Raw genomic sequence first — 288,358 nt, forward strand, 5'->3', positions numbered from 1 at the left:
CTCTCCATGATCCATCAACAGGTTATGGGCCCAGTGCACGTTTAGTGAGGTTTAAAACGTTGTGAACAGTATAAATAAACTTTGAAGAAAGTGCTACGTGGCAACGGTCGAAACGAACATGGCGGTGGAAATGTTCGGAAGAGGCATCACCAGGTTCAATGGAACAGACTTCCAAACCTGGAAATTCGAAATTAAGCAAGCTCTTGTTGCGCACGGTTTGCATGATATAGTGGACGGAACCAGAGCAAGACCCGCCGGCGATGACGCAAATGTTGCGGTCAAGGCCTGGGTGAAGGACAACGCAAAAGCGATGAGCCTGATCGCATCTTCGGTCGAGAGAGAGCAGCTGCAAGGCCTGACAAACTGTACGTCTGCTGAAAGTATGTGGAGTACATTAACGAGTATTTATGAGAGGAAGTCATCGTCGAGCAAATTGCTGCTACTTCAGAGATACCACGAGTATCAAATGAAGTCGGAAGACACTGTGATACAGCACGTCACTAACGTCCAAAAATTGGCCAGTCAGTTGAAGGATGCTGGTCATGAAGTGGCCGAGATGGACATAATGGCAAAAATACTGGGTTCACTGCCGGCAAAGTATAGCATGCTAAGCACAGCGTGGGACAGTGTTCCAGTGGCGGATCAAACTGTTGGAGTGCTACTTGAAAGATTAATTAAAGAGGAAAGTCGGTTGACTGCAGATGATAGTGCCGCAAATGCCCTCGCCGCTGTAAAAATCTGTGATAAAAAGAAAGGTGCTCGAAGCGACAAGGACACACACTTTAAGAAAAGGAGTGATCGACAAGGAAAAATGGCCGTGGAATGTTACTACTGCAAGAAGAAAGGACATTTTGCGCGAGATTGCTACAAACAGAAGTAAGTAAATCTCTAGATACAATAAAAGTAATATTAGACAGTTTAAGTAAAGTGTTTGAAATAACTATTGGCGACGGTAGTTCATTCGTTGGCATGGAAATTGTACGTGATCGAGCCAAGAAAACTATGTTTGTTCATCAAACCACATATCTCACTCGTATTATTAAGAAATTTAATATGGCCGATGCGAATGCTGTAAGTGTACCTGCGGATCCACATGTAATTCTAACCGTCGCTGATCTAGAGTGTCACGAACTGAGTAATGTACCTTACAGAGAGGCGGTGGGCTCTCTCATGTTCCTTGCGTTAGTTACTCGACCGGATATTGCATATGCGGTAAATGTTGTTAGCCGATTTGTTAACAGACCTAATAACAGTCATTGGTTAGCTATTAAGAGAATCTTTAAATATTTACTTAGTACTATAAGTTGCGGCCTGTTTTATGAAAGTCAGGATAATGGAGAAGTACTAATCGGTTACTCCGACGCCGATTTTGCCGGCGATGTTGATACGCGTAGATCAACTACAGGGTACATTTTTAATATTGGTACTAAGCCTGTGACATGGTCGTGACATTGGTTTGACCTTGAAGAGTTATTTGAAGGTCACATGAAGGTCACCTTCAATTTCTTAAATGGAACCTACTATTTGTCATTGCTTATTCTTGTAGCTTATCTCGAGAGCTTTCCAAAACACTATAATTAAGTACCTTTCCGTTAAGTACTTTTTGAGTTATGAGGCTTGAAATAATTTCTTAATTTTACATAAACCGTAAAATATCTTGTAAAATATTCATTTTTCGATTATCTTACCTTAATACTTTTATGTACAAAATAATGAGAGGAATCAATTGGTGTAAAGAAAACACATAGTTGTTTTTAAGAAAAAATATGGAATTGTTAAAATTGCAAATTACATATTTTTTCTTCAAAACAACTATGTGTTTTCTTTACACCAGTTGATTCCTCTCATTATTTTGTACGTAAAAGTATTAAGGTAAGATAATCGAAAAATGAATATTTTACAAGATATTTTACGGTTTATGTAAAATTAAGAAATTATTTCAAGCCTCATAACTCAGAAAGTACTTAACGAAAAGGTACTTAATTATAGTGTTTTGGAAAGCTCTCGAGATAAGCTACAAGAATATGCAATGACAAATAGTAGGTTCCATTTAAGAAATTGAAGGTGACCTTCATGTGACCTTCAAATAACTCTTCAAGGTCAAACCAATGATACCATCTTATGGCCCCCTCGAAACCAAACAACTTTTGTCTGAAACATTTTTCTCTCCCGGGCTTGGTTTTCGAGTTATTCTCCATTAAAGGTTAAAATGGTCCACCCTGTATATATTGTATCTTATTTCTATAAAAAAAACAATCGCCAGCGTTGCAAGGTCTGGATCAAGAATGCATACGGAAATTATGTCTAATCAACAAACAGCTGTATTATCCATATTTATGAAGCGATTTTCAAAAATCTATTAAGATTGATAAGCTAATAATATTCATATAAATGTATTTTCGTCTCTTTAATTTCGTCGAACTAGAAACGAAAGTAAAGCATATACAAATACAAATATATATATATATATATATATATATATATATACAAGAAATTAAAAAAACACGAAGATCCGCAAAAAACTTGCTTTAAAATATAGAATTAAATTGTATAAACCATTCATTATATGCAAGCTCTTTATCAAATATTTGCAACGTGGGTATCGAACTTATTATTCTTAATATCAAATAGTATTTATCAGGGATGGGAAAGTTACTTTTTAAAAGTAACTCGTTACCGTTACTCGTTACCGAGTAAAAAAAGTAAGTCGTTACCGTTATTAGTTACTTATTTTTAAAAGTAACTAGTTACCGTTACCGTTACTTTTCCTTTTTAATGTTAAAACAAGATAGAATTAAATAAAAAATTTACTTTGGTAATATTAAAATATTAATAAAAGCAACAAATTTTTTATTTTAAATTTACAAAACCGTAAAAAATTTAAAGAGCTATAGATTTTAAAGCACTTAACATGTAACTTCACATGTAAATAAAAAATTTTAATTTCCATTAAATTGATAAATACAGCTAAATTTACATTCTTTTTATGCGCTTTCGTCTGATATTACGTCAAACTTAAAAGCTGGCCAATCACATCCATTCCTCAGAAGAATGGAATAACTGTGATTGACCAATGATGTCATTAATCGCTCTCAGAGGTGTCTGTGAAACCGGCACGACAATCTACGAATTTCAAAAAAATACTAAGAGTTCTAATAGCACTTTTCATAGTTCTACAGTTCCTGAAAATTAATAAATAATTAAATAATTATTTATAAAATGATAAACGGTCGGAACTCTGCGCAAAAATGTTTCTAAAGAATAGAACTGTCCAGAACTGCCGTTAAAACTAGGGAAAATCATCAGCACGACACATTTTCACTAAGTGTCGTGCTGGCAAGAACATTAAAAATTCATAAAAAATTATTAATTTTTGGAATATCGATCTGAAATTGCATATATAGGCTGAACTATAACAGAACTATCGGAAACTCTTACTAAAAATAATAATATTCAACGCGTTTTGGTATTTTAGAGGGAAGAGTGTCGTGCTAGATTCGCGAAGTTAGCACATTTGTTCGATTTCGATTTTTTAATATAAGGAATGCGGAACTCTTTTTAATTTTTATCAGGAACTGTAGAACTATGAAAAGTGCTATCAGAACTCTTAGTATGTAACGGGCGGTTTTTCGTGTACCGCGGAAACGCAATTATATGGATAGCCGTCGGATCCAGGTGGCGGAATCAATAATTCGGTAACGCGGAAATGTGTGTGCAATAAGTCTTTATTGTTTCCTGTGTAAATGTACAAATGTGTTGTGTATGCGCGTGTATATGTGCGTGTATAAATGTATATGTACAGATGCGTTGTGTGTGTGTGAATGTGTATGCGCGTGTATAAATGTATATGTACAGAGGTGTCGAGTGTGTGTGTGTATAAATGTACCAATTATTTCCGGGCGCGATGCACTCGCCCGTTTCCCGGTATCGGCGCGTTATCGCTTTCTTGCGACTCGTCGGGCGTGTTTTTGTCGCGGTTTTTATGCACGGTTCGTAGCGCTCAGCTGTTCGGCTTTAATTCGGTCGGCTTTAATCTTATTTGATATTCGGCTCGTCTCTTAATAATTCCCAGATGGATTGCGGGTTTTTGGAAGGCGTCGCGACGCTAGCGAGCGTCGGAGGCGGCTCTCGTTCCACCTCGTGAAGGCGCGATGCCTGATAAGGATCTTGGTTCGGAGGCGATTTCACAGGCGCCGATATCGATCGGCGGAGGCAGCGTTCTCACTACCTTCTGGCCTTGTTATTCTCGCAAGGATTTCTCTGAGCTGCTTTGCTTGCCTTCTGACTAGCTTGACGCTTGAGAGGATCGCAAGGATCTGTCTTGTTATGCCGTCGAGAGCCCGTTTTATACTCGGCTAATTACCCGCGCCAGCGTATTCGGTAATTACTCCCACCGAGCGGCGGTAAAAATCGGAGCGGTTCGGGTCCGCCCGTGGGAGTTCGGGATGCCGAACGCGGGTTCTCAGCCGCCGGTAACGGCTCCCGACGGTAGTCTCTCAATAGTTGAGAGTCCCTGCCCGGTTGTTCTCTAAACGTTAAAAAATGGGCGCACTGCGCCTCTGCCATTGCCCGACCGATGTTCGTCGGGCGGCAGCTTCCGGCCGGTGTTCGCCGGGAAACGATGCATTCGGGGGTGCATCGTTACAAGTATTTTTTTGAAATTCGTAAATTGTCGTGCCAGCTTCACAGACACCTCTCAGAGCTATAAATTTCATCCGGCGATAACACACGCCGATATTCATATAGAATTCTATTCTTATATTTAAAATAATTTTAAGTATCTTAGATTACTTCTTAAGGTTCCGTTTAGTTAGTAAAATAAGTTATATAATAAGTTATATAATAAATAGTTATATAACATTTTCCAACTTACTTAAGACGATCTTAAATATAAGATTGAATTATGAATACTGGCCGTCGTTACCGGCAGGAACACCCATGCCGGACAGGTCGAAGGAGAAGAGTCAGACTAAGAGAGATACCAATATTATTTATATATTAATATATATTAATTATTTATTATATGTATTAATATATTAATTAATACATATTAATTAATATGTAATATTATTTATTATATTGTTATATAAATATTTTTGAATAAAATGAATTATTAATATTTTTGAGTAAAATGAAGCAAAAGAGACAATAATCGAAAGAATAAAGAAAAATAGGGTAAATCTTTACTTTAACTTACCCACCTCCAATGACTTTGACTTTGACATATGTTGTCAAGGTCACTACCCTGAGTGACCTCCAAAAAGTTTTAGCCGTCGGTCATTGTTTATTACAAAGTTATAAACAAATAAAGTTTGACGAATTATATGGATACAATGGATACATTACTTAGCATAGAAAATTACAAACCCATGAGAGGTCCATCAGAAATGTATGTGTACACATACACACACATACACACACACACGCGGGGGGGGGTGCAAGGGGGCCTTCGGCCCCTCTCCCGCACCACCCCGCCGGTAGGCTAGGTGGACGTTGCTTTGATACAATGGACAGATGTTGTAAGTTGTAAAGCGAGGTCCACCTTGCCTACCGGCGGGGTGGTGCGGGAGGGGGGGCCGAAGGCCCCCTTGCACCCACCGCGCGCGCGCGCGCGCGTGTGTGTGTGCGTCTTGTGTGTGTACACATACGTTCCTGATGGACCTCTCATGAGTTTGTAATTTTTTCATAAGCAACATGTTCACTATTTGACAACTTTGAATATACTGAATGTTTGATATACTGCGAAACACTGTGTAATAACACGTTTATATATTTCTGATATAGCTTACTTATTTCACTTGTGATAGAGATACTGTTGTTTTGATTTTTTTTTTATTTTGCCTAAATAATTTATTAAAAATATTTGTTATTAAAAATAAAAAATAATTAAATAAACGTATATTTCTTATAAATACATTTTATTAAGTACGTAATATGTTCGAAAATTACGTGAAATTCATGAAATTTTATTTGTTTATAACTTTTTAATAAACAATGACAGACGGCTAAAACTTTTTGGAGGTCACTCAGGGTAGTGACCTTGACAACATATGTCAAAGTCAAAGTCATTAGAGGTGGGTAAGTTAAAGTAAAGATTTACCCATAACAATCCGAAGATTCTAAGAAAAAGATGCATTGGACAGAGACGCATAATGATTAGACATATAAAAAGACAGCTTGCAAAGAGTTATAAAATTCACTAATAATATAATAATAATATATTTTGTAATTATGTTATACTTTATTATTAAGTACATTGTATTATATAGAGCATTTTAAATATAAAAAATATTGCAGCAATGAAGATAATAAAATATTATGTGATTATAATATTATACAGGGTGTCCAATTTTAATGTCCCACCCCAAATAACTTTCTTATTTTTAATTTTAGAAAAAGATGTTTCAGACAAAAGTTGTATGGTTTCAAGGGGGACATAAGGTGGTGTCATTAGTTTGACGTGGAATATTTGCTTCAAGGTCACGTAAAGGTCACCTTCAATTTCTTAAATGAAACCCCTTACTTTCTATTGCATATTCTTGTAGCTTATTTCGAGAGCTTTCCAAAACACTATAATTAAGTACCTTTTCGTTGAGTACTTTTTGAGTTATGAGGCTTGAAATAATTTCTTAATTTACATAAACCGTAAGTAGTTGGCACTAGGAGAATTCTAACGCAGGGATCTCAGGGGGGTGAGGGGCGAGGGGATCTCAGCGGCGCGGGGGAATGACGTCACGCAGGATGGAGGGGGGATGACGTCACGCGGGACGGAGGGAATTTCGATGGCGCGGGGGCTGCGGGGCGGGGGACGCACGTATAAACAAAAATGGCGGTATTCCTATGAAGAAGATTTTGGGTCTCTCTCTATTCCTCTCTCTCTCTCGCTCTCTCTCTTTATCCCTTTATATTTCTATCCCTCTCTCTCTCTCCCTCTCCATCCCTCTATCCCTCTATCTATCTCTTTAACCCTTTTATCTCTCTTTCTCTCTGTATTATCGCAAGTATACAATATTAGTCATAAACTTATATTTTGAGATATTTCGGGGTCCGACGTTTTCGAGCAATCTGTGAATCATAGCGAGATAACAACACATTTTTGAGATATACAATATTACCAGTTAACAAACAATATAAATAGAAGTATTCTTTGAAGGATTGGGTGGATGGAAATGCGTGCGAAGAAATTACGTCATGATTTTGTTACAATTAAAAATATATATATAATTTATTTAAATGTGTGTTTAATAAAAAGTATACAATATAAAAAAATAATAATAATAATATATAAAATAGACCGTCGGGCTATGTTGGGGAAGCCGTTTCTGAAAACAGAAGAAAACATACGCATTTCATTAGTTTAAATTATTTTAATAATTTATTTTAAAATACTTTTGATATATAATAAATTAAGATACTTACAATGTTATCCATCATCTATTTTAATTTGTGCAAATAGGGCACATGTTGCAGGCCAATATTTGATTCAAAGATCTTCTGCACTCTTTGCATGACATATTTTCCAAATGAACATAAGCTATGGTTCTATGTTCTCGAACAGCACTAGTTTCTTCATACTGATCCGGTGCTTCTAGAAAGCATTCGATACAAAATTTTAATCCATTTTCCATGTAGTAATATGAAATGCAACATATCTTTGTTGCTTGATTGTATGTCATTATTTCAGATATGCTTAAATCTCGCTGTTTCTTTTGTAACCGTTCATCAAGAATATCGACACTATTGTCACTATCATAATCACTGTCCTTCGCCAAGGGTTCTATATCAGATCCATCATCTTCCATCTCTCTCCTCTCTCTCTCCTCTCTCTCTATCTCCATCCGCTCCGCCACAACTGGATCCATCCAATAATCGTAATCATCATCCGTATCGTCGTCGATGATAATTACGTTTTCTTCAGCCATTGCACAAGACTAACGAAACACAGAAGAGCAACGAAAGAAATGATACTCTAGTGCAGCAGACCACCGAAACACAGAAGAGCAACGAAAGAAATGATACTCTAGTGCAGCAGAGTCCTCTTCATTATATTTTTTTAACATACACAATATAAATAGAAGTATTCTTTGAAGGATTGGGCGGATGGAAATACGTAGATAACAACACATTTTTGAGATATTTCGGGGTCCGACGTTTTCGAGCAATCTGTGAATCATAGCGAGATAACAACACATTTTCAACCCTAGGTTCAGTTACAAAATTTTTTTTCTTTTGTGCCTTCAACAATCTCTGAAAGTTTGTTGGTTGAATATAAGAAGGATCGAAGCGCATCAGATCATAGTACGTGATTTGAAAGCGCATCGACACGACGGTATAGCAAAAGTATAGTCAAAAATTATAGTGTTCTGTCAGAAAGTAATGTTCTGTCAGTGTTGTGTGATAATATAAAAATGGAAGACCACGCGTTGTCATCTGACAGTGATTGCATTAGTGACTGCAGTGAGAACTCCACGGAATTCAGAGAGAAAATAGTGTCTGTTGCGGAAATTAATGCTTTAAACGCACGTAGTACAAAATTTTGTATCATATACTTTTATTATTCCACGGGTGGTGCTTTAGCTGTATGTCCTTCGTGTATGATTGCATTGCAAGGCGTGGATAGCCAAATGATGTACGCTGTTCGAAAGCATAAAATTGAGACACTTGATGCGATGGATGGCCGATTCTGTTCAAGTTGTAGCGAGCCGTTGTATATAAGATTTCCGTGCAATATGTGCCCAATTTGCACTCTGTGAAGAAATGGAAAACGTCGAGCAGACTGAATGCGACCTGGTGGAGCGGTCCCGCCAAATTGCCACCTTGGGCGAATATTTTGCATGGCTACAACGATGCAACGAGTACATCGAGTCGCTGGAAGAGCAAAGTCGGATCAAACGACCGCGATTATCGATCGGGAATCGACAATCGCTGATTGCTCGAATCGCGCGACTCGAAGGTGCAAAGACTCGATTGCAGAGACAGTTTATGCCCAGTGGTGGTAATTACAGTGGCGACAATAACGCGGGTGCCGGATGTAGCGCGCATCAAAATGAACTTGTGTGGCGCGAGATTGATACCGCGTTCGATAACCGTATTCTAACCGGTGCTGTGATTAACGCAAACCATATCGAACCTCGTCAATTTCTCGAGGACGCCAAAGACATCGTGCTCGAGCAAGTGCAAGACGTTATAAGAAGATACAACAGTGTAAAATTGAACACTATATTCAACGGTGAATTTGTGTCGGGTGATAAGCGTGCGAATAAAAGTATCAATACGAGAAACTGTGAACTCTTTCGCACGTCTGATTTACACGAGTGGTACGAGCGCAGCGTTATCGAGCCCACTCTAGCATTGCTAGAAGAATTTCAGGAACGCGATAGTGGCTGGGCATTGTCGCGAATACAGAATTTAACTGTAAATATAAATAAGTATAATCCTATGCGCGCGGGATGTTATATTAAATTGCCGCGAGAAATTATGATGAAGAGAGCTGTAATTAATGTACAATCTAGAGACAATGCGTGTTTCGCGTGGGCAGTGGTGGCCGCTCTATACCCCGCTGAAAGAGACACAAATCGGGAATCTTCATATCCCCACTATACGACGGTGTTAAATGTACAAAATATTGAGTTTCCGATGACGTTGAACCAACTAAAAAAGTTTGAACATATAAACAATATCTCCATCAACGTGTACAGCATCGAGAAAGAAAACAGCATTGTCCCGATACGTCTTTCGGAGCAGAAACGGGATAAACACGTCAACCTGTTGTATGTGGAAGACGGTAACAGCGTCGGACATTTCGCATGGATCAAGAACTTATCCCGGCTCGTGAGCTCGCAACTGAGCAAACACAACGGCCGAAGATATATCTGTGATCGGTATGTATAATTTGAATAATTTATGTAATTATAAAATATAATGCATTGCATAAATCTTTAATTTAAATATTCTTTTACAGATGCTTGCACTATTTCGGATCGGAGGACAAGTTGCAGTCACATACGGTAGACTGCGGAAAAATAAACGACTGCGCTATCCGATTGCCGAGCGATAAGGACAAGTGGCTCGAGTTCAACAACTACACGAGGAAAGAGCGGCTTCCATTTGTGATCTATGCCGATTTGGAATGTGCGTTGACAAAGACTGACGAAGAAAAAAATTATCAGCATCATAAGGTATTTAGTATAGCGTATTATATGCATTGTTCGTTCGACGACTCGTTATCCGCGTACCATTCTCGCCGCAGTATTGATTGTATCGCGTGGTTCGCCGAAGAACTTAAAAATTTAGCGTTACGTGTAAAGACTATTTTAATGACTACAAATGTCTCCATGGTAAATTTAACATCGGACGAGTGGGAAAAATTTCACAGCGCAACGCATTGCCATATTTGCGAAAAACCGTTTACGCAAGAAGACGTACACGCGTACGCGATCATTGTCATTTGACCGGACGATATAGGGGTCCCGCGCACTCAAATTGCAATCTAAATTACAAAGAATCATTATATATTCCGATAGTCTTCCACAATTTATCAGGTTACGACGCGCATTTCATTATCGAGGATATAGCCACAGCGTTCGAAGGGGAAATCGAATTACTTCCAATAACCAAGGAAAAATATATATCGTTTACAAAAACTGTTAAAGTTGCACAAGACAATTGGAAAAATTATATAAAATTAAGTTTTATCGATTCGTACAAATTTCTTACGGCAAGTCTCGACAAATTGGCATCTTATCTAGACAAAGACAAATTCAAAATTTTAAAATCAGAATTTCAAAATTTATCTGCAGAAAATTTCAGTTTATTAACACGGAAAGGCGTCTTTCCGTACGAATACGTCGACTCTGTAGATAGGTTGCAAGATACGTGTTTACCACCGCGCGAATCGTTTTACAGTTCTTTGACCGGTGAAACTATATCCGAGAGCGATTACGCGCACGCCGAGAACATCTGGACGCGATTCTCCATTCGAACGCTAGACGAGTATAGCGATTTGTACCTGAAAATCGACGTCTTGTTATTAGCCGATATTTTTGAAAACTTTCGCGATAGTTGCATCAAAAGTTACGGACTCGACCCCGCGTATTATTATACTCTTCCCGGATACACGTGGGATGCCATGTTAAAGCATACAAAGATTACATTCGAATTGCTTACCGACATCGACATGGTCATGTTTATCGAACGCGGTATACGCGGTGGTCTGAGTCAGTGTTCCAACAGATACGCGCGCGCTAATAACAAGTACATGCAACAATCGTACGATCCATCGAAACCATCGTCGTACTTGATGTATTTCGATGTAAATAATTTGTACGGATGGGCAATGTGTCAACCGTTGCCCTATGCCGATTTTCGATGGGTCGACGACGTGTCGAATTTTGACGTAGCATCGATCGCGTTAGATTCGCCTACGGGTTATATCCTCGAAGTCGATCTCGAGTATCCGCAACATCTTCACGATACGCACATTGACCTACCGTTTTGCCCGACACGCGACAAGCCGCCCGGCAAGCGGCAAGACAAACTCCTCGCAACGCTATACGATAAGAAGCGTTACGTGATACACTACCGTAACCTACAGCAATGTACGCGACACGACCTTCGCGTTACAAAAATACATCGCATATTACAATTTACACAATCTCCGTGGCTTCGCAGTTATATCGAATTAAATACACAGTTTAGAACACTCGCGAAAAATGATTTTGAAAAAAATTTATATAAACTGATGAATAACGCGGTATTTGGTAAGACGATGGAAAATGTGCGTAATCGTGTCGATGTAAAATTATTAACAAAGTGGGACGGACGATACGGAGCAGAAGCAATGATAGCGAAACCAAATTTTCATAGTAGAAGCGTCTTTTCGGAAAATTTGGTTGCCATAGAATTACGCAAACTTGAAGTGAAATTTTATAAACCAATCTATGTCGGCATGTGCATACTCGACATTTCTAAAACGTGCTTGTACGAATTTCATCATGAGTACATGTCACCGCTATATCGTGATAAATGCCGGGTAATGTACACCGACACAGACAGTCTTATATACCACATTGAGTGCGAAGATGTCTATGAAAATATGAAACATGATATCGCTAGTTTCGATACGAGCGATTATCCAATTGATAACGCGTACGGTATACCGCTCGTGAATAAAAAAGTACCGGGTTTAATGAAAGATGAAAATAACGGCGCGATAATGACCGAATTCGTCGGGCTTAGAGCAAAAATGTATGCGATGAGAGTGGACGGGAAAAAGGATACGAAGAAGGTTAAAGGTGTCAAAAGTAACGTTGTTGCGAGAACGATAACATTCGACGATTACACGCGGTGTCTGAATGACGAAATAGAAATGACACGACAGCAATCTTGCATAAGATCGAAATTGCACAAAGTGTATACCGTCCGCGAGACGAAAATTGCTCTGAGTCCGTACGATGACAAGCGGTATATCGTACCTGATTCGACCGACACATTACCATGGGGACATTATAGGATACCCTTATAATATAATATATATAATGTAATGTAATATAGTATGTGATATAATGTCAGATATTATTTTTGTATATGTATCTCATATGTATATGTATTTCATATATTGTATTATATACGATTATTGGAAAGGATGTATTAATAAAGATTTTTGTATTTTTATATATTTCATGTATATTTTTTATATGTTGTACATATTTTTTCTTAAATTTAAAAATAAATACAATTTGTATGAATTAAATCACATTGTCCTTATGTATCCAAGAATTGTGCGAATTGTCAAATCCCAACCATTTCACGTAAACCTCGTTACCCCTCCTACGCAGTATTTTCTCCACGAGATACACGTCCGGATAATTCGCGCGATGCAACTCGTACTCGTAGAACGCTCCAGCAATAGATTTTTTGCGATAATCCTCCAGTAGATAGCTTACGGGATTAGTATGTTGTACTTTTGCAATTTTAAACACTTCGGTTGTCCAATTTGGCGTGTAACCTTTCTCGAAAACTGTCTTGTACTTGCTAACGCGTACCGAGTCACCTACTTTGAATTTCGCCGGACCCGCGATATTTACATGGTTGTACACAGTAGCCAAGAGTCTTTCAGCGATCGCGGGAGTAACGTCGACGGGTCGCATACCGATTGTTCGATGCTTGCGCGCGTTGTAATCCGATACGAGTCGCGGCAACGCGCTGATCCACTTGTAAGATCCGTTCAGCGTAAACATCTTCCACATGTCGTTTTTCAGCGTGCGATTGAATCGCTCAACGATCGATGCCTTCAATACCGAATATGTAGAATAGTGATTGATGTCATGTTTCCGCATGAGCCGTTGCACGTCAGCGTTATAAAATTCCTTCCCCATATCAGTCTGTAAGTTTTTCGGACATCTTTTGCTATCTCGAATTATCTCGGCGATAGCGTCAGCTGTCTCGCTTCCACCTTTACTCTTGAGTGGTATGGCCCACGCGTGCTTGCTCAACGCATCTATGACTGTGAGTATGTAGTGGTAACCTCTGTTGAAACGAGAGTACGGACGCATCTCGACAATGTCAGCTTGCCACAGGTCATCGTATCCCCGCACTATGACGTGTCTTCGGGGAAAATTTTTTCTCGCCGGCGCGTGCAATTCGTTCACCAACTGCCGTTTCTCTAAACTATGTTGTTTCTTCACTTCCTCGGTTATTCCCGATCGCCGATCCATCGTTGTTTCGATTCGTCGATCAAACGATGTGTGCCTCGAGTATCACCGTGCGTTTTATCATTCGTTGCTAGACGTTCCTGGCCCGTTCGATAGCCGTTCAAAGCTGTTCGATAGCCGTTCATAGCCGTTCGATAGCCATTCATAGCTGTTCGATAGCCGTTCCCAACCCGTTCGATAAACCTTTGTAGATGCTCATAGCTGTTCGATAACCGTTCTAGCTGTTCGATAGCCGTTCCCAACCCGTTCGATAAACCTTTGTAGATGTTTAATAATTGTACAATAGCCGTTCCTAAACCGTTCACTACAGCCGCTCATTACAGGTTGATAGCCGTTTCTGAATTAGTGTTAATCGCACGCCGAAGCTCGTTTATCGCAGTCTGCAAAGCTCGCACATCCTTCTCGAACGCAGTCAGCTTCTCGTCTGATTCTTTCTGCTGATTCTTCAACGTTTTAACGCATTGTTCCACGTACAGTTTGTTGACTGCATCGGTATCAGCCTCAGGTTGCGCTACACGGCGAATCTTGCGCGACCTCGCGTCATAGTACGTAGCGACGCGACACAGAGCGTTTTGACGCAAGTAACTTGTCACCGATTTACCCCAATGATCGCTAGTTCTAATTGCTTCATTTCTCTGTTCGAATAATCCAAATTTGTTGATGGGCATTTTTTTCTCGATGCGAGTGACGTCGATCGACTGATTAGTTTCGTCGAGACACCGTTTAATTTATAATAAGGCCGACTTCGCGAAGTTCCTCTATAATCGACAGGATCTCGTTGTCGTGAGCGTTGTGGCCAGCTCGGCGCGAAGCGTCGAGCAATCGTAGACGATCCACTAGCTCGTTGGGATCGTCCCAGTGCACGTAATCGATCTTATTGTCGGTTAGCGTCATCGCGCGAGGCATGAATACTCCCGTACCGCATTTTTTCTTTTTCAATTCGATCGACATCAACGGTGCAATTATGTGTTTATACTTGTATCCCCTGTTGCTCTTTAATTGACCTTGCGCATCATATTGACGTTTATGCGCACTCGTCGCCATTAATATGCTCTTATATTTTTGCATATCGTCCTCAGTGTATATGTCATCATCGGGAATTCTCTTGAAGATCAACTCGTATAATCCAGGTGTACCAATGTACCTCACTTTGTCTATGATTATAGAGTCATCTGCGCCGATGTCGAATCGTTTGTTACCGAGCCACATTTCATTCTCGTCGAAATAGACACCGTACACGTGATCGATCTGTTTTTTTTATCGCCACTAAGGAGAGCGCCCATGTACTTTTGTGCCAGTGGCCCGAAGTGCTCTCGTAACATTTTTTGACCTTCCAACGTTTGTAACATGTTTCGAACAGATGGTGATTCGAGCGGGTTGCCCGTGGTTTCGAAAACATTTTCGATTGCGAGTGATTCGGGTATCGTGGGTTGTACGATTCTCGTTGTCGCGGACGGTGTGGAGGTTATCAGCGGTTCATCCGATGTATGCGGTGTCGATAAACGATTCGCCTTCAATCGTTGTCTCTTTTTCGGTGTCGTATCCTCCTCCTCCTCCTCCTCTTCCTCTTCCTCCTTGTACCGCTTGATGGGTAACGTTTTAATTATAGCGTCAGCGTTACTCTCCGGCTCGTTTTTCACCGCGATTAAGCTAGAGTTGTCGACGATTTTTTGTAGTGGCTCGATAATAGGCCTAAAATGGGTCTTGACCGCGATATCGTCGTCGATCTTACCGGTCTTCAAAGCGCGATGTTTCTTGCGGATCGATTCGCTCGTTTTCTCAATCTCCCTCGCAATCTTTTCACGCTCGCGAATATTATTGTTTTCAGCCATGTCGACAGAGTGTGTCGGCAGCGACTAATCGTTTTGCGGTATCGCGAACACGTTAAATCCTTTTCTGTATCGCCCGTTCGTAAATGAGCTGTCCTTATCTATCACTAGGAATCCATACTTTTGTTGCCAACAAGTACGACATAATTCACTGAAATCCCCGTACGACATGTCGGTATTCACGTGATCGTTGTACACGTGTTTCAAGTTGGTACCGTCCTGTTTAAACAAGATCAGCAGGTTCGCGTTGTCGCGTATAAGATGTTTTGGTATTCTCGCGTACGTCTGACAGAGATAGAAGCAGTCGACGTTCGAGTGACGACCCATTGAGAAGTACTCTCTTATCGTATTTTGCTTGTCGCACGCCACGTCATCGAAGACGAAAATCGAGTTTGGACGTGCCTCGCTCGGTGGAATGACGTTACTGTTATTGGAGAACGTAAAATAACCGATTTCGTCAATCGGCGTCAATAAATTCTCCAGATATCGATATTTCGGCTGTTGCAGCGACTTCGAGTACACGTACACGTTCTCGAAACGTACACCATGCGGACTTTCCAGTAGACTTATCAGAACGTTGGTTTTACCACAATTCGAGGGGCCGCAAACGATCGCGCGTATAGTAGTCGGTAGCATCGTACCATGCCTGCGCATCTCCGCGTTGTCCTCCATTGATCGTAATCTGTCGTCGCAATTTGTCACGCATATCGTCAAAGGTTGTCGTACGAATCTCATTTTTTCAACACTGCTGATTGGATCGAACGCCTGCCTATTTATAGGTGCGCGAAATCACGAGTCGCTCAGTAGAGAAAAAATGTTCATCCTGCTAACAAATCCTTCCGATATTCGCGATTTGAGCGTCGAACAGCTACAATTTGTGTCGAAAGCAGTTCTATTGAGAACGTGCGGTGATTACGTCCACTACGTGTGGGACAAACTTCCGGAACACATAAAAGCGGATCCGGAGGTTCAGACGTATCGTCGCTGTTACGAACACTACAATCAGCCGTGTCAGGAAACGCACATCGACGGTCCGGCGCCGTTGATAAAGAATTGCGGCGAATGTCAACGAAAATAGGTAGAGGCCTATTAAATCACGCGATAAACGCACTTCCGATCGAATTCCATATTCCCGGCTATCAGTTTTGCGGACCAGGCACGCGGTTGCAAAAGCGATTAGTCAGAGGCGATCGAGGTGTCAACCCATTGGACGCGGCGTGTCGCGAACACGATATAGCATACTCTCGGAGCAACGATCTCACCGAGAGACACGCGGCGGATAGGATACTCGCTGAGAAAGCGCGGAATCGCATCGTTGCGAAAGATTCGACTCTCGGTGAGAGAGCCGCCGCCACAACTGTCTGGGCAGCGATGAAAGCCAAGACGAAGCTCGGTATGGGTCTGAAGACGAAGACGAAGAAAAGAACGGTGAAGAAACGGATACTTCCGGTAGCGAAATGCGGCGGTGTATTGCCGATTCTACCAATGTTGGGTGCGCTCGGATCCCTGATCGGTGGAGCGGCTGGTGTAGCGAAAGTGGTGAACGACGGAAAAGCCGCGCAACGTCAGTTGCAAGAGATGCTACGTCACAATCGCGCCATGGAAGGTCACGGATTATATCTCGCTCCTTACAAATACGGACGAGGAGCCTCAACAAGGAGAAAAAAAAAAACGTCAAAGAGACGCTAAAAATGCCGCAGGGCGCAACTACCAACGTACAATTGCTACAATTGGCAAAACGTATGCGCATTCCATATTTTAGAGGTGTTTTCATGCGCGACTCTTTACCGATCGGTGGTATATATCGAAACGAGAGCGGCATCGTAAATTTGGATAGCGTCGAAGGACCAGGTACTCATTGGGTAGCGTATGCAAAGAGGGGGAATCGCGCTATATATTTCGACAGTTTCGGCAATCTTCGACCGCCGAATGAATTGGTGCGATATCTCGGACGAAACGTAACGAAGATACAGTACAATTACACACCTGTTCAAACTTACGATCAGAGCATCTGCGGACAATTGTGCTTGCAGTTTCTTCGAACGGTCGATGCATGTGAATTTAAAGACAGATATTGCGCTATTTAACTCAGTATTCGTTAAACAGTTTCGTCGACATGTCTATGACATTCACGTTGACTGGGAAGAGTAGCGTTCTCACGGCAAACTTCTTTCCCACCGTAGATTTGAGCGACGGCGAATACGAGTTCGGTCTAACGGATTTTGAGACTTATCACACGATACCGAATGTGAATTCCTCGAATAATAAATTTTACTTTGGCAAAGACGACGAAGAAATTACGATTCCCGAGGGATCGTATGAGTTGCAAAATATACATGAATTTTTGAAACATGCAATTTCACGGAAACATCGCGATGAGAAACACATTGACGGCGATGACTATGAAGATGATGATGAATATCCGATAGTGCTCCGCGCTAATTACAATACAATGAGGAGCGAGATCAAATGTGCCTACAGAATAAACTTTACCAAACCCGTCAACATTGGATCGCTGCTAGGATTCTCGAATGGTATTCTCGAGCCGCGAAAATGGTACGAATCAAACCTGCCGATTAACATTCTCAACGTGAATATTATCCGTATAGAGTGTAACGTGACCGCGGGTGCGTACAACAACGGCATACTCGTTCATACGATACATGAATTTTCACCGAGGGTACCACCGGGATATAAGATATCGGAAACGCCTGCACAGATCATTTACCTGCCGATCATCGCGCGGAGCATTACGGATTTAACGTTACGCGTTGTCGACCAGAACGGACGATTGCTCGATTTTCGAGGAGAAGAGATCACCGTAAGATTGCATGTACGTATGCGACGTATGAGATGCTCGTATTGAACGGATCGAAAGACGTGAGAGATAACGCAATCTTTACGAGACCAGCAACACCACCACCAACAACAACAACAACAACAACGTCGACGTTTGCTAATATCAAATCATCCAAGAAAAAGAAACTCAGCGCATCGAACGTTGCGTTTTTACAATCTTTGGGATTTGCGGTGCGAAACAGCTGAACGATGACCGACATTCTCAACATCGGTGATGAACCGATCTTTGACAACCGTATCGTCAAGATCGAGACTCACACGTATAACCCGTTCGCCAATACAACGTTCGGACACAGTGACGAGATAAGAATACCCATACAACAACAGGATCTGTATACGCTGCCGTACGAGAGTTTCCTATACATCGAGGGACAACTAACGAAAAACAGAACAACAGTTGAAGGAGAAAGTGATGTGATACTGGGACATAATTGCGTCGCATTCATGTTCGATGAGATTCGATACGAACTCGATGGCGTTGAGATTGATCGCAATAGAAACGTAGGAATAACTACTACGCTCAAAAACTATGTAACGGTATCATCCGATAGAATTGTGATTATGAAAAACGCCGGCTGGGAGCCGCCGACCTATTCGCATGGTCATTTCAATTTTTGCGTACCGCTCCACATGTTATTGGGATTTTGCGAGGATTATAAACGAGTGGTGATTAACGCTCGTCACGAATTGATCTTAATACGATCGCGCAACGATAATAATTGTCTGGTTGGAAGTTCAACGCTGGAGCCTGTGATGACCATATTCAAGATACAATGGCGAATGCCTCACGTGCTGTTGAGCGAGATCGAAAAACTGTCGATGCTGCGTGCTCTGGAAAGCGGACGATATCTCAGCATGGGTTTTCGCTCGTGGGATCTGTACGAGTATCCGCTATTGCAGCTTACAACGAAGCATTCGTGGGCCATTAAGACCTCGACTCAGCTGGAGAAACCACGCTACGTTGTCTTCGCCCTGCAAACAGGCCGGAAGAATGCCTTGTCTAAGAATGTATCTCAATTCGACGACTGCAAATTGATCAATGTGAAACTTTATCTGAACTCGGAATGTTATCCGTATGACGATATGAACCTGGATTTCGATAAAAACAGATGGTCCATTCTGTACGACACGTACGCGCGCTTCTGCAAGAACTATTACGGATACGAGTATCTCGAGCCGAGTCTCTCCGTCTATACGTTTCAAGAACTCGGTCCGTTCGTGATTATCGATTGTTCTCGACAAAACGAATCGGTCAAGAGCGCAACGGTGGATGTGAGATTGGAATTCGAATGTAAAGAGAACGTACCGGCGAATACTACTGCGTACTGTCTCATCATACACGATCGTGTGATCCAGTACAATCCGTTGACCAACGTTGTACGCAAAATCACCTAAGCGATAACATCGACACAAGAGAGGGGAGGAGGAGGAGGAGGAGGATATAAATCAAAGTGCTGCGAGATGATTTTAGAGTTTGCCATTCCTCTCGACTGACGTATCGAAGAGAGAAAGAGAGAGATCTCGTCATGTCTATACCAACGTTTGTGGATCTGCAAGGATTTATTGTCGGGAGAAATTTTGTCGTGAAAGAAGCGGCAGTCCTGAGGAAGGGATATGTTCTCTCGCATTATTTTTTCGCAAGTCCTGTACCGTGGAGCGTGCTAACAAAATCTGAGCGATGTCAAGTCTCATGGGTGATTAGAAATCATCACGGATTACAATGGGAAGACGGAAACGTTCCGTATGGCTTGGCTCAGCGTGTAATTACAACAGCTATCGTTGGTATGATACACGAAGAAGAAGAAGAAGAATCGTCTGTCGTGTACGTTAAAGGACTTGAAAAGCGAAAATGGTTGACCGATATACTAGGCGATGTGGGAAACGGCTATATTATTGAAACTTTAGATGCTGACTATGAAGATATTGATTCTCTAAATAAATTAGATATTACCAATAGTATGCGATGTGGAAAACATGTTAAGAATTGTGCATTACAAAATGTATTTAAAATATTTAACTGGTGGTCGCAACGCCTGAAAGAATTGCAAGAAAATAAAATATGTAAACATTAATATGTTTTATCTCTTATTTCCCCTCCCTAAACCTTTCCATGCGTTTCTAAGAATTTTTTGTCTGAGCGTTATCTCCCCTTCTCCTAAAACTCAAAACGTTAGAAGTATTAATCCCTCCACCACATTATACTTTTGGAAGATGAGCGTCATCCATACTCGGTTATTTCTTATACGATCAGTGTCGCGTTAACACCGCTCTCGTGGTTCACTTTTCATAACTCCCAGAGAAATGTACTACGTCGAAAGAAGCAGCAGCGGCAGCGGCGTCGGAAGACGCGTGAATAATTACGTATCGAGTCGTGATAAAACTCGATCGTTTGAGAACAAATGTGACGAGTAAGTTTTTCGTTTAACTTCTTTCTATTTTTATATTTTTACAAATTGTATTACTATTATTTAATTTTAATTTTTCTGTAGCATTTCGTTGGAACGTCGTGCGGTTCGTATACTAGGTAGACGATACGCATTGACAGCTACGGGATTCAAATTCCTCGACATTGGTATCAACGTGGGTCCACCGAGTTACGTGGAGATTGCCATAGGAGATCATCGAGGAAAGGAACTGATATTATCTCTCGAAACGTGGAAGGGACTCTACGAGCAACGTCGTAATATTCAAAATTTCCTTCGGAACGACTCTAAAGATGACTTCAATTTCATAAGCGTTGGACCGCTAACAGTGAGAGTTCGTACGATTAACGACGTCAAACTCATAAGTCTCGAATCTTCAAACGTATGCTTGATGATGGTCGAATCGACGTTACATCGCATGTTCGATCTCGATCACTGCATAGATGTAACTTTTGATCGATTGGATAAAATTATCCAAACAGTTGATGTCAAGTTTACGCAATTCTCCAATATCGCGTCCACTGTAATAAATCCGAAAGAAATATCAAATGTAATACGCGCGAGTGCTGCTTTCAACAAGCATCAACTCGTCGATTGCGAACTGGCAGCTTTAGTTTTTAGTCCATAGTACGTAAGAAAAATATATAAAATATAAATAAAGAGTTTTAAGTCAAATTCATGACGTAATTTCTTCGCACGCATTTCCATCCACCCAATCCTTCAAAGAATATTTCTATTTATATTGTTTGTTAACTGGTAATATTGTATACTTGCGATAATACAGAGATGACAGAGAGAGATAAAAGGGATAAAGAGAGAAAGAGAGAGGGATATTCAGAGATTGTTGGAGGCACAAAATAAAAATTCTTTTGTAACTGAACCTAGGGTTGAAAATGTGTTGTTATCTCGCTATGATTCATAGATTGCTCGAAAACGTCGGACCCCGAAATATTTCAAAAAATGTGTTGTTATCTACGTACTTCCATCCGCCCAATTCTCCAAAGAATACTTCTATTTATATTGTGTATGTTAAAAAAAAAATATAATGAAGAGGACTCTGCTGCACTAGAGTATCATTTCTTTCGTTGCTCTTCTGTGTTTCGGTAGTCTGCTGCACTAGAGTATCATTTCTTTCGTTGCTCTTCTGTGTTTCGGTGGTTTTGTGCAATGGCTGAAGAAAACATAATTATCATCGACGACGATACTGATGATGATGATTACGATTGGATGGATCCAGTTGTGGCGGAGAGGATGGAGATAGAGAGAGAGGAGAGAGAGAGGAGAGAGATGGAAGATGATAATCTCTATGAATCAGACGAGGAAATAGAAATAGAACCCATAGCAGACAGTGATTATGAGAGTGATAGTAGTGATGAACTAATACACACTAAACATCGAAATTTAGACTTGACTGAAATAATGGCATTGGATCACACGAAGATATGTTGTATATCTTACTACTATGTAAAAGATGAGTCCAAATATTGTACCGAGTGCTTCTACAGATTATCATTCCTGTTCTTAGAAGCTGGTATTGTTCGGGAACATAGATGCACATATTATGAACATTTGGAAAATATGTCATGCAAAGAGTGCAGAAGATCTTTGAATCAAATATTGGCCTGCAACATGTGCCCTATTTGCACAAATTAAAATAGATGATGGATAACATTGTAAGTATCTTAATTTATTATATATCAAAAGTATTTTAAAATAAATTATTAAAATAATTTAAACTAATGAAATGCGTATGTTTTCTTCTGTTTTCAGAAACGGCTTCCCCAACATAGCCCGACGGTCTATTTTATATATTATTATTATTATTTTTTTATATTGTATACTTTTTATTAAACACACATTTAAATAAATTATATATATATTTTTAATTGTAACAAAATCATGACGTAATTTTTCTTCGCACACATTTCCATCCACCCAATCCTTCAAAGAAAACTTCTATTTATATTGTTTGTTAACTGGTAATATTGTATAATATCTCAAAAATGTGTTGTTATCTCGCTATGATTCACAGATTGCTCGAAAACGTCGGACCACGAAATATCTCAAAATATAAGTTTATGACTAATATTGTATACTTGCGATAATACAGAGAGAAAGAGAGATAAAAGGGATAAAGAGATAGATAGAGGGATAGAGGGATGGAGAGGGAGAGAGAGAGAGGGATAGAAATATAAAGGGATAAAGAGAGAGAGCGAGAGAGAGGGAGGAATAGAGAGAGACCCAAAATCTTCTTCATAGGAATACCGCCATTTTTGTTTATACGTGCGTCCCCCGCCCCGCAGCCCCCGCGCCATAGAAATTCCCTCCGTCCCACGTGACGTCATCCCCCCTCCATCCTGCGTGACGTCATTCCCCCGCGCCGCTGAGATCCCCTCGCCCCTCACCCCCCTGAGATCCCTGCGTTAGAATTCTCCTAGTGCTAACTACTACCGTAAAATATCTTGTAAAATATTCATTTTTCGATTATCTTACCTTAATACTTTTATGTACAAAATAATGAGAGTAATCAATTGGTGTAAAGAAAACACATAGTTGTTTTTAAGAAAAAATATGGAATTGTTAATTGCAAATTACATATTTTTTCTTCAAAACAACTATGTGTTTTCTTTGCACCAATTGATTCCCCTCATTATTTTGTACGTAAAAGTATTAAGATAAGATAATCGAGAAATGAATATTTTACAAGATATTTTACGGTTTATGTAAAATTAAGAAATTATTTCAAGCCTCATAACTCAAAAAGTACTTAACGAAAAGGTACTTAATTATAGTGTTTTGGAAAGCTCTCGAGATAAGCTACAAGAATATGCAATGAAAAATAGTAGGTTACGTTTAAGAAATTGAAGGTGACCTTCATGTGACCTTCAAATAACTCTTCAAGGTCAAACCAATGATACCATCTTATGGTCCCCTCGAAACCAAACAACTTTTGTCCATAACATTTTTTCATGATTTCCATATTTTTCGAGATATTTGCCTGGGGCGATTAAACGAAACACCCTGTATACGCACGCACGCACGCACGCACGCATTGTAAGGTGTACAGTGCGCGTCAATGATCCTGTCCTAGATGGGGCAAGGGGGCGTAGAAGTGGCCTATCAGCCGGCAACGTGACACTGGCTGATTGGCCAGTTTTGAGCTCTCCTTGCCCCGCGTAGGACAGGATCATTGACGCGCACTGTACATATTCCTAAGTAAATACACTCTTTGAATTTTGTAGCGCTTTTTCAGTTCCTGAAATATGTAATTTTGAAATATCATAATTTGGATACTTGTATCATTTTTTATATCCTACTTTTATTTATATTTTTTTTGTTTATATTTGCTCGTTATTTTATCATTATCAATACGTTTCTTGAATATTATTCAGTTTCGCCAAGAATTTCTTTTTGTTTACATTTGCTTGTTATCATGTCACTGTGAGCTTTAAAATTATTTCTAGATTACTGTTTAGTTTTGTTAAGAATTTCGAAATAGGTGTAGAACTGCAGTTGCAGTTGCGAACTTCTACATAGTTATTACTTCTACATAGTTATTACTACAGATAAAAATAAACATCAAGAGACACGGTAGTGTCTTTGCTAAGTCCCAGCGTAAGCAAAAAAATGCACTCCGTGTATTATTACGCGAGTCGGATTGAGATTATAACTCGATATTTTTATTTCTCATATAACCGCTCAACGGATCGAGTTCTTAGTAGAATTAATCGATAGCTTGGGTTTAAATTAAATAATAAAAGTGTTTTTATTTTTGCGCTACGTGCTCTGTAAACGGAGATATCATGATGCAAAGTCTGAAATGTGAAAATTTCGATTAAGAAACGTCGTCATAGTCATCGTCAACTCCTCTTAAGAGGATGCCGGAGTCGCAGCCGAACTCCGACGGGTAGGCGCCCTCATTTTAACATAACTAAAAGTGTCGGTACATTACCAACACTTATAGTTATGTTACCGACAGTATTTTCTAGAATAAAAAGACATGCATATTTTAGAAAGAGCAATGTGAAAGCTTTTCTTTACATTGTGTTTATTGGAACAAAAAATATGTTGCATTTTCACTGCTCTATCGTCTCGCACAAGCAACGATTTTAGAGCATAGATCTATCTTTATTGCGTACATATTTAAACATAATTCTAATATCATTGCTCTCATTTAGCTATGTTTCTTTATATATATAATAAAAATATATTGTGAAAATATTTATAAATATTATATACTTATAAATTTTACGAATACGATATTACATCAAACAATTTGCATAAAACATTTTATATTGTTAGCTTTTGATTATATCGATTTAACAAATGTCATGCATAAATTGTAATTTGTAGAAAGTTATATGCAAATATCCTTCTTATTGTATACAGGGCGATCCTGAAAAACGTTATGTCTTTAAAATGACGTATTCCTGACACCATTCTAAGACAATTTTTCCTTTACCAAAATTTGATTTGAAGCGTAGTTTTTGAATTATGAGCAAAAATAGTTAGTAAATCACGCGTCGGGTACAGAAGGCAGGCAGGAGCGGCGCGGCGTGCCGCGAGCGCGGGCGCAGCTGACCGCCCGACGGGTGATTATCACCGCATGAGTCGCTAACTATTTTATCTTATAACATAAAATTATGCTTTAAATAAAATTTTGGTAAAGAAGAAAATGTCTTAGAATTACGTCAGAAATACGTGTTCCTTAAAAAAACGTTATTTTAATAATGAAAAGTTGTTCCGGATCGCCGGCCGTCCGACGTTGCAATCAGCTGATTGCTACACGCGATGTGTGTATGGCGGAGTGTGTGCGTAAGAGAGAGAGAGAAAGAGAGAGAGAGAGGGAGGGTAGGAGGGACAGACATTCATACACACGCACGCACTTTTTTCTCGCTCTCTTTCTCTCTTTTACGCAACACTCATACACTCTCTCATTCAGTCTCTCACTCACACTCTCTCGGTCACTCACTCACTCACTCACTCACCTGCTTACTCACTTGCTCACTCACCTTGTAGCAGCGTAGCGAATCTTCATGCTATGTATTGTTGTTATCTGCTGCACGGTTATGATTGCTAGAGACACATCGAAATTTTTTCGATTATTAATCTCACATTCGATTGACACAATACAGATTACACGATAACGAGTTTACTGTTTATTCACTCACTATTGATTTATCGATACCAAAAATTACTTTCAAAGAAACGCGAATGCAAACAACACATGACTCGACGCGAAGCGACGGACCGCGGAGACTGCGCGACCACAAGAGTTATGTTGCCAGAAACGCGACACGCGACATCTAACAAACGACTTGCGCGTGGCGCGTGATTGACGCGAGATAAGACGAACGATCGGCTAAAACCTTCGCATTGCGAATGCGGTAGAAAACATGAAACGTATAATGACATACTTAAAAAATTAATTATTTATTATAAATAATAACTATTTCTAATTATAATAAATAATTATTATTTACTCAATCACGCGCCACGCGCAAGTCGTTTGTTAGATGTCGCGTGTCGCGTTTCTGGCAACATAACTCTTGTGGTCGCGCAGTCTCCGCGGTCCGTCGCTTCGCGTCGAGTCATGTGTTGTTTGCATTCGCGTTTCTTTGAAAGTAATTTTTGGTATCGATAAATCAATAGTGAGTGAATAAACAGTAAACTCGTTATCGTGTAATCTGTATTGTGTCAATCGAATGTGAGATTAATAATCGAAAAAATTTCGATGTGTCTCTAGCAATCATAACCGTGCAGCAGATAACAACAATACATAGCATGAAGATTCGCTACGCTGCTACAAGGTGAGTGAGCAAGTGAGTAAGCAGGTGAGTGAGTGAGTGAGTGAGTGACCGAGAGAGTGTGAGTGAGAGACTGAATGAGAGAGTGTATGAGTGTTGCGTAAAAGAGAGAAAGAGAGCGAGAAAAAAGTGCGTGCGTGTGTATGAATGTCTGTCCCTCCTACCCTCCCTCTCTCTCTCTCTTTCTCTCTCTCTCTTACGCACACACTCCGCCATACACACATCGCGTGTAGCAATCAGCTGATTGCAACGTCGGACGGCCGGCGATCCGGAACAACTTTTCATTATTAAAATAACGTTTTTTTAAGGAACACGTATTTCTGACGTAATTCTAAGACATTTTCTTCTTTACCAAAATTTTATTTAAAGCATAATTTTATGTTATAAGATAAAATAGTTAGCGACTCATGCGGTGATAATCACCCGTCGGGCGGTCAGCTGCGCCCGCGCTCGCGGCACGCCGCGCCGCTCCTGCCTGCCTTCTGTACCCGACGCGTGATTTACTAACTATTTTTGCTCATAATTCAAAAACTACGCTTCAAATCAAATTTTGGTAAAGGAAAAATTGTCTTAGAATGGTGTCAGGAATACGTCATTTTAAAGACATAACGTTTTTCAGGATCGCCCTGTATACAGAGTGTCGCAGAGTACTATACATATATAAGCGCTTGTGAGGAGCGCAGTAAATTGAAGAAAAAAGTCCCATAGCATTTTACGATTTTCGCAATAATAGAAATTATAAAATAAATAAATTATATAATAATATTAAATAAAATCGAACGAATGTGTATCTACGTGTGTGTGAGAGAGAGAGAAACGCTCGACCGTTCGAGCTATTGCATGGTCCAGCGTGTTAGGCTTTTCGTGCGTCGGCACGTGACAAGGGGAAGAACAGCGGGACATGCCGTTGTCATTCGTTACGTCATCGCCACGCCGCGCTGTCCCTCCTCTTGCCGCGCGCCGACAAAATGCCTAACACACTGGATAATGCGACAGCTCGAACGGCCGAGCGCTTCTCTCTCTCTCTCTCTCTCTCTCACACACACACACACACACACACACACACACACGTAGATACACATTCGTTCGATTTTATTTAATATTATTATATAATTTATTTATTTTATAATTTCTATTATTGCGAAAATCGTAAAATGCCATGGGACTTGTTTCTTCAATTTACTGCGCTCCTCACAAGCGCTTATATATGTATAGTACTCTGCGACATTCTGTATATACAATAAAAAAGATATTTGCATATAACTTTCTGCAAATTACAATTTATGCACGACGTTTGTTAAATCGATATAATCAAAAGCTAACAATATAAAATGTTTTATGCAAATTGATGTAATGTCGTAAAATTGATAAATAATATAAATATTTTCATAATACATTCTTTGTTTCAAAAGCATCGAAATGATAGATTTATATCGATAATATAATAGGTTTCATCGTCCATTTCCAAACGCAACCATAATATATATTTTTTTCGTCTCTCCGATATATGCAAATGAGATATTTGTACTGAGGCGTCTTTTTCTAACGATATTCATTAGAATATTGTGATCAGATATGATAAATGTAAGATATATGAATAATTTATCACTTTGGAAAAGGCAATTTACTTTCTGCTATAATTTTAAAAAAAATGTTGCTTTGTACATTTCACATTATTGAAATATTTTTCTTTACAAGGATTTCCTTCTAAGACTATAGTTTATAGTAGTGTAGGGAAAGCCGCAGCATAAATTTCATAGCATATGCTATCAAGTTGAAACATTTCAAATATTATATTATTTGTAGGCAACGGCAATAAAAGTAATTTTTTTTAGGCACACAGCCGGGTAAGCTATCGTACATTCGAAGCTTGGTGTTATCAAAAAAATCGCCAGCGATCAGTATAATTTGCTCAATAATTTGTTAGCTTTTGTCGCTATATGACATGCTACAATTATATAAGAATTATCGCAATATAATATAGCACACTTTCAAAATAAGAATTCTCTTATAACGTGTAAAAATCGGTTCAATGATTCATTTTATCTGGATTTTTATTCTTATCAAATATGCCTTTTAGTTGAGGCAGTGTCTTTATGATCTCTGAATTAAATTTCGTTTAAATTTCGCTTCCAGAATGCACAGGCAAATCGTATCTGATGTAAAACATTTTTGAAAGTAACCAGCACACAAATTAAGATTGCTTTTCGAATTTTTTTTGAATAACCAACATACAAATTAGATCGCCTCTGGATTTTTTTTTCAATAATCAGCTCACGAATAGATCGCCTCTGAAATAAATATTTTAAATAACCAAAGCGCACATGCAAACCGCATCTGATATGAAATATTTCTAAAAACAACCAGCCTACGAATAAATTGCCTCTGGATTTTTTTGAATAACCGGCACACGAATTAAATCGCCTCTGGATTTTTTTTCAACAACCAGCACACGAATTAAATCGCCTCTGGGTTCTTTTAAACCAGCATACGAATTAGATCGCCTCTGGATTTTTTTTAAATAATCAGCTCACGAATAGATCGCCTCTGAAATAAATATTTTAATAACCAGAGCGCACATGCAAACCGCATCTGGTATGAAATATTTCTAAAAACAACCAGCACACGAATTAAATCGCCTCTGGATTTTTTTTCAATAACCAGCACACGAATTAAATCGCCTCTGGGTTCTTTTAAACCAGCATACGAATTAGATCGCCTCTGGATTTTTTTTTAATAATCAGCACACGAATTAGATCGCCTCTGGATTTTTTTTAATAATCAGCTCACGAATAGATCGCCTCTGAAATAAATATTTTAATAACCAGAGCGCACATGCAAACCGCATCTGGTATGAAATATTTCTAAAAACAACCAGCACACGAATTAGATCGCCTCTGGATTTTTTTTTAATAATCAGCTCACGAATAAATCGCCTCTGAAATAAATATTTTAATAACCAGAGCGCACATGCAAACCGCATCTGGTATGAAATATTTCTAAAAACAACCAGCACACGAATTAAATCGCCTCTGGATTTTTTTTTAATAATCAGCTCACGAATAGATCGCCTCTGAAATAAATATTTTAATAACCAGAGCACACATGCAAACCGCATCTGGTAAAATATATAATCTGTACGTGTGTGTGTGTCTATATATATATATATATATATATATATATATATATATATATATATATATATATGTGTGTGTGTGTGTGTGTGTGTGTGTGAGCGTGTGTGTGTGAGCGTGTGTGTGTGCGCGCGCGCGCGTGCGTGCGTGCGTATGAGCGTGTGTGTGTGTGTGGGTGGGTGGATGTGAGTGTGGATGTGTGTATGTATGGACGTATGTATGTATAAAAGTGACGCGAGAGTTACATGAGGAAGCGAGGTAATAAGAACGAGCGAAATAACAATAAAAGCGAACGAGATAGAAATAGCAACAAGGATTCGAGCTCGAGAATCGGATCTTTCTTTCACACTATTATTTTCCTCTCGCTCGCATCTATTACTGTCTCGCTCGCTCTCGATTCTTGGGTCCGCTTATCTTTTCGAACTGTCTATCACGATTGTCAAGTGTGACGGAGAAAACAAGACCATGAGTAGAGAGCGAGCGAGATGACCTATCATCAAAGAGTTCCGAAGTCTCTTACAATCGGTTTCTTCGCTTCCTCTATCCATTCCGAATTCATGAAAATGTAAACATCTTATAAAATAAAAATTGAAACTTTTATTTTTAATTTCATCGGTTTGAAAATAATTTTAATGAATTAATGAGATTTTTGCGATTTTTGCGAAATGATATTAAACACGATGTAAATCGGGTAATTTTTAATTAGTCTGATAATACAAGTTTTATAATTATATATTTAACTAAATTTATGCGATTTATATCGTGTTTGATATTATTTTAATCGCAACATTCTCATTATTCTTTTAAAATTACTTTCAAATGAATAAAAAATGCATTTTATTTTCTGACATGTATTCGTGAATGTTATAAATAAAGTCTCATGTAAGAGACTTCGCAATGTTCAACATCGGAAACTTTTTCGTTATTTATAATAATTTACGACTTTAAATTGCCATAAAGTAAAAACTAAAACTTTTATATTTTATTTGATCTTTTTTAATAAAAAGGGATTAATGAAATTTTTCCGTTTAAAATGACATCGAATACAATATAATTCGGATAACTTATACTTATTGTTATATAAGTAAAAGAATGTATCTAATTGAAAATTATTCGAATAAAATGTTGGGTTGTTTAATGTGATTTTAGTCGTAAAAACCATATTAATTCTAAAATATGTTCAGTAAGATAAATTAAGTAATGTAAAAATTTTAGTTTCTAATACATTTTCAATGTTATCAATTGTGATGTTCACATGACATCTTCTGGTACATTTAAATATGTGAAATAAATAAATAAATAATTTTAATATGTATAATAAATTAAGATAATTTGTTTCACTGCACAATATATAGATCATTTAATATTAATTATATCGACCATATTTAGACCAGGAGACGTCATGTGAACACCACAATTAATAACATTGAAAATGTATTTGAAACTAAAATTTTTACATTACTTAATTTATCTTACTGAATATAATTTTAGAATTAATATGATTTTTACGACTAAAATCACATTACACAACCCAACATTTTATTCGAATAATTTTCAATTAGATACATTCTTTTACTTATATAACAATAAGTAAAAGTTATCCGAAATATATTATGTTCGATGTCATTTTAAACGCAAAAATTTCATTAATCCCTTTTTATCAAAAAAGATCAAATAAAGTATAAAAGTTTTAGTTTTTATTTTATAGCAATTTAAAGTCGTAAATTATTATATTATAAATTATTATAAATTATCATAAATAACGAAAAAGTTTCCGATGTCGAACATTGCGAAGTCTCTTACATGAGACTTTATTTATAATATTCACGAATATATGTCAGAAAATGAAATGCATTTTTTATTCATTTGAAAGTAATTTTAATAGAATAATGAGAATGTTACGATTAAAATAATATCAAACACAATATAAGTGGCATAAATTTAGTTAAATTTATAATTATAAAACTTGTATTATCAGACTAATTAAAAATTACCCGATTTACGTCGTGTTTGATATCATTTTAATCGCAAAAATCTCATTAATTCATTGAAATTATTTTCAAACCGATGAAATTAAAAATAAAAGTTTCAATTTTTATTTTATAAGATGTTTACATTTTCGTGAATTGCAAATGGATAGAGGAAGCGAAGAAACCGATTGTAAGAGACTTCGGAACTCTTTGATGATAGGTCATCTCGCTCGCTCTCTACTTATAGTCTTGCTTTCTCCGTTACACTTGACAATCGTGATAGACAGCTCGAAAAGATAAGCGGACCCAAGAATTGAGAGCGAGCGAGACAGTAATAGATGCAAGCGAGATAATAATAGGAGCGAGCGAAACAGTAATAGATGCGAGCGAGACAATAATAGGAGCGAGCGAAACAGTAATAGATGTGAGCGAGAGGAAAATAATAGTGTGAAAGAAAGATCAGATTCTCGAGTTCGAGTCCTCGTTGCTCGTGTTATTTCTCGTTCGCTCTTATTGTTATTTTGATCGTTCTTATTATCTTCTCGCTTCTTCACGTAATTCTCGCATCACTTTTGTACATACATACGTCTATACATACACACACTCACACACCCACACACACACACACACACACACACACACACTCACACACACACACACACACACACACACACACACACACACACACACACACACACACACACACACATATATATATATATATATATATATATATATACACGGTGAGTCATTTTAATCTATAATCCCAATTATCTCGTTGGCAAAGCATGACAGAGAAAAAATTTTCCCACAAAAGTTGTTTGTTTCTTTGGGGGCCATAAGATGGCACCATTGGTTTGACCTTGAAGAGTCATTTGAAAGTCACGTGAAGGTCACCTTCAATTTCTTAAATGGAACCTACATTTTCTCATTACATATTCTTGTAGCTTATCTCGAGAGCTTTCCAAAACACTATAATTAAGTATTTTTCCCTCAAGTACTTATTGAGTTATGAGGCTTGAAATAATTTCTTAATTTCACATAAACCGTAAAATATCTTGTAAAATATTCATTTTTCGATTATCTTACCTTAATACTTTTATGTACAAAATAATGAGAGGAATCAATTGGTGTAAAGAAAACACATAGTTGTTTTGAAGAAAAAATATGTAATTTGCAATTGACAATTCCATATTTTTTCTTAAAAACAACTATGTGTTTTCTTTACACCAATTAATTCCTCTCATTATTTTGTACATAAAAGTATTAAGGTAAGATAATCGAAAAATGAATATTTTACAAGATATTTTACGGTTTATGTAAAATTAAGAAATTATTTCAAGCCTCATAACTCAATAAGTACTTGAGAGAAAAATACTTAATTATAGTGTTTTGGAAAGCTCTCGAGATAAGCTACAAGAATATGTAATGAGAAAATGTAGGTTCCATTTAAGAAATTGAAGGTGACCTTCACGTGACCTTCAAATGACTCTTCAAGGTCAAACCAATGGTGCCATCTTATGGCCCCCAAAGAAACAAACAACTTTTGTGGGAAAATTTTTTCTCTGTCATGCTTTGCCAACGAGATAATTGGGATTATAGATTAAAATGACTCACCGTGTATATTGTGTATATGTATAACTTACACAGAATATTTTCTACGTAACTCGTTGTAATGCTGTTTTCCCGCAGCTTGTTACGCGTACGATTGTTACGCCGCTGCGTGACAGCGAGTATCTATGACGCGGAATTCGAGAAAGAAAACAAGAATGTAATGCTTTAATGTGCGCGTACATGTATACTGAAGTATACTATTACACGCAAGATGAAAGAGAATGATGGTACGAGATTGACTCTCCTTGTCACACAAACCGACTATAGCGCCGTCTGTCGCGATAGCGAGCAACTAATCTACTGCTCTGTTTTACTCTTGTATCGCAGTCTCACACTCAATAATATGCATGAAAATTTTGCGTACCGAAATTATTTTTACTACGATTCTAAACTCATTTCTAAAAGTTTATTTATATTCCTTCATGCAATCTCTAACAGGAAGCTATGTTATTTTGTACATATAAACTGCAACATTTTTATATTAAGCAAGTTTTGTTACGGGTTGACGTCAGAAGCTGATAAAAAAACTGTAATTTTTCAATTTTTTTTGTTTTTGACAAAACTAGTAGGTTCCTGCTTTGTTTTTATATATACTTTAATCGTGGAGAAGGAATTATAATTCTGTGTAATCAATAAAAAAATTTCGGTATGGAAAAAAATAATCGTTTTGTCGGTAATCCGGCATCCTCTTAACGTAACAAAGAATATACAGAAATACGTTTCCAACGTCTGCCACAAGAATGCGCTAGCAGTGATTCACGCTACGCAGCGTTAGTAGCGCTCTGTGGCGTTAACGATGCTTATAAATATGTTCTAAAAGGTTAAGTGTGTCACTTCAGGTAATTATATAAAATAATAATATACATATAACATTTATATATTTAGATTAGATTGTATCTATATTATTATTTCAGATTATATATATATATATATATATATATATATATATATATATATATATCAAGAGACACGGTAGTGTCTACTTCACTACAGCTATAACATGGACGTGGACACAGCGAGTGACAATACATCTATCGACGACAAGATAGATGACTTTTGCGAAAATCCGACGCGGGATGCATTAACGGAAGGTCTTATGAGTCTCTTGAAACCTACGGTGGATCAACTGGACGAGAGAATTCGCGCCACAAGGTGACGTCAAGTTTTCTGTTCAGCGCGCATGCAATAATAGTAACATTTATTTTTCGCGTTTCTTCTTGCAAATTTACGTATATTTATTATTCTTATATTTCTTTCACAGTACGTACTATTTATTGCAAAATATATGTTTATTCATCGAACTGTAACGATAAAAAATTGCGATTTACTTACACAAGCAACATATAAATCTTATTGTTACCTATTTTACAAGAATTCTTGAGCATTTTGAAAATCATTTTCAATTTTCATATATAATTATTGGAATGTTATAAAAAATTGTGCTTCTATCATGTACTACAAGTTGCGTACAAAAGTTGCGAAGAGTATTATTTTTTATGCATAACTATTCTCTTTGTTATAGGATATGTTAAATAGAGCTGAAGCAGCGAATTGTTATTACTTAACATTGATTACTTTGCAAGTTTTATAAAAGAAATTTCTTACAATTTTCACCATAAATTATGGAAACTCCAGTAGTTAATTTATCAGATGAAGAACTCAAGACAGTTTATGATCCTTCTGAGGATTCGTATCTTTTAATAGATGCTTTGGAAGAAGATTTAGACATTCTGCATGCGATGAAACCTGTGATTTGTTTAGAAATAGGTAGTGGTTCTGGTATAGTCATCACAGCTCTAGCAATGGCATTGAAAAAATATAATGCTCATTTTATTGCAATTGATATAATCATTATAACATAGAATATTGAAATTCAAAATTTCAAAATTAAAAATAACTTATGCTTTGCGAAAGAAAATTAAAAATGAAAAAAATGAAAAGTAGTTTATGCAACAGCATAGAAAGAAAAAATACTCTATGCTATGATGATATACATACACACACGCACACGCATGCACACACATACAAACATCTTTTTATATCATCATAACATAGAATATTTAAATTTTCAAAATTAAAAATAGCTTATGCTTTGCAAAAGGAAATGAAAAATAAAAAGTAGTTTATGCAAAGCATAGAAAGAAAAAACAAAAAGACACATTTATAAAAAATATTCTATGTATGATGATACGCACACATACACACACACACGCACACGCATACACATTTAAATATTAATAAAAATTAAAAATATTATTTCTATAACGGGCTGAGGTTCTTGGATTGGAACTTCGGCCTCGGCCTAGTCCTCTCGACCGTCCCGCTCTAGCCCATCGTGCACGCGGTTGTTCTACAATAAAAGAAATATTTTAATGTTATTTTATTTGAATATAATATTTAAAGAAGAACTGCACGGATTAACTATATTGAAAGTTAATAAATCTAATTTTAATATATGTACATTCAGATTCATGAATTTAACATTACGCAAAATACTTTTAGCCTTTTAAAATATAAAAATAATTATTTGTGAATTAAAAATTTTTTTTGTAAAATATAATTTATACGACACAAAAATTCATGAAAATACAAATTTTAATTCTATAGAAGGCTAAAAATACTTTGGGCAATGTTAAATTCATAAATCTGAAAATGTAATAGATTTATTAACTTTTAACATAGCTGATTCATTTAGCTGATTCCTTTATAATTAACGTGCCAATTATATAATTCAAAATTATTTACCTCTTACTTGCCCCGCTGTCGTTATCGGTGACGACGGCGGCGGTGGCAGCGGTGACGACGCTGACGGCGATGGCAGCGGTGACGACGTTGACGGCGGCAGTGGCGGTGGTAGTGATGCCATCGTTGGTGGAGGCGATTCTTTTTGTGTTTCCATTAATTTTTGTGTTTCCATTAATTTTTGTATTTTTTTTTTAAGTATTATATTTTCTTTTAAAGCCGCTTCAGCCTCAACACGTAAAAAGGACGACAATTCAATTTCTGGCTCCATTTCTTCCATATTGTAGGTTCTGAAAGAATGGAAACATATAAAATACATATTATAAAATATGTTTAGAAATGATAGTAGAAATGATAGATAATAAATGATTAATCTTCATTTTAATCTTTTATTGTAATGCATATATGTATTGTGTGTGCAACACAAATATGAATTACAATAAAAAATAAGTAATTACAATAAGTGAATTACAATAAAAATAGTAAAATAAATTTTTATTCCCTTGTTATCTATCATTTCTTACGCATATGTATTAATAATATAATGTGTTACACTTACTTTTTAGGATTTTCTTCATTTTCCTTTTCGTTGGATCTGAAAATAGAAATGTATAAAATATATTGTACAATATAAAATATTTTTATATTATGTATTACAATAAAAGATTAAAATAAAAATTAATTCTTTGTCATCTATTTTTATTATATATTTCTATATTTTTATTATATATATGTATTACAATATGTATTACAATAAAGTGTTAAAATAAAAGTTAACCAAGTATTGTGTGTGCAATACATATGCATTATAATAAAAGAATAAGATAATAAAATATTAAAATAGATTATAAAACATTTTTATAATGAAATAATAGATTGTTATCTATCATTTCTATAAAAAATTTTATAATATTTTATTATATATTTTATATATTTTATTATTTTAATCCTTATTGTAATGCATATGAGTTGCACACACAATACTTGGTTAACCTTTATTTTAATCTTTTATTGTAATACATATATATGTGTTATACGCAGAAGTACATATAGTTACGTATCGCAACAACTAATGGTTAGTTTTAATTTTAATGGTCTATTTTAATTTTTTATTATAATGCATTTGTATTGCGCATGCAACATATAGTAATATATATGTATTATAACAATCATTAGTTATTGCGATGAGTAATTATATGTATTTGTATGTATAATACATATATGAATTATAATAAGACATTTAAATAAAAGTTAAACAGTATCATGCGTGAAACATATATAATAGAAGATTATAATAAAAGATTGAAATAAAATATATAAAATAATAAATTATATTATAAAATATCTTTATAGATATTATTAATAATCATTGCTTACCTTTTGTGAGTTTCATTATCATTAATTGTTGCTGGTTCTTTTTCGTTTCTGCAACTGTAAATGTATAATATAAGTTATAAAATATTTGTATAAAAATGATAGAAAACCCTTTCGATCAGTCCCATATAAAAGAATGCTGTAATGTATCAACAATAATTTCGTGAAGATTGCTTCATATTCTGCATTATTTGATGAACTGTGAAAAAATATTCCTATTTAGGTAAGTTGCCAACACTACCGTGTCTCTTGATAATTTGTCTTTATTTTCCTTACTATTAAAAATAGAATTAAATAACTCACTTTTTCTCCGTTCCATTTATATATTCAATGATGAATTAGATAAGCAAAGCAACGATTATTCATTAATGGATTTATAAGTATTAATTATGAATAATAAATGTAGATTTCTAATGACATATTGATTTGTAATTATCCGTTATTTTTGCAATAAGAATAGCAAAGAAGTTTGAAGGATTTGAATATCTATATAGTAAGCAAAGAGGACCGTCGAATTTTAATGAAATATGACGGGGGTGGTGGCGGGTTCTTTGCTCATTTATTTAAAGATGTTTAACATATAGTACAAAAAAGAGTGATATCCCTAAAAAAATTACCCTTTTAAAAAAAAGGTAAAAAAAGGTGCTAAGTCCGCGTAAAAAACAGTATATGTATTTGCAAAATAGTGTATTATTAACTGTAAAAAACCTGTCTCCAAAATAGTGTTATTTTAAAACTGTAAAAAAATACTGTAAAAAACCTATCTTCAAAATAGGATTATTTTAATCTACAAAATAGTTATTTTAATCTGCACAAAATAGTGTTATTTTAAACCGTAAAAAATTGTTCTACAAATTATTTTAATTTTGTGTAAAATTGTATATCCTACAAAAATAATGATATCAAAAAAATTGCGCTAAGTGAAAATAAAAACTTATAAAAATATTTTAACCAAAAAAAGTTATACAAAATAGTTGTTTTAATTTTCTACATTATATCCTAGAAAAATGATGATATCCAAAAATTACGCTAATTGAAAATAAAAACTTAAAATATTTTAACTAAAAAAAATTGTACAAAATAATTGTTTTAATTTCCTACAAATAATATTAAAAAGTTGCGCCAACTGAATAAAAATTTTCACTATAAAATATACATTTCTTTTTTATTTCCAATATTAAAAGAAAAATATTAAATGAATTGTAATATATCTATTATAAAAAATCGTTGAAAATATGAACAATCATATATATTGCAATAATCATATGCATATATCCTGAAAAGTTTAATTAAAAAAAAAAAAAGGAAATGATAATACAAAATACAAAATTAAAAATTAATAAAAGAATTAAAAATTAGAAATTAATAAAAAAAAATAAAAATTTATTTAAAAATTAAAAATTAATACATATAAAAAAATTTTAGTTAAAAAACTTAGCGCTGCTAATTTCATTAGCACATTATTCAACGTAGCAGCGCTAAGTTTTTTAACTAAAATTTTTTTATATGTATTAATTTTTAATTTTTAAATAAATTTTTATTTTTTTTTATTAATTTCTAATTTTGAATTCTTTTATTAATTTTTAATTTTGTATTTTGTATTATCATTTCCTTTTTTTTTTTTTAATTAAACTTTTCAGGATATATGCATATGATTATTGCAATATATATGATTGTTCATATTTTCAACGATTTTTTATAATAGATATATTACAATTCATTTAATATTTTTCTTTTAATATTGGAAATAAAAAAGAAATGTATATTTTATAGTGAAAATTTTTATTCAGTTGGCGCAACTTTTTAATATTATTTGTAGGAAATTAAAACAATTATTTTGTACAATTTTTTTTAGTTAAAATATTTTAAGTTTTTATTTTCAATTAGCGTAATTTTTGGATATCATCATTTTTCTAGGATATAATGTAGAAAATTAAAACAACTATTTTGTATAACTTTTTTTGGTTAAAATATTTTTATAAGTTTTTATTTTCACTTAGCGCAATTTTTTTGATATCATTATTTTTGTAGGATATACAATTTTACACAAAATTAAAATAATTTGTAGAACAATTTTTTACGGTTTAAAATAACACTATTTTGTGCAGATTAAAATAACTATTTTGTAGATTAAAATAATCCTATTTTGAAGATAGGTTTTTTACAGTATTTTTTTACAGTTTTAAAATAACACTATTTTGGAGACAGGTTTTTTACAATAGTTTTTTACAGTTAATAATACACTATTTTGCAAATATATTATTTACTTCAATATCGTTTATAAATAGGCAGTGTTTTCCGATATCTGGTTTAAATTATCTAGATTTTCATCTAGATACGATTATTATTTATTTTATCTTGTATTTATATAATTAAAGTATGTGATATCTTTATCTGTATCTTAGATACGAAAAGTAAATATCTTTTATAAAACATCTAAAATAAAATATAATTAGTGTGCACTAAATACAATTTCTATCAATATCGTATATTCAATCATATTTACAGACCGGATAATAACATTTGCGTAATCAGTACATAGCACAAGTTAAAGGGGAAGAATATTAATGTCACGCTGAAATGGACCGAAAAATGATCTGAAACGTTTGTGTTTAATGCATATATTGTAACGAAAGCAAGTATTAGTATATTTTAAAATATACTAATAAGTAAAAGAAAAAAAGAAGTATTTTTTTTCTTTCTTGCATTCCAATTACCGCGCCTTGGCTCTTGACAATTTTTAATTCTTTAATTATTACTATTTGAGCCAAAATTTTTATTTTAATTTTAAAATATTTTATACTTTAATATGACATAATTTTATACAAACTATGACATATGTCGTAAAATATTCTTCCCCTTTATTTTAAATATTATCTTAAAAATATCTAGATAAGACACTTAAATAATTCATCTTTTATCAAGATATATCAAAATCGGAATTATCTTTACCCAGTGAACAAAGTAATATAGCAGCAATGTAGTGGCAATGTAACCGAATATAACAGTTATATTATCAGAATGTTACATGTACATTACATGTAAGTTACTTTTTCCGACTCAGCAATATAACATGTTATATAACGTGTTATCTAACCGTTACATAACAGTAAATGTAACTGTAATATAACAAATATTATAGCTGTTATATAAATGCAATATAATAGTAGATATAACTGTAATGTTACAGTTATATTGAGGTGATAAGCGTGTTACAAAAGTTGAATAAAAATATATTGATTCAAAATTCTTATTTATTCATAAAATGTATGTATTACACCAAACAAAATAATTATAATGTGTATCAAATCAATAAGATTAAAATGTAACAAACTTAAAACGAGATTAGTAATATATTTTTTATATTAGGAACATATATCTTTTACATTTCCTGCAAACTTTGTCTATCGACTAGATACGATATTAATAGTGACTAATAGGTACTAATCGACTAGATACCGAGTGATGATGGCTGTGATAAAATAATACGTGGGTTCTTGCAATGTCGCTATCACATGTCGCTATCACAGTTACATATAATACATATCCCACCTCTTTATTGCGCATTACATTACATGTGTATATTATTATTTGTACGTGGTGTTACGCATCACTCGTTAAGGATGGCAATTCCGGTGCAGACTTTTTTATTCCGGTGTATAGTGAATTTCTTCAATAGTCTAGATACTATATAATAATGTTTATAAAGAAAAAATAAGAAAAAGACTTTTTGACAAAGGACACAAAGGCATTTTTTTTCACGGTTGTATATGACAATAGCAAAAGTATCTTTATCTTTTATTTAAAGAAGATAAACTCTGTAACCTTGTTAAGAGTTTGCCTCTTTCTCCCTTGCCTCCGTTGTCTTTCTTCTCTCTGCTTTTTTCTTCTCTTTTTCTGTTGTTCGAGTTCGTCGTTGTTTAGCAAACCGGAACCATTCTGCGACGATCTCTTCAAATTCAATTTCCTTCGTTGTCGGATATGTATGTAAAATAGCATCTGTGAACAAATTAATATAATTAATGATGTAAATTGTAAATACAATGTGAAACATCTAAAGACTAGATAATAAATCAGAGTAAATTTAGATTTATTAGGGTTGACGGGGCTAACTTCTAACAGTGGGGTTATTATGATAAACAATTGAACGAGGTGAAGTAACCAATTATTTTGCATTTTGTTTCGTTCTATTTTTATTTAGATACTAAAACGATTATAGTATAAATTATTTGGGTTTTTATATAAAAACCGACCATGTTTGCAGGTTTAAATACCACACAGCTCTTATATTTGCCCTACTCTAAGTGAAAAATGTTAAAAATTAGATTTAAAATATAACTTTTTTATATTTATAAAATTTCTGTAACAAAAACTTAAAGATATTCGACAACAATTCGACATTTTTGGCAAAAATTAAAATTCTTCACAATATTATCATGGAATGAGAAATGCCTATAAAATCTAATCCTTTCAAATAGCATTGCAAGAAACCATAAAGACAATTATATAAAAAAAAGTTATTTTTTCGAATCGATATCGACAACGCTGATTGGGAACACTTATTCCTAACTATAATAATTATTATATACATTATTGAACTGTCTGTTTGCAGCAAGAGCATTATTCAGTCAATGTTTCTGCCAAAAATCGGACTATAGAAAAGGAGAAACCGTATTCTCAAACAACGTTAAAATGGTATTTTCTGGTGTTAAAATCTCGGATATTATATTATTTACCTTGCATTATTTTTATAATACATAGACCTTCAATGCGAAAGTTTCCCTTCCGTCCTTTCCATGAACATAACTCTGCGCAGGAATTTGTGAAGATCTTTGTGCAAATTCTTTGGATGTCCTCACGCGCTGTGTGACCTCCAATTTTCCGTACAAATGTATTCTGCAATAGAAATATTATTATTATATTTGCAACAAATTGAACAAAATTTGATCTATCTTCGTGAGATATTGAAAGAATTAACTTACGAATTGTTCTTTCACTTCCGAATTTTCATGGATTTTTTTCTCGAAGGCTTCAATCTCCGCGATCGATTTTAATGGCAGAAGATGCGCTACGAGGCTGACATTTCCTGAAAACATAGGTCTTCCGCGTTCGACTTTCTGATGAAGCTCTCGTAGTTCTACTTGAATCGATGCGAGCATCCGAATAATTATTCTTGAATATTCTACATCAGAATAAATAATAGACAATATCGAAAGTATTGAGATGTTCCTTGTAAATGTCTAATGTCCAATAAGTCCAGTCAGTTTCACCTTCCTGATTACGGTCCATCACTTCCATGCCATCAAAGGCTTTTCTGGCAAGCGTTGAAACTTCAGAAAAATTTTCTTTCTTGCGAGTTGCTGGACTCGCAACCATCGCAACCGGACTCGGAATCGTCATGTATGGGTCATCCACGTTTTCTGCTTCCTCGTCTGTGTCGCGTTGATCTTCATCTACCCTGGCGAAAATAAGAAAATTTATAAAGCGTTAACAACCGTTGAGTGAGGGTTTTCTGAGAGTTTATATGCTTTTCAAACTTTGTAAGAGCACTTACATAACGCTGTTGGGTTTTCAATGCTTATCAAACGCTGCAGTGTTGCAATTTTTGTTCTACAAACTCTTTATATAATGTTACATGAAAGTTTTGCAATGCTGAGATAACATTTTTCAGAGTACGTTCAGTAAACGTTGATACATCTTCGTGTACAGAGTTTACTCAGACTTTTCAAACGTTTACGTTTACGCTATAACGTACAAACGTCTTTTAAACGCTGCAGTGTTGCAATTTTTGTTCTACAAACTCTTTACTAATCGTTTTTAAACTCTCGACGAACTTCCACAAACGTTCATGTAAACGCCAAACAAACGTCTCATTTTTGCCAGGGTATAGCACAACAGAAGATATCATTAGGGTCTGACCAGAACGGCTGATTTATAATTTTAAGACAATGTTTTATGTTTTAAGTCTTTGTCTTTAGTAACGTACAATACTGTCTTTTGTCTCAAGTCTTAATCATATGTACGAAGTGTTAACGTTTGTAAGGAATAAACATGTATATAAACATATAAAAGTAATAATTTTACTGTATGCATACAGTATTCCTTACATTCCAGATTTTTCTTGTGCGTTACTATAAAGACAAAGACTCAAAACATAAAACATTGTCTTAAAATTATAAATCAACCATTCTGCTCAGACGGTCTGAGTCAGACCCTTACTTATGATGTCGTGCGACTTTGTGAGCTGTTTTGATCCTCTTGCCTCTACGACGTCGTGCGAGTTTTGAAACTTTTCAGATTCTGATATCTCGCCAGAGCTGTTTGGAATCGGTGGAAGATCTGATAATATATTTCGACCTAAAAATCCAGATTTGATTTTCGATGATGTTTCGTTGTCAGTTGTATATACAATATGCGTTGATGTATAGTAAAAAAGTCTGTTTACAGACATGATGTAAAACTATCATTGAGATTTCTGCACAAGGATTTACAAACAGCTTCATCTTAATAGCTCAAGATGGAATGCACAAGAGATAAGATGTGAGGATTTGCAATTCATAGGGATTTCAAGTTCAATTTAATAACTGTATAAGTATAAAGTGCAAATTACGAAATGGATTTAAACAGGAGAAAATACACTACAGATTCCCCTAATGGTATTCAAAAAATAGATGACGAGACATCACAATCTTTAAAAAATTTGTTAAATCAGATTATAAAATGGCTAAAACTTACGCAGCTCTCGTGGCTTTTTTATCCGCTTCAATGTTTTAGATTGAGTTTCATTTTCATCATCGGATGAGGAGCTCGATATTCGTCTATTGGGTATCACTTTTCTATGCCCTTTCCCGAGTTGGTCATCGTCAGTAGTTATATAATTTGCATCTTCCGCGACCTTTCGAGCCTTTTCAAAAGACGCTGAAAAAAAGTATTTATTATAAATAGAAACTAGAAATATCGCAGATATTTCTTTATTCTATAATAAAGAAGTATGCCTACTGCAAAATTTTTCGATGGTAACAGGCAAGTTATCCCATAACTTTTTATCTGGTTCAGATTTTTTTGCTATTAGCGTACTGACATTTTTACAATTTGTCGGCCACCAACATGACGGTTCATCATCATTTGTTTCAAGCCAATTGGATGGTACTTCGGAAACTTCGTTGTTGTTGAATGTTACGACTGCATACGCCATGTCTATCACCAATCGTAAGTGAAAATGAAGTAATTTCAAAAAGGAACAAGAGGAAATGAGATTGCAGGAAAGAATTTGAAAAATACGAGGAACGATCTTTTATATTGGATTGAATTCTAGATAATTAATGATTATATTGCAAATAAAGGAATCACTACACTTGAAGTGGTTTCCTCAGGATTTTGCAATTTCAAACACTTTCTCTGTATTTGCGATGCTAACAACGTAATCCGTTCTGATATAAATCTTTTGTTAACCAGAGAGATGCCAAATTTCTGAGAATCGCACGGTACTGAAAAAAATGACCTCGTGTTGCTATACTTATTTCCTCTTATGTAAAGAACATTACTGTCGCTAAAAATTTTTGTTACAATAAAAATCGAATCATCGTTCAATCGGCAACAATTCTCATAATCCTCTGTTGAGATGAAAAATCCATCGAACTCGAGAAATTTGATCTTTATTGCAGACTTCGAATAGTGTACAACTGGATACGATTTGCGGTATTGAGTTTGAATAGGTAGAGCATTTTCTTCTGTTATACGATTAACGATTTGATGTAATGGTTTTTGCGAATTCTTAACCTGTTTCTTTAGTGCCTGCAAACAGTTTTCGAATTTAAACGCACTGAATTGATCTAAGCAGCCAAATCGGGTTACATCAGAAGCGAGGTGCACGAGATTATGTATATTATGCGTAATGTTTTCCGAGCCATACAATTCTCCATAATGCAAAACGAACCAGCGCAATAAAGATTGAGCATAATCATTCACAACTAAACACAGTTTACGATCAGCTAAAATACGGATTGCTACGCTTAATGAAAGAAAATGATTATACAAATCTTTCCGCAAAACTAATTTCAAAACCACGGGGCCAGTGTAAAGAAGAAACTGACGAAACTCAGTAGCCTTCCATCTATCAACATCGTTAAGACTTCTCGGTTTTCTGCTAAATTCTTTATCGAAGAAAAAATATGTAATTTGCAATTAACAATTCCATATTTTTTCTTAAAAACAACTATGTGTTTTCTTTACACCAATTGATTCCTCTCATTATTTTGTACATAAAAGTATTAAGGTAAGATAATCGAAAAATGAATATTTTACAAGATATTTTACGGTTTATGTAAAATTAAGAAATTATTTCAAGCATCATAACTCAAAAAGTACTTAACGGAAAAGTACTTAATTATAGTGTTTTGGAAAGCTCTCGAAATAAGCTACAAGAATGTACAAAAATATATAGGGTATTCCATTTAAAAAAATTGAAGTGACCTTCACGTGACCTTCAAATGACTCTTCAAGGTCAAACCAATGATACCATCTTATGGCCCCCTCGAAACCATACAACTTTTGTCTAAAACATTTTTCTCTATCTTGCTTATTTTTCGAGTTATTTGGCTGCCTAAGTTAAAATGGGTCACCCTGTATACATACCTTTCTTTAAGACGCTGTCGTACACGTTTTGCCGAGAGAACAAAGAATTAATTATTCTCTCACGTTGTTACACATATCACACGTCTGCCGTTCTCAGCCCTCTATACTGCGTTCAAAGAACGAATGTCCCTCGGTCTGCGCATAGGCGGCAAAGTGGGGAGAGCGTGGCGCGTATTATTCAGTGCCGCATACGTAAATACACGCTCGGGCACGCTTGAATCTCAGCTTAAAAAAGTGAAATAATTGAAATAATTAAATATAATTGAAATATAATTGAAATGATTAAAATAATTAAACTAATTTCTTTAAAATATATTAATAATAATTATTTTATAACTAGGTCCGATGCTTCGGGGGCCTGGTGCCATTTGTTGCTATAGCACTGACAAGCTTTAAACAATACACGAACAGTACAGGAGAAGACTATGGGCGGAGACCTACGCGAAACGAAAGAGTTTTCGTCCGATCGGTGAACATTCTCTTCTTGGACACAGTCGCAGTATAGGCACTTCACAATTAACTCACAACACGGCACTCGTGACATTATACCATACGCGCAATGATTAATACGCGTTATCCACCGATACGGATGAATACGGATTATAAATTGATCTTATATGCATTAATTATAAATTATATCTTATAAATTATTAATAATTATTAATTAATAATTATGTATCCTAATATAAAATTAATTTTTGCCCGAACTGAAAAGCCTACATTAACTTTACAAACCTTTCGGACAAAGACTATTTAAAAATAATTATATGAATTTTTGACAAAAAGCAGACCATTAATTAGCCCTTACGAAATAGAACGACGCAAGGGTTTAAGGGCCTGGGCATATAAAAAAACGTAAATAGTAAACAAATTAACAGTCTTGTTACATTACTGTTAGGTTATTTTGTTACACTCCATTAATATTATCAGAATATCACAAAGTTATATTAACATTGATACAAGCATATTATGTAACAATTACACAATTTTTGTTACATAACTGTAATGCCAAAACGATATATAACAGTTATATTACCTGCATGTAGCAAATTTTACATTACATGTAACTTTCATGTTATATTGCCGTTATAAAACGTGTTCACTGGGTATCTTATCTGCGATACATCCGCATATCTTTTATCTACTTTATATCTAGATTATTAAGTTATCTAAACGCAATACTGGTACGTGATAATACGTACATTTCAATAAACACGCTTTTTCATAATAATCAAGAAAGTCATGATTTTTAAGATATATTACAAAAAAATTAAAAAGTCATTATTCCCTTTCCTAAAAGTATTATTTTTACAATATTTCAAAATCGCATATCTGAAGAATCAAAAGAGAGCGCTATAAAATTCCAGGCGTTTACTTAGGAACATATATCCTCTACAATATACGTCAAAATGAAAATAATCCATGCTATGTAAATTAATGTGAATTTTTATCAAAAATATATACATAGACATATTTTATATATAATTATATATATTTGATTGATTTTTCCCTGAGGATTTATTTTCTTGATTTCAAAGTATAATAGATAGATATCATGTGTGATACTTAAAAAAAATCGAAATACGTTTTTCTAAAATGAGAAAAATTATAAATCCTGTACTATACATATATAAAGTATCTTGAATATGTAATGAAGGTAAAGATTATACCTTGGCAAAAATGAGACTTTTGTTTGGCGTTTACATGAACGTTTGTGGAAGTTCATCGAGAGTTTAAAAACGATTAGTAAAGAGTTTGTAGAACAAAAATTGCAACACTGCAGCGTTTAAAAGACGTTTGTACGTTATAGCGTAAACGTAAACGTTTGAAAAGTCTGAGTAAACTCTGTACACGAAGATGTATCAACGTTTACTGAACGTACTCTGAAAAATGTTACCTCAGCATTGCAAAACTTTTATGTAACATTATATAAAGAGTTTGTAGAACAAAAATTGCAACACTGCAGCGTTTGATAAGCATTCAAAACCCAACAGCGTTATGTAAGTGCTCTTACAAAGTTTGAAAAGCATATAAACTCTCAGAAAACCCTCACTCAACGGTTGTTAACGCTTTATAAAGTTTCTTATTTTCGCCAGGGTATGTGTATAAGAAATTTATCTATATTTATTTGCACGACATACTTCAGTGAAGAATATAAATGCAATGGTAGCAGTTGGTAGCGATTTACAAACAAAGGGAATACCGTGATAATAGCGATAATTTCAAGACATTTACATATTTTTATGTTTGCATAGATACAGAATATTAGAGACAAAGAGGGAGGGGGGGGGAGAGAGAGAGAGTGTCACATCTCCTGTTAACAAAATATACAAACAAAATTAAACAGCTGATAACTTCTTATCAATTAGTATAATCCCAAGTAGCAAATGCACATCATTTGATGTTAAAATAACGTGTGCTCGCTATCTGGGATATAATACAGAGACACTCGTGTTATATTCGTTTCTTTTTTTTTTAATATAGAGGATCAGCAAGAGAGAAACAAGATTAAAACAATGCATTTGAAAGTATATACCATTTAGTTATCCCATTTACATTATACATCGTATATCTTCATTTGTATATTTCCAGGAAAATGCTTCCAAGATCTCGGGTTACGAACCTATTTAAAAGGTAAACAATTGCAATTGTACACGTATTTAATTAATGTAAAGTCCATTCAAATACTCGAAGGAGTACTCTCATAATCTTCCTATAAATATAGGCTCCTTAGCAAAGTAAACTTTGTTAACGCAAAACTTCAATATAACAGATTGAGCGTGTACGAAACGCTATGTTAGTAGATGGTGTTCTACCTTGCTTAAGCTACAAATGGATAACGGAAAGCACATATATATATATATATATATATATATATATATATGGGGCATTCTTTGTCAAATCGGACACTCCCCCTGTCCAAAAATGAGGGCAACCGAAAAATTTCTTTTAGGGCTCATTTTATAGCTATATGCATGTACTTTCGTTTTAACTCTGGCCTTTTTGAAAAACCAAAATGGCGGACCCAATATGGCGGCCAAAACTTGGGGAAACTGAACTTTAAAAAGCAATATCGTTCATTAGAGCGTACTAAAGCGGTTGCTTTAAAACGAAAGTACATGCATATAGCTATAAAATGAGCCCTAAAAGAAATTTTTCGGTTGCCCCCATTTTTGGACAGGGGGGGTGTCCGATTTGACAAAGAATGCCCCATATATATACACACACACACACACATACATATATATATATTATATATATAAAATGTATATATATCATAATATATATTACATATATATAATAATTATATCATAATATATATTTTACATATATAATATATATATACACAATATGCATATTTACGAATAATCTAAAATAAAATATGCGCTCTTATAAAATTATTGCAGCTTCAACATAGCCCCAAACTTGAACCGAGAAAAACAAGCCTTTAGCGTCCTTAGCGCAATTAACATTTTTCGGTTTTCTTCTTTAAAAGCTTATTCAGCGTATTTTGATTAAAATTATAATATTATGCTCACAAAAAAGATATATTACATGTCTCCATTCTCTAATTACGATAACGTATGTTTCTCTTTATCTTTCTTTTCACGTATTAATTTTTCTGCTTTATCCGCTATTTATTTGTGTGTCTTAGGACTATAAAAGATTAGAATTTACGTTAAAGACATACAGTCTACTGTTATTCAGATATATCCGTATTCAAATGATCGTTTCGTTGATGTCTAAAAATATCCTTAACTTTCCTTGGAGTTATTTTTCTTTTCTTTATATATATAACCGCTATAATATCAATTAACCATTCTAGAGCGCGAGTCCTTATTAGAAACATTCATTAATTACATATAGTAATTCATTTAATCTATATTTTATACAAAATATCTCTGCATCGTTGCAATTGTTTGACAAAAACATACAAGTAACTTAATATTACGCACGTTCGATAGATTTAATTTTTCGTGTTTTGTATGTGCTCTCTCTCGATAACATATTCCTGTCCATTTGTGGCAGTAACAAAAGTTCTTCAGAATAACGTATAGCACCGATTGTCACGTGTAAAACTGGATCGATGATACAATACAAAAGAGTTTCCATTATCCGCAGGGAAAACACAAACGAGCAGATTTATATTGGTAAGCTACAATCGAGATTTGACTATATATATATATATATATATATATATATATATATATATATATATATATATATATATATATCTTCCAATTATATCCAATTATATTGTATCTCCTACTTTTATCAAAAAGTATTAAATTTATTTTCGAAATATGTTAAACACATTTTTCTCAGTGCAAGAGTTTTATATGTACATTAAAATATATACCTACATCTTAGAAACGAGCTTTCTCTCATTGTGCAATGGAAAATGTGAAAAGAAAGTACAGATGCTCTATTACTGATAAATACATTATAAAGAATTTGAATGTGTTGATAATATATAAATCATTTTTTGTCGAATGTATATATATAAATTGTTTAAACAAATATAATAACAAACATAAAGTATCCGAATACGAGTCCTGTCCGGCCAGCTATCCGTATCATTCCCATACAGCGTCTGCGTCAAATTCATCGCCAGATAGTGTGAAAATCATCACGTACGCGTAAGATCCGTGTGATTTTTTACGTGATGCAATGGTTTGTGAGCATTTAGATGCGATATGTCATACCGTTCTTTTTAGAAAACGCGTGCGCGCTATAAATATAGAAAAACTTACCAACTCCAAAAAAAAAGGAAAAAGAAAATCACCTTATCACTATTCAATTAACGGTACTTGTGTTGTCTTCGCAGAGGATTTTCGCGCATACTTGTGCGCGAAAAAGTAGGATGACGGTGAATAAGGAACGCGATACAGAAGGACGTCCATACAGAACATTAAAAATACTTTTTTATATGTAATCTTACAGATTAAATCTAGATTAAATCTATAACTATAGACACACACACCTTTTTGTCTTTATCGAGCACTCATCTTTCGTTTTTCTTATACATCACGTTGTTCATACTCGATAATACATTGGATTTCGTTATCGTTGTTAGGCGTGTGTAAATTAAATAATGAGTAACATCGCTCGCGTGGGAGTCACGGCTGTACGAGGCCGGGGAGAGAATGGGCTCACGAGAAATTATCACCGGCTGTTTCCATCTTCATCTTCTTCTGTGGAGAAGTCACCTGCGAGCGTAGATCCGTACCAGGTCTTTTCGCTTGGGGATTACTTTTCACAGCGGTAGTTGGATCTGCTGATAATAATAGATCATTTGTTCAAATGCATTCTTTTTGAAAGAATTTACATATACACATGACTCGGACTAACCTTGCAACCACCTGACTTGAGTGGCTGGTCCATATCCCTTGTCGTTTCGTGCTGCTATTCTAAAGATTATGGCCGGTTTCGTAGTGGTGTCCACGTGAGCGGCATTAAGGGCACTATTGTTCACCGAACAAGCATTATTCGAACCGCAATAAACTCTAATAAAGGCTAACTGATTTGGATTCGACACAACTGTTTTTGGTTCCCCGTCATTGTTCAACGCGGTACTCCGCACTGCCAGATAGACGGAATATTCGAGGATGGGACCAACGTTGCTCGGTGGCGGTTCCCAAGAGATTTGTGCGCCGTCTGCGGACTTGGATATTTTTATAGCGCTCGGTGCACCCGGGAAGCCCGGAAGACACGTTTTGAATGCTGCTACCTGTAATGAAATAAAAAAATCGTAAGTCTTATTTGTCACAAAAATTTTTCCTACTAAATAAATATTATACGCGTACAAAATTGGACTTGTTACCTCGCTCCAGGCACTTTGTCCGCAAGTATTCACAGCGGCGACTCTGAATTTATAGGCAGTTCCGGGCTCTAATGCTACTTTAGCCCTTCCTTTAAAGATATCCATCGTCAAGGATTGTGTAATATCTAGCGGCTCATCGCCAGGAAGATAATAATGTTGGACTGTAAAGCTGGTTCCTTTTATTACTCCCACGTCGTACCATTCTGCCTCTTTCTTCTCCTCCTCGCTCTACAAAAATATCAATTAATATAGTATATTTGTTGCCAAAACAGTACATTATAATAAAATCTACCTGTTCGTTTTTAACTTTTATCGGTGACTCAGCCGATCCCAAAGCAGCGGTAGCCAATGTCGTCAAAGCCGTTGAATCATCTCCAGTTTCCGATCTAGCATCATTGAGCTTCTCCTGCTTCAAATTTTCTTTCTTCGAAGATGTTAGTTCGTCTTTCACTTCCATTTTCACAGGAGTGTGTACTTTTGCGTCTTCCATTTCCTTCTCGAGAGGCAAGGCGACACCGTTGATCGATGATATTGGTACATCGGGCGACTTGTCGTGTTCTGTAGGTTCGTCGGTTGGTTCCAGTTTCATTTGCACACTCGGCGTAACGACCGGAGTCGTCACCGGTGTTACATTAACTGCATCTGTCGCAGTCAACGTGCCATCGTCAGTGGCCATTGGTTCACTGGTGCCTTCCGATTTTGCGAGAGAATTTTCAGCCGGAAGATTGATTTCTGATTCTGCGTTTTCGTCTTTCACTTTCTCAGCTTCCTGAGTTTCATCTTTGGAAAGATGTGCTGTATCCGTATCTTCAACAAATAGATTCTCAGTCGCCAATGACTTTTCGTCTTCAGCAGAATACGGTTCGAGCTTTATATCTTTTGCTTGGTTGCTCTCATCCTGTTGGGTTTCATCGGTTTTTGTAGCTGTCGGATTTACGACGTCTGTCAAAGTTGTCTGTTCCGATGGCGCTTCCACAGGTGATTCTACCAAAGGTAAATCAGGTTTCATCGGTTTCGTTTCATCAATTAATGGTTTAATATCCACCTCTTTTTCATTCGGTTGCTCCGCATCATCGGCGCTTGTTTCGATAGGTATTTCGTCATCGGCTGATGGATTATCAGAGGCTTCCTCGGAAATTTCGCCGGTAACAGCAGGGGTAATCGACTCAGTCGTTACCGCTTCAGGCGTGGCGGCTTCCTCCTTTATTGTAGATTCTTCCGTTTGAACATTTTCAGCCTGAACATTAACATCCTGTTCTGTGACTGCTGCTGGCTCGTCAACATTAGCCGATTCGGTAGCGCTTTCTGAAGGAGTAGGCTCTTCGTCTAAATCCATCTTCTCCTCGTCTTCCGATAAAAGAGCATCAATCGGCCCATCAACTTGAGGAAGTATAAAATTTCCATCGCCGTCGACTTGCATCGGTTCACCCGCGCTCATCTGTGAAACTAGAGCAGCCGCTGTAGTCGTTTCATTACCATTACAACTGTCCTCCATTTTGTCGTCACCAACAGCACCATCATCTGCAGCTACCATAAACGACAGGCCACCAGATGGTTCCTGAACCGGATCTATCAGACCTGCCTCTGCTGCTAATGCGGCTAACGCAGCATCAGTAGTAGCTGGGCCATCAGATGTTGATGCTAAAATATTATTTTATGTAATTCAACAATTTGCAATTTTTGTCATATCATGTTGATGTTCAAATACATAATTCCATTTACCTAAGGAAGCTGAAGGTTGTTTCTGTGAAGAAACAAAAAGCATTTTACCAGCATCTATCGAATCTGATGCACTCGAAGTAGTTACTATAGAACTGCTTGTTGGCATAAGCGTCACTGTCTTTGCACCTATGCCTCCCGACATTTGCAAAGTTACCGGTTTCCCAGACATCGTCACTGCTTCCTACAATTTGTGTAAATAAATTAGACACATAAAAAATGTTATATATATATATATATATATATATATATATATATATATAATTCTTTTTCTTACTTACGGGAGTTTTTTGCATTTGTGGCATGGCAACGATTTGACTTTTGCCAGGATTGAAGATGGCTTGCGAACTGCCTTTCGTAGCGATAGTCACTGTCTTTGGTACACCACCCTGTCCTGGGACTGTGATAGTGATAGGCTTGCCGGCAGTTCCACCGCCCATCGCACCGGAAGAAACAACAATCATCTTGACGCCTTGTTGATTCGTGACATGATTAGTAGCCGATAATGGTAAGACGTTGACAGGAGTAGTAATATTACCCCCTTGTCCCGTACTAGCCTGCGAGGTCGTCACAGCTTGCACAGCTCTAAGACCTGAGCCTGTAGTAACGACAATGATCTGATTGGGTCTGCCAACCAATCCGCCATTACCACCTGGTTTAGTAATCATTATAGTCTGCTTGCCCGTGATATTCTGTCCCTTGCTCATTGCTACTATATTTGACGTTTTCATGGTCGTGAGTATCTTTGATCCTGCCACCGTATTTGGACTCACTAGTCGCAATATTGTCGCTCCCTGATTGAGAGGCTTCGCGCCGGCTGCTTGGACAGTTTTGCCGGGAATGAGGCTCACCTTGGGCACTGTGGTCACCATGCCCTGTCCGGTCTTGAGAAGATGCACAATCTGCTGACCAGATATGTTCTGACCGGGTTTTTGCAGTATGATCTGTTTGCTTTGCTGCGGCGAAGTGGCGCGCAATACTGTGGCACCGGGCGCAGCGAAGCGAATCTGCTGACCCGGCTGAACATTCTTCATTCTAATGGTATTGGTTGCGGTCGCGGCTCCAGCCTGCGGCAGAATGGGGACATTGTTCATGGTAATTTTTGGAGTGGCAGCTGCCGCAGCAGCCAGAGCGGCGATGCCAGACATTGCGGCGGCGGGTGTTTGGCCTGACGCCACAGTTGTAGTTGCGGTTGCGGTGGTTTGCTGTTGTTGCTCGGTGGTAGCCACTGCTACTGCCGTCGGTATCGCTGTTGCGACTGTGGAAGTAACTAGGGGAGAACGGATGCGTATGACATTGCCGGTCACGACTCTCGGAGTCATAGGACTCGTCGGTTTTTGCACCACTTGCGGTGACACCTTTACGGGACTTTGCGCAGTCGACTGAACTCGCAACGGACTCGTCACCGTCGTTGTGACAGTTGATCTGGCGGCAGCGGCAGGAGACGGGATAGTCGGAGGAAGAGCAGCGACCGTGGTCACGGGCGGAGATGTGACGGGTACGGTCGCGGGGGTTGCCGCCATCACGGGAGTCGTTACCGCTGCCGCGGGGGTAGTGCTGACGATGGGTGTAGTAGGCGCCGGTGTGCTCACCGGCGGGAAAGCGCCGGTCGCCGCCGGCGGCATGTCGTACTTCTGTATCTGAAGGATATAATATTGCGCGGACGGGCTCGCGGTCCAGCTGACTTCCAACGTTTGCGTGGAAGCCCTGACCAGCTGGACTCTGGAAGGCGGCGCCGGTTTACTGACTTCGAGATACCATAAATCCTTGCAGCAAACCTGAAGAATCACAGAAGTGTCGTAATATAAAGGCACTCTATCCGATTAAAGATCGTATAACCAAGACTAACCCTGACCTGGTTGTTCCAAGCTTTACGATAGCCGTCTCTACCAGACCAAACATAGAGTCTGCTGTGCACACCAACTGCACAATGACCGGCGCGAGCACGTGGAACATTTTCCTCCAGAGAATCGACGGTTAATTGCTCCCAAGTTAGAGTTTCTGAAATAATATTTCATTTAAACGGTGAAACACAATGCAAATAGGATCGAAAACAAATCTTTCTGATAAATAATCTTCTTCTCGAATAATTAAATTTTATCAAACTGATTATCACCAAGCTGATAAATTTATATCAAGATACTTCAGTACTATGTACATTTGAGCAAATTCAGATTTGAATATTTTTCTACTTAATATGCCAACAATATTTCCATTCTTCTGGACTATGTCAACGGGATTTATTAGATCGTAAACGAATTACGTTACTGCATATTTAAATTTCAGCAATATTATGATTACTTGGAATTTTATGTAGTATCTCATGGATGCATTAGAACCTCTCAAAAATATACTTCTAAAGAGTATATTGCATTCCTTCCACGCGCGTTAAGTCACTCCCGAATGACATGTGTGAGGATAACGATCCTGCCACGCAACAATATATAAAGCTGCGGACGCAATACCTTTTTCATAGGATGGCATAGAAAGGACATATTCATGCAAATCTCGCGAATAATCGTCATGTGAAACGATATCTCTTCTACAGCTTTAAACTTAACAGGAGTGAAAGTAATTCATTAAAGTACACTAGAACTCCATATGATCTACTTAATCTTGAGAGGTTCCTGCATATTTAAGATTTATAACGAAAGAAATGATGAAATGTAGCTTACCTAGATTCAAGCATGCTAGTGTACTTGTGCATTTCCACTCTTTCTCATGCGTCGCGACTTTAACATCATCGACGACCAATGGCACCCATCCCCCGAATACGTACATGCGATGACCGATCAAAGTGGCAGTATGTAGTGATCGTGGCAGAGGAGTAGGTCCATGAACCATTGGTTTGTTCCAAGTCATCGAATCGACATCGAGGAACCACAAATCGCCCAAACGACAACCGCTCATACCACCGTAAATCACCAGACAGGATTTACCCGTCGTACGATCGGTGTATGCGACTCCAGTGTGAGATTCTCTGGGGGGTGGCGCATGTCCATGCGTCTGCGGCACATCCCAGGCTGTTTGGCCGTTGGGAAGAAGCTCGAGAGTATACAGATCGTTCAGATATCTCGGTATATTGTTCTTCGGGTCATCGCTGTCGTTCGCGAGACCTCCAAAGAGGAAGACCCTGTTGCCGATAAGAGTGAAACTGTGTCCCAATCGCGGACACGGAGGTGGCTCGTGTTTAGGCGGCTTCGGCTTCAGGCGTTTCCATTCCCATCGGCTCGCTTGGAGTTCGTACAGCTCGTTGGAGTACTTGCCATATTCCACCATTCCGCCAAAGACCAGGATACGTGTGCCGTCGACGACAAATCCGTATGCCGCGCAACCTGGCGGGATATCTCCCTTTGTGGATGGCACGAACCATTGGTTTGTGGCTGCAAAAGTATATAAATGTTTATATTGTTATATATAATATATATTTTGAAGTAACCTTTTATTTTCTAATTTTAATATTAACAAGGCATTAATAAAAATAAGCCACTCTGAATATTTTTTGTAAACTTGTAAAAATAAATACTTCATAAAAATAATTTAATCATATAAATGAATTTTGTTTTTATTACATATTAGAAAATGTTCAATAACAGAATTTAATTTTATTATTTCAAGTGACTTTAATTATTTAAATAACAAATTTTTGTATTAATAATTATTTAAATAAATAAGTTTTAATTATTTTAAATAATAAATTTAAAATTTTTTAAAATCTTAATTTCAACTTCAAAACATAACTAAAGAATAAGAATAAAGATATATATATATATATATATATATATATATATATATATATATATATATATATATATAGCTCGTATATTTTATATTTAATTTTATAGTTAATTTTTTTTGTAATTTATTCATGTGTAGTGTCTATTCAAATCTTTTACTTTGTTAAAAAATCTCCTGATTGCCCAGATATTTTTGCTTAAAATTCCAAGTAAAAAGAATATTTAAAGATAACATTTTCATTTTTTTATCATTACAAATTAAAAAAAGGAAAAGATATATATATATACTACATATTCAATATCCTGTTAAGACATATGAATATATATATATATATATATATATATATATATATATATATATAAAATAAATATATTATATATTTATTATAAATAATATTAATAATAATTTTATATGTATATATATATATATATATATATGTACATATATATATATATATACATATAAAATTATTATTAATATTATTTATAATAAATATATAATATATTTATTATATATATATATATATATATAAAATAAATATATTATATATTTATTATAAATAATATTAATAATAATTTTATATGTATATATATATATATATATTTATTTACTTTAAATACAGAGATATATAATATATTAGAGAAATACAGAGATAGATATATATATATTTATAACATTTTAAATACACATCATTCACTTGATTTACCGATTGCTTACGATACAAGAAAAAAATTATCAAAAATAAAAATAAAAAATAAAATTTCCGGGTTCTCAATAAAATTCCATGAGAATTCCCTGATTTTTCAATTACAACAAAAACCCTAAGCATTCCAAGTTTTTCTAATAGAGTAAAAATCTTGTTAGGACACATTCGGATCTTGACAGAAAAGCGGAAAACAGAAAAGCAAGAGCTAATCACAGAAGAGCAGAATGTACTGTTTACTTACACTACGAATTGTGATTGACTTCTGATTTTCTGATTCTCTGTGAATGCGCCCTTAGATCTTTGAAAAAAGAAGTGCAACAAAAATATTTCTATTAAATAAAAAAATTAAAAGAAATCATAAAGTAGGCAGACAATCTAGGACATTGTTCCAAATCTGTACTACTGAAAAATCTATGCAATTCTCTGTTACAGCTTTACAAATCTTGTAAAGTAAAAAAAAAAAAAAAAAAATTTATTTCAACAAATTACTTTTTAATCGATTTGTTTCTTTCAAACGAAACAAAATATGAGAGCATTAAAAAGAAAAAGGAAAAAGCAAAGAGGAAAGACGTCGCCGAGAACTAGAAAATACAAGAATCCATATGCGTTCCGGCTGTTACCATGGCGAGCTCGAGCGCGAGGACAAACATTTCGAAATTCCGGCTGGAAATGCGCGCAACTGCGCGCGCATGCGCGACAAGTCGGCGGCGATGTCGCACGCGCGGGAGAAAGAGAACGCGGCAGCCAAGCGAGAGGGAAACGACGCGCGATAGGTGGGATAGAAAGAGAGAGGGGGGGGGAGAGAGACAAGGCGAAGAAACGCGAACGTGGAATGACGGGAAACGCGCGATTGCGTCGCGCTCCCGGACGAGCGAGGGGGCGTTGAAGGCAACAATGGCCGCTCCCGCGTATAAACATGTAGAAATGACAGATCGCGGCCGATTACGCGTCGCATCGCCGGCTTCCCCGGGCCGATCGTCGCGGATCCGCACGGACACGTCCTGGCGATCGGGGCCCGCGGGGTCCGCGGGCCCCGATCGCCCCCGCGTCCCGTTCGGGACGCGGAATCGGCGGGTATGTCACGACGATCCGGCCGGTGACCGTCTTGTCAACGTATGCCGCCATATTGGTTCGCGGGAATCGGCGAAGGAACGGCGCGCCACGGGAAAAAGGGACGCGAGAAGCTACAAGAGAGAGGGGAAGGGTAGAAGACGAAGGGGGATACAAGAACTCACCCGTGTTGTATACGTGTAGCTCGTCGACAATGCCCTCGTTACCGCCGCCGAAGACCACCATGAGGTCCTTAATGGCGACCGCCCGGTGACCATGCCTCGGTCTTGGCTGAGGCCCGGTAGGATTCGCGATCCGCTTCCACTTTAGCATGGGTGCCGCCATGATGACCGTCGATCACATCATTTTTTCATGCCGCGCGAACGTACTACTACTACTATCGCTATTACTGCTATTTGGGAGCCACCACCACCAGCACTACCACCGTCGTTGAGTTACTCCGAAAGTGGCGCGATACACGGTGGATTATGTACACCGGGCGTCCTCCTTTATCACAGAACGCGCGCACCGAGTTTAGAGCCTCTGCGCGCGACGCCGCGCGTGTATGCGTGTGTGTGTCTCTGTATTTACGTGCGCGGTGTGTTTACGGGCACCGGTCGCGCGGATTCTAGAGCGGCAGCTTCACGTCGTTGTTGTCGTCGTCGTCGTCGTCGCGACGCGATCCTCTCACATCGTTCCCTCTCTCTCGCTCACTCGAGGATTCGAGATTAATCGGCGGTGATTCTGGGTATACGCGAAAGCGCCGCTCCTCCCCCTCTGCTGCCCGATGGCGAAGCCTGCGTCAAAAAACGAACGGCGGGCTAATGGAGGTTTATGTCGTTACGGCAAGATCGAGCGGGACGCGACGAATGATAACCGTCGTACTTGTCGGAGAAACAGCCGGATTGCTCGGTAAATTGACGGGAAGGCGCACGAGCGGCCTTCAAGAACCTCGTCCACCATTGCACACAACTCTCGCGTCGGCAACAAGCGGTAACAGGACAGGCGCGTTGCCAACCGACGCCGGATTCCAGGGGATTAGGGAGTGTTCGATAGCGGCGATATTTTCGACCTCTCGAGAATCGATCGTTCTTTTCCGGTTTCTCCTTCGAAATTTATTATTTCGGTAATTTTGTTCTTTTTTTCATAATTTTATTAATGTAAATACAATATAAAGAATTTGATGAATTGTTTATGTATGTAGGTTACGTTCCAAAACGTAAGTAACCGAGGAAATTTTACTCGGATGGCCGTTCCGAAACTCTTTTAAGCCTTTCCGATTGGTTCAAATCGGCTATCGAGTAAAATTTCCCTCGGTTACTTACGTTTTGGAACGTAACCGTAGATAATATTTTTCTCCCTCTCTCTCTTTCTCTTTCTCTCTCTGTCAATATAATTTATTTTATAGATTGCTGCCACTAGAGGCGCTGGGGATCATTTGTTTGAAAAAAAGAAAGCAATGGAAACATTTGCCTTTCCTCGGATATATATAAGGCTGCGTTCGGAAGCTTTACATATTAAAAGCGTCGTTCTATCTTTGTTATTAATTGAAAGAACAAAGATAGAATACGCTCAGCCAAAATTAAAAGCATACACCAATCAGGATCACGAATTTTGCAACAATGCAAAGCAGCTTTTTCTGTTGAACGCAGCCAATAGCCGCATTCAGCGGACTCAACCGCTAAGTAGTAATCGAACATGATTGGGTTTGGAATTATCCCGTTTGACTACGTTGCGATTGACCACAGCCAATTATATCGATCTGTGCCTAGGGTAACCAGCAACGATTAACCAATCAGAGAGTCCTATTTTGAATTGGCCAATTGGCGACGTGGTCAATCAGGTACCTTCCATTGGGTTTCTATCTTCAGATCCGACCAATCAGCGTCGAATTACATCGGAAAATCTAGTAATGTTGCCCAACTGTTGAGTCCGCTGAATGCGGCCAATAGCTGCGTTCAGCAGAAAAAACTGCTTTGCAACTGTTGTAAAATTCGTGAGCCTGATTGGTGTATGCTCTTAATTTTGACTGAATCTAAGAGCATACACTATCAGATTCACGAATTTTACAACAGTTGCAAAGCAGCTTTTCCTGCTGAATGCAGCCATCGCTTATTAGCTAGTTGAAAATGCCCTTTGATTGGTCAATTGTACTGGTTATTCTGGCAATCGGAAAGATGTAGAGGATGCTTTGAAGCGTTTGATTGACCAATAAGGTTAAAGAAATCTTTATTCCTTTTATCCTGATTGTTCGAACGCTTCCCCAGCGTCTTCCCGACCGAAATCTCTAGCCACCATTCTAGATCTATGTATCTAATCGCGCTGTGGTTAAATTAACTTCTTCCTTTTTCTCCGAATATCCCTTTCTTTAACATTAAAAATAAATGTAAATATGTATAAAGATTATATCAAACTATATATTAAAAATTGAAATTGAAGATTCAAGATTAAAAATTGAAACTAATTAGAAAAAATTTTAATTTTTTTTGTTCAGATTGTTTGAATTCCAATTTTTAATCTTCAATGCGTAATCTGGTACGAGCTTATTTCAATAGAATACTATAGTAAAATTACTCACATAAACACAAGAAATTTTAAAATATTTAAATAACCTAATGGCGTTTTTGAATGGTCAAGTTTACGGGGTAGCTTACTAGACGTCATTGACCAATTACAGCTATTCTTTTGAAGAATGTATGGTTACATTCTCCAGAAGAATGGCTGTAATTGGTCAATGAAGTCTAGTAAACTATTCCGGAGCGATTAAATTCAACCATTCGAAAATGTGTGTGATTAGCTGCATTTAGCGGACTCAATCGCTGAATAACAATCGAACGTGATTGATTTCTACTTTCAGATCCAACTACTCAGCGTCGAATTACATTGGAAAATCTTGTAATGTCGTCTAACTGTCGAGTCTGCTGAATGCGGCTAATAGCTGCGTTCAGCAGGAAAAGCTGTTTTGCAACTGTGTAAAGTGGCGTCTATAATGAGATTTTATGGATGCCGTCACATGCGGCGTAACTTGCGTAAGCGTAACGCGCCGACCAATCACATCGTTTTATTTAAGTATCAGCTTCCGCCTAGTTATATACGCTCTTTACGCTATTATCGTTACGCCGAATCCAATTTTTGGCGGAAGAAACGCTGATGTATGTGTATTAGTAAGCGTATCGTGCAGTGTTATTCAAGTTATAGGATAGTGTAGATTGAAGAGGCATCAAAAAGTTTTAATAAAATATGAATAACGATCAAATCTTCTTCCACTTTTGCCATCGTTTTCAAATAATTATTAATATTAAGTTAGGATCCATTATTGACACTCTGAATTAGTTGAAGAAAAATTGATTATGTAAAAACAAAAAGATGCTCTCTCTGAACATTGACATAATTAAAGTTAAAATTATAAATTATCAAAAGTTCCTAGAGAATAAGCTCCTTCTGGAAGGAAACCTTAAGGTCTTATTATGAAATAAGGAGGCCTTGATAAAATAAGGAATCCTCCAATAAGGATTCCTCAATCCTTAAGATAAAGATCATCTATGAATACGGGTGATAGTCACACTGAATTATTTTGTCATGTTGGCAACCCTTTAATCAACGATTAAAGCCTACGGCACACGGTACAATTTTTCGTACTGGATTTGATAAGATTTAGTAAAATATTAGAAATGCTGCATTCTGATTGGTCCATTTTTAGTATTTTATTAAATCTTATCAAATCCAGTACGAAAAATCGTACCGTGTGCCGTCGGCTTAAGTTTGGTCGAAGCGGCCCTTAAGGGCTCTTGCACACAGCACGCGGCAACACTTGCCGCGCGGCGGAAGCCGACGCGATAGCCAATACAAAAGTTGGATTGAGTTCAACTTTGACGCACGATGGATGTTATGTATCTGCTGATTGGCTATCGACTTCCGCCGCGCAGCAAGCGTTGCCGCGTCCTGTGTGCAGGACCCCTAAGCCCCTTGCACAATGCTAGGCAACAGGCAATAAGAACAGAAATAGTATTTATTCTCTGCTCCTATTGGCGAATATTTTCTGTTCCGCGTATTTATTGGTGAATAGTTTCTATTCCTTATTTATATTGGGTGCATCCAGAAGCACAACCGCTCACTGAGCGGCTAAGTAGCAATTGAATGGCCGCATTCAGCAGACTCAACAGTTGGGCAACATTACTAGATTTTCCGATGTAATTCGACGCTGATTGGTCGGACCTGAAAGTAGAAACCAATCATGTTCGATTGCTACTTAGCGGTTGAGTCCGCTGAATGCGGCCAATGTGATTGGTTTCTATGTTTGAATTGACCAATCACATTCGATTGCTACTTAGCCGCTCAGTGAGCGGTTGTGCTTCTGGATGCACCTATTGCCTGTTGCCTAGTATTGTGCAAGGGGCTTTAGTCTTCTAATAATTGGCTATAAGCCACTTTTAGAGGCACTTTTATCGATGAAAGAAGATTCAGAATATGGACCATTGTGTCTAAATGGCCGCATTCAGCGGACTCAACTGCTACGTAGCAATCGAACACGATTGGTTTCTACTTTCAGATCCGACCAATCACCGTCGAATTACATTGGAAAATCTAGTAATGTTACCCAACTGTTGAGTCCGCTGAATGCGGCCAATAATAAACCAATCGCGAGCCTAAAAAATAGACGCCATATTATTGTATCATTTACATCATAGGGCCTGAGCAGAATGGCTGCCTCATAATTTTAAGACTATGTTTTATGCCTTAGGTCTTTGTCTTAGGTAACGCACAATACTGTGTGTTATGTCTCGAGTCTTATGTATACGTGAACGTTTGTAAGAAATAAACGTTCGCGTATACATAAGACTCGAGACATAACACACAGTATTGTGCGTTACCTAAGACAAAGACTTAAGGCATAAAACATAGTCTTAAAATTATAAGGCAGCCATTCTGCTCAGGCCCATAAATGTGATTAGTTGATTACTCTCACGTTCGAAAAATAAATAAAATAAAATATATTTTTTGAAAAATCGATTGTTTTTTTACAGTTCCTCTTTTAAAATTTGGTAATTCTTTTCATGATCTATCAGTGTAAATATAAAGAATTTGATGAATTAGATACATATAGAAAATATATTCTTTCTCTTCTTGTAGTAATTAAACAAAATAAATTGTTTTACATTGTTGCTAGAAATGCTGATGGTCATTTGTCTAAAATAAGGGAGCAATCAAAATATTTTTCTTTTTTCTAATATCTTTTTTTTTCAATTAATATTAGAAATAAATGCAGATATATTTCAATAGAACATTATAATGAGATCACAAGATATTTAAAGATATTTAAATGAATACGATGGTGTCCAGCATTGAACTTCGTATATACTAGAATAAGTTATTTCCTTAAAAAGGCATGATGAGGAGCGGTACATATTTGAGAAAAGAACACCAATAGCGATTATGTACATGTTATTTTCATTTAGTATCATGATACAATAACTAATTAGTACTAATTAGTAAGTGACTATTAGTCATTATAAGAATATAATTATAGAGCTATTATATTGAATATAAGAGCTATTATTGAATATTTATAAACTTTTTCTTGAATCTATCTCGAAAAATTTTTTAAATAATTTTTTTTGAGAAGGCTTTATTAGAGCGAGATTTCTGCATTAGCTAATTAGAAAATTATAAAAATAGATATCCACATATAATATTCTTAAAGTTATACCGCTTCTACTCCTTCAAAATTCACTCCAGATCGCGAGTCTAAAAAATAAAAATGCCATAAAAGCGTTGTTTATGTAATAGATGTGATTGATTGTTTTCTTTGCATGTGCTTAAGAAATAATACATTATTCTCTTGCAAAATATATTATTTATATAAATGTGTTTTTGTATATTTTATTCTATATAACATACAAATATAATATATATGACATTTAATATATGATATTTATTATGTTTTGTATGTTTATCTTGAAAAAATCATATCATATGATAGAAATCGGTAATATATTTTATTTATAAACATAATACTTTTTTCCTTTCTTTACATATATTTTAATCTTTTTTATAAATCATGTCAGAGCATAAAATATATTTTTGATAATTGATAGATTAAATTTTATATATTCCATTTCTTGGCAATATTTCACAGTTATTTATTCAAATCAATATTAAATTGAAATAGAAACAAAATGAGTATAAAAAGTTGTCTTCTATCAATTCAATATGTTTGAAATGAGCTCAAAATTTATTTCTATTTAATTCATGGAATGACAAAGTGCAACTATCTTTAAAACCGAAAATAGATAGTTTCTTCCTTTATACCTTTTTATCTTTAATATATTAATTTAGAATTATTTTAAATTGTTGAAATTCCATGCTTTTAAAATCAGATGCAGCTTTAGCTTATTTGAAACATGATATATATTACAATTAGTCAAATAAAAATTGACAGCTTACAATCGCAAACATATATATAATACTTCAAATATATATATAAATATTGAATGTAAATAAAAAAATTATTACTTACAAGACTAATAGCGTGATAACAATATAAATAAAATGTTAATGTTCTTTGCCTATCAAAGCAACTTCACATATCTTGCATACTGTATCTTTAAATTGTGGATTATAGCTAGCACCGCACAATGGACATTTTACTTCCGGTTTTCCTTTGTAAATAGGTGTGAATGTGCTTGCACACAACGAAAATGGATTGTGTTCATCATATGCTAATTTATGCTCATCGACAGGATTCTTGTCACAAGACTGAAAAATAAATTAATTTTTTATTTATAGTTAATATTATATATTCATATAAATATCAATTTATAGTAAAAATAAAAATACCTGTAATAAAATTCGAATTTTTTGCGCAAGTTCAGGATTTGGTCCGAGCTCGAGTAATCTTCTCGCGAACGAAGCAGCGGTTTTGTAATTCTTCAATTTATAGAATAGATTCACAGCTACTTGAAGTGTGAGAATCTGATGTACAGGTTGCAGATTACAGTGTGTAAAATACGCCGCCATCTCGCAAATTCTCTTATGATCAGCTAATGTGGCTCTTGGTAGACTTTTACGTTCAGTTTCCATTTTCAAACCTAAGATATACTCGCGACAAATCTGAATCAATTGTTGAGCTTCCGCACTGTCCTGTTTAGTATCAACGACGAGCAATGGTACGCTTAGTAAGATTCCCTGTAGCTTCTCTATTGCTTTAGCAAATTTGCCATTGGTCGTCAATTGATAGCACATCTGAAGACGCTGAACTAATTCGGTAAGATGTAATCCTACTGCAGGTACACCAGTTTTTGATGTAGCATCCTTCCAATTGGTATCTTTCCAGTTTCTTTGTGGATATCCGTATAATGACGGTACACTAGGCAGACAAGCGTAGGATGTTCTAGAGCGGGCGTACATATTCAAAAACAAAGACTGATAAGGTCCGAATTCCACTACCCCGACTTGGTTGTTCAGTAATCTGAAAGCGGACTCAAATGATCCGGCCAATATGTGATCGATCGGTAACTTGGAGTTATTAATCCAATGCTGTGTCGGTGGAATTCCTTTAGTGGGTGGCGAATAATAACCGTCTTCGTTGGCAGTCGTTGCAGCCTCAAGTTCTGGTGGAAGATCGACGTCTTCAACATCCCATCCAGGATTCTCTTCGCCTTCCGGTGCGATTTCCGCGTCCACGAGTTCTTCATCATCTATACCGAGTTCCTCGTCGTTGCCCCAGCCTTCGGATGTCGCTGCACCGTCGTCCTCCAAAGCGAGAGCAGCGGCTACCTGAGTTCTGCTGCGAGACATCATCGCGCCCTCGAAGAAACCTTTAGAAACTGTCAACAGTGGCCAATTGTTTTCAGCTTGTTGAATAGGTACGGGTGGGCGAAGATATATAGCACCCTTCTCCAGTGCAGAAAGTTCCTCGCTCATCGACTCATACTGAGCGTCGTCCTCTTCGTTTGATATACCATGAATTTTTTCGGTGACATACGCTAATGATGCTTGTCCAGAGTTCTACAAAGAATTCAAATAGAAATTTATATAATTCATCTATTCATCTATTTAAAAAATACTTTTTTTCAAATAAATAAAATTAATAGTTATAATAGAAATATATTTACTCGCAAAATTTTGGCCCGCTCGTAAATGTCGCCAAGTAGCAAACTTCCTTGATATTGTCCGGATACGTCTTTTCGAATTTCCGCAATTTTTATCATCTTACGCAGTTTCTCTAGGTTGCCGGTTATGAGATAAAGGAAGGCTAACTTTTCAAAGTTCTTGGTCCTTTGATAGCACATTTCCACGACTTGATGATTGCCTTGCAGCAAAGCGGTTTGTGCCAAGCTTTCCCAGCACGATTTTTGATCGAGAGATCTCGCCGCTTCCAACGCAACTTCGATGTTACCACATTCAAGTGCGAGACCGAATCTCGTTTTCTCATCTTTTACAAAATGAAGCGCTACTTCTGGATATCCCTTCTGTTGCAGATATGCTATAATCGACTGTCCAACGAGATTCGCAGTGCGAACCATGTGTAAAACTTCTTCGTATTTTCTGTTAATCAGTGCCAATTTGAATTTATATTCCGTCGGATCTATTCGAAGGATTCTCGGTCTGCATTCTCGATCCAAACAGTAAACTTGATTCCCCTTCACTCTCGTGACATAGATCGGCAAGTCTAGCGTGCGGATGATACCATGATCGCCATTGCTGATCGCGTATTTAATATGGTTGCTAGTCGTGTAAATAAATACACCGGAATCATCCCAGGCGCCAGACTTTACTCTCGTGTTCTCGTGCACGGAACAGAGAGATTCTAATCGACGATTGCAAATGTTGACAGTGTGTTTGGCCAGCAAGGCGACGTGAGACATGTCGCTGGACCACACGACGTATCTACATTTTGCGATTTTCACTTCTGCCAAAGTTCTCTTCTGCTGTACGTCGAACAGCGTTACCTGTTCTGGATCGCGCAGAAGTAGCATGCCAGTGCCAGCATAAAATATTTCATCGCAGTTTGGAATTTGCACTTTCTTTGTGACCTCGTTCTTCAGATTCTTGATAACTAACTAGAAAAAATAAATATTTATCATTTAAAAACATATATTTTACAAACATATAGTAAGTGGAATTGTCATGTATAGGAAAAAAAAATTAATTAGAGAAGTGAAAAATAGTGCGAGAATAATCAGAATATATAATAAAAGCGCAATATTTTAATTAATTATCTTCTTAATTTAAATAAAATAATTAAATAACTTACTTTTGAAATAAAAATGTTAAGTAAAATATTTTAATTTACCGAATACGCTCTATCCAATACAGCGAATCGATTCCTGGCAACCCAGATGGCGGTAACACCGGACGCTCGTTTGGTATCAGCATCTGTGCTCGAATCCCCTTCGCGCGGTATCATGTACAAATCATAAGTGCTATTCTCGATATTTGAGGGTGATCTCGTGCACACTAGAACGCTGTTTTCCGCCTGATTGTACGACATACTGTAAGGCGGCGTTTTTCCTCCGCCGCGAATCTGCATCACCGATGTATCCTTGGACGTAGTGAAATCAAGCTTTCGAAGGAAACGGTCTTTCACGTAATATAGAAGATTTCCATAAACCGCGTACGCGGGACGTTCCCTCTCGAGTTTGAAGATGATCATTCCGGAATCGTGGCCCGCGGCGAAAAGATTCAGAGTCGGATGAGCAGCGAGAACCCAGAATCTCTCATGTTCCCGTCTAAATGTGTGTAGACACGTGCGTTTTGTCATATCCCAGACTCTGATGCTTTTATCCTCCGAATTAGAGAGAATGAGATCCTGTCTAGGGTGGAACAACACGCAGGATACGTTATTATAATGGCCGCGACACGTGTCCACTTCCCAAGCCTTAGCGTCGTTCATCCGCCACATCTTAATTTGTCGATCATCGGCTCCGGAGACGATCAAAGGTAACGTACCATGGAAGCACGCCCAATTTACGCCTCTATCGTGACCTTCTAGAACGTACTTCACCACTGCATCGGCCTGGCCGAATAAATCGGTTGCTCCGGGATTTTTCAGGTGATCCTCGAGACCTCCTGGACCTGGCGCTACATTCTTTTTGCGTAATCCTGCAATTACATTCAGTTATTAAAGCATTTTTCTTCGCGATTCTGAAAGTAATTATCACATACTATTTTGATTTTCTAATTATGTGTATATATGTGACATGATAATAACGAATATGTAAAATATATAATATATGTATAAATATAAGTTTTATATATGTAGGAATACGCGGGATATTATAGAAAAGTATCTTGGTTTATTAGAGCTTCTATTACAGAGGTATGATTCCTCGCAGATCTCGACCACGACTGCCTCTTTTCGGTTCGCAATTTCTATCCCGTCTTTTGGGTCTCATACGTGGCCCAATCAGTTCACGACACACTCGGCTATATCCAAAAGAACGATCAACCGTCGCGAACATTCGAGATCAAAACACGGAAACGAGGCATTACAATAATAAGGTCAGAGCGCAAACACAATTCGAAAATAACGATTTAACGCTATCGTGGCAAGTCCTTCCCTACAATCGGCCGTCCTGAGCTAATGTCTGTCCTCAGACATCTGCGATGTCCTCGTCTGTCATGGATTCATCGGCGTCATCTATCCAACGTTTAATATACTCGGCTGCAGTGGATGTCTCATAAGGCCCTTCATGTTCGCCGATCTTTTCAACAATATAGCGATCATTTCTTAATACTCTTTTGATTCGATACGGATCAAGATACTTAGGCGCGAATTTTAATCCAGGTCCAGCTTGTGTCCTTTTGATGGCAACGAGATCGCCAACAGTATAAGATGAGGCTGGTTTCCTTCGTCTATTAAATCCTCGGCGATTTTCTTACTGAATTTGGCGGATATTCTCCTTAGCTCGGTTTCGTAATTCATCCCGATCTTCTTGGAAAATACTGATTAATTCCCTCTCTATCAACTCACGAATAGAGGCATCGTTTTTCATTTTAATGTCTGCCCCAAAAAGTAAATTAAAGGGCGTCGTCCTGATACTTCTGTGTGGCGTAGCATTCAAATATTTCTGCGCTGTATCCAAGTACCTATGCCATTCTTCTGGTCGAGGAATAGATAATTTTGTCAATAACGAGATCACCATTCGATTAACTCTTTCAACTTGTCCGTTGCCTTTAGGAATACCCGTGGTAGTAAGAATATGCTGGATTCCCTCTATCTTACAATATTCCTGAAATTCGCTGGATGTGAATGCTGAACCGCGGTCTGATATTATTCTCCTGGGATTTCCAAAAATGCACGATTGTTTTCTTAAACACGTCAGTACCTCCGCAGCGTTAGTAGTTCTAACTGCGTAAAACCAAACAAATTTCGTAAATGCATCTACAATGGCTAATATATATCGATATCTCTTATGCGTTGAAGGAAGCGGTCCTAAGTGATCCAGATGGAACGTATCCAAGGGAGTCTCGCCCTTTCCAATGGGATGCAACAGCCCCTCCTTTTTACCATGCTTCCTTTCGGCCAGGATACATGGCACACAGTTACGAACCACTTTCTCGACTTTCGCTTTTAAATCTTGTAACCAATAGTCTCGTCTAATTATTTGCTCCGTCTTAGTCGTCGACAAATGTCCCTCGTCGTGTATCCGCTTGATGATCTGCGAATGCATCGATCGCGGCACCACCATTTGTTCTTCGCCGTCAATTAATTTAAATAAAAGCCCTGCTCTTGTCACAAATCCATCGGCCTTTCCAGCCTCGGCCAACCTAATTATTTCTCGCAGAAAGGCGTCCTCCTGTTGAGCTCTTCGAATTCGCGACGTCATACTATCTTCGCACTTATTCAACATACATACGGGTAACGGATTACTACTCAATGCGTTCACATGCGTCATTGCCCTCCCTGAACAATGTTCAATCGCATAATCAAATTCTTCCAATTGCAAGACCCATCTTGCTACTCGCACGCATAAATCTTTTTTATTCATGGTTAAGCTAAACGCTCTACAATCTGTCACAATTTTAAAAGATATTCCTATCAGATAAACGCGAAATTTCTTTAAGGATTTAATAATTGCAAGCACCTCGAGTTCATAACTACTATATTTCTCCTCCGCTGGAGTCGTATGACCGTTCGCGTAATAAACAGGATGCAATGAATTGTCAGTGTCACGCTGTAATAAAATTGCGCCATAACCGTGCTTCGAAGCATCGGTATGAAATTCGGTACTCGCACCTATTTTATGCAATTTTAGAACGGCTCTGCTCGCCAAGGCCGCCTTCAATTCGCCGAACGCATTCCTTTCCGCTTCTTCAAATTGAAATACAACATTTTTTTTCAATAAGTTCGTTAGAGGCCGCGCGATCGAAGAATAATTACGAATAAACTTCCGGAAATAGCCTGACAAGCCTAAGAAACTTTGAATCTGCTTAACGTTCTTTGGTTCCGGAAATCTCATAACCGCCTCCGTCTTGGCTTCCGACGGTCGCATACTACCCGACTCTACCATATGTCCCAGAAATTCCACCTTGGTCTTTAAAAATTGACATTTATTCCAATTGATTACCAACCCAAACTGACTTGCCGTACTAAAAACCCGATTGAATTTTCGTATAGCGTCCTCATAGTCTTCCGACGGTACGATCAAATCGTCCATATACATTAATACTGTCCCATCATTAATAAGGTCTCTAAAAACAGCGCTAACAAATCTTTGAAAGACCGCCGGCGAATTACACAAGCCAAACGGCATTCTCAAAAACGTACTGTCCATCAGGGACAATGAATGCTGTAAATCTCCGACTGCCCTCGTCCACTCCGACGTGGAAAAATCCGTTTTCAAGATCTAAAGTAGTAAATATTTTCGCATTCTGCAGACGACTTAACTGATCCTCAATTAAAGGTAACGGGTAACGATCCTTTACAATTTTCTGATTTAAACGTCGGTAGTCCACGCACAGTCGATACGCGCCATTCTTTTTTCGAACTAAAACCACGGGACTCGCGTATTCTGACAGCGACGGTCGTATTATACCCTCGCGCATCCATTCGTCTATCTGCCGTTTCACCACCTGTTTTTCTTGCTCGGAAAGTCTTCGCGCTCTTTGATATACGGGTTCGTCATCTTTAAGAATTAGCTTCATTTTAATATTTACATCGCGTACTTTATTCGGCTTATAATCCCGAATCATACGCTCTAACGCATCTCGGTGGCCATCGTTAAGGTGTATCATATCCAATTCGTCCGCCTCACATACATAATTAATTTGAAATATTTCTGGCAATTTGGGATCTCTTGGTTTCGAAATCGATAATTCTCCATTTCTCATTACAACTTTCACCGATCTTAGAAAATCAGCACCGATAATTAAATCGTGACGCATAAGCACATTGGAAACTACTCGAATTTTAATATGATAAACGTTGTCATCAATACAAATATTCGCGTCAAACTCACCCAAGGTTTCGTTGTCAACTGAACCTATGCCACGAAAATAAATTTTATTTCGCCTCAAAGTCGGAGCATCCAACGCATTATAACAATCCGCACGCATCAGACACAAATCGCTACCAGTATCGATCATCGCTGTCACACTACGATTATTAATGTTTACTTTTTTATAATATTTCTCATCGCAGTGTTCGCTTACCGCATAACTATCCTTTACGGCATTTCCCCTTTTAACAATAATTAGAAAAAACAATAGGCAATAGAGAGCATGGGAATTGAATTTGACTTAAAGTAAAGTAAATAATCAGAAATATAATTCATTAAAGTGATACAAAAAACTAAATAAATAAATAGGCGAACGTTTCTGGCTCTCGCTTTGAGCCTTCTTCAGCGCATTAATAAACGATACAAATCCAAAAATTACGCAATGTCGTGAAATCGGACAGAATTTGTTAAACTCCATGTTAGACTACCAGCCGTCAGTGGATCACGCATATCAAAACAGACCTGAGACGCATCGTTGGTGGGCTCACGTTATCCATATAAGGCTCCATGGTGGTTGAGCCAAAGAGTCTTCTATATAATATCTATTATCAAAATTCTGATCTGATAATGGTACCAATCATATCCTGAAAATGGTACAATATAAGTGTATGAAAGAAATTATTTAATTGCACTCAACTAAATCGCTCTAACGTTGATTTCTTTAACAAACTCACAGAGAGAGAATATTCAATAAAAACATTATAACGGATAAAGCAACAGTATCGTTCCCAAGTCGAACAGACAATGTGTGGAAACTCACAAAACATACTGTTTATATACAATTACATGACTTTTAAATTTTCGGAAGTTTATTTATTATGTCTTGATATAAGGCCGTTAGGTTATCTGTGTCTATCTGTAAATTCAAACCATTTTTTTGTCTTTTAATATGAAGCATTTCTGAAATCAGTCTTTTATTGTAGTATGGGATCTCCTCTAAAATTTTTACATCGTTCCAGCAAAATTCATGGTCAAAAAGAAGTCTGTGATTAGTGATCACAGAGTAATTAGTAACATTCCTGTTAATTTGTGATCTATGTTCAGAGACTCTGGTCTTCAGCATCCTAGAAGTCTGACCCACATAAGATGCATCACATTCAGAGCAATTGATCTTATAAACAACATTATTTTTACATTCGTTAGGGGTATTATCTTTGTGTGCCCTGATGAATTTTTTTAATTTGTTTAAACTAAAGTAAGATAATTTAATATTCATATTTTTTATGATGTTTCTAAATTGCTCTGTGACATTAGGCAAATACGGAATCGTGAAAAAAGAGGAAGCGTTCTCCAATGTCTTGTCATTAGTGTCGCCGTATTTATTAATCAAATATTTCAGACGTTGATTGAAGACGTCAAAAATCAATTTCAAAGGATAACCATTGTCCAGAAGAATTCTTATAACGAAATCCAAATTTTTGTTGTGGAATCTCGGATGTGATAAGGAGAATGCTCTGTCCACTAGGCCAATTATTGTGCCTTTCTTCTGGCAGAGTGGATGTTGTGAATTAAAATTTAGATATCTTCTTGAGAAAATAGACTTATGGAACCAGTCAAAAATTAAAAAATTGTTGTCCACTATAAGAGTCACGTCTAAGAAATTAATTTTCCGGTCAATTTCTACTTCAGAAGTGAATTGCAATCTGTCATGAAAAGAATTAAATGTTACAAGAGTCAATTCAATAGAATCAGAAGGAACTGTCAATAAAATATCATCTACATATCTAATATAAAAAAGAGGTGTAAATCTTAGAGTGTTCAGAGCTCTCTCCTCGAGATCTTGTAATACAATATCCGCTATTATGGGCGATAGAGGAAAACCCATGGGGGTTCCAAATGTTTGTTTGTATATTATGTTCTTAAACGTGAAGTATGTGGAGTGCAAAACCAATTTTACTGCATTTAAAAACTCAAATTCTGGCAGGTCACAATTGTTACGAAGGAAACACCATCTATTCGAGACACGTTCCAATGCGAGATCTATAGGAACATTAGTAAACAATGAAATCACGTCTAGTGAAACCAATTTCGTGTCGTTATCAATCTGAATATTCAATAACTTATTTACCAGATCGAGGCTGTTACTAATATGGCTAGAAGCTGTCGGGAAATTGTTATACATAATTCTATGCAAGAAGGTTTAGTTGAGTGCAATTAAATAATTTCTTTCATACACTTATATTGTACCATTTTCAGGATATGATTGGTACCATTATCAGATCAGAATTTTGATAATAGATATTATATAGAAGACTCTTTGGCTCAATCACCATGGAGCCTTATATGGATAACGTGAGCCCACCAACGATGCGTCTCAGGTCTGTTTTGATATGCGTGATCCACTGACGGCTGGTAGTCTAACATGGAGTTTAACAAATTCTGTCCGATTTCACGACATTGCGTAATTTTTGGATTTGTATCGTTTATTAATGCGCTGAAGAAGGCTCAAAACGAGAGCCAGAAACGTTCGCCTATTTATTTATTTAGTTTTTTGTATCACTTTAATGAATTATATTTCTGATTATTTACTTTACTTTAAGTCAAATTCAATTCCCATGCTCTCTATTGCCTATTGTTTTTTCTAATTATTGTTAATTTTAAAGAGAGCTTTTCTCAACATTTATTTCTCCTTTTGTCGCATCTCGCCGCGATATGACCGCGTCCACCGCAACACTTTACGCTCTCCTTAGTCGGACAGTCTGCACTCAGATGATCCTGCCCTCCACAATTATAGCATCGCCGCCGACTCCGCTCTCCTCCGTCGCTCCTCTGATATCTCGCCTCACCTCCATCACCTTTCCGATGCCTGACCTCTCCGAAAGACTTGATGACGGCGTCGCTATCTTGTTGCCTCTTCGACTGCGGGATTATTTTTTCGAATGCCTTTAACAGGGATGCTGTTGTGGTAAAGCCCTGAATTCGAGCCTGATCCTGCAAATTAGGATCCATTATACCATCAATGATATAATCGACAATATCCTCCTCTTCGATCGGCACTCGGTTAGCCAAAATGATTTTGTCGTGCATATATGCACTAAACGCCTCGCCCCTCTTCCAAATTCGTCTTTCAAACTCCCTTTTACGCGCAAGTTTATTCGGACGATGATTAAACATAGCTCCCATCGTTCGTAGAAGATCATCAATTGACATTTCAATGTGTTCGGGCTTGGAGCGAAACCATTCGGCCGCTTTATCCTTAAGTCTCGCGCCTATCAATATCCTCGTCACATCGTCTTGTAATTTATATGTCGTTGCGAGGAGCCGCACTTGCCTCTCCCATACTTCCCAGGAATCGCTCACACCGTTGAAATATCCCAGTAATTCGGCAATAGCCGTTATACTTGCTCGTGCCGTCGTTTCCGTTCGACCCGTCGCCGCTCCGTCGGTGTCCGCCCTCCGCTCGGCCGCTCCAAATCCTTCTCTTTCTCTCTCTCGCAGGAATTGCAACTCCCGTCGGGCCATCGCGAGCTCCCGCTCCAGGAGATCCTTTTCTCGCTTCACGATCTCCATCTCTCGTCGTGACACCTCTGCCTCATGTCCATTCACCACGGGCACAACCAAATCTCGCTCCTCACTACGCGGCGGATCATTTTGTTCGCGATTGGACTCGCGAAGCCACTCGCCCGCAGGATCTGCCTCCATCAGTCGACCTATCAAATCGTTCTCTGTTCCGGCTGTATTTAACCCGAAACTCTTAAGCTTCTCCTTCAGCTCCTGCACCGTGCACTCAGACGGGTTTTTTCTAGGACTCATCTTGCTCTTCCGTCGATTCACAGAGAACACGAGCTCACGTCTAACTTTTTTACACTCAGCGTAGCCGCGCTCAGCGTCACCGCGCACTCCACCAACGTCCGCTTCAACAATCCCGGCTGAGCCCCCAAAATCTCTGTAGGAATACGCGGGATATTATAGAAAAGTATCTTGGTTTATTAGAGCTTCTATTACAGAGGTATGATTCCTCGCAGATCTCGACCACGACTGCCTCTTTTCGGTTCGCAATTCCTACCCCGTCTTTTGGGTCTCATACGTGGCCCAATCAGTTAACGACACGCTCGGCTATATCCAAAAGAACGATCAACCGTCGCGAACATTCGAGATCAAAACACGGAAACGAGGCATTACAATAAGGTCAGAGCGCAAACACAATTCGAAAATAACGATTTAACGCTATCGTGGTAAGTCCTTCCCTACATATACAGGGTGAGCCATTTTAATTAACGCACGCAATTATTTCGGAAACAAAGCATTTTAGAGAAAAATGTTTCAGACAAAAGTTTTATGGTTTCGAGGGGGCCATAAGATGGTATCATTGGTTTGACCTTGAAGAGTTATTTGAAGGTCACATGAAGGTCACCTTCAATTTCTTAAATGGAACCTACTATTTGTCATTGCATATTCTTGTAGCTTATCTCGAGAGCTTTCCAAAACACTATAATTAAGTACCTTTTCGTTAAGTACTTTTTGAGTTATGAGGCTTGAAATAATTTCTTAATTTTACATAAACCGTAAAATATCTTGTAAAATATTCATTTTTCGATTATCTTACCTTAATACTTTTACGTACAAAATAATGAGAGGAATCAACTGGTGTAAAGAAAACACATAGTTGTTTTGAAGAAAAAATATATAATTTGCAATTAACAATTCCATATTTTTTCTTAAAAACAACTATGTGTTTTCTTTACACCAATTGATTCCTCTCATTATTTTGTACATAAAAGTATTAAGATAAGATAATCGAAAAATGAATATTTTACAAGATATTTTACGGTTTATGTAAAATTAAGAAATTATTTCAAGCCTCATAACTCAAAAAGTACTTAACGAAAAGGTACTTAATTATAGTGTTTTGGAAAGCTCTCGAGATAAGCTACAAGAAATATGCAAAAGCATATAGGGTGTCCCATTTAAAAAGTTAGAGGTGACTTTCACGTGACCTTGACAACACTCTTCAAGGTCATACTGATATCGCCATGTAATGCGTTACTTGAAACCTTACAACTTTTGTCTGAAATATTTTTGTCTGCCGCGCTCAGTTTTTGAGATATTCGGCTGATACGGGTGGTCTGCGACACCCTGTATATATGTGTGTGTATATATAGTGTATTTGTGTAAAAAATAATACAGGGTGTTCTAAAAAGGTATGTCAAAAATTTAAGGAGATATTCCTCACACCTGAAGGATGAAAAAATGTTATATGGACATAGGTGCGGAAATGCTTATTTCAAAAGTTATGTTGAAAATACTGTTAGCTGTATTACTTACACAAGGAAAAATTTAGGATTAATTATTGTAGACGACAATCGTTTAATTAGGCTTATTTACATTTGATTTTAATGTGACCTTGAGTATGTTACAATAAATGTTGAAAATGTTCACCATTTTCCTGAATACAAGCAGTGACACGTCGACGCATCGATTCACGGACACGTTCAAAAATGCCTGGTGTACAGCGGATTGTCTTGCAACCTGCAGTGATACGAAGATCTTGAATATCACGCACTGGTGTAGCATGTACGATTGTCTTTAAATGTCCCCACAAATAAAAGTCTATCGGATTGAGATCCGGGGAACGTGGAGGCCACAAAGTAAGTCCACCTCTTCCTATCCACCGATCACCGTAAGTTTGATTCAGAAAATCACGACTAATACGGCTGAAATGAGGAAGAGCTCCATCATGCATAAAGTACATGTTTTGTCTAATCATCAACGGAACATTTTTTATTGTAACATACTCAAGGTCACATTAAAACCAAATGTAAATAAGCCTAATTAAACGATTATCATCTACAATAATCCTAAATTTTTCCTTGTGTAAGTAATACAGCTAACAGTATTTTCAACATAATTCCTGAAATAAGCATTTCCGCACCTATGTCCATATAACATTTTTTCATCCTTCAGGTGTGAGGAATATCTCCTTAAATTTTTGACATACCTTTTTAGAACACACTGTATAATTATATATAATATTACAGAAATATAATATTATATGTACATATAAAGAAATAATTTGTTTTGCACGAACCAGAGATATCCCAAACTCGGACCGTTTGATCCAACGAAGCTGACACAATAATGTCTTCCGTAGGATGAAATTGCGCGCACATTACGTAGTGATTATGTCCAGTTAATACACAAATGCAAGTGCGACTTTGCCAGTTCCAGATTCGGATAGTCTGATCGTCCGAAGCGCTGAGAATCCAGGGATACTCTTGATGGAACACAGTAGTTCTGATGTAGTCCAGATGACCTAGCAAGGTGAAGATACATCTTCGTTGCTTGTAATTCCAAACCTTAATCTTGTAATCATCGCCGCCAGAAACGAACAGCGGTTGCTGATTGTGGAAACATATTCCTCGTACGGGTCCATCATGCTCGTCAAATTTGTCGAGCAGGGTGCACATACGGTAGTCCCATAATTGAATGACGCCATTGTGTAAACTGGAATTCATTTATAAAAAATTATAGCGTAATATTTTTTATGAATTAATTTAAACAATGTATAAAAAATTGCAATATTTTACGCAAAATACGATATAAATTAATAATTATGTTTAATTAATTAATATATAAACTCAATATTTAATAACTATATTGAATAATATTAAATAATTTTTTATAAACTCAATATTTAATAAATAAGTAAATATTTAATAAATTAAATAAATAAATAAATGTTTTATAAATGTTTTATAATTAAAAAAATTTATTTTATAAATTATCTAATCTATTTTATAAATTAATACATATTTTATAAATCTAAAGAATGTGTACATAAGATAAATTTATTGAATAGATATTTATTTATTTTATATATTATTTTCTTGATATTTTTTTAAATTAATATATTTCAAAATATTAAAATTGCAAAATTTCTTTTGTTCTTTTAGTGTGTTGCTTAATTCCTATAATCTTTTGTGCATGCAAATATCCTTTAATATCCTTTATTTCATGAATGATACGACTTATGAAATTGCTTGTATTGGATTGTGCGTTATAAGTATTATTCCTTTCAATTGCTATAAACTATATCAGGAATTTTACGAAAGGTCTGGATTGCGAAAATCGGCGGTTCGTGTAATTTTTTTCGTCTGGGCGGTTACAAAATGAAGGATAAATATAGAGGTCATTTGGAAACTGGATTTCGGGCCTACGCCTCTATACAGAGTGTCCTGATATTGCAATGAAACGAAAATAAACGAATTTAAAGATAAAGATTATCACATATAAAATGAGATTAATAAATTCCATCATTTCCAAATGAGTAAAATCCATTTTTAAAATAAATAATTTATATATATAATTATAACTTTTTAAAATGAAATTTAATGAATCTGGTGAATCTCGCACTTTTAACCACCTTGTGTGTTTTGTTTCTATTATCTTCGAAAAAAGGCGTGGTACATCCATTACTTAATCGAAATACCGAAAGTGTTTCGTATAATTGCTTTTGGTTCGACCTCCTACGGTAATCATTTTAAAATATGCATGAATATTAAATAACTGCCGCTCATACATATCTAACAAAGAGTTCAAACATGATTGCCAAATTCGTCATTAGTTCGATGTTAAACCAGTTTACAGAGTGATTTATTCCTATAAATTATAATAACCAATATTTCAAAAACATAAATTATATGTAAATAGTAATAATTTATATGTAAACATAATTTATATGTAAAACATAACTTATATGAAATTATATTATTACAATTAATATTGTGATAGATTTAACAAGTATATATTAAAATAAATTACACTTTCTACAATTAAATATATCGCTATCTTTTATCGTTTATAAAATACGTCAAAATATTGTTATTTATTTTTGTTTGTAGAAATATATTTTGAATAAATATATAATATATAATATGTATGTATAATTTATAATAAATAATATATATGTATGATATATAATATATAATATATATTTTAATAAATATCTTAATATATATTAATAATGGAAGATTAATTTATTCTTCTAAACTAGACGATTTTCGCTGATGCATCAAGATACGCGATAAAACTATCCGAAATTCGATCTATATGCGCTACATAATTTTGACGAATCTAACGAGATATATCCCCTCAGGACATTTCTGCGGAATCAGGTCGTCAGAAGCGGAGGTGTACGCGAGAGAGTGGGGCGTGAAATGTACGCCGTGTATATAGAGATCACATCATAACAGCATCTTGGTAGTTTGCCTCTCAATTGCATTAGACTTACAGGCCTTTGTCGATCTTCGACAATGGCATTGCTACGGTTCTTTTGCGCTATCATTGTAAGTATGTATTCGCATTAAAAAAAATAAATAAAAATAAAAAATTTCTATTTCAAAAAATATTTAATTTTTATTCTAATAAATTCGAAACTCATCAATTTTTCGCACATTATTTATTAAATAATGTGCGCGATCATTAATTATTAAATTGCAATAACTTGTATATTTATGTCAAATAAAATTACGTGTCTTTTTTATTGTTTAATTTTTCATAGATATAACATCAATGAATGCATTTGAATTAATTTTTTTATTGAAATATATTCATTGATATCAATGGAAATTTCTATCTAAAATATTCAATCTTTATTTTAATAAATCCGAAGTATCAATTCCCCTATTATTTATTACATAATTCATCAATCATTAATTAAAAAATTGCAGTAAATAATCTGTGTGTATTTATGTCAAGTGAAGTAACACATGTCTCTCATTCCATTTTTTTAACTTTTTGTAGGTATAATATTAATGAGAAGGCATTGCATTTGCATTTTAATACAAAATTTCTGTTTTAAAATATTCAATTTTTATTTTATCATTATTTTAATAAATCTGAGTCATCAATTTCTCTATTATTTATCACATAATTCATTAGCTATGCATTGCAAAAGTGCAATGAATAATCTGCGTATTTATGTCAAATAAAATCACATACGTCTTTTTTTTTATTTTATCTTTCTTTTTTAGCTTTTTATAGGTATAACATCAGTGAGAACGTATTCTGTTTCATACGATGGCATTCACCTGGCATTTTCTAACACTCCAAGATTGATATATACAGAATCTGAGTCTAATCCCGCTTTCAGTGGATATTCCTATACAACTCAGGATTTGAATGGTGGCGAAAGTAATGTTGTTTTTACAACTGGTGCTGATTCCCTGAGCAGGTTGCAGCATGAAATGGATTCAATGAGACTGTCGGAAAATAATATATCGGAAAAAACCCAAAAGAATTTAATGTCTTCAGAACAACAATCTAAATCCGAAGAAACGAGTATGAATGAACAAGAAGATTTCAATTCAAATGTTAAAAATCTCAGGGAAGAAAAGGATTTATCAAAGAACTTTGAGGCAGAAGATAATTTTGTTGAACATCAAACACCTTCTCAGCAAATCTCCTTCGTACGTTTACCTTATCCTGCATTTAGAACAAATTTACTGAACTTTCCAAGATATCACATTTCATCAAATATAATACAGAGTTATTATCCTCATGATCCTCTCTATTCCCAGTTAAGACTACCTTTGCATAATTTTAATCTTTACAATCCCTCTACGCCATTATTTTATCGAGCAGCGATAACGATTCCTAGTAATAATACCAAACATATGTCAACAGCTGTTCAAAATACAAAAGTATCTCTAGAATCAAGTGATATTAAAAGTTTGCAAACTAATACTACTGCCTCTGAATCCAGCTCTATAGAGTCCAGTATAATAAGTTCAAGGTCTGATCTGGAATCGACAACAAATGCAGTTGATAAAATGTTAAATAAATCTGCAACCTCTGTAGATAAATTGGAATTCATGACTACATCAAAGAAAATAGAAGAGGAAATTACAAGTAATAATCCTATAGAACCTGCAGTAACATTTGACAGTTCTGTTGAACAAACTACAGAGGACAAAACAAGTACTACTGGCTTTGAAAATACAGAAATAAGTCCTTCGATGCAGAAATCAACTATTACAACATCTACAAATACATGAAAATATCAACAATTAAAATATTTTATATTTTTCCTTTTGACAATCACATTAATAATGATAGTATTTCAAAAATGTAACAAAAAATGTAACAAAGTTTACTGCAATTTTATACCTGTTACTTGAATTATATTAAAATAAAAATCGTTTGACATTTACATAAATTATGATTTATTTTAACATAATGAAAATATTTTCTAATTAAAAAAATATAATCTTTTTTATAAAATTATCTATGTTGAAATTAAAGTACTGTGCAGTAAATAAAAGGTTATGTCAATGTCAACATGTATTTAAAAATCATATGTCACATTCAAAAATATTCATCCACTAATGTTCTAACGTAGTGAACAATTTAAATTTTTGCAAAAATTTGTGCAAAATATTTTAACGTTGAAATGTTACGTTGGAATGATCAATAAGATGGATTAAAAAACGGATTCTGCAACCTTACCTCGCAAGCACCCAAGGACGTTTCGGATGAAAGGACAATCCTTTCACTCGCGCAGACTTTGTTTCGAATTTCGTTAACATTTTGACTTAATTTTATCTGAGACGTCGTTTAATCAGTTCAACATCACCCTCTCGAAATCTCTCAAACTTTTGACACACGATGGGAGACACGTCACGTATATCTCACCACGAACTACAATTGACGCGGATGCGCATGACTTCTTTCCAGTGAGATTCTAGTTACCAAATTAATTTTCTGAAAAGTTACCGGAGCAGCTGATTGGCTGTCCAACGCGGTTTTTTTTTTTTTTATAAACTACTGGCCAAGAAATTCGAGACACATCCGATGAATTGTATGCGACACATTTTGATTGGTCAGCTGTTTCGCGCATGCGCACTCACGAAAAACACGTTCCGTCGTCTGGTCCGTCTAACCTTGGATATCAGTCATTTGTCAATCGTTTCAAATGAGATTATTTTTCGAAATTATGATCTAATCTGTGATAGAACAAGTTCGTGCGCTCGAAGACGTTTATTACTATTTTTTTGAGAGTGACATTTCCCCTCTCGTGTGCTTCCTATATTTTTTATAAAACTGCAGTTGTGTCGACAGCCGGCGCGGTATAATGCAAGTGCCGACCAGTGCCATTGTTTTTCTCAACTTGTTTATAATCGCATCGATTTGCATGAACAACGTCCAATGTGAGAAAGAAAGGTCGAATGACAAGGAGGAACGTAAATCTCAAACATTCCCTCCCTGCGCAGCATGCAAAATACTTACCACTAGTTTCAAAAAGGTAAACATATTTTTACTCTTATAACTTTACACAAAAATAATTTTAATATTAAAATAATCTTTATATTAAATATATATTAATTTTTAATACATATTTGAAATAAATATATATTAAATTATACAGGGTGACCCATTTTAACTTAGGCAGCCAAATAACTCGAAAAATAAGCAAGATAGAGAAAAATGTTTTAGACAAAAGTTGTATGGTTTCGAGGGGGCCATAAGATGGTATCATTGGTTTGACCTTGAAGAGTCATTTGAAGGTCACGTGAAGGTCACTTCAATTTTTTTAAATGGAACATCCTATATATTTTTGTACATTCTTGTAGCTCATCTCGAGAGCTTTCCAAAACACTATAATTAAGTACATTTTCGTTAAGTACTTTTTGAGTTATGAGGCTTGAAGTAATTTCTTAATTTTACATAAACCGTAAAATATCTTGTAAAATATTCATTTTTCGATTACCTTACCTTAATAGTTTTATGTACAAAATAATGAGAGGAATCAATTGGTGTAAAGAAAACACATAGTTGTTTCGAAGAAAAAATATGTAATTTGCAATTAACAATTCCATATTTTTTCTTAAAAACAACTATGTGTTTTCTTTACACCAATTGATTTCTCTCATTATTTTGTACATAAAAGTATTAAGGTAAGATAATCGAAAAATGAATATTTTACAAGATATTTTACGGTTTATGTAAAATTAAGAAATTATTTCAAGCATCATAACTCAAAAAGTACTTAACGGAAAGGTACTTAATTATAGTGTTTTGGAAAGCTCTCGAAATAAGCTACAAGAATGTACAAAAATATATAGGATATTCCATTTAAAAAAATTGAAGTGACCTTCAGGTGACCTTCAAATGACTCTTCAAGGTCAAACCAATGATACCATCTTATGGCCCCCTCGAAACCATACAACTTTTGTCTAAAACATTTTTCTCTATCTTGCTTATTTTTCGAGTTATTTGGCTGCCTAAGTTAAAATGGGTCACCCTGTATATTAAGATAATTTAGTAATAAATTAGATATTAAAATTATATATTTAAATATATTAATTATATTTTTAAAAATTGCCATGTATTTACATGTTACACAATTTTTTAGTCAATGTAAAACTTTACAAATTATAAATTTCTTGTAGGGTCTAGAGAGAACGAGCCGTGGGAAGTTTGAGGGTGGAGACAGCGCCTGGGAAGAGGACAAGCTAGGTTCATATTCAAAAAGTGAAATTCGATTAGTCGAGATACAGGAGAACTTGTGTAAAGAAGTCAAACATGGCGAGACACAGTGTGAATCTTTAGCAGAGGAATTGGAAGGTCAGATAGAGGAGTGGTGGTTTAAACATCAAGATACTCATCCCGATATACACAATTATATCTGCATTGAAACGACAAAGCGTTGTTGTCCAGAGAATCACTATGGTCCAAATTGTACTCCGTGTCCAGGATATCCAGATAAAGTCTGTAGTAATAATGGCAAGTGCAAAGGAGCTGGTACGAGAAAAGGAAATGGTGGTTGCTTTTGCGACAAGGGGTACACTGGAGATACTTGTTCAGAGTGTGCTCCAGGATACTATGAATCTTATAAAGATGAAGAGATTTTGTTATGTTCCGCATGCCATGCGGCATGCGATGGATCTTGCAAAGGCGCCGGACCAAAAGATTGCGAGAAGTGTGCTAATGGATGGCACATGATCGAAGACAAAGGCTGCTTCGATATTAACGAATGCTTAAAAAGTAATGAGATCTGTCCTGGTAATCAATTTTGCATTAATAAAGAAGGAAGCTATGCTTGTTTAGGTATATACATATGCTATAAATTAATAATTTTTTCTTTTTTTTAAATATATTAAAATTAAAAATTTTAAATCTTTCCAGCTTGCGACAAAGCTTGCAATGGTTGCACTGGTGATGGCCCGGATATGTGTATCAAATGTGCTGAGGGACACCATAAAAAGGATAATTTGTGTATAAGTAAGTATTAAAAATAAAACAATGCATGATATATTTTGAACAACGCGTATTTATAATTTATGTTTTTAGATTCAGATCTTCTTGGCCGCAAGAAACAAGAAAATCTAGCGCGATATCTGACGTATTTTGGGCTCTGTGTGGCGATATGTATTATCTTGCAGCGCAATATTTATGCAGCAAGCATGATTGGCTTGCTAGTTGCAATATACATATTTGTCTCAGAATACATGATTGCGAATAGCAATGTTCAAGATACAACAGCAAATATGGACATTCTAGGACCAGCTTGAATAGGAACACAATTTAAATAACTTTATGAAATTTCATTATATAATATTGTGTTACACACATACACACGTCAATGTAAGAAATCATCCATATAAATAGATCATAATATTAATATATAAATTTTAAAGAAATTATATATATATATATATAAAGTTATATATATATATATATATATATATATATATATATATATATAAAGTTAAAATATAATTTACTTTATTTGTTAATAGTATTTTTTATTGATATGTCTTTAAAAATATCTCGAGATATGTTCCTAATACTGTATGTTTATGTATGTTTTTAATATCTATATATTCACTTTATATAACTATTATTCAGATTAGATAATTATTATCCACATTTTTATCCAGAGATATTGGAATACTTCAATAATATAAGCAGTTTTTATATTTTATAGCAAGTTTTTTATTTATACCATTTCTCTTGTCTATTAAAATTATTACAATAGTTTTCTTGTTCTAAGTATCTTTATTATATATTGCATATATACATTATATTGTAAATATATTGTATCTCAATGTAAGATGTGTGACAAAAAAAAGAAGATATAAGTACATTATACATTTAAAATAAGTATATTATATATATAATTTTATATTTATAGAAAAATTTAAACGATTTTTACTAATATATTCAAATATAAATACTATAATATAATTATATCAATTTTAATAAAAAAATATAAAAATATTAGATTATGCCAATAATAGACTTAAAATTTTATTACACTTGTGCATATTAATACTTTTTAGATTTAGAAAAATTAACTGTACAGAGTGAAACATTTAATTTACACATCTTGAATAATTTATAAATTTTGCAGTCTATGAAAAATTGTACAAATTTAATTAAATATCTATTGTTTGCTAATTACTTTCCAATATTTTAATTAATTCTTAATTTTAAATTGAAAATAGAATTATGAAATATTTACAGATTTATTTATCCTCTTGTACAAATAAATTTTTTTGTAAGTATATATTTGCAAAATTTAAAATATTTTATAAAACCATTCAGCAACTTCTAATTTGATATTTTCTAAATTTTTATACATATTAATACAAATTATGTATACAGACATTCACATTATAAATTATCCTGATTAACTTCATTGATTTTATAAGCAAAGATATTCTTTTCTATAATAATTTGGAAAAGTTAAGGAACAAGCGTATTTTATATATAGTGTTCTAAAGTCATCCAAAGCATTTTTAGATCATTCAAGATTATTCTTTTAATAAACAATTCTTCGATCAATTTGGAAATGGTTTTTTCTTAACAAAAATGTTAAGATTGATCATCAGTTTTTTCAAGTTTTCAATTTTTGCCATTATATACATATATGTATGTATTAATCTTTTTATTATTTAATAAATACATTTTTATATTATACACTATAAGATTAAGTGATTTACGATTACACACACGCGCGCGCGCGCACAGTGTCCCAAAAGTTCCGGAACGGTCAAATATTTCGAAAATAAAGCATTTTAGAGAAAAATATAATAATAAAAATAAAAATAATAAAAACAAACACATAATTATTTCGAAGAAAAAAATATGTAATTTGCAATTAATAATTACATATTTTTTCTTAAAAACAACTGTGTATTTTCTTTACATCAATTGATTACTCTCATTATTTTGTACATAAAAGTATTAAGGTAAGATAATAAAAAAATGAATATTTTATAAGATATTTTACGATTTATGTAAAATTAAGAAATGATTTCAAGCCTCATAACTCGGAAAGTACTTAATGAAAACTAACTTAATTATAGTGTTTTGGAAAGCTCTTGAGATAAGCTACAAGAATATGCAAAAGCATATAGGGTGTCCCATTTAAAAAGTTGGATGACCTTCACGTGACCTTCAAGTGACTCTTCAAGTTCAAACTAATGGCACCATCTTATGTCCCTTTCGAAGCCATACAACTTTTGTCTGAAACATTTTTTCGTATCTTTTAAACTTTACGAGATATTTCGATGGCAAAGTTAAAGTCGAACACCCTGTATAAGTATCCATCTATATAAGTATCCATCGAATGTTGTATGGATATCCAGTGGATATTGACTTGCATATCTTATGGATATTTATGAAACCTCGTTTAGCATTTGGATATCTATAGCATCTCTAATAACTGATTCTCATACCCACACAGCACAAAACTCAACAGAAATGTTGCAGAAACGTTTCAAAGTTTCAAAACAGTTTCTAAGTTATACTGAAACGTCACTAAAACATCTAAGAAACATAACATAGAAACGTAACATTTGAAACGTTTACACGATGTTTATGAAAGGTTTTTACATACAAATCAATTAAAATAAAAATAAACAATGAAAATCCTGGTGTACTCTCCTTTCAAGACGAGAGAAAATTTTCATTGTAAAAGGATTTTGCGTTATTAACAGTTCCGAATGAACAACGAGTACCACGCGCATTTTATTAGAAATTATATGTTCCATGTGCAACAATAATTATTTAATATTTTTATATATCACCTTATATTTTTTGTAATTTTATATTTTATATATTATTAGACTTAATGATCTTATATAATAAAATCATCTCTTTCGAAAATATCTTATCTTTGTCTTTCGCAATTATAAATTTGTATATTTACGTTATAAATACTGATAAAATAAGGAAAGGAATGAAAAATATATAATAAATAAAAAAATAAAAAAATATTTAATAAATATATATTGATTTGTTTCTCCATCATATAAAAATAATCTTGTTACACAATGCCACCTCCCCCTCGGAAAAAACTCTATACAAAAGAATACGAAAAAACTACTAGTATAATCCCAAACAGCACAGGACATCCTATGGACATTCATTTTATGTCCATTTTATGTTCGCACGTCCATGGATATGAAATGAACATCCATCGTACATCCGATTTGAGACATCTGCTAACGGCCAATATTTGGATGTCCACAAGATATCCGATCTTGGACGTCAAAGTTTCGCGCGAGCACGCAAGGATCTGTTAATTCGTTCGTTTACCGCTACGCGACGTGCGATGCGCTATCTTTCTCGTATTTAAGTTTTAGTTATGGGAATTATATACAGTTTGCAAAAGGTAACAAATAAGATTAAAAACTGTTCAATTTAATTTCTGATCTAAATGCACGAATTTCAGATATTAAATTGATTTTATAAGTTGGACAAGTAAATGTCCGGCGAATAAACGAAAATAATCCGTTCATTACCTATTTAAAATGTAAAGTGCAATATGCAAGTATGTTATAAATAAAATTTTTATATGAAATTTTTATATAAAATTTTATATATATATATGTAATCAAAGTGTTTCGCAAAACATTACAGAGACGTTTGCAAAATCTTTAGGAAATGTTTAAGCAACCTTTCATAAACGTATTTGTGACAAAATAGCGGACATTTTCACCCCACACAACATTATGTCGTCTTAAAGAAGTCTTAAAGACGTCATGAAATTTCTAAAGACGTCTTAAGAAGTTATCAGAATTACATCTTTATGACGTCTTTAAGACGTCTTATGTCCCGATTTAAGATATCTGTCGGGCATTGTTTTAAGACGTCTCACTCAAGACGTCCCAATCAAGACATAATTAAATGTCTCACTCAGGATGTTATAAAGACGTCTCAGACATTTCAATTAAGACGACTTTTAGACGTGCGTAATTCGGTCGGTAAAATAGCTGCATTGATTTATTGATTTATTCTATAATAAATAATAAAACTCATCTTAAGTTCATTTCTTTATTATATTTTGAATATTTATACATATTTTTATGAACACTATATGCTCCTAATAAATAATTTACGATTACTTTTTAAATTATATCTTATATGATATAGAGAGGAGAATATTACAAGAGAATTATGTATTAAATAAAATACGAATTTAAATGAAGTAATAAAGAATAGAATATGAATGTAAATATATCATAATAAAGAAATACATAAAAATATACTTTAATTTCTAATAGAAATAAACTACTTTAATATTTTTCAAAATGTTTGTGATAAATAAAAAATGATTTTTACTCTATTCATTTATGTGTATAGCATATATATGCTGTGTATATACATACATACTATAATACAAGATTGAAATCTTATGATCTGTACAATCTAAATCATATTATTTTAGTCATTTTTATCAAGGACCTATAGCTTACTATTCTGCTGAATTTACTTCCAAAATTGAATAATTGCTAGCTTAAATCTAATTAAGTTAAACTCTAGTCTAGCTAAAATGATTTAGCTTAAAAGAAAATGGATAGAATTTTTTCTTACAGGATTTCTCTGAGAGCAAAAATTGCAGATCCATAATTTTGCACGATAGTCTACTTGATATAATGGATTTAAAATAGCTCTGCATGTTAAGCCGACGGCACACGGTACGATTTTTCGTACTGGATTTGATAAGATTTAGTAAAATACTAAAAATGCACCAATCAGAATGCAGCATTTCTAATATTTTACTAAATCTTATCAAATCCAGTACGAAAAATTGTACCGTGTGCCGTAGGCTTAAATCTTGTACATAAAACTGGATCATATTGAATTGGCGGAAGATCTACTCGTTCCTTAATTGGTTGATACAAAGTTTTCAATGGTACAACTAGTCTAGTAGCATCAATACGCGATGATGACCAAGCATTCCATTGCGCACATCGTCACAATCTTCATTTTGTTGAATAAAATCTTCATATGTCATAGTGCTGTAAAAAAATATACAAAAGATAATTGAAATAGATAAGTGAAATATGATTTAAGATATACATTTACATATATTAAAAAACATATATTAATTTCAATGTTTTCTCATTTTCAACACTAAAAATGTTATGCAGCAACATTATACAGCCCTATTGTTTTTTAAATAATATCGTATGGAATTTTCAATAATTTACCAACCTTTTTCTCCTTGTTCCTTAAATAGTTGAGGCGATCTCCCGCATGTCGTAACCATTCTTGGATGGTCTTTTTAATATCGTGCATATTACTTTTTTCGTCGTCCGAAACGTATGCTGAAAAACGATTTGTTACATAATTATTAAAATATTTTGTGCTTTAATTCCAATAGTTAGAATAGGGTAGTCATGAAGTAAAGTATAGCTATAAACGTTTGCAACTTTTGGAAAGAATATAAAAATTTTGATCCGTAAAAAATTGGAAAGAGTATAAAGTGTAGAAGAATATTTGAACGAAATTTGAAGTAAGATCTTATTAATAATTCTGAAGAAAAATTTAAAGTTAAAAGTGCACGTTACATCTAAGCATATGTTAGATACTATCTCGAATACTGATGTTCGAATACATTAAAGGTGCAACTATTTTTAAACAATATTACATAAAAAGGAGAAATAAAAATATATCTTAAAGAAATAATAATTACCCATAATAACTGTGACAAAACTTGTGTCCTTAATTGCCGTTGATCCTTTTTGGCCTGTCCATGATAATTTGCGGCACAATTCATCCGATAATGTGTATTTTATAATATTCCTTGTCTTGTGAACGAAAGTGTTTCCTCCAATTTTTGCAATTTTCCTTTTCTATAACAGAATGTTACAAAAATGTTTAATAATATTTTCAATTTAAGCCGCTTGAAGAAAAAGGAAACATGAATTTAATATATTTTAAGAGCTTCTTTCAAAATTACTAAGCGACAAAAGGCAGCAAAAATTGTAATAAAATTTAAAAGAATGTTATATATTACGCTTTAAGTAAATTTAAGTAAATATTTTATACTATATATCTAAATTTGCGCACTAATAACCGCGTGTCTTTTGATTTTTATTTGCCTTTTTACCCCTTAGTAATTTATTATTATGTTGAGCCTATTATTTTCATTATTTTATTTTTCAAAATTGTTTTTATTATATGGATAAATAAATAAATAAATAAATAAATAAATAAATATATATATATATATATATATATATATATATATATATATATATATATATATATATACGGGGTGTGTCAGACCACCCGTATCAGCCGAATATCTCGAAAACCGAGAACGGCAGACAAAAATGTTTCCTATAAAAGTTATAGGGTTTCAAATAATGCACAGTAATATTAGCACGACCTTGAATAGCGTTGTCAAAATCATGTGAAGGTCACCTTCAATTTCTTAAATGGAACCATTTATTTTTCATTGCGTTATTATTCTTGTAGCTTATCTCGAGAGCTTTCCAAAACACTATAATTAAGTTAGTTTTCATTAAGTACTTGCAGAGTTATGAGGCTTGAAATTGTTTCTTAATTTTATATAAACCGTAAAATATCTTATTTTGTACATAAAAGTATTAAGGTGAGATAATTGTAAAATATTCATTTTTCGATTACTTCACCTTAATACTTTTATGTACAAAATAATGAGAGGAATCAATTGGTGTAAAGAAAACATAGTTATTTTTAAGAAAAAATTGTAATTGTTAATTGCAAATTACATTTTTTTTTTCGAAACAACTATGTGTTTTTTTTACACCAATTATCTTATCTTAATACTTTTATGTACAAAATAATGAGAGGAATTAATTAGTGTGACACCCAGTATATTCAATATCTAGATTTTGTCTTCTACTTTTATCTCTACAAAAGAATTTTTGTTGTTGATTGAATTATGGAAATATACATTTATTTCACATTTAAAAATGGAGAGAAGAAGAAAAAAGAAATGGACGCAAAAACAGAAAAGTACTCACTAATTGTTTCCGAATCTCTCTGTCCTTTTGGAGATCCGTGTCAAATTTGAAAAATTCGTCAACTGTTGATAGCGGAAATTCCGGCAATAATTGGACTTCGTCATTATTATATATTGTATTAGCTGGTCCTGCATTATTTATTAAATTTATTATTATCTCCAACTGTCTCGTATTCTTTTGTATGAGATTTTTAATAATTTTTTGTTCGGTACGACACGCATCTGTATAAGATAAAAAAGAAAAATATTTATTTCTCTTTATAAGTATCATTAAAATTATCTGTTTAGTTATTTTACACAAGTACATACATACGAAATTAAGTACATATAACATATTGCTATTATAAGTACAATATAACGATATAATTAAGAAGGAAGAATAAAGAATAAAGTTTAATACATACCACAGCATTTTTCCAAATGATTGCCGTTGGCATTGAAAGTTGTCATGTCATCACCGTCAAGCACATTATCAGGGCTAATCATATTGTCACCAATATCATCATCATCATCATTATTATCATCAGGCACATTGTCATTATTAAGCCCATTACCATCATCACGCACATTAGCATTATCGCAAGACACGTAATCACCTACTAAACTTTCGTTCAACCATTCCTCATCAGTAATGTCAACATCTGTAAATATAAAGTCTGTGAGTTCATTTTGTTAGTTATACTGTTCATCACAGTGTTATTAAATTTCATTCATTGTAAACTATTTTATATAATTTTCATTTAACGCAATTTTTTATATTATTTTTTCTAGAATATATTTTACACAAAATTAAAATAATTTGAAAATTTTTTAAGTATATGTAACAGTTTTTGATGTGGACTTAGCACCCTTTTTTAAAAAGATAATTTTTTAATAAACATAATCTAATTTAAATATTGCTATAAGAGTTTGCTTATAAACAAGTGGCTATATACTTCATGAATAGTTTAATTAGATAAGAAATAAATAAATACAATTTATTAACAACAAATCATTAATTGAACTTCACAAAGTATTTAATCACTTCTTTATATAAGCTTCTTTTTTTCCTGAAAAGTAAAAAAACATACCATTATTTTGCTTACCTTTATTAAATTGGCTGCTATTTCTGGGTACTTGCACACAAGAAGTAAGACGCACACTTTTCTTCCTCATATATTCTGCAAAATATAAAATATAATTTATATAGGATTTCATTTTAGCTTTAAGTAATACTTCGCAGCAAGTGTCATCACATAAAGTTCATTGTTATCGTTGCAGTAAGTTTGGAAATGTGTGTGTGTGTGTGTGTGTGATATATATATATATATATATATATATATATATATATATACACACACATTTCCCAACTTATACACACACACACACACACACACACACACACACATAGATAATCCATATACAGGGTGAGCCATTTTAATTAACGCACGCAATTATTTCGGAAACAAAGCATTTTAGAGAAAAATGTTTCAGACAAAAGTTGTTTGGTTTCGAGGGGGCCATAAGATGGTATCATCGGTTTGACCTTGAAGAGTTATTTGAAGGTCACATGAAGGTCACCTTCAATTTCTTAAATGGAACCTACTATTTGTCATTGCATATTCTCGTAGCTTATCTCGATAGCTTTCCAAAACACTATAATTAAGTACCTTTTCGTTAAGTACTTTTTGAGTTATGAGGCTTGAAATAATTTCTTAATTTTACATAAACCGTAAAATATCTTGTAAAATATTCATTTTTCGATTATCTTACCTTAATACTTTTACGTACAAAATAATGAGAGGAATCAACTGGTGTAAAAAAAGACACATAGTTGTTTTGAAGAAAAAATATGTAATTTGCAATTAACAATTCCATATTTTTTCTTAAAAACAACTATGTGTTTTCTTTACACCAATTGATTCCTCTCATTATTTTGTACATAAAAGTATTAAGGTAAGATAATCGAAAAATGAATATTTTACAAGATATTTTACGGTTTATGTAAAATTAAGAAATTATTTCAAGCCTCATAACTCAAAAAGTACTTAACAAAAAAGTACATAATTATAGTGTTTTGGAAAGCTCTCGAGATAAGCTACAAGAATATGCAATGACAAATAGTAGGTTCCATTTAAGAAATTGAAGGTGACCTTCATGTGACCTTCAAATAACTCTTCAGGGTCAAACCAATGATACCATCTTATGGCCCCCTCGAAACCATAAAACTTTTGTCTGAAACATTTTTCTCTAAAATGCTTTGTTTCCGAAATAATTGCGTGCGTTAATTAAAATGGCTCACCCTGTATATCCTATAATTATGCGTACCATTCAAGTTACTAAGACTGGTAACATTTCCGGATACTTGTGCGCCACTGCAAGAAGGCGTTTGCACGAGGTTCGTTTCTTCTGTAGATCCTACAAAATATTATTAATGTTATTAAACTTTGACTGCGGTCGGGGAAACGTTAGATATGCTTCGGAACATTATTCTATTTTTGTTCTACATTCCACGAAAATAAAGATATATGAATGATTTTTCGAAGCATTCATAACATCTTCCTGACCATAGCCATAGAATACAGTTAACTTAACTTTACTACTTTCGGGAAAAAAAAATTCGTCATATATGGATTTTGTCAATATCTGATCATGTCTTGCCAAATATAGTCGTATATATGATATATATTATCAAATACAGTCATATATGATAACCATATATCATATATGACTCTATTTGGCAAGACATGATCAGATATTGACAAAATCCATTTAGGACAAATTTTTTTCCCGTGAAGAAAAACTGAAACCATAAATACCATTAAATCCTTTGTTTCGAAGATTGCTGACATTATTAGATGGTACGTAATTACAAGGAGGCGTTAACGCATTCTTCTTTTTCTTGCTTAGATATTCTATCAAAGTTAAATACTATTACTTAATTTACTGTTCTTATTAACGATAAAATAATTACAATTAAATAAGTAGAATTATTATTAGAATTATTATCACTATCCAAGAAAAAAATGGGTATAATATAGTCAGATGTAAATATACATAATTATTAGATATGAAGATTTGATAACATATATAATTTTATATAATCATATCCGAAGAATGGCGTGACATGATCACATCTTTATATAATAATATTTGATCATCTATTTTCATATATAAATAGATCTAGTCGAATATGATAATAAAGATATGATCATATCACATCATTTTTCGAATATTATTATGTATGATTATATAAAATTATATATATGTCAAATCTTTTCATATCTAATTATGTATATTTACATCTGACCATATTATACGCATTTTTTTCTTGGGTAACGATTAAATGAATAGAATTAATTACCGGTTTTGCTGTAATTTTCAAGTTCATCATGAAACGGTGGTCTTTTAATTGTTCTTTTTTGTGGTTCCTGTATAATTGAATATCCTTGACTTAGTGCTTGCATTGGTCCTTCATCGGATGTGGATACAGTTTCTGCTCGTTTCTCGGCTTGTATGGCTGTTTCATAAGAATCTATGCAAAATAATTTTGATGTAATTACAAAATTCTTCCAAAATAAAATTACATAGTTTCAGTTTCATTACCATATGGCCCTACAATGCGTCTATACTGTTGAACATCCCAGTCGTCACAGGGAAAAATATTTTTCTGAACAGCTCTTCTGACGTTTATTTCTTTTGGTGGCCATTTGAAGGTTCTTGCCTTAACATTTACCCAAACGTCAGGTACTATGGAGCACCAATCGTCAAAAAATATTACATAATACATCTGAAATTGTTAAATTCTAGTACTGATTAAATGTTGAATATCATTTTCCTCAGTAATGCTAAAAAATATATTACACATATACAAATAAGAGCTCCTGCCCACAGAACGCGGAAGCGCTTGCCGCGCGGGAAAAAGTTACGCGGTAGCTAATAAACGCTAGGACAACAATACGTTGATTGATTACTGCGTCACTTTTTGCCGCGTGGCAAGCGTTTCCGCGTCCTGTGGGCAGAAGCTCTAAGTGTATCAAAAAGTGATGGCAATAAAATTGGCGTTATTTTTGGCATATAAGAGAAAATATCCAAAAAAAATATTTTTCACGTTACAGTCGTTAGAAAAAGGAAGATTAAAATCGAAGATTTTTGATAACTTTTAACATTTATCTGCATAAAAATAAATGTAGTACTATATGCATATAAATAAAGGTAACACTACTCACTGTTTTTACAAATGTAAAAGAGGCATTATATAATACATGTGATTGAAAAATATTTTTACAGCTTTAGCATCAATTTGCGTTGCTGATACTACTTCCACACTTGTTTGCCGCGTTGCTGTATGAATATTCATGTCTTGGGAATTACAAGAATACATTGCAATGGACTGAAGATCACAAAATTTTTTTCCAACAACAATAGGTATGTTATCTTTGTAGCCGATATATTCGATGCAAAACACTGATCCATCCTTTAAATAACAGCAATTATCTGCAGAATTCGTCGTCAGCAAATATTTTGCAAATTTCATACTTTTGTGTGAATTTACACATCCTAAGGGCATATTTCTTCCATCTGGATGTAGAAGTAGCGGTATATTTATTACGTTGCTATTATTAAAATTACTTTCACATTTAGTTATTGCGCGTTCATTAATTCTGTTGTTCAATTGTGACAATGGTTTTTCTGATTTGCGTAACATTTTCTTGAGTTCTTTCATAAAATTCTCGAAAGGAAAAGCGCAGAATGTATTTAAAGATCCATATCTCTTTACATCTTCACACAAATGTATTAAATTATGTATATTATAAACAATAGTGTCTTTTCCGTATAATACTTTAAATGTTCTGACAAAATATTTCAACAAATCAATAGCATATTCATTGTTACGTAAACAATCTTCAGGATGGCATAATATACGTATAGCAATATGTAGAGCACAGAAATGTTTGTAATAATCAGCGTCCAAATATTTCTGTAAAACAATAGGTCCCAAATAAAGAAGGAATAATCGAAATTCTGTTGCCTTCCACCTATCTAATTCGTTAAGTCCTCGTGGGCGACGAGCAAATTCAATTGGTATGAATTTACGCAAATTTAAAATGTCTTTGGATAATGCTTCTATCTGTGCCGCACGTAATCGCGATTTATGGGGCCCCTTCATCAATAGAAGCAGCATCTTCTTCATTACTCCTAAGCAAATTACATGCATATAATCCAAGGGGAAACTGTTAATTATGTCTATAGGCAAGTATTCGAATGGTGATACTGTAACGTGATGTTCTTCATTTTCTCTATTGCGGAAATTATTGTTTGTACGTAATCGTGCATTTTCTTGCAGAAAAACCATCTTATGGTTATAATATTCTCCTTCACAAAAACATTTAGTGCAACCAAAATAACCATTATGTCCTTTAACACCCGTTACAAAGGATTTGGCAGGAGCATCGCAAATAATAGCTCTGATTATTACTTGATACTTTTTTTCTTTGAATGAAAATCCTTCATTGTGCAGATGTAGATATTCTTCACAAAATTCTTCTAACAACTCGTGCGCATTCGTAGGCTTCTTATAACCGTGATATGCTCCAATTAAAAAGGGTTCTGTAGATTGATTGTTATTATATATTTGCCCAAGTATGGGCCATAATTGACTTGCTGAGCTTTTAGCAAGAGGTAAGCCATCAATGTTAACGTTAATTTTTATCAAATCATTGGTACTTTCATAATGTTCTAAGCGCTCCCGTAATGCTCTTTCCAGACCATAGTGGAAATAATGACCACTCGCGCATTCACGAATAATCGTTTCTGTGGGTGTGTGTAAAAAGGTTCTCGCATCGCTAGGCAAATTTTGGAGACCTTCTTCTCGAAGAATCCGCAATAAACTTGTTACAGATGTGTGTGGAACATTATATTCTATAGCCCAAGTACGTAAGCGTTGTTGTAAAGTGTTTTTTTCTTTATCTGTTGCAATACATGTTGAAAAAAAATCATGCATATTTTCAATGTTCTCGGAATCATGTAATTGCTCGTGTACTACATCTACTGATTGCAAAGGAGATTTATTTGTATCAAAATTCTCATTTTCGAAGCATTCTATATGAACAGAATTGTGTTTAGCAATAACATTGTCTTGCCAATTTTTCGTTATCGAAATGGCAGTAACATTTCTCTTTCGTTCTTGTGATAACAATCGTCTGTTTTGTTGTCTTCGAGATAAATCTCTGAATTTCTTATACTTCGGCATTACCTTCAATTTCTTAAATGGAACCAAAAAGGGGGTGCAATTTAAAAAAATTGAAGTGACCTTCACGTGACCTTCAAATGACTGTCCAAGGTCAAACCAATGGTAACATCTTATGGCCCCCTCGAAACTATATAACTTTTGTCTGAAACGAATTTTTGTCTGAAACGAATTTTTCTGTAAAACGTCCCACACAGCAAAATATATCATAGAGAGATCTAAGAGATATCTAAATATCAGAATATCTGATTTAAATAATGCTACTCAGATATGACTGGGATATCTATAAGATATCTTCCAGATTGCAAAAATGTATGATTTTTTCAACTGAGATATGATATCTGATCTTGCAACAAATCAGATAGAAAAGATTATATTTTCGTAAAAATATTATTAGAATATTTTGATAATTAGTTCGAATACCTTATTTTTATTAAAACCTATAAATCTTATTCTCAGTATTAAATCACATATGAGACGCGGTAAAACAACTACTAATGTGATGTTTGGAAATGCTGCTAGTGTGTTAGTAGGTGATTTTATATTTAAACGTAATACTTTGTTAGACGAATATTGGTGTGATATTTTAGATGAACAAGGAAGTTAATGCAATACGATAATCATTTGTTAGTGATTTTTTTATTTGGATTATTCAAAAAAATTACTTAATATTTTTGCTTTATTAGGATATTCAGGATACATACGATTAATCACACAAGACGAATACCCTGTTTTGCATGTTAACTGAGTGGTTTAGATCCGAGTACTAATTGTTTTTATTTAGAATATAACTACTCTGGGGTCTACCGGAGTAGTAGCAGCATAATCAAAATATATTGGTAACTTCATCTAACTAGTATTCCAATTTTTATCGCTGTAATTACATAAAATTTTTTGATTCATATAGTCGTTATTAGAATTTTAAAAGAACTAAGTTTTTAGTTGTTTATCATAATTTATTAATCACAATTAATACGAGTATGGAACGATACTGCATATCAATTTAGATAAAATAATGGAACGTACAATATACTAAAGTCTCATATTGTAATTAATGGAATTACTCAAAATTAATTGTGATTAATAAATTATGATAAACAACTAAAAACTTAGTTCTTTTAAAATTCTAATAACGACTATATGAATCAAAAAATTTTATGTAATTACAGCGATAAAAATTGGAATACTAGTTAGATGAAGTTACCAATATATTTTGATTATGCTGCTACTACTCCGGTAGACCCCAGAGTAGTTATATTCTAAATAAAAACAATTAGTACTCGGATCTAAACCACTCAGTTAACATGCAAAACAGGGTATTCGTCTTGTGTGATTAATCGTATGTATCCTGAATATCCTAATAAAGCAAAAATATTAAGTAATTTTTTTGAATAATCCAAATAAAAAAATCACTAACAAATGATTATCGTATTGCATTAACTTCCTTGTTCATCTAAAATATCACACCAATATTCGTCTAACAAAGTATTACGTTTAAATATAAAATCACCTACTAACACACTAGCAGCATTTCCAAACATCACATTAGTAGTTGTTTTACCGCGTCTCATATGTGATTTAATACTGAGAATAAGATTTATAGGTTTTAATAAAAATAAGGTGTCATCATTATAACGTAAGTTTTTAATATGTTTTTCAGCTTCATTTTTCGCTTCTTAGCTGTAAACAACTCGTGAATATGCAAATCCTCCCAAAGGAAAATTAGAACTAATCAACTGCATTAAAGATAACAATGAATTTTCACTCTGGACCAATTTTGTTTAAGTCATCCGTAAACAGTCGTAGTTTATCCAATTAATAACATGAAAACTCTTAAAAAATTAATGTGTTGTAACCAGTATATGATTACATATGTAAATATTTAGTTACAAGGAGAATTATTTCAAAAAAGAGAATTTAATTACGCAATGCGTAAAATAATGAAATTAGCTAATTCGTATCAATTCATAATAAGCGCCTCGTGATAACGCTATGACATGAGATATTAATTTAGTGGAATTACAATAATTTAGGAGGCATAAACTGAAATAATTGATTAAATAAGTATTGTTAATCAAAATTTCTATTTTTTAGATGCCAACATCCCTTTTTATCTATTAATAAAAGAAACCAGTATTCCTGTAGTAATAGCAGAAGACCCACAAACACTAATATTAATGAAACAAATGATTCATGAATTATTATTTCTAATTTACTCCATTAATATAATACAAAAATTTTGCATTATTTTATTAGCAAAGAAACGGCAATAAGAATTAGGCTATTAACTATCAATTGTTATTATTATTTAAATTTTAAATTTAATTTATTATGATCATGATTTTAATTTAATTACAAATTCATCTTAATGACGTAATCCTAAATTTTTTTACCGGGAATTTAGTAAATGATGATTTTCTACCTTAGTAGACGAAATAGATAAAATTTCTAGGAAATCAGAAAATCCTTCTAGTTTTAAATAAAATATTTAGGAAAGATATTTACTGTATAAATTAATAATAATCTTTATTTTATTTATATTAATAATTATTATTATATACAATATTTGATAATCTAAAGACAAATTTTATTTTGGACGAAGTGTAGGAAACAAAATTACATCACGAATAGTATGTTTGATATTAATAATAATTTTTAAATAATACAAATACCGCTACGAATATAACTAGAAAATAACTCCTCCAATTAAAATAAGATATTAATCCTAGAGGAGCTCCAGTTACAATTAATCCATCAAAATTTTGATATTGGAATAAATATTAAGTAAAGTTGGATGATTGCGAATTTTTTTATACATAAGAGGTTCTTAATATTTTTATATTCCTACAAAATAAAAATTATCAGCTTTAAAATTTAAATATTGCTCGATTTGACCAACAAAAACATTCCATTTTTGAAAAACTAATCGAAAAACAACTTTCTTTTTTTTGGCGCCCAGAAGAAATTATATTCTTATCTTGGGCACAATGTACTACACGTATGGGCAAAAAAATAATACAATGAATTAATTAACCAAATATTACAATCATCGTTCCTTGAATCTTTATTTAAAATAAATTCATCATCTTAGATATGTACACATTGAGCATAAACCAAAGTTAGTATTACGTCAATTAAAATTGCTTATGTTATTGATGTTGCCAGCATCAATAACTATCCTGAGAAAACAAAAAATATGCATAATTTGAGAAATATTAGCACGAGATCTTCGTTTATCTATAATTGCCCAACACTAAAAAATTAAGTTGTGATAGCACTCATTTTTTTATAAAAAATGAGTGCTATCACAACTTAATTTTTTAAAATAAAAATATATTCGTTTTTATGTAAGTTTCGCTTGCTCTTTTGCATTTGCTGAACGAAAACTCATGGAAGGTAATGCAAAAATCATACGATTTATAGCCCGTGATGAGGCCTTACATTTAAACTCTACTCAACATGTTGAAGATATTGTTGATATAAATCTTTGGGCTTGGAGTAATAATATTTCTGGAATTTTTGATTGCGGTATTGGTAAAAAAATTTTTTTATAAAAAAGTTAATATTTTAAATAATAAAATATTAAATGCGGCACGAGCTAATTTAAGTCCTGTACTAATTACTGGATTGCATGTAGTTATTTCTGGGCATAAAGAAGCAGTAATTACAAATTCATCTTAATGACGTAATCCTAAATTTTTTATTAAATTAGTATAACGTAAAACATGATTTTCCTTTTATTAATAAATTAGTCAAAACATCTGGAAAATCTAAATGTTTTTGGAAAGAAAAAGAAATTATAATTTATCTCTTAAGTTATATTTATCTATTAACACTAGTATTTTATCTGAATTTTATCAAATCGAGCGTTAGCATACTTTGTGTAATTTTGCAAAAAAATTATTACTGCTCGTTGTTGGAAACAATTAGGGGGTATTATATTTTTAGTAAAATTTTTAAATATAAATATTTTAAAAATTAACGTCGTTGATAATGTTTAATTTTTTTATTCATTAATAGCATTTTAACTGTTTTTCGACATAATTTTGAAATTTCACGTTCTCTAAATATTTTAAAAAAAAATACCGATTATGAAATAATAGGACCAACTTTAACCGGTATTTAATTTAGTTTTTTTTACATAACACCATACATCTTAAATAATAATAAACCGTGATTTTTAGTCCAATTTAATTGTTGATGTTTATTTTTAATTAGCATAACCTGTATTTGAAATACGAATGCATATATCAGACATAAAGCTTCGTATGCCCTTCTAATTGCAAATCAAGAATTATTTGATTATTTGCCATCAATCAATCCTCGCTATTGGAATATTACGTATTCTGATATATAAATCCTTTTATTATAAATCCCTAATCACTTAAAAAAGTAAACATAACAATAATTGAATGCAGTTGTAATCGGAGCGTCATATCTATATATTATTAGGAAATAAACAATGATTTCTCAAGAAACATCAATCATGATCATTTCTTATATAATAATATTTACAGGCATAATGATTATTATACCGTTAGGTTTATTTCCTTGCTTTTTTTCTGGATTTTTAACTTATGAAATTATAGATATTTTGATAATTAAGATATCAGATATTCTGAAGATATTCAAGATATATCAGATATCAAGATATCTCAAATACAACAAAAATTTATTGACGAAATGATATCTGATTTACGTCTGAGATATAGATTGCTGTGTGGGGTATTATTTGAGAAATATTTGAGGTTATTTAAAATGGGACACCTTGTATATAGAACGACCACCATTTTCAATTTTCATACACCGATTGTTTCGAAACTTTATCAATACTAAAATCTATCTATTCGTAGTTTACGTTACCTTTATTTCTTCGAATCGAAAGATTTTCTTCAGCTTGCACAACCACAATCACAATCGCACTCGATGAAAGATGGGAACAAAGGAGCATCTCAGATAAAGTTTTCATTTATCTTATGATAGCAGTCATTTGTCATAAGTTGCTAGTGTATTCGCAATATATACTGTGTCCATTTTGTGTGCAACATTCAATTTAATTTCAAATAACTGCATTATTGCATATTTGCAATACATGCACTAGCAACTTATGACAAATGCTGCTATCATAAGATAAATGAAAACTTTATCTGAGATGCTCCTTTCTTCTTTCAGTTAAAAAGAATGTCAAAAAATATATATTGATATATGAAATATGAGACCTAAAAGAATCAATAAGTTTTAAATATATCATGTGTTTTATACAAATAACAACTTACCTATAAAAACTAGTTTTATTTGGGGAATTATTGAATACTTGAATACGTGATCTGCGTAAATGATACATAAATTGTGGATACAAGGAAAAATTTTCTGCCAATCTAAAGCTAGTTGGATCATCTTTTGCATATTCTCCGAATTTTTGATACTGCAATAATAAGATTTTACACCTCAAAATAGATACAATATATATTTATGTGTAAATCTATATGTATAAATATATAAAGTTTAAGCTTTATATTAAGTGTAATTGGGCACAATTTTAATGATAGAAACTACTAACAAGTCTAATCAGAATATGATCAACCCATCTTCAAACATTTGGACCATCATCACTTTCTGCTCGAAATACAGTTAAACGTGATATAAAAACAGCTGTTGCTTCCTCAAATTCTATGCTTACATGATGCAAAGATGATGATTCATCTGCCCAACTGATTATTAAAGATATTCCTATAACATCATAAATATTTATGATATTATATTATTATTTATGATATTATAAATATTTATGATATACATATAATGTATAATAAAAAATATATTTACTTTCTTGCAATAGTAGTAACTCTAATTCGCCTTTGTCCATTACTATGTTAATATTGGATAATGAATTGAATACAGCCTCTTCCACTTTGCGGAATTGGGGCTGTATGTTAATTTGCAACTTCAAAGAATAATGCTGTTGTTGTAGATGGTGTCAATGAACAAAATTTCCACTGACAAGTAAGCCTACTTCTTGTAGTACTCCAACACTTGATCCTTTCTCCCACTGACATACAAAAGATCCAATTGCTCCAGGAACTTTAATTTTCTGAGATGTTTTTACTTCTAAGATTGCATTGAATGCTATTTTCAAATCACCCTTGGCATCTGTAGCAAATATTCGTTGAAAAGTTTGTTTGAATAATGAAGAATTAAATGAATCCCCCATCATCATATGACCACCAGTAGAGTTGCAATATTGTCGCCTTTCTAATAAACCAGTTTGGTGTCAAGAGCACAAAAATAAATATCTATTATAAATATCTATTATGGCCATTAGTTGCAGCACGTGATGCAAGTGTATCATAATGCTTAATTGCCTTTTTATGCTTAGCATTATCTTTTTGAATATCATGATGTGATCTGATTGGTTGTCATAAATCATCAGTTACAACTTGGCCAGGTCCTTGAGAACATGGTCCGCCAACAAATAGCATAATCCTTAAATACATTGATAGCATTATATGTAGGATTACAATGAAAAACATAACATATATACATCATATTACAACATATAAATACCTAGCATCAGTATTTGCATAACTAGCTTCTAAGAGACCCGTGGCGACTGCTAATGCCACACTTGTAGATCGCAATGAACGTTTCTCTGGCCCAACAGACCATGGATCACGTTACAGTTCTCCTAAAAGATCTGTCGAACTGTCTCATATCACACTTATGTACTGGTTACAAAAAGCGATTAGCAGCTGGCAATAGATACGCACCAGGTCCTCTTGATTTGGATTTTGTCCAGGAATTAGTCTACCTATACCTATCAAAATGTAATGTGAATAAAATGCAATAAAGTAATCATGAAGAACAATGACTAATATAGTAAATATAACTTGGGACTTATTCTATTCGTACCTAACATATCTTGAACTTTTGGTTGAAGATCCTTTGTGCTTCTAATTCATGAACTTGAATCATTTTGCCAAATGTGATAAGACCAATAAGAGCATTGAGTGAAAGCAGAGACAATGACATTTGTAATGAATCTTTAAGTGCCTCTAATTCTTCATCATCCAGACATATGTATCCGCAAAAAGTAAAAATATTAATGGCAAACATTGGGCACGCTAAATAATACATATAAATACATACAATTGGACTGAGATAGAATAATATTTAAAGTAATATATAAGTAACATATATATATATCATAAATTTATATATAATAAAAACTATAATAAATTATGTAATGTCAATAAATGATAATAAAAAAAATGTTCGAAAAGAATCAAATCTTAAAAAAAGTAAAATCAAAAATATTTGTTTCATAATATAACTATTCAACATATATAACACATATATAACACTATTATTCAAATAAATGCATACATTTTGATCATTTAAATATATTTCCCTTTTGTTTCTTATTTCGAAGAATTTCCTCATAAATTCTTTTTGCAAAGTTTTTTTCTCATAATTATTAATATAACTCACAATATGTGTATTATAATGTAACTTAAAAAAAATAATATATAATGATAACACAAATTTAGAATTTATTGAAATATAAAAATACCTTTACAATATTTTTATGAATACTATATGCTCCTAATAAATAATTTGATTTTTTAAATTATCTTATATGATATAGACAGAAAATTACAAGAGAATTATGCATTAAATAAAATACGAATTTAAATGAAGTATAAAGAATAATAAAGAATATGAATGTAAATACATCGTAATAAAGAAACACATTAAAATATACTTTAATTTCTAATAGAAATAAACTACTTTAATATTTTTCAAAATGTTTCTTGTGATAAATAAAAAATGATTTTTGTTCTATTCATTTATAATATCTTATTACTTACCACGATAGTCTACTTGATATAATGGATTTAAAATAGCTCTGCATGTAGATCTTGTACATAAAACTGGATCATATTGAATTGGCGGAAGATCTACTTGTTCCTTAATTGGTTGAGACAAAGTTTTCAATAGTACAACTAGTCTAGTAGTATCAATACGCGATGATGGCCAAGCATTCCATTTATGGAACGCACACCGTCACAATCTTGTTGAATAAAATTTTGTTGAATAAAATCTTCATATGTTGTCATAATGCTGCAAAAAAAATATACAAAAGATAATTAATATATTTTTTTACAATATAGAGTTTAATTTTTTTACACATACATACATATACATATATATATATATATAACGTAGCATAAAGTTGTAAGCGAAATGAACCAAATCCATTTCCTACTATGGCCATGTTCCAAAATTCACTGCCAGCGATGAAAATATATAATATACGTAACGTGAACTAAAGATTTTCAGCGCTGATAGTGAATTTTGGAACACGCCCTAAGCCCATTCTACAATGGCAATAACAAGGCTGTAGGAGTAAAGAATAAACTGTTTCTAATGAAGTAAAGACAAGAAGTAACGAAATAGAAATTCTCATTAGTACTCTAAGGTAATAGTAGTACAAAATGAGAATTGTCTATTTCATTACTTCTTCTTCTTTACTTCACTAAAAACGATTTAATCTCTACTCCTACAGTCTTGTTACTGCCATTGTAGAATGGGCTCTATGTATGTTCTACGGCGGACGCGCAATAAGAATTAAGAACGCAGAATTCTTCCGTGACTGCGTATGCGAGACCACCGTAGAACGCACGAAATCCATAGGAAATGGATTTGGTTATTTCGCTTACATCTTACAACCTTATGCTATGGCCATTGCAGACCCGGCTTTAAATATCATTAATTCTTACCTGTGCAAAGCACTGCTCAACTTTGGTAAATGGAATAATTTATTTTCCAACTCGACGCCGTCTAATGCCTGGCTGGCCTGGCACCGCGGCCATCTTAAAAATGGCGTCTTAAAGTAAATGTTCTTAAAAACATCAGAAAGACGTCTATTGGTCAGGTCTTAAAGACGTCATAAGAAAGGCATGTTTAAGACGTTTAAAAAAATACGTCTTAAATTGAATGTCTTACAGACGTTAGAAAGACGTCTATTGGTCAGGTCTTAAAGGCGTCATAAGAAAGGCATGTTTAAGACGTTTAAAAAAATACGTCTTAAATTGAATGTCTTAAAAACATCAGAAAGACGTCAATTGGTCAAGTCTTAAAGGCGTCATAAGAAAGGCATCTTTAAGACGTTTAAAAAAATACGTCTTAAATTGAATGTCTTAAAAACATCAGAAAGACGTCAATTGGACAAGTCTTAAAGGCGTCATAAGAAAGACATGTTTAAGACGTCTTCAAGACATGCATGTTGTGTGGGACGTATCTAAGACATATATGAAACATTTTTGAGATCTTTTTTGTAACACTTTACGAAGGTCTCTGAAAGGTATTTGTTGAATTTTGTGCTGTGTGGGTATATTCGTAGATATCCTTAATGAGGAATATCCAATGGATATCTAATATCCAATTATTTTCTGTATAGGCATATAGGTACGCAATGTTTTATAAGAAAGTTTTATAATTTCTACATTTTTAATATACTGAACAATAAATCATTAATTTGATTAAATGCGTTTAGTTGGTTATTATTTTTTTAATTACAATGCTTAAATATTTAAATAAAATATTTAAACTAAAAGATTGATAACACAGGTCTACAAAAAATGGGGTCATGATTGTTGTTGGGCAGCTGGGGGTCATTTCCGAAGTAATTTTCTGCGTAGAATCCGAATCCGAGGTCAGAATTGGCCCATCACGTCAGGATTTTGAGATATTTGAGGTTATATACTCGAAAAATGGCTTTTTGGGCTACTTTTGAGGTTATGTACAGGACGCACAAAATTTTTTAGCTCTTTTCTTCTAATTGCATCATTTAGTACTACTCTTTCCCTTCAAAATGAGCTGTCGAATGGTCATCTACGATTTTTCCTTGCAAAGTTACGGCCATTTTAAGATGACATGATGAATTCCAAACCCTGCGCCGTTATAGCCGAACAACCTCATGAGCATTCACATTAAACCTGTAAACTTTGAACTATAAACCCGAAAACCTGGACTGAAAACTGTATATATGGGTTTTTGGGGTCGCTGATGCTCATGAGGTTGTTGGGCTATAACGGCGCAGGGTTTGGAATTCATCATGTCATCTTAAAATGGCCGTAACTTTGCTAGGAAAAATCGTAGATGACCATTCGACAGCTCATTTTGAAGGGAAAGAGTAGTACTAAATGATGCAATTAGAAGAAAAGAGCTAAAAAATTTTGTGCGTCCTGTACATAACCTTAAAAGTAGCCCAAAAAGCCATTTTTCGAGTATATAACCTCAAATATCTCAAAATCCTGACGTGATGGGCCAATTCTGGCCTCGGATTCGGATTCTACGCAGAAAATTACTTCGGAAATGATCCCCAGCTGCCCAACAACAAAACCTTGTAGACCTGTGTAATCAATCAAACACATTTATTCAAGATGATAATCAATCAAACACATTTATTAATGAATTCTTTTCTATAGATTTGCAATGTATACCCTCAGTGCATATGCATACATCATAAATGGAAAATTAATTATCGATTCTAAACATTTTTAAGTTTTTTCGATGAGAATAAAGTGTTTATAAACTATTATCATAACCAGTTTGATGAAAAACAATTATGACTCGCAACATACAAGAAGATTAATGATGTTGAATAATGATATTAATAATAAAATTGTTTATAATATATTATTACATGATGGAAATAAAGATTATACATTGAGATAAAACTTACTATGCATATTGTACGTTTTAAGCGCGCTTAAGATGAAACTGGATGGATACGTTAAAACTTAATAAATCTAATGCATTTAAAGACTTATAAATTTGACATTGCGTAAAGCATTTTCAGCATTTTAAAATTAATAATTAATTTTATATTTTAAGAATGTTAAAGTGTTTCGAGCAATGTCAAATTGTTGAATCTCGAAATATATTCGATTTATTAACTACACAGGCCTGCGAGGGTCAGTTACAAAAAGCAGAGTAGGTGAATCTGATAAATTTTTTGACGCTGAAAACGAATCTGGCCGCAGAATTTCCCCAGCACCTCAGGTTTTCGAGTAATTTATAATTAAATAGTCCAAAAATGGCGATTTGGGCAAATTTCATGAATTTTTTATGGAAGAACCAAATTTTTTAAAATATTTCTGCCAATGGCATCATATAATACTAGTCTTCACCTTTCAAATCCATTTTCGATTGCCTGACGATTTTTTTTCGCTATTGACGTAGCTAAGATCCGTCTAGAGTTCTTCTTAAGAATTACCACTTACGTATACTATGTATATTCAAATGACATTAGGAGATATACATGCATATCATGATTTGTATCGCAAATCTTTCTTGCGTAACGACCAGATCATAGTATCATTTCGTGATTGAATCTTGAAACAAGAAGAAGCGGAAATTTCATATAACATTTTGCTCTTTAAAAAAAATCTCTTAAAAGATTTTTCATTTTTTTTTAGAAATATATCTATTCTCTTTTGCTTTCTTTTTTTCAATTATCTTATTGTATTTACCCACACAACATGCATGTCTTGAAGACGTCTTAAACATGTCTTTCTTATGACGCCTTTAAGACTTGTCCAATTGACGTCTTTCTGATGTTTTTAAGACATTCAATTTAAGACGTATTTTTTTAAACGTCTTAAAGATGCCTTTCTTATGACGCCTTTAAGACTTGACCAATTGACGTCTTTCTGATGTTTTTAAGACATTCAATTTAAGACGTATTTTTTTAAACGTCTTAAACATGCCTTTCTTATGACGCCTTTAAGACCTGACCAATAGACGTCTTTCTAACGTCTGTAAGACATTCAATTTAAGACGTATTTTTTTAAACGTCTTAAACATGCCTTTCTTATGACGTCTTTAAGACCTGACCAATAGACGTCTTTCTGATGTTTTTAAGAACATTTACTTTAAGACGCCATTTTTAAGATGGCCGCGGTGCCAGGCCAGCCAGGCATTAGACGGGATCGAGTTGGAAAATAAATTATTCCATTTACCAAAGTTGAGCAGTGCTTTGCACAGGTAAGAATTAATGATATTTAAAGCCGGGTCTGCAATGGCCATAGCATAAGGTTGTAAGATGTAAGCGAAATAACCAAATCCATTTCCTATGGATTTCGTGCGTTCTACGGTGGTCTCGCATACGCAGTCACGGAAGAATTCTGCGTTCTTAATTCTTATTGCGCGTCCGCCGTAGAACATACATAGAGCCCATTCTACAATGGCAGTAACAAGACTGTAGGAGTAGAGATTAAATCGTTTTTAGTGAAGTAAAGAAGAAGAAGTAATGAAATAGACAATTCTCATTTTGTACTACTATTACCTTAGAGTACTAATGAGAATTTCTATTTCGTTACTTCTTGTCTTTACTTCATTAGAAACAGTTTATTCTTTACTCCTACAGCCTTGTTATTGCCATTGTAGAATGGGCTTAGGGCGTGTTCCAAAATTCACTATCAGCGCTGAAAATCTTTAGTTCACGTTACGTATATTATATATTTTCATCGCTGGCAGTGAATTTTGGAACATGGCCATAGTAGGAAATGGATTTGGTTCATTTCGCTTACATCTTTATGCTACGTTATATATATATATATGTATATGTATGTATGTGTAAAAAAATTAAACTCTATATTGTAAAAAAATATATTAATTATCTTTTGTATATTTTTTTTGCAGCATTATGACAACATATGAAGATTTTATTCAACAAAATTTTATTCAACAAGATTGTGACGGTGTGCGTTCCATAAATGGAATGCTTGGCCATCATCGCGTATTGATACTACTAGACTAGTTGTACTATTGAAAACTTTGTCTCAACCAATTAAGGAACAAGTAGATCTTCCGCCAATTCAATATGATCCAGTTTTATGTACAAGATCTACATGCAGAGCTATTTTAAATCCATTATATCAAGTAGACTATCGTGGTAAGTAATAAGATATTATAAATGAATAGAACAAAAATCATTTTTTATTTATCACAAGAAACATTTTGAAAAATATTAAAGTAGTTTATTTCTATTAGAAATTAAAGTATATTTTAATGTGTTTCTTTATTACGATGTATTTACATTCATATTCTTTATTATTCTTTATACTTCATTTAAATTCGTATTTTATTTAATGCATAATTCTCTTGTAATTTTCTGTCTATATCATATAAGATAATTTAAAAAATCAAATTATTTATTAGGAGCATATAGTATTCATAAAAATATTGTAAAGGTATTTTTATATTTCAATAAATTCTAAATTTGTGTTATCATTATATATTATTTTTTTTAAGTTACATTATAATACACATATTGTGAGTTATATTAATAATTATGAGAAAAAAACTTTGCAAAAAGAATTTATGAGGAAATTCTTCGAAATAAGAAACAAAAGGGAAATATATTTAAATGATCAAAATGTATGCATTTATTTGAATAATAGTGTTATATATGTGTTATATATGTTGAATAGTTATATTATGAAACAAATATTTTTGATTTTACTTTTTTTAAGATTTGATTCTTTTCGAACATTTTTTTTATTATCATTTATTGACATTACATAATTTATTATAGTTTTTATTATATATAAATTTATGATATATATATATATATATATATATATATATATATATATATATGTTACTTATATATTACTTTAAATATTATTCTATCTCAGTCCAATTGTATGTATTTATATGTATTATTTAGCGTGCCCAATGTTTGCCATTAATATTTTTACTTTTTGCGGATACATATGTCTGGATGATGAAGAATTAGAGGCACTTAAAGATTCATTACAAATGTCATTGTCTCTGCTTTCACTCAATGCTCTTATTGGTCTTATCACATTTGGCAAAATGATTCAAGTTCATGAATTAGAAGCACAAAGGATCTTCAACCAAAAGTTCAAGATATGTTAGGTACGAATAGAATAAGTCCCAAGTTATATTTACTATATTAGTCATTGTTCTTCATGATTACTTTATTGCATTTTATTCACATTACATTTTGATAGGTATAGGTAGACTAATTCCTGGACAAAATCCAAATCAAGAGGACCTGGTGCGTATCTATTGCCAGCTGCTAATCGCTTTTTGTAACCAGTACATAAGTGTGATATGAGACAGTTCGACAGATCTTTTAGGAGAACTGTAACGTGATCCATGGTCTGTTGGGCCAGAGAAACGTTCATTGCGATCTACAAGTGTGGCATTAGCAGTCGCCACGGGTCTCTTAGAAGCTAGTTATGCAAATACTGATGCTAGGTATTTATATGTTGTAATATGATGTATATATGTTATGTTTTTCATTGTAATCCTACATATAATGCTATCAATGTATTTAAGGATTATGCTATTTGTTGGCGGACCATGTTCTCAAGGACCTGGCCAAGTTGTAACTGATGATTTATGACAACCAATCAGATCACATCATGATATTCAAAAAGATAATGCTAAGCATAAAAAGGCAATTAAGCATTATGATACACTTGCATCACGTGCTGCAACTAATGGCCATAATAGATATTTATAATAGATATTTATTTTTGTGCTCTTGACACCAAACTGGTTTATTAGAAAGGCGACAATATTGCAACTCTACTGGTGGTCATATGATGATGGGGGATTCATTTAATTCTTCATTATTCAAACAAACTTTTCAACGAATATTTGCTACAGATGCCAAGGGTGATTTGAAAATAGCATTCAATGCAATCTTAGAAGTAAAAACATCTCAGAAAATTAAAGTTCCTGGAGCAATTGGATCTTTTGTATGTCAGTGGGAGAAAGGATCAAGTGTTGGAGTACTACAAGAAGTAGGCTTACTTGTCAGTGGAAATTTTGTTCATTGACACCATCTACAACAACAGCATTATTCTTTGAAGTTGCAAATTAACATACAGCCCCAATTCCGCAAAGTGGAAGAGGCTGTATTCAATTCATTATCCAATATTAACATAGTAATGGACAAAGGCGAATTAGAGTTACTACTATTGCAAGAAAGTAAATATATTTTTTATTATACATTATATGTATATCATAAATATTTATAATATCATAAATAATAATATATCATAAATATTTATGATGTTATAGGGATATCTTTAATTATTAGTTGGGCAGATGAATCATCATCTTTGCATCATGTAAGCATAGAATTTGAGGAAGCAACAGCTGTTTTTATGTCACGTTTAACTGTATTTCGAGCAGAAAGTGATGATGGTCCAAATGTTTGAAGATGGGTTGATCATATTCTGATTAGACTTGTTAGTAGTTTCTATCATTAAAATTGTGCCCAATTACACTTAATATAAAGCTTAAACTTAATATATTTATACATATAGATTTACACATAAATATATATTTTATCTATTTTGAGGTGTAAAATCTTATTATTGCAGTATCAAAAATTCGGAGAATATGCAAAAGATGATCCAACTAGCTTTAGATTGGCAGAAAATTTTTCCTTGTGTCCACAATTTATGTATCATTTACGCAGATCACAATTCTTCAAGTATTCAATAATTCCCCAAATAAAACTAGTTTTTATAGGTAAGTTGTTATTTGTATAAAACACATGATATATTTAAAACTTATTGATACTTTTAGGTCTCATATTTCATATATCAATATATATTTTTTGACATTCTTTTTAACTGAAAGAAGAAAGGAGCATCTCAGATAAAGTTTTCATTTATCTTATGATAGCAGTCATTTGTCATAAGTTGCTAGTGTATTACAGCTAGCGAATACACTAGCAACTTATGACAAATGACTGCTATCATAAGATAAATGAAAACTTTATCTGAGATGCTCCTTTCTTCTCATCTTTCATCGAGTGCGATTGTGATTGTGGTTGTGCGTTAAGTGAAAATTATATAAAATAGTTTACAATGAATGAAATTTAATAACACTGTGATGAACAGTATAACTAACAAAATGAACTCACAGACTTTATATTTACAGATGTTGACATTACTGATGAGGAATGGTTGAACGAAAGTTTAGTAGGTGATTACGTGTCTTGCGGTAATGCTAATGTGCGTGATGATGGTAATAGGCTTAATAATGACAATGTGCCTGATGATAATAATAATGATGATGATATTGGTGACAATATGATTAGCCCCGATAATGTGCTTGACGGTGATGACATGACAACTTTCAATGCCAACGGCAATCAGTTGGAAAAATGCTATGGTATGTATTAAACTTTATTCTTTATTCTTCCTTCTTAATTATATCGTTATATTGTACTTATAATAGCAATATGTTATATGTACTTAATTTCGTATGTATGTACTTGTGTAAAATAACTAAACAGATAATTTTAATGATACTTATAAAGAGAAATAAATATTTTTCTTTTTTATCTTATACAGATGCGTGTCGTATCGAACAAAAAATTATTAAAAATCTCATACAAAAGAATACGAGACAGTTGGAGATAATAATAAATTTAATAAATAACGCAGGACCAGCTAATACAATATATAATAATGACGAAGTCCAATTATTGCCGGAATTTCCGCTATCAACAGTTGACAAATTTTTCAAATTTGACACGGATCTCCAAAAGGACAGAGAGATTCGGAAACAATTAGTAAGTACTTTTCTGTTTTTGCGTCCATTTCTTTTTTCTTCTTCTCTCTATTTTTAAATGTGAAATAAATGTATATTTCTATAATTCAATCAACAACAAAAATTCTTTTGTAGAGATAAAAGTAGAAGACAAAATCTAGATATTGAATATACTGGGTGTCACACTAATTAATTCCTCTCATTATTTTGTACATAAAAGTATTAAGGTGAGGTAATCGAAAAATGAATATTTTACGATTACCTCACCTTAATACTTTTATGTACAAAATAAGATATTTTACGGTTTATATAAAATTAAGAAACGATTTTAAGCCTCATAACTCTACAAGTACTTAATGAAAACTAACTTAATTATAGTGTTTTGGAAAGCTCTCGAGATAAGCTACAAGAATAATAACGCAATGAAAAATAAATGGTTCCATTTAAGAAATTGAAGGACAACCTTCACATGATCTTGACAACACTATTCAAGGTCGTACTAATATTACTGTGCATTATTTGAAACCCTATAACTTTTATAGGAAACATTTTTGTCTGCCGTTCTCGGTTTTCGAGATATTCGGCTGATACGGGTGGTCTGACACACCCCGTATATATATATATATATATATATATATATATATATATATATATATATATATTTATTTATTTATTTATTTATTTTTTTATTTATTTATTCATATAATAAAAACAATTGTGAAAAATAAAATAATGAAAATAATAGGCTCAACATAATAATAAATTACTAAGGGGTAAAAAGGCAAATAAAAATCAAAAGACACGCGGTTATTAGTGCGCAAATTTAGATATATAGTATAAAATATTTACTTAAATTTACTTAAAGCGTAATATATAACATTCTTTTAAATTTTATTACAATTTTTGCTGCCTTTTGTCGCTTAGTAATTTTGAAAGAAGCTCTTAAAATATATTAAATTCATGTTTCCTTTTTCTTCAAGCGGCTTAAATTGAAAATATTATTAAACATTTTTGTAACATTCTGTTATAGAAAAGGAAAATTGCAAAAATTGGAGGAAACACTTTCGTTCACAAGACAAGGAATATTATAAAATACACATTATCGGATGAATTGTGCCGCAAATTATCATGGACAGGCCAAAAAGGATCAACGGCAATTAAGGACACAAGTTTTGTCACAGTTATTATGGGTAATTATTATTTCTTTAAGATATATTTTTATTTCTCCTTTTTATGTAATATTGTTTAAAAATAGTTGCACCTTTAATGTATTCGAACATCAGTATTATTCGAGATAGTATCTAACATATGCTTAGATGTAACGTGCACTTTTAACTTTAAATTTTTCTTCAGAATTATTAATAAGATCTTACTTCAAATTTCGTTCAAATATTCTTCTACACTTTATACTCTTTCCAATTTTTTACGGATCAAAATTTTTATATTCTTTCCAAAAGTTGCAAACGTTTATAGCTATACTTTACTTCATGACTACCCTATTCTAACTATTGGAATTAAAGCACAAAATATTTTAATAATTATGTAACAAATCGTTTTTCAGCATACGTTTCGGACGACGAAAAAAGTAATATGCACGATATTAAAAATACCATCCAAGAATGGTTACGACATGCGGGAGATCGCCTCAACTATTTAAGAAACAAGAAGAAAAAGGTTGGTAAATTATTGAAAATTCCATACGATATTATTTAAAAAACAATAGGGCTGTATAATGTTGCTGCATAACATTTTTAGTGTTGAAAATGAGAAAACATTGAAATTAATATATGTTTTTTAATATATGTAAATGTATATCTTAAATCATATTTCACTTATATATTTAATTTTGTGTGTGTGTGTGTGTGTAAAAAATTAAATTCTATATTGTAAAAAAAAATATTAATTATCTTTTGTATATTTTTTTACAGCACTATGACATATGAAGATTTTATTCAACAAAATGAAGATTGTGACGATGTGCGCAATGGAATGCTTGGTCATCATCGCGTATTGATGCTACTAGACTAGTTGTACCATTGAAAACTTTGTATCAACCAATTAAGGAACGAGTAGATCTTCCGCCAATTCAATATGATCCAGTTTTATGTACAAGATTTACATGCAGAGCTATTTTAAATCCATTATATCAAGTAGACTATCGTGCAAAATTATGGATCTGCAATTTTTGCTCTCAGAGAAATCCTGTAAGAAAAAATTCTATCCATTTTCTTTTAAACTAAATCATTTTAGCTAGACTAGAGTTTAACTTAATTAGATTTAAGCTAGCAATTGTGCAATTTTGGAAGTAAATTCAGCAGAATAGTAAGCTATAGGTCCTTGATAAAAATGACTAAAATAATATGATTTAGATTGTACAGATCATAAGATTTCAATCTTGTATTATAGTATGTATGTATATACACAGCATATATATGCTATACACATAAATGAATAGAGTAAAAATCATTTTTTATTTATCACAAACATTTTGAAAAATATTAAAGTAGTTTATTTCTATTAGAAATTAAAGTATATTTTTATGTATTTCTTTATTATGATATATTTACATTCATATTCTATTCTTTATTACTTCATTTAAATTCGTATTTTATTTAATACATAATTCTCTTGTAATATTCTCCTCTCTATATCATATAAGATATAATTTAAAAAGTAATCGTAAATTATTTATTAGGAGCATATAGTGTTCATAAAAATATGTATAAATATTCAAAATATAATAAAGAAATGAACTTAAGATGAGTTTTGTTATTTATTATAGAATAAATCAATAAATCAATGCAGCTATTTTACCGACCGAATTACGCACGTCTAAAAGTCGTCTTAATTGAAATGTCTGAGACGTCTTTATAACATCCTGAGTGAGACATTTAATTATATCTTGATTGGGACGTCTTGAGTGAGACGTCTTAAAACAATGCCCGATAGATATCTTAAATCGGGACATAAGACGTCTTAAAGACGTCATAAAGATGTAATTCTGATAACTTCTTAAGACGTCTTTAGAAATTTCATGACGTCTTTAAGACATCTTTAAGACGACATAATGTTGTGTGGGTAATTATCCAATATTTATATAAAATATGATAAATTGTGATATATAATTATATAATTGTAAAACAGTCAAATCAGTTAAAAGTGTCATCAAATATCTTGGCCAGGCATAGTTGTTTAAACGCTAAATGGTGCGACAGTAAGTATCAAAATCTTGCATTTTTTCCAGTATCATATTGAAACTCTCAGTTTCGTTTCTTATTTTTTTAAAAACACAGTATTCGTAAAATTAAAATGTGATTTAATAAAAAATATGATTGCTAATAAAAAATTGTTTGATTATTTAATAAAAAACACATTCAATCAACAAAAGACGGATATTTTATGATGAAATTTTTCTTTTTGGATTATTTAAAAAAATATCATATAAAAAACATTCGCGAAGGGCATAGCATGATAAGTATACTGTGTGCTGCCCCCGCACGAATCTCGTTGAGATTTTTACATAAGTTGATGTAAAAATGAATTTTGCAAAATATTATATCTGAAAAACATTTTGTATAGGAGTTATGGGAATTAAATTGAAAATCTCGAAAAAACGAATTTTCTCTTCAATGGGTGAACCGATTTTGACAAAAAAAGTATATTATGGAGTTTAATTATGTTTAAAAAAATTATGAAAATATTTTTTCCAAAAAAATTGGCTGAAAAAAATTTTCAAAATATTTTCGAATTTTTTTTATGGAATGTACTTGAGATACTACTACCATTTTTTACTAAAAAAATCTTCGACATCTAGTATAACATATTTAATTTTCAAAACGATCGGAAAGTATATCATAGTTAAAAAAAATTTAACAGTTTGAGCGTGCCGCGTATGATTTGCCGAGCGCTGCTTGTACCTCGCTTTTATCACTAACACTTACGATCCAGTGAGTACTATACTTCAAGCAAGTAGCCAAAATTGAAGATAAAATTCGGCTTTAGAAGAATATCGAAAAAGGTTTTTTGAAGCTTTACAAATCGGGGTGCTCGTTTATTATGAGTTCCCTCGTCTAAATTCCTTAATCTTCGTCGCTATCGTCTTCAATGACAGGAATGATATTATTCTGCTAAAACATTTCACTGAGGATCTCAGCTGGTTTAAAGATGTTTGACAGATACCTGGCATAAGTTAGATAGTAGACAATTGCAGCAATGTAAACAGCAGCCGAATATTCTACTTCCGTTTGCACAATCACATGCATACTCCAATAGAGTATGTTGCTGCAATAGTCTACTATCTAGCTTATGTCAGGTATCTGTCAAAGATCTTTAAACCAGCTGAGATCCTCAGTGAAATGTTTTAGCAGAATAATATTATTACTGTCATTGAAGATGATAGCCACGAAGATTAAGGGGGTTAGACGAGGGGACTCACGATAAACAAGCACCCCGATTTGTGAGAGGGGAGGGGACTCACGAGAAACAAGCACCCCGATTTGTAACAGGCGAAGGAACTCACAATAAACGAGCACCTCGATTTGTCAAGTTTCAGAAAACCTTTTTTTGATATTATCCCAATAAGCAATTTGCGCGCAAATTGCCAGCAAATTGACGACAAATTTGATCAAAACTTGGCAGCAAATTGGCATCAACTATGTCCGCAATACGCTCGTGTTTCGCTGGCAAATCTTGCTGACAAAACCTGAGTGCAAATTGGTAGCAAAACCCGAGCAAAACTTGTTGACAAGATTTGACGACAAATTGGCGACAAATTGTGAGCAAATCTTGCTGACATAACCTGACAGCAAATTGATGGCAAATCCCGAGCAAAGCTTGCTAATGCTTGACGTCAAATTGTCGGCAAATTGTGAGCAAACCTTGACATTCCGAAGCCATTTTATGGATATTTAATTTTTAGTTTCTAATTTTTTCTCTTTAAATAATTGAAATTATTTATACGTAGAAAAAACTTTTTTATTTTATAAATATAATATTGTATCATATACAAGTTTTTTATATTCAAATACACATATCCCTAACAGCACATGTAGATACTGAGAACTTGTATGTATTATATGTATATATATTCATATAGTATATCATATAGTATATTCATATATGTAATAGAAATATTTTTAATAAATGCAGTAAACGCAGACACACTATTTCTCATTTTAATTTCAAATAATCTGTTTAATATTCTGAATCCCAACAAGAAATCGAGATTACTAAACAAATGAAAAATTTTAAATTAAGTTAGTTTATTATAAATTAAACTGACTAAAAAGAAAAAAAAGAAGAAACTTTGGAACTCATGTTAGTACCAGTCCTTTATGTCCATTTCATCAAAAATTAAGTACGAGTTTGGTGGCGCGCGTAGCGGAAAAATGAAGAAACACAATATTATAGAGTATCCTGAAAATATACGAGAAAGAATATACTAATACGAGATATTCAAAGTATATTTTAAGAATATATGAAAAATAATATATAACAAGAGATGTTATACTCTCTAAATTTTTCCGAGTGAAATATCACTCTAATCAAGTGAAAATTCACTTGAGCAAAGAGTGGAAATCGAACATATCTTATCGAGTGAATATTGACTCGGTATCTCGAGTGATTAGATCGCTCGTGCGTTCGAGCGAAATGTGATTCGTGTATTTGAGTGAACTTGTACTCCGATCAGAGTCCCTTCTTCAGGTGTCTGATTTTGCTGTTTGCTCGTTCTTAGAGTGAAGTTTTACTCTCGTTCGAGTGTACAGCATCGAGTGATTTTTTACGGTAATTCACTAGAGTTAAGCAAATAAGCTTGTGAAAGTTACTAAAAAATTAGCAGGTATAATTTAAACTGTAAAAAGGAAATAATGAGAAATGCTGCACAAATCATAAAACTATAATCTTTGAATAAAACAAATAGTAGAAGAGCATTATAAAGAGAGTAAAAAAGCATTATAAAGAAATTTTAATGTAATCAAATTTATGCATAAAATAAATGACATGGCTTTAAACAAAAATTCTTACTTACTGAGAGAAAGGGCAGGGCTAGCTATAGATTACAGCCTCCACTTGACTTTCAACTTTATTAATTTTCAATTCACAAATTCAGCCTTATTAGATAATAGTATCAAAAGTAGAAAAAATGAACTTAATTCTGACTGCCAAATACTGAATTATTATTAGGTAAATTATAGGAACCATAACTACATCAACAAAAAGAATGGGTGATATACGGTCAAATTAAAATATAAGAAAAGATACAAAAAAAAGTAAATCTTAAAATTAATGCATGCACAACAAAAACTGAAAACTATCTAACGCACACATGCTTGTAAATACTTTGCATTGGGCATATTAAAAAATAAATGAATACAAAGCTTCAACATTGGAATCATATCAAGTCTAATCTGTAGACTCCAATTCTGAATCAGAGCTGAAAAGACAAAGTAAGAAGAGGTGATTTAGTATTTTCTTAAAATGGAAAATTAGATACATGAATAATTGAAGCAATTATGGAAACTTACTCAAACATGGTTTCTGCTGATTCTGGCTGAATTTCTACTACACTTAAAATAGAATTTAAACTATCGCAGCAGCTCTTGGGGGTATTGAGTCCATTGTAGACAATGGATTCAAAAAAGTTATAGAAGTTCAGAAGAGGGGCTAGAAGAGGAAAACAAATTTTTAATTTCATCTAGAACTGTCATTATACATGCTGTTTATATATTTATTATAAACTATAGCTCATTATGTATTTAATGTTACTAAGGTTTTTTATTATATATAAAAGAATATATAAGTTGCTATTAAAAATTGCTTAAAAAATATTTTTTTCTAAAATTAATTAAAAATTATTTTTTTGATTATTCAAATAAAAGTTTATTTAAAGATAATTAGTTGACTTTTTTCCTAAATAATTAATTTTTTAATAAATATATTATTTAGATTTGTTCCCATTGTGACAACTAACTTTTATCAAATGCTAACTAACTTTTATCAAATAATGCCCATATCTGAAACGAACTAAGTGATTCGAACAAAGAATAAAAACAGAATGTCTTCATATTTTATCTTTTCTTTAAAGAAAATCAAAATTTACTCTAAAGCCTATATGATGCAATAAAAAGATAACAGATCTTGATAATTCTTCAAACACAAACTACATGAAATATAACCTTTTACGATTTTTCTTCTCAATAAGCATCTTTTAAGCAATAAATCTTAATTTCGTTCTATCAAAAATGAGGTTTTAAGTATAAACGTTTCTCTAAACATTTTTTTAGCAAATTAACCTAACAACGCTCTAAAATAACAGATAGAAATGCTATGTGGTGACGTTATACTTACTTCAGGAAACATGTTTTTTTTCACAACAGCACGATATTCACAAAACCCAGCATTCACTATATAATATGCACAATTCTTTGAAATCTTCAAGCAGACAAATAAATATGAGCGCCCGGCTTCTCCCTCCAACAAAGTAGCTATCAACATGGCAAGTACAGTATATGGCGTCATAATCTACGTAGTCAAACTCGCGTCTGCGCACGTACTGAATGTAATGTAACTATTCGCCCACGATTGTTATAAAGTAAACTTCATATGAAAGAAAAAAATTGTTATAAATTTTACGAACAATATTCTGCCTATGTACTTCCATAAATATCGTCCTGTTTCTTTTTCAGAACGTGATGATGACTTACGTAGTATAACACGTCACGTCTCTTGCGTGGCTATTCGACTGAGTCACTCCGTTCAAGTGGATTTTTACTCGATTCGAGCTACTCGGAGCCAGAGTGCCAAAATTCACTCCAACACTTCGAGAGAATAATTAAGGATATTTTCATTCGTGGAGTTTGAGTCACAGATTTCACTTGTCTCGAGTGAAAAGAAGTGTCTGTTAAGAGTCACTCTGTTAAGAGTTGATAGTGCATTCGCTCGAACAGAGTCAAGTTTTCACTCGGAAAAATTTAGAGAGTAGGAATATTCTCAGTATATTACATCTGTAACGCATATTTACAGTATGAGTATAGAATATTCGAATGATATCATGTGCTGTGTGGAGATATATATATATATATATATATATATATATATATAATTTATTATAATTAATTATAATATATATATGTATATGTATAATAATTTATATTGCGTCTTGTTATTATTTTTGTCTATTCATATGCGATGCGTGAAAGTTTAATATTGCAATTTTTTGTTAAATTCCGTTATATATATACATATAGGTATATACATATATATATATATATATATATATATATATATACTTTTTGGACAGACCATGTATATACAGGGTTTACCAAAAGTGTGGAAACCCCTTAATATTTCGAAAAATACGCATTTAAAAAAAAAATGTTTTATACAAAAGTTATATAGGGTTTTATGTGGCGCATTACACAGCAACATTATTATGACCTCGAATAGCGTTGGCAAGGTTATGTGAAGGTCACCTCCAACTTTTTAAACGGGACACCCTATATGCTTTTGCATATTCTTGTAGCTTATCTCGAGAGCTTTTCAAAACACTATAATTAAGTTAGTTTTCATTAACCTTTGAGGGCCGGCATTTGAGGTACCAAATTCTCCAAAGAAAATTGATAAAAAGTGTATCTTATATTGCATATTTATCATATACAAAGTACCGATCACGAAGTGAGCCACTATAGTGGTTTTCCGGCCCTCTAAAGGTTAAGTACTTTCCGAGTTATGAGGCTTGAAATCATTTCTTAATTTTACATAAACCGTAAAATATCTTGTAAAATATTCATTTTTCGATTATCTTACCTTAATACTTTTATGTACAAAATAATGAAAGGAATCAATTGGTGTAAAGAAAACACATAATTGTTTCGAAAGAAAAAATGTAATTTGCAATTAACAATTATATATTTTTTCTTCGAAACTATGTGTTTTTTTTACACCAATTGATTACTCTCATTATTTTGTACGTAAAAGTATTAAGGTAAGATAATCGAAAAATGAATATTTTACAAGATATTTTACGGTTTATGTAAAATTAAGAAATGATTTCAAGCCTCATAACTCGGAAAGTACTTAATGAAAACTAACTTAATTATAGTGTTTTGGAAAGCTCTCGAGATAAGCTACAAGAATATGCAAAAGCATATAGGGTGTCCCATTTAAAAAGTTGGAGGTGATCTTCATATAACTTTGACAACGCTATTCGAGGTCATAATAATGTTGCTGTGTAATGCACCACATAAAACCCTATAACTTTTGCATGAAACATTTTTTTTAAAAATGCGTATTTTTCGAAATATTAAGGGGTTTCCACACTTTTGGTAAACCCTGTATATGTATACAGGGTGTTCGGAAATTCAATCGACAAATTTTCAGAGATTGTCGGGGGCACTATAAGAATCATTTTCTGCAAATGAACCTGGGGTCGGAAACGTGTCATTACATCGCTACGGCATACGGAGTGTTCGAAAGAGTCGGGACCTCGAAATATCACAAAAAATAGAAGTTTTACAAAAAATTGTTTCAAATAAAAGTTGTAGGGTGTAAAAAGATCTATTTACTGGCGCCATGTGTTTGACCTTGGGTGGCGTCGCCAAGATCACGACAAGGCCACCTTGAATTTTTGAAGGGCTACAAGAATATGCAATAAAAAGTGGAGGGTTCCATTTCAAAAATTCAAGGTGGCCTTGTCGTGACCTTAGCGACGCCATCTAAGGTCAAACACATGGCGCCAGTAAATAGACTTTTTACACCCTACAACTTTTGTTTAAAACAATTTTTTGTAAAATTCCTATTTTTTGTGATATTTCGAGGTCCCGACTCTTTCGAACACTCCGTATCAAAGCTGCCAGATCTCCGCCGCAAGCAACATGCAACACGGCGTGGAGGGGGTAATGAGGATGTGAGCGTAAGCGTACGTGTGAGCTCGGCGCTTCGGCTAGCTTCGGATAGTAGAAGAGGACAGAATACAGTCTTCTGTCTTCTTCCTACCAACGAAAGCGACGGCCGACGCGCGACGCTACACGCTGCTCGCTCCTCGATATCTCGATATGCGCTCAATGTTTCTCTTACAGCTTTTTTATCGTATAATATGTTTATAATATGTATGTGTCTATTATATATATATTATAAATATATTATACAAATATATATACAAATATAAATATATACTAATTATATGACAAAAATATATTATAAAACTATTTAATATAATAATTGAACTTGTTTTCTCCATACATATACATTTAAAATAATAAAATAAAAAAATTTAATGAGTGTGGCGATTTTCCACACCACCCACGGGGTATCACCAATGGCGCGTTAGGTTTTTTTATATGGACCTTCGCCTAGAGCCCTATTATACCACATTGCATTATTTTGTCATTTACAAGTATGATGTCTGTTATACAGACAAGATAATTTTTATACTCTTGCTTTCCACAAATATGATGTCTGTTACACAGACAAGATGTTTTTAATACTTTTGCTTTCCACAAATATGATGTCTGTTACACAGACAAGATGTTTTTAATACTTATGCTTTCCACAAATATGATGTCTGTTACACAGACAAGATGTTTTTAATACTTATGCTTTCCACAAATATGATGTCTGTTACACAGACAAGATGTTTTTAATACTTATGCTTTCCACAAATATGATGTCTGTTACACAGACAAGATGTTTTTAATACTTATGCTTTCCACAAATATGATGTCTGTTACACAGACAAGATGTTTTTAATACTTATGCTTTCCACAAATATGATGTCTGTTACACAGACAAGATGTTTTTAATTCTTTTGCTTTCTACAAATATGATGTCTGTTACACAGACAAGATGTTTTTCACGTACTTACTTTTACAAGCGTAATGTTTTTAATAAATTTATTATTTATGAGATGAGGGGCCAGCTATGTCAATAGTATCTGCAGCATGTAACCTTAAAATACTTTTATTTTTTTTAGCAACGGTAACATATAATTTATCCGCTGACATAAGAGACAAATGCTTTTCATCAATTTTCATTTTGATAGCTGTCTCGCCTCTTGTTTTTAATGCAGATTTAAATACACAAATAGCATTAACAGTAGCTGACGAAAAACTGTTACGTTTTTTTGTTTTTAAATTATTTAAAAGAGAAAACATTCTTTCCGGATCGGCATTTGAATTTGGAAGAGATCTAATAGTACTTATAACATTTGTTAAATTGGGATATTTAGCAAGATTATTGTGTCGATTTTGTAAAATTTTTTTCCACATGCTGTCGAAATTTAATTTAGAAAAGTTTTGTTTTTCTTCCATTGTAAAATCTGATGGTAAGGCCATCCATTCCTTCTTTAAATCATCTTCATCAAAACCGCCGATAGTTTTAGCTATAAAAGAAACATCATTGAATGATGTTTCTCTATTGTTATCAAATAAACTTATATATGGTCTAAAAACTTGTAACTTTGATAAAAATATATTATTTAGAGGTAATCTTTTACGAATTTCTTCTGCAGCAGTCACATAAAATATTAAACAATTCTCTCGAACAATTGTAACTATGTTTATGTGACCTTTCAGAGTTAATTCGTTCAGATATTCCTCACATTCTGATCCCAAAATAATTTCATTAGTAGGTTTTTGATTTTCTTTTAAGGAGAATATAATATTTGGAGAAAGTGGTTTTAAATATTCTTCTTTTATAAAATTTCGACAGATTTGGAAAAGAAAGTTTAAAGATTTTGGATGCAATAAATGAATCCTTGTTTCTAATGCTTGAAAAAATGCATTAAATGCATTAAAGAAATTCAAAACGTATTTTAAAAATAGAAAATAAGCTTTTATCTCTACGTTGTTCATCATAGACAATAGATATTCTCCAGAATTTGTTTTTTCGCTCACAATCATTTCAGTAAGAAAGTATTTAATTGTATCCCAAGATTCAAGAAGTCTTTCGATACATAAATAATGCGAAAGCCAGCGCGTATCACATAATTTCAATATTTTGCGATTTGTTTCTTGGAAACACTCACAAAATTCACGAAAAATAGCCGTACGTTTTGGACTGCTATTGAGATAAGTAGCAATTTTTTTTAGAAATTCCTCGCAATATGCAGGCATTTTAGAACATGCAGCATGCGCTGCTAATGCGGAGGAATGACATGGGCATGAAAATGTTAATAAATGTGGACATATTTCTTCTAATTTTTTTTTAAACGATAAATGTTTTCCTGTCATAACAGATGCATTGTCACATGATAAAGCTACGATATTTAAAAATGGTATCTGTAATTTCCACATTTCACATTTAAATGCCTGAAACAACTTTTCTGCGCTTGAATCTTTGGCATCAATATCAATTAATTTAACTAATTGTGAGCGAATATCTAATGTCTCTGGATCAACGTATCGAACAAGAAAAGTCATCCATTTATCATTAGTTATATCAGATGTTTCGTCAATAAAAATTGAAAATTTTGTATTCTGAATTTTATTGACGACACGATCTGTTTCAACTGGGCACAAAACATTTGTAATAATGTTTTTACATTTTGTTCGGCCCATGCTCATGCTTTTTAATACATTAGGATCTTTTCCAATATGTTGAAAAAAGTTGAGGATTTCTTTTGCAGTTTGATGCGAAATATTTTTATCAGCAATTAATGCAGCATATCGAATTTCTGCTATTTTTTTTCGCTCTTCAAACGACAAAAGTGAATCATCTGTTATGTTTATATTTTCGTTTGTATTCTTTGTTTCTGTTTTAATTTTACATATTTCTATATGTGCTTTGGATTCTGCGTGACGATAAATTTTCGATAAATCACCTCTCATGGATTTATCGCAAAATGAACAAAAAAATGAATTTATATCATGTGATACTTTGCGTAACCATGGCTTAAATAATTCAATCTCTAGCCATTGGTCTTGAAATTTATATTTTTCGGATATTTTTTTATCTGAATTTTTATTATTATTTTTATTATTAGTACTTAAAGATGAATTATTTTCTTTAATATTATTTTTATGACACGCAGAATCCGCATGTCTTAAAACATGTGTGTTGCACGAAATATTTTTATTGCATATAATACAATGATACAAGCTCTCATCAAAAGCTACTTTGCGTATCCAACATTTAATTCGATCATCATTGAGCCAAGCATCTGAAAAGCTTCGCTTAGATTTTTTTCTCAATTCATCACACATTTTTGTGAAAAAGAAAATAGGCAGAAACAAAGAATTAAAGAAGAGTGAATAAAATAAGCTAAAGATGAAAAATGATAGATATTTAGAATATCTAGAATAGATAGAAATATAGAAATTTGAAATAATCAGAACTCACACACAAATCGGGATTGTGATAGTTTTTTGAACACCAAGATTTCAGAGCACGTATAAAAAAATACGTTTACTTGACAGTACAAGGCGACAAGATTATCTGATGAAAAAAAATGCCGCGAAACAAATGAACGGTATAAAACAAATGAAACGGCATGAAACAAATGCCGAGTGTGCCTCAGTGTCTGTTCACCACGGCTCAGCACGGCGACAGATTGAACATAATGTCTCGTAAGTAAATCATTATTTATACAAAATTATTAAGAAATTTTAATGTTTCTGTTCTAATTTTCTTTCTTAATTTTATAGAAGAAATTAATGAAGAGATGAATGCGCTGGTGCTGCAGGATGCACCTAATATGCAGCAGCTGCTGCAACAATTGTTGCAGCAGCTGCAAATATTTATGCAGCATCAGCAGCATCAGCAGCATCAGCAACATCAGCCGCAGCAGCCGCAGCAGCCGCAGCCGCAGCCGCAGCCGCAGCCGCCGCCGCCGTCGCCGCCGCAGGAACAGCAGGAAGAGCAACAGCAGGAGCAAAATGGTACATTATTTTTTATATTAAATTATATTTTATAAAATTATATATACATATATATATATATATATATATATATATATATATAATAATTTATTTGTTTTATTTTTCAGAAAATAAGCAAAAAAAAAGAGGAGGCGGGTGGGCCCGTGCCCGCTGGTACGCGCAGCGCAGCAGGGGCAGCAGGGGCGGCTGGGGCGTCGCGGGCGGTCGAGGAGGCGACCGAGGCCGAGGAGGCGGCCGGGGCCGAAGAGGCGGCCGGGCCCGAGGAGGCGACCGAGGCCGAAGAGGTAGCTGGGGCCGAGGAAATATAATAAAAAATTATTATTATTATTATTAATATTATATATATATACAGATAATAAAAAAATAATAAATAATTCATAGAATATATTTATTTATCCAATATTTTCTTCCTTTTATCCTTTATTCCTAGATATTTTTTCCTCTTATACATATCAATACAATGTGGTATAATAGGGCTCTAGGCGAAGGTCCACATAAAAAAACCTAACGCGCCATTGGTGATACCCCGTGGGTGGTGTGGAAAATCGCCACACTCATTAAATTTTTTTATTTTATTATTTTAAATGTATATGTATGGAGAAAACAAGTTCAATTATTATATTAAATAGTTTTATAATATATTTTTGTCATATAATTAGTATATATTTATATTTGTATATATATTTGTATAATATATTTATAATATATATATAATAGACACATACATATTATAAACATATTATACGATAAAAAAGCTGTAAGAGAAACATTGAGCGCATATCGAGATATCGAGGAGCGAGCAGCGTGTAGCGTCGCGCGTCGGCCGTCGCTTTCGTTGGTAGGAAGAAGACAGAAGACTGTATTCTGTCCTCTTCTACTATCCGAAGCTAGCCGAAGCGCCGAGCTCACACGTACGCTTACGCTCACATCCTCATTACCCCCTCCACGCCGTGTTGCATGTTGCTTGCGGCGGAGATCTGGCAGCTTTGCTCCGTATGCCGTAGCGATGTAATGACACGTTTCAGACCCCAGGTTCATTTGCAAAAAATGATCCTTATGGTGCCCTCGACAATCTCTGAAAATTTGTCGTTGAATTTCCGAACACCCTGTATATATACAGGGTGAGTCAAAAGTATGTTTTAAAAATTTGTGAGCGTGTTCCTGGATAAAAAGGAAGAACAAATGTTCATATGAACATATGGTCGCAAATGCTTTGTTGTCGAGATAATGGACATAAATCAGCAGTATCAAATAATGCTTTATTTGAACGTTTACAATTTTGTTATTGTTGTTTGTTTTTTTTTGTTTTTTTTGTTTTTTTGGTTGGTAGTGTGGTTTGGTTTGGTTGGATGGTGGGGGTAGGGGGTGGTGGGACATGTAGAACATCTCTTATAAACAACAATAACAAAATTGTAAACGTTCAAATAAAGCATTATTTGATACTGCTGATTTATGTCCATTATCTCGACAATAAAGCATTTGCGACCATATGTTCATATGAACATTTGTTCTTCCTTTTTATCCAGGAATACGCTCACAAATTTTTAAAACATACTTTTGACTCACCCTGTATATACAGGGTGAGCCATTTTAATTAACGCACGCAATTATTTCGGAAACAAAGCATTTTAGAGAAAAATGTTTCAGACCAGAGTTTTATGGTTTCGAGGGGGCCATAAGATGGTATCATTGGTTTGACCTTGAAGAGTTATTTGAAGGTCACATGAAGGTCACCTTCAATTTCTTAAATGGAACCTACTATTTGTCATTGCATATTCTTGTAGCTTATCTCGAGAGCTTTCCAAAACACTATAATTAAGTACTTTTTTGTTAAGTACTTTTTGAGTTATGAGGCTTGAAATAATTTCTTAATTTTACATAAACCGTAAAATATCTTGTAAAATATTCATTTTTCGATTATCTTACCTTAATACTTTTATGTACAAAATAATGAGAGGAATCAATTGGTGTAAAGAAAACACATAGTTGTTTTTAAGAAAAAATATGGAATTGTTAATTGCAAATTACATATTTTTTCTTAAAAGTCCATAACATACTTTTTTTTCGTCAAAATCGGTTCACCCATTAAAGAGAAAATTCGTTTTTTCGATTTTCAATTTAACTTCCATAACTTCCATACAAAATGTTTTTCAGATATGATATTTTGCAAAATTCATTTTTACATCACTGCCAGCTTATGGTAAAAATCTCAACGAGATTCGTGCGGGGGCAGCACACAGTATACTTATCATGCTTTGTCCTTTTGCCCGTTTGTGATTTTCACGGATTAAATCGAATTATGGTCTAAAAGTCTAAATAATAGCTTATGATATTATTAATTTGGGAAAAATTTCAAGTTAAGCATAGGAATTGTTTCGGAGATAAAAAGAGTCAAAGTTGTCGAAATCGATAAATAAATCCAACGGAATGTGATAGATGAAAATACCATGTAGATTTTCATCAGTACATTTTTCTCATGGAAACTGGAACTAAGAATTATTTTTTGAAGAAACTGTAATTATGCAATAATTTGTTTTGCAATTTTGGATTTGAAAACGGCGATGCCCGAAATCATTTAAATTATAAACAGTTCGTACGAACTTTTGCTTAGTTTCATGTTTATTAAAGAGTTAAATAAACTATAAAGTACGTTTAACTAGAGCTATCAGTATAAGGGGCTCAGGTGAAGATACTTAATAATAAACTCTTTAATATCAAACTCTTCATCCTGCAGCTTCTAAGCCAATATTTTTGAAATTTCAAGCTCTTAACGCGGATAAGTATAGCCAATGAGATTTTGAGTCATAAACACGCATATTTCTCTAACTTCGAGTCAACATGATATTCTCATCTATCCCATACCGTTAGATTCAATTACCGATATCAACTTTGATTCTTCATAACCATTTTTCGAAACCATTCCTATGCTCAACTTGAAATTTTTCTCAGCTTAATATATCATTGATATATCATAAGTTATTATTTAGACCACAATTCGATTCAATCTGTGAGGATCACTAAACGGGCGAAAAAACAGATGTTTTTGCACATGATCTTTATGGCATATAATTTTTTATTTGGAAATAGAAAATTAATTGCATTTAAAATCTTACAATTCATAATTCTCTGAGAAAGAAATTCGGTTATATACATATATTGCAATTAAACTATGATGATAGAGCTTACATTGGGCAGAGAGAAGACTGAGAGATGTCATGGCCTGCTTTTAGATGATCCCTGAAAGCGATACTCCCTCTATGAACATTGAAAACGTGGACATGAATTACAAAGCTAATGTCCATGAATATTCTCAGAGAGTAATATATAATGTGCACAATTTCTGGTTTTATTCCGTGCTATGTGCACGAAATGCCGGTAGCACCAGTGCTGTATAACAGATACTTATGTATGTAAATTGATAGTAAATATTCAATAAATTATTCAATCGCGAAAAATACTGTAATATTCAAAGATGAAATAAATGTTTTCATCGTCATATTTATATCTTTTTATTTACAAAACACAAAATGCCTGTTATGGGATAAAAACATTTTTAACCGTATTTTTATAAATCTTCTTAATTAGTAATAAACTGATCTTTGATATTTATTAATCATTTTTTTAATTATTGAAAAATTTAATTATTAATACATGTACAGAATTTGTCAAATTAATCACTGATTCTTCTAAAGTCTTTATAATTAAGACTCGAAAAATATAGATGTTGCAAAATATTTTAAGTTTCTTCCTTTATATAAAATATAAAGAATTCATATGTTCCATTTTAATATAGCTAACATTATCTTCATATTTTTATTATAATTTTCATACCAGCATAATATTTTTATGCTTAATACTTTATATAATACAATGATCAATTATAAAATTTAATATAATTACAAAATAGTATTACTATTAATAAATAGGTTGTATGCACTGTCTTTTAGTTTCTAATCATTTCCAATCACTATACATTTCTATTCAATATATTCTCTTCTTCGAGTTCTTGGATTATTATGGTTTATTGTATTCCTTTGTGTTAACATCATAAAGATTACCATCCACTATCATACTTATTCCTTCCTATGGAGTCCATTAGAATACTTTGTTCTCAGATATAGATATTCAAATCACTGTAGTTGCCTTTTTCTATTTTCTCGATTATTGTCTCTTTTTCTTTCATTTTATTCAAAAATATTAAGATAATATAATAAATATTTATATAATTTTGGTATTTCTATTAGTCTCTTCCCCTTCGACTTGTCCGGCATGACTGATCCTACCGGTAACTACGGCCGATATTCATAATTCACTCTTATATTTAAGATCGTCTTAAGTAAGTTGGAATATAACTATTTTACTAACTAAACGGAATCTTAAAAAGCAATCTAAGATACATACTTAAAATGATCTTAAATATAAGAATAATCTATATGAATATCGGCGTACATTACCGCCGGCATAGGTCTCAGGTTCACGAGAGTACTTAAACCTCTGAATTGTATAAGGTATTACTCCATATATAAGGGCAAAATTATATAAAGAGCACAATAGCAGCATGTACAGAAAACCAAACCATCGTTTCGGGAAACCTGCGGGAAATTCGACTACTCTTGAACCACATATATAACTGATTATTAACAATGGTGATAAAATTTTTCGAATGCTCATAACGTAGAGATGCGACTTCGAACTGCACTTGCTTTGCCAACAATTACACTGAAACATAATGATAGCAGATCTTCGTATGTAATATTAGCTTGTCGTGCTAAGCACAGTTATAATTAATTAAATTAATACAAATCCTCTTACATTGTAATCCATATCATATATGCATTTTTCGAAGCATTTGCATATTTAAATCGACAAGAGATACGGCATATTTAAATCGACAAGAGATACGGCATATAAAACACGCTTTATTTTTTGTTAATTTCTCAAGATATTTATTGATTTGTTCTAATTTCATATAGAGATTAAGAATAATAATGGGTAAATAATTAATTAGCAAATATAAACAAATATTTTTGCATATTTATAAAAATTAACGCAAGCATGCTTTTATTAATTAAATAAAGTTAATATGAACGCAATAAATTTGTATAAAAGAAATGTAGATAGTTTGTTCAATGTCATGATTCTTTTCAAAAGTAGAATTTTCACAAATTATTAATGTGATTATAATAAATTATTTTAAAATAAACCGTATTGTTTTCGCATGCATTTTCTAATTTGTTATTGTACCCAACTTTTCCAGTGTATTGTTTACAATAAAAGACGTTTTTTCATCTAATTTATAAATCTAATTTCTAATTCTAATCTTCGATATTTTTATGACAGTGTTTTTTTCGTTAAATATTATAAGAAAATCTATAAATTTTATGTTGTATATATTAAAATCAATTTTATGTTGTATATATTAAAATCAATGATTTTAAATATTTACTACGCTAATATTTTTCTACATTAAATCTCTTATATTATCATAATAAATCCCAGGATAATTGACAACTATAAACATATTTATTCCATACTAAATATAGGGTGGAATAATGAATATAAAATATTACTATATAGAAAGACAAAATTATATAACAATCACAACAACATGTGCAGAAGACCGCATTATTGTCTCGAAAAATCTGCGAGAAACTCGATCATTTTTAAGCTACCTACATAACTGGTCGTTAACAATAGCGATAAAGTTTTTCGAATACTCATAATGTAGATATGCGATTTCGAATTGCATTTGCCTCGCTAAAAATTGCAGTCAAACATAACGATAGCGGATTCTTGTATAATACTTTTCATTATATTTATCCGCAATAAAATAATCGATAACTGTATTGTACACTGCTGTCTATAAAAATAGAAATATTTAGATACATCAGATATTCTCAGAGAAAATTATGTTCCATTATGTTTGGAAAGCAAACATTGTTCTTGACATTTTTATCTTTTATTTCTTTATTTACAAAATATTATTAAAAGTATCAAAGTATAATGAGATAATATTTTTATTTAGTGTTGATTTTAATCAGTATCAATTTCGACAAAGAATAAAATAATATAATTTCAAAAGAGAAAGAGAGAGATAAAAGAACAAAATAAACAATTTTAATTCACTAGTATAAGCCAATAGAATCGATCATATTATTTTCGTATAAATCCGTTACAATTTTTTCTAATAAATTTCTTTTAAAATATGAACTTATCTGTGTATGTTTGTAGTAATATGACTAAAACGGTGACAACAGATGTAGCAACCTATAAAAAAAGAAAAAAAAAATCAGAATAGTTACTTTTTTATATTTATTGTGGATTTCAGCTAATTATACCGAATGATTATATCATTATGACGTACACTTAGAAGGAATTTGAAACCAAACTCAAAAAGTCCAAGTCCGCAGAATCTGATTGGTGATTGAATCATAAGTAAAAATTGTAGAATCTGTATTAATACAATAGATTATTTTATATATATATTCTGTTCTTATGAATTTAAACTTAATTAAAGTTCATACTTTCATAATAATATAATACATTAAATTTTAAGACTTACATTTTCACGAATTTCATAATCGCAATCAGAATATGATAATTTACTTATAAAATTTCTTGTTACATTTGCCTCAAATTTGAATATGTAAAATAAAATTAATGTAATTTTTTTTATTATTAAATTATATATATATATATAATTCAATAAATCAAAAATTGTTAAAAATAAGATTCAAATAAATGCTTGCTTTCATACCTTGATGCTAACTCTTTCATATGCATAATTTATGAGAAAGAGTCTGACAATGTGCAAGAAAAGCCATAAGAGTACAATCATGAGAAGGTATATATTATTATTCTGAAAATCTTTGAAGAATATCATATTAAAAATATCTTGAGAACCTAATGCTATGTAAATGAAGTAACATCACAGTATATACAGTAGCGCAACTCTCCCGATTTTGTGTAGCATAAAATGGAATGCGCATGCGCGAAGTCAGCGAGTATACTAGTACTGCCATCTGTACTTTCCTCTCATTCTCTCCTTTGGTTTTCGTTCTCTTTCTAACACATTATAATATGTAATATAAATTAAATTCAATAAAACTTGAATATATGTACATAAAGAAATTGTCAAAAATATAATACAAAATATATAATGCAAATATATATAAAAAATAGTACATATGACATGATGTGAATATTAATTAACCATTTTATATGTCATATATAACTGATAGCAGAAAAGATATATACTCATAATACTCACATATAATTTATAATATATTTACATATTAATACTTATATATATAATTTTTAATATATTTATATATTAATTGTACATACGTATATTCTATATATATATTCAAAAACTTAAAATTAAAAAAAAAACATTTAGATTAAGACTACAATCACTTAAATTTTATTATATAAAATATATATATTTATGAGCAAAATGAATAAAAAAACAAGAAATATATATTTGTTAATAATATATATTTATTTATAAACAGTTGTATTTCGTTAAAAATATTTATTTCACAAACAGACATAATCTTGAAATTAAACTTTTTCTCTCTCAAATCAATCATCTGACCATACCTCAGCTACTCGATCCACCTCAGCATGAATCAGAAAGAGAAAATGAGAGAGTAGAAGAATAGAAACAAGAAAGTGTTTTACATTCAATTAAAATACAAATGTGAAATACGTTATAACATATATGTCATATAAACGTTTGATGTTTACATCATATAAACATCAAACGTTTATATGACATATATGTTATAACGTATTTCACACATTTGTATTTTAATTGAATGTAAAACACTTTCTTGTTTCTCTTCTTCTACTCTCTCATTCTCTCTTTCTGATTCATGCTGAGGTGGACCGAGTAGCTGAGGTATGGTCAGATGATTTGAGAGAGAAAAGGTTTAGTTTCAAGATTATGTCTGTTTGTGAAATAAATATTTTTAACGAAATACAACTGTTTATAAATAAATATATATTATTAACAAATATATATTTCTTGTTTTTTTATTCATTTTGCTCATAAATATATATATTTTATATAATAAAATTTAAGTGATTGTAGTCTCAATCTAAATGTTTTTTTTTTAATTTTAAGTTTTTGAATATATATATAAAATATACGTATGTACAATTAATATATAAATATATTAAAAATTATATATATAAGTATTAATATGTAAATATATTATAAATTATATATGAGTATTATGAGTATATATCTTTTCTGCTATCAGTTATATATGACATATAAAATGGTTAATTAATATTCACATCATGTCATATATACTATTTTTTATATATATTTGCATTATATATTTTGTATTATATTTTTGACAATTTCTTTATGTACATATATTCAAGTTTTATTGAATTTAATTTATATTACATATTATAATGTGTTAGAAAGAGAACGAAAACCAAAGGAGAGAATGAGAGGAAAGTACAGATGGCAGTACTAGTATACTCGCTGACTTCGCGCATGCGCATTTCATTTTATGCTACACAAACTTCAAAGGTGCCGACAGGGAGTTGCGCTACTGTATATACTGTGGTAACATCCCATTTCCATTGTCATTTGAGTTCCAAATATTAGATCAATATTACGGGATATTTTACGTAACTCCGAATAAAGATGCCTGTGTAAACATGATATTAACTTGTGACATAAAGTGCAACTATATATGATTAATTAAATTGATATAATTTGCTTAATTAGATTGATATAACTCGCTTACATTACAATCCATATCATATATGCGTTTCTCGGAGCTTTTATATATCTAAATTGATGAAAAAGTAATATAGAATTTTCCCAATCTTGCTTTATTCTGCGTTTATTACTATTTGTTAATTTCTCAAGATGTTCATTGATTTGATCAAATTTCAGTCCTATGTACCTAATAAGTGAAAAGATTAGTGAATACTTAATTGGTGAATACTTAATTTAATTAGCAAGTTTAAGCAAATATTCTTGTATAAATATAACAATAAACTAACCAAAGCATACTCGTTATAGTTAAATCATTGATAACGTTTATATGAATGTAATACATGCGCATAAAAGAAATATAAATATATAGATTGCGCAATGTTAAAATTTATGCTCCTCAAAAGTGGAATATTCAAAGAAACTATTAATATGACTATGCTACACCATCCTAAAATGAGCCATATTGTTCTCATGTGCAATTTGTAATCTGTTATTATTCCCAATTTTTCCAATGTATTGTCCACAGCAGTGATATTTTTTATACAATTTCTAAAAGCCTGATAAAAAAATAATATATATGAAAATTAATGATTTGTATTCGTAATATCAAATTGTAGGAAATATTGATAATTTTAGTATCTACTAGTAACGTAGTCATTTTATCTTGAAAAAGATGTGATATAAAATATAAATATATATTATTTTTATATTCATCAGCTTTTACATTTATTCTTTTCATTTATCATCTTTCAAGGAATAATTGTTAGAATCAAACATGTTATGTCATGTAAAAACATTAAAATTAACTTGTGATTTATCACAACATGCTAAATCTTTTATATTTATATGACCATGTTTTTTCGTTACATAAACATTATAAGAAAATCAGAAAGTTTTATGTTCGATTTTAAAATCAATGATTAAATAAAATCAATAAAACAACAAGATATTAATATTTTTTAAATCTCCTACCTTGTCATGATAGATCCCAAGACTAATTGATAATAATGCTATAAACATATTTATTCCATACCAAATATAGTATAGGGTAGAATAATGAGTCATATGAGGTATTACTACATTTATAAAGACAAAATTATATAAGGACCACACTAGCAGTATGTATAGAAGACCGAACCATTGTCTCGGAACACCTGTGGGAAACTCGATCACTCTTGAACCACACACATAACTGATTATTAATAATGGTGATAAAATTTTTCGAATGCTCATAACGTAGGTGTGCGGTTTCAAACTGCACTTGCTTTGACAGCAATTGCGTTGAAACGTAATGATAGCGGATCTTTGTAATTTCACGCATTATATGTCCGTAATGAAATAATCGATGTAATAAATTTTACATACTGCAAGTTATATAAATAGAAATAGTTGAATGCATCACATGATTTTAGACGACGTATATACGTTTAGAATGCAAACATTGATATTTTTGATTTTTGATATTTTTAATTCTTATTTTTCTACTTATATGATTACGCGGTTCTTTTGCGCGATTAAAAACATCAAATAATGAGTTAATATTTTAATTTATTACTGACTATAATTAGTATCAAACTTGACAACATAATAATAAAATAATGTGATTGCAAAGAGAAATAGAAGGAGAAAGAGGGAGAAGGAGGAAGGGAGAGAGAAAGAGATAAAAAGAGAGATAGAGGGAGAGAAAGGAACACAAAAAACGATATTAGAAAGAAAAGTATTAAAATATTTTTAAAAGAAATGATTAAGTTGTTACCCAGCAAACACAGAATATTGTAGCAACATTGCTGCAATGTTGTAATATTGCCGCAATGTTGCCGTAATATTCTGTGTTTGCTGGGTAAGTTGTTTGCCGTTTACATTCTGTCATTTTTTTAAATTGTCTACTTATTTATGCGCATATATTAATAAAACTAAAACAGTTCTAATAGATGATTTGAAATACGGTTTTGCATTTGAAAAAATTTACTTCGAGGATTAAAAGTTCAACAATATATTCACGCTTGTTTAATCAAATGGCTTACTTTGTATAATTGTCAAAAATATATTTAGATTAGGTCACATTATGTTACATGATAAGGAAAGTTTTTACTGAACGAAATATTATATGCTAAATGATATACTTTATAAGATGTTACATGTTGAATATTATGTGCCGATAGAGATATATATAATCGTATTATTTTTTCATATTATGTGCGTTACAATTTTTTAAAAAATGTACATACTTATTTATGTACGCTTGGAATAACTATAACTGAGAGAGTGGCAACAGATGTAGTAAACTATAAAAAGAAAGAAACAATAGTTCTCTTAAATATTTAATACAATATTTATTATTTGTAATTATATCATTATGACGTACAGTTTGAAGGAATTTGAAGCCAAACTCAAAAAATCCAAGTCCGTAAAATCTGATTGGTGATTGAATCATAAGTAGAAATTGAAGAATCTGTATTAATATAATGGATTATTTATATATATAATATACATATATATTTTCGGTGTTTTATTGAATTTAAATATTTAAAAATTTTCTAAATTTTAAAAAGGTCATATTTCCATAACAAAATAGTATATTAAGTTTTAAAACTTACATTTTCACGAATTTCAACGTTGGAATATGAGAATTTACTTATAAAATTCCCTGTTGCATTTGCCTAAAATTTAAATATGTAAAATCAAATTAATGTTAGTTTTTTAATATCAAACTAATGATATATAATAAATCAAATAATTTTGAAATACGTAGATTTTTAAATTTTGAATAGATAGATTTTGAAAATACTTACCTTGATTCTAATTTTGTCGCATTCATAATTGATGAGAAAGAGTCTAAAAATGTGCAAGAAAAGCCATACTATTAACATGATGATAAAGTATATTTTATTATGGTAATCTTTGATGAATATCATGTAAAACATTTTTTCAATATCCAACGCTATGAAAGCGAAATAACATCCCATTTCCATAGTCATTTGTGTTCCAAAGATTAAATCTATTTTGCGGGATATTTTACGTAACTCCAAATGAAGATGTCTGTGTAAACGTCACATTAGTTTGTCGCACGAAACACAGTCATGATTAAATAAATTGATGCAAATCTCCTTACATTACAATCCACATCATATGTGAGTTTCTTGGAGCTTTTGTATATTTAGATTGATGAAAAAGTAATACGGAATCTTCCCAATCTTGCTTTCTTCTACGTTTATTACCATTTGTTAATTTCTCAAGATGTTCATTGATTTGATCAAATTTCAATCCTACGTAAAAATTGAAAAGATTAGTGGATAATTATCTAATTAGCAGGTACAAAATATTCTTGCATATTTAGAATAAACTAACCCAAGCATACTCGTTATAGTTAAATCGGTGATAATATTAATATGAATGCAATAAATCTGTATAAAAAAAATATAGATAGCTTCCGTCAGCGTAACGTCATCATTGCTTCTCAAAAATGGAGTATACAAACAGATTATTAATATAGCTATAATAAACCATCCTAAAATGAGCCATATTGTTCTCATATACAATTTATAATCTGTTGTAATTCCTAATTTTTCCAATATATCGTCCACATCAGTGAGATTCTTTATACAATTTTTAAATGCCTGATATAAGAAAGTAATATGTAGTAAATTAATTATTTGTTTTCGTAATATCGAATGTATAATAATATTGACAATTTTAGTGTTTACTAGTAATTAATACAGTTAATCTTGTAAAAAGATGCAAGATAAAATATAAATTATATACATATATTAATTTTATATTTATCTCACCTTATGTTTATTTTTTTATTTATTATCTTTTAAGGAATAATTAATGATGTAAGCAAATATGTTATTATGTAGAAAAATTAAAATTTATTAATAATTCATTAATAATTTCATATATCAATATGCTAAATCTTTTATATTTATAACAGTGCTTTATTACATAAATATTACAAAAAAATTATACATTATGTTCCATTTTAGAATCAGTGTTATGAATGTTCAAGTTGTAATAATATTTTTGAATGTTATGTCTCCTACCTTATCATAATGTATCCCAATAATAATTGATAAAAACGCTATAAACGTGTTTGTTTCAAACCAAACATGATATAAAGTGGAGTAATGAATTGTACAAGGTATTATTTTATATATATAAATACAAAATTATATATATATAAAGACCACAACAGCAGCATGTACATAAGACCAAACCATTTTCTCGGAACACCTATAGGAAATTCGACTATTCTTAAGCCGCACACGTAACTGATTATCAACAATGATGATAAAATTTTTCGAATGCTCATAGTGTGAATATATGACTTCAAACTGCACTTGTCTTGTCAACAACTTCACTGAAATGTTATGATAGCAGATCTTCGCAATTTCACTATATTTTTCTGTAATAAAATAATCGATGTACTGAATTTTACATACTGCAGGCTGTAGAAACAGGAATTGTCGGATATATCATATGTTTTCAGACAAAGTATATATGTTTAAAATACAAACATTGATGTTTTTGTTGATACATTTAGTTTTTATTTTTGTAATTATATGATTATATGGTTTTATTACATGTGATTATTGATTAATGAAATATAATAGTAATACTTTAATTGATTATTGAGATTTGTATGTGTGAGTATCATCACTGAGACAATACAATAATAAAATAACGTATGTTTGCAAGATGGAAATAAAGTAAAAAAAAATAAGCGGGAGAGGGAGAGAAAGAGAAAGAGAGAGAGTGGGAAAGAGAGCGAAAGAGAGGGAAAGAGAGTGAGAGTGAGAAAGGAAAACAGGAAAAATAATGTTACATAATAACATGTTTCTCTTTAATACCATGGTATAAAATAATATTACATTCTTCAAAGAGGGAAAAAAATTGTTTTATTCTTTTAGTATTATTTTTAAAGTATTATTTTCAGAGTATATTTCAGAGTATTATTCAATTTATATTTAAGTTCTTTAAAATATTAATTTTAGAATTTGTTACGTTGTTTAGATATTTGTCATTTACACTCTGTCATTTTTTAAAAATATGTTTATATATGTATTAATAAAATAATCGTAGTAGATTCGCTGAACTAAAAGATATTAATTTCTTCTTTAAAAATTAATAACTGTGGATTGTGTAATTTAACTGTGAATTTAATTATTTAATATATAATTAGATATACACCTATTACATTTACATTATAATTATATAATACATACATATTATATATATATATATATATATATATATATATATATATATATATACAGGGTGAGTTTTAATGGTTGTGTCAATCTTTTTATCATACGGGAGATTACCGATCGCAATTTTAATAAATTGATAGCGAGTATTTGTAATTTCAATATACTTTTATTAAAATAATCGATCTACTAAAATTTACATATTTAAACAGATCGGATGATATGATGGATATGGCATACGTTTTACATGATTACACATCAAATATAAACATTATTTTTGATACACTTTTTTCATTTCTTGTTTTAAAAGACTGTATAATGTTATTATATATATATATATATATATATATATATATATATATATATATATATATATATTGAAAAATATTATCAAGTAACAAGAAATAAGGTAACCACTCTAATATTAATTAAAGATGACAATAATTAAAAAAATACTAAAAGTAATAATTAAAAAATTAAAAAAGTAATCATAAAATTGTTTTTATTATAGTGTAGATATTGAAAATATTATTCGATTAAATAAATAAAATCAGCTTTGCATAAAGAAATATTTTTGAAAAAAATAAATAAATTGTAAAACAAAATCGATGTAAAACTAAGGTAGATTATATTAATTTCTTACCTTGCAACATTTCAGTTTCGAATGAGATGATTCAATTTTTAATCTCTAATGAGAGTGAGATTCTAATATTAATTTTCACACATATATAGTATAATATGATCAAGAAACATACTATAGCCAGAAAGAAATAATTTCTTATACAAAATTATACTTCGTCTAATTGTCAGAATTATATTCAGATTATACATGTCACATCACATTATGTGATCATGTATGTTTTTATTTACGAAATATTATATGGTATAAATAGTGCATTTTATAAAATATTACATGTTGAGCCTATTATTTGTTGTTAGAGCAATCATATTGTTTTTGCATATTATATTCGTTATAATTTTCACAAAATGTATTTATATATGTATGTATTAATTTTTATATGATTGTAATACTATAACTAAAACGGATACAACAGATATAGTAACCTATAAAAAAGTAGCTTTTTTAAAATCATAAATTATAGCATAAATTTAATTATTTGTAATAGATAAGTATATCATTATAACGTACTCTTTGAAGAAATTTGAAGCCAAATTGGAAGAATCCAAGTCCATAGAATCTGAACGGTAATTGAGTCATAAATAAAAATTGTAGAATCTGCATTACAATAGATATGTATATGCAATATAATAAATATTTTAACATGTCTCTTTATGAATTTAAATTTAAATAAATGTTTATATTGCGATAACAAATATTAAATATTAAATTAAAATATTAAATATTAAGCCTTACATTTTCACGAATTTCAACATCGCAATTGGAATATGATAATTTATTTATAAAATTTCCTGTTGCATTTGCCTAAAATTTGAATATGTAAAATCAAATTATTGTTAATTTTTTCATATTAAACCAATGATACATATCATATAATAAATCAATAATTTTAAAGAATATTAAGAATAAGGAATATTTTTAAAGAATTTTAACAAAGTTTTTAATACATAAATTTTTAAGTTTTAGATAGATAGATTTTAAAAATATTTACCTTGATACTAACTTTGTCACATTCATAATTGATGAGAAACAGTCTGAAAATGTGCAATAAAAGCCATACTATTAACACGGTGATAAAGTGTATTTTATTGTTAATTCTTGATGAATAATCTTTGATGAACATCATATCAAAAATTTCTTTAATACTCAACGCTATGTAAGCGAAATAACACAACATTCCCATAGTCATTTGTGTCCCAAATATTAGGTCTATTTTGCGGGATATTTTACGTAACTCTGAATGAAGATGTCTGTGTAAACGTCGTATTAGTTTGTCACGCGAAATGCAGTCATGATTAATTGAAATGATTTAAATATACACTTACATTACAATCCATATCATATGTGCATTTCTCGGAGCTTTTGTATATCTAGATTGATGAAAAAGTAATACGGAATCTTCCCAAGCTCGCTTTATTTTATTGCAATTTGTTAATTTATCAAGATGTTCATTGATTTGATCAAATTTCAATCCGATATACCTAAACATTAAGAAGATTAATAAATTATCTAATTGGCAGATATAACAAAATATTTTTGTATATTTACATGATTAAACTAACCAAAGCATACTCGTTATAGTTAAATCGCTGATAATATTAATATGAACACAATACATTTGCGTAAAAGGAATACAGATAGTTTGTATAATGTTAATATTCTTCAACAATGGAATTTCCAAATGAATTATTAATACGACTACCATAAACCATCCTAAAATAAACCATATTGTTCTCATATACAATTTGTAATCTGTTGTTATGCCTAATTTTTCCAATGTATCGTCCACATCAGTGAGATTCTTTATACAATTTTTAAATGCCTATAAGAAAGTAATGTGTAGTAAATTAATTATTTGTATTCATAATATCGAATTGTACAGTAATTTGACAATTTTAGTGTCTACTATAGTAACTAACTCATTTCATTTTGAAAAAGATAACAAGTAATGATGAAAAAGATATTATAAAATATCTATACATATTAATTTTTTACATTTATCTAATCTTACGTTTTTTAAATTAAAATCTTTTAAGGAATATGTATAATTAACGTTATATCAAACATATTATTACATGTAAAAAAAATTAAAATTTATTAATAATTTATGATATATTAATATGCTAAATCTTATATATTTATGTGATAGTGTTTATCCGATTTATAAATATTATAAGAAAACCTATAATGTACATTTTATGAACATAATGTACATTATGAAATGTATATTATGTTATGTACATTTTAAAATCAATGATTTTAAATATTCAAACTGCACTAAAATTTTTTTAAGTTAAGTTTCTTACCTTGTTATGGTATATCCCGATGATAATTGACAAAAACGCTATAAACACACTTATTCCAAAGGAAATATTAGATAAAGTTGTATAATGAATTGTACAAGGTATTACTACATATATAAAGATAAAATTATATAAGGACCACAACAGCAGCATGTACAAAAGACCAAACCATTGTCTTGGAAACTCGATCATTCTTGAACCACACACATAACTGATTATTAACAATGGAGATAAAACTTTTTGAATACTCATAACGTAGATATGCGATTCCAAACTGCACTTGCTTTCCAACAACTGAGCTGAAATGCAATGATAGTGGATCTTCGTAATTTCGTTCATTACCCATATTTATCCATAATGAAATAATCAATGTATTGAATTTTACATACTGCAAGCTATAGAAATGATTGGATGCGTCACATATCTTTAGATAAAGTACATAAGTTTAGAACGCAAATATTGATGTTGTTTTTGTTTTTATTTTTTTTCTACTTATTTTTTAATCTTTTTTTTATTTTTCTACTTATATGGTTACATGGTACTATTACGCGATTAAAAACATCAAATAACGTGATACTGTAATATTTTAATTTATCTTATCACTCTTGTAAAAAAAGCGGAAAAATAAAGTCGATGTAAAAAATAAAATAGGAAATGTAATCTTTCACTTTGTAACATTTCAATTACAAACAATATGATCAATCTTCAATCTCCGACGAAATGATGAAATAAATATTAATTTTCATAGAATATATGTATAAAATAATCGAAATACTATAATATAAGAAATGACTTCTTGTACAAAAAAATTAAGCAAGTAAAACAACTTTTTTATGCAGCTTTATTTTCGAGAAGATTTATTACGATTTATTTTGAGAATTAAGAAATCGTGTTGAGGTAATATGAGAGCAGAACAAAGTGAACACACACACAAATTTATTGCATTAAATGCTGGTTAATACTTTCAATACAATGTACATACGTGTAAGTAAAACAAAGAGAAACGCGCGACGTTAGTGACTTGAAGACATGATTAATAAAAAGACTATAGAGAGGAAAGTGAATAGAAAAAAATAAGTTGACGGTTTGCGCCAAGAGCGCTAGATATAAAGTGCAGTTTCAACAATGTAAAATTTGCAACTCTAACAGAAATTTATAATATATTCACGCTTCTTTAATCAAATGACTTTGTATAATTGAAATATACTCAGAAATATATTTAGACGTATATATTACGTCACATGATGTCATGTAATTACACATATATGTTTTTACTTATGAAATATTAGATATTGTTTGATATATATTTTATAAGATGTGTGTTACATGCTGAATATATGATTTGTCGTTAGAATCAATCACATTATTTTTACATGTTATAATTATTATAATTTTTTTTAAAAATGTATATACTTATTTGTGTACGCTTGTAGTAATATAACTAAAACTGTTGCCACAGATGTAGTAAACTATAAAAGAAAGGAACAGCAGTTTTTTTTAAATATATATCATGAGTTTAATGTAATGAATAATTATATCATTACAACATACCCTTTGAAGAAATTTGAATCCAAATTGGAAGAATCTAAGCCCGCAGAATCTGAATGGTGATTGAGTCATAAGTAAAAATTGTAGAATCTGCATTAATATATAAAATACAACAGATATATATCCTTTTTATAAATTTAAAAGTTACATAAAAGTTTATATTTCGGTAAAAAATTAAAATATTATATGTTAAAACTTACATTTTCACGAATTTCAACATCGCAATTGGAATATGATAATTTACTTATAAAAGTTCCTGTTGCATTTGCCTAAAATTTGAATAGGTAAAATCAAATTAATATTAGTTTTTTATCAAACTCATGACGCATATCATATAATAAATGGATTAAGTTTAAAGAATCATTAAAAATATAAGACTCAAAATATAAAATTAAATAAATCAGTTTTAATGGAAATACGAGTCAAGTGTCGATCTTATAACACAGTTATTTATTATACAAACAAATAAGTATGGAACAAATTACAATGAAAAGATTGCGAACGTTTCGACCCTATTTTTGGGCCCTCTTCAGCGCAAATGTGATGATAAAAAATAACAAAGGTTTTATCGGAGTCAATTATAAAGTGTGCCGTCTAAAGTAAAGACTTTACATTTGACACTTCATGATTAATCGAAATGGTATAAATACACTTACATTACAATCCATATCATATATGCATTTCTCGGAGCTTCTGTATATCTAGATTGATGAAAAAATGATATGGATTCTTCCAAAATTCCATTTATTCTACCTTTATTTGTTAATTTATCAAGATATCCATTGATTTGATCAAATTTCAATCCTATGTACCTAATAATTCAATAAGTTAATGAATAATTATCTAATTAGCAAATTTAAGTAAATATTCTTATACAATTATAAGAATATACTAACCAAAGCATACTCGTTATAGTTAAATCGCTAATAATATTTATATTAATACAATATATGCGTATAAGAGAAACATAAATATCTTGCATAATGTTAATTTTCATGAAGTTATTGTTCGACGATGCGATTTCCAAACAAACTATTAATACAGCTGTCATAAACCATCCTAAAAGGCGCCATATTGTTCTCATATACAATTTGTAATCTGTGATAATTTCTAATTTTTCCAATGTATCGTCTACAGCATTGAGATTCTTTATACAATTTTTAAATGCCTGATATATGAAAGTAAGATGTAATAAATTAATTATTTGTATTCGTAATATCGTTGTATTGAAATTTGACAATTTTAATGTTTAGTAACTTTATCATTTTATATTCTAAAAGATTTAATATAATATGTGAATACATATTATTTTTACATTTATCATCTTACGTTTATTCTTTTTTAACTAACATCTTTCACGAAAGATAGTTATAATTAATGTAATATCAAACACGTTATTAGACACAAATTATTGTACAAAAATCAAAATTAGCTAACAATTTATGATATATCAGTATGCTAAATCTTTTATATTTATTATACGACAGTTTTTTGTTGTATAAATACTGTAGAAAAAACTATAAATTATGTTCCATTTTATAAAGAATGATTTTGAATTTAAGATTAACTAATATTTTTCTTTGTTATGTCTCTTACCTTATCATGATATATCCCGATGATAATTGACAAAAACGCTATAAATATGTTTATTCCAAACCAAATATGATATAAGGTGGAGTAATGAATTGTGCAAGGTATTACTACATATATAAGGATAAAATTATATAAGGACCACAACAGTAGCATGTACAAAAAGCCGAACCATTGTCTTGGAACATCCCTAGGAAACTCGACCATTCTTGAACCACATACATAACTGATTATTAACAATGGCGATAAAATTTTTTGAATGCTCATACGTAAGTATGCGATTCCGAACTACACTTGCTCTGCCAACAATTGTACTGAAATATAATGAGGATCTTAGAATAGCGAATCTTCATAATATCGCTCATCATATACTTATCTATAATGAAATAATCGATGTACTGAATTTTACATGCTACAAGCTATAGAAATGATTGGATGCATCACATATCTGCAGGTAAAATACTTTTAATATTGATGTCGTTTTTGACAATTTTATTTTTTATTTTTCTATTTACATGATTACATGGCACTATCACTCGATTAAAAACATTAAGTATTGAAATATTGTAGTATTTTAATATATTGATTTTTTAATTAACATCAACCTTGACAAAACAATAATAAAATTATGTGACTGTAAAGGAAAGAAAATAGAAAATAGAAAGAGAAAGAGATAAAAGTACATTAAGAATAATTTTAATAACATATTTTTTTTATATGAATAATAATGTTATGCTCAAAGAAATATTGTTTTACATTCACAATATTATTTATCAACTTATTTTTTTAAAATATTTGAATTGATTAAATTGTATAATTGCTTGACATTTACGTGTCATATTTTAAGATGTCTGCTTACTTATGAGCTTATACTAATAAAACTAAAACGATTGTAATGAATGAGCTGAATTGAAAGACATTAATTTCCTCTTTAAAAAACAATTTATCATAGATTGGTTCATTATAATTATGATATTTACATACATATATACATTACAAATGTTTATATCTTGAAGAAATTTGTAATCAAATTAAAGAAGTCCAAAGTCAATCTTGCATTTGAATTACTTATTATAGAAGCTATATGATATCTGCATTAATAGAATATATACGTACATACGTGTATATATATATAAAGTGACTACAAATTCGTTTATTTGCATAGTTGTAAAAATGATATATTATTCTATTAAAATTTTTTTACAAAGAATCATTCTTGTAAAAAAATAAAGCGCAGTAATAAAATCGATGTAAAAAAATAGAAAATATGACCTTTTATCTTGCAACATTTCAATCATAAACGAAATGACTCAGTCTTCGATCTCTAACGAAATCATTAATATTAATTTTCATACAGTATATGTATAAAATAAAAAATGTAATATAACCGAAAAGAAAATGATTTCTTGTACAAGAAAAATTAAACAAGTAACTTTTTGTGCAACTTTGCTTTTGAGAAGATTTATTTTCAGAATTGAGAAATCTATACATAATATATTCACGCTGTTTTAATCAAATGACTTACTTCATATAATTGGAATATATACAGAAATATATTCAGATTACGCTGCACGATGTCATGTGATCAACACATATATGTTTTTACTTACGAAATATTATATGTTAAGTGGTATACACTTTATAAGATGTTTTATGTTGAAATGTATATGCTTGTCTTTAGAGTTATATTGTTTTTGCATATTATAATCATTATAATTCTTTTAAGAATGTACATATTTATCTGTATACGCTTGTAGTAATATAACTGAAACGGTGGCAACAGATGTAGTAAATTATAAAAAGAAAGAAACATTAGTTCTCTTAAATATTTATTATGGTATTCACTATAGTGTATAATTATATGATTATGACGTACACTTTGAACAAATTTGAAGCCAAACTGGAAAAGTCCAAGTCCGCAAAATTTGATTGGGGATTGAATCATAAGCAAAAATTGTAGAATCTGTATTAATACAATAGATTATTTAATATATGTATTTTCGATGTCCTGTTTTTATGAATATTTATGAATTTAAACTTAATTAAAGTTCATATGTTCATAATAAAATAATACATTAATTTTAAGACTTACATTCTCATGAATTTCATCATCGCAACTGGAATATGATAATTTACTTAAAAAATTTCCTGTTTCATTTGCCTAAAATTTGAATATGTAAAATAAAATTAATGTAATTTTTTTTATTATTAAATTATATATATATATATATATATAATTTAATAAATCAAATAACTTTAAAGAATAAACTTTAAATAGATGAACTTTTAAGTTTTAAATAGATGGGGGGGGGGAGGAATTTAAAGATTTTTTTACTTACTTTGATGCTAATTATCTCACATTCATAATTGATGAGAAAGAGTCTAAAAATATGTAAGAAAAACCGTACTAGTAACGTGATGACATAGTGTATTTTATTGTCATAATCTTTAATGAATATCACATTAAAAACTCCTGCAATATTCAACGCTATGAAAGCGAAGTAACATCCCATTTCCATAGTCATTTGTGTTCCAAATATTAAATCTATTTTGCGGGATATTTTACGTAACTCCGAATGAAGATGTCTATGTAACCGTCATATTAATTTGTCGTACGAAACAGAGTCATAATTAATTAAATTGATATAAATCTTCTTACATTACAATCCATATAATATATGCATTTTTCGGAGCTTTTGTATATCTAGATTGATGAAAAAGTAATACGGAATCTCCCCAGTTTTGCTTTGTTCTACGTTTATTATCATTTGTTAATTTCTGAAGATGTTCATTGATTTGATCAAATTTCAATCCTACGTACCTAAAAATTGAGAAGATTATGAATGATTATCTAATTAGCAAGTACAAAATATTCTTGCATATTTAGAATAAACTAACCCAAGCATATTCGTTATAGTTAAATCGGTGATAATATTAATATGAATGCAATAAATCTGCATAAAAGAAATATAGAAAGCTTCCGTCAGCGTAATGTCATCCCTGCTTCTCAAAAATGGAGTATACAAACAGATTATTAATATAGCTATAATAAATCATCCTAAAATGAGCCATATTGTTCTCATATACAATTTATAATCTGTTGTAATTCCTAATTTTTCCAATGTATCGTCCACAACAGTGAGATTCTTTATACAATTTCTAAATGCCTGATATAAAAAGGTAATATGTAGTAAAAGAATGAATTTGTATGTAATGTATTGAATTGTATGAAAATATTGACAATCTTAATGCCTACCAATTTATTCATTTTATTATCAAAAAATGTAATATAAAATATATAATATATACATATTATTTTTCTCATTTATCTGATCATATGCTTAGTTTTTGCATTTATCATGTTTCAAAAAATAATCGATGTTATAATCAAACATATTATCATAGAAAAATCAAAATTTATTAATAATTTATGATATATCAATATGCTAAATCTTTTAGATTTATATAACAGTACTTTTTTATTACATACATATTATAGAAAAAATTGTAAATTATATTTCATTTTACAATCAATAATTGTGAATATTCAAGTTGCACTAATATTTCTTTATATGTTATGTCTCCTACCTTGTTATAGTATATCCCAATAATAATTGACAAAAATGCTACAAACATGTTTGTTCCAAACCAAACATGATATATGATGACGTAATCAATTGTACGCGGTATTATTACATATATAACGACAAAATTATATAAGAACCACAGTAGCAACATGTACAAAAGACCGAACCAATATCTTGGGACACCTGTAGGAAACTCGATCATTCTTGAACCACACACATAACTGATTATTAACAACGGAGATAAAACTTTTTGAATACTCATAACGTAGATATGCGATTCCGAACTGCACTTGCTTTCCAACAACTGAGCTGAAATGCAATGATAGTGGATCTTCGTAATTTCGTTCATTACCCATGTTTACCCATAATGAAATAATCAATGTATTGAATTTTACATACTGCAAGCTATAGAAATGATTGGATGCATCACATATCCCCAGGCACAATACATTTAATACTGATGTTGTTTTTGACAATTTTATTTTTAATTCTTTTCTACTTACATGATTACATGGTACTATCACACATTAAAAACGTTAAATAATGAGATATTGTAGTATTTTAATATAATGATTTTTTAATTAATATCAACCTTAACAAAATAATCATAAAATTATCTGACTGTAAAGGAAAGAAAATAGGAGATAGAAAGAGAATGGGAAAAAAAGAACATTAAAAATAATTTTAATAATTAACATATTCTTTTTAATACGATAGTGAATAATAATGTCATACTCAAAGAGATACTGTTTTATATCTACAATATTATTTATTAATACTTATTTAAGTTTTTCTAAATATTAAAATTGATTAAATTGTATAATTGCTTGACATTTATGCTGTGTAATATTTTAAAATGTCTGTTTACTTATATGCTTGTACTAATAAAACTAAAACGATTGTAATGAATGAGCTGAATTGAAAGACATTAATTTCCTCTTTATAAACAATTTATCATTAGATAATTATGATTCATTAGATAATTATTGATTCATTAGATAATTATTGATTCATTAGATAATTATGATATTTACATACATATATGGTATACATTACATATATTATATTTATATCGTGAAAAAATTTGTAGTCAAATTAAAAAAGTCCAAAGTCAATCTGACATTTGAATTGAACAAAATTTCAGATTTGAATTGAATTTGGACTTATTTATAGAAGCTATGTGATATCTGCATTAATAGAATATATATATCAAGGTTATAGAGTTTTTATAATGTACTCTACATTATACATTATAGAGTTTTATTATATTTTATAAAATTAATGAATTTTGCACGGAATATTTCATACAAATCGTGCGCTAATAAGAAAAATAGTATTTCACTTTAAAAGTCTGTGTTCCAAAAAAATACCAAATATATCTCATACGATAATCTAATTCCAAATAGAAATGTCTATACATAACATTAAAGTTCACTGTCTGAAATAATCATATTGATGGAATTTACAAAACTCTGTTAAATTAGAACCCATGCCACCCATTCGTTGTTTGGAACTCTTCGACGCCTATGTTAATACGAAACATAAGTAACATGAAATTTTTTTAAGCTCGTTTAATTTTGTACTTGTTACGACAAATTAAAAAGATACTCGTTGACTTGATCAAATTATAATTTAAATTTCGGTACACTTATTATTAAAATAATCGATTTGGTGCAGTTTATATATCGTGATATTGAGATGATGAAAATGATATATATAATGGTATCATAACATGTAATATATAAATAATGAACGTACTTTTGATACATATTTTCTTCGTTTTTTTGTCTTAAAAGTTTGTGTAATATACTCCAACATACGTGTGTGTGTGTTTTGTATGTATGTATATATAAAAATATACATATACAGGATGAGCCATTTTAATTAACGCACGCAATTATTTCGGAAACAAAGCATTTTAGAGAAAAATGTTTCAGACAAAAGTTGTATGGTTTCAAGGGGGACATAAGGTGGTGTCATTAGTTTGACCTTGAATAGTTACTTGAAGATCACGTGAAGGCCACTTTCAATTTTTTAAATGGAATCGCCTACTTTTTATTACATATTCTTGCAGCTCATCTCGAGAGCTTTCCAAAACACTATAATTAAGTTAGTTTTCATTAAGTACTTTCCAAGTTATGAGGCTTGAAATCATTTCTTAATTTTACATAAACCGTAAAATATCTTGTAAAATATTCTTTTTTCGATTATCTTACCATAATACTTTTATGTACAAAATAATGAGAGAAATCAATTGGTGTAAAGAAAACACATAGTTTCGAAGAAAAAATATATAATTGTTAATTGCAAATTACATTTTTTCTTTCGAAACAATTATGTGTTTTCTTTACACCAATTGATTCCTTTCATTATTTTGTACATAAAAGTATTAAGGTAAGATAATCGAAAAATGAATATTTTACTAGATATTTTATGGTTTATGTAAAATTAAGAAATGATTTCAAGCCTCATAACTCGGAAAGTACTTAACGAAAAGGTACTTAATTATAGTGTTTTGGAAAGCTCTCGAGATAAGCTACAAGAATATGCAATGACAAATAGTAGGTTCCATTTAAGAAATTGAAGGTGACCTTCATGTGACCTTCAAATAACTCTTCAAGGTCAAACCAATTATACCCTCTTATGGCCCCCTCGAAACCATAAAACTTTTGTCTGAAACATTTTTCTCTAAAATGCTTTGTTTCCGAAATAATTGCGTGCGTTAATTAAAATGGCTCACCCTGTATATAAAAATATTATGAAGAAATAAATCGATTTTATATAATATCAAATGAAGGTAAAATAATTAGAAAATACAAAAAGTGACTATACCAATTCGTTTGTTTGGATAGTTGTAGAAAAGATATATTATTATACGATTAAAATTTTTTTTTATAAAGAATCGTTCTTGTAAAAAAATAAAGTGGAGAAAACAAAATCTATCTAAAAAAATAAAATAGAAAATATGACCTTTTATCTTGCAACATTTCAATCACAAACGAGATGACTCAATCTTCGAACTCTAACGAAATCATTAATATTAATTTTCATAGAGCATATGTATAAATAAATAATGTAATATAATCGAAAGAAAATAATTTCTTGAACAAAAAGAAATTAAACAAGTAATAACTTTTTGTGCAACTTTTTTTGCTTTTGAGAAGATTTATTTTCAGAATTGAAAAATCTATACATAATATATTCACGCAGTTTTAATCAAATGACTTACTTCATATAATTGAAATATATGCAGAAATATATTCAGATTACGCCACACGATGTCATGGGATCACACACATATATGTTTTTACTTACGAAATATTATATGTTAAGTGGTATACACTTTATAAGATGTTTTATGTTGAATATATATGGCTTGTCTTTAGAGTTATATTGTTTTTGCATATTATAATCATCATAATTCTTTTAAGAATGTACATATTTATCTGTATACCCTTGTAGTAATATAACTAAAACGGTGGCAACAGATGTAGTAAACTATAAAAAGAATGAAACAGTAGTTCTTTTAAATATTTATTATGGTATTTACTATAGTAGATAATTATATCATTATGACGTACACTTAGAAGGAATTTGAAACCAAACTCAAAAAGTCCAAGTCCGCAGAATCTTATTGGTGATTGAATCATAAGTAAAAATTGTAGAATCTGTATTAATACAATAGATTATTTTATATATATATTCTGTTCTTATGAATTTAAACTTAATTAAAGTTTATACTTTCATAATAATATAATACATTAAATTTTAAGACTTACATTTTCACGAATTTCATAATCGCAATCAGAATATGATAATTTACTTATAAAATTTCCTGTTGCATTTGCCTCAAATTTGAATATGTAAAATAAAATTAATGTAATTTTTTTTATTATTAAATTATATATATATATATATATATATATATATATATAATTTAATAAATAAAAAATTGTTAAAAATAAGATTCAAATAAATGCTTCCTTTCATACCTTGATGCTAACTCTTTCACATGCATAATTTATGAGAAAGAGTCTGACAATGTGCAAGAAAAGCCATAAGAGTACAATTATGAGAAGGAATATATTATTCTGATAATCTTTGATGAATATCATATTAAAAATATCTTGAAAACCCAATGCTATGTAAAGGAAGTAACATCCCATTTCCATAGTTATTTGTGTTCGAAATATCAGATCTATTTTGCGAGATATTTTACGTAATTCCAAATGAAGATGTCTGTGCAAACATGATATTAATTTGTCACACGAAACGAAACCATATGCCATGATTAATAAAATTGATATAAATCCGCTTACATTACAATCCATATCATATATGCGTTTCTCGGAGCTTTTGCATATCTGGATTGATGAGAAAGTAATACGGAATCCTCCCAAGCTCGCTTTATTCTATGTTTGTTATTATTTGTTAATTTTTCAAGATGTTCATTGATTTGATCAAATTTCAATCCTACGTACCTATAAAATTGAAAAGATTAGTGGATAACTATGTAATTAGGGTATAACAAAATATTCTTGTTTATCTACAAAAATGAACTAACCAAAGCATATTTGTTATAGTTAAATCGCCGATGATGTTAATATTAATGCAATAGATGCGTATAAAAGAAATACAGATAGATTCAGCAATGTTTTTACTTCTCAAATTTGAAATATCCAAACAAATTCTTAATATCGCTATGATAAACCATCCTAAAATAAGCCATATTGTTCTCATATATAATGTATAATCTGTAGTCTCTGTTGTCATTCCCAATTTTTCCAATGTATTGTCCACAGCAATGATATTCATTATACAATTTCTAAAAGCCTGATAAATATATAATAAATTAATGATTTGTATTCATAACATCAATTGTAGGAAATATTGATAATTTTAGTGTCTACTAGTAACACATTGATTTTATCTTGAAAAAGATATAATATAAAATATAAATATATATTATTTTTATATTCATCAGCTTTTACATTTATTCTTTTCATTTATCATCTTTCAAGGAATAATTGTTAGAATCAAACATGTTATGTCATATAAAAAAATTAAAATTAACTTGTGATTTATCACAACATGCTAAATCTTTTATATTTATATGACCATATTTTTTCGTTACATAAATATTATAAGAAAATCAGAAAGTTTTAAGTTCGATTTTAAAATCAATGATTAAATAAAATCAATAAAACAACAAGATATTAATATTTTTTAAATCTCCTACCTTGTCATGATAGATCCCAAGACTAATTGATAATAATGCTATAAACATATTTATTCCATACCAAATATAGAATAGGGTAGAATAATGAATTATATGAGGTATTACTACATTTATAAAGACAAAATTATATAAGGACCACACTAGCAGTATGTATAGAAGACCGAACCATTGTCTCGGAACACCTGCGGGAAATTCGATCACTCTTGAACCACACACATAACTGATTATTAATAATGGCGATAAAATTTTTCGAATGCTCATAACGTAAGTATGCGATTTCGAACCGGACTTGCTTTGGTAACAATTGCATTGAAACGTTATGAGCGGATCTTCGTAATTTCATTCATTATATTTATCCGTAATGAAATAATCGATTGTACTGAATTTTACATATTGCAAGCTACATATATACAAGTAGTTTAATGCATTATATGTTTTTAGACAAAGTATATACGTTTAGAACACTAACATTGATATTATTTTTAATTTTTATTATTCTACTTATATGATATACTTATATGATATACTTATATGATGACACTTTTACACCATTAGAAACATCTAATAGTGAGGTAATAATATTTTAATTTATTATTGATTATAATTAATATCAAATTTGACAATATAATAATAAAATAATGTGACTGTAAAAGAAAAAGAAAAGATAGAGGAAGAAGAAGAATAGAGAGAGAGAGAGAGAGAGAGAGAGAGAACAAAATATAAAAGCAAATTTAATAATATGTTTATATGCTTTTTATAATACAATGATGAAAAATAAAATTGCCTCCAAGAAGCATGCTTTACATTCAAAATATTATTTTCAATTATTTAATGTCTATTCAAATCGTATGGAATATTAAAAGAAAAAATGTGATTGAATTGTTAAGTTGCTTATCATTTATACTCTGCCATTTTTTAAGATGTCTGCTTATTTTTGTGTATTAATAAAACTAAAACAGTTATAATAGATAATTTAAAGCCAAAGACATCAATTTCTTCTTTAAAAAATAATTTAGCATAGATTTAATTGTTCAATAAATATCATGTGATTATCTAAATTACACATATGTACACACACACACACACACACACACACACACACACACATATAAAAATTACACATATGTACATACATATATGTATATAATAATTTATTTATGCGGTTTTGGTTTTGAGAAAATTTACTTTGAGGATTGAAAGTTCAATAATTATATATTCACGCTTTATTAATCAAATGATTAATTGTCAGAAATATATTTTGATTAGGTCACTTCATGTCACATAATCATATAAGCTTTTTTACTTATATTATTACTAAATATTATATAGTAAATGGTGCATTTTGGAAATGGTACATTTTGTTAAACTTTATAAGATGTTACATGGTGAGTATTATGTGCCGAGAGTCAATTATATTATTTTTGCACATTATACGTTATATTTTTTTTTTAAAATGTATATAGTTAGTTGTGTAAGTTTGTAGTAATATGACTAAAACGGTGACAACAGATGTAGTAACCTATAAAAAGAGAAAAAGAACCAAAATAGTTACTTTTTTATTTTTATTATGGATTTTAGCTAATTATAACGAATAATTATATCATTATAACATACACTTTGAAAGAATTTGAAACCAAACTGGACGAGTCCGAGCCCGCAGAATCGGATTGGTGATTGAATCATAAGTAAAAATTGTAGAATCTGTATTAATACAATAGATTATTTGATATATATATATGTATATATATATATTTTCGGTGTCCTGTTTTTATAAATATTTATGAATTTAAATTTAATTAAAGTTCATATGTTCATAATAAAATAATACATTAATTTTAAGACTTACATTCTCACGAATTTCATCATCGCAACTGGAATATGATAATTTACTTAAAAAATTTCCTGTTGCATTTGCCTAAATGTGAATATAAAATGAAATTATTGTTATTTCTTTAATATCTACTAATTATATATATATATATATATATATATATATATATATATATATAATTTATTAAATCAAATATCTTTAAAGAATAAATTTTAAATGGATGAACTTTTAAGTTTTAAAAATAGATGGAATTTAAAGATTTTTTACTTACGTTGATGCTAATTCTCTCACATTCATAATTGATGAGAAAAAGCCTAAAAATGTATAAGAAAAAGCATAGTCCCAGGTAGCAAAGGTTCGTCATTTTGACGTCAAATACTAGTCATGTTCGTACGAATGACGTTAAGTGACCAAAAATTGACATCATATATAAGTCATTTGAATGACATTATAAGGACGTCATTATTTTACGTCAGTATGACGTAATATTTAAGTCCTACATTTATTTTATAATGACGTCATCATATAGTACGTCAGTATGACGTAATATTTAAGTCCTACATTCATTTAATTTACGTATTTAATGTCACGAGCATTGTGAACGTCAAGTGCGTGAAACAGATTACGCGCATGCGTCGTTTATTGCGCATATTTTGTTATATCGGCGCGAACAAATTATCAGTCATCTATGTTAGGTCCATGTGCTTCTCCGTATGCAAGTCCGTCCTTGTTCAGACGCAAGCGAAAACATTTCGTATAAACTTTTTTATTATTTCATATATTTATACGCAATATATTTTCTTGATTATATAATTACTAAAATGACTTTTGTTGGCGTCGAATTTATTGCTAGTGATCTTGCTGAAACATCAATTGCTTTAGTACATCGTTCATGGTTAACGCCACGAAAAAAAGAGGTTTGGTGGCCTCCGTATAAAACTGGTGCACAATTTAAGAAAGCTCTCATCCTTGAAGAAAAACCGAAAGATCAAACATGGACATTATACGGTATAAAACAAATACTTTTTTCTTGTGGTACGTATACATATATTTATGTGTGTGTGTGGGTGAGTGTGAGTGTGTGTGTGTGTGTGTGTATCTGTGTGTATTGAGTATATTAAATATATTAATTGCTTATTTAGTTAATTAATATTATATTGTATATTGTAATATTTTTAATTAACAAATTTTATTGCATAAAATTAGGTTATGTTTATAAAACTTGCCTTTAACAATTTTATCTTTGTTAATTATAGATGAATATCAGAAAGCTAATAAGAAACTAAAAAAGTGTGAAGAATTTTCTGATGTACAGTCTTCTACAGTGGAAGATAAAGAGCAACCAAAGAAAAGACAGCCAAAACGAAATTCTAAATACATATCTACAAGTGAAGAAGAAGATGATGAAAATGACCATTCTTTACATCGACCATCAAAGATATCCACATTTGGTAAAAATATTTTTCAATTAAAAATTTAAATTTTTAATTAATAAATATAAATCTAATTTTATCTTTTTGTAAATATTGGAAGCAATTTATTATCTAAGCATTACTGTTTAGCACATGCGCTACAAGATAAACAAAGATGTTTAACATCAATGCCTATGACATCAAAAGGCCCTCTAGAAACAGGTATAAAGAAATAGCAAAATATTAAAAAAAAATAAAGCATCATATTTTTAAAATTTTGTTTTTAATGTTTGTATTTTTTTTTAATTTGTTATATTATAGTATCGCAACAAGACATAAATTCAGATTCTTCTGATATTTCTGCACACAATATCATTACTACGAGATCAAAGGATATAAATTCTTTAAATAGAACCACAATATCATCACCATCTTCAACTGTTTCCACAAACATCAGTTCTCGATCAGAGTCTGTAAATTCAATTCTTAATGAATCGTATGAAGGACCATATTTTCGTAGCTTTACTGGTATGTCTTATTATTATTCTATAAAATAAAAAAAATATTTTGTTTATATACTAGAATGCCTGTTTATATTAATTTTTTCAGAACAAATTTTTACTGAAATAAAAAAGGTGCGAGAACAAGTTAAAGAAATTTATGGAATATTAAGGCATTCCAATACTAAAGGTGGCATACTCTCTATCCCAGATGATTGTCCTGTTGAATTTCCATTGAAAACACGCGAAGAATTGCAATTATTAGAAAATTATTTTAGCTCCCGTGAAAATAAGCACGCTGTGGTATAATTTTATTCAAAATACATATTTTAACATACATATACAGACATATACTATTATTACTATTACTACTACTACTATTATATGTGTGTGTATGTATATGTTGTGTATATGTATATGTGCCTATGCATGCATTAATGTTAATTTTTCTTATTATTTTACAGTCATTGTTCTTATCAACACTAGGAGGTGACACTACTACTGCAAGAACTAATAAAATTTTAAAATACGTTTTTACTAACGAACTTGCGAAAAGTTTCAACTTTGCAGGACAAAAAAATAAGGAAGCTTTTGAGAAGCTTTCTTTGAAGACTGTGGTAGTCCGTAAGTTTGACAACATTAAATATTTTACAAAAATTAATTAAAATTGATTAAAAATAAAATTTCTCTCTTGATATAATATATATAATTCATTATAAATAAATTGTATAAAATTTTTCTGTTTTGTTTATAGGCGCTGTACAAATAAAATCACCTTCAACCACGGAAAAAAATATTGAAGATGCAATCAAAACTTGGTTAAAACATGCTTCTGATAGATTAAAGGAAAGTTTGAAAAGAAATCGAGAAAAGTTATAAATATTGTATTATATTCTACACGTATGTATTATTTTTTATTTTTATTTTGTCTATTGATAAATTAATATTAATTTTATTAATTTCACGTTTTAAGTTTGCATTATTCACTTTAATAATTAGTTATCAAAATATTATATCTTTTGTTTTCGTTTATTTGCAAAATTTATCATTATGTTAAAAACTAGACGTAAACGTAAAGAATTTGTTGGACGGCGCCAACAATATCGAAGAGTAACGCAAGCTGTAAACAAAATATTTGCTGCTAATGTTTCTAATAGAATACCTTGTAATAATTTGAATCTATCAAACGAAATATATAATGGATCATTAAGTGATTTAGATACTAATAGGAGTACTAATAATAAAACGAGCAATAATGAAAATTTTGAAAATGTAATTGTCTCTTCAAATTTTCAAAATGATAACTATTTAACTATTAATGCCGTATCTGATTTTTCTAATAAGGTAATAAATAATTCTTCTGACACAAATATAAACAGTAGCTTAGATAATCAGAGTAATTTTATGTATGAATTAATGAAATGGGCCACTGAAAGACACATATCACATTTAGCTCTAACAGATCTTTTGCACATACTTTCCCCCTATCACCCTGAATTACCATTAGATTCTCGTACCTTATTGAACACTCCAAGTTTTACACGAATTAATAAATTAGAAACTGGAGAATTTTGTTATTTAGGTTTGAACATAGCTTTGAAAAATGTATTGTCACAAAAGTATACCCAAGAATGTTTAGAACCTGGTGAAACATTAAAAATCTGTTTTAATGTAGATGGTATCCCATTGTTTAAAAGTAACAAATTACAACTATGGCCTATTCTCGGACTTATTAAAAATTTTCGTAGTATTCCATTTATTATTTCAATTTTTTGTGGCACGTCAAAGCCTAAACCTTTAAATCTTTTTCTAAGGAATTTTATAGATGAATTAAATGATTTATTAAAAAATGGATTTGATTTTAATGGGAATCACTTTAAAATAGAAATCCATAGTTTTATATGCGATGCTCCTGCTCGTGCTTTTCTAAAATGTACAAAGACACATTCGGGGTATTCTTCATGTGATAAATGTATCGAACCTGGAGAATATTATAAAAATAAAGTTGTTTTTACAAGTGAAACAGCTCAAAAGCGCACAGATGATTCTTTTAGGAAACAGATAGATGATGACCACCATCATGGCTTATCTCCTTTAATAGATTTACCTATAGATTTAATAACATCTTTTCCCACAGACTACATGCATAACATTTGCTTAGGCGTAATGAGAAAGCTATTAAATACATGGGTTGGAGGTCCATTAAACGTTAGATTACCTAACAGAAAGGTACAAATTCTCTCACAACGTCTCATTAATTTACGGCCATTTATTCCATTGGAGTTTAATAGAAAACCTCGGTCCTTAAATGAGTTAGCGTATTGGAAAGCCACAGAGTTTAGAACTTTTTTGATTTACATCGGTCCTTTAGTTTTAAAAGATATTGTAGACAAAGCTATTTATAAAAATTTTCTATTATTGCATGTTGCTATTTCCATATTAATATCACAAAAACATATAAATGATTTTGGAATTCCATTTGCACGAGAATGCCTACTAGCTTTTATCAATCATTGCAAAAGTAAATTGTACGGTCTGGAATTTGCTGTTTACAATATTCATCTCTTAACACATATATGCGACGACGTAGAAATTTATGGTCCTTTAGATGAATATTCTGCGTTTCCGTTTGAAAATTATCTAGGTCATTTAAAAAAATTAATAAGATCTTCTAGTAATCCATTACAGCAATTACATCGTCGAGTTCAAGAAATAAATTCTTGTTTCTTAGAAATAAATAAATGTAACTTAAAAGAAGTCAAAGCTAAATATTTTGTTGACATGGAACATAAAAATGGACCTTTATTAAATTATAGTTCTTGTCAATGGTACAAACAATATAAAAAAATCAGTTTTACAAATTTGTCATTTTCTATCAATCGCTACAGCATTGCAGACAGTTATTGTAATTTAAGAGACAACACAGAAGTAATAGAAATACATAATATTGTAGAAACAACAAAAGGTGATATTTTTATTATTGGAAAACATTTTATTAAACAATCACCATTATATTTATATCCGTGCGACTCATCTCTACTTAATATATATATTCTCAAAAATTTCAGTAATCTCAAAATATGGCCTATTAGTCTCATTAGCAGCAAATGTATTGTAGTACCTTATATTAATGATAATACTTATGTTTGTTTTCCAATCATACACATTGATTAATATTTTTTTATTATTAATTTTTAATTTAATATTTATGAATACTTATTTCAAATAATTTAAACAATCATAGTGCATATTAAACAATCATAATGCATATTGTGCAATGCATATTGTGCAATTTAAGATGACTATTAATAATTACAAATATACATTATAAGTGTAAAATTTAATAACAAGTTTTTATATTATAGTTATTATAATAAGTTTACAATTTATTTTATAATAATTATATCAGTATAATATATTAATAAATTTTTGTTTATATTAAAATGTGATAATAATAATAAAAAATTTATATATACATATATTTACATATTTCATCCAAGTTTTATATACAGGGTGTCCAGTGTATCAGGTAACCAAAAAAAACTCTTGTAGCTTACCTCGAGGGCTTTTCAAAACACTATATTGAAGTATTTTTTCATTGAGTACTTTTCAAGTTATGAGGCTCAAAATAATTGCCTTAATTTTACATAAACCATAAAATATCTATTAAAATATTCATTTTCGATTATCTTACTTTGATACTTTTATGTACAAAATAATGAAAGGAATCAATTGGTGTAAAGAAAACACATAATTGTTTCAAAAAAAAAAATCTAATTGTTAATTGCAAATTACATATTTTTTTCGAAACAATTATGTGTTTTCTTTACACCAATTAATTCCTCTCATTATTTTGTACATAAAAGTATTAAAGTAAGATAATCGGAAAATGAAAATTTTACTACATATTTTATAGTTTATGTAAAATTAAGGCAATTATTTCAAGCCTTATAACTCGAAAAGTACTCAATGAAAAAATACTTTAATATATGTTGTACTTCCATGTTTTGAAAAGGTAAGCTACAAGAGTTTTTTTTTGGTCACCTGATACACCGGACACCCTGTATATGTGTGCGGTGTGTGTGTGTGTGTGTGTGTGTGTGTGTGTGTGTGTGTGGGCGCGCGCGCCCGTACCCATTAATTGATAACTATATTAAAACTCTGCGCACTATAAAAAAGATATTAGGAATAAATATTAAATATTAGAAATAATAATTATTTTAAAATAATTATTATTCCTAATATATTTAATATTTATTTCTAATTTTTCTATTGTGCGCAGGGCCTAAGAACGTCTTAATAACGTCATTATATTAATCAGAAAAGACGTCATGAAATGTCGTCAAAATGTGGTTCTTTTCGTGACGTCAACAGTCTGTGACATTAGACCGTCATTTTTACGTCATAAAAACGTCAAGTCATGACGTCAAAAGTAGTCAGTAAATGACCAATTTGGGACGTCAAAATGACGTGTGCTTGCTACCTGGGGTAACAGGATGACATAGTGTATTTCATTGCCATAATCTTTAATGAATATTACATCAAACACTCCTTTAATATTCAAGGCTATGAAAGCGAAGTAACATACCATTTCCATAGTCATTTGTGTTCCAAATATTAAATCTATTTTGCGGGATATTTTACGTAACTCCGAATGAAGATGTCTATGTAATCGTCATATTAGTTTGTCGTGCGAAACAGAGTCATGATAAATTAAATTGATATAAATCCTCTTACATTACAATCCATATTTTATATGCATTTCTCGGAGATTTTGTATATCTAGATTGATGAAAAAGTAATATACGGAATTTCCCCAATTTTGCTTTATTCTACGTTTATTATCATTTGTTAAATTCTCAAGATGTTCATTAATTTGATCAAATTTCAATCCTATGTACCTAAAAATTGAGAAGATTAATGAATAATTATCTAATTAGCAGATATAACAAATTGTTCTTGTACATATTTACAAGAATATACTAACCAAAGCATATTTATTATAATTAAATCGCCGATAATGTTAATATGAACGCAATAAATCTGCGTAAAAGGAATAAAAATAGCTTGCACAATGTTATCAGTGTTGCGTTTTAAAAATGGAACATTCAAACAGATTATTAATATAATTACTATAAACCAAAATCCTAAAATGCGCCATATTGTTCTCATATACAATTTATAATCTGTTGTAATTCCTAATTTTTCCAATGTATCGTCCACAACAGTGAGATTCTTTATACAATTTCTAAACGCCTGATATAAGAAGGTAATATGTAGTAAATTAATGATTTGTATTCGTAACGTTTTGAATTGTATGGAAAATATTGACAATCTTAATGTCTAGCAACTTATTCATTTTATTTTTAAAAAATGTAATATGAAATATATAATATATTATTTTTCTCATTTATCTCTCTCTCTGATCTTATGTTTACTTTTTGTATCATGTTTTGAGGAATAATTGATGTTATAATAAAACATGTTATCATATGGAAAAATTAAAATTTATTAATAATTTATGATATATTAATATCAAATGCTAAATCTTTTATATTTATAATAGTACCTTTTTATTATATACATATTATAGAAAAAATTATGAATTATCTTGTCATAGTATATCCCAATAATAATTGATAAAAATACTACAAATATATTTGTTCCAAGCCAAACATGATATAAGGTGAAGTAATGAATTGTACGCGGTATTACTACATATATAAAGACAAAATTATATAAGAACCACAGTAGCAACATGTACAAAAGACCGAACCAATGTCTTAGAATACTTGCAGGAAATTCGACCACTCTTAAACCGCACACGTAGCTGATTATTAACAATGGCGATAAAATTTGTCGAATGCTCATAATGAAAGTATGCGATTCCGAACTGTACTTGCTTTGCGAAGAAACGTTATAATAGATCTTCGTACTTTCATTCATTATCCGTAATGGAATAATCGATGTACTGAATTTTCCATACTACAAGAAACTATAGAAACAGGAACAGAAATTGTTAGATACATTACATGTTTTCAGATAAAATATTATAACATACATTTAAAACGCAAATATTGACGTTGTTTTTGATATATTTATTTTTTGTATATTAGAATCCATTTCAAACATTCGTTGTTTGGAGTTTTCAGAAACTTATAACGACATAAAAGTAACATTTTTTTGTCAAGTCTGTTTAATTTCGTATTAATTACTTTTTAATAAATTGAGAGAAGATACCTGCTCAAATCAAATTATAGTCTTATATATCTACATATAATTAATAAATAATTATCAGTTCAGATATTTGCATTATTTATATGTATGTCTTACGAATCATCATTTTGAAAAATCCGGAGCAGAAATTTATTTTTATAATAAAATAATCTCATATATTATATGTACATTAGTTGATATATACACATAAATATGTAAAAGTAATTCGTATATGTATAAAGGGATGTACACAAGAATTACTTTGTATAATTTTCATAGAGCACATATATACAATATAATTAAGAAACGTAATATAGCTGAAAATAATGATTTGTTGCAATATTATATTTCGTATAATTGTCAGAATTATATTCACATTATGTCACACTATGTTATGTGATCATTTATGTTTTTACTTACAAAATATCATATGGTAAATCGTATACATCTTATAAGATATTACATGTTGAGTATTATTTGCCGTTAAGTTGCTAATCATATTATTTTTGTATATTATATTTGTTATAGTTTTTTCACAAAATGCATTTATTTGTATTAATGTACGTATTAATTTGTGTATGATTGTAATAATATAACTAAAACAGTTACAATAGATATAATAACCTATAAAAAAATGGTTTTTTAAAATATTTATCTTAAATTTAACTGACTTTATGATGGGTAATTATATTATTATGACGTACTCTTTGAAGGAATTTGAAGTCAAACTCGAAAAATCCCAGTCCGCAAAATCTGATTGGTGATTGAATCATAAGTAGAAATTGAAGAATCTGTATTAATACAATGGATTATTTAACATAAACATTTTCGGAGTATTTATGAAATTAAACTTAAATAGAAGTTCATATTTCCATAACAAAATAATACATCATATTTTAAGACTTACATTTTCACGAATTTCAACATCACAATTGAAATATGATAATTTATTTATAAAATTTCCTGTTATATTTGCCTAAAATTTACGCAAAACAAATTATTAATGTTATTAATATTATTTTTAATGTTAAATTTTTAATGTTAATAATATTATTTTTCTAATATCAAACTAATTATTAAGTATATCATTTAATAAATCAAATAATTTTGAAGAATAAATTTTAAATAAATGAACTTTGAAGATCCTTACCTTGATTCTAATTCTTTCACACTCATAATTGATAAGAAAGAGTCTGAAAATATGTAAGAAAAGCCATAATAGTAACATGGCAACATACTGTATTTCATTATACTTATAATCTTTAATGAATATCACAGCAAAAACTTCTTGAATATTCAGTGCTATGAAAGCAAAGTAACACGCCATTTCCATAGTCATTTGTGTTCCAAATATTAAATCTATTTTACGGGATATTTTACGTAATTCCGAATGAAGATGTCTGTGTAAACATCATATTAGTTTGTCGGGCGAAACAGAGTCATAATTAATTAAATTGATATAAATCCTTTTACATTGCAATCCATATCATATACACGTTTCTTGAAGCTTTTGTACATCTAGATTGATGAAAAAATAATACGGAATCTTCCCGATCTCCCTTTATTCTACATTTGTTTCCATTTGTTAATTTCTCAAAATGTTCATTGATTTGATCAAATTTCAATCCTACGTACCTAGAAATTGAGAAGATTATGAATGAGTAAAATGACTAATTAGCAGGTATAACAAAATATTCTTATATATTTATAAGAATAAACTAACCCAAGCATACTCGTTATAGTTAAATCGTTGATAATATTAATATGAATACAATATATACGTATAAAAAGAATATACATAGTTTGCGCAATATTGCTATCATTTTTTTTTCTCAAAACAGGAATGTCCAAACAGATTATTATGATAGCTGAGATAAACCACCCTAAAATGAGCCATATTGTTTTCTTATACAATTTGTAATCTGTTCTTATTCCCAATTTTTCCAATGTATCATCTACACAGGTGAGATTCTTTATGCAATTTCTAAATGCCTGATATAAGAAAGCAATAAGCAATAAATTAATAATTTGTTTTCGTAATATCGAATTATTGACAATTTTAATATCTATTAACTTAATGATCTTGAAAAAGATGTAATATAAAATGTAAATGCATATTATTTCTACATTCATCATCTTACGTTTATTTTATTCATTTATCATCTTCCAAGCAATACATATAATTGATGTTATATCAATCATGTAATTAGACATGTAAAAAAATTAAAATTTATTAAAAATTTATGAAAGATGTATCATAATATGTCAAATCTTTTATATTTTTATATCTTTTTCCGTCACATAAATGTTATAAGAAGATCTATAGGTTATATTCCATCTGTAAGTTATGTTAAAATCAATAATTTTGAATATTCATGTTGTACTAATATTCTTTTTACGTTTCCTACCTTGTCATAGTATATCCCAGTGGAAATTGATAAAAACGCTATAAACATGTTCATTCCAAACCAAATGTGATACAGAGTAGAGTAATGAATTGTATAAGGTATTACTATATATATAAAGACAAAATTATATAAGGACCACAATAGTAGCATATACAGAAGACCGAACCATTGTCTCCGGAAACCTATAGGAAATTCAATCACTCTTGAACCGCACACATAACTGATTATTAATAATGGTGATAAAATTTTTCGAATGCTCATAATGTAAGCATGCGACTCCTAACTGTACTTGCTTTGCCAACAATTGCGGTGAAACGTAATGATAGCGGATCTTTCATTATATTTTTGCATAATGAAATAATCGATGTAATTAATTTTACATACTGCAGCTATAGAAACAGAAACGGTTAGATTGCATGTTTTCAGAATATATACGTTTAGAAAATAAATATCCATGTCATTTTTTGGCATTTTTATTTTTTACTTTTTTATTTTTTACTTTTTTATTTTTTAAGTTATATGATTATATATAGTTCTATTAAACATAATTAAAAGCATTAAATAATAGATATTGTAATATATTAATTTTTATTTATTATTGATTTTAATCAATTATCTTCTTTGACAATATGATAATAAAATAATGTGTCATTGTATGAATAAATTAAGGAGAGAGAGAGAGAGAGAGAGAGAGAGAGAGAGAGAGAGAGAGAGAGAGAGAGGGAGAGAGTAAAAGAAAAAGGGAGAAAAAGAAAGACAAGAAGAACAACGTTAACGTTTCTTTTTAATACGATAGTAAAAAATAACATTACATTCTTCAAAGAAATTATCTTCCATGTTTAGAATGTTATTTTTACCTCTATATAAGTTTTTTATAATATTAGTATTAAGTTGTTTAATTACTTCACAATTATAGTATAGACAGTAATTTTCTCTCTTTAAAAAGTAATTTATTATAAATTTAATTGTTCAGTAGACAATTATGTGATATTTACATACATATACATCATATATATTATATTTATGTCTTGAAAAAATTTGTAACCAAATTAGAAAAGCCCAAATTCACTCTAACATTTGAATCATTTACAATAGAAGCTGTAATGTATGTATTAATAGACCACTCAATATATTTATTTCTTATTTCCTGTATCTATTTAAAATTAAAAATTAATATTTATGTTGATAATGGTAAATAAGCCTATTCTAAGATTTAAATTTTCAGGAATTTCGCTACATAAATGAAGTATGGCATCTTATTTATTAAATTTGCTGTTATATTTGTCTCATATTGAAATATTAAAAATAAAATTGAAGTTTTTAATTTATTCATTTAAATAATAAATTCGTAATAAATAATCTCTTAAATGCCAAATAATTGAAAAGAAATTCTGAAGAGATATTTTACGGAACACAAATTAAATATCTTTGCGCTGACTGTATGGTATATATAATTAAACAAGAAGAAACTCAAAACATTCAGAAAAATTCAGGATACAAATATGTTAGTGGACAGTATTCTATCATTTTTGACAAAATTGTTAGTGAAACTATCACACTAAATATTTCATAAAAGTCGTATGCTAAATAGCAATTTATTTTGAGATCATCTGTACTCGAAGTGATCGAATTTATCTCTATTTATAAGATATTTTATGTAAATCTAAATAGATTTGTCTGTGTACAAATATAATATTAAACTATTTTTACTATACAAAATAATCATGATTGATGAAATTTAATATAAATTTCTTACATAAAATCCATGTCATCCATTCATTGGCTGGAACTTTCGAAAATCTATATTGATATATAAAAGTAATATTTTTGTGAAAAGAATAAAATAAAAAAGCAAAATCAATATAAAATAAGATAGAAAATATTGATCTTGCAACATTTTAATTTCTCAATTTTTAAACGAGATGATTCAATCTTTAATCTCTAATGAGATGACTGATATCAATTTTTACAGAGCATATATAAAATGAGAAACGTAATATAACCGCAAAGAAAATGATTTATTGTACAAAAAAGATCAAACAAGTAAAATAACATTTTTGTGCAGCTTTACGTTTGAGAAAATTTACTTTGAGAATTGAAAGAGCGATAATATATTTATGTTTTTTCAATCAAATGGTTTACTTTATAATTGTCAGAAATATATTCAGATTAGATAACATTATGTCATGTGATTATGTAAATTTTTACGTACAAAATATTATATCAAAAATGGTATAATTTAATAAGATGTTATATATTGAATATTATGTGCCAAAAGACCCAATCATATTATTTTTGCATATTTTTTATGTTCATTGTATTTTTTTTAACAATGTACATACTTATTTGTGTACGCTTGTAATAATATAATTAAAACGGTAACAACCGATACACTAAACTATAAAAGAAAGAAAGGAGCAGTAGTTTAAATATAATCATTTGTAATGTTTAATTATATCATTATAACGTACCCATTGAAGAAATCTGAAGCCAAACTGGAAGAGTCCAAGCCCACAAAATCTGAATGGTGATCGAATCATAAGTAAAAATTGTAGAATCTGCATTAATACAATGGATATTTTTGCGGTTATTTTTATGAACTTAAACTTAAATAAAAGTTTATATTTTGATAATAAAAATTAATACATTAAAACTTACATTTTCTCGAATTTCAATATCGCAATTGGAATAAGATAAGATGCAAAAACAATATGAAATTTTAAATCTCGACACATAAAAATAGGCACATAATATTCAAGACGCGTGTAATGTATAATATCTTACATAAAATATACTTTTTATATTTACTAGAGCAATACAAAGCGCGCGCTTCGCGCGCGCCATTTGTTCTTTTGCATTGTACATTTTAAATAATATATGCATAATGTATCATCTTCTTTTTAATTTTTTAACTTTTCTCTTCGGACAAACTGTCGCACAAACCGTCAGAATTTGTAATAACCACAAACAACAGCAACACAAATAACAGCTGCTCACAATACGAATTGAGCGCAAAAGAATCAATCGGCATCGCGGAAAAGAGGCAACAATACACTTCGAGACTTTCGAGTATCGACATAACATGCCTTTTTTAGAAAAGGAATCTTATCTCCGTTGTAATTTTCTAAAAATGTATTTATTTATTTGTATATAATTGTAGTAATATAATTAAAACGGTGACAACAGACATAGTAATCTATAAAAAAGAAAGAGAACAATAGTTGTTTTATATTCATCATAGATTTAGTTATTTTTGTAATGGATAATTGTCATTATAACGTACTTTTTGAAGGAATTTGAAGCCAAACTGGAAGAGCCCAAGCCCACAGAATCTGAATGGTGATTGAGTCATAAGTAAAAATTGTAGAATCTACATTAATATAATGAAGCATTTAATATATATATTCTTTTTATGAATTTAAACCTTAATAAGAGTTTACATATCAATAACAAAAATTAATGCATTAAATGTTAAGACTTACATTTTCACGAATTTCAATATCAAAATTGGAATATGATAAATTACTTATAAACTTTCCTGTTGCATTTGCCTAAAATTTGAATATATAAAATAAAATTAATGTTACTTTTTTAATATTAAATTTGTTATATATTATATATTATCATTTAATAAATCAAATAATGGTTAAAAATAAATTTCAAATAAATGCTTTTTTAAGCTTCATACCTTGATGCTAACTCTCTCACATTTATAATTTATGAGAAAAAGTCTGAAAATATGTAAGAAAAGCCATACTAACATTATAATGATATAAAGTTTCTCATTATTAATATCGTCCATAAATATTATATCAAAAACATTGTGAAAACCACATGCTATGAAAGCGAAATAACATCCCATTTTGATAGTCATTTGTGCTCCAAATATTAGATTTATTGTGCGGGATATTTTACGTAACTCCAAATGAAGGTGTCTGTATAAACATTACATTAGCTTATCGCATGAAGTATACCATTATTAATTAAATTGATACAAATCCTCTTACATTATAATCCATACAATATAACCATTTCTCGAAGCTGTATATTTTTGTTGAAATTGTTGAAAAATTACGGGCTGTTCCCACGTTCGCTTTATTTTACGTCCACTTGTTAATGTTTCAAGATGTTCATTGATTTGATCAAATTTCACTCCTACATACCTAAAAATTGAAAATATTAGTAGACAATTATCTAATTAACAGATATAAACAAATATTCTTGTATATTTATAAAACTAAACTAACCAAAGCATACTCGTTATAGTTAAATCACTGATAATGTTAATATTTATGCAATATACGCGCTTAAAACAAGTGCAAATAGTAGATGCAATGTTATCTTCGTTGCTTAAATCTTGAATTTCCAAACAAATTATTAATGTAGCTAATATAAACCAGCCTAAAATAAACCATATTGTTCTCATATGCAATTTGTAATCTGTTGTCATTCCTAATTTTTCCAATGTGTCGTCCACAGCAGTAAGGCTCCTTATGCAATTTTTAAATGCCTGATTTAAGAAGAATGCAGTAAATTAATCATTTGTATTTATAATAACGTATTGAATCAAAATATAATTTTGATGTTTAGCTGATCCTTTTATCTTATAAAACATGTAATATAACATGTAAACACATATTATTTTTTATATCACATATTATTTTTTATCATGTTACGTTTATTTTTTTCATTTATCATCTTTCTTTCAATAATAATTGGCGTTCATATCAGATATATAGGAATATTAATATGTTAATATTTTATATATCAATTTTTAATTGTTATAATTGTTATAATTGATACATGAACATACTAAACCTTTTTTATATTTATATGATAGAGCTTTTTGTTACATAAATATTATAGAAAAAATTAAATTATATTCAATTTTGTAACCGATGATTTTGACAATGTGTATGCTACACTAATATTGTTATACGTTATACTCATTTCATACCAATATTTTATATGTTAAGTTCTTACCTTGTCATGGTACATCCCAATAATAATTGACATAAACGCTATGAACATGTTTATTCCAATCCAAATATGATATAGAATGGAATAATGAATTGTAGACGGTATTACTACATATATAAAGATTAAATTATATAAGGACCACAATAACAACATGTACAGAAGAGATCATTGTCTCAGGATACCTGCGGGAAACTCGAAACTACTTTTAAACCACATACATAACTGATTATTAACAATGATAAAAGTTTCCGAATGCTCATAATGTTGGTATGTTTCGAACTGCACTTGTTTTGTCAACACAATTGCGTTGAAACCATAGACATATTAACACAGACTGCTTATGAGACAGTGAAGCCCGAAGTTGGAGTGTCCTTCTGAGAAAAAAGGATAGCATTTGCTTGTGTGTCTGCTAATATATCTATGGTTGAAACATAATGATAATCTTTGTATTTTCATTTATTATATTTATTCATAATGAAATAATCGATATACTGAATTTTACATATACTGTGTACTATAAAAACAGAAATGATCGAAGATATCGCATATTTTTAAACGAAGTGCATACGTTTCGAGCGCAAACATTGCTATTGTTTTTTTACACTTTAATTTTTTATTTTTCTACTTATATAATTACTATTACATGATTAAGAACATAAAATAATGAGATATTGTAATTTGTTATTAATTTTAATTATTATCAACTCTTTAATAATATAATAATATATGTGATTGTAAGAGAAAAGATAGAGAGGAAAGGAGAAAGAAGAAGACAAGATGAACAAGATTAATGACACGTTTACGTACATGTTACACTCCACTTACATAAACACAATTGACAATAATATTATAAGAATATCTAGTCAAAAACAACTAAAATATTCAGAAGAATATAGTATATCAACTTTATAGGATTTTGTTATAAAATTTAAAAAGAAATAGTAAATTGACCAACAAAATAGTATATTCGAAATACTGAACTACGGTCTTAAATGACTTATAGAAAACTCAATAAACTTCAATCAAAGAGATCATGACTGATTAGTAACAACAAAATGAAACTTCTTGAATGTTTTTTAGCGCCTGAACTATGTTTTCTTTGCTATTAGACTGAAACATAATAATGATAATGAAACATAATAATGAAACATAATATTATACATCATTGTAATTTCAATTACAACATTTATGCATAATGAAATAATTCATTTATTGAATTTTATACACTATGTGTGTATAATTGTCAGAAATACATATATTCAGATTACGTAATATATTATGATATATATCATGTAAGTTTTATATATCATGTAAGTTTTCACACAGAATATTATATTAAATATAAAAAGTATATTTTATGTAAGATATTATACATTACACGCGTCTTGAATATTATGTACCTATTTTTATATGTCGAGATTTAAAATTTCATATTGTTTTTGCATCTTATCTCCGTTATAATTTTCTAAATGTATTTATTTATTTGTGTGTGATTGTAGTAATATAACTAAAACGGTAACAACAGACATAGTAACCTATAAAAAGAGGAAAGAACAATAGTTGTTTTATATTCATCATAGATTTAGTTATTTTTGTAATGGGTAATTGTCATTATAACGTACTTTTTGAAGGAATTTGAAGCCAAACTGGAAAAGCCCAAGCCCACAGAATCTGAATGGTGATTGAGTCATAAGTAAAAATTGTAGAATCTACATTAATACAATGAAGCATTTAATGTATATATTCTTTTTATAAATTTAAACCTTAATAAGAGTTTACATATCAATAACAAAAATTAATGCATTAAATGTTAAAACTTACATTTTCACGAATTTCAATATCAAAATTGGAATATGATAAATTACTTATAAACTTTCCTGTTGCATTTGCCTAAAATTTGAATATATAAAATAAAATTAATGTTACTTTTTTAATATTAAATTCGTTATATATTGTATATTATCATTTAATAAATCAAATAATTATTCAAAATAAATTTCAAATAAATGCTTTTTTAAGCTTCATACCTTGATGCTAACTCTCTCACATTCATAATTTATGAGAAAAAGTCTGAAAATATGTAAGAAAAGCCATACTGGTATTAAAATGATATAGCATATATCATTATTATATTTGACCATGAATATCACATCAAAAAGATTTTGAAAGCCACATGCTATGAAAGCGAAATAACATCCCATTTCGATAGTCATTTGTGTTCCAAATATTAAATCAATTTTCCGAGATATTTTATATAACTCTCCATAAAGATGGCTATGTAAACATAATATTAATTTGTCGTGCGAAGCACAGCTATAATTAATTACTATAATTAATTAAATTGATACAAATTCTCTTACATTACAATCCATATTATACATGCACTTTCCGGAGCTTTTGTACATCTAAATTGATAGAACAGTAATACGTGATGTTCCCAAGCTGGCTTTATTCTACATTTATTTATATTTGTTAATTTCTCTAGATATTTATTGATTTGATGAAATTTTACTCCTACGTACCTAAAAATTGAAAATATTAGTAGACAATTAATAGATATAAACAAATATTTTTCTATATTTATACAACTAAACTAACCAAAGCATACTCGTTATGGTTAAATCGCTGATAACGTTAATATTAATTAGAAACATACGTATAAAAATAAAATATATAATTTGCATAATGTTATCATTTGTGCTTCTTAAATGTGGAATTTCCAAAGAAATTATTAATACAGCTATGATAAACCATCCTAAAATAAAGCCTATTGTTCTCTTATGCATGTTGTAATCTGTTATTGTTCCTAATTTTTCCAATGTATCGTCCACAATGGTGAGATTCTTTATACAATTTCTAAATGCCTGGTACATAAGAAAATAATATGCAGTAAATTAGTTCTTTATATTCGTAATATCGAATTGTATCGAAATATATTGACAATTTTTATGTCTAGCAATTTAATCATTTTATCTTATAAAAGATGTAATGTATGTTATGATGTAATACATGAATATATATTATTTTTGCATCATCTTATATTTATTTCTTTCGTATCCTATCTTTCAAGAAATATAATTGATATACGCACACATATGTATGTATATATATATATATATATATATATATATATATATATATATATATATATATATATATACACACATACATATGTGTGCGTATATCAATTATATTTCTTGAAAGATTATTATATATATATATATATATATATATATATATATATATATATGTATCAATAATAGAAGATATCATGTAATAGAGAAGGATATGTATACATAATTGACATTGTATCAAACATGTGTTATTGCATATACATGTAAAAAATGAAAATTTGATTTTTAATAATTTATGATATATCAATTTATGATATTTTAAATCTTCTATATTTATGTAAAATAATATTGCCAATTTTTTGTGGCATAAATATTATAGCAAAGAAAGAATAAATTATATTTTATTTTACAGTCAATGATTTTGAATATTTAAGCTGTATTAATATTTTTCTATGTTAAGTTTCTTACCTTGTCATGGTATATTCCGATGATAATTGACAAAAACGCTATAAACATATTTGTTCCAAACCAAATATGATATAAGATGGTATAATGAATTGTAAAAGGTATTACTATATATATAAATGCATAAATATATAAAGACCACAATAGGAACATGTATAGAAGATTGAACCATTGTCTCGAGACACTTGAAATAGGAAACTCTATCAGTCTTGAACCGCATACATAACTGATTATTAACAATGGTGATAAAATTTTTCGAATACTCATAATGTAAGCATGCGACTTCGAATTGTACTTCCTTTGCCAACAATTGCACTGAAACGTAATGATAGCGGATCTTTCATTATATTTTTCGATAATGAAACAATCGATGTACTGAATTTTACATGCTGCAAGCTAATAGAAAGAGAAATGATTGGATATATCACATGTTTTCAAACAAAATACATACATGTAGGACGCAAACATTATTATTTGCGCATTTTAATTTTTTATTTTTACTTATATGATTATTTGATATTATTACACAATTAAGAACTCATGAGACGAAATAATGAGATATAATTTATTATAATTTTAATCAGTATCAATTTTGATATTGCATGATGATTGAATAATAAATGTAATTGAATGTATATAATTGAATATTAAATGTAATTGCAAGGGAAAAGAGAGAGGGGAAGAGAGAAAGAAGGAGACATAGGATGAACGATATTAATAACACGTTTACATACACGTTGCACTCCAAACACAATTAACAATAATATTATAAGAATATATAGCCAAAAACAAATAAGATATTGGATAGAGTAAAGTATATTAGTTGTACAAAATATTGTTGTAAATTTTAAGAAGAAATTAAACTGGCCAACAAAACAGTATATACGAAATACTGAACCACGGTCTTAAATGACTTATAGAAATCCATAATCTTCAATCAAATACATAACTGATTATTAACAAACACAATAAAACTTTTCGAATGCTTTTTCTTATAGAAACTTGAATGTTTTGTTCTTAAGGGGATCCTAAAACGACGACCGAACTCCGACGGGATAGCGCCCTCATCTAAGCGTAATTAAAATTGTCGATAATACCGACAATTTTAATTTCGCCATTACCGACAATAGTATATATACATAAACCATATAAGTATATTACAAAGAATAATTTTTAATCGTGTTTAACATGTTAAAATCAGATAACATCTTTCTGCTTCTTTATCGCACGCATATCGAAGCATGTAGATAACAGAAAAATATAGATGTGTCTGGCATGTCATATGTATAATTTAAACACAATTTCATGATTATTCATGACTATACATATACAGGGTGGCCCAAAAGTCCCGATACGGTCGAATATTTCATAAACTATGCACTTTAGAAAGAAATGTTTCAGACAAAAGTTGTGTAGCTTGAAGGGGGCCATAAGAGGGTGGCAATGATTTGACCTTGGAGAGTCATTTGAAGGTCACGTGATGGTCACCGTCAATTTCTTAAATGGAACCCTCTACTTTTTATTACATATTCTTGTAGCTTATCTCGAGGACTTTCCAAAACACTATAATAAAATATTTTTCCCTTAAGTACTTTTTGAGTTATAAGGCTTGAAATCATTTCTTAATTTTACATAAACCGTAAAATATCTTGTAAAATATTCATTTTTCGATTATCTTACCTTAATACTTTTATGTACAAAATAATGAGAAGAATCAATTGGTGTAAAGAAAACACATAGTTGTTTCGAAGAAAAAATATGTAATTTGCAATTAACAAACCAACTCTCCAAGGTCAAATCATTGCCACCCTCTTATGGCCCCCTTCAAGCTACACAACTTTTGTCTGAAATATTTCTTTCTAAAGTGCATAGTTTATGAAATATTCGACCGTATCGGGACTTTTGGGACACCCTGTATATATATTATATTGATTATGTATCTTCTCATGTATCTTACAAGAACAATAACACATTTGACCATTTGTGTACATATGTATATATAAATATATACATTTCTATATGTTATATTCTATATATTCTATATTTCTATATATTTTTTACAATATAAAATATAAAAATTTATTATTCTGTTACGAGTAACACCATGTATTGTAAATGTTTGTAAATTTCTATTACAATTATATAAATAATTATACATATATATAATGAAAGAAACATTTACATGAAAAAAAATTTAATTTCATAAAATGTATTTTTGTTAATTCCATTATACTGATTATGTGTTAAAAAAACAATCTGTACTGCATAGATTGTAACTTATATAAAGTTACATTATATATATATATATATATATATATATATATATATATATATAGTAGGTATTATCACACGTAACTTTTTATAAGATACAATCTATGCAGCACAGCTTGTTTTTTTCACATATAATCGAATTAGAAAAAATATTATGTATATGAAGTCACATATTTTAATCATGTGTACATATTTGGTTTGTTACATGTGTGTACAAATGTTTATATTTATAATAAAAATTTACAAATATTTACAACATATTATCTCGATTGGGACAGAATACATTTGTAAAAAATATGGAAATATAGAATATATAAAATATAATAAAAGTGCAAAAATATAGAAAAATATAGAATGGGCCCCTCCATCGCCCATTCCCGTGAGAACGCTACCAAAATATTTTATGTATTTAATTCGTCTCTCCGACAGTAATTTATAAGCGAAATTGAGGCGCGTTTTTTATTTGTCTCACTCTTACGAGTCAGAATATAGATCTTTTTGTTAAATTATAACATTTCATTTTGAAAAAGGCAACAGTTTATTGCTTTATATAATTTTATAAAAATGTTTATATTTTTTTAATAACCAGCACACGAATAGATTGCCTCTGGATTACATTTCTTTAATAACCAGCACACGAATAGATCGCCTCTGGATTACATTTCTTTAATAACTAGCACACGAATAAAGCGCCTTTGGATTACATTTTTCTAAAATAACCAGCACACAAGTAGTTCGCCTCTGGATATTTTGTTTAATAACCAGCACACGAATAGATCGCCTCTGGATATTTTTTTTTAATAACCAGCTCACGAATAGATCGCCTCTGGGATAAACTATTTTTTTCATAATCAGAGCGCACATGCAAACCGCTTCTGACAAGAAATATTTTCTGAAACAACCAGCTCACGAATAGATCGCCTCTGGGATAAACTATTTTTTTCATAATCAGAGCGCACATGCAAATCGCTTCTGACAAGAAATATTTTCTGAAACAACCAGCTCACGAATAGATCGCCTCTGGGATGAACTATTTTTTTCATAATCAGAGCGCACATGCAAACCGCTTCTGACAAGAAATATTTTCTGAAACAACCAGCTCACGAATAGATCGCCTCTGGGATAAATTATTTTTTTCATAATCAGAGCGCACATGCAAACCGCTTCTGACAAGAAATATTTTCTGAAACAACCAGCTCACGAATAGATCGCCTCTGGGATAAATTATTTTTTTCATAATCAGAGCGTGTTGTTTTCATAATCTGTGCATGTTGTACATAACCGTAATTATTACAACAAAGTTCTACCTTTTAAACCATCCTCCTTTTGTTGTAGAAAGTCGGCGAGCATACAAAGGTAAACATTTAGCGCTATACGTCACTACCATTGTATAAAAATAAATAAATATACAAAAAATAATAAATATATGTAACTTTCGTAACTTTCGATTGAAAACGTCACTAGTCACGATCGACTCTTTTTCCGCGCTGCCTTGTTCTTACGCGTAAGTACGGCGCGACAACGAGTCGAGTACTGTCGGCGAAGTAAATATATCACAGCATGATTCCGCGTTATACTATAGAAAATACAAATTTTATATTTTTTATTTTTTCGATTTGAAAATAATTGCAATAGATTAATGAGATTTTTTTAAATTAAAATGACACCAAACACGACATAAATCGGATCATTTTTAATTAAATATATAATTAAAATTTAATAATTAATTTGATTAAAAGTAATCCGATTTATGCCGTGTTTGGTATCATTTTAATTGTAAAAATCTCATTAATCCATTGCAATTATTTTCAAATCGAAAAAATGTTAAATAAAAATTTTAATTTGTACGATATTTAAATCTATAACAGTTGTTATAGATAAAGAAAGGTCTCCGATTTGAAGAGAGAGCGAGAACGAGTAAAGAGCAAGCGAGATAACGAGTCAAAAGAGTTCCGAAGTCCCGCTCGCCAGGCTCGCTGTTTCTTATCTTTATAGGTATACATGTCATCTTATTCTAAAAAATAAAATTTTTATATTTCGCATTTTTTCGATTTGAAAATAATTTCAATGGATTAATGAGATTTTTTCGATTAAAATAACACCAAACACGACATAAATCGGATTATTTTTAATTATTTATTTAATTAAAATTTAATAATTACTTTAATTAAAAATGATCCGATTTATGTCGTGTTTGGTGTCATTTTAATCGCAAAAATCTCATTAATCCATTGCAATTATTTTCAAATCGAAAAAATGCGAAATATGAAAACTTTATTTTCCATAATAAGATGACATATATACGTATAAAGATAAGAAAATACGAGCCTGGCGAGCGAGACTTCGGAACTCTTTCATGATTCGTCATCTCGCTTGCTCCTTATTCCTTCTCGCTTTCGCTTGAAACCTTCCCTTATCTATAACAACTGTTATGGATTTAAATATCATATAAATTAAAATTTTTATTTAGCACTTTTTCAATTTAAAAATAATTGTAATGGATTCATGAGATTTTTACAATTAAAATGACACCAAACACGACATAAATCGAATCATTTTTAATTAAATAAATTGTTAAATTTTAAATCTTTCTCGTTCACTACGTAGCGCTTGTCAGTTTCATGCTTCATTCTCTTACATTCGCACTTCTCTCTCTCTCTCTCTCCCTCTGTCTCTGTTTATTTGCCCGGTATTCTTCCATTCGCTTATGTCACTTTTACTTTTCTGATTCTCGTTTCTCCATATAAAATTAAATTTTATATATATATGCATTTTTATTTTATAATACTAACGAAATATAAAATATTAAATTTGTCTCTCTTTCTTTCTGTTTTGTTATAATAAATACACCTATGTAATACAATTAATATGTATTTTTAATATTTGCAGTAAGAAAAACGTTTAGGACAATTGATCATAATTTACAACTATTTACGAACAATAAAGTTGAATGTATATAGAATCAATTTACACAAAATAAAATTTGATAGATTTTATCAATTTATATTATTAAACATGTATAAGCGTATTCAATTTTATTTTAATTATTTATTTCATACAATACAATAATAATAATCACATGATTTTTATAGCTGATAAGTATGTATTTATAATTTATAAAAACTATATAGTCTATATTTGTCAACAAAACAAAATTTTCTTAAAGTAAAACTTGTAAATTTCATTATTATATCATATGTTGAGGTAATTCGTAGTAGTGATTTTATTAATATATATATTTGTGATGCAAATTGATTCTACTAAACTTTATTCTTGGTAAATAGTTGTGAATTGTTATCAATTATCATAAAGATTATTCTTACTGCAAATGTAAAAAGTATATATAAATTGTATTACATAGGTGTATTTATTATAACAAAACAGAGAAAAAGAGAGACAAATTTAATATTTTATATTTTGTTAATATTATAAAATAAAAATGCATACATATAAAAAGCTTTTTTTGATATAGAGTAATAAGAACCAAAAAAACAGTAAAAATAACATGAGCGAATGTAAGAATATAATACCGAGCAAAAAAACAGAGAGAGAGAGAGAGAGAGAGAGAGAGTGAGCAAGCGATAGAGAAAGAGCGAAGGAGCGAGCGAGCGCGAGAGAGAGAGAACGAGCGAGACAAAGAGGGAGAGAGAGAGATAGAGAGAAACGCAACATGTAATGTGAAGCATGAAGCTGAGCTGTATGTAGTGAGTGAGAGATTAAAAAGAGAGAGAATGGGCATATGATCGAGAAAACGAAAGAAAAAATACGAGGGAGTGCAATAATAATAATGCGTATATGTATAAACTATTATCACAGGCATGAAAGAGGAAAAGAGAAAAGCGATTTTGTCTGTCCTTGTCGATAAAAGTTTAGATGGCAGTGCCCTCTATCGTGCTATCCGTTAACTAATTTTGTTTGGTTTTACTCTTTTGATATCGATACTGTACACGCACGCACGTACACTAAACAGTTCGATCATATATCTTTTTATACAAGCTTCTAAGATCATTTCTTTTACTTCTGTATTATTCTTTCATGTTATCCCAAGTGAGGACGCTGTGTCTTTTACACAGACAAACTGCAAAACTTATATATTAAAGCAATATTGTTACGACGTAATGCAAAAAGTCGGTAACACGACTGTAATTAACACAATTATAAGTAACTTTTCTTGGTTTTTTGTATGAAGTTATAGCGTCCTCACTTCGTTATTCTTCGTACTTTAATTGTGGAAAAGGATTTATCGATCTGTGTAGCCTATAAAAAGATATATGATCGAACTGATTCTTCGCATTTTGTCGATAAAAAAGTCGACTTTAGGATCCTCTTAAAGTAGAGAAACATCGAGGAGAAAAAATTTTTTTTATTTCTTTTTTATATTACTTTTATTTTCTTTTAATACAGAGTTTCCAAACATAAAAAAAGTACACATATAAAATATATATTACATAATTATAATATATGCAACGTAAATTACAATTAATTTGCAATTACATAAAAACACATTACAAAATAAATTACAAATTAAATTATTAACTAACATAAAAAATATTAACATAAACATACTAACATAAACATATTAAATTATTAATTAACATAAAAATAATTACATTAAAAATATATATATTACAAAATATATGACAAAATATAATACAAATTTAATATAAAATATAATTCGAAATTTAATACAAAATAATTTATTACATGGAATAATTTGTTACACGAAAATGTCCAAAATATACATATAATACAAAATTTACTAAAAATTTTTACATAGTCCAGACGAGACTGATCAGCGAAGATTAATTACGCGACATTTATTATTAATAATAGATATGCAATAATAGAATTTAATAAGTTTTATATTACGTTAATAATCGTGATCAAAAGAGTCATTAATAAAATTATTGATCGTTTCTTCGATTGTAAAAGAAAGTATTTGCATTACTGGCGCATTTTGTATAGATTATCAAAGGAAATATTCAAAATAAAAAGATAGAATCAACTTCGAAATCAACAATTAAATTACTAAATAAATCGCGATTTAAAATTCGCGAGAAAACGTGACGAATAAATAAATCGACAATAATCGGAATATTCGATTGCGAGATACGCATAATTTTTATAATATGATAATCGAAACCATCAATAGACACGCGTGCAATATAATTATTATCACACAAATGATGACAGACGAAGATTTTGGCAAACATTTGTGATCCGTATTGTTTATGAACATAAAATTCACTGTCCGATTTATTTGCGATTAATACGCGACTTTATTAATTTCTACTTTATGAATTTCACGATTGAGAATAAAATACATATCCTATTTCGCGCATGATTAGCTGAATAAGATGAAATGAGCTCTATAAGCTTTAAAATATAATTAAAAATCGCGTTGTGGCCACGTTTAATAGAAAATAACGGAACGAATGATTTTCAAAGTCCCTCTAATAATCGATGTAATTGTAGAGTTTTAATAAGATTTAAATAATGTAAAGAATCACGCTTGAAACAGTCATTAATAAAGTTATCGATCGTCTTTTAAATTATAGAAGAAGATATTTGCACTACTATTGCATTTTGCACAAACTATTAAAAACGATATTCAAAGACGTGGAAAGATAAACAAAGCTTCAATGTATAAGTTAACGATTAAATTATAAGATAAATCGCCATTTAAAATTTCCGAGAAAACGCGACGAATAAATAAATCGATAATATTCGGAATATCCGATTTTGATATGTATACCTTTTATAATATAATAATCGAAGCGCCTCAATAGACATTATAATCGCGCGCGATATAATTATCACATAAATGCGAAGATATTTTGACAGACAATTTGATGTCTGTAATATTTACGAATACAGTATTCACTGTCCGAGACAATTGCGAATCTTTATAGGATAAATCGCGACTCGAATTCACGAGAAAACGCGACGAATAAATAAGTCCATAATATGCGGAATATTTGATCGCGATACGTATAATTTTTGTAATATAATAATCGAAGCTCTCAATAGACAAGTGCACGATATAATTATTATCACGTAAATATAGAAAATCGAAAATATTTCGACAAACATTTGAGGTCTGTAATGTTTGTGAATATTATATTTGTAATTCACCGACCGATTTACTTGCGAATTTTTATAAGATAAATCGCGATTTAAAATTCGCGATAAAACGCGACGAATAAATAAATCGATAATATTCAAAATATTCAATTGCAGATACGCGAGTGACATACCGGTAATCTGATAAAAAAAGGAGCGATCTTAAAAATGGAGAACGATTAACATCTTGTTTTTACATCAGATTTCGCAAGATCAATCTGCGAAGAAAAGTTAAGTGATCCATTAAACGTCGGGAATTTCACTGTAGGAGGGAACGAATCCTGGATCTTCCGGACTATTCTCGATAGCAATGATTTCAGTAATAAATCAACGACAATTATCCCTCGTTATTATCTTCAATTCACGAAATTGATATGCACATCAAAAAACATGTTCTTCCATTATTAAGAAATATATTTCTTTATTGAAAATTAAATGGATATAACGACCTTTTTTATTGAAATGTGATTATGAACGATTATATTTATAAATAATAAAATACATGCATTATTGGAGTTTGTTTTAAATGTGTGAACACATATAATTTAGGGTACCGTTCGCGCGCGCGAGACGAATCGAACTCAATATCAGCAAGATTTAAAAAATTTCAATTCAAACAGTGTGCAAAATAAAATAAATCAAATAATTTTAAACAATAATTTTAAACAAGTATAAATAATTAGATAGATAAGAGATAAGAAAATAGAATATATATATAAATAGAAATATATATAAATAGAAAATATATATAAATAGAAAATATATATAAATAGAAATAATTTTAAACAATCAATTCTGGATTAATTCTCTAGATTCTTATTCTTATAACGTTTAAATTAATAATTTCTTTTCTTTTAATCAATATCTTACCCATATAGGGGTACCCATTCGATTCGTCTCGAAATTGTTAAGTATTCGCACATTTTATGTAACATTCATGTATAATTTCGCATATATACAGGGTGATCCAGAACAGACGTTTGTCTTTAAAAAAATAAATTGTCGAGTCTATTCTAAGACGATTTTCCCTTTACCAAAATTGTCTACGAGGCTTAGTTTTTAAATTATTAAATAAAATAGTTTGCGAATTACGGAACGAGTACAAGAGGTAGACAGGAACGGCGCAACTCACCGTCCGATACAGGCGATCATGTGGGGCGCTCGACGCGATCAGCTGATTGCTGCACACGATGAGTGTAACAATCAGTGTGTGTGTGTGTATGTGTATGTGCGTGCGTGTGTGCGCGCGCGCGCGCGTGTGTGTGTGTATGTGTGATGTATTTATGCACGCGTATCCACACATGCACCGTACTCTCTCTCTTTCTCTCTCTCTCTCTCTCCCTCTTTCTCTCTCACTCTCTCACTCACTCACTCACTCACTTATTCTTACCTTAATAATGAGATTCTTCATACTGCTGATAAATAGCAGTGCCCAGTGTGTTGCACGATAATAATCGTCGTCGACGAGACGTCGTTTCTTCAACACGCAGTCTAACACATCGTCAAATAAGCGAAGTTTTTTCTTTCATCACTTTCGACACTTTTACAAATTTACTCGCGCACTTAATCACTCACGATTGATAAAAGGAGGAATTTACCAACGGTTACGGTACGAATTTAATAAACGGTTAACGCATTTAATTGTTAATTACACACTCGATTAAAGAAACGCGTTAACAGAACGATACTCGATGCAAAGCGTGCGACGCGACGACCGACGACAAGCAGGTCAGATTAGTACTAGCGCCTCTAGCGCTGCCAAACATAAACGTGTAGCATTACGCGCTAGTACTAACCTGACCTGCTTGTCGTCGGTCGTCGCGTCGCGCGCTTTGCATCGAGTATCGCGTTCTGTTTATTTTTTTAAAGACAAACGTCTGTTCTGGATCACCCTGTATAATATATAACATTATTAAAAATTATAAAAATATTTTGGATACATGAATTTGTGCATGTATTTTATTATACATATATATAAAATGGTATATACCTAAAAACTAATATTTCAAAATAGCGATGGATGTCCAATACCTGCAAATAGGTTCTTAAAAGAAACTAAAAATTAATGTTAATATCCCCAGCACCTAGAAATAATTTTTCAAAAGAGACAAATTATATTAATTAAAAATATATTCGTTCGTAATCATTTTTATCAAAAAATTTATACAAATTAATTACAATATGAAATTACTTGAAAAATTAAAATTTATACACAACGCTATATCCATATTTAATCTACTATTAAATCTTTCTGGCATTATATATATAGACAATAATAATACCAATCCTAATAATGATAGAACATTTTCAACGAAGAAAAGAAAAGATACATTTCTCTCATCTAAATATATATTATTTAAATTAATTCGACGTTAAAGAAGCGTATCGTCGTTGAATTACTACTAAAATCATTGCTTTCGGAAATTGCCAGGAAAACCTGAGATTAGTTCCTTCAATCTTACAATAAAAATTCCCAATTTTCAACAGGGCACCGAACTAGACGTCGCGAAATGATCTCACAAGAATCGGTGAGAAATAATTCTCCATGATGAAAATCGTTTCGACTCCTCGGCGGTACGAGCCACGCAACTTTCATTAAAGTTTATTTAACGGAAGGAACAATGATAACTCTTTTATTAAAACGACAATCTCGTCTAAGAACGCGAAAAAGAACGCGAGAAAAACATGGTGTTTTCGCAACGGTAATTTATTAATTTATTTATGAATATTTTCCGATACGAAAAAAAAAAATTCGTAAATACAAATATAACTGAAAAAACAAATTATTAAATTCATAATAATTAACTCGCGATTCTATAATATCGAAGATGATCGTTAAATTTTGTGAAGCTAATATTTAATCGTTGACTTATCACATCGAATCTTCACTCTCTTATCCGACATTTCTTTATATTTAATTAGCAATATTTAGGAATATTATCTGACGAGAGAGACAGCAATAAAATTCTTCTGTTAAAATGATAATCTTGTATAAGGACGCGAAGAGAACGCGGAAAGAACATGGTATTTTTGCAATCATAATTTAATAATTTATTTTAAGAATATTCAGTTCCGCGCGATATGGAATTCATAAATAAATAAAGCTAACGGAAAGCATATCATTAAATTTATAATAATTGACTCGCGATTCTGTAATGAAGGTGTCCGTCAAATTTTATGATGCTTATATTTAATCATTAATTTAGCATCGAATTTTTATATCTTATATAAAAATTTTCCGAATTTATTAATGACTCTTTGACATAAAAATACAAACAGTTACTCTTTTATGAATATTTCAAAAATATATACTACAGAAACAAATACTTTAATTTAATGAATTACTATTATGTTAATTACTATTATGTAATCATTATACGTATACTTTCGATAATTTTTCGTGTAATTTACATAAGAATTTAATTTTTTACATAAGAATCGCAAATACAACTTCATATAATATAATTATAGTCATAATTGTATTGTATTTTACAATTAAAATATCAATGTTAGATTATAATTAAAATACAATTATAACTATTTATAATTTACAATTTACAATTTACAAATTTATGATGCTATCAATATCGAATAATAATATTCCGGCAAGCGAAAGACTCGGGTTCGATTCCCGATTTAGCGACTTTCGGCCCGATATTTTTCTCGCCTACAACATTACAGGGGGAAAAAGAGGGATAATAATTAAAATAAAGTCTCGAATTGAGAATTATTTTAAATTTGCTTGGTATCGTACCAAGAAAATTTGTGCCCTGTGCAAATAAGTTTCAACAAAAACTTAATTCTCGTTGAACTTACGCACTACCATCCGCGTTTGGCTCTTACTGCCCGTTTAAATTTAAGTTTATGTAATAATATTCCATTTATTCAAATATTTAATAATATCGATATAATAATTTGATATTGATAGCATTAACATTTGGATTTAATATTATATTTGATTTAATACACATATATTTTTAAGTTTTAAAATAAAATATAACATGTTAAGATTTCTTAAACGTTAATAATTATGCAATTTCTTTAATGTTTCTGAAGATAATTTTGATAATTTAAATTTCACTTTTAAAACATTTTTATTTTTAAAACATGTTATATTTATTTTTACAACGTTTTTAAAAATAAATTTAACTTAATTAAAATAATTTTAATTTACCCTTAGGTTTATTGGAATATTAAAAGAAAGAATGAATCTTACTTGATAGCCCTAACAACCCTACTATTAAAGGATTCTAATAATTTTAATAGCTCTAACAATCCTACTATTACAGAATTCTAATGATCTTAAGAGTCCTAACAACCCTAATATTAATAGAAGAATTCTAATGATTTTACTTAATAGCTTTAACAACCCTACTTCCTGATTAACTAAAATTATTCGAGATTTAAGGAACCTATCTCTAATCATCACCTCACTTAATCATGTATATATTTTAGTCACGTGCCCTAACCGCGTACCCTAATCGCGTACCCTAACCATACTTTTCAGGCCAGTTGAACCTACCTTTCGTTGATCCACTTTCTTTCTCGATCTCTAATCAGAGATCGAAGAAGGAGATAATTACTCCTTCTTTTGCCGGATAATTACCGGGAAAAGAGCGTGAAATATTTACGCTCATTTAATAACGATCGTTTGATTTCACGATCGTTCGTTAAATATTGAATATAACTTTATTTTAACTGAAATAAAGGCAAATTACTACAAATTTCTATAAATTATATTTTATAATAAAATATAAAATTAATGTGTGTATTTATCATATTACAAATTATTTAATTAATTAATCATTTGGCTTTATATTAAGTTAAAGTAAAGTTTAAAAACAATATCTACAAACAAATTCTACGATAGATGAGCTATGAGCAATTAGAAGATAAGTGCGTATTATAAGAATAAATTAGCATTAAAAATTGATAAAATTGATAATTGTTAATACGTGTCCTTTATTTAATAAATTAGACAAAATCTTTACAAAAAAATCTTTTCTTGATCTCTTCTTTTTTTAATTAATATTTCAATATATTTTCGCAATAGATGCAAAGTATAAGTTCGAAAGAACTTATTAAAATTATTTAATTTAATTTAATTAATTTAATTTAATTATTTAATTTAATTTATTTTATTTAATCTATCCTAGCTCATCCATTTTAAGGCAACGGATTTATCTACAATCTACAATCTACAATCTACATCTACATCTGCAATCTCTACGAATCCGTTACCTTAAAGTTAAATAAAAGTTTTTTTCACTCACCGGCACTGATGCGCAACAGCGGAGTTGTTGTTATCGAAGCTAGTTGTCTGTAACATACAAATATAAAATTAATTTATAATAATGCTCACAAAATGCAATTAATATTTAAAAAAATTTTTATCGCGCGGAATTTTATATCCGATGTGTAAAATAATAAGCAGATAAACACGTATGGAAAAATTTTATAAATTTTTGAAACTGTTTTTTAAATAAAAAATTTTACATGACTTTTATAAAAATCTTTCTCTTTAATTCATTTAAATCAGTGCTGGGATTTATTTGCAACTTTTGGCCAGATTTCTTAGCTTACGCCTACTGTTCCCCTCCTACCGCTTGCGCCTTAGCGACCGCGCCACCGGTCGCTCGTAACTAAGGAGCGCTCAGGAACGTGCGCGTCACAAATGTAATGTGGCAATCTATCTGATTGTAAGTTCTCTTTATTGTTTATTAATAATAAAAATAATTATTCTATTATTAATTACGTATATGTTCTGTAACAATTTAAAATATTTGTGTTTTAAACGTAATTAATAATAGTGTGCGTGATCTCGGGATATAAGAAATTAACGCTTCTCAGTTAAATAGCTCCGAATTTATTTTAATCTATAATTTTTTAGTGTCTTGTATACTGTGTGAAGTCTCGTGTGTACTGTGTGAAAGCGCGATGTGAACCCCTCGAAAGCGGGATACCGCATGAATTCTGGAAAATCAGGATTCAGCATGCATGATCCGGGAGAAAGTTTTATGGTAGGAAAAATTCTCAAAGGGACGAGTGATCGTTGCGTAAGGAAAAGCCGTGTGCTTGCCATATGTTAATTGGCGATCTAAGGGATCGATGGAAGGCTGCGTAACATGCAAGGGTTGTAAATCTCTATAGAAGTGAAAGCGGATGTCGGATGCATGCATGCAGGGATTAGAAAGTTGCATTTCCTAACATATGTGAAGATATGTAAATTTAGAATTTATAGATTTAATATAATATACATGAGTAAATATGTACGTGTGTGTGTGTGTGTGTGTGTGTGTGTATATGTATAACAGAGGCGGAGTAGGAGACAATCGTCCCTACAATAGAATAATTATTTTTATTATTAATAAACAATAAAGAGAACTTACAATCAGATAGATTGCCACATTACATTTGTGGCGCGCACGTTCCTGAGCGTTCCTTAGTTACGAGCGACCGGCGGCGCGGTCGCTAAGGCGCGAGCGGTAGAAGGGGAACAGTAGGCGTAAACTAAGAAATCTAGCCGAAAGTTGCAAATAAATCCCAGCACTGATTTAACCCCCATGCGCATTATCCCGAGTATATTCGTCTAAACTGAGTTGTTCCCGTATGCGCGATGACGAGTATATTCGTCCAAATATTTTCTTTGCTAATTCCTGAACGAAATCACTTAAAGAGGCCTGCGACCTCGCAAATTAAAGCTTGAGACTGGCATTTTAAGAGGGATCGAGTTGCGGTATCGAATTTTGCATATATTATTATAAAAATTTGGATTGAAAATTGAAAAAAAAGAGAAAATTCATGTAATAATTTTCCAATTTTTCATCTTTACAAAAGTGCCCTAAAAGTACACTGATAAAAAATTATAGTTGAAATTATCATAATTTCACTATAATTTATAGTATCTTAAGGCGCCAAGCATATATAATAGTGCATTTTACTATAAAAAATATAGTTGATATAACATGAAAATATAGTTCGTAAAATCATAATATCCGTTTCATGTAACCATATGGTTATGGTATACGTAGTGTTCCGAAATTTACTATTAGTACTGAAAATCTGTAATACATGTTACGTATATTACAGATTTTTAACATACACAGCACCAAGACGTTTAAAAGTTTTTTTCCGTCTATAATTTCAAATAATCTGTTTAATATTCTGAATACTAATAAGGAATTCAGATTATTAAATAAATTATTTTAAATTCAGTTTGTCTGAAGTTAAACTGATAAACAGTGATATGTTAGAGAGAGGATGCTCACATGCATACAATCCGAGAACCTGCGTGTGAGTAGCATCCTCTTTCTCGCACTACTGCTAAGAGGAAAAAAATATACTTTAGATCTTACGTGTTTAATACTAGTCCTTTATATACATTTTATGCTAAATATTGAATACGAGAAAAGTTAAGAGTAGTGCGCCGCGTAACGGCAAGCGAAGAAACATGTGCCACATACAATCATTTCAAATAATAAGTTTTATGTTGTTAAATGTGCTATTCATCAGGTTCCACGTACTATTTAGATATAGCTGTTATTATAATTTTTTTCATTTATTACTACTATGTTAATATCTAAACGAAAGATAATAATATAGTAATATTTACCATTATTAATGTTACAATGACTATATGAATAGTAAAATTATATGTATCATTCTTTTCTTTCATTTTTTACTTATATGATATTTGAAATTATTATAAATTATAGTAAAAAGTTTCATTGTTTCTCGGTACCATGCGTATATAGTTTATATTACCAGTATTATAGTAAAATTTACTATAAAAATGAGTATCCTAACTATAATTTTTTTACCATGCAATTATAGTCAATTTTATCATCGATTTTTTTATCAGTGTACTTAAGTCGGTCTAGATACTTTTGCTTAGAGGTTTTTAAGGTCGCTGATTACGATTCTGAAGTCAGAATATCAGGTATGAGACCGTAATATCGGATGTTCAATTGCTGAGTTCAGATTTGTAATCAAATTTGTATTAGTTCCTCAAACTCTCGAGTAATCCCTAGCTGATTCGTCGACCGACAAAAAACCGTAATTACGGTCTTTTCTGACTTCAGATTCGTAATCTACGACCCCAGAAACCTTAGAAAATGATCGCGTTTACTTTGCAACCCTTTCTAAAAAACTCGTGCATATTGGTAACGTTTAAGTCAGGGAAAACTCTTGCGTAGGAGGGTTAAATAACAAGATCGAATTATTGTTCGTTTATAAGAAGTTAAAGATTTATAACAATTAATATATAAATAATAGATATTCACCATCAGGTTGCTCCGCCGATGTAAGATGCCTCTCCCAGGCCTCCTCCTCCTCTCATGTTGTTGGCGCGCGATACTTTTAACGACACTCCCGCACTCGCGAGCGATATTTTTATATCGCTATTTCCGTTATTTTACGCGCGATACTTAACGGTGTTCGCACTATTTCGGTACGATAAAAAATTTTCTATTTGATTACGCGATGTATATACTTAATATGTATATACATACTTTGAACGGCACTCTCGGTTTCGATACGAGTGAAAAATTTCACTTACGAGAATCAGCTTCGAGTCAACAGGTCGGGAATACGATACAACGAGCAAAGATTAAGCCTAAACCGGAAAGAAGAAGACGAAACGATTGACGGAAATAGAGGAAAATGAAGTTCATCAACTCTTTTTCGCGCATAATTATCTTATCTCGTATCGAACCTGGACCCGCTAAGCACGATTTCAGGTGCTCCGCCCGGACATATTATGCCTCCCGCGGTTGCTATATGTTACACCACGCTGGTAGACGGCAAAAGAAGAGGATACCCACATTTTTTTAAATGCTAACATTCAGCAATTTAGAAAATGGGGAGGCAATCCCTTTTACCGAGCGAAAATCGTGCCTAGGGGAATCCACTCGACTCCTCGACAGGGTTAACACACGCAGTGCGTGTGGCTGTAGACGAGCAAAGAGAAGGGAAAGCAAAGAGAAGGAAACCCATTGACGACCATTCCGAGCAATCGATCGAGTTCTAATTAATTCGGGCCGAATCACTTGACGAAGCACGAAGCACGAAGCGCGAGTGTACGTTGCATAGCAACGTGTGCAAACTCGAAACATCCCAGTTAGTTGGCATCAGAAGTAGAGACTCGTGACAATAAATGAAATTGGGATTTTATATGAAAAAGTCCAAAAGTTCCGCGAAAACGCGACGACGCGAGAATACTACAACACGAAAACGCGGTAACGAAGCGCTTGCCGTCCGCGGCACGTTGACGGCACCGACGACGCGAAAGGGTACTTAGCTTCCTATTCAGGCACCTTAAGATTTATCATAAATAGAAAAATTTAAGATAAACCTCAAGGCACCATCCAAGTACTAAGCCCTCCCACCGCGACAAGGTGTACCCCATGGGAGGGTTATATTATATATAATTTTATATATAATATAATACATAATTTGAAATTTATTTTGTAATATAGTACGTAAATTTAAATTCGCAAATATAAACGATAAATAAAAATATAAAAGATAAAAGAAAATCTATTATATAAAGCAATGTTCAAAATAATTGATTTTAAAACTAATTATTGCGCGCAATTAATTTTTACTTTCAAATAAATATATTTTAATGTCATAAATCGCGTAATTACTAAATAATTTATATTTCTTATATGTAGATATAAACTTTTAAAAATATGATAAATAAAAAAATTTCTATATTTTTATATATGAAATATTTAAATAAATATATTAATATGAAATGTTATATAAAATATAAGAAGTATCTGAAAATATTAATTAATAAAAAATTTGATAAATGTTTTAATTATTTTAAAATGAAATGGAATATTTTTTATAAGTATATGTATTATATATGTTACAATTTAAAATCACTATTGAATCACTATCAAAGAAATAAAACGAAACGTGAAATATGTATATTTTGAATATATACTAATGATAAATAATTTATATATTATTGCGTCCGCGGAACAATATATATCGAATGCGCGCGACACAATGGACATACGCTGACGTTTGTGCACTCGTAAATAATAACGCGATTTAAAGTGCACAAGAATTTAAAAATAAACCGCGAGTAACGTACGAGAATTCAGAATAATCGTAAAACGGATCACAAATAGACGCGCGTCCGCACAGTTTGACAGTTGGGCTCAGATTCTTTCACAGTTGTTGTTTATAACAACATCTTGACAACGCGCGCGGAAACGATCTTCTTCGAAAGAATTCAACGGGCGACGAATACATTCAGTGGGACGTGGGACGGAACGCGGAGACGCAACAATATAATAAATAATGAATGTGATAAATAATTTATATTAATGAGTTACATCATATCTCATTGGTCCATCCATTTCTAAAACCTCCTTTTTTCTTTTGCTTTCTTCGCTTTTTCCTCGTGGCACTTCAATCCTCGTTGCACTGATTTGAATTCCTCGTTGCACTTACCCTCATTCACGAAAAGTTTCTCGTTGCACTTGCAACTGTGTTCAGAGAAAGAATTTGATAATATATGATACGTCTCACATCACTACTTCACTACTCAAGAGCCACTGAGCGAATGATCGTAAGTCAGAAACATTACCGCGGTACTATTTATATCGCCAAGGTTGACTATGTAAAGAAAGAATTTGATAATATGTGATACATCACTACTCAAGGTCACTGTGCAAATGATAATAAAGCCATGTAACATATTAACAATAACGATACTGTTTATCAAGGTCGAATACGGTGTTATTGATAATTCTCTCATTGCCGAAATATTTTCTGTAATATAAAATATTTGCGCGAGGAATATTAAATTATAGAAGTATTTTAATTTATTGATTAAGATTAATTGATTATTTATTAAACTATTCATCATGAAGTCTTTCGTTATACTAATTATTTGCATCTATAATTCGATTGTTTTACTTCGTGTTCTCTCACAATCCCCCCCCCCCCCCAATTATATTTAGATTGTCAAGTAGAATGATAAAGTAACACGGATGGAATATATTTGTGACTCTAACAATAAGTATTAAAATAATAATTATTGTCCGTAAAGATTGCAAACATCGATGTGATTATTTAATATGTTGGCTTCCTATCACATTAAATCGATTCTCGATTAAATTGTATATTGTTTAATTAACAAGGATTGAGAATATTTAAAGCATTGGTCGAAATATATTTAATTCTAATTCTAATCTTGTTAAGGAAATATTATTATAATAAGCATCAATATGATTGAAAGGTCATAACATAATTAATTCTCTTATGCCCTTTTATCCCCTGTTTCAATTTTTATTCGCAGTAATGAATGAATGCGATTCGATAAAGATTTATCGTTACGATACAGTTTTATGTCGTTAATTAATTAATTTTTAATTGATTAATACTTATTAATATTCATAGCAAATTATGTTTCGATACTAATCGTAATCGTATTTAGTACAAAAATTACAATATACGAAGCGTTTCTCATCACTACTTTATTATTCGAGAGTCACCGTGCGAATGATGATAAAGTCGTAATGTAGCGCGCTACTGTTTATATTCTATATTGCCAAAGTCGAACACCGTGTTATCGATAATTCATTGCCGAAATATTTTATATATTATAAAATATGCATTAACGCGGAATATTAAATTATACGAGTATTTTAATTTATTGAGTAAAATTGATTATTTATTAAACAATTTATCACGGAGTCTTTCGTTATACTAATTATTTGCATCTATAATTCGATTGTTTTACTTCGTGTTCTCTCATAATTCAAATTATATTTATATTGTCAAGTAGAACGATAAAGTAACACGGATGAAATATATTTGTGACTCTAAGCATTAAAATAATAATTATTGTCCGTAAAGATTGCCACGAAATGATTATTTATTATCTTAGATTTCTATTACTTTGATTTTTGATTAAATTGTAAACATTGCTAAATATGCATTTTAAGATCTATCGTCGCGACATAATTTTGCGTATTATTTAGCATATATAAAATTAAGTAATAATCATATCAAATTATTTCTTAATATATTCTTCTCAAATCAATCGCGTTTAGAAAAGGAATTTGATAAAGCTTCTCGCACTATTTTGTTCGAATTCATTTCGCGAATGATAATATAACTAAAACATGTAAATATTAATGCGTTATATGTTGCAAAGGTCGGACGCGGTATTATTATTAATTTGTTGCAAAAATATTTTATATATAGCATACATATGCGCGCGAAATATTAAATTAATTTAGAGAAGTATTTTAAATTATTGATTAATTTACTATACGATTGATGTATCACGAATCTTTATACAGGGCGATCCTGAAAAACGTTATGTCTTTAAAATGACGTATTCCTGACACCATTCTAAGACAATTTTTCCTTTACCAAAATTTGATTTGAAGCGTAGTTTTTGAATTATGAGCAAAAATAGTTAGTAAATCACGCGTCGGGTACAGAAGGCAGGCAGGAGCGGCGCGGCGTGCCGCGAGCGCGGGCGCAGCTGACCGCCCGACGGGTGATTATCACCGCATGAGTCGCTAACTATTTTATCTTATAACATAAAATTATGCTTTAAATAAAATTTTGGTAAAGAAGAAAATGTCTTAGAATTACGTCAGAAATACGTGTTCCTTAAAATAACGTTATTTTAATAATGAAAAATTCCGGATCGCCGGCCGTCCGACGTTGCAATCAGCTGATTGCTACACGCGATGTGTGTATGGCGGAGTGTGTGCGTAAGAGAGAGAGAGAGAGAGAGAGAGAGAGAAAGAGAGAGAGAGGGAGGGTAGGAGGGACAGACATTCATACACACGCACGCACTTTTTTTCTCGCTCTCTTTCTCTCTTTTACGCAACACTCATACACTCTCTCATTCAGTCTCTCACTCACACTCTCTCGGTCGCTCACTCACTCACTCACCTGCTTACTCACTTGCTCACTCACCTTGTAGCAGCGTAGCGAATCTTCATGCTATGTATTGTTGTTATCTGCTGCACGATTATGATTGCTAGAGATGCGCGACACATCGAAATTTTTTCGATTATTAGTCTCACACTCGATTGACACAATACAGATTACACGATAACGAGTTTACTGTTTATTCACTCACTATTGATTTATCGATACTAAAAATTACTTTCACAGAAACGCGAATGCAAACAGCACACGACTCGATGCGAAGCGACGGACCGCGGAGACTGCGCGACCACAAGAGTTATGTTGCCAGAAACACGACACGCGACATCTAACGAACGACTTGCGCGTGGCGCGTGATTGACGCGAGATAAGACGAACGATCGGCTAAAACCTTCGCATTGCGAATGCGGTAGAAAACATGACACGTATAATGACATACTTCAAAAATTAATTATTTATTATAAATAATAACTATTTCTAATTATAATAAATAATTATTATTTTAAAAAGCATGTGTTGTACGTTATTACGTTTTCGAAATTATTGCATTCACGATGCGAAGATTTAAGTCAATCGCAAGAATAATGTAATTTTAATTCTTAGCCGATCGTTCGTCTTATCTCGCGTCAATCACGCGCCACGCGCAAGTCGTTTGTTAGATGTCGCGTGTCGCGTTTCTGGCAACATAACTCTTGTGGTCGCGCAGTCTCCGCGGTCCGTCGCTTCGCGTCGAGTCATGTGCTGTTTGCATTCGCGTTTCTTTGAAAGTAATTTTTGGTATCGATAAATCAATAGTGAGTGAATAAACAGTAAACTCGTTATCGTGTAATCTGTATTGTGTCAATCGAGTGTGAGACTAATAATCGAAAAAATTTCGATGTGTCGCGCATCTCTAGCAATCATAACCGTGCAGCAGATAACAACAATACATAGCATGAAGATTCGCTACGCTGCTACAAGGTGAGTGAGCAAGTGAGTAAGCAGGTGAGTGAGTGAGTGAGTGACCGAGAGAGTGTGAGTGAGAGACTGAATGAGAGAGTGTATGAGTGTTGCGTAAAAGAGAGAAAGAGAGCGAGAAAAAAAGTGCGTGCGTGTGTATGAATGTCTGTCCCTCCTACCCTCCCTCTCTCTCTCTTTCTCTCTCTCTCTCTCTCTCTCTCTCTCTTACGCACACACTCCGCCATACACACATCGCGTGTAGCAATCAGCTGATTGCAACGTCGGACGGCCGGCGATCCGGAATTTTTCATTATTAAAATAACGTTATTTTAAGGAACACGTATTTCTGACGTAATTCTAAGACATTTTCTTCTTTACCAAAATTTTATTTAAAGCATAATTTTATGTTATAAGATAAAATAGTTAGCGACTCATGCGGTGATAATCACCCGTCGGGCGGTCAGCTGCGCCCGCGCTCGCGGCACGCCGCGCCGCTCCTGCCTGCCTTCTGTACCCGACGCGTGATTTACTAACTATTTTTGCTCATAATTCAAAAACTACGCTTCAAATCAAATTTTGGTAAAGGAAAAATTGTCTTAGAATGGTGTCAGGAATACGTCATTTTAAAGACATAACGTTTTTCAGGATCGCCCTGTATTAACCTCGACTTTGCGATTTGACTGTCAGACTGAAAACAATAACGAAATAAGCATATTTAGTCAAGTTAATATTTTTTTGTATAATATCTACATATATGTTATGATTATTATATAAATGAGACATCTAAATAATTTTCTTTTTTTAAGAAAGAGAGAGAGAAAGAGGAAAATGACTCGCAGTAATATTAATTACAATTTCGAGAACTTCCTCTGATTATTTGTTATAAATATAAATGCCAAGCACAAATTAAGCATGCGAACAAACAATACTTTTACAGATCCCTTTTATATAAAGCAAAGTGTCCAAAATAAATGATTTTGAGTAACTAATTATTACGCCCTATTTATATTTTTACTTGTCCGTTGAACAGATATTTAATATCATCAATTGCACAACTATCGAAAAAATTATTCTTGAATATAACTTTTAAAAAGTGTAATGAATAAAAAATTTAATTCTTATATATAAAATATCTAAATAAATATATTATAAAAAATATTTTATAACGTATCTATTAAATGTTAATATTATTATAATTAAATATTAATATATTATAATGTATCTATTAAATGTTAATATATCCATAGTTTTCATGTATCTCGTATAAAAATATTTTTTTATTTTATAATTTTAAATATTTGAAATTAAAATGTGGAATATATATTATATATATATATATATATATATACAGGGTGTCCCATTTTAAAAGTTCCACCCTCATAACTTTTCAGGATCAACGTTTGAAGGAAAACGACTCGGATAAAAGTTGTAGGGAACAAAGGGGGCTATCTAATAGTGACCTTGGATTCGACATTAAAGGTCATTTTCAAGGTCATTTGAAGGTCAACTTCCGTTTTTTAAATGGGAACCCCTATTTTTTATTACTTATTCTTGTAGCTTATCTCGAGAGCTTTCCAAAACACTATAATAAAGTATTTCTTCATTCAGTACTTTTCGAGTTATGAGGCTTGAAATAATTTCTTAATTTTATATAAACCATAAAATATCTAGTAAAATATTCATTTTTCGATTATCTTACCTTAATACTTTTATGTACAAAATAATGAGAGGAATCAATTGGTGTAAAGAAAACATACAGTTGTTTTTAAGAAAAAATATGGAATTGTTAATTGCAAATTACATATTTTTTCTTAAAAACAACTATGTTTTTTCTTTACACCAATTGATTCCTCTCATTATTTTGTACATAAAAGTATTAAGGTAAGATAATCGAAAAATGAATATTTTACTAGATATTTTATGGTTTATATAAAATTAAGAAATTATTTCAAGCCTTATAACTCGAAAAGTACTGAATGAAGAAATACTTTATTATAGTGTTTTGGAAAGCTCTCGAGATAAGCTACAAGAATAAGTAATAAAAAATAGGGGTTCCCATTTAAAAAACGGAAGTTGACCTTCAAATGATCTTGAAAATGACCTTTACTTGTCGAATCCAAGGTCACTATTAGATAGCTCCCTTTGTTCCCTACAACTTTTATCCGAGTCGTTTTCCTTCAAACGTTGATCCTGAAAAGTGAGGGTGGAACTTTTAAAATGGGACACCCTGTATATATATTATATGTGTCTTATATATTATATATATGTTATATTGCATGATAATTTAGAATGAATCACTATCCAGACAATGAAAAAAGAACAAACAATGTTTATTATGTGTGAAAATAATATATAAATATAATAAATAATAAAATTACTTATCGCATATGTGTGTGTGTTCCGTACGTTGTCCAATGCTTTTCCAGACTTTTTTTCTCCCTTGTATATTCTTCATATTGTTTCCTGGTGACACTCATCCGCATAAATACGATTAATTACAATTAGTAGAATACGATTAATTATCATAGTCTAATACGTGGAACATTTTGCATGCTATTCTCGATCGCGGAATAATCATATGAAATTCGCACTTTGTTATATCATAAGAGCAACATTTATACGAGATTAAAATTAATAATATAGCAGTAATAAGCAGAGCGAGTAGCACTAGTACTGTTGATGTATGTATTGTATATAATACACGGGGTACCTCGCTGTGCTTCGCGTGAACTTGGCGCGAGACACTACCGTGCCTCTTGATATATGCATAAAATACAAATCTCGTAAGAGCAAAAATTAAAGTAATGAAAAATTGTGATATAACTATTGTTTAATTAATAATTAATTTATACTTGCTTTTTAGAAAAATTTAATCAAAAGATACTTGTTAACTATAATAATCATAACGAATTATGTTGCAATATTATTCACGATCGGGTTGGAAAAAGAATTTGATAATATACGAAGCGTTTCGCACACTACTACTTTATTATTCGAGTGTTACCGTGCAAATGATGACAAAGCCGTGACATATTTAGCGCGCTTGCTACAAGGCCAAACATGATATTATTGATAATTCTCTGCCGAAATATTTTACGTCCTACATATACACGCGGAATTTTAAATTATAGAGGTACATTTTATTTTAAATTAATTATTAAACGATTGATGTATCACGGAACCTTTTGTTATGCTAATGATTTGAATTTATTCGATTGTTTTACCGCGTTTTTCCGAAGTCAAATTTTATAATATTTAGTTTTGCATTTTAAAAGACTGACTTAGAGCGAACTAAATAAATAAATAAATAAATGATGTTGAGAAATAGAAAAAGAAGGCACATAAATAAATAAATAAATAAAATTATAATAAATAATAGCGTGAAAGAGAGAACATACTAATATTTTTATATAATAAATTATTATTAATTAAATTATTTATATTTTTATTTATATTATTTATATTATCAGAGGGACATATATGTTACCCTCTGAGAACATTCGTGGACATTGGTTTTGTAGTTTATGTTCACGTTTTTAATGTCCACAGAGGGAGTATCGCTTCCAGGGATCACCTAAAAACAGGTCATGACATTTCTCAGTCTTCTCTCTGTATTGGGCATTTACCAGCTAGCGACACAGAGGACACATTGTAACATTGTGTCTACTAACGACGCATTCCAACTAGTTTTACACTGTCCGACATAGTAAAATGCTAAGTACAAATGTTCCAATGTTATCAACATTGTAAAAAAATCTATAGAAACGGTAAAACTTTAGAAAAAGACACCAGGCTCGAATAGTCTTGGCCTTGTCATATGTTATCAAGGTCACTGTCCTGAGTAATATTCAAAAGATTTTAGCCGTCTTTTATTAAAAAGTTATTAACAAAAGCGTATATACAACATGCGACTATATGAATTCCCAAGCAATGTTGATTTGACTTCTAGAAGGTCAAGGTTATTTTAACTTTCTATGTAAAGCGAGGTCCACCCCACAGCACCTCTGAGTCAGCGCGAAACGAGGTCTATTATTGTATGGTTCCACATGGGTTTGCAACTTTCCATGCGAAACAAGGTCTAAGGAAAATTAAGAATTCGACAAACAGGATAGACCCTAACGTTCACAGAAGGCCGACACTTAAATAATTGACGCGAGCGTATTATAATAAAATATAACAAAAAAATATAAAAAAAAGAAATTAAAAGAACGAATTAACAAAGAAGAATTGAAAATAACATAGAATAGTAAATGAAATATTAACAAACAAAGGGAAATAATTCCCACGGAATTAACAAATAATAATTCGAAAGCGGATCGTAATCATACGATAATGTATGGAAATTCGTACAACGTAAAAGTCAGGTAGGTCGAATATTTACGTGAAACCGAAAATCTAAGAGAATGCTATCACATTCCTGGTATTTCTTATAACGTTTTTATGGCTCGACTTTGCGAGGCCGAACGGCGCATCAAAGAACGTAACGGCAATACGACAGTCAAATCTTCGCCTTAATTTACGGGACTTTTCCCGCACACACACTTTTACTCGCTATAATTTTCAGTCTCGATACTTAATTCGACAGCAATGGGTTCGAAGGAATGCCTAATAATCAAGCGAGGATAATTAATTAATTTGCGAAGAGATTAATTTGCTCGCTTGTGACGAGAACGGATAATGCGATCGATAATCGATAGCCGTTGGACACCGCTTACATCGTTCTCACTTTACTTTTTGACATAACGCTCTTAACATACGCAAATATTCCGCGAGTATTAGTTTTCGGCAGTCTCGTAATTTATCTATCACGTATCGCGACACACACGACAAATACGATAAAGTAGGCACGAATCATACAATGCAATAAGCGCGACTAAGACGAAAAGATACTCTCACTCGTAAACTCACAAAATACGTAACTCTCTCTCTCTCTCACACACACACACACACACACGCACGCACGCACGCACGCACACACACACACACACACACACGCGCACACACACACGCTCTAATTACCACACGAAAATCGCAGGAAGATTACGGGGATATCTTACGCGGTTTTGACAATTCTATACGACAGCACGGACAGCAATCGCATTCCTCGCATTTACCATGCACGTGGTTGATATACAAGAGTTGATTACTATGCGTTTCGCGACATCTCGAATCCCAGAGAGACGAACGGTCCCCTATCGATTTATGCCGCCGATCGAAGCCTCGGTTGCTTGTCTCCGGTCGCCCGAAACACACGAAATTGAAATATTAGGGCTAAGCCCTCGTATTATTTTCAATTTACTTCATTTCATATATTTCCACATATTTCATTATACGTCTCGAATGAGCTATTTGCTATTCTTATATCTGTTATTGAAAGTTATTATCATGTATTATCTCCGGCTTCGAGTCGGTTGTTATGAAACGTGGCCGCTACAGAAACGAGATGATCGTGAGCTCTCGTAAATTCTCGGAACATTCGAGATTCGGGAGATTCGCGGTATATAAGCTTCTCGGAACCGATGGACAGGGTCTTGCTAATCATATCGCCGCCATGCATAATTCGTTAAGGCAAGTAACATAGTAATTATTACAAAGATAGAAATTATTAAGAAGAAGAGAGTTTATAGAGGGAGTTCATACACCCTCAAAGGAGTCGTGGCTACATCAGAAAAGAAATTTAGAGGCTTATGCCTCGATTTGCGTCGCCTGTGGAACCACCCAGGATTTCCACGCAAGAAATCAAACATTTTGGTCCTTCGAGCCGGATCCAGGATGAGAAGTTGGGAGAATTTGGATCCACTGCATCACTTTTATCGCGAGCTTCCTTTGAATGTGAGGGAAAGAAACGAGGACGAGAACAGCTGAATCGCGAAGCACTGGAGACTAGAGAGTCAGTAGCAGCGGTCAATCGGCAGTTCCACATTTAAAGAGGCGGCGGACTGGCACCCGGGAGAGGTCAAGGAAGCATCCGTGAAGCAATTCATCGGCGGTTGCGGTAGGAATATCATTCTTTTACCAATCAAATTGCTTATTGTCTATCTTAACATTTGCACAATTTGCGAATATTATTATATAGATTGCGCGTCAATATTGCGTAAATTATGGCTCATTCGGCTCAGATCTCGGCATTAAAAGGAAAACGCACGTCAATAAAAGCGTCATGTACCCGTATAAAAACATATATAGATTCGATAACACATGTGACGCCTGAATCAATCGCGAATTTAGAGGAAAGAAAGGAAAAATTAACTACTTATTGGGCAGAATACAATAGTTTGCAGTTCGAGTTAAAGGCTCTTTGTGAAGACGAAGGAGAAGATCGTTCTTCGTTTGAGGAGATGTTCTTTGAATTGAACGCTGCACTGCGCTGCAAGATTTTGAATTTTAATCAAACACTCTCTACCAGTCCTGAGATATCACCAGTTGCATCCCCGGCCGAAATAACCGCCTCCGCATGTAATATACGATTGCCAAAATTAGATTTGCCAAAATTTACAGGAAAATATGAGGAATGGTTTCCATTTTTTGAAATGTTCAATTCCGTCATAAATACCCAGGTAGCACACGGTCGTTTTATATAAGTTTCTTACGTATCCAGTATTTTTTAACCGTAAAGCATTAATAAGAAACGTTTCTATAGAAACGCTTTTAAAACAATAGTTAGGGAAACGTATTTTTCACGTTTTTGTAGACAAAATAAAAACTAATTTTTATTAATTTCAAATTAATTTTAAACTATATATACATATGTACATACATATACGTACATATACACCGACGAGCAAAATTGGTCAAGTGATGTGAATGTTCGAAGGTTTTATTCAATAATTTGAAAAGTATGTGTTGGATTTGAACCAAATTTTTTTTATTAATAATACTCTTTCTTATTAACAAAACCAGAAAATTTCAATCAAAAATACTTGTTAGTTTAAGAGAAACAATTTTAATTCTAAAACTGGTCCATTTGACCATTTTTGCACTCCATATAAACTTGGCAAATTCACCGTTATTCTTGAGCCGTTATCGGCAGTACCGCTCTCTGATACCTTTTGATAATCACTTATGGTTTGTTCGTCACACAATGAAGCCACTAAGCAGTGTTATTAAGTCAGAAGCGAAATCCTTATTAGAAAAAGGATATTCCACTCGCGAAGTGCAAATAAAGCTAGGAATATCACATGGATCTGTTATAAATATTCACAATAAGTGCGATTCATTACCGAAATAGGAAAGCCAATAAGTGAGTGGACCGCGCGAAGGGCTTTAAAAGGCATAGGCCTCAAAGCAAAGGAAAAAAAGAAAAAGCCAGCACTTTCAAAAAATAATGTTCAGACAGAAAGGACTTTCTAGAACGTCACAAAGACTGGACAGTTGAAGATTAGAAAATGGTCAGTTATAAATAAACTTGACTAATGTTTTATATTAACGAAATAATTAATCAATAATTTTTTATTTTTAGGTTATTTGGTCAGATGAAACCAAAATTAACCGTTATCAGTCAGATGGGCGCTGCTGGTACTGGTCCCGCGATCCTTCTTCACTGAATCCTCAAGGGGTAAAACAAACTATGAAACATGTGACGTTCTAGAAAGTCCTTTCTGGCCAGAACATTATTTTTTGAAAGTGCTGGCTTTTTCTTCTTTTCCTTTGCTTTGAGGCCTATGCCTTTTAAAGCCCTTCGCGCGGTCCACTCACTTATTGGCTTTCCTATTTCGCGTGTAGCTTCCTTTGGAGTCTTGCCTGCGATCACTAATCGAGTCAAATCTCTCGCGTCCCGATCTGACAACAACTTCTTCCGGTCTCTCTTGCTTGGTGGTAATGAATCGCACTCATTGCGAATATTTATAACAGATCCATGTGATATTCCTAGCTTTATTTGCACTTCGCGAGTGGAATATCCTTTTTCTAATAAGGATTTCGCTTCTGACTTAATAACACTGCTTAGTGGCTTCATTGTGTGACGAACAAACCATAAGTGATTATCAAAAGGTATCAGAGAGCGGTACTGCCGATAATGGCTCAGGAATAACGGTGAATTTGCCAAGTTTATATGAAGTGCAAAAATGGTCAAATGGACCAGTTTTAGAATTAAAATTGTTTCTCTTAAACTAAAAAGTATTTTTGATTAAAATTTTCTGGTTTTGTTAATAAGAAAGAGTATTATTAATAAAAAAATTTTGGTTTAAATCCAACACATACTTTTCAAATTATTGAATAAAACCTTCGAACATTCACATCACTTGACCAATTTTGCTCGTCAGTATATATATATATATATATATATATATATATATATATATATATAATTATTACGAAAACTATATTAATTTTTATTTACAAATATATGAATAAGATCACTAAGAATCAGTATTTCATTGATTTCTAGTAGAAACGCTTATTTTTTGTTACTTTATCTTATATCTCATTAATTATAGTCAATAGAAGTAAAATTTCGCTGTAAAATCAGTAATCTAGCTAGTTCGTTTGTTTACCGCTACGGTGCGCTATTTTTCTTGTACTTAGGTTTTAGTTATGAGAATTATATAAAGCTTGCAAAAGGCGACAGATAAAATTAAAAGTATATTTTAATGCAGACCGGTTATGTGTGTCAGAGGCAAAAATGGGGGTACTACTGGCACCTCGAGTAACACCTTCTCGACCTTTTTCTAACTGCGGAGTCGATTATGTTGGATCTCTTGTCTTAAGAGAAGGAAAGCGATGAAATGCTCGAAATAGCAAGGCTTATGTAGGTGTATTCGTATGTTTCGCTATGAAGGCAATTCACCAGGAAGTAATTAGCGACTTAACGACTGAAGCCTTTTTAGCCGCTCTCAAGCGTTTTATTTCGCGTCGGGGATGTCCGGTCGCCATATTTTCTGATAACGGCACCAATTTTAAGGGTGCATTGCGTCAATTATCAGAATTTTATAGGTTGGCCGAGAGGCAAGACAAAATAAAACAATTTTGCTGTGGGTCGCGGATAGCGTGGCACTTTATTCCGCCTGGCGTCCCGCATTTCGGCGGGCTGTGGGAGTCGGCGGTGAAGTCCGCAAAATATCATATTGTAGGCGGTTCGCACCTGACTTTCGAAGAATTGTAAACAGTATTGTGCGAAATAGAGGCTGTGCTCAATTCGCGTCCGTTGACACCGCTGAGTTCTGATCCGAATGATTTAGTTTATTTTACGCCAGGGCATTTTTTGATTGGTGGCGCATTGAATGATTTTCCTTGTCCCGACCTCATCGATATTAAGCAAAATAGATTGATACGCTGACAGAGAGTCGAGCAACTCGTCAACATTTTTGGAGTCGCTGGAGCCGCGAGTATTTGAACCAACTGCAGCAACGGCAAAAATGGGCAATTAACAAAGGCAAACAAATCGAAATTGGACGATGCTGATCAAATAACAGGGCTTTCTACCTTTATAATGGATGCTTGGTCGCATAAGTGAGATTCATCCTGGAGCGAATGGCATCGCCCGGTCAGCAACAGTGGTCACAAGGGATCGATTGTTAGATCTCTGTCAAAATTATCGATATATACCATTAAAAGATTAGCATGATTTAAATCACTATATTAAATTGATGCACTTTGCAAAGCATAGGCAAAAAGATAAATTTTCTCTTATGTTATTTCTTTAATTTGACTGTAAGCTAAATTAGTTGATATTTATTGACGAAAATAATTATTTGACTCAATTTAAATTTATTTGAATTGTGTATTACTCTGACTTGTAATCTTTGTGATTACTTGTATATTTTATTATTTATTATTTATTTATATTATTTGTCATATTGTTTATATTCATTCAATTATTATATGTTAATATTGTAAGACACAGTCTTTCAAGGCGGACGGTGTTTTGTATTATTTTCAATTTACTTCATTTCATATATTTCTACATATTTCATTATACGTCTCAAACGAGCTATTTGCTATTCTTATATCTGTTATTGAAAGTTATTATCATGTATTATCTCCGGCTTCGAGTCGATTGTTATGAAACGTGATCGCTACAGAAACGAGATGATCGTGAGATCTCGTAAATTCTCGGAACATTCGAGATTCGGAAGATTCGCGGTATATAAGCTTCTCGGAGCCGATGGACAGGGTCTTGCTAATTATACCGCCGCCACGCATAATTCGTTAGGGCAAGTAACATAGTAATTATTACAAAGATAGAAATTATTAAGAAGAAGAGAGTTTATTTCATAATACACCCTCAAAGGAGTCGTGGCTACAACAGTAAAGAAATTTAGAGGCTTATGCCTCGACTTGCGTCGCCCGTGGAACCACCCGGGATTTCCACACAAGAAATCTAACATCTCACGAAAACGAAACACGAAAATGGCGACGACGACAGAACGGCCGTGTAACGGACGAAATCGCGTATATGGCTCACAATAATTATTTAAAGTTGGGCAACCTCACCAATATGCTTGCTCCTGTGGCCAGGGGATGATCCTTGGCTCCGTCTTCTCTGCTCTTCTGCAACGAAAACATCACGACAACGAAAAAGACAACTGTACTAAACGAGCGCCCGCGCCAGAGAGAGTTCCTGGATCTCGTGATCCAGGATCGATAACGTCAATCCTGCGCGTAGGGGTGCGTGGATGCGCGGCCAATCGCGTCGTTACACGGAAGATTTCGCGGCGCTCCGCGACAATGCCGTATCGGGAGCCATAATAGTCCTGTGAATTAAATTGTGCCAAATTCTTGGCGATTCTGTTCAAGCAGCTATTTTCCGGTGGATCTTTCACCGGCGTTCCCGGAGGGTAGCGGCGACACGAACCCTGTAATCCTGGGCCTAGAAAGCCGCTTTTTGGCAGTGTTCGTCCTCCTCTTGCCGGGTGTGCGCCTCGATATTTGGTGTGATCCTTGCTCAGACGTTGTCTCCTGACTGTCGCTGTTAGCGGGCTGCAACATCTCTTCTCGCTGCTGGGAAAGATTTCCCCTCATCCTCTTCTCCTTCCGGAAAAGCCGCTTCGACGAGGTGCCTCAATCACAAAGTTACAACAAAAAAATATAATTAAACGCGATATCGCAAATTATTGCTCGTCTCTCCGGAGATTTCGATATGATTCTCGCAATCCTGTCTGGCGCGGCCGCTCGTGCCTCATTAGGATTTCCGGAGCGGATTGACACGCGGGACGGCAACGTCACAACGTTCACAATAAATTTTAGAGAGTGAATTTAGAAAATAGATGGGTTTTATTTTAATATTAAATAAAAAAAAATGGATATAAGATATAAGAAACAAATACTATACATATACATATAAAAATTATATTATTTATTGTCATCAACATTTGTTATATATTATATATAGTTTCTTATTATTTTCAGAATTTATATGCCTATATAACAATTGTTTCTTTAAACCCTATAATATGAGGTTAAAACTGTCCTTTACTGAGATTTTCAGAAATTAAACCTACACTGATCGTACCAACAAAAATTTTATAGTGTTACACAGCGTAATTTAGCGTGTTCTAGCTGGAAAACGCCCATTGTTACGTAAACGTGATCAAAGATTGAAAAATGATCAATGATTAAAAATTTAATATTCCAATATTGGTTCAATATTGTTAAATGTTGAAAATAATAAATATACAATTGAAGCGGAAATTCTTCTCGATATTACCGAAAGATGGTAAAAAATGGAATATAAATAATTTATTACGATTTTCGTGAACTTTTCTATTAAGGAGCATAGGTTCCACATTTAAACGAATTAAAATATCTAAACGACGAAATATTCTGACCCTGATTTTGTATTAAAGTTTGTGCGATGTATTTATATATAAATTTACATATATTATATACACATATGTTTGTGAGATATATTTATATATAAATGTACATATATTATACATATATAATATGTATTTATATACACATCATACTAATCATCATGTTATGATCAATATAGTATTTTTAATAAATACTTTCGATCAGAATAAATAATAATGATATAAATTGTATCAATAATATCTTTATCAATGTATGCGCGTGTAAGATTCTAATGTGAATCAATTTTAAAAAAATACTATAATTTATGCATTTATATATATTCGCTAACTAAAACTAATCCATATATATTTACAGATTACGAGAATGGATTTTATTTCTTTGATACTATGCACCTTGTTTGTTGTTTTAATAATTCCCGTAATTATATTAACGTATCATCAATATATTCTTCGAAGAAAACTCAAGAACATTCCTCAATATGGCAGATTTCCTTTTGGTGTAGCATTTGAACTAATAAAACTGACAAACCATGGTAAAGAATTTTATGAATAAAATATTGTTTTTATGCTTTTATAGATGTCATTTATATATTTTTAGCAAAAAAATTTGAAACAAAAAATTCATCATTTATTTTAAATTAGTGTAATATACGTAAAATACATAATATATTACGTTTAATACGTAAATAATCAGCATAATAGTAAAAATTAAATACTAAATCTGATTATGTGCTTATTTACAGAAATCGTACAATGGTATTTACAACGTATGCTAATTTAAAGAAGGAATTTTCGTACATTGGCTTACCATATTTCCATTCATTAATATTTATAAACCTGAATTATTAGAAGTAAGAATGAAAAGAATCTTTCTAATATAAAATATCGGTCATTATATTTTTTGTGATTATAAGTATATAAATACATAATAATTTGGTAGTTGGAGGGCAAAGAAGAAACAACACTTCCTTTTTTCTAATTGCTCGTATATTTCAAAATAAATATTATTATATTACATGAAATAGAAACGAACGTTTCGAATTATCTTTTGATCCATCTTCAGAGCGACATTAATAATACGCATTAGAGAGTTATACGATGATGCATTAAATTACAAAATTATCTGAATTGACGCGCAGATAACGTTAAATTGCATCTCGCAAAGATCTGGTAAGCATATTGTTTCAAATAATTCTTCCAATTATTGTAATGTAATAATATTCATTTATATATAATGTAATTTATATGTAATGTAATAATATTCATTTTGAAATATACGAATAATTAAAAAGGAGGAAGTGTTGTTTCTTCGTTGCACCCCAACTACCGCACTGTGGCTCTAATTTGCAAATTTTGATTTAATTTTAAATTTTTTCGTTGTCTATATAATAATTGATCAAAATTTCAGACGTATAAAATATCATATAAATATCATATCAACGTATAAAATACATATCTGCTGACTTAGCTTTTCTTTCCACATAAGTTACAAAAGTTTATGAAGTTAGTTCTCAGATAAACAGTGCTAAGATGTGTCGAGACTATCTATATTAAATAGAAGATTTATTATTAAGAGATAATGCATGCGTCTATTATATTTTATTTGCATTATCAAAGATTTGTCTTTCGAGAAAGATAGTTCACGGTCAAATTTAATTTTTCAAGTTGATGTATACTTTGGCAATTTAGTCTGATTTCGGTTTCATCTTTAGGATATTATGATGTAAGAATGTTTATTAATTTAATGCACTTGGAAAACTATGTGTAATGAAATAACATAAAAAAATGAATTAAAAATATTGAATAAAATTTTTACATAAGACGCTATTTCCAAAAAAGTAAAAATTTGAAGAAAAGACGTCTTATATAACAAATAATAAAATATTATGGAGTTCTATTATTTCTGAATTTATTTGTGTAGATTATTATGACCAGTACTGTAAATATCGAGAAAGGACATCCATATCCACTGCTGGAATCTTGGTTAGGCAAAGGACTTCTGACTTCTACAGGTAAATCCATAACCTTTTTCAATTTATTTTTCCATAAATTATTTTTAATATCTACATAAACATGAAAAGTAATTTGTGAGTTTATATTAGATTATGCGTTTTTGACGGTTTTATGTGGTTATTCTCGGAAGTTCTCAACAAACTATATAAGAAAAGATGAAAGAGTAAAGTTTTATTCTAATACAAATATGCAAATTTGTATATATCTGTAATCTGATAAAAAAAAGATATTCTTTCACATTCTTATTCTTGTGTTCAATTACTTATGTAATTGCTTTTATGTTGATATTAATTATTTATGAAAATTGGAGTCTTTATATGTTGATATTAATTATTCATTGAATAATTATTCAATCTTTAAAATATTACTAAATTGTTTGTGCAATTTTTTTTATTCAAATTTATAAATATTCAGTGACGATATGCAAAAAGGATTAATAATAAAATAGGATAAAAAAATGTATATAATAATATTACAATAATATAAAAATATATATAATATATAATATTATAATATAATATAATATTATAATATTATAATATACAGGGAGATCCAGAACAAACGTTTGTCTTTAAAAAAATAAATTGTCGAGTCTATTCTAAGACGATTTTCCCTTTACCAAAATTGTCTACGAGGCTTAGTTTTTAAATTATTAAATAAAATAGTTTGCGAATTACGGAACGAGTACAAGAGGTAGACAGGGACGGCGCAACTCACCGTCCGATACAGGCGATCATGTGGGGCGCTCGACGCGATCAGCTGATTGCTGCACACGATGAGTGTAACAATCAGTGTGTGTGTGTGTGTGTGTGTGTGTGTGTGTGTGTGTGTGTGTGTGTGTGTGGTGTATTTATGCACGCGTATCCACACATGCACCGTACTCTCTCTCTTTCTCTCTCTCTCTCTCTCCCTCTTTCTCTCTCACTCTCTCACTCACTCACTCACTCATTCTTACCTTAATAATGAGATTCTTCATACTGCTGATAAATAGCAGTGCCCAGTGTGTTGCACGATAATAATCGTCGTCGACGAGACGTCGTTTCTTCAACACGCAGTCTAACACATCGTCAAATAAGCGAAGTTTTTTCTATCATCACTTTCGACACTTTTACAAATTTACTCGCGCACTTAATCACTCACGATTGATAAAAGGAGGAATTTACCAACGGTTACGGTACGAATTTAATAAACGGTTAACGCATTTAATTATTAATTACACACTCGATTAAAGAAACGCGTTAACAGAACGCGATACTCGATGCAAAGCGCGCGACGCGACGACCGACGACAAGCAGGTCAAGTTAGTACTAGCGCGTAATGCTACACGTTTATGTTTGGCAGCGCTAGAGGCGCTAGTACTAATCTGACCTGCTTGTCGTCGGTCGTCGCGTCGCGCGCTTTGCATCGAGTATCGTTCTGTTAACGCGTTTCTTTAATCGAGTGTGTAATTAATAATTAAATGCGTTAACCGTTTATTAAATTCGTACCGTAACCGTTGGTAAATTCCTCCTTTTATCAATCGTGAGTGATTAAGTGCGCGAGTAAATTTGTAAAAGTGTCGAAAGTGATGAAAGAAAAAACTTCGCTTATTTGACGATGTGTTAGACTGCGTGTTGAAGAAACGACGTCTCGTCGACGACGATTATTATCGTGCAACACACTGGGCACTGCTATTTATCAGCAGTATGAAGAATCTCATTATTAAGGTAAGAATAAGTGAGTGAGTGAGTGAGTGAGTGAGAGAGAAAGAGGGAGAGAGAGAGAGAGAGAAAGAGAGAGAGTACGGTGCATGTGTGGATACGCGTGCATAAATACATCACACATACACACACACACGCACGCACGCACGCACGCGCGCGCGCACACACACGCACGCATACACACGCACACACGCACACACACAAACACACACACACACACACACTGATTGTTACACTCATCGTGTGCAGTAATCAGCTGATCGCGTCGGGCGCCCCACATGATCGCCTGTATCGGACGGTGAGTTGCGCCGTCCCTGTCTACCTCTTGTACTCGTTCCGTAATGCGCAAACTATTTTATTTAATAATTTAAAAACTAAGCCTCGTAGACAATTTTGGTAAAGGGAAAATCGTCTTAGAATAGACTCGACAATTTATTTTTTTAAAGACAAACGTTTGTTCTGGATCACCCTGTATATATTAATATTTTTGTAATATACAGGGTGACCCATTTTAACTTAGGCAGCCAAATAACTCGAAAAATAAGCAAGATAGAGAAAAATGTTTTAGACAAAAGTTGTATGGTTTCGAGGGGGCCATAAGATGGTATCATTGGTTTGACCTTGAAGAGTCATTTGAAGGTCACATGAAGGTCACCTTCAATTTCTTAAATGGAACCTACTATTTGTCATTGCATATTCTTGTAGCTTATCTCGAGAACTTTTCAAAACACTATAATTAAGTACCTTTTCGTTAAGTACTTTTTGAGTTATGAGGCTTGAAATAATTTCTTAATTTTACATAAACCGTAAAATATCTTGTAAAATATTCATTTTTCGATTATCTTACCTTAATACTTTTACGTACAAAATAATGAGAGGAATCAATTGGTGTAAAGAAAACACATAGTTGTTTTTAAGAAAAAATATGGAATTGTTAATTGCAAATTATATATTTTTTCTTCAAAACAACTATGTGTTTTCTTTACACCAGTTGATTCCTCTCATTATTTTGTACGTAAAAATATTAAGGTAAGATAATCGAAAAATGAATATTTTACAAGATATTTTACGGTTTATGTAAAATTAAGAAATTATTTCAAGCCTCATAACTCAAAAAGTACTTAACGAAAATGTACTTAATTATAGTGTTTTGGAAAGCTCTCGAGATGAGCTACAAGAATGTACAAAAATATATAGGATGTTCCATTTAAAAAAATTGAAGTGACCTTCACGTGACCTTCAAATGACTCTTCAAGGTCAAACCAATGATACCATCTTATGGCCCCCTCGAAACCATACAACTTTTGTCTAAAACATTTTTCTCTATCTTGCTTATTTTTCGAGTTATTTGGCTGCCTAAGTTAAAATGGGTCACCCTGTATATATTAATATTTTTATCATTTTTTTATTTATAAATATGTAGGCGCATATTTTCTTTATCTCTTATACGATATTTTTAATAAATAAATGTACCACTATACTATTTTCATACTACTTCAGGAAAACAATGGCTTCATGATAGAAAATTGATCGGGCCAACATTTCACTTTAGTATATTGGAGCAATTTGCTGTGGTTATGTACGAAAAAGCAGAGATCTTGATAAAATGTCTGGAAAAGGAGATAGCAAAGAATCCAGGGATGCCCATCAATATTTTTCCGTTCACTAACAATGTTGCGCTTGACGTTATATGTGGTAATAAATATATATATATATACAGGGTGTTTCATTTTAATCCGACCAGTCGAATATCTCGAAAACCAAGCCCGGGAGAGAAAAATATTTCAGACAAAAGTTGTTTGGTTTCGAGGGGGCCATAAGATGGTGACAATGATTTGACCTTGAACAGTCATTTGAAGGTCACATAAAGGTCACCTTAAATTTCTTAAATGGAATACCCTATATATTTTTGCACATTCTTGTAGCTGACATCGAGAGCTTTCCAAAACACTATAATTAAGTACCTTTTCGTTAAGTACTTTTTGAGTTATGAGGCTTGAAATAATTTCTTAATTCTACATAAACCGTAAAATATCTAGTAAAATATTCATTTTTCGATTATCTTACCTTAATACTTTTACGTACAAAATAATGAGAGGAATCAATTGGTGTAAAAAAAACACATAGTTGTTTTGAAGAAAAAATATGTAATTTGCAATTAACAATTCCATATTTTTTCTTAAAAACAACTATGTGTTTTTTTTACACCAATTGATTCCTCTCATTATTTTGTACATAAAAGTATTAAGGTAAGATAATCGAAAAGTGAATATTTTACAAGATATTTTACGGTTTATGTAAAATTAAGAAATTATTTCAACCCTCATAACTCAAAAAGTACTTAACGAAAAGGTACTTAATGATAGTGTTTTGGAAAGCTCTCGAGATAAGCTACAAGAGTGTGCAAAAATATATAGGGTGTTCCATTAAAAAAATTGAAGTGACCTTCACGTGACCTTCAAATGACTCTTCAAGGTCAAACCAATGATACCATCTTATGGCCCCCTCGAAACCAAACAACTTTTGTCTGAAATATTTTTCTCTCCCGGGCTTGGTTTTCGAGATATTCGACTGGTCGGATTAAAATGAAACACCCTGTATATATATATATATATATATATATATATATATATATATATATGTATGTATCATTATAATATATATTTCTTGGACATAAAAGAATATCGTTAATATAGTATATGTAGTATATGTTATGCTACAGCAACAAACTATTATGAGCTGTAACATGAATAAAGAGACTTGTCAAATACACTAAATTTCAATTTGTTGAATCGACAAGTTTATTCATTATAATAATAAGTTAAATATATTTACTGGAAACATAGATTATTTTGCTTTAACATTAAATTTATGTTTCCAAAATCAAATTAGCATATAAAATCTTTCTGTTCTGGAAATAAATTTTACCGTCACTTCGAATAATTAACTTTTATATTAAATACCGTTTGTTTGTATGAAATGAAATTTATTGAATGTATAGCAATGGTTTTGCTGCAACAGCAAAATTATTTCTTTCCATGTTTCTATAATTACTGATTACAAGCACAATATAATTTTGATAAGGTCAATTTCAGACAGTGTATATATAAATGCAAAAAACTGAATTTTATTTTTTATATTTTATTTAATTGTGAATATAGAGAAAAAGAATCTTTAAATAAATATAAGACTTATTCACGTAAATTAAATAAAAGCAAAAACATTAAATAAATTAAATAAAAGCAAAATTTTATGTCGATATTAATTTCTGTGTAACAACATTATTCGATTCTATATTATTTTCGACAGTTATGAATATTAATTTTATTTCTTTTCTGAAATAAGCAATGTAAAATATTTTGCGAGATTTATGATGATATTGTCACTATTTTGTAGAAACGGCAATGGGTGTGAATACACATGCTCAAGAAGGTGAAATCAAGTATACCGCAATAATACATAGGTTCGAAAAGTCATGAATTATATTATTTTATTAGTAATAATTTAGTTGATAACATTAATAATTTATTAAGATTTTCTAAGACTTAAGACAGCACATTTCGTATGATTAATTAATTAATATAATAGTATAAATATGCTGTTACATCGGTTAAAGTTTTAACTTTCAGAGTTTCTAAATTAGTAATAAAGCGATTAATTCAACCGTGGCTATGGTCAGATTGGTTGTATAACTTAATGCCTGCAGGAATGGAATATAAATCAATGATTAATATAATACATAAATTTACGAGAGAGGTATGTGCAAAAAAAATGCTAATGATATATTAATAATGATAATTATAATGATAATGATAATAATGATAATGATAATGATATTAATAATGATAATGATAATAATGATATTAAAATATAGCGATAATGTATTAAAATAACGGCAGAATTTTATTAAATTAATTGTTGGCTTTATTTTTTTGTTTGAATGAATCCAACAAATTTACAACTGAGAAATAATAAATTTCAGGTAATACATAAGAAAAAGATTATTCGACAATTACAAAACGATTCTACTAAAGCGGAAAATGAAGATGATAAACCTGATATAGGTGCGGTTATACAATTATAATTATATGTATGTTTTAGTAGTTTTTGTTAATAAATTTTTTAATTATTATTGGGAAATTTGTTTCCTTAGGTAAACTGGAGAGGAAAGCTTTTCTGGATCTATTACTAGATCAAAATGAGAAGGACAAAATTCCATTAACCGATGATGAATTGAGGGCACAAGTTGATACATTCATGTTCGAGGTGAGAGAAAAAATTCTTTAAATGTAAAACTCATTTTTACCAGATTCTATAATGTAATTATAAGTGAATGTTATAAAATGGTAAGGATATATAATGATATAGGGTCACGATACAACTGCGGTTGCCATAACCTGGACACTCTTTCTTTTGGGCAATAATCTAGAGCATCAAAAAAAAGTTCATGAAGAACTCAAGGAAGTTTTCAAGGATTCAGAGACACCAGCCAACGTAAAAGAACTGTCGCAATTAAAGTATCTCGATAGGGTCATAAAAGAAGCGCTCAGATTATTCCCAAGTGTACCTATAATCACAAGAAAATTATCGGTAGATACAAAAATAGGTATGATAAAATTTATTTCTATTAATATAAAAATTAAAGGAATCATAAGATATTCACATTAATTTGTAAATTTGTAAATTAATAAAATTTGATATTAAGTGATATTTTTCCTTACATGATAAAGATATTGTGTTTCTCTTGATAGAGATACATTTTTTTATTTATTAAAGGCTAAATAAATGCGATTCAGTAAAAAAATCAATATCTAAAAATCTACTTTAGATGGTTTCTAATTTGCGACAAAATTCAAGAAATAATAAAATAATATCATAAAATTCTATTTATCATTTGCCCCGTATAAATTCTTTATACTTATATTATATACTTTTATTATACTTATATTATACTTATATTAAATACTTTTATTATACAAATAGAATTTTTTCAAATTTTTCGAATTATTATTTATCTATTGTAGGTTTAATATTATATTGTGGATTTTACACAAAGTACAACTTTTATCTTGTGGATTCTGAAAGTATAATTTTTTAGATTACAAAAACATTTACATTATATATGTATATGATTTATCAATATAAACTTTTGTGTATCTGTTTATGTGAGAAAGAAACAGAATACAGTTTATGTATATCTAGGAAGGGAACAGAATGTAATCTGTAACAATCTATTTTTCAGGCGATTATATGTTCCCAAAAGGTGTTACAGTTGCATTGGGAATTGCATTAATGCATAGAAATCCGAAGGTTTGGTCAGATCCGTTGAAGTTCGATCCAGATCGTTTTCTTCCGGAAAATTCGAAACATAGAAATCCATATGCCTACATTCCATTTAGTGCTGGACCAAGAAATTGTATTGGCCAGAAATTTGCTTTACTTGAAGAGAAAACGATGTTAACAGCTATTCTGAGAAAGTGGAGAGTGGAAAGTGTAAAAAAATTAGTTGAATTGGAGGCCACTCTTATTTTGCGACCAACCGAAGACATATTCATCCATTTCACGCCAAAGAAATAATTAATTTACCAACAAATGTTCATTTTTTCTTATCGTGCGCAATCTTTATAATCTTTTTCGATTATGGAATTTTTGAATCGTTATTCTCGTTGCAGATATAGCATACTACTATTGTATATTATGTATTAATATATAATAATTCAGAGTGATATGAAATATACGTTTGAATCACAAAATAACATCGGTGAGGAAAGAAGGTGGAAACCCCGAAGTATCTCGAAAAATATAAGTTTTATAGAAAATTGTTTCAGATAAATGTTATTAGACAAATAAATGTAAAATATGACTACATATATGTATATATATATATATGTATATATATATATATATATATATATATATATATATATATGTAAAAAAGGTATTGTTAATTGCAAATTACATATTTTTTCTCCGAAACAATTATGTGTTTTTTTTATTACACCAATCGATTTTTCACATTATTTTGTGTATAAAAGTATTAAGGTAAGATAATTGAAAAATGAATATTTTACAAGATATTTTACGATTTATGTAAAATTAAGAAATTACTTCAAGCCTCGTACACCCCTTTTCTTTCAAAAACTAAGCATTTTAGAGAAAAACGTTTTCAACAAAAATTATATGGTTTTGAGGGGAACATAAGATGGTATCATTGGTTTGATCTTGGATGGCATCGTTAAGGTGAGGTCAAGGACACCTTTAATTTCTTAAATGGAACCACCTATTTTTTATTGCATATTCTTATAGCTTATGTCGAGAGCTTTCCAAAACACTATAATAAAGTATTTTTTCATCAAGTACTTTTCGAGTTATAAGGCTTGAAATAATTTCTTAATTTTACATAAACCATAAAATATCTAGTAAAATATTCATTTTTCGATTATCTTACCTTAATACTTTTATGTACAAAATAATGAGAGGAATCGATTGGTGTAAAACACATAATTGTTTCGAAAAAGAAATGTAATTGTTAATTGCAAATTACATTTTTTTTTTTCGAAATAATTTTGTGTTTTCTTTACATCAATTGATTCCTCTCATTATTTTGTACATAAAAGTATTAAGGTAAGATAATCGAAAAATGAATATTTTACTAGATATTTTATGGTTTATGTAAAATTAAGAAATTATTTCAAGCCTTATAACTCGAAAAGTACTTGATGAAAAAATACTTTATTATAGTGTTTTGGGAAGTTCTCGACATAAGCTATAAGAATATGCAATAAAAAATAGGTGGTTCCATTTAAGAAATTAAAGGTGTCCTTGACCTCACCTTAACGATGCCATCCAAGGTCAAACCAATGACACCATCTTATGTTCCCCTCAAAACCATACAATTTTTGTCGAAAACGTTTTTCTCTAAAATGCTTAGTTTTTGAAAGAAAAGGGGTGTACGGGTGGTCTAGAACACCCTGTATATATATATTGTGACGTTGCCGTCCCGACGCGCGTCATCCGCCGCAAAAATCTTGACGGAACGCGAGCCGAGCGGCCGTGCCAGAAAAAGATTGCGAAAGCAGTATCGAGATCTCCGGAGAGACGAGCGATAATTGTTATTTAGCGTCCTTATTTATTTTTTTTATATATTATTTTGTACATGGGGCAACCCGCCGGAGAACATCGAGAAGAGAACGAAGAGGAATCTTTCGCGACCATCGACACGGCGCTTCCATTCCAGCCTCCGATTCGAGTGCGGAGATAGCGCCCGAGGATCAGGACAGCGCAGAGTCGCGGATGGAATTCGCCCCAACAAAGGGAAGAAGAACCACCCCTAAAAACGGCTGTCTAGGCCCGGAATGACGAGGCCCGATCGTCGCCATCCTCCGAACACGCAGATCAAAGACCGGCCGGAAAATGACCGTCAATAACGGATCGTCACAAATTTAGAAGATCTAAATTATCGGGGCCGTTACGATTCCCGATACGGTGTTGTCGCGAGGCGCAATGATATCTCGCGTGTCGCGGCGCTATTAGCTGCGGAGCCGCTCACCCCTGCGCGTAGGATTGACGCCGTTATCGACCCTGGATCGCGAGATTCAGGCAAACACTCTGGCGCGGGCGCTTATCGAGAAGAGTTGTTCTTTTGATCGTTGTCGTTTTCGTGCGTGTCGAGTTTGTCTTGTGCTGAGAACAGAGAGGACGGAACCGAGGATCATCCCCTTCGAGGAAGGAGCGAGTATCGGTGAGGTTGCCCATCTCTAATTTGTGAGCCACGTACGCGATCTTGTCCGTTACTCGGCCGTTCTGTCGCCGTCACCATTTTCGTGTCTCGTTGTCGCTCGGGCTTTGCCCTGAGCTTTCGATTTTCGTGCATTTCGGGCGACTGGAGACAAGCGACTGAGGCGTCGAAGACGATCGTAACGTCGGCCTTAATTGATAGGGAACCGTTCGTCTCTTTCCGGGATTCGGGGTGTCGCGAAACACGTAGCGATCGGCTCTCGTACATCGACCACGTGCACGGTAAATCGCGGGGAATACGTTCGCTATACGTGCTGTCGTAAAGAGTTGTCGAAGCCGCGTAAGACATCCCCGCAATCGATTTTCGTGCGATTTTCGTGTGGTAATTAGCGTGTGTGTGTGAGTGTTGCGTGTCGTGACTTTGCGAATATCGTTCTGTCTTTGTCACGCTTATCACGTTGTATGATCTGTGCTTATTTCGTGTTATTTGTCGTAGGTGTGAGTGTGTCGCGGTGCGTAATAAATTACGACAAATTGCGAGATTGCCGAAATTCGAGAGATTCGCGTGAGTAAAGAGCCGAAAAGTAAAGTACGAGCTGCGTAATCGGCGCCCGACGGCTATCGATAATCGATCATAGGAACCGTACTCGTCGCAAGCGAGGTCTATCGTCTTCGCAAATTAATTAATTATTCTTGCTGGATCATTAGGCATTCTTTCGAACCGATTGCTGTCGATGAGAGTATCAAGATTAAAAATTAGAGCGAGTAAAAGTGCGTTTGCGGGAAAAGCCCTGTAAAGTAAGACGACGATTTAATTGTCGAATTATTATTAGGTTTTTCGAAGCGCCGTTCGGCCGCGCGAAGTCTGGCCATAAAAACGGTCTAGAAGAAATACCAGGAATGTGTTATCGCTTTCTTAGATTCTCGATTTCGCGTGAATATTCGATCCGTCTGATTTACGTTTGGCGAATTTCGATTATTATCACCGCTGTCGAATGATTATTTGTTATATCTCGTTGATTTTTCTAATTTATGTTATTATTATTTCTCTCTTTAATTTGTTATTTTTTTTATTTTATTTTCTTAATAAATGTGTTATATTTTTCTATATTAAGTCCGCGTAATTTATTTGAGTGTTGACCTTTCATAAATGTGGATTCTGTCGTGTTTGTCGAATTTCTGAATTTCCAAAGCCTCGTATAAAACAATTAAATTTTCCATAGACCCTACCCCTCTACCGTTAGGCGAGCTAGTCGGGCCGTGGCGAATAAGGCAAGTGTTTTTCGCGTTATTTTGACGTTAAACGAACTGATACGTAAAAGACCGTATCTGACGCCCAACTTCGATATTTCGATACGGCCTTCGCTTCGCCGCGGCTCGCGCAGAACATCCTCCATCTCTGTTCCTTCGAGCGCGAGTATTCTCTATTCGCCTTGTGTTTTTGACGTTTTTGCTCCCTCTCATCCTCCTTAACACCCGAGGATAATAAAATATAACGTCGCAATATATATATATGTATATATATATATATATATATATATATATATATATATATATAATATAGGGTGTTCCATTTTAACTCTCGGGACAAAATGTTATGCGACGTGGGTTAAAAAATAATAATTCCAGTCACTTGTCAATATATATATAGTGGCTTTTTATTAAAAGAAGCGAATAGAAAATAATATACTTCCGAACAAAGAATAGCAAGTACGATAAAGAATAATCGAGAACGATGACGAGAGTATATAAGGAAGTTCCATCAATCGTAAAAACCATAAAGTAACTGCACGATAATTATTCTTTAGTTGGTATGATTTTTAGGGCTAGGTATCGCGCATATTACAAACTGATGTTCAACACGCCCTCTCCATGCTAGCCGAAAGATATTTTAATCCTAGCATCTTGATGCAAGCTTCATGTTTGGGTCGGGTCAGCTTTTTTGTTAGAATGTCCGCAGTCATGTCATCAGCAGAGATGTGATTTACTTCGATGTCGCCGTTTTTCAGGATTTCTCGTATAAACGTGTGTACTCTTATGTCGATGTGCTTGCTTCTCGCATGAAATACCGGATTTTTAGCGAGCTTAAGTGCTCCCATGTTGTCGCTGTACAACTTTACATTGGCTAGATCTTTGAGGTTTAAAGATGCGAGGAATCTGCTAAGAAATATGGCTTTTTTGGTGGCATCGGAAAGTGTCATATATTCGGCTTCGGCTGAAGAAAATGCTACAGTCTTTTGTTTTCTAGAATCCCAAGATATTGGTCCGCCTTCTAATAAGAACGTGTACCCGGTGTGAGATCGTTGATCTATGGTGCAACTCTCCCAGTCGAAGTCAACGAAGCCGATTAGAGGTTTTAGTCCTAGTTCGTAGATTAGTTCTAGATCCTTGGTTCCTTTTAGATATCGTAGTACTTTCTTCGCTGCAGTCCAATGGGAATTGTTGTAGCAGTTGTTAAACTGTCCTAGTTGATTTACTGCGAAGCTTATATCTAGTCTGGTGGTGACGGATAGATACGTGAATGCTCCGACTAACTCTCGATAAGGTATCTCGATATCGAGCTTAGATTGTTCTTCGTCATTCTTCTCTAGCTTTGTATGAAGGTCACATGGGGTGGATACGCATCGGTCATTTTAAATCGCTGTAATATGTCATCTATGTATCCTTTCTGCTTCAATGTTATTTTATTTCCGTTACGTGAAAACTCTATTCCTAAGCATTGTTTATTAATATATATATATATATATATATATATATATATATATATATATATATATATAAATATAGAAATATAAAAAATAAAAGATTATTAGGTTATTAAATAATTGTTAAAACAGCAACTATTAAAAAAAAGAAAGTAAAATCAATGCAGCTAGTCAAGTCATTAATAATTTAATGCCATCAATTTAATCGACCTAAAAGGAGTTCTATATAATATAGAGTTTTATAAATGTATGATAGTATTTTAAGGAATAAACATGCATATACTAAAATAAAGAAAATATATAGACGTACATATACATACAGTACCGGCCAATAGTATATCACCTTTATGTTTTTTGAGGATAACTTAATTCAAGTGCCATATATTTCTATCTAGTCATGTTTAAATAATGTTTCAATGATAGGTATATAAATATGTTTTAATAATAGGTATATAAGTTACTGAACAAAGAGACTTTTCATTCAATAATGAAAACAATTTAAAAAAAATTAATTAAATATACCCAGTAAGCAAAATGCGCGCAATTTGCCAGCAGATTGGCGACAGATTTCCACAAAAGTTGCTAGCAGATTGGCATCCGTTATGTCTGCAATAGGCTCACGATTTGCTAGCAAAACCTGCTCACAGAATCTGACAGCAGATTGTCAGCAAAAACCGAGCAGGATCTGCTAACATCACTTGACGTCAAATTGTCAGCAGAAACCGAGCAGGATCTGCGCGCGCGTAATCTGACGGCAGATTGGCAGCAGATCCCGAGCAGAATCTGCAGCTTCTGGTCATTCATATAAATAAGTAATATAAATACAATAAAATTAATTATTACAGATGCTAAATAAAACTATTATCGGTGAGTTATCGGTTAATTACAATTTTCTTTTAATACAACATATAATATGTAATATCGTTATATAATAATATGTTATATCGTAGTTATATCTCACATAGTAAAAGACTCAATTTAATTAAATTAATAATAAAGTAAATGGTGAAAATAATTAAATTTAACTTATAAAACTTGAGATATAATTTATTTAGAATTAAATTCTTCCTTTATGCTTCAAATAAGCAGTAAATGAATAATTTTCCATTTATCCTATTGCTTCCAACCAGTTTAATATTCTGAATCTTATTTGCTTGTATCACATATCAGAAATTAAAGTGATAGAAATAGTTACTATATTTTTGATCTTTTATTAATAATCGCGACTTTATATATATTTCTGACAGAAATTTGATTGCGATAAAATACATCACATAGCGGTAAGCGAAGGAACTATCGAATCAAATGCAGTTTGTTGCCAATTTGCCATCAGATCACGCATGCAAACTTTGTTCCACTTCTGCTGTCAATCTGCAGTCAAATTGCGCGTACGCAGATTCTGCTTGATTTTTGTCGACAATCTGATATCAAGTCATGTTAGCAGATTCTGCTTGGTTTCTGCCACCAATCTGCGTCAGATTCTGTGAACAGGCTCTGCTCGATTTTTGACATCAATTTGTCAACTTAATTGGTAATAACAGCTTCAGTATCAAATTTGTAGCCTTTTTGCTAACATTAATTGATAGCAAACACTTGGTATGATATGTTTTCTACAGACTTTGCTATCTGGATATGCACGTTGAATTAAGTTATCCTTAAAAAACATAAAGGTGATATACTTTTGGCCGGTACTGTATATACATATTGTTTCATCAATTTGAGAATATTATTAAATTGAAATATAAAATCAATCAAACTTTCTAGTATTTATTTGGATGTACATATTAGATTAAAATATACTTATATTGTATATTGAAATACTTCAAGTACATTTCCTTTAATTTATCATAAATTTTCTTGCATAATATTAAAATTTTACCATACAGCTATCTATAATATTTATATTTATATAGATGTCAATTTGTTCCAAAATAAAATATAAGAAAATTTTTATTAAAATTTAACGAAAAATTTCCTTTATGCAACACTTTTCAAGCTAAATTAAGTAAATAATTGTATTTTAATTAACGACTATATTATTAATGTATAAATAAAAAGTGCTCACAAAGACTTCATATACATATGTCACCATTCAGAAATACAGGATGTTTCTAAATCCATAGAATAAACTTCGTAAATTGGTACAGTAATTGTCACAGTCACGCGTGTACGAATGATTACCTACCTCACAGATGGTTAGTGGATTTCAGTCAAAATAGGCATGTAAAATAGGACGCATCGAAAGACACGGGTTATTTGGCAAATATTGATTTTCTTGACAAAATCTACTACCTGACTTTTTAAACTTGTTCGGTTAGATTCCCATATCTTTGGCGCCATAATATAAAAGTAAATTCCAATAGTATTTTTAGCGGAGAAATATGGGAAAAATAGTTAAAAAGTTCTACGATCAATAAATATTATTAATAAACAATATTAATACTAATATACAGGGTGTCCTAGACCACCCGTACACCCCTTTTCTTTCAAAAACTAAGCATTTTAGAGAAAAACGTTTTCGACAAAAATTGTATGGTTTTGAGGGGAATATAAGATGGTGTCATTGGTTTGACCTTGGATGGCATCGTTAAGGTGAGGTCAAAGACACCTTTAATTTCTTAAATGGAACCACCTATTTTTTATTGCATATTCTTATAGCTTATGTCGAGAGCTTTCCAAAACACTATAATAAAGTATTTTTTCATCAAGTACTTTTCGAGTTATAAGGCTTGAAATAATTTCTTAATTTTACATAAACCATAAAATATCTAGTAAAATATTCATTTTTCGATTATCTTACCTTAATACTTTTATGTACAAAATAATGAGAGGAATCGATTGGTGTAAAGAAAACACATAATTGTTTCGAAAAAAGAAATGTAATTGTTAATTGCAAATTACATTTTTTTTTTCGAAACAATTTTGTGTTTTCTTTACACCAATCGATTCCTCTCATTATTTTGTACATAAAAGTATTAAGGTAAGATAATCGAAAAATGAATATTTTACTAGATATTTTATGGTTTATGTAAAATTAAGAAATTATTTCAAGCCTTATAACTCGAAAAGTACTTGATGAAAAAATACTTTATTATAGTGTTTTGGAAAGCTCTCGACATAAGCTATAAGAATATGCAATAAAAAATAGGTGGTTCCATTTAAGAAATTAAAGGTGTCCTTGACCTCATCTTAACGATGCCATCCAAGGTCAAACCAATGACACCATCTTATGTTCCCCTCAAAACCATACAATTTTTGTCGAAAACGTTTTTCTCTAAAATGCTTAGTTTTTGAAAGAAAAGGGGTGTACGGGTGGTCTAGGACACCCTGTATAATAAATATGTAATTTCATGACACTGTATATAGATTATACGTTTTCGTTTGACATTGTTTACCTTTCTTATATTGAAATTAGATGGGACAATGATTGACTTCTATGTTGTTGATATTTTTTATGACTTTGAAAATTATTATATTTTTTACGACTTGAAGAAAGATGTTGTTCAGGCATGTACTTTTCAAGACGAGCCAAATTTTAGTTATAAATCAGAATAGATTTGGGTTAGGTTATATCTTCCGGATGTGGAGACAGCTCCTCCGTAGGGGACGAACCCACTGTATCCATACATGTATTTTGCAAGACGAAACGAAGTTCACTTTCAACAAGGATTAAGATTAGATATAATAGATAGAATGAATGAATAGATGATAGAATTAATTTCGCTTATTAATGATATCTATTAATGATATTTATTAGTCGTAGAATTTTTTAAATATTTTTCTAATTTTCTCCGCTAAAAATACTATCGGAATTAACTTTTATGTACATTATGGCATCAAAGTTATGAAAACCGTGCCATTGTTCTACGTGTAAATAACCTAAAGCACCTTATGTAACTTTTTATTTATTTTTTAAATAGAAACAAATGCGCACTAATTTTTCATATTTGCAGGAATGTATTTAATTTATCAAGGAATCATATAATGAATATAATTATAAAATAAATATCAAATTTAGCAAAAGAATAACACATAGTTATAAGTTGAAAGCTTTATTAGTAATTCGATTTTATTTCTATTATAAAATGATAATATATTACAATAAATAGTAAGTGACACATACAGAAAATATAATTATACTAACTTTCACAAAATAGCTTTTTACTTTTACAAGATATTGCTCGGAATGTTTATATATATATACTCTTATATAAACTTTTTGTGAAATTAAAAAATTATCTGTTTTACAATATCTAAATATAATATTTTTTAAAGATAGTTATATTTTATTTTAGTTCTATTATATTTTACTATATTCATTACTGTAGTCAATATACTTCTCTAAACATGCTTATAAAAAAAAACTTTTTTAAAATATTTTTTATTGTCGTTTATTAATTTATGTATATTATAGGCAGACAATAGTGAAAATTAAAAGAAGAATGTATTGGTTTATAGTTAAAAATAATTAAGTGAGTAAAATTTCTTAATCTCTGTAGATTCTTTATTTCTGTAAATATTTCGAAACTTTTTTTCAAAGTTTAATTTTGAAATCATAAAAAGTATAAGAAAACTAAATTGATTTTTTTCAAAGTTTTACATTAAAATATATTGCCTTTAATATACAATTTGTAATTTATGATGATTTATTTATATGTATATGACACATAAACTTATCATATAACGTATTAAGAAATAAGTAAGTTTTTTATATAAATAATGTCCAGACAGTTAACATATATCATTTCAATGCTTATGTGCGTAAATATATAATACATCATATACATCGTGATAGCCGGAATCCTTAAAATTTGGATTATTAAGACGAATATGATCAATCTTTTTTTCCATTTTATTAAACGAATTTGTAAGTTCACTCTTGAGATCCTTTTGCTGCTCAGGTGACAACTCATTTATAAAGGAAAGACCGTAAAATATATACGCTGTCAAAATAAATAATAATTTTCAATATTACTATGTATTATATAAAAAAATAAATAGTATAATAATAAGTTAAATTATTGATATAATTTATATATTGTTTAAATCATTTTATAAAAAAAATTTGATCCTTTTCTGCAGGATTTCAACATTCATGATCGATATACGTAAGAGTAGTAATTTAAGAGTAATAATTACTTACGTATAAGATAGTCTGATTTATATTTCATATCTGGCACAAATTGATAGTGTTGTATTACAAATCCGAGACGTGTAAGTAATTGCATTACTTGTCTTTCAGGATGACGAAATGGTAAAATGTATTTCTTCATATGAATAAAAGAATAATAATTAGAAATATGTAATAAAAACCATATAAAATAACATATTTAAAATATTGATATACATCTATACCTCAAAATATGAGCCAAAAATTGGGTGATTCACCATATGTCCATACAGTGTAAACGCATCATGAGATGTAATCATAGATAAACGGAAGTTATCACCAGGTTTGAGTATCTTATAAATATTTTTAAATTCTTGTCTGTTATATAAAGAAAAGATACTTAATTGTTCTATTTTTACACATTTCTTCTCAATATTTTTACTATCTTTTCTGCTATTTTTTAATCTTAACACATTTATATATAAAATTATAATTTTAAAAGCAAAAATATATTTTATTTTATTCTGATACTTTATTAAAATAAGATTAAATTTAAACAAGTTTTGTAATATACAGGGTGTTTCATTTTAATCGCTCCAGACAAATATTTCGAAAAATATGAAAGATACGGAAAAACGTTTCAGACAAAAGTTGTTTAATTTGAAGGGAGACATAAGATGGTGTCATTGGTTTGATCTTAAGTGAATGTGCCAAGGTCATATGGAGTTCAATTTTGTTTTTTTTAATGAAATCACCTATTTTCCATTGCATATTCTTGTAGCTTACTTCGAGAGCTTTTTAAAACACTATAATAAAGTATTTTTCCATTGAGTACTTTTCGAGTAATGAGGCTTGAAATAATTTTTTAATTTTACATAAATCATAAAATATCTAGTAAAATATTCATTTTTCGATTATCTTACCTTAATACTTTTATGTACAAAATAATGAGAGGAATCAATTGGTATAAAGAAAACACATAATTGTTTCTAAGAAAAAATATGTAATTTGCTATTAACAATTACATATTTTTTGTTAAAAATAAATTATTATAGTATTTTAAAAAGCTCTTGAGATAAGCTATAAGAATAAACAATAAAAAATAGAAGATGCCGCTTAAAAAATTAAAAGTGACCTTCAAAATGACTGTCCAAGGTTAAATATTCGTAATTGCCACTATCTTATGCCCCCTTAAAACTATACAACTTTTGTCTGAAACATTTTTTTTAAAAACTTCTTCTTTTCGAGATATTCGCGTGGATTGATTAAAATGGTCCACCTTGTGTGTGTGTGTGTATACATATATACATATATATGTTTGTTTCTTTGTGTTCTTTCTCTCTCTTTTCCAATAAAAATTTAATTTGTACTTACTGAATATCATTATGAGAATGCACAGTGGGAAATGAAAATATGTGATCAAATTTGACTATATAATTGTCAGGCAAATTTTTCGTTTAAATATCAAAAACCTCAAATCGATTCTTTCATCATTTTTATACTTTTTTCTTGCATGATCGATCATTTTTTCCGAACTATCAATACCTGCAAATCATACTCGATATTAATTGAATTGAGAAATTAAAAAATGTCATTATATATTATTACACATTTTTTTATAATTTATTATATTCTTACCTAATATTGTCGAGTTCATATGAAGTTCCGGTAAGAGAAAGTATCTTGTTGTATATCCGAAAGCACAATTAATATCCATGCATTTTTTAGGTGGCCCTAAATCTTCATATCTTAAATCCCAAATGTCGGTAAGCCAACTAACATTTACTTCTTTCAAAGTCTGTTCTGAGTTGAATTCCATAATTTTTAGAGAATAAAGATAACATACACTAAAATATTATTATTATTTTCTCCTTGAATTTCTGTCAACAACTTCTCTGGATTTCATTGATCAAAGTATCACGTTGAGAGATATAAGAGAAATTAAAATATGATATACCAAAATAATACAGTTATGTACAGAATGACTGACTGATCTAAACTGACTAGCCTGAATGTTAGCAACGTAAAAAAGAATGCAGAGCCTCAAAAATTATAGCTGACATCCCCTCTCAGCTTAACGAATAGAAACTGAAATCAGCTATTATATATGTGGACCCAAGACTTCTGGGAAATATACTCAAATTCTCCTAAAATATCCTTTTAAAAGAAAAGAATCAACAAAAGATCTACTGTTAAAAATTTTCAAATATTAATGATTTTAAGATTCTGTATAATATTACAATGTGTAAATTTCTCTTAAGAATATATAAATATGAATATATTATAGATAAATTTAAAACGTTCTTTAATTTTTACTATACAAATATACATATACATGTAGACAATAAATAAGAAAGAAAGAAAGCTATTAAAAATTTAATTTTTCATATTTTTATTATTAATTTTTTATAAACAAATGTGAATGAATAAATAAAAGAAATATATATTGCGCGTTCTCTCAAAATTACAATAGATATATTAGTGCTGTAATATATACAAATAATTTATTCATTAATATACTATCAATTCTTTAAAATTAATTTAAAGAAATAACGTATATTCTCTATATTTCTCCTACCTAATACACAACTGGCCAATCAGCCACTGTCACGCTGCCGGCTGATTGGCCACTTCTACGCCTTGCACTGCCTACGCACTTCTTCCCTTTGCCCACCTAGGACCAAGGCTACCAGATTGCATACGCTGCGTCCAGCGGCGGCACGATTTGTATCCCCACCACTTTCGCGCACTAAGGCATAAGCTCTCATCCGTGTACGCTCGACGTTCGGTCATCTTCGGTTTACAGAGGAAGACGGATAGATTAGCTTCTGTCCCCTTCTCTCCTGAGAGGTCTATTGTATCTTACCTATCTCTCTGAATACAATAGCTATGTGATCCTCGAAATCTCGAGCTGGCGAGTTGGCGATGCAAGTTGCATCGTTGCAAGTATCGCAGCGATACTTATTATCACACATAATATTTTCCTATTGATTTTTTTTTTATAAAAGTTTATATGTTGTTTAAAAAAGAGAATATAACATATACAAAAACAAATTTTACATATTTTTATCTAAATTTTTATCTAACATTTTTATCTCAAGTTTTATCTAAATTTTTCCACTCTTGGCCAATATGTAGGCTTTTTTATTAAAAAAAATTTCTTTAAAAAAATAATTGTAATAAAATAATATTTAAATTTATTTTAATAGAATTGTATTTTGTTATTATTATTTTGTATTAATGTATGACGTACATCTTGTTCTTCTGCTCAACGGAAACCGCGAGAAGGTGGTGGTCTCTTCCGTTAAAAAGGAAATGTAAAAAATTTAATAAATGAATAATAATAAAAATTAAATTAAATTAAAATAATAAAATAATGATAAATAATAAATAAAAATAAAAAATAAAATTATAATAAAATAATAAAATATAATCAATTTTCTAATTGATAAAAGGTCAAAATATTATTTCACATTTCCTTACATACATATATATATATTAAAAAATAAGTGTGTAAAGATATATATATATATATATATATATACATATATATATATATATATATATATATATATATATATATATCTTTACACACTTATTTTTTAAGTGATGTATATAAAAATTTATTTTAAAATTATTTATCGCAGGAAGGGCCTGCTACGTCAGCATCCGCATGGACTTTTAAATTGTTTTTATTAGCGGCATATAATTTATCCGCCGACATAAGAGATAAATGCTCTTCATTAATGAGCATATTTAAAGCGTTTTCTCCTCTAGTTTTTAATGCGGACTTAAACACACAAATAGCATTAACGGAAACCGTTGAAAAACTATTACGTGTTTTCGTTTTTAAATTGTTCAAAAGAGAAAACATTCTCTCAGGATCGGCATTAGAATTCGGAAGCGTTCGAATAGTATTTATAATATTCGTTAAATTGGAATATTTAGGAACATTATTCGTGTGTGCCGACGTTGTAAAATTGCTTTCCACATATTGTCAAAATTTAATTTAGAAAAATTTTGTTTTTCTTCCCCTGTAAGGTCTGATGCTAATGCAATCCATTCTTTTTTTAAAACATCTTCATCAAAACCGCCGAGAGTTTTAGCTACGAGAGAAACATCATCAAATGATGTTTGTCTATTATTATCGAATAAACTTACAGATGGTTGAAAAACTTGTAACTTTAATAAAAATTCATTATTTATAGGTAACCTTTTACAAATTTCTTCTGCAGCAGTCACCTAAAACGTTAAACAGTTCTCTCGAACAATTTTAACTATGTTTATGTGATCTTTCAACGTTAATTCATTCAGATATTCCTCACATTCTGATCCCAAAATAATTTCATTAATAGGTTTTTGATTTTCTTTTAATGAGAAGAAATTTGAAGAAAATGGTTTTAAATATTCTTCTTTTATAAAATTTCGACAGATTTGGAAAAGAAAGTTTTTAGATTTTGGCTGCAATAAATGGATTCTCGTTTCTGACGCTTGAAAGAATGCATTAAATGCGTTAAAAAAATTTAAAACATATTTTAAAAAAAGAAAATAAGCTTTTATCTCTATGTTGTTCATCATAGATAATAAATATTTTCCAGAATTTGTTTTTTCACTCGCAACCATTTCAGTAAGAAAATATTTAATTGTATCCCAAGATTCAAGAAGTCGTTCGATGCATAGATAATGAGAAAGCCAGCGTGTGTCACATAATTTTAATATTTTGTGATTTTTTTCTTGGAAACACTCACAAAATTCGCGAAAAATAGCCGTACGTTTTGGACTGCTATTTAAATATTTAGCAATTTTTTTAAGAAATTCATCGCAATATGCAGGCATTTTAGAACAAGCAGCATACGCTGCTAATGCGGAGGAATGGCACGCGCATGAAAATGTTAATACATGTGGGCATATTTCTTCCAATTTTTTTTTAAACGATAAATGTTTCCCTGTCATGACGGAAGCATTGTCGCATGACAGGGCAACAATATTTAAAAATGGTATCTGTAATTTCCACATTTCACTTTTAAATGCATTGAACAACTTTTCTGCGCTTGAATCTTTGGCATCAATATTTATTAATTTAACTAATTGCGAGCGAACATCTAATGTCTCCGGATCAACGTATCGGACAAAAAAAGTCATCCATTTATTATTAGTGAGATCAGATGTTTCATCGATAAATATAAAAAATTTTGTGTTTTGAATAATATTGACAACACGATTAGTCTCAACCGGGCATACAACGTTTGTAATATATGTACATTTTTTTATTTGTAAATATTTGTATTTTGTTCGGCCCATACTCATACTATTCAACACATTAGGATCTTTTCTTATATGTTGGAAAAAATTAAGAATTTCTTTTGCCGTTTGATAAGGAATATTTTTCTCAGCAATTAATGCGGCATATCTGATTTCCGCTGATTTCTTACGCTCATCAAAAGATAAAAGTGATTCATTAATTTGTATATTTGAATCCTCATTCGAAACTCTTGTTTCAATATAATTTTTTTCTTTATTTATATGAACATTAGATTCTGCGTGACGATAGATTTGCGATAAACCGGCAGCGATAGATTTATCACAAATCGAACAAAAAAATAAGCTTATATCATGCACTTCACGTAACCAACATTTAAATTGCTGAATTTCTAACCATTTTTGTTGAAATTTTGATTTACGCAATTTTTTTATTGGCGAATCAACATTATTATTATTATCAGTTAGCGTATTTACCTTAATATTATTTTTGTGACACGCAGAATCCGCATGTCTTGATAGTGTTGAATTGCACGAATAATTATTATTGCATATACTACAATAATAAAGACTATCGTCGGATGGTACTTTGCGTATCCAAGATTTATATCGATCATCACTAAGCCAAGCTTCTAAAAAATTTCGCTTACGTTTTTTGGTTAATTGATCACACATTTTGATTATCTATTCTTAACTTAATTTATTTTCTCGTCGGCACAATATCACCAATCTTTTGTCGATTGCTTTGAACTATCTTTTGACTGGATCACGAACGTATTCGCAAGACGAGCACAGTCAACAGTCAACAATCAACAATTAGTCGATAACAGTCGACATGAGTCAAGAAACAATGTCAAACACATATAATATTTTGAATATATATTTGGATATACAGGGTGTCCCAGACCACCCGTACATCCCTTTTAAAATGAAAATAAATGGCTTTTATCAAAAATCGCGAACAATTTTTAAATAAATCGGGTACGCTCTATCAAATGGTGATATTTTTAACTTCTGATTCCGACCGAAAATACGCCATCTGGATCGGAAGTTGAATTTTTTTAGAGGAACATGGTACTTTTTATTACAGATTCGAATTGTACATGAAAAAATAAGAAACTTTTGTATCAAACGTTTTTTCTGAAACGAATTTTCTTTCTTTAAAATATGTTTTAAATTTTTTTAACGCATTTAATGCATTCTTTCAAGCGTCAGAAACGAGAATCCATTTATTGCAGCCAAAATCTAAAAACTTTCTTTTCCAAATCTGTCGAAATTTTATAAAAGAAGAATATTTAAAACCATTTTCTTCAAATTTCTTCTCATTAAAAGAAAATCAAAAACCTATTAATGAAATTATTTTGGGATCAGAATGTGAGGAATATCTGAACGAATTAACGTTGAAAGATCACATAAACATAGTTAAAATTGTTCGAGAGAACTGTTTAACATTTTATGTGACTGCTGCAGAAGAAATTTGTAAAAGGTTACCTATAAATAATGAATTTTTATTAAAGTTACAAGTTCTTCAACCATCTGTAAGTTTATTCGATAATAATAGACAAATATCATTTGATGATGTTTCTCTCGTAGCTAAAACTCTCGGCGGTTTTGATGAAGATGCTTTAAAAAAGGAATGGATTGCATTAGCATCAGACCTTACAGTGGAAAAAAAAACAAAATTTTTCTAAATTAAATTTTGACAATATGTGGAAAGCAATTTTACAACGTCGGCACACGAATAATGTTCCTAAATATTCCAATTTAACGAATATTATAAATATTCGAACGCTTCCGAATTCTAATGCTGATCCTGAGAGAATGTTTTCTCTTTTGAACAATTTAAAAACGAAAACACGTAATAGTTTTTGAACGGTTTCCGTTAATGCTATTTGTGTGTTTAAGTCCGCATTAAAAACTAGAGGAGAAAAAGCTTTAAATATGCTCATTAATGAAGAGCATTTATCTTTTATGTCGGCGGATAAATTATATGCCGCTAATAAAAACAATTTAAAAGTCCATGCGGATGCTGACGTAGCAGGCCCTTCCTGCGATAAATAATTTTAAAATAAATTTTTATATACATCACTTAAAAAATAAGTGTGTAAAGATATATATATATATATACATGAATATATATATATATATATATATATATATATTTATATTTATATATATATATATCTTTACACACTTATTTTTTAATATTGTGGTATAATATATATTCGGGAAAGAATATTTTCCAAAGAATACCTGAATTTATTCTCAGTTCGTCATTACAACGTGTGTCAATACCACTGATGAGTACGTCTATAACGTGTTGTGTCTCGAAAACTGGTTCCTTGTCTTTGCTATGTTTCCGAGAATGGAAATGACGGTCCTCTCGCTTTTCTTTCTCTCTTCGCGCTCGACATGGAAATCACCGGTATTTATATCCGTCCTCCTGGCATTCGCATCCCTGCTCCAAGAAGTGGAGCTGATCAGCTGATGACAGGCAGACAGACTCAATTCGGCCTAACGCAGATTACACGCGTGTTTACAGATCATAAGAACATAATATCACGTACATACATAATAATATCACGCGTTTCAACGGCTCGCTCCTTTTCGAGACAATATGTAGGAGCAACGATAATCCTAATAGTAACCTTATACTACAGTTCGGCCATTCTGACATTTTGGCCGTCCCGGTCAAACGCCTAAAATAAATAAACTATATCCATGAATACGTTCCCGACAAATTATAAGATTGAGCCTCAACGTCTTGCTAGCGGTTACACAACTCTCTAGATTTTTTCTTTTTTTTTTTAACATATATATGGACGCATCTGATCCGGCGCAAACACGCCGGTATATGGTCGTTGTGTCAACTGAAATCTTTCGATATCACTAATTACATAACGGTCGTGATCTAACACTTTAGTTATTACATACGGGCCTTTAAATTTCGGAATTAATTTCTTATTTATCCCGACCGTTGTGTCAATATTACGAATTTCTACGTAATCTCCGACCTGATACTCGCGTGCAGGTCTTCGTCTTAAATTATGTCCTTTAGCGTTTCTACGCTGTGTTTCCTCAATGTTTGCTCGAGCTTTATTTCGCAGAGAATCCAAATCACGCTCGACACTATCATCTTGGCTAATTAAATCACGCAACGGAGAACCCCCTCGCTGCTCGACAAACAATAGTCGGGCAGGGGCCTCGCCAGTCGCACGACAAACAGTGTTATTCAAGGAGTATTCGACCTGCTCTAAGACACAGTCCCATCTACAGGGTGTCTCGATTAACTTCCCTAACATTGGGGTTATAATTTTATTAAACCTCTCCACTTGTCCGTTTGCTCTAGGCATGTTCACTGCAACTAATACATGTTCTATTGTTTCAGATCTTAAATATTCTTTAAACGCATCAGATGTAAAACACGTTCCTCTGTCTGAAATTAAGCGCTTCGGTTTACTGTACGCACGAAAATACTCACGGAGATGCTTCACCGATTCCTCCGTCGTTGTCGATTTGCAAGGGTATAGCCGAATAAACTTGGTAAACGCGTCAATTATTACTAGCACATGACGATAGCCCTTTCCCGTCTTTTCTAAAGGTCCTAAGTGATCCACGTGTATCGTAGCAAACGGCAAGTTTCCCTTTGGTATCCCATGCAAATACCCCTCCGCTCTACCGCTCGGCGGAGAAAATTCTATACACTTCAAGCAATTGCCAATATAATCTCGCACTTTGTCGCGCATTCGCGGGAACCAATAAACTTTCGTTATATTATCGACCGTTTTATTGACCCCTAGATGACCTAAGTCGTCATGACAAGTCCGAATCACGTTAGCCTCCATGGAACACGGAACATAGAATAGTAACTTTTTATATCTATCTTTCCTGTACACCAATCCATCGCGCAACTCGTAATATTTCATTTCATTTTTTTCTAAGTTGTCACGAATCTTGCGGATCTCTTCATCGCGGTCCTGACAGACCGATAAAGTCCGTTCGAGCGTACTACTTTCTATAACTAATACGCTATGACAGCGGCTAAGCGCATCAACGTGAGCCATCCGTTTACCTGGACGATATACAATTTCATAATCGTAATTTTGGAGGAAAAGGGCCCAACGCGAAATCCGTGGATTTATATCTTTTTTACTCAAAGTAAGACGGAAGCTATCGCAATCGGTGATGATCTTAAACTTGCACCCCGCGAGATATATGTGGAATCGCCTCAATGCGTACACGACCGCAAGGCACTCCAGCTCAAAGCTGTGATACTTCGATTCCGCTGGCGTTGTTCGCTGGCTCCAAAACGCTATCGGGTGCCATTTATTATTATCTTGTTTCTGAAGGAGAATCCCGCCGAAACCGCTAGCACTCGCGTCGCAGTGTAATTCTGTTTCTGCTCGTGGTGAATATATCGATAATATTGGCTTACTTGATAAACATGTCTTAAGGGCCTCGAACGCAGAATTCTCCTTCGTTTGAAATCTGAAAGCGACATTCTTCTTGATTAAATTGTACAATGGTTTTGCTAACAATGAAAACCCAGGAATGAATCGACGAAAATAGCTCGCGAGCCCGACAAACCTATGCACGTCCTTGACATTACGAGGTAGCGGGTAATTTACAATAGATTCAATGTTTTCGTCGCTCGGTCGGACACCATGCTTATTGATACAATATCCTAGGTATTTAATTTCGGTTTGCATGAAATAATACTTATCCAACCGGAACTGCAAATGATGTTTACCAGCTATTTCGAAAATAGAACCTCGGATAGAACCACAATATGTTCGCTTATATCTTCTGTCGCAATTAATAAGTCATCCAAGTACAATATAATCTTGTTTCTCCGAATCAATGATTCAAACACAGTATGAATATAACGCTGAAATACGCGCGGCGCATTCGTCAAACCAAACGGCATACACAAATACTCGAACTGACCTAGAGGAGTCACAAACGATGTGAATTTCACAGATGATTCGTGCATTTTTATATGATGGAAACCATCTTTCAAATCTAAGCTTGTGAAATACCGTTTACCGCGCAACCGATCGATATTATCATCAATTAATTCAGTTGGGAAATTATCTCGTATAGTAATTTTATTCAATTCTCGATAATCGACGCACAACCGAGAACTGCCATCCTTTTTCTTTGCCAAAACAATCGGACTAGCATAGGGTGAGTCACTCGATCGAATGAACACCCTCGCCAAAAGTTCGTCTAAGATTCCGCGTAAGATCTCCCTGTCGGCAAATGACAATCTCCGCGGACGTGAATTAATCGGTTGGTCATGCTTAAGCGCGATAGTCATTTCAAAGTCCGGCATGCGTTTTTCTCTCCGGAGGTTACTTAAATAATGCGATTCGAAAATCTCGCGAACATTCATCATCGTTTTTTCGCCAATGGCTAAATTAATTTGCAACTCCTCACTCGTGCGAGCAACACGGTCACCGCATTCGATATGCATCATCTGACGAACAGCATACGCCTCCTCAGCGTTTTCGATTTTAAGATCTTTTCCCATCGTCACAGATAATAATGGGCAACTTAGGAAATCTCTACCCAGCAAAACATTATGAACCATGGTATCGCTCGGCACGATATAGAATCTTATTCCGACACGTACACCTTTTACCTCAACCTCGGTACGAACAATACCATCGATTCTCAAACGCGAACCGTTAATTCCGCAAAACCGATCAACGTCCTCGGAGGCAAGCAAGCGCGACTCGCCTGGGATTATCTCACTCCTAATAAGACTGATCGGAGAGCCAGAATCAACCATCGCATCAACAATATAATTATTCAATCCGCCGTTCTCACTGCGAGTTATAATTTTTACACTGGTCATATATGGCTTTAGCAATGCGATCGGTTGTACAACATTTGTCGACGCGGCTCGCGCAAGGTCTTTTGACACTTCTGACTCTACGGGTCGATTTCGCCTTGGACATTCTCTCGATAGATGCCTCGGTAACTGGCACGAATAACACACTCCCACCCGCGTATTCGACGGACGCCGAGATGAAGTCGCACCATGCCCGGCCTCGTTACCTCGGGAATACCCCGTTGGTCCTCTCACCGACGTCTCCGCTCTTCCTCCGCCCGCCGTCCTTGCTCCATCCTTCGATGATTTCGCGTCCGACCTTCGGCAGTTCATCTGGATCTTCTCGAACGCCTTCAGCAGCGCAGCCCCCGATTGGAAATTCATAAGGAGCGCCTGACTCTGCAACCGCGGATCCGTTATGCACTCAATGATGTAATCCAAGAGTTCGTCCCCTGCGATAGGTACACGATTTGCGAAAATCACCTTCTCGTGATAATAATCACAAAATGATTCATCCGTTCTCCAAATTCGGGACTCGAACTCTCTTCTTAACGATAACCTCCCCGGTCGCAGATCGAACATAGATTCCATCTCACGTAACAAGTCTTCCGATCTTATTGTTATATACTCAGGCTTTGAGTAGAACCACGACAAGGCTCGTCCCCTCAGGCGGGAACTAATCAACACCCTTACAGAATTCTCGTCTAACTGATAGGTGCGCGTCAATAATTCCAACTGCTGCTTCCATTTCCAAAAAGTGCCATCCGTGGCATCAAATTCAGGCAGCAATTCCTTGATACCTCTGACGCCACCAAATGCAGAAATAACGCTGCCATTTGTCGTTAACACAGGCGAACCTCTCATCAACTCCAATTCCCGCTGAAGTAACTGCCGCTCTCGTACCATGATTTCGCATTCCCTACGCAACAACGAAAGTTCCTCCTCCAACGGGTTACGCTCCTCCGACTCGGACATCGCGCGGTTCCATTCGCCTAGCGAATCGCCACCAGCCTCCGTTTCCTCGACATCATCGCCTTCCTCACCGGGCGGATGCATGCCAGCCGTGACACCACTCGAACCTGCCGCTCGCCATCGTCCTCGAGTTCTGCCCATATGCTTGGATCATTCCCGTTGATCCTTTGGATAAGCTCGGCCTTCGCTCCTCCCGTAGTTAATCCTTTTTCGCGAAGAGCCAGCCTCATTTCCGCAGTGGTAAAGCTATTCGGGGGGCGCGATTCCATGGTCGCCATCTCGTAACTCAGAATTCACAAGCCCGCACGCAGTAGAATCCCACTTCTGATGAAACTGTGGTATAATATATATTCGGGAAAGAATATTTTCCAAAGAATACCTGAATTTATTCTCAGTTCGTCATTACAACGTGTGTCAATACCACTGATGAGTATGTCTATAACGTGTTGTGTCTCGAAAACTGGTTCCTTGTCTTTGCTATGTTTCCGAGAATGGAAATGACGGTCCCCTCGCTTTTCTTTCTCTCTTCGCGCTCGACATGGAAATCACCGGTATTTATATCCGTCCTTCTGGCATCCGCATCCCTGCTCCAAGAAGTGGAGCCAATCAGCTGATGACAGGCAGACAGACTCAATTCGGCCTAACGCAGATTACACGCGTGTTTACAGATCATAAGAACATAATATCACGTACATACATAATAATATCACGCGTTTCAACGGCTCGCTCCTTTTCGAGACAATATGTAGGAGCAACGATAATCCTAATAGTAACCTTATACTATAATATATATATATATGTATGTAAGGAAATGTGAAATAATATTTTGACCTTTTATCAATTAGAAAATTGATTATATTTTATTATTTTATTATAATTTTATTTTTTATTTTTATTTATTATTTATCATTATTTTATTATTTTAATTTAATTTAATTTTTATTATTATTCATTTATTAAATTTTTTACATTTCCTTTTTAACGGAAGAGACCACCACCTTCTCGCGGTTTCCGTTGAGCAACAAGATGTACGTCATACATTAATACAAAATAATAATAACAAAATACAATTCTATTAAAATAAATTTAAATATTATTTTATTACAATTATTTTTTTAAAGAAATTTTTTTTAATAAAAAAGCCTACATATTGGCCAAGAGTGGAAAAATTGAGATAAAAATTGAGATAAAAATGTTAGATAAAAATTTAGATAAAAATATGTAAAATTTGTTTTTGTATATGTTATATTCTCTTTTTTAAACAACATATAAACTTTTATAAAAAAAAAATCAATAGGAAAATATTATGTGTGATAATAAGTATCGCTGCGATACTTGCAACGATGCAACTTGCATCGCCAACTCGCCAGCTCGAGATTTCGAGGATCACATAGGTAGCTATTGTATTCAGAGAGATAGGTAAGATACAATAGACCTCTCAGGAGAGAAGGGGACAGAAGCTAATCTATCCGTCTTCCTCTGTAAACCGAAGATGACCGAACGTCGAGCGTACACGGATGAGAGCTTATGCCTTAGTGCGCGAAAGTTGTGGGGATACAAATCGTGCCGCCGCTGGACGCAGCGTATGCAATCTGATAGTCTTGCCTAGGACATGATCATTGCGCACTGTACATAACGTTAACTTATTCTACTCTTTATTTTAATTTATTAGAAAAAAATAAATATAAAATCAATGCAGTTAATCAAGTAGTTGATTATATTAATTCATAATCAATTTGAAATAAAATAGAATTTATTTAATTTTTGTAAAACACATTTTTTACACAATATATTTTTATGGAAATTTTCAGTAATCAGAAAACGATCTCTGAAACGAAGCAAGGTGTGAAATATTTAATAATAATTCAAGAATACACATTTTGATGTAAGAAACTTTTCATTACTTTGAACAAATCATCAAATTTTAGAAATGTAAAAATAAATATTTAATCGTATAAAATCTAATAAGAAGCCAATACATGATCGTCTTTCTTTACATATATATGTTACACATGTGTATAAAACTTCATAAAATTTTGTATAAATGTGTGTAAAATTTTATATTAATTTTATATTTTATAAATTTTTTGTGACGAAACTACGTGACTTTGCCTTTCTTGTTTTTTCTTTTTTTTCTCCTTTAAATTAAGAATGACATAGTATACAATGTTTGACGTCGAGCAACTATTGTCACAATGAATTACAGGTAGCATGTGCAAGACATTCTTTTCCTAGACATGCTGTGCAAAAGTCGTTTACAATACCGTAGAAAGAAGAAACAAAGAAGAAGCGAAAAAGAGAAAGTCACGTTTATTGCTTGCATGCATTGCAACCCACAATCTTATCGCTAATATACAGGATATTCCAAAAAGATTGGAACTTCGGAATATACATATATAAGAAAATAATACAGAAGTTGTAGAGTTTAAACAAGTTTATTTATTAGCTTTATCAGTTTAAAATAGTAGATTTATATATAGTATGCAACATTCGAGCTACATTAAATGTTCTGTCATAAATTTCGTACGTGTACTGTAACATGTTATTTTCAAAATATTATAATATATATGTATTAATTATTTAATCGATGTAATTTTTAATTTGAGGAATGGATATGAAAATATTATAATATTTTAATATGTGTGCGACTTTCATTTCTTAAAAATTACGCAATTTAATCCAGATCTAACTTTGAAAAAAGAACTGTTAATCTGCATACTTAGACATGGAATTTAGAATAAGAAAGTTTAAAATCACTTGGATATAATTCATGAAAATTAATTGTGCTTTCAAATATGCAACAAGACATTTTCTTTTGTCAAAACTTTATTGAAAATCGACAATAATAAGGAGACTATAATGGAGATTATAATTGATTTTGTAAAAGAATATATAATTATATATTGAGATAAAAGTATTCCCTAATCCAATTATTACATATGATTTAAAGCTATCGATAATTAAAAAATCATGATCAAATAATGAATAAATCGATCTTGAAATTCTTGACTTCCAAACGAAAAACTTGCCTGAAAAATATATCGTCGAATTTAGAGATCTATGAAGAAACAATTAGTACGGTTTTAATAGAAGAAGTTTATACAAAAGATGATTTGGACAAACGTAGAAGTAAAATAGGGATGCGCTTTGAGCCCAACATTGTTTGCAATATATATAGCTTATTTGGAGGATGTTCTGCAAAAAGGGCAAGCGGGAAGCTTAATAGTAGGTGGGGAAAAAATTTGGAATTTGGCGTATGCAGATGATAAAGTATTGGTCGCGAAAGAAGCAAACGAGTTGAAAGAAATGTTAAAAAACTTTTCAAAATTTTTAAAGAAAAGAGAACTATTTTTTAGTGTAGAAAAATCGAAGATAATAACCTTAAAAAAGGAGGGAGTAGGAGCAAAAGAGAACAATGGCTGTGGGATAGAGATAGAGGAAGTTGATCATTTTAAATATTTAGGTTACACGATGCAAAGAAATAATGGAACAGAAAGACATATTAAAGAAACGGTTAAAGAAGTTATGTGTGCCATGAAGCAGGTATGAGGAATAGGACAAAGAAAATTCGCAGGAGATTTTAAGAGAAGGATCTGGATGTTTGATCATTTAGAAAAGAGTATTTTAATGTATGGAACAGAGATTTGGGGATGGAAGGAATGTGAGACTGTAGAAAGGTGCCAGAATAAATGTATAAGATGGACGCTAGGATTAGACTGGACCACCCCAAGTTATATTGTTAGGGAAGAAACAAAAAGATAACTTTTAAGAATAGAGACAGATAAAAGAGCTGTTAGTTTTGAAGAAAAAATTAGGGAGAAGTTGAACAATAAGATATTGAATGTTTTAAGGAAGTAGAGAAGAATAGAGGAACTCAATACAGATGGGAAATAGACGGAGAAATGTATTTTCAAAGAAATGGAATGTCCGGGATAGAAATTAAAAGATTAAGAGAGGAAGGTTTCGAAGTAGTATATACAGAAAAGATGTAGAGAAAGAGATGTAGAAAATGAAAAACAGGCCAAACAGTATAAAATTCAGAATTCTAGATAAGATATAGAGAGTTATACACGATAGGAATACCAGAATATTTAAGAAAATAAAGTCAGAAAGATTTTCGAAAGATTATAGCGAGATTTAGATGTGGAAACGAAGAACTCCGGAATAAATTTTGGCGTGAACAGGAGAAGAAACTGTGTAGAATATGTCAGAAGGAAGTAGAAACATTAGAGCATTTAGCAACAAGTTGTACAGAAGATACGAGGAATAATAAAAGAATGAATCAAATTTTAGGAGAAAAGAGAGAGAGAATTAGTTGGATGAAGAAAATTCTAAGGCTAAGAAAAGAGAATAAAACCAAAGAAATTATTAAAGACAATCTAGAAGTAATTGAAATTATTTAGAATAAGAAACAACATTGTATAAGTTAACCATATTATAAAGTTTGCAATGTATATTTTATGTAAAACCTCTTTCAATGCCGAAAGGGAAGAAATAAATAAATAAATCTATTTATCTATCTATATCGCCGAATTTGATCATATATTTTCATTTGTTTCCTTGTAATGATATTCTGTAAGTATAAATTTAATTTTTATTGTGAAAAGAGAGAAAAAGAAGATAGAAATATAATCAATCCTGAAACATGTGTTGCATAAGAGTAAATGGTATTGTTATATAAATTCGTAGTTTCTTTTAAATATTACTTCGTAATTTTTTCTTCCTTTTTCTGTTTTTCTTCCTTTCTGTTTTCGACATTTTGTCGATAAAAAATTATGTAATAAAAATTATGATAAAATAATTCCAAAATATTCAGAAAAATTCCTATTGTAAATTAATGTTGGTTATATTAAAATATTAACTTATAAAAATAAATGCTCAAATTAACACAACTTTTAGAAATTAATTATATCTTTTTTTTCTTTATTTAATAAACAAGAGTTTCAGAGCGTTTATTATGTTACATTAACATGTTGAATTCTGATGAAAGGTTCATGCAAATATGAAATCTCTAAAAAACTTACTTTAAAAAGAAAAGATAAAAAGAGGCACCAAATATACGCGCCATGTATAGTGTTATTTTAAGACTAAAAAAGCTATTGTAAAAAATTATATAAAAACTACTGTAAAAAACTAACTTGTACAAAATATTATCTTAAAAAGTTGTGAAAATTACTGTAATGTAAAAAGTTACATATACAAAACAATGTTATATTAAACTGTAAAAGAACTTGTATATTAAATTAAGCTGTGCAAAATAGATGTCTTAATTTTCCATAAGAGTGATGTAAAAAATTGCGTCAATTAAGAATAAAAACTTGCAAGTTTAAATAGAAATATTTTAATTAAAAATACTGTTTTGTAAAATAGTTATTTTAGTTTCCAAAAATAATAATATTAAATTACAAAAATAATATTTAAAATTAATTTAATAATACTAAAAGTTGAAAACTGAAAATTAATATAAAATTTTATTAGCATATTCTTTAGTTTAGCAGTGCCAAGTTTTTTAAATTAAAATATTTTTTATTTTATTTTATATTAATTTTCAGTTTTCAACTTTTAGTATTATTAAATTAATTCAAATATTATTATTTTTGTAATTTAATATTATTATTTTTGGAAACTAGAATAACTATTTTGCAAAACAGTATTTTTAATTAAAATATTTCTATTTAAACTGGCAAGTTTTTAAATAATACAATTTTATACATTTTTTAAAAAAGTAAGTTTTTAGAGAGTATACTATAATAACATTTACATTTGAACTTTACATAACTTTTTAGAAAATACAATTTTAACTTAATATATATTTTAATTACAATTTTATTACAATTTTAACTTAAATTAAATAATTACAAGGATAAAATATTAAATGTATGTTAAATGTAAAACAAAATGCAACTTAAATTTTATATATTTTATGTATTTTATATATTTAAGTTACATTTTTTACATTTTTCACGAGTTAAATTTTCTTTTATTTATAATTTCTTTTTATAATTAATTTCAATTATTTATATGTAATTACATTTATTTTAATTATTTATATGTAGGGTCTTAATAATTACATTTATTATATACAGGGTGATTCAAAATAACCCTATTGTCCTTGAAATGACACATTCTTGAATCAATTCTAAGATGATTTTTCCTTTGGCAAAATTTCATCCGAAGCTTAGTTTTTGAATTATTAAAGGAAGTAGTTAACTTATGACGGGTCGAATACAAGAGACAGGCAAGGGTGGAGCGATTCACCGTCAGACGCGGGTGCTTACGCGGGGCGCCTGCTGCGATCAGCTGGTCGCTACACATGATATACACACTTGCGAATACATACATTCTCACTGTTTCCCTCTCTTTCTCTCTTTCTCTCTGTTTCTCTCTCTCGCTCTCTCACTCTCTCTTTCTCTCTCTCATTTGCTCACTTACTTGTAGTCATTATTACTGTTACTTTAATTATTATTTACTTTTTATTATTATTTACAATTTTGCTTTAATTATTATTATTTTTTTAAATTGCAGTTTTCTTTTAATAATTAAAACAAAAGAGTAAATAATAATAAAAAATAAATAATAATTAAAGTAACAGTAATAATGACTACAAGTGAAATGAGAGAGAGAGAGTGAAGGAGGGGAGGGAGGGAGAGAGAGGGAGAGAGAGAGGGAGAGGGAGAGAGAGAGAGAGAGAGAGAGAGAGAGAGAGAGAGAGAGAGAATGTATGTATTCGCAAGTGTGTATATCATGTGTAGCGACCAGCTGATCGTAGCAGGCGCCCCGTGTAAGGACCCGCATCTGACGGTGAATCGCTTCACTCTTGCCTGCCTCTTGTATCCGACCCGTCATAAGTTAACTACTTCCTTTAATAATTCAAAAACTATGCTTCGGACGAAATTTTGCCAAAGGAAAAATCATCTTAGAATTGATTCAAGAATGTGTCATTTCAAGGACAATAGGGTTATTTTGAATCACCCTGTATGTTACGTCCAGGCCCGGAGAAGGATGGGTCGAAGGAAGGATGTAACATAGATGTTTTTTTTTCCGAAGTCGCAGTAGGAGCAACTCGTGTCGAGCGAACTTTGAGGCTCGAAAACAGGTAAACGACTCTCGTTGAGTCGCTATTACTCCGCTTCGAGTGGTCCCCTTTTCGGTAAGGGAATCTAATCCCTTTTACACGGGGCGGGACCAATGCGCGACCTTTAATGATTAGAAATGAGTGCAGGGTAATTAATTAAGAGAGAAAGTTAATCACAAAATTTTACATTTATTCGTAAAAATGACTGATTGAATTTAACATAAAAGGTAATGATATAATTAAAATTTTATAATCAATAGCGCATTATCTAGTGTGATGTGTGTTTTCTCGCGGGTGTTACATAAGTACGGAGGTCGTCAGTCGAATAGATCAAGGGGATGCTATTTTTATCTCTATGCTCGACTGGAGATTACAATGATTTTTAGGCTTTCCTTGCAAATAAAAATTAATTGTAAATGTTTGTAGAAAATGGAGAGGACGAAAGAGGATTCCATTAAGAGTCAACGTCAGATTTTAAAATATAAAAATATAAAAATTATAAGCAAAGAAAAGAGAAAAGAAATAAATGTAAAGATCAAATTGACTTACAGTTTTGCAATAAAAGACGTTAGTGGTGATTGAGTTGCGACTCTCAATGGACTCCTGGTCTTTAGCATCGAGGGTGACGGGGTGCTTGTGGCGTTTGTTCGATGACCGAAAGTGTGTATCCGCATCACGCAAACTAAGGATGGACTGTTGAAGATCGATTAAACTGACAGATGATGCCAACTGACTAATCTCGGATTACTGATCTCTGATCACTGATCTCTGATCATTGATGACTGATCTGAAGTGACTAACTGATCTGATGTGTCCCATTGAACTGACTGATTGAAGTGACTGACTGAAGTGACCTATGCTCCTTGAGAACTTCTCTTTTTATACCCGATTCGGTTTATTTTTCCGATACGTATCTTATCTTTCGATTAGATTTTAGATTCACAAAATTTGTTCAGGTGCCAGTTAAGGTTTCGAATTTTTGTAAGATTTATCTAGCTATTGTTGATTAGATTTGTCAGTTTAAGTCAGCTAAATTCGTCATCAATTTCTTATTTTCCTCTCTGATAAGTTTCGAAATGTTACTATTTCTATTTACAGAGGGAGATCTATGTTGTTCTATCATCAATATATTTCTCTATTTCCCTGCCTGTTTTTTTATCTTCAGATAATTATTTGTTAAAGGGATCGGTGTTGCTTCATTGTTAGCATTTCCTGCGTGTTTTTTCGTGATTACTCATAGATATTAGATGACAAATATAAATTATTATGAGCCACGAGAGGCTCTATTTGATCAATGATTTTGCTTATCATTAATCGAACGATCGTTGCCGCAACTTTGTGAAAGGAAGGAATCGGCTGGACGTAACATATAGAAATTATATAATTACATAAATTATAAAATGTATGTAAAAATAATCCTGAAAATAAAATATTCTTTTTTTTCTACTAGTCCTAATAGCCCTAACAACTCTAACAGCCTAACAAATCTAGCAGAACTAGTTGCCCTAAGAGCCCTAGCGATCCTACTTTACTGGCTTACGCCAGTAGAAATATTCGCAATAAGGCAAAATGGAAAATCCTAATTGAGAATTCACGATAACGAGACATTTGAGGAAATTGGATGACAAATTCGCGATTTAAGATGCCCTAATCACGCGACACATTTTTTGGTTAATATTGACCATGTATTTTTCAAGCTAGTTAAACTTATTTTTATTTCTGGCCTCTTCTATTGCCGAATAATTATTATCCGATAATAAAACAACTAATTTCGTACGATATTACCATCGTTTTTTAAACGTCTACGTCATTTAGTCGTCAAAAAATCATGCATTAATCACCATACATATACAGTATATAAATGGCATGCATTTTAACTTTTGATCGGTGGATTATTAAAAATATATATTTTTAAAACTGTTTTATAAATTACATATACATATATGAAGAAAATAAATATTTTAAGTGTGTCTTGCATAAAATATCATGTATAGGGGAGACCGGGGACAAAAGTAACAGCGTCATGAAAGTAACAATATTACCTTGGCGAAAATAAATATCGGAGCGTAAGTCGAATGTAAGGAAAGAGTAACAGAAGTGTAAACGAAGCTTCTAGGAGACGTAAATTGAAACAACGAAACGTAAATGAAGCGTTAACACTTCGTTTACGTTTCGTTGTTTCAATTTACGTCTCCTAGAAGCTTCGTTTACACTTCTGTTACTCTTTCCTTACATTCGACTTACGCTCCGATATTTATTTTCGCCAAGGTAACCTACACAATATGTTGAATAATTTGTACTATACAGTCAAACGTGTGCGCCTCAATTCTTTTCTTTTTCAGCTAATTGTTGTAGAACGATCGCGCCGGTTGCAGAAGTGAAATTAGTGTATTTGCATTATTCACGTATTTCTTGTTTTAGTTTTTTTGTATCTATGCCTAATTAAAGAGTATATATTGACGTAATTATTTGCCGGTGCATTCTTCTAAAATGTATTCATAAGTTTTTATAGTTAATTTGGATAAGCCTTGTATTATATTCGGGTTATAATGCTTTTATTCTAAAAAATGTGTCTGAGGACAAAAGTAACACGACACTCTGTGGACGAAAGTAACATGTTACTTTCATCCACATGAAAATTTGATGCCTTGAAATCGAAAAAGAATAACATCTAGAGGGACCATTGATACAGTTGTTTATAAAAAAGCAGCTGAGGAGCATTTGAATGACGAAACAAGTGTCAGAGCAGCTGTAAAAAAATATTGTCTCTACCATATCACCCTTTTTAGATTTATCAAGAAACTGAAATCTGGTGATACATCAGCAAGAGTTGGATATCGCAGTGTCAAACGTGTTTTTTCTGATGAGGAAGAAAATATTCTTCAAAATTATATAGTAACATGTTTAAATTTATATTATAGACTCTTGTCAAAAGAAGTAAGGAAATTGGTTTACCAGTTAGCAACAATGAGCAAATATATGACAAACAATTTCCAGCGATATGGCATAACACTCAACTATCGGTACGGAATAGTTTGCAGGATTTTTTAATCGGCATCCCCATCTCTATCGTTTAGATGTCCCCAAGCAACCAGCTTAGCTCGTGCAACGAGTTTTAATGAAAATAACATCAACAAATTTTTTAATAATTTAACAAAAATCATGGATAAATACAAATTTGAGCCTAAAGATATGTGAAACATGAATGAAACCGGTGTTACCACCGTTCATAGGCCAAATAAGATTGTAGCGAAGCGCGGAATGAAACAAGTAGGAGCGCTGATGTCTGCTGAATGGGGGAGGTTAGTCACTATGGCCGTAGCTATTAATGCTCAAGGAGGTCATACGCCGCCATTTTTCGTTTTTTTTCTGAAGCGGTATCAAGATCATATTATTCGAGATGGTCCTGTTGGATCTGCTGGTGCAGCAATGCTGGAAGTGGCTGGAAGCAAGAAAATGAATTTTTACTGTTTTTTGGAGCATTTCAAGAAACAAGCAAAACCAACACTTGAAGAGAAATGTCTGCTTTTGCTTGACAACCACGAGTCGCACTTGTCAATCAAGCCTCTTGATTTTTGCAAAAACAATGGGATTGTCTTATTAACATTTCCTCCACACTGTACACACAAATTACAGCCGCTAGACCGTGCGATATACGGACCATTTAAAAAAATGACTAACACTGCCGCCTATAACTGGATGCGAAATAATCCTGGTAAGACAATGACAATCCATCATATTCCTGGCATTGTAAAAGAGGCTTTTCCTTTTGCTTTCACCGATGCAAATGCTATAGCAGGATTCAAATGTATTGGAATAAATCCATTTAATAGAAACATTATTCATATCTGTTGACTTTGCGCTTTTTGCTGTGACGGATCGATCACCGATAGCTTCTGTCCAAAGTAATTCTAACAATGTTCAAAATCTGGCCATTGAAGAAGAAAATGCTTTTTACAATAATCAAATGGATCACAAGTTATGAATCCCGAACCAAGTCCAAGCGAATTACAAATGCAGGATAATTCACAGTTTGACTTTGCATGCAACAATAATGTTGCTCATTTTTCATTTGAAGATATTCGACCCTTTCCTTGTCCTGGTCCAAGACTACAAACAATCAGAGGATGTAAGAAGTGAAAGACTGCGATTCTAACCGATACTCCAGAAAAAATGGCTATTGAAAAAGAATATGAGAATAGAAAAAAGGCAAAGCAAACAATCTTAACATCTACTCATCTTAATATCTACTAAAAACAAGGTAAAAACAAGAAAGCGGTAAAGAAACAAAATAAAGGGAATAGAAAGCAGATTGATGAATCTTCCTCAAACGAAGATGACTGCTTGTGCTTGGTTTGTTTGGAGTCTTTAAAAGCTGTCCTGGAGAGAAATGGATTCAATGCTTAGAATGTAAGGGCTGGTTTCATAATAAATGTACCAAAGGCAATTCTCATTACGTATGCCATAATTGCGATTCGGAATAAATACGAATCTCTTTTGTATAAGTAGTTATCACACAATTATTACACTGTTATTTAAAATTAAACTATTATTTAGTCTTAAAAAAGTACAAAACTAATGTGATATTAAGATATACAATTATTTTATGATATAACTTATAATTAATTTGCTTAACGAAGATTATTTCTTTTAAGTTATTCAAAGATGAAAAATAAATATTTATTTTATTTTTCATTTTAATATAATATAATACAAGTTTATAATAAAAATTATAATAAAAGTTATCTTGCATAATAAAAGATTATAATGAAAGTTACCTTAAATTGAAAAAAGTCATATTTATTTTATTTTCCCGAAGATAAGAACTGGTACTTTTATCCCTAGACTATGTTACTTTCGTCCCAAGCCCCCAGGATAAGAGTAACAGTCAACGTATATTACGTTATTGCGAAAAGCTATAGTAGCTCTTTAAATATCTATCATTTGAGATTGAAACATAGGTATAATAATAAAACAATAAATGGAATTTTTTAACATAAAATCTTTTTTGTTATATTTCTAACGATAATTAATAGCTAACCTGTAATACAAAAAATGTTACTTTTGTCCCCGGTCTCCCATATTTATTTTAAAAATATTTTTTTTTTAAATTTTTGTAAACAATCAGTATTTTTTTAAACAAAAATTTTAAAAATATAAAAAATTTAATATAAAATATTATTTTAGGACATAAATAAATATAAAAGAAATTTTTTTATAATATAAAACTAATTAAAATTCGTAACACGATTGTCTCGTCGTCCGAGAGTTAGAAGCAACCGATTTATCTACACTACATGCATTTATAATTCTATTGCTTCAAAATAAAAGTTTGTCACTCACTGGCACATAGTGGGGCGAATGCATCATTTTTCGGTCATTTGCTTATAACTTCCACATTTTTTGATGAAATGACTTGAAATTTAATATAAATAATCTACAAATAGTATATTTTCAGTGTATAAAATGTAAATCTGTAACTTCTGCTTTTAACATTACTCAACAATATAGATGTGGCAGATATTTAATTCCTCGTGGTGCTTAATTTTTCTATGTCTTGTTTCTCACATATATTTTTTTGATAATAATAAAAAAGGAAGGGTTGTTTAAGACCAAGGAAGGCGCAGGTGGTATTGCGTGTTTTATAAATCTATATTTTTTCAAAAAGAAGAAATCCAATTCTAAAAGTACAAACGTTTCAATCCCTTTCGGGCCTTCCTCAGTGTGACAATAATAATTTAAAAGAACATATAAAAGAAATACTAGAATAAATAGATAAATAAATAAATAAAATAGATAAATAGATAAATGAATAGATAAATCAATAGATAGATAAATAAATAAATATAAATATAGCACTGTACAAGTCGAATAATAAAATTGTAAAAATAAACATCAATATATTTTTTTGGATTTAATCATCATAATCTGCATCATCATCGCTGAAATATAATAAACGATTTGCATCTTCAGTTAATTCTCTCTTCTTACGTTCCATCAATTTTCGCGAATGAGATATTACTGGATCTGAAACAATCAAGTTATTAAAAATATCTTCATTATTTTGTATCCGTGACATTTTTCGCGAATGATTTTCTCTATATTTTCTAAAATATTTATGGTTTGCTTCTTGAGCATCTTCAGATAATTGTCCTATTGGTACAATAGCATTTTTTTTACAATATCGCTACCATGAATCAATAATTTGTGAATTGATACTGGCATGTAGTACCATGGGTATAATGATACAAATATTTCGGCAGTTCTAAAAGCGTAGGATTCGAATTCCGATACATTAATTTTTTTGCCACTAGCGATTACTTGCAATAAGACTCCAAATCGAGTTATCAAATTCTCATCTAAATCTGTAATGGCAGCTAATAATTGCAGATTAGCAAAAAATTTTCTGGCAGTGTTGCCATCATTGAATGTACCTTTTCCTTGTTTCACAATATCTACCGAAAGGCCTGCTTTTGTTCTAAAGGCAGTTTGTATCTTGCTTTTTCTTTGCTCAATTTCTTGTTTGTGATTCTCGTTTCTCACTGCCCAACATTTGATATTAATTCTATACGAAATATGTAATAAACATTCGAAACAACGAATCCAGCAATGTAACGAAGAAAGTCCGAACGAAAAGTATTCATCTTTCACAATTTTCTTTTTTACTGCATTTAAATCGTTCATTTCCTTCGGAGAAGCGCCACAAAGATAACATTTCATCGACGATTTAGTATTTGTCATTATGTTACAGATCTTGTTATCAATAATTGTAAATAAAAGCATACGCTTCATCAAAATTCCTTCTTCGGAAATAGATGTTAAAGAAGATATTTCTTCATTGATTCTCTGAACGATAGTTTTGACTTTAGTTTCCTCTTCCTTTACGAATTTGAATTCGATTGGTCTGCAGAAACGAGTTGAGGAAGGAGAACTGTTTTCCCACAGTACTTCGCCATTTTCGATAGAATAAATTTTTATTGGTACGAAACTGCATATAAAAATACTAGAATCATCATGCAAAGGATTATTAAAATTTAATTTATAACGTGATTGATCGGAAGCACCATCGCATCCCCATTTAGATACCATCATTAAATTCGCAGATGCACTTAAACGAGGATGTAACAATTTAATGAATCTAAATGCAGCATGATTCAAAAGACTTTGTAAAGAGACTTTAACACCTATCTCAGAAATTTCTATCGCTCCTTGTGGAAGACAATCTTTTTTTGATAATTGAATTTGATAATAGCTAGGTAGTGCTCTCAATTTAAATTTCGTAACGTCACGAATAATATTGTATTGATAGCGTGTTAATTTTGCAGAAATAAAAGTACTTAATGCAGTTTCTTTATCTATCAAATCTGTCCCACTTTCGATTTCTTCGCAGAATTGTTTAATCCTTTTTACATGTTTGGGATGTCTCTGGATAAAATCATATATAAATAGCGCATCATGGGATTTTAACTTTTTCTGAACAATAAAATCAAGCATTTCCGGATTATTTCATATTTCTTCAGTTCTCTTCCTTTTATATTGTTCAGAGAAATCTGCGAAATTCTTTGATCTATTAGAAGGCATACATGAAGAAGTGGAAATTAAATTTAGCATTTCGATCGGAAAAGAAAATTCGCAATCTAACCAATTTTTATTATTTACAATAAATTTGTTATAATCGTAACGGCTAAATAACCATTTTGGTTTTAAAGTTTTTGTGAAATTCATAATTTTTTGCCTCAATGCCTCCGATGCGCATTTGGGCAATTTAATATTAAAAGATGATGTTATGAAATTGCCTTAAGAAGTATCAAACTTAAAAAGAAAACATTATTTAGAGCAAGTTTATTTGTTCATACATACTATAGAATTATACAGTGAGATTTCGATCTCTCATTCCTCCTTTAATTTTATATTATTTAAGTCGCGCGACTTACTATATTGAGATAAATTTTATTTATAAAATATTATATTGAGTTTAAATTTTATATTATTAAAGCTTAAATTTTATATTATTAAAGCTTAAATTTTATATTATTAAAGCTTAAATTTTATATTATTAAAGCTTAAATTTTATATTATTTAAGTCGCGCGACTTACTATATTGAGATAAATTTTATTTATAAAATTTAAAAATTGTATTATTTATTATTGATTTTTGTAGGTCTCTCCATAAGAATGTCGTTAACTAAAATGGAAAATCTCCGTACGAATCGTCAACTTTTTAATTATTTGCGTGAAAATAATCTCGATTTATCAGATTTCGAGGCTTTAATAAGGTACATAACATCATCTTTTAATATTAAGTTACTCCAATGTGCATCGGAAGCAATGAGATAAAAAGTTTTAAATACAAGAGACATGGACAAGAGAGAACATAGAATTTATTTTATTTGAAATTAATTCTTCATAAAAAATTTGAAATGGATTGTTATTTTCTCGTTCCGAAATATTGCTACAAGAAAGGTTGAGGACATATGGAGTAAATATTCTATGGAGTAAATTTCATTATATCTTTTTAAAGGGGATGAAGGGGGATACTAATCTGACGTGTCAAAAAAATACTTCTATCTAAATACTTTGCCCTATAAAATGATGAAAGTTTCATTTCATTCTATCCCATTTCAAAAACTTTCTTTATCTTTAAATATTGAAGTGAGAATTTTTTCTGTCTATCGAATATGTCATCTATTTATTAATATATAACAGTGCTCAAATGATATAAAATTAAAATAAATATGTTTTTTGAAAACCTAATAACAAATTTTAATAAGCATTTAACTTATACTCATAGTTATGCTTTCCGCAGAAAATTTAAAAAGTAATCTATCGAATTACTAGAATTCAAACTTTTACGAAAATGTCATACTTTATCGGATTATTTTAATAAAGGAAAGAAGAATAAATCAATTATAAACACATTCATTTATAGTTCTTGATATATATTAAAAGAAAAAATTGTCAAAATTCAAATTACACATCTTTAATTTTTTTTTCCAATATCCGGTTTTTGATGCATTCGCCCCACTGTGCGCCGTCCGTGGTACGTTGACGGCACCGACGACGGAAAGTGCAATGTGCATCCAACGCATTAAAATGCGCGTGCCACATATGAGCCATCGTGGGTGCGACTCGTGGCAATGCTGTGCAAATGGGTACTTAGCTTCCCTTTCAGGCTCCTTAAAATTTATCCTTAAATAAAAAAATTCAAGATAAACCTCAAGGCATCATGCAAGCACTAAACCCTCCTATCACGTCAAGGTGTACCCATGGGAGTGTTATATTATATAATTTTATAATATATAATAATTTCAAATTATATATATTTAATATATATAATATGTATATATTTAATATATATATTTAACTAAATATATATATATATATATATATATATACAGGGTGATTCAAAATAACCCCTGTGTCCCTGAAATTACATATTCCTGAATCAATTCTAAGACGATTTTTCCTTCGGCAAAATTTCGTCCGAAGCTTAGTTTTTGAATTATTAAAGGAAGTAGTTAACGTATGATGGGTCGAATACAAGAGGCAGGCAAGGTAAACATAATAATAATATTAACATGTTAAATGTTTATTATGTTTACCGCATTCTTCAATCGAACACATGATCGCGTTCGATAGCGCCAGTAGTACCTTAACCTACCGCAACCTACCATGACAAAAAATTGCTTGCAGTCGCCGAGTCGTAATTATCGTCGCATTGTCGCGTCGTCGCGTCGTGTAGTAACGTGTCCGCGCGTGTTTCTTTCATCGAGTGATTTTTAATCGCCAACAATTATTATTCGACAGTGATTAATAGTGATTAGTGATAGAGTCATTAGTAAATTTCTCGTCTCATCGAGTGAGTAAATAAATGTGATTACGTTAAAGTTTAATAAAAGAATACAGTTCATGAAAGAAGAAAAACTTTCAGTTAATAATTTAGTGTGGATTTCTTGTCTTTTGCAACGTGATATCTACGTTAAATTTGAGAACGTACGATCTATCGGAAAATTCATTTCTCCTTCAAGCAATTACAGCAATACATCAAAAGTCATCGAACAAGGTAATAATAACTATTTTTTGACGTTATGTGAAAACAGATCTCGGGAAGTCAGAGGGACAGTGTGTTAAAGGAAATTCGTGAAAAGAGAGGGGTTTTTAGTGGGTAGGGAGTACCGAGTTGGTAATTCGACTTGGTACTCGAGTCCCACATAACTCACTGGATCGACCGGTGGGTATGCATAAAATGCATTTTCCCCTCTCGTAAAAAAAAAAAAAAACAAATTACAGGTGAGTGAGCGAATGAGAGAGAGAGAGAGAGAGAGAGAGAGAGAGAGAGAGAGAGAGAGAGAGACAGACAGACAGACAGACAGACAGACAGACAGAGAGAATGTATGTGTTCGCATGTGTGTCTGTATGTGTATAGCGATCAGCTGATCGCAGCAGGCGCCCCGCGTAAGCTCCCGCGTCTGACGGTGAATCGCGCCACCCTTGCCTGCCTCTTGTATTCGACTCGTCATACGTTAACTACTTCCTTTAATAATTCAAAAACTAAGCTTCGGACGAAATTTTGCCGAAGGAAAAATCGTCTTAGAATTGATTCAAGAATATGTCATTTCAGGGACACAGGGGTTATTTTGAATCACCCTGTATATATATATATATATATATATATATATATATATATGTATATATATATATATATATATATATATATATATATGTATATGTATATATTCACAAATATTATGTTTCGCTTCGATTACTCGCAAATATAAATTAGCGTATCAGTATCACGTTATTTACAATCTTAAAAATGGATATGATATTCTTTAATAATCAAAATTTTTCAGAAGGTAAGATTAAAAATTTCTCTTATCTTCAATAATAAATCTAACATAATAAGATCAAATACGTAAATAATAAAATCACTTATCTGGAAATATTTTCCTACATTAAGATTTATTAGGTCGTTTGGAAAATAAGATAATATTAATATTATATTAACATTAAATCGACTAAATAACATCGACTGAATTCAGTAAGGAATCTTCTATGTTCTTTCTTAATGCTATAATATTTTTCAGACAAAGTTTGAAATTTGGTCTTGCATTCGCTGTACTCCAGCAACGCAGCATCAACTGGTACAACATTGACGGACAGTTAAAAGTCATCGGCAATCTGCCTCCAGCACGTACATAAGTTATCACTTCTTCATTAGTTTTGGCAATATGAGGTTGTTCACCCAACGATGTAATTTCCCACATTAATTCGATATAATTGCGAAGCCACGAGATTGCGTAAATTGTAGTATTCGATGTATTTTTGTTACACGAAGACTGTAACGCGTACATTGCTGCAGGTTGCGGTAGTGTATCACGTAATGCTTCTTATCGTTATAACGTTGCAAGAAGCTTGTCTTGCCGCTTGCCGGGCGGCTTGTCGCGTGTCAGACAAAACGGAAGGTCAGTGTGTGTATCGTGAAGATGTTGCGGATACTCTAAATCTACCTCCAGAGGATATAGCCTGTAGGCGAATCTAGCGCGATAGATGATGCGTCAAAATTCGACACGTCATCGACCCATCGAAAATCAGCGTAAGGCAACGGTTGACACATTGCCCATCCGTATAAATTATTGACGTCAAAATACATCAAGTACGACGATGGTTTCGATGAATCGTACGACTCCATGTACTTGTTATTAACATGAGCGTATCTGCTTGAACATTGACTTAGACCGCCGCGTATACCACGTTCGGTAAACATAACCATGTCGATATCTGTAAGCAACTCGAACGTAATTTTCGTATATTTTAGCATCGTGTTCCACGTATACCCGGGAAGAGTATAGTAATACGCGGGGTCGAGTCCGTAACTTTCGATACATTTATCGCGAAAGTTTTCAAAAATATCGACTAATAACAAGACATCGATTTTAAGATATAAATCGCTATATTCGCCTAGCGCTCGAGTGGAGAATCGCGTCCAGATGTTCTCGACGTGCGCGTAATCGCTCTCGGATATAGTTTCATCGGACAAGAAACTGTAAAACGATTCGCGCGGTTGTAAACACGTATCTTGCAACTTGTTTACAGAGTCGATGTATTCGTACGGAAAGACACCTTTCCGTGTTAATAAATTGAAATTTTCACTCGATAAATTTTGAAATTCCGATTTTAAAATATTGAGTTTATCTTTATTTAAAAATGATGCTAATTTATCGAGACTCGATGCAAGAAATTTAAAGGAATCGATAAAACGTAATTTTACATAATTTTTTGATTTTTCTTCCTTAAGGTCAACATTTTTCGTAAACGATATATATTTCTCTTTCGTTATCGGAAGTAAATCGATTCTCCCTTCGAACACCCTTCGTAGCTATTTCCTTGATTATAAAATGCGAATCGTAACCGAATAAATTGTAAAAAACTATGGGAATGCAGAAAGATTCTTTATAATTTAGGTTACAATTTGAATGCGCGGGACCTCTGTACCGCCTGGTCAGATGGCAATGATCGCGTACACATGTATCGTCTTGCGCGAACGGTTTTTCACATATATAACATTGAGTAGCGTTATTAAATTTTTCCCACTTTTCGGATGTTAAATCTATTATGGGGACATTAGTGGTTAAAATATTTTTGACAAATTGCTAAATTTTTAAGGTCTTCGACGAACCATGCTATGCAATCGGCATTGCGACAAGAGTGCTACACGGATAATGATTCGTCGTACGAGCAATGTATAATAAGCTATACTGAATACCTGATGGTGCTGGTACACGTTCTTTTCTTCCTCCATCTTGATCAAAACGCATTCCAAATCGGCGTATACGATGAATGGAAGCCGCTCCTTCCGATTAAAGTTTTTGAACTCGAGCCACTTGTCGTTGTTGCTCGGTAATCGGATAACAGTCATTCATCTTTCCGCAGCCGACAGTATGCGACTGCAACTTGTCATTCGAACTAAAGTAATGCAGGTATCTGTAAAAGAAAATTTTTTAATTAAAGATTTATATATACAGGGTGATTCATTTTAATCTTAACAAATAGCAAATATTTTGAAAAATATACGAGATACGAAAAAATGTTTCAGATAAAAGTTATATGGTTTTAAAGGAGACAAAAGATGGTGTCATTAATTTGACCTTAAATAGTTACTTGAAGGTCACGTGAAGGTCACCCTCAATTTTTTAAATAGAACTGCCTACTTTTTATTACATATTTTTATAGCTTATCTCGAGAGCTTTCCAAAACACTATAATTAAGTTAGTTTTCATTAAGTACTTTCCGAGTTATGAGGCTTGAAATCGTTTCTTAATTTTACATAAACCGTAAAATATTCATTTCTCGATTACCTCACCTTAATACTTTTATGTACAAAATAATGAGAGGAATCAATTGGTCTAAAGAAAACACATAGTTATTTTTAAGAAAAAACATATAATTGTTAATTGCAAATTACATATTTTTTTTCGAAACATGGCGGCTCTTCGGGGAAGAGCCCTACATAGAAATTATTGAAGAAGATTGGCACCAAGAAGATTGCAACCAAGAAGAAGAGGAAGAGGAGTGGGAGGACTTGGTAGCTCCAGGAGGCTAATGTATATATTTCTTTTTACAATTTTTTATTATTAATTATTAAGATAAAGTAAGTCTTTTTTCTCTGTTTTAGAAGCGGTCTCCTCTATATTTGATATTTTTTATACTTTTATATTTTATATTAATTTTTATAAATTTTAAATTTTTAAAATTTTAATTATATTAAACACACACACACACACACACACACACACACATGTATATACATTTTAATAAACTTATATTTAAAAAAGAAAATTGTAATTATTTACGCGCCTCTCCTTGCGCTATCCTTTTTCCCATCTTTTGCGCTCTTTCTCTCGCGATAATTATAAGCCTCGCTATCATTCTCTCTCGCACGCGTTGTCTTGCGCTATCGTTTTCTCTCTTTCGTACGCGTTCTCTTCGCGTTATCATTCTCTCTTTCGCACGCGTTGTCTTGCGCTCTCACTCACTTTGCGTCCTTCTAGCACCTATTATATTGGGGGAGAGGGGTATACCGCGAGAGCACAGAGCTATTTTGTTTGCGAAAATATGTCCCGACGCGATAGTCATCCCCAAGATCCAATCCTCTTCAAAGGAATACCGCTGTTTATATTGTTTATCAACCGGACATCGGCATATGTAATACAATATTGTTTATACTTGCGATAAAACATCCAACACGTGCGCCAAAACAAGCGTCCCTCGCCCCGCAGCCCCCGCGCCTTCGAAATCCCCTCCGTTCCGCGTGACGTCATTCCCCCGCGTCTCGAAATCCCCATCGCGCCTCACTCCCCTTGAGAGGACCTGAGTTAGAACTCGCCTTATACACCTACTATCTATTAATAGCACATAATTTATTTTGTAATTGGCTAATTAAATTGATACATATCATTTTTAAAATTTTTCATTTTTGTCACTCTTTTAGATTTTTTAAAACATTTTTCATGTACTTGACGTTTTTCTTTTTACTTTTGTGAGATTTCCTCAGTGGAATAACTTTAACTTTACTTTTTCATTGTTTTCATGAAATTTGAGTTTTGTTGAACGATAAAATCAATCGAAAATCAATCACAACATCAATCAAATATAAACTAAACATAAAAAATTTAATCCAAAAAAAACTTACCGTTAATACAAACATGCTGCTGATAAAGTTTCCTTATCCAAAATTTCTCGCTGAATGTTATTTGATGTAATCTCTTACACGTGGATTGAAGACTCACGATATCCTGTATGCTGATGTTCTTGTTTTTCAAAATTGTAGTAATTATTTCATCGAGCAAATCTGTTATCCGTAGTCATCGTAAAATTCAACGGTTTACAAAAAGCTCCCAATCGATGTTATTTACATTCGCACTACTAATTTATATACTTATATGTATAACTAATTAGCGAATAAGAGCACAAATTTTCGTGTATTCAGTATGATCGTAATGCGGCTGTAACATGCATTTCGTTCGATATGTTTCTGCAGACTAAAGATGTATTTTTCTTAGAAATGTCAAAGAATTTGGTTTACCAACCAGGACAAAAGGGATACAGATTCCTCAGTCCTGATCGGTCAAAAAAATCAGACAATAGAAGCAGGTACGTAACAAATTCTTGGAAAAAACACCTTTTTTCGCTTCTTGGAACCTATAGTTTTATGGTCTTATTTCAATGTCATTTTAATAGAATTTTTTTTGCTTTTTTGAACGTTATTTATATATGTGTGCTGCGATCATATTTTCTATCTTAGGATAATCTTATAAAAATTTCTTCCTTCTCAATTTTATTATATTTACGTTATAATTACTTCTTCAAGGAAAATTAAAACAATTAATAAATGAATCATGATCGCGAAATTGCGAAGAATCATCGAAGTGTACACTGGTATACACGCCACTGTAATGCTCCTCTCTTCGTATTATTAAATAAAATCATTATTAATCATAAAATTATTACTGTTTATATTCGACAATTTAACAGTAATCTGTATTTATCAATCTGCATTTAACAATCTGTATTTAACAATATCTGTATTTCTTATTTCTTAAAATAATTCTCTCATTGTTTAAACTTAAAATAAATCTTAGATTTGAATTTTCAAATCATCTTAACATCAATTATATAAAAGTTGAGATTATTATAATTTAAATGCATATTTATATTACAAATTGTATATTTAAGACAATAAACTGTAGTGATTAGAAAATATTTTAAGAATTGCAATAGTAATCGTTGGCTAAACTTTGGCTAAACTCAAGCTTTCATATAATACAATATGAATACCTTTGAATTAGAAAAAATATCGAAAAAATATATATATTCAATCTTTAAATTATTGAACCATTATTTTGGTGGACATATCAATATATAGCTCATCAATATATTTAATCAATATATTTAAAACAAAACGATAAATTTTATATTGTAAAGTTGAATGATAATAAAAGATATATAATTTATAAGGATTCTGTTAATATTTATACCTGTTACACATAACAGTTGATCATGTTTGGTGAGAATTATTAAATTTTGTAATTATTTGATACTATTTGAAAATTCCCTACATCTACAGATGCGATATAGTATCTTACAACAAACTAGTATATCTCACAACAAAAATGATTATCCTACAACGTCTGTTGACGATCTCCGTAATATAACCTTGAAATAAACAAACACACATTTGCACTAAGAAGTTAAATATGTATCGAGCAAGAAGTATTTGTTAAACTATATTTTTGAACAAATTTATATAGATATTTAAGAAATTATTATTAACTGATTAACCTGCCCTCATTGTCCAGTCTAAAAATTACATGTGATTTCGTGTAAAAAAGATTAGATTTTCTCGCAAAGAGACCAAACGCAGATTCAAATAAAATAGGATAATACCGACCCTAAACGTCCGTTTACTTGTTTTTTGGGCCTTACAGTTTGTTCGATCCGAATGATTCACCACTGACTGGATGACTTCGGGAATACAATTGTTACGCCCTCTTTTCGACTCATGTTTCTTTCGGTTTGGACGTAATATATTTATAGAAGCAAATAATATTTTGTTATTTATATTTGAGAAAAATATTCTTTAGTGTAAAAGATCTCTACTAACGACACTTTGCGTCGAGCTTATTAACTTTACTAACGGTACTTTGCATCTCATTTGACTTGATTGATACATTTCAGTAGATATATCAATATAAAGTCTAACAAAAGATGTACATAATGAAAATGAAAGATCATACTCGTAAAATAATGTTATTTATAAAAATATTATAAATTTTCAAATCATACCTTGTTGTAACAGATTCTATTTTTAGAGAGAATTATGTAATGCGATTGATGGAAATGTACGTTGAATTAAGTTATTCTCAAAAAACATAAAAGTGATATATTTTTGGCCGGTACTGTATATACATATTGTTTCATCAATTTGAGAATATTATTAAATTGAAATATAAAATCAATCAAACTTTCTAGTATTTATTTGGATGTACATATTAGATTAAAATATACTTATATTGTATGAAATACTTCAAGTACATTTCCTTTAATTTATCATAAATTTTCTTTCATAATATTAAAATTTTACCATACAGCTATCTATAATATTTATATTTATATAGATATCAATTTGTTCCAAAATAAAATATAAGAAAATTTTTATTAAAATTTAACGAAAAATTTCCTTTATGCAACACTTTTCAAGTTAAATTAAGTAAATAATTGTATTTTAATTAACGACTATATTATTAATGTATAAATAAAAAGTGCTCACAAAGACTTAATATACATATGTCACCATTCAGAAATACAGGATGTTTCTAAATCTATAGAATAAACTTCGTAAATTGGTATTGTCACAGTCACGCGTGTACGAATGATTACCTACCTCACAGATGGTTAGTGGATTTCAGTCAAAATAGGCATGTAAAATAGGACGCATCGAAAGACACGGGTTATTTGGCAAATATCGATTTTCTTGACAAAATCTACTACCTGACTTTTTAAACTTGTTCGGTTAGATTCCCATATTTTTGGCGCCATAATATAAAAGTAAATTCCAATAGTATTTTTAGCGGAGAAATATGGGAAAAATAGTTAAAAAATTCTACGATCAATAAATATTATTAATAAACAATATTAATACTAATATATAATAAATATGTAATTTCATGACACTGTATATAGATTATACGTTTTCGTTTGACATTGTTTACCTTTCTTATATTGAAATTAGATGGGACAATGATTGACTTCTATGTTGTTGATATTTTTTATGACTTTGAAAATTATTATATTTTTTACGACTTGAAGAAAGATGTTGTTCAGGCATGTACTTTTCAAGACGAGCCAAATTTTAGTTATAAATCAGAATAGATTTGGGTTAGGTTATATCTTCCGGACGTGGAGACAGCTCTTCCGTGGGGGACGAACCCACTGTATCCATGCATGTATTTTGCAAGACGAAACGGAGTTCACTTTCAACAAGGATTAAGATTAGATATAATAGATATAATAGAATATATTAGATATAATAGAATAAATGAATAGATAGATAGATAGAATGAATTTTGCTTATTAATGATATCTATTAATGATATTTATTAGTCGTAGAATTTTTTAAATATTTTTATAATATTCTCCGCTAAAAATACTATCGGAATTTACTTTTATGTACATTATGGCATCAAAGTTATGGAAACCGTGCCTTTGTTCTACGTGTAAATAACCTAAAGCACCTTATGTAACTTTTTATTTATTTTTTAAATAGAAACATAAATGCGCACTAATTTTTCATATTTGCAGGAATGTATTTAATTTATCAAGGTATCATATGTATAATGAAAATAATTATAAAATAAATATCAAATTTATATAGCAAAAGAATAACACATAGTTATAAGTTGAAAGCTTTATTAGTAATTCGATTTTATTTCTATTATAAAATGATAATATATTACAATAAATAGTAAGTGACACATACAGAAAATATAATTATACTAACTTTCACAAAATAGCTTTTTACTTTTACAAGATATTGCTCGGAATGTTTTTATATATTCTTTTATATAAACTTTTTGTGAAATTAAAAAATTATCTGTTTTACAATATCTAAATATAATATTTTTTAAAGATAGTTATATTTTATTTTAGTTCTATTCTATTTTACTATATTCATTACTGTAGTCAATATACTTCTCTAAACATGCTTATAAAAAAAAAACTTTTTTAAAATATTTTTTATTGTCGTTTATTAATTTATGTATATTATAGGCAGACAATAGTGAAAATTAAAAAAAGAATGTATTGGTTTATAGTTAAAAATAATTAAGTGAGTAAAATTTCTTAATCTCTGTAGATTCTTTATTTCTGTAAATATTTCGAAACTTTTTTTCAAAGTTTAATTTTGAAATCATAAAAAGAGTATAAGAAAACTAAATTGATTTTTTTCAAAATTTTACATTAAAATATATTGCCTTTAATATACAATTTGTAATTTATGATGATTTATTTATATGTATATGACACATAAACTTATCATATAACGTATTAAGAAATAAGTAAGTTTTTTATATAAATAATGTCCAGATAGTTAACATATATCATTTCAAGGCTTATGTGCGTAAATATATAATACATCATATACATCGTGATAGCCGGAATCCTTAAAATTTGGATTATTAAGACGAATATGATCAATCTTTTTTTCCATTTTATTAAACGAATTTGTAAGTTCACTCTTGAGATCCTTTTGCTGCTCAGGTGACAACTCATTTATAAAGGAAAGACCGTAAAATATATACGCTGTCAAAATAAATAATAATTTTCAATATTACTATGTATTATATAAAAAAATAAATAGTATAATAATAAGTTAAATTATTGATATAATTTATATATTGTTTAAATCATTTTATAAAAAAAATTTGATCCTTTTCTGCAGGATTTCAACATTCATGATCGATATACGTAAAAGTAGTAATTTAAGAGTAATAATTACTTACGTATAAGATAGTCTGATTTATATTTCATATCTGGCACAAATTGATAGTGTTGTATTACAAATCCGAGACGTGTAAGTAATTGCGTTACTTGTCTTTCAGGATGACGAAATGGTAAAATGTATTTCTTCATATGAATAAAAGAATAATAATTAGAAATATATAATAAAAACCATATAAAATAACATATTTAAATTATTGATATACATCTATACCTCAAAATATGAGCCAAAAATTGGGTGATTCACCATATGTCCATACAGTGTAAACGCATCATGAGATGTAATCATAGATAAACGGAAGTTACCACCAGGTTTGAGTATCTTATAAATATTTTTAAATTCTTGTCTGTTATATAAAGAAAAGATATTTAATTGTTCTATTTTTACACATTTCTTCTCAATATTTTTACTATCTTTTCTGTTATTTCTTAATCTTAACACATTTATATATAAAATTATAATTTTAAAAGCAAAAATATGTTTTATTTTATTCTGATACTTTATTAGAATAAGATTAAATTTAAACAAGTTTTGTAATATATAGGGTGTTTCATTTTAATCGCTCCAGACAAATATTTCGAAAAATATGAAAGATACGGAAAAACGTTTCACAGACAAAAGTTGTTTAATTTGAAGGGAGACATAAGATGGTGTCATTGGTTTGATCTTAAGTGAATGTGCCAAGGTCATATGGAGTTCAATTTTGTTTTTTTTAATGAAATCACCTATTTTCCATTGCATATTCTTGTAGCTTACTTCGAGAGCTTTTCAAGACACTGTAATAAAGTATTTTTCCATTGAGTACTTTTCGAGTAATGAGGCTTGAAATAATTTTTTAATTTTACATAAATCATAAAATATCTAGTAAAATATTCATTTTTCGATTATCTTACCTTAATACTTTTATGTACAAAATAATGAGAGGAATCAATTGGTATAAAGAAAACATAATTGTTTCTAAGAAAAAATATGTAATTTGCAATTAACAATTACTTATTTTTTGTTAAAAATAAATTATTATAGTATTTTAAAAAGCTCTTGAGATAAGCTATAAGAATAAACAATAAAAAATAGAAGATTCCGCTTAAAAAATTAAAAGTGACCTTCATGTGACCTTCAAAATGACTGTCCAAGGTTAAATATTCGTAATTGCCACTATCTTATGCCCCCTTAAAACTATACAACTTTTGTCTGAAACATTTTTTTAAAAACTTCTTTTCGAGATATTCGCGTGGATTGATTAAAATGGTCCACCTTGTGTGTGTGTGTGTGTGTATACATATATACATATATATGTTTGTTTCTTTGTGTCCTTTCTCTCTCTTTTCCAATAAAAATTTAATTTGTACTTACTGAATATCATTATGAGAATGCACAGTGGGAAATGAAAATATGTGATCAAATTTGGCTATATAATTGTCAGGCAAATTTTTCGTTTGAATATCAAAAACCTCAAAATCGATTCTTTCATCATTTTTATACTTTTTTCTTGCATGATCGATCATTTTTTCCGAACTATCAATACCTGCAAATCATACTCGATATTAATTGAATTGAGAAATTAAAAAATGTCATTATATATTATTACACATTTTTTTATAATTTATTATATTCTTACCTAATATTGTCGAGTTCATATGAAGTTCCGGTAAGAGAAAGTATCTTGTTGTATATCCGAAAGCACAATTAATATCCATGCATTTTTTAGGTGGCCCTAAATCTTCATATCTTAAATCCCAAATGTCGGTAAGCCAACTAACATTTACTTCTTTCAAAGTCTGTTCTGAGTTGAATTCCATAATTTTTAGAGAATAAAGATAACATACACTAAAATATTATTATTATTTTCTCCTTGAATTTCTGTCAACAACTTCTCTGGATTTCGTTGATCAAAGTATCACGTTGAGAGATATAAGAGAAATTAAAATATGATATACCAAAATAATACAGTTATGTACAGAATGACTGACTGACCTAAACTGACTAGTCTGAATGTTAGCAACGTAAAAAAGAATGCAGAGCCTCAAAAATTATAGCTGACATCCCCTCTCAGCTTAACGAATAGAAACTGAAATCAGCTATTGTATATGTGGACCCAAGACTTCTGGGAAATATACTCAAATTCTCCTAAAATGTCCTTTCAAAAGAAAAAAATCAACAAAAGATCTACTGTTAAAAATTTTCAAATATTAATGATTTTAAGATTCTGTATAATATTACAATGTGTAAATTTCTCTTAAGAATATATAAATATGAATATATTATAGATAAATTTAAAACGTTCTTTAATTTTTACTATAGAAATATACATATACATATAGACAATAAATAAGAAAGAAAGAAAGCTATTAAAAATTTAATTTTTCATATTTTTATTATTAATTTTTTATAAACAAATGTGAATGAATAAATAAAAGAAATATATATTGCGCGTTCTCTCAAAATTACAATAAATATATTAGTGCTGTAATATATACAAATAATTTATTCATTAATATACTATCAATTCTTTAAAATTAATTTAAAGAAATAACGTATATTCTCTATATTTCTCCTACCTAATACACAACTGGCCAATCAGCCACTGCCACGCTGCCGGCTGATTGGCCACTTCTACGCCTTGCCGCACTTCTTCCCTTTGCCCACCTAGGACTCCTAGTAGGAGAGTTCTAACGCAGGGATCTCAGGGGGGGTGAGGGGCGAGGGGATCTCAGCGGCATGGGGGAATGACGTCACGCAGGATGGAGGGGGGATGACGTCACACGGGTTCTAACTCAGGTTCTATCAGGGATGACGTCACGCGGGTTCTAACTCAGGTCCTATCAGGGATGACGTCACGCGGGATTTCGGTGGCGCGGGGGATGACGTCACGCGGGATTTCGGTGGCGCGGGGGCTGCGGGGCGGGGGACGCTTGGGGACGTGTTGGATGTTTTATGACAAGTATAAACAATAAAACAATATAAACAGCGATATTCCTTTGAAGGATTGGATCTTGGAACCTTCTTTTTCTTTTTTCTTTCTTCTTTATTTATTTATTTTTTATTTATTTATTTTTTATTGCTGATGTTCGGCTGCTTTGTACCCTTGCCGCGCGTGTGAGAGAGAACGATAAGAGTGCGAAAAGAACGCGTACGAGAGAGAACGATAGCGAGACTTATAATTAGTGCGAGAGAGAGCGCAAGAGAAAGGCGTATAAATAATTGCAATTTTATGTTACAATTAAAAATATATATAATTTATTTAAATGTGTGAGTTTAATAAAAAGTATACAATATAAAAGAAAAATAATAATATATAAAATAGACCGCCGGGCTATGTTGGGGAAGCCGTTTCTGAAAACAGAAGAAAACATATGCATTTCATTAGTTTAAATTATTTTAATAATTTATTTTAAAATACTTTTGATTATAAATTGTAAGTTACTTACAATGTTATTCATGATCCATTTATTTAATTTGTGCAAATAGGGCACATGTTGCAGGCCAATATTTGATTCAAAGATTTTCTGCATCCTTTGCATGACATATTTTCCAAATGAACATAAGCTATGGTTCTATGTTCTCGAACAGAACTAGTTTTTTCAAACTGATGCGGATCTTCTAGAAAGCATTCGGTACAAAATTTTGATCCATTTTCCATGTAGTAATAGGAAATGCAACATATCTTTGTTGCTTCGTTGTATGTTATTATTTCAGGTATGCTTAAATCTCGCTGTTTCTTTTGTAACCGTTCATCAAGAATATCGACACTATTGTCACTATCATAATCACTGTCCTTCGCCAAGGGTTCTATATCAGAACCATCATCTTCCATCTCTCTCCTCTCTCTCTCTCCTCTCTCTCTATCTCCATCCTCTCCGCCACAACTGGATCCATCCAATAATCGTAATCATCATCCGTATCTTCGTCGATGATAATTACGTTTTCTTCAGCCACCGTATCATCGTCGATGACAATTACGTTTTCTTCAGCCATTGCACAAGACTACCGAAACACAGAAGAGCAACGAAAGAAATGATACTCTAGTGCAGCAGACCACCGAAACACAGAAGAGCAACGAAAGAAATGATACTCTAGTGCAGCAGAGTCCTCTTCATTATATTTTTTTAACATACACAATATAAATAGAAGTATTCTTTGAAGGATTGGGCGGATGGAAATACGTAGATAACAACACATTTTTGAGATATTTCGGGGTCCGACGTTTTCGAGCAATCTGTGAATCAAAGCGAGATAACAACACATTTTTGAGATATTTCGGGGTCCGACGTTTTCGAGCAATCTGTGAATCATAGCGAGATAACAACACATTTTCAACCCTAGGTTCAGTTACAAAAATTTTTTCTTTTGTGCCTCCAACAATCTCTGAAAGTTTGTTGGTTGAATATAAGAAGGATCGAAGCGCATCAGATCATAGTACGTGATTTGAAAGCGCATCGACACGACGGTATAGCAAAAGTATAGTCAAAAATTATAGTGTTCTGTCAGAAAGTGTAATAATATATATATATATATATATATATATATATATATATATATATATACAGGGTGATTCTAAATAACTTTATGTTTTTGCAAAAACATAATCTTGACCGAATTCTAAGACGATTTTTACTTTGGCAAAATTTCGTCCGAAGCTTAGTCTTTGAATTATTAAAGAAAGTAGTTAACGTATGACGGGTCGAATACAAGAGGTAGGCAAGGGTGGCGCGATTCACCGTCAGACGCGGGTGCTTACGCGGGGCGCCTGCTGCGATCAGTTGGTCGCTATACACATACAGACACACATGCGAACACATACATTCTCTCTCTGTCTGTCTGTCTGTCTCTCTCTCTCTCTCATTCGCTCACTCACCTGTAATTTTTTTTTTTTTTTTTTACGAGAGGGGAAAATGCATTTTATGCATACCCACCGGTCGATCCAGTGAGTTATGTGGGACTCGAATACCAAGTCGAATTACCAACTCGGTACTCCCTACCCACTAAAAACCCCTCTCTTTTCACGAATTTCCTTTGACACACTGTCCCTCTGACTTCCCGAGATCTGTTTTCACATAACGTCAAAAAATAGTTATTATTACCTTGTTCGATGACTTTTGATGTATTGCTGTAATTGCTTGAAGGAGAAATGAATTTTCCGATAGATCGTACGTTCTCAAATTTAACGTAGATATCACGTTGCAAAAGACAAGAAAACATATAAAATATTAATATTAAATATTTATTTAAGATAATAGTAAAAGTAATAAATATTTTAAAAACACTTATTTAATCTGATTAATTTTTAAGTAGATATCATACGATGTATGGATATCACACACATTCATGATAATAATAATATTAATATGTTAAATGTTTATTATGTTTACCGCATTCTTCAATCGAACACATAATCGCGTTCGATAGCGCCAGTAGTACCTTAACCTACCGCAACCTACCATGACAAAAAACTACTTGCAGTCGCTGAGTAATTATCGTCGCATTATCGCGTCGTCGCGTCGTGTAGTAACGTGTCCGCGCGTGTTTCTTTCATCGAGTGATTTTTAATCGCCAACAGTTATTATTCGACAGTGATTAATAGTGATTAGTGATAGAGTCATTAGTAAATTTCTCGTCTCATCGAGTGAGTAAATAAATGTGATTACGTTAAAGTTTATAAAAGAATACAGTTCATGAAAGAAGAAAAACTTTCAGTTAATAATTTAATGTGGATTTCTTGTCTTTTGCAACGTGATATCTACGTTAAATTTGAGAACGTACGATCTATCGGAAAATTCATTTCTCCTTCAAGCAATTACAGCAATACATCAAAAGTCATCGAACAAGGTAATAATAACTATTTTTTGACGTTATGTGAAAACAGATCTCGGGAAGTCAGAGGGACAGTGTGTCAAAGGAAATTCGTGAAAAGAGAGGGGTTTTTAGTGGGTAGGGAGTACCGAGTTGGTAATTCGACTTGGTACTCGAGTCCCACATAACTCACTGGATCGACCGGTGGGTATGCATAAAATGCATTTTCCCCTCTCGTAAAAAAAAAAAAAACAAATTACAGGTGAGTGAGCGAATGAGAGAGAGAGAGAGAGAGAGAGAGAGAGAGAGAGAGAGAGAGAGAGAGAGAGAGAGACAGACAGACAGACAGACAGACAGACAGACAGAGAGAATGTATGTGTTCGCATGTGTGTCTGTATGTGTATAGCGACCAGCTGATCGCAGCAGGCGCCCCGCGTAAGCACCCGCGTCTGACGGTGAATCGCGCCACCCTTGCCTGCCTCTTGTATTCGACCCGTCATACGTTAACTACTTCCTTTAATAATTCAAAAACTAAGCTTCGGACGAAATTTTGCCAAAAGAAAAATCGTCTTAGAATTCGGTCAAGATTATGTTTTTGCAAAAACATAAAGTTATTTAGAATCACCCTGTATATATATATATATTGTGTGATTATATATAAAATGGAAAACATCGAACAGACTGAACGCGACCTGGTGGAGCAATCCAACCAAATTGCCACCTTGGGCGAATATTTTGCATGGCTACAACGATGCAACGAGTACATCGAGTCGCTGGAAGAACAAAGTCGGATCAAACGACCGCGATTATCGATCGGGAATGGACAATCGCTGATTGCTCGAATCGCGCGACTCGAAAGTGCAAAGACTCGATTGCAGAGACAGTTTATGCCCAGTGGTGGTAATTACAGTGGCGACAATAACGCGGGTGCCGGATGTAGCGCGCATCAAAATGAACTTGTGTGGCGCGAGATTGATACCGCCTTCGATAACCGTATTCTAACCGGTGCTGTGATTAACGCAAACCATATCGAACCTCGTCAATTTCTCGAGGACGCCAAAGACATCGTGCTCCAGCAAGTGCAAGACGTTATAAGAAGATACAACAGTGTAAAATTGAACACTATATTCAACGGTGAATTTGTGTCAGGTGATAAGCGTGTGAATAAAAGTATCAATACGAGAAACTGTGAACTCTTTCGCACGTCTGATTTACACGGGTGGTACGAGCGCAGCGTTATCGAGCCCACCCTAGCATTGCTAGAAGAATTTCAGGAACGTGATAGTGGCTGGGCATTGTCGCGAATACAGAATTTAACTGTAAATATAAATAAGTATAATCCTATGCGCGCGGGATGTTATATTAAATTGCCGCGAGAAATTATGATGAAGAGAGCTGTAATTAATGTACAATCTAGAGACAATGCGTATTTCGCGTGGGCAGTGGTGGCCGCTCTATACCCCGCTGAAAGAGACACGAATCGGGAATCTTCATATCCCCACTATACGACGGTGTTAAATGTACAAAATATTGAGTTTCCGATGACGTTGAACCAACTAAAAAAGTTTGAACATATAAACAATATCTCCATCAACGTGTACAGCATCGAGAAAGAAAACAGCATTGTCCCGATACGTCTTTCGGAGCAGAAACGGGATAAACACGTCAACCTGTTGTATGTGGAAGATGGTAACAGCGTCGGACATTTCGCATGGATCAAGAACTTATCCCGGCTCGTGAGCTCGCAACTGAGCAAACACAACGGTCAAAGATATATCTGTGATCGGTATGTATAATTTGAATAATTTATGTAATTATAAAATATAATGCATTGCATAAATCTTTAATTTAAATATTCTTTTACAGATGCTTGCACTATTTCGGATCGGAGGACAAGTTGCAGTCACATACGGTAGACTGCGGAAAAATAAACGACTGCGCTATCCGATTGCCGAGCGATAAGGACAAGTGGCTCGAGTTCAACAACTACACGAGGAAAGAGCGGCTTCCATTTGTGATCTATGCCGATTTGGAATGTGCGTTGACAAAGACTGACGAAGAAAAAAATTATCAGCATCATAAGGTATTTAGTATAGCGTATTATATGCATTGTTCGTTCGACGACTCGTTATCCGCGTACCATTCTCGCCGCAGTATTGATTGTATCGCGTGGTTCGCCGAAGAACTTAAAAATTTAGCGTTACGTGTAAAGATTATTTTAATGACTACAAATGTCTCCATGGTAAATTTAACATCGGACGAGTGGGAAAAATTTCACAGCGCAACGCATTGCCATATTTGCGAAAAACCGTTTACGCAAGAAGACGATACACGCGTACGCGATCATTGTCATTTGACCGGACGATATAGGGGTCCCGCGCACTCAAATTGCAATCTAAATTACAAAGAATCATTATATATTCCGATAGTCTTCCACAATTTATCAGGTTACGACGCGCATTTCATTATCGAGGATATAGCCACAGCGTTCGAAGGGGAAATCGAATTACTTCCAATAACCAAGGAAAAATATATATCGTTTACAAAAACTGTTAAAGTTGCACAAGACAATTGGAAAAATTATATAAAATTAAGTTTTATCGATTCGTACAAATTTCTTACGGCAAGTCTCGACAAATTGGCATCTTATCTAGACAAAGACAAATTCAAAATTTTAAAATCAGAATTTCAAAATTTATCTGCAGAAAATTTCAGTTTATTAACACGGAAAGGCGTCTTTCCGTACGAATACGTCGACTCTGTAGATAGGTTGCAAGATACGTGTTTACCACCGCGCGAATCGTTTTACAGTTCTTTGACCGGTGAAACTATATCCGAGAGCGATTACGCGCACGCCGAGAACATCTGGACGCGATTCTCTATTCGAACGCTAGACGAGTATAGCGATTTGTACCTGAAAATCGACGTCTTGTTATTAGCCGATATTTTTGAAAACTTTCGCGATAGTTGCATCAAAAGTTACGGACTCGACCCCGCGTATTATTATACTCTTCCCGGATACACGTGGGATGCCATGTTAAAGCATACAAAGATTACATTCGAATTGCTTACCGACATCGACATGGTCATGTTTATCGAACGCGGTATACGCGGTGGTCTGAGTCAGTGTTCCAACAGATACGCGCGCGCTAATAACAAGTACATGCAACAATCGTACGATCCATCGAAACCATCGTCGTACTTGATGTATTTCGATGTAAATAATTTGTACGGATGGGCAATGTGTCAACCGTTGCCCTATGCCGATTTTCGATGGGTCGACGACGTGTCGAATTTTGACGTAGCATCGATCGCGTTAGATTCGCCTACGGGTTATATCCTCGAAGTCGATCTCGAGTATCCGCAACATCTTCACGATACGCACATTGACCTACCGTTTTGCCCGACACGCGACAAGCCGCCCGGCAAGCGGCAAGACAAACTCCTCGCAACGCTATACGATAAGAAGCGTTACGTGATACACTACCGTAACCTACAGCAATGTACGCGACACGACCTTCGCGTTACAAAAATACATCGCATATTACAATTTACACAATCTCCGTGGCTTCGCAGTTATATCGAATTAAATACACAGTTTAGAACACTCGCGAAAAATGATTTTGAAAAAAATTTATATAAACTGATGAATAACGCGGTATTTGGTAAGACGATGGAAAATGTGCGTAATCGTGTCGATGTAAAATTATTAACAAAGTGGGACGGACGATACGGAGCAGAAGCAATGATAGCGAAACCAAATTTTCATAGTAGAAGCGTCTTTTCGGAAAATTTGGTTGCCATAGAATTACGCAAACTTGAAGTGAAATTTTATAAACCAATCTATGTCGGCATGTGCATACTCGACATTTCTAAAACGTGCTTGTACGAATTTCATCATGAGTACATGTCACCGCTATATCGTGATAAATGCCGGGTAATGTACACCGACACAGACAGTCTTATATACCACATTGAGTGCGAAGATGTCTATGAAAATATGAAACATGATATCGCTAGTTTCGATACGAGCGATTATCCAATTGATAACGCGTACGGTATACCGCTCGTGAATAAAAAAGTACCGGGTTTAATGAAAGATGAAAATAACGGCGCGATAATGACCGAATTCGTCGGGCTTAGAGCAAAAATGTATGCGATGAGAGTGGACGGGAAAAAGGATACGAAGAAGGTTAAAGGTGTCAAAAGTAACGTTGTTGCGAGAACGATAACATTCGACGATTACACGCGGTGTCTGAATGACGAAATAGAAATGACACGACAGCAATCTTGCATAAGATCGAAATTGCACAAAGTGTATACCGTCCGCGAGACGAAAATTGCTCTGAGTCCGTACGATGACAAGCGGTATATCGTACCTGATTCGACCGACACATTACCATGGGGACATTATAGGATACCCTTATAATATAATATATATAATGTAATGTAATATAGTATGTGATATAATGTCAGATATTATTTTTGTATATGTATCTCATATGTATATGTATTTCATATATTGTATTATATACGATTATTGGAAAGGATGTATTAATAAAGATTTTTGTATTTTTATATATTTCATGTATATTTTTTATATGTTGTACATATTTTTTCTTAAATTTAAAAATAAATACAATTTGTATGAATTAAATCACATTGTCCTTATGTATCCAAGAATTGTGCGAATTGTCAAATCCCAACCATTTCACGTAAACCTCGTTACCCCTCCTACGCAGTATTTTCTCCACGAGATACACGTCCGGATAATTCGCGCGATGCAACTCGTACTCGTAGAACGCTCCAGCGATAGATTTTTTGCGATAATCCTCCAGTAGATAGCTTACGGGATTAATATGTTGTACTTTTGCAATTTTAAACACTTCGGTTGTCCAATTTGGCGTGTAACCTTTCTCGAAAACTGTCTTGTACTTGATAACGCGTACCGAGTCACCTACTTTGAATTTCGCCGGACCCGCGATATTTACATGGTTGTACACAGTAGCCAAGAGTCTTTCAGCGATCGCGGGAGTAACGTCGACGGGTCGCATACCGATCGTTCGATGCTTGCGCGCGTTGTAATCCGATACGAGTCGCGGCAACGCGCTGATCCACTTGTAAGATCCGTTCAGCGTAAACATCTTCCACATGTCGTTTTTCAGCGTGCGATTGAATCGCTCAACGATCGATGCCTTCAATACCGAATATGTAGAATAGTGATTGATGTCATGTTTCCGCATGAGCCGTTGCACGTCAGCGTTATAAAATTCCTTCCCCATATCAGTCTGTAAGTTTTTCGGACATCTTTTGCTATCTCGAATTATCTCGGCGATAGCGTCAGCTGTCTCGCTTCCACCTTTACTCTTGAGTGGTATGGCCCACGCGTGCTTGCTCAACGCATCTATGACTGTGAGTATGTAGTGGTAACCTCTGTTGAAACGAGAGTACGGACGCATCTCGACAATGTCAGCTTGCCACAGGTCATCGTATCCCCGCACTATGACGTGTCTTCGGGGAAAATTTTTTCTCGCCGGCGCGTGCAATTCGTTCACCAACTGCCGTTTCTCTAAACTATGTTGTTTCTTCGCTTCCTCGGTTATTCCCGATCGCCGATCCATCGTTGTTTCGATTCGTCGATCAAACGATGTGTGCCTCGAGTATCACTGTGCGTTTTATCATTCGTTGCTAGACATTCCTGGCCCGTTCGATAGCCGTTCATAGCTGTTCGATAGCCGTTCGATAGCCGTTCATAGCTGTTCGATAGCCGTTCGATAGCCGTTCGATAGCCGTTCGTAGCTGTTCGATAACCGTTCGATAGCCGATCGATAGCCGTTTATAGCTGTTCGATAGCCGTTCCCAACCCGTTCGATAAACCTTTGCAGATGTTTAATAATTGTACAATAGCCGCTCCTAAACCGTTCACTACAACCACTCATTACAGGTTGATAGCCGTTTCTGAATTAGTGTTAATCGCACGCCGAAGCTCGTTTATCGCAGTCTGCAAAGCTCGCACGTCCCTCTCGAACGCAGTCAGCTTCTCGTCTGATTCTTTCTGCTGATTCTTTAACGTTTTAACGCATTGTTCCACGTACAGTTTGTTGACTGCATCGGTATCAGCCTCAGGATGCGCTACACGGCGAATCTTGCGCGACCTCGCGTCATAGTACGTAGCGACGCGACACAGAGTGTTTTGACGCAAGTAACTTGTCACCGATTTACCCCAATGATCGCTTGTTCTAATTGCTTCATTTCTCCGTTCGAATAATCCAAATTTGTTGATGGGCATTTTTTTCCTCGATGCGAGTGACGTCGATCGACTGATCAGTTTTGTCGAGACACCGATTAATTTATAATAAGACCAACTTCGCGAAGTTCATCGATGATCGACAGGATCTCGTTGTCGTGAGCGTTGTGGCCAGCTCGGCGCGAAGCGTCGAGCAATCGTAGACGATCCACTAGCTCGTTGGGATCGTCCCAGTGCACGTAATCGATCTTATTGTCGGTTAGCGTCATCGCGCGAGGCATGAATACTCCCGTACCGCATTTTTTCTTTTTCGATTCGATCGACATCAACGGTGCAATTATGTGTTTATACTTGTATCCCCTGTTGCTCTTTAATTGACCTTGCGCATCATATTGACGTTTATGCGCACTCATCGCCATTAATATGCTCTTATATTTTTGCATATCGTCCTCAGTGTATATGTCATCATCGGGAATTCTCTTGAAGATCAACTCGTATAATCCAGGTGTACCAATGTACCTCACTTTGTCTATGATTATAGAGTCATCTGCGCCGATGTCGAATCGTTTGTTACCGAGCCACATTTCATTCTCGTCGAAATAGACACCGTACACGTGATCGATCTGGTTTTTTTTATCGCCACTAAGGAGAGCGCCCATGTACTTTTGTGCCAGTGGCCCGAAGTGCTCTCGTAACATTTTTTGACCTTCCAACGTTTGTAACATGTTTCGAACAGATGGTGATTCGAGCGGGTTGCCCGTGGTTTCGAAAACATTTTCGATTGCGAGTGATTCGGGTATCGTGGGTTGTACGATTCTCGTTGTCGCGGACGGTGTGGAGGTTATCAGCGGTTCATCCGATGTATGCGGTGTCGATAAACGATTTGCCTTCAATCGTTGTCTCTTTTTCGGTGTCGTATCCTCCTCCTCCTCCTCTTTCTCTTCCTCCTTGTACCGCTTGATGGGTAACGTTTTAATTATAGGGTCAGCGTTACTCTCCGGCTCGTTTTTCACCGCGATTAAGCTAGAGTTGTCGACGATTTTTTGTAGTGGCTCGATAATAGGCCTAAAATGGGTCTTGACCGCGATATCGTCGTCGATCTTACCGGTCTTCAAAGCGCGATGTTTCTTGCGGATCGATTCGCTCGTTTTCTCAATCTCCCTCGCAATCTTTTCACGCTCGCGAATATTATCGTTTTCAGCCATGTCGACAGAGTGTGTCGGCAGCGACTAATCGTTTTGCGGTATCGCGAACACGTTAAATCCTTTTCTGTATCGCCCGTTCGTAAATGAGCTGTCCTTATCTATCACTAGGAATCCATACTTTTGTTGCCAACAAGTACGACATAATTCACTGAAATCCCCGTACGACATGTCGGTATTCACGTGATCGTTGTACACGTGTTTCAAGTTGGTACCGTCCTGTTTAAACAAGATCAGCAGGTTCGCGTTGTCGCGTATAAGATGTTTTGGTATTCTCGCGTACGTCTGACAGAGATAGAAGCAGTCGACGTTCGAGTGACGACCCATTGAGAAGTACTCTCTTATCGTATTTTGCTTGTCGCACGCCACGTCATCGAAGACGAAAATCGAGTTTGGACGTGCCTCGCTCGGTGGAATGACGTCACTGTTATTGGAGAACGTAAAATAACCGATTTCGTCAATCGGCGTCAATAAATTCTCCAGATATCGATATTTCGGCTGTTGCAGCGACTTCGAGTACACGTACACGTTCTCGAAACGTACACCATGCGGACTTTCCAGTAGACTTATCAGAACGTTGGTTTTACCACAATTCGAGGGGCCGCAAACGATCGCGCGTATAGTAGTCGGTAGCATCGTACCATGCCTGCGCATCTCCGCGTTGTCCTCCATTGATCGTAATCTGTCGTCGCAATTTGTCACGCATATCGTCAAAGGTTGTCGTACGAATCTCATTTTTTCAACACTGCTGATTGGATCGAACGCCTGCCTATTTATAGGTGCGCGAAATCACGAGTCGCTCAGTAGAGAAAAAATGTTCATCCTGCTAACAAATCCTTCCGATATTCGCGATTTGAGCGTCGAACAGCTACAATTTGTGTCGAAAGCAGTTCTATTGAGAACGTGCGGTGATTACGTCCACTACGTGTGGGACAAACTTCCGGAACACATAAAAGCGGATCCGGAGGTTCAGACGTATCGTCGCTGTTACGAACACTACAATCAGCCGTGTCAGGAAACGCACATCGACGTATCGTCGCTGTTACGAACACTACAATCAGCCGTGTCAGGAAACGCACATCGACGGTCCGGCGCCGTTGATAAAGAATTGCGGCGAATGTCAACGAAAATAGGTAGAGGCTTATTAAATCACGCGATAAACGCACTTCCGATCGAATTCCATATTCCCGGCTATCAGTTTTGCGGACCAGGCACGCGGTTGCAAAAGCGATTAGTCAGAGGCGATCGAGGTGTCAACCCATTGGACGCGGCGTATCGCGAACACGATATAGCATACTCTCGGAGCAACGATCTCACCGAGAGACACGCGGCGGATAGGATACTCGCTGAGAAAGCGCGGAATCGCATCGTTGCGAAAGATTCGACTCTCGGTGAGAGAGCCGCCGCCACAACTGTCTGGGCAGCGATGAAAGCCAAGACGAAGCTCGGTATGGGTCTGAAGACGAAGACGAAGAAAAAAACGGTGAAGAAACGGATACTTCCGGTAGCGAAATGCGGCGGTGTATTGCCGATTCTACCAATGTTGGGTGCGCTCGGATCCCTGATCGGTGGAGCGGCTGGTGTAGCGAAAGTGGTGAACGACGGAAAAGCCGCGCAACATCAGTTGCAAGAGATGCTACGTCACAATCGCGCCATGGAAGGTCACGGATTATATCTCGCTCCTTACAAATACGGACGAGGAGCCTCAACAAGGAGAAAAAAAAACGTCAAAGAGACGCTAAAAATGCCGCAGGGCGCAACTACCAATGTACAATTGCTACAACTGGCAAAACGTATGCGCATTCCATATTTTAGAGGTGTTTTCATGCGCGACTCTTTACCGATCGGTGGTATATATCGAAACGAGAGCGGCATCGTAAATTTGGATAGCGTCGAAGGACCAGGTACTCATTGGGTATGCAAAGAGGGGGAATCGCGCTATATATTTCGACAGTTTCGGCAATCTTCGACCGCCGAATGAATTGGTGCGATATCTCGGACGAAACGTAACGAAGATACAGTACAATTACACACCTGTTCAAACTTACGATCAGAGCATCTGCGGACAATTGTGCTTGCAGTTTCTTCGAACGGTCGATGCATGTGAATTTAAAGACAGATATTGCGCTATTTAACTCAGTATTCGTTAAACAGTTTCGTCGACATGTCTATGACATTCACGTTGACTGGGAAGAGTAGCGTTCTCACGGCAAACTTCTTTCCCACCGTAGATTTGAGCGACGGCGAATACGAGCTCGGTCTAACGGATTTTGACACTTATCACACGATACCGAATGTGAATTCCTCGAATAATAAATTTTACTTTGACAAAGACGACGAAGAAATTACGATTCCCGAGGGATCGTATGAGTTGCAAAATATACATGAATTTTTGAAACATACAATTTCACGGAAACATCGCGATGAGAAATACATTGACGGCGATGACTATGAAGATGATGATGAATATCCGATAGTGCTCCGCGCTAATTACAATACAATGAGGAGCGAGATCAAATGTGCCTACAGAATAAACTTTACCAAACCCGTCAACATTGGATCGCTGCTAGAATTCTCGAATCGTATTCTCGAGCCGCGAAAATGGTACGAATCAAACATGCCGATTAACATTCTCAACGTGAATATTATCCGTATAGAGTGTAACGTGACCGCGGGTGCGTACAACAACGGCATATTCGTTCATACGATACATGAATTTTCACCGAGGGTACCACCGGGATATAAGATATCGGAAACGCCTGCACAGATCATTTACCTGCCGATCATCGCGCGGAGCATTACGGATTTAACGTTACGCGTTGTCGACCAGAACGGACGATTGCTCGATTTTCGAGGAGAAGAGATCACCGTAAGATTGCATGTACGTATGCGACGTATGAGATGCTCGTATTGAACGGATCGAAAGACGTGAGAGATAACGCAATCTTTACGAGACCAGCAACACCACCACCAACAACAACAACAACAACGTCGACGTTTGCTAATATCAAATCATCCAAGAAAAAGAAACTCAGCGCATCGAACGTTGCGTTTTTACAATCTTTGGGATTTGCGGTGCGAAACAGCTGAACGATGACCGACATTCTCAACATCGGTGATGAACCGATCTTTGACAATCGTATCGTCAAGATCGAGACTCACACGTATAACCCGTTCGCCAATACAACGTTCGGACACAGTGACGAGATAAGAATACCCATACAACAACAGGATCTGTATACGCTGCCGTACGAGAGTTTCCTATACATCGAGGGACAACTAACGGGGAAAAAAACAGCAACAGTTGAAGGAGAAAGTGATGTGGTACTGGGACATAATTGCGTCGCATTCATGTTCGATGAGATTCGATACGAACTCGATGGCGTTGAGATTGATCGCAATAGAAACGTAGGAATAACTACTACGCTCAAAAATTATGTAACGGTATCATCCGATAGAATTGTGATTATGAAAAACGCCGGCTGGGAGCCGCCGACCTATTCGCATGGACATTTCAATTTTTGCGTACCGCTCCACATGTTATTGGGATTTTGCGAGGATTATAAACGAGTGGTGATTAACGCTCGTCACGAATTGATCTTAATACGATCGCGCAACGATAATAATTGTCTGGTTGGAAGTTCAACGCTGGAGCCTGTGATGACCATATTCAAGATACAATGGCGAATGCCTCACGTGCTGTTGAGCGAGATCGAAAAACTGTCGATGCTGCGTGCTCTAGAAAGCGGACGATATCTCAGCATGGGTTTTCGCTCGTGGGATCTGTACGAGTATCCGC

At 32.0% G+C, this 288,358-nt stretch overlaps 18 protein-coding genes, 7 long non-coding RNA genes and 3 pseudogenes across 46 annotated transcripts; 15 read left to right on the plus strand and 13 right to left on the minus strand.

Annotated features, from left to right (window-relative positions):
• The first annotated feature begins 1,053 nt into the window (after positions 1-1,053).
• Positions 1,054-1,449, plus strand: LOC145960194 (uncharacterized; annotated as a pseudogene).
• Positions 1,450-8,642: 7,193 nt separating this feature from the next.
• LOC145960252 (uncharacterized) lies at positions 8,643-10,451 on the plus strand. Its single transcript, XM_083079617.1, has 2 exons — positions 8,643-9,881; positions 9,962-10,451. Exons 1-2 carry the CDS (start codon positions 8,758-8,760, stop codon positions 10,449-10,451), a joined length of 1,614 nt encoding a protein of 537 aa, XP_082935743.1. The 5' UTR covers positions 8,643-8,757.
• LOC145959798 (uncharacterized) lies at positions 10,434-14,952 on the plus strand. Its single transcript, XM_083078964.1, has one exon. It carries the CDS (start codon positions 11,129-11,131, stop codon positions 12,521-12,523), a length of 1,395 nt encoding a protein of 464 aa, XP_082935090.1. The 5' UTR covers positions 10,434-11,128; the 3' UTR covers positions 12,524-14,952.
• Positions 14,436-15,931, minus strand: LOC145959799 (uncharacterized; annotated as a pseudogene).
• Positions 15,932-16,039: 108 nt separating this feature from the next.
• Positions 16,040-17,741, plus strand: LOC145959800 (uncharacterized). Its single transcript, XM_083078965.1, has one exon. It carries the CDS (start codon positions 16,604-16,606, stop codon positions 17,228-17,230), a length of 627 nt encoding a protein of 208 aa, XP_082935091.1. The 5' UTR covers positions 16,040-16,603; the 3' UTR covers positions 17,231-17,741.
• A 1,993-nt stretch (positions 17,742-19,734) lies between these two features.
• On the plus strand, positions 19,735-21,492 carry LOC145959801 (uncharacterized). The gene is made up of 2 exons (XM_083078966.1): positions 19,735-20,808; positions 20,890-21,492. Exons 1-2 carry the CDS (start codon positions 20,702-20,704, stop codon positions 21,449-21,451), a joined length of 669 nt encoding a protein of 222 aa, XP_082935092.1. The 5' UTR covers positions 19,735-20,701; the 3' UTR covers positions 21,452-21,492.
• Positions 21,493-21,519: 27 nt separating this feature from the next.
• On the plus strand, positions 21,520-22,752 carry LOC145959802 (uncharacterized). The gene is made up of 2 exons (XM_083078967.1): positions 21,520-22,496; positions 22,594-22,752. The coding sequence occupies exon 1, from the start codon at positions 21,991-21,993 to the stop codon at positions 22,474-22,476; it is 486 nt and encodes a 161-aa protein (XP_082935093.1). The 5' UTR covers positions 21,520-21,990; the 3' UTR covers positions 22,477-22,496; positions 22,594-22,752.
• Positions 22,753-34,077: 11,325 nt separating this feature from the next.
• LOC145959805 (uncharacterized) lies at positions 34,078-34,679 on the plus strand. Its single transcript, XR_014435185.1, has 2 exons — positions 34,078-34,187; positions 34,263-34,679. It is a non-coding gene; the product is annotated as an uncharacterized LOC145959805 (long non-coding RNA).
• Positions 34,680-36,268: 1,589 nt separating this feature from the next.
• Positions 36,269-37,593, minus strand: LOC145959806 (uncharacterized). Its single transcript, XR_014435186.1, has 3 exons — positions 37,468-37,593; positions 36,650-36,685; positions 36,269-36,380 (listed from the first exon to the last, which is right to left on the minus strand). It is a non-coding gene; the product is annotated as an uncharacterized LOC145959806 (long non-coding RNA).
• A 3,117-nt stretch (positions 37,594-40,710) lies between these two features.
• LOC145959808 (uncharacterized) lies at positions 40,711-44,745 on the minus strand. 3 transcript variants are annotated; one of them, XM_083078975.1, is made up of 8 exons: positions 44,464-44,745; positions 44,200-44,382; positions 43,684-43,821; positions 42,735-42,917; positions 42,447-42,646; positions 42,201-42,360; positions 41,290-41,463; positions 40,711-41,144 (listed from the first exon to the last, which is right to left on the minus strand). In XM_083078975.1, exons 1-7 carry the CDS (start codon positions 44,657-44,659, stop codon positions 41,294-41,296), a joined length of 1,230 nt encoding a protein of 409 aa, XP_082935101.1. In that variant the 5' UTR covers positions 44,660-44,745; the 3' UTR covers positions 40,711-41,144; positions 41,290-41,293. The 3 variants fall into 3 exon arrangements, with proteins under 3 accessions (XP_082935101.1, XP_082935100.1, XP_082935099.1); XM_083078974.1 differs by having other exon boundaries at positions 40,711-41,151; XM_083078973.1 differs by having other exon boundaries at positions 40,711-41,463; positions 44,464-44,661.
• Positions 44,573-45,640, plus strand: LOC145959809 (uncharacterized). The gene is made up of 3 exons (XR_014435187.1): positions 44,573-44,673; positions 44,920-45,179; positions 45,256-45,640. It is a non-coding gene; the product is annotated as an uncharacterized LOC145959809 (long non-coding RNA).
• Positions 45,641-51,005: 5,365 nt separating this feature from the next.
• Hcf (Host cell factor) lies at positions 51,006-60,140 on the minus strand. 4 transcript variants are annotated; one of them, XM_083078972.1, is made up of 9 exons: positions 59,321-60,140; positions 56,317-57,024; positions 55,497-55,642; positions 53,923-55,419; positions 53,645-53,825; positions 52,215-53,563; positions 51,923-52,150; positions 51,451-51,829; positions 51,006-51,376 (listed from the first exon to the last, which is right to left on the minus strand). In XM_083078972.1, exons 1-9 carry the CDS (start codon positions 59,478-59,480, stop codon positions 51,252-51,254), a joined length of 4,773 nt encoding a protein of 1,590 aa, XP_082935098.1. In that variant the 5' UTR covers positions 59,481-60,140; the 3' UTR covers positions 51,006-51,251. The 4 variants fall into 4 exon arrangements, with proteins under 4 accessions (XP_082935098.1, XP_082935096.1, XP_082935094.1 ...); XM_083078970.1 differs by having other exon boundaries at positions 51,006-51,373; positions 55,491-55,642; XM_083078968.1 differs by having other exon boundaries at positions 55,491-55,642.
• A 4,420-nt stretch (positions 60,141-64,560) lies between these two features.
• Positions 64,561-83,283, minus strand: Alphacop (coatomer subunit alpha). Its single transcript, XM_083078976.1, has 7 exons — positions 83,084-83,283; positions 78,666-79,081; positions 68,431-69,239; positions 67,250-68,197; positions 65,973-67,142; positions 65,653-65,891; positions 64,561-64,880 (listed from the first exon to the last, which is right to left on the minus strand). The coding sequence occupies exons 1-6, from the start codon at positions 83,161-83,163 to the stop codon at positions 65,688-65,690; spliced, it is 3,627 nt and encodes a 1,208-aa protein (XP_082935102.1). The 5' UTR covers positions 83,164-83,283; the 3' UTR covers positions 64,561-64,880; positions 65,653-65,687.
• On the minus strand, positions 77,953-78,652 carry LOC145959814 (uncharacterized). The gene is made up of 2 exons (XM_083078979.1): positions 78,510-78,652; positions 77,953-78,291 (listed from the first exon to the last, which is right to left on the minus strand). Exons 1-2 carry the CDS (start codon positions 78,524-78,526, stop codon positions 77,991-77,993), a joined length of 318 nt encoding a protein of 105 aa, XP_082935105.1. The 5' UTR covers positions 78,527-78,652; the 3' UTR covers positions 77,953-77,990.
• On the plus strand, positions 80,808-82,736 carry LOC145959813 (uncharacterized). The gene is made up of 2 exons (XM_083078978.1): positions 80,808-80,922; positions 81,610-82,736. Exons 1-2 carry the CDS (start codon positions 80,890-80,892, stop codon positions 82,630-82,632), a joined length of 1,056 nt encoding a protein of 351 aa, XP_082935104.1. The 5' UTR covers positions 80,808-80,889; the 3' UTR covers positions 82,633-82,736.
• Positions 83,284-83,483: 200 nt separating the features above from the next.
• Positions 83,484-86,247, plus strand: Creld (Cysteine rich with EGF like domains). The gene is made up of 4 exons (XM_083078977.1): positions 83,484-83,879; positions 85,027-85,684; positions 85,763-85,858; positions 85,928-86,247. Exons 1-4 carry the CDS (start codon positions 83,709-83,711, stop codon positions 86,146-86,148), a joined length of 1,146 nt encoding a protein of 381 aa, XP_082935103.1. The 5' UTR covers positions 83,484-83,708; the 3' UTR covers positions 86,149-86,247.
• Positions 86,248-89,906: 3,659 nt separating this feature from the next.
• LOC145959815 (uncharacterized) lies at positions 89,907-108,178 on the minus strand. 9 transcript variants are annotated; one of them, XM_083078985.1, is made up of 18 exons: positions 107,892-108,116; positions 106,980-107,232; positions 106,021-106,232; positions 105,676-105,925; positions 104,938-105,594; positions 104,672-104,841; positions 104,388-104,536; positions 103,975-104,330; positions 96,468-96,651; positions 96,226-96,396; positions 95,681-95,776; positions 95,190-95,279; positions 93,968-94,042; positions 93,287-93,523; positions 92,884-93,104; positions 91,566-91,725; positions 91,085-91,197; positions 89,907-90,888 (listed from the first exon to the last, which is right to left on the minus strand). In XM_083078985.1, exons 9-18 carry the CDS (start codon positions 96,649-96,651, stop codon positions 90,874-90,876), a joined length of 1,362 nt encoding a protein of 453 aa, XP_082935111.1. In that variant the 5' UTR covers positions 103,975-104,330; positions 104,388-104,536; positions 104,672-104,841; positions 104,938-105,594; positions 105,676-105,925; positions 106,021-106,232; positions 106,980-107,232; positions 107,892-108,116; the 3' UTR covers positions 89,907-90,873. The 9 variants fall into 9 exon arrangements, 8 of the variants coding, with proteins under 8 accessions (XP_082935111.1, XP_082935112.1, XP_082935114.1 ...); XM_083078986.1 differs by lacking the exon at positions 103,975-104,330; XR_014435188.1 differs by lacking the exons at positions 89,907-90,888; positions 91,085-91,197 and adding an exon at positions 92,265-92,378 and having other exon boundaries at positions 91,587-91,725; positions 107,892-108,121.
• A 2,712-nt stretch (positions 108,179-110,890) lies between these two features.
• On the plus strand, positions 110,891-118,480 carry LOC145959820 (uncharacterized). Of its 6 annotated transcripts, none has more exons than XM_083078996.1 (12): positions 110,891-111,162; positions 111,820-112,072; positions 112,913-113,061; positions 113,157-113,406; positions 113,488-114,144; positions 114,238-114,287; positions 114,543-114,693; positions 115,108-115,341; positions 115,524-115,744; positions 116,753-116,912; positions 117,284-117,396; positions 117,651-118,480. In XM_083078996.1, exons 5-12 carry the CDS (start codon positions 114,105-114,107, stop codon positions 117,663-117,665), a joined length of 984 nt encoding a protein of 327 aa, XP_082935122.1. In that variant the 5' UTR covers positions 110,891-111,162; positions 111,820-112,072; positions 112,913-113,061; positions 113,157-113,406; positions 113,488-114,104; the 3' UTR covers positions 117,666-118,480. The 6 variants fall into 6 exon arrangements, with proteins under 6 accessions (XP_082935122.1, XP_082935121.1, XP_082935127.1 ...); XM_083078995.1 differs by having other exon boundaries at positions 110,892-111,162; positions 112,850-113,061; XM_083079001.1 differs by having other exon boundaries at positions 110,896-111,162; positions 112,850-113,061; positions 114,257-114,287.
• A 327-nt stretch (positions 118,481-118,807) lies between these two features.
• On the plus strand, positions 118,808-222,950 carry LOC145959819 (cytochrome P450 4C1-like; annotated as a pseudogene). The gene is made up of 11 exons (XR_014435190.1): positions 118,808-118,936; positions 213,711-213,888; positions 214,099-214,206; positions 215,277-215,367; positions 218,569-218,763; positions 220,465-220,531; positions 220,698-220,824; positions 221,051-221,132; positions 221,222-221,334; positions 221,437-221,674; positions 222,311-222,950. The product of XR_014435190.1 is annotated as a cytochrome P450 4C1-like (transcript).
• LOC145972583 (uncharacterized) lies at positions 121,718-123,279 on the minus strand. Its single transcript, XR_014439219.1, has 3 exons — positions 123,070-123,279; positions 122,247-122,385; positions 121,718-122,155 (listed from the first exon to the last, which is right to left on the minus strand). It is a non-coding gene; the product is annotated as an uncharacterized LOC145972583 (long non-coding RNA).
• Positions 127,538-130,112, plus strand: LOC145972588 (uncharacterized). The gene is made up of 2 exons (XM_083101333.1): positions 127,538-129,596; positions 129,704-130,112. The coding sequence occupies exons 1-2, from the start codon at positions 129,380-129,382 to the stop codon at positions 129,928-129,930; spliced, it is 444 nt and encodes a 147-aa protein (XP_082957459.1). The 5' UTR covers positions 127,538-129,379; the 3' UTR covers positions 129,931-130,112.
• LOC145968303 (uncharacterized) lies at positions 147,902-148,288 on the minus strand. The gene is made up of 3 exons (XR_014437708.1): positions 148,238-148,288; positions 148,041-148,127; positions 147,902-147,958 (listed from the first exon to the last, which is right to left on the minus strand). It is a non-coding gene; the product is annotated as an uncharacterized LOC145968303 (long non-coding RNA).
• On the minus strand, positions 159,982-161,442 carry LOC145959817 (uncharacterized). The gene is made up of 3 exons (XR_014435189.1): positions 160,556-161,442; positions 160,300-160,368; positions 159,982-160,154 (listed from the first exon to the last, which is right to left on the minus strand). It is a non-coding gene; the product is annotated as an uncharacterized LOC145959817 (long non-coding RNA).
• On the plus strand, positions 160,646-167,647 carry LOC145959816 (uncharacterized). Of its 3 annotated transcripts, none has more exons than XM_083078993.1 (8): positions 160,646-161,038; positions 161,138-161,319; positions 161,541-161,735; positions 161,847-161,918; positions 162,018-162,224; positions 162,306-162,499; positions 162,661-162,820; positions 162,951-165,546. In XM_083078993.1, the coding sequence occupies exons 1-8, from the start codon at positions 160,998-161,000 to the stop codon at positions 163,073-163,075; spliced, it is 1,176 nt and encodes a 391-aa protein (XP_082935119.1). In that variant the 5' UTR covers positions 160,646-160,997; the 3' UTR covers positions 163,076-165,546. The 3 variants fall into 3 exon arrangements, with proteins under 3 accessions (XP_082935119.1, XP_082935116.1, XP_082935115.1); XM_083078990.1 differs by adding an exon at positions 166,479-167,647 and having other exon boundaries at positions 160,647-161,319; positions 162,951-163,096; XM_083078989.1 differs by having other exon boundaries at positions 160,648-161,319.
• Positions 169,625-170,377, minus strand: LOC145959431 (uncharacterized). Its single transcript, XR_014435033.1, has 3 exons — positions 170,136-170,377; positions 169,886-170,047; positions 169,625-169,812 (listed from the first exon to the last, which is right to left on the minus strand). It is a non-coding gene; the product is annotated as an uncharacterized LOC145959431 (long non-coding RNA).
• On the minus strand, positions 174,068-176,213 carry LOC145960324 (uncharacterized). The gene is made up of 7 exons (XM_083079730.1): positions 175,804-176,213; positions 175,068-175,330; positions 174,828-174,983; positions 174,641-174,755; positions 174,509-174,523; positions 174,303-174,371; positions 174,068-174,190 (listed from the first exon to the last, which is right to left on the minus strand). Exons 1-7 carry the CDS (start codon positions 175,951-175,953, stop codon positions 174,068-174,070), a joined length of 891 nt encoding a protein of 296 aa, XP_082935856.1. The 5' UTR covers positions 175,954-176,213.
• LOC145973356 (uncharacterized) lies at positions 177,148-178,337 on the minus strand. Its single transcript, XM_083102660.1, has 5 exons — positions 178,161-178,337; positions 177,828-178,074; positions 177,622-177,690; positions 177,423-177,509; positions 177,148-177,335 (listed from the first exon to the last, which is right to left on the minus strand). Exons 2-5 carry the CDS (start codon positions 178,011-178,013, stop codon positions 177,276-177,278), a joined length of 402 nt encoding a protein of 133 aa, XP_082958786.1. The 5' UTR covers positions 178,014-178,074; positions 178,161-178,337; the 3' UTR covers positions 177,148-177,275.
• A 62,423-nt stretch (positions 222,951-285,373) lies between the features above and the next one.
• Positions 285,374-287,656, plus strand: LOC145960517 (uncharacterized). The gene is made up of 3 exons (XM_083080097.1): positions 285,374-285,526; positions 285,788-286,352; positions 287,646-287,656. The coding sequence occupies exons 1-3, from the start codon at positions 285,374-285,376 to the stop codon at positions 287,654-287,656; spliced, it is 729 nt and encodes a 242-aa protein (XP_082936223.1).
• Positions 287,657-288,358: the final 702 nt, after the last annotated feature.

Source organism: Camponotus vicinus, unplaced genomic scaffold, assembly GCF_025532165.1.
Source record: "Camponotus vicinus isolate PSW18456_S1 unplaced genomic scaffold, iyCamVici1.0 SCAF_1, whole genome shotgun sequence".
NCBI classification, from domain to species: domain Eukaryota; kingdom Metazoa; phylum Arthropoda; class Insecta; order Hymenoptera; family Formicidae; genus Camponotus; species Camponotus vicinus.

Coding starts and splice junctions, on each gene's coding strand:
- LOC145959798 (XM_083078964.1), top strand. CDS start 11,129: ATGTTAAAGCATACAAAGATTACATTCGAATTGCTTACCGACATCGAC.
- LOC145972588 (XM_083101333.1), top strand. CDS start 129,380: ATGAATGCGCTGGTGCTGCAGGATGCACCTAATATGCAGCAGCTGCTG. Junction 129,597..129,703: donor GCAACAGCAGGAGCAAAATG/GTACATTATTTT, acceptor TTTATTTTTCAG/AAAATAAGCAAAAAAAAAGA.
- LOC145959815 (XM_083078983.1), bottom strand. CDS start 104,455: ATGTATCATTTACGCAGATCACGTATTCAAGTATTCAATAATTCCCCA. Junction 99,257..104,387: donor AATAAAACTAGTTTTTATAG/GTAAGTTGTTAT, acceptor AATTCGTTTCAG/ACAAAAGTTATATAGTTTCG.
- Creld (XM_083078977.1), top strand. CDS start 83,709: ATGCAAGTGCCGACCAGTGCCATTGTTTTTCTCAACTTGTTTATAATC. Junction 83,880..85,026: donor TTACCACTAGTTTCAAAAAG/GTAAACATATTT, acceptor AATTTCTTGTAG/GGTCTAGAGAGAACGAGCCG. Junction 85,685..85,762: donor AGGAAGCTATGCTTGTTTAG/GTATATACATAT, acceptor AAATCTTTCCAG/CTTGCGACAAAGCTTGCAAT.
- LOC145960324 (XM_083079730.1), bottom strand. CDS start 175,953: ATGTTGTTATTGTGGTCCTTATATAATTTAATCTTTATATATGTAGTA. Junction 174,984..175,067: donor ACTATAACGAGTATGCTTTG/GTTAGTTTAGTT, acceptor TTCAATTTTTAG/GTATGTAGGAGTGAAATTTG. Junction 174,191..174,302: donor ATATTGAAATTCGTGAAAAT/GTAAGTCTTAAC, acceptor ATATTAATGTAG/ATTCTACAATTTTTACTTAT.
- LOC145959802 (XM_083078967.1), top strand. CDS start 21,991: ATGGCTGAAGAAAACATAATTATCATCGACGACGATACTGATGATGAT.
- LOC145959816 (XM_083078990.1), top strand. CDS start 160,998: ATGCAAGTCCGTCCTTGTTCAGACGCAAGCGAAAACATTTCGTATAAA. Junction 162,225..162,305: donor ATATTTTCGTAGCTTTACTG/GTATGTCTTATT, acceptor TAATTTTTTCAG/AACAAATTTTTACTGAAATA. Junction 162,821..162,950: donor TTTGAAGACTGTGGTAGTCC/GTAAGTTTGACA, acceptor TTTTGTTTATAG/GCGCTGTACAAATAAAATCA.
- Hcf (XM_083078968.1), bottom strand. CDS start 59,480: ATGGCGGCACCCATGCTAAAGTGGAAGCGGATCGCGAATCCTACCGGG. Junction 55,420..55,490: donor CTTGGAACAACCAGGTCAGG/GTTAGTCTTGGT, acceptor GTGATTCTTCAG/GTTTGCTGCAAGGATTTATG. Junction 53,826..53,922: donor CACAAATGCAAAAAACTCCC/GTAAGTAAGAAA, acceptor CACAAATTGTAG/GAAGCAGTGACGATGTCTGG.
- Alphacop (XM_083078976.1), bottom strand. CDS start 83,163: ATGTTAACGAAATTCGAAACAAAGTCTGCGCGAGTGAAAGGATTGTCC. Junction 68,198..68,430: donor TATTGGATAGAGCGTATTCG/GTAAATTAAAAT, acceptor TATTTTTTCTAG/TTAGTTATCAAGAATCTGAA. Junction 67,143..67,249: donor AGCGGGCCAAAATTTTGCGA/GTAAATATATTT, acceptor AATTCTTTGTAG/AACTCTGGACAAGCATCATT.
- LOC145959820 (XM_083078996.1), top strand. CDS start 114,105: ATGGACAAAGGCGAATTAGAGTTACTACTATTGCAAGAAA. Junction 115,342..115,523: donor TCAGTTGGAAAAATGCTATG/GTATGTATTAAA, acceptor TATCTTATACAG/ATGCGTGTCGTATCGAACAA. Junction 116,913..117,283: donor TTTTGTCACAGTTATTATGG/GTAATTATTATT, acceptor ATCGTTTTTCAG/CATACGTTTCGGACGACGAA.
- LOC145960252 (XM_083079617.1), top strand. CDS start 8,758: ATGGAAAACGTCGAGCAGACTGAATGCGACCTGGTGGAGCGGTCCCGC. Junction 9,882..9,961: donor CGAAGATATATCTGTGATCG/GTATGTATAATT, acceptor ATTCTTTTACAG/ATGCTTGCACTATTTCGGAT.
- LOC145959800 (XM_083078965.1), top strand. CDS start 16,604: ATGTCAACGAAAATAGGTAGAGGCCTATTAAATCACGCGATAAACGCA.
- LOC145959801 (XM_083078966.1), top strand. CDS start 20,702: ATGTACTACGTCGAAAGAAGCAGCAGCGGCAGCGGCGTCGGAAGACGC. Junction 20,809..20,889: donor TTTGAGAACAAATGTGACGA/GTAAGTTTTTCG, acceptor ATTTTTCTGTAG/CATTTCGTTGGAACGTCGTG.
- LOC145960517 (XM_083080097.1), top strand. CDS start 285,374: ATGTTCATCCTGCTAACAAATCCTTCCGATATTCGCGATTTGAGCGTC. Junction 285,527..285,787: donor ACATAAAAGCGGATCCGGAG/GTTCAGACGTAT, acceptor CGGTTGCAAAAG/CGATTAGTCAGAGGCGATCG.
- LOC145959813 (XM_083078978.1), top strand. CDS start 80,890: ATGGCATTGCTACGGTTCTTTTGCGCTATCATT. Junction 80,923..81,609: donor GGTTCTTTTGCGCTATCATT/GTAAGTATGTAT, acceptor TTTCTTTTTTAG/CTTTTTATAGGTATAACATC.
- LOC145973356 (XM_083102660.1), bottom strand. CDS start 178,013: ATGACTATCGAAATGGGATGTTATTTCGCTTTCATAGCATGTGGCTTT. Junction 177,691..177,827: donor GTGAGAGAGTTAGCATCAAG/GTATGAAGCTTA, acceptor TTCAAATTTTAG/GCAAATGCAACAGGAAAGTT. Junction 177,510..177,621: donor ATATTGAAATTCGTGAAAAT/GTAAGTTTTAAC, acceptor GTATTAATGTAG/ATTCTACAATTTTTACTTAT.
- LOC145959808 (XM_083078975.1), bottom strand. CDS start 44,659: ATGGCGTATGCAGTCGTAACATTCAACAACAACGAAGTTTCCGAAGTA. Junction 44,383..44,463: donor TACCATCGAAAAATTTTGCA/GTAGGCATACTT, acceptor ACTTTTTTTCAG/CGTCTTTTGAAAAGGCTCGA. Junction 42,647..42,734: donor GATGGACCGTAATCAGGAAG/GTGAAACTGACT, acceptor ATTCTGATGTAG/AATATTCAAGAATAATTATT.